The sequence below is a fragment of the Halichoerus grypus genome, chromosome 10 (assembly GCF_964656455.1).
Source record: "Halichoerus grypus chromosome 10, mHalGry1.hap1.1, whole genome shotgun sequence".
NCBI lineage: Eukaryota > Metazoa > Chordata > Mammalia > Carnivora > Phocidae > Halichoerus > Halichoerus grypus.
In genome coordinates this window covers 114599047-114887404 of record NC_135721.1, presented here as the reverse complement: position 1 = coordinate 114887404, position 288358 = coordinate 114599047, and the positions used below count along the sequence as shown (strand labels likewise).

The 288358-nt window shown below is 43.9% G+C and overlaps 2 protein-coding genes, 1 long non-coding RNA gene, 2 other non-coding genes and 1 pseudogene across 19 annotated transcripts; 3 read left to right on the top strand and 3 right to left on the bottom strand.

Annotated features, from left to right (window-relative positions):
* The first annotated feature begins 33902 nt into the window (after positions 1 to 33902).
* On the top strand, positions 33903 to 34009 carry LOC118527635 (U6 spliceosomal RNA). Its single transcript, XR_004913203.1, has one exon. It is a non-coding gene; the product is annotated as a U6 spliceosomal RNA (small nuclear RNA).
* A 25336-nt stretch (positions 34010 to 59345) lies between these two features.
* Positions 59346 to 62322, bottom strand: LOC118527628 (homeobox protein NANOG-like; annotated as a pseudogene). The gene is made up of 2 exons (XR_013442010.1): positions 61532 to 62322; positions 59346 to 60694 (listed from the first exon to the last, which is right to left on the bottom strand). The product of XR_013442010.1 is annotated as a homeobox protein NANOG-like (transcript).
* Positions 62323 to 68984: 6662 nt separating this feature from the next.
* On the top strand, positions 68985 to 88743 carry EIF2S2 (eukaryotic translation initiation factor 2 subunit beta). Its single transcript, XM_036079502.2, has 9 exons — positions 68985 to 69146; positions 74334 to 74511; positions 75981 to 76084; positions 80575 to 80710; positions 81762 to 81862; positions 82710 to 82858; positions 85516 to 85572; positions 87557 to 87642; positions 88273 to 88743. Exons 1-9 carry the CDS (start codon positions 69132 to 69134, stop codon positions 88446 to 88448), a joined length of 1002 nt encoding a protein of 333 aa, XP_035935395.1. The 5' UTR covers positions 68985 to 69131; the 3' UTR covers positions 88449 to 88743.
* An 11653-nt stretch (positions 88744 to 100396) lies between these two features.
* RALY (RALY heterogeneous nuclear ribonucleoprotein) lies at positions 100397 to 178725 on the bottom strand. Of its 12 annotated transcripts, none has more exons than XM_078057093.1 (10): positions 178440 to 178725; positions 145028 to 145110; positions 108193 to 108457; positions 106986 to 107058; positions 106745 to 106792; positions 104647 to 104849; positions 103823 to 103936; positions 103500 to 103664; positions 102006 to 102054; positions 100397 to 100817 (listed from the first exon to the last, which is right to left on the bottom strand). In XM_078057093.1, exons 3-10 carry the CDS (start codon positions 108446 to 108448, stop codon positions 100412 to 100414), a joined length of 1314 nt encoding a protein of 437 aa, XP_077913219.1. In that variant the 5' UTR covers positions 108449 to 108457; positions 145028 to 145110; positions 178440 to 178725; the 3' UTR covers positions 100397 to 100411. The 12 variants fall into 12 exon arrangements, with proteins under 12 accessions (XP_077913219.1, XP_077913224.1, XP_077913220.1 ...); XM_078057098.1 differs by having other exon boundaries at positions 104647 to 104813; positions 178440 to 178722; XM_078057094.1 differs by lacking the exon at positions 178440 to 178725 and adding an exon at positions 177583 to 177980.
* A 17807-nt stretch (positions 178726 to 196532) lies between these two features.
* LOC118527634 (U6 spliceosomal RNA) lies at positions 196533 to 196639 on the top strand. The gene has a single exon (XR_004913202.1). It is a non-coding gene; the product is annotated as a U6 spliceosomal RNA (small nuclear RNA).
* Positions 196640 to 231497: 34858 nt separating this feature from the next.
* LOC118527623 (uncharacterized) lies at positions 231498 to 264978 on the bottom strand. Of its 3 annotated transcripts, XR_013442007.1 has the most exons (7): positions 262553 to 264978; positions 260575 to 260647; positions 250385 to 250604; positions 249720 to 249810; positions 244476 to 244721; positions 234131 to 234305; positions 231498 to 231614 (listed from the first exon to the last, which is right to left on the bottom strand). It is a non-coding gene; the product is annotated as an uncharacterized LOC118527623 (long non-coding RNA). The 3 variants fall into 3 exon arrangements; XR_013442009.1 differs by lacking the exon at positions 231498 to 231614 and having other exon boundaries at positions 233568 to 234305; positions 244476 to 244693; XR_013442008.1 differs by lacking the exons at positions 231498 to 231614; positions 250385 to 250604 and having other exon boundaries at positions 233568 to 234305.
* Between the last annotated feature and the right edge of the window lie 23380 nt (positions 264979 to 288358).

Genomic DNA, 288358 nt, shown 5'->3' with positions numbered 1-288358 from the left:
TCAGGAAATGAGAAGGCCTAAACCAGACCACCTCCCAGGAATTGGAACCTAGTAGTACCAGCGCGGCCCTCCCCAGTTAATCCGGGACATAGCAGAAGATGGCAGAGCCATTTGCTGCTTACTTCCAACCTGAAACACTCCTCAGTGGCTGGTATGGTATCAGTATGGATCTCCACCACCAGTTTGGCCTACTACCTCTTCCTGGAGATGCCCCACACTCTGGCAACAAGGTATGAGATAGGCTGTTTTTCAGTGTTTGACGGGCTAACCTGCTTGAGGAATTAATGGTCTTATTTTCTGTGATATCAGCCAATTTTTTCTTTGTGAAAGAATGAATCATTCCTACCTTTCTCTACACTTCCCACCCCAAAAGAGTGACCAGGGCCTTTTGTTCTGGAGATCAGGACTTTTCTCACCTCCAGAAAACAAACAAACAAACAAACAAATTCAACAGGCTTTTGTTTTTGAAATCAGCCTAGAGTCTCAGAGGTGACAAAGCTGTTTTTACTGAGAGAAGGAGGTGCTTTTAGGATTAGAGGAGGGCAGAGGAGAGAGAATCTCGGGAGCTTGGCTCTGGAGGGAATGGTGCTAAAGGGTATGGCAGTCTTCTTGTACAGCCAGGTCCTGCTCCCACTCTCCAACAGGTCCCTGGCATGACAGAACCTTGAATGGGGAGGACCGAGTGCTCAGGGAGGTGAGCAAAGGCACTGCTATTTGGGAGCCTCGGCAGAAGTCTCTATGCCCCAGCTAGACTTAGAGGAAAGGTCCTAGAATAGACAATTGTCCTGGGCAAAGAGTTCCAAAGGTGGCAGGCACTGATTACAGAGTTTCCCCAAATACCCATAAGCCCCTGAAAAAGGACTAAGGTTGGATTTTATATCCATTGGTGGATGGGAGCAAAGGATATTTAATCTAGAAAACTAAAGAAATGTGACCCGTATATCATGGAACAAAGCTTTACCTGTTAACAGTGTTTAACACCAGCCTTCACCCCTTCCTTTAAAGTATTTAGGTTTCTTCGTTCAAAGAAACCTCCAATTTGATTTGTTAACCTGCCTCTCAGGAGTTGGAAGCTGGAAGTACTCCAGGATATGTGTGTATGGGTGTGCATGCTGCTCTATGAAAATGCCTATTCCGGTCTGGTCCCTCTCTTACCAATTCAATGGGAGCCTGAGTCAAAGGTAGACTTGACGAAGGACATCCCCTGGAAGTGGGAGGAAAGGTTGCTGGGTAGAGTGGCACACAAGATTGGGATTGCTCAGGACTGGGGCTCCCCAGGCTCAGCTGTGAAACCCATCTGCAAGTCTGCACTGCCCCCAGGTGACCACACCAGAGCTCTGCCCCCCACTTGGTTTGGGGAGAAGGATATCTGAGGTATGTGTGACTCTTCCAGCTCTTTGGCGACCCAGTAGTGTGGAGACAAGGGGAGAAGCCAAGAGATCTGTAATCACCAAACTGGGCACTGAAATGTCTAAGAAATGTCTTTTTGCAATGTCACTATGTAATTTTGGCACAATATAGTCAGAAAAATCAATTCAGTTCACTAGCTAAAATGCTCAGGGATTTGGGGCAAGAGAACATCAGGTGACTGAGGTTTAGCTAAAATAATTTTTCTGTTTCTACTATTAAAGATTTTTTTTTAGTTTTTTTTTAAATTTTAAATTTTAAATTTTATTTTATTATGTTAATCACCATACATTACATCATTAGTTTTTGATGCAGTGTTCCATGATTCATTGTTTGCGTATAACACCCAGTGCTCCATTCAATACATGCCCTCCTTAATACCCATCACCAGGCTAACGCATCCCCCCAGCCCCTCCCCTCCAGAACCCTCAGTTTGTTTCTCAGAGTCCATCGTCTCTCATGGTTCGTCTCCCCCTCTGATTTCCCCCCCTTCATTTTTCCCTTCCTACTATCTTCTTTTTTTATTTTTTTGACATTTTGACATTTATTTTAATGTATTATTTGTTTCAGAGGTACAGGTCTGTGATTCATCAGTCTTAACACAATTCACAGAGTTCACCATGGCACATACCCTCCCCAATGTCTATCACCCAGCCACCCCGTCCCTCCCACCCCCCACCGCTCCGGCAACCCTCAGTTTGTTTCCTAAGATTAAGAATTCCTCATATCATGAGATCATATGATACATGTCTTTCTCTGATTGACTTACTTTGCTTAACATAATACCCTCTAGTTTATTAAAGATATTTTTTAAACCTACGAATACCTTTCTGATATTCAATCATTCAAACAATTATTGGGGACTTACTTTATGCTATGCACTATACTAGAAATGGAGGATATAAAGACATTGTCTCTGTCTGCAAAGAGCTTACGGTTCAGGAAAAGAGACATATAAGTATAACGTAATTATAAGAAATCGTAAATAACAATAATAAATGAGGTCTGTGCCTCGATAGAGGTATATATAGATATCTAAGCACCTAATGGACCAGGGGATGGGACTAATCAGGGAAGGCTTCCTTCCTGGAAGAAGTGATGTCTGAGCTGAATCTTAAATGATGAATAGTATTATCTATGTGGGGACAGGGGGTTGACAACAAAAGGAGACCACATTTAAGACAGAAAGGCCAGCAGTAGCAAAGATGATGATGAGGGAAACAAAGGTAGGGGTAGGAGGGGCCCTAAGGGTCAGAGAAGCAGACAGGAAGGGCCTTACACATATTAGATCAAGGAGCCTGGATCAAATCCTGTAGTGTTGCTGAAGGGTTTTAAATAGGGGATACATATGGTCAGATTTAATTTTACAAATATACGAGCAGAGGTATGGAGGGGAGATTGACGGAACACACCTGGAGACAAGGAGACCAGAGAAAATAATCTAACTTAAAGCAGAACCATATAGGAGAAAGAAAAATAAGCACCTGAATTAGTGAGTTTGGGGAGGAAACAACAGATCTAAGGGCCTTGGATGCAAGGGGATGAAGCAAAGGAAAAATTAAGGAAGGCTCTCCAGTATCTAGCTCAGGTGACTGTGTGGCTGATGGTATTACCAATTAGATGCTAAATTCCAAAGGAAGAGCAGGGCTTAGTGAGGAAGGAATTGAGTTCTGTTTGCTCTAATGTATCTCTGGGATACACTGAAATAGAGATATCTGGGAATCTGTTAGAAATAAAAGCTAAAGTTTTTGGGAGAGATAATAAGCTAGACATGCGGATTTTGGGTGTTACTTACATAACGATCATAATTAAAACCAGGGGAACAGATGAAATTGCCCAAGGAGAACAGGAATAAAGAAAAGGACAGAGATCCCAGGACTAAACTCTGGGCAAGGAAACCTTTGGTAGTATTGTCTTACATTTTTCTGCGGTTTTGGAGTTTACTAACTGTTTTCGTATCTATACCTTACTCAGTTCTCATCTGGGGAGTTCTGTAAAGCAACTGGTAAAGTCAGGGGTGATTGTGATGATGCCAAGGCTGTAACAGATTCAATCCATTGGATGGGCAGGATGTGGGACCAGCACTTCCCCCGACACTGTCACAGAGGAAATTCCCAGCTATTGACTCGAAGCTCTGGGTTAACATGACAGAGTAGGATCCTAAAGGGACTTGAAACTCTTGCCTAGACTCCTGGTTAGGAACAGAGCTGGCCTGTGACTCTGAGTTAGAAAGGCTGTGGAGGGACAGTGGCAGAGCTGACAGAAGCTCTGCAGGTAGCTTGTCTCCAGAAGCAGAGGTAGTCTGTCTGCTTCTATGTGTCCTAAAGGCAGCAGTCCACCAGCCCCAGCTGAGGAAGGGCTGCAAGCTATGGGAGAGGAACATTTATATCATATCAGTTCACTTGTCATAAAAAGAATATAATCCTAGGAAAGAAAATGAATAAAGCAGTGTTGTTAAATTCTAAATAGCTACTGTTGTCAGATGAAAAAAAAAACCCCAAAAAACTCAAGGTCTGAGGTCTATTTTTTTGGTTGAAAAGGAGATTAGTAAGTGTTAGATTATGTTCATGACATAATGGGCCCAAATGAGAATTTCTTCCACATGTAATTCAGGCTTGAAAGAGGACTGCAAAGGGAATTACTTTCTCATGATATGACTCTTTGTTATTTTATGCTTGTCCATTTACCACCTAAAATCTGGTCCTGTATAAGTCAATGTCATCTCATGTACTATCCTATCACTGGTACATGCCCTAAACTTTTGGAAACAAGGTTTTGATGCATGAGAGTAAATCAGGCATGGGATGTGGGAGATAAAACTGGGGCTATTAGACACTAGAAGTAAATCAACAAAACCAAGTAGAGAATCTTCAAAGGCCAACTTCACTTCCTTTACAAGTTTGTATAAACCCTTTTACAACATTTTATAAATTTTGTAAAATTTATTTTTGCATCATCTCTGGCACCTAGGATAGGATGGCATCCATAATAGATGCTCAATAGATACCTGAGCTGACTGACTGAACAAAATGGTATTATTAGAACAAAATGGTAGTATTAGGACAAATTGTGCAAAGAGGACCCTAGGAGCCCAAGAGGAAGACAGGTTTTCTGAAAGGTACTCCCTTGTCTCCCACCTCCAACCAATATAGGCTCAGCCTAAAGTCTAAGCAAGGTATGGAAATGCCATAAACCAGCAATGTAGAATCGGTTCTAAGGACTGAACCTTGAAAAGAATAATTCTTTCTCCTCTTTTGAACTTGGAGACCTGGCTTTTGATAAATAACTTTCTTTACTCTTGCAGTGGTCTTGTCCCATTTTCAAGTGGTGAAATAACTTCAAAGTAGGTTCCCTCTCATAATGAAGTGTTCCAGGTGTGTCTTGCATTTAAATCATCAAGGAACACTCCTTATCTGCCATACATAAGAAACTGGTACCCTAAGTTTGTATCCATTCAAGTATATTTTCTTGATTTTGCACAGATAACATGAGTGATGGATAGATAAAATCTGTAACTACTCTTTATAAAATAAAATACCTGAGTCTTTCGAAGTCAGTTTAGGAAATTCAAGGCCATCCTAAGAGAAAGGTGAAAATACCATCATTAGACACTCAGCTCTGAGGAAGTCCACCTTAAAGTTATTAGGCCTGTAGACAGAGATGAAACTGACAAACCTTGCATACTTTGTCCTAGTCTGGAGCAGGGAATTTACTCTTCTTCTGAGAAGGGACTTTAGGTGCCAAAGGAAAACAAAGATTGAAAATAAACCCCTCTCTGAAAGGGTAAAAACCAGCTATGGAAAAGATTTCAGAAATCTGGCCAATGAATCTTTCTGCCCACCCTAGTTTAGTGCTAAGGCTCTGTGCCCAGATACTAACAAAGAACCAACTTCTGTGGCTAGAATTATTTATTTGACTCCCCTTCTCATTGTGGATCATTGATGGCAATATCTAAACAACCAATTGGTCCCTCTTTGTTCCTCTCATGCATTAATCAGTGCATTCCCAAATTTTTATTTTTAACCCAAGTTAAACATAATAAGGAACCTTACTGCTGCCAAATGCCACCCCAAATCTCAAAGTTAGACATAAGAGATTTGGAGGTTGTCTATTGTTTTAGAGATTTCCTGCCAAGTTCCTTGCAGAAAAATAGGTTGACCCCATTAGTAAATCATGTCATCACCATTGGCCCATTTTCTTTCCAATTTTGGTGATGAAATCCTTCTATCAGCAGAGCAGAGTTAAATTGTCAGATTCCTGAAGCAATTCTCCTTTGGACTTACCTGTAGAAATTGCTAAGTGGTAAGGGTCAGTGAACTCAGAGACCAAGCTTTGGTTTGGTGACTTTGGTAGCCCGACCAAAGCTATCCCCGTCTTCCCACTCCTTTTTATGCAACCCTGAGCTGCAAATAACCTCAAGCTGTGGTGCCACCCCTCAAACCACTTTATCTGGCCTCCCAGATCTTCAGCACTCTCAGAGCTAAGGGGCCTCTATATTCCCCTGCTCCATGGCTTCCTCTGCCTCAAGGATCTCTACCTCCCAGGGTGTTACAACTCAGCAAGGGTTTCCCTGGTGTGAGTTATTTTGCTTTAAGGCTACTTTTCTATCACATTTCTAATATGGAAGCAGCCTGAAATTAAAATGCACAAAACTTAATTTTGGACACCAAAAGGATTTGGTGCAATTGAATTTCAGGCATTGTCTGGGTCTCCCTGAAGTTGAGCCTGCTGTGTAGGGGCTTCTTGTGCATGGCTTTGGAGCAGTTTGATAATTTGAAACATCACTTAGCCATGACAGATCCCTGGTACAGCCAGAATCCAACAGATTCCTTCCTTTCATCCCTTCCCCTTCCCCTCCCTCCCTCCTTTCCTTCCTTCCTTCCTTTCTTTCCTTCTTTCTTTCTTGTAAGGTCTATGACCAACATAGGGCTTCAAGCCACGACCCCAAGATCAAGAGTTGCATGCTCTACCGACTGAGCCAGCCAGGTGCCCCCAATAGATTTCTTAATTAGGACTTCATCCAGTGCCATTCTCCAAGTTGAATCAATACCACTTACTAGCTATGTGACCTTAACAAGTTATTTAACCTCTTTGCACCTCAGCTTTCCCAGATGTAAAATAGGGACAATGATACTTCCTTAATGTGAACTTTAAATGAGATATGATATGTGTAATACATGGTAGGTGCTCAGTAGATTCCAGTTCCTTTAACCCTACCTTCTACATTTTAGAGAGAATCTATTCATCTGCCTCACCTCTTGCTTCATAGGTGGTATAAGGCTTGGGCTGAAATATTCCTCGAGGGCACTTCTAGGAAGGATATGGGGTGAATACCCTAGAAAATAACAAGGATTGGTCTCTCTCTTTCTCAGATTACAATGGTAAGACCAAGAGATACTCTGTCTGAATTTAGCTCCACTTCAGAGAATGCTTGCAATGTTGATTTCTGGGACAAGCCTATTAGTAGGCAAGACCAGGACTCATTAACATAGCCCAGCCCAGGACCCTGAAGACAGCAGTGATTTTTATCTTACAGTATAGGGTGGAATGTATGAGGTCATATATCTGGCTCATATATAGGGCTCTTGAGAGCAAAAGTACTTGTCACAAGAACATGACATTACCAAGTCCATGTTCTAGACAATTATTTACATGACTCACAACTCTTTGAAGCAGGAATTCTCTTACTCATGTTTATTTCAAGTATCTACCATATTGCTTTGCACTTCGAAGGCACTCATTAAATTGGATTGACTCAGTATCCTAGAACATGAAACTGAAGGAAAAAAATGCAACTTATAATTGCTAGAGAGCAAGATCCAGACTGACTAAAAGAACCAGGACGAAACCAAAGCTGGGCAGAATATTTTCTTTTTTTCTTTCCTTTTTTTTTTTTTTTAGTTTTAAAATATTTTTTAAAAATATTTATTTATTTATTTTAGAGAGAGAGTGAGAGAGTGCATGTGGGGGAGGGGGAGCAGAGGGAGAGAGAAAAAAATCTTCAAGCAGACTCCCCGCTAAGTGCAGAGCCCCGTGGGGCTCGATCCCAGGACACTGAGATCATGATCTTAGACGAAATCAAGAGCCAGATGCTTAACTGACTGAGCCACCAGGTGCCCCTGGCAGAATCTTTTCTATGTATCAGACTTTGCTCACATAACTTTTATCTGAGGACCTTCACCATCTACTAGAAAGTTTTTGCACTTAAGAAGACTATCTTTTTTTTTTTTTTAAAGACTTTATTTATTTATTTGACAGAGAGAGAGAGAGACAGCGAGAGAAGGAACACAAGCAGGGGGAGTGGGAGAGGAAGAAGCAGGCCTCCTGCTGAGCAGGGAGCCCAACTCGAGACTTCAATCCCAGGACCCTGGGATCATGACCTGAGCCGAAGGCAGATGCTTAACGACTGAGCCACCCAGGTGCCCTTAAGAAGACTATCTTAAGAATATGTTGTCAGTAGCATAACTGGCTAGAACAGTGGCTGAAATAGAGTCTTGTTCCTGAAGCCATGCCTAGTTACCAGCAAGTGATAAGTAAGACCTTTTCCCCCTACTGTGGGATGGGATAAGACAGTGTGACACCAGCTATTTTGAACTGCCATGGGGCTGGGAGCTTGGTTCAAATCCCCTCTGCCCCGGGGGGATTTGCACAGGAAAATTTAAGTTTTTCAGTCAATTATTACCTCCTCTGTGTTTTGTCCTTGATGCTAATGGAGTGTGTGCTACTGTAATTCATTAATTAAAATTCTCCTTTCCCTTAAAACTCAGTTTTGCTACCTTCAGTCTCACTATATGATTTTTTTTTTCCCCTGAGAGCTAAAATGGGAATGTTCCAGGCTGGAGGAGCCAGAAGTAGAGTGACTGGGGTGTGAGTAAACTGCTAACGGGGTTGTCTCCTCCACTAGATTTTAACTCCTGAAGGCACGGACTGTGTCATTCGTCTGTGTATCCCTACTGCCTAGTGGGATTCCATGGTGGCTATTCAATAAATGCTTACTTATTAATAAATGAGTCAAATATAACCAACATTGCAAAAAATTATAGGTGTGAGACTGATAGTATAGGTAATATGCACCAGAGAACTGCAGAAGAAGAAATCCTTGTGGGGCAAGATGGTCAAGGAAGTTTCTATGGAAGGAGTAGGAAAAGTTCCATGGAAGAATTTGACTCTCTGGACAGAGAAGGGATGAGATATGATAAGAATATGGGCTTTCAAATCACTTAAACTCTGTGAGCCTCAATTTTCCCTCTATCCAAAAATTTACATTTAAAAATGGGGACAATAAATCTACATCATAGATAAAGAGTAAATGAGATGGCTATATAAAGTAATTAGCATAGAGCATGATGCACACAAAAGAATTTTCTTTCCTCTGTAAGTTATCTTCCTTCTACTAAACTGTATAGTCATCCCATTGGACTTGAAAGCTGTCCTGACAGTATTCTGGAGTTAACAGTGTCATTTCCTTCACCAGCCAAGGAGATTTCTAGCTCCTCTGGTGAAAGATATTCCAGGGAGGATTTGTTCTCTCTCTAAGGACAAATGAGATAAATAACCATGCTAAATACTTTCTATCTTCTATCCTTGAGCACACAGGACTATGGGAGACCTCTACTAAGCAATGCATCTCCAATTTTATTTCCATTTCTACTTCACAGAACTTTATTATGGGAAGAGCTCTTTGAGATAATTTAATATATATATTTCTTTTTATATATTAAAACAAAAACTTTAACCCAGAGCAATTATGTGATTCACTCAGCTAGTTAATGGCAGAACTATCAACTATATACTTGGGTAGTTTTTATGTGGACATGTGTTTTCATTTCTCTTGGGTAGAATTGCTGGTTCATATGGTAACCCTACATTTAACATTTTGAGAAGCTGCAAACTGTTTTCCAAAGTAGCTACACCTCTCTCTCTTTATTTCTGGCACCCTGGGGTCGCAAGGAAATTATGGCTCATAAGCCAGTACTGTGGATAGGAAATAGATACTGCAGAGACACTATTTCTCCAAGCATGTACTACATTAACCATGTGTTTCAAATTCATACTATCTATGTAGTTCAGAAATGTTGAACTGAGAAATTAACATAAAAGTGGGTTTAGAACTGATCAAATACAGAGATGTCCATGGACAGGGTAAACCTAAAAGTCTATACCTAGACAAACTATAATTTAAAAGGAAAAGCAAAATAAATGTATTTAAAGACCTACAGAGGGGCGCCTGGGTGGTTCAGTCGGTTAAGTGTCTGCCTTCTGCTCAGGTCATGATCCCAGGGTGCTGGGATGGAGCCCCGTGTCAGGCTCCCTGCTCAGTGGGGAGTCTGTTTCTCCCTCTCCCTCTGCCTGCGGCTCTGCCTGCTTGTGTGAGAGCACTCTCTCCCTCTCTCTGTCAAATAAATAAATAAATAAAAATAAATAAATAAATAAATAAATAAAATCTTAAAAAAAAAATTAAGACCTACTGAGACTTAGAACATTTACCATCAAAACACTCTTTCTGAAAGAACTATTAAGGAATGTACCCAAACCAGAATCAAAACCAAGAAGGAAATAGGGGAGTGCAAGAAGCAATGGTGAAAAAAAGTTGTTAAACATGTTGATACATCATGCTAGCTTATAGGACTAGCATACACTTTAAGCTAAAAAAAAAAAAAACAAGGACAGTAAGAGAAGAAAAAAAATTACAGGCTAATCTTATCCATGAACATAGTTGCAAAAATCCTAAATAAAATACAAACAAATCAAATTCAATTTCATGATCAAGAAGGATATTAACACAGGAATGGTTCCACATTAGAAACTTTATTTATGCGTGGATGGGGGATGGGCTAGGTGGGTGATGGATATTAAAGAGGGCACTTGCTGTGATGAGCACTGGGTGTTGCATGCAAGTGATGAATCACTGACTTCTGCAGAAAACAATATTGCACTGTATGTTAACTAACTAAAATTTAAGTTAAAAAAAGAAAGAAGAAACTTTATTTATGTAATTCAAAACTATATAATCATCTCAATATATACCAAAAAATTAAATAGAACTCAACACCCATTCATTTTGCTCTATCTATATTCATGATTTTTACTCCTCTATATTCTGCCTTTTCCCATTCCCCTGCACAGAGAAAACCCCATACCCAAAATCTTATTAGGCAGGGATCTGTCTAGAGAGTCTGGGTACATTTTTTTTTTTGCAAAAGAGGAAAAGTTATTAGGATATATTTCCTGCTGTTTTCAACTCTGATTAAAGTCTTCAGCAGAGGCTCTTCAGAAGATCAGATACAATGTCTTGAATATAAGTAGTTATGCCCCACATCACAAACTTTCCTTGCCCTCTTCAAGCCCCCTGCCCACCTAATTTGCAGCAGATGACGTTGCCTACTACTTTTAAGACCAAAACAGAACCCTCAGTAGTAAACTCCCATAAATTCTTTCTATCTCTTCTAGTCCTTTCTTTCAACCTAAGATTTCCTCCCCCTGTTCACGGCCTACTCTTCCACTAGACCTCTTCGTTGCAGCTTGCCCCATCCTTTCTCTCTCTTCTATTCTTACCTTCTTTCTGGAAATAAGACACTTTGGCTAAGCAATTCAGTCTCATCTTTTCTATTGTTCTTTTCACCCTTTCCCTACCACTCCCCCCACCTTTTTTTAAAAAAAGATTTTATTTATTTGAAAGAGAGAGTGTGAGAGAGCACGAGTGGGGTGGGGGGAGAGGGAGAGAGAGACTCTCAAGTGGACTCTGTGCTCACAGAGCCCGATGTGGGGCTCAATCTCATGACCCTGAAATCATGACATGAGCTGAAATTGTTTGTAGGCAGTATATGTATATTCTAAGTAATTTTCTTCTCCGGCATTTATCAAAAGAGCACTTGTCTTTTTCATGGAAATGGGTCACGTTAGATGCTCATTCATAAAAGAAATTGCCATGTGTTTAAGACATCCAGAAAATACAGCCATTCATAGACATATTAGTATTATTGGTGCTCAATGACATAATAGCCTTCCTTCTAAACACGATTGTCAATTGAAATCTTCTGTGAACCTTAATGAGCTAAAAATTAAATGAAGCCAAAGACAATATCAACAACCTGCAACACCTTGTACTGAGAGGAAACTTTTCTGGCTTCTGAAAGTAAAAATAGTTTCTCTTCAGTCTCAATGTATAGGTACATAATAACAGATTTCCCAGAATGTTGGGCTGTTATTAAATAAAAATAAAAATTTAAATGATAATTTCATTCACTGGAAATATGTATTTGAGCTATGTAGCAGGCACTACATAGAGGAAAGGCAGTCCCTGCCTTCCAAAAGCTTATAGATTACTGGGGACCACAGATTAATAAACCAAATATAGGAAAGGCATTCCCAGACACAGGCAGCAGCACATGCAAAGGCACAGAGATCAGAGACAGGACAGATGTTTCCACAAACAGCTCCATGTGGCTAGAGGACAGGGGCAAACGTAGTTTGGGGAGATGTTGAGGTTGGAAAGAGAAAAAAGGGTCAGATAGGCCATGCTAAAGGGGCTTTATTTGCCATACTACAAAATTTGGATTTTATTCAGGGAACAATGAAGAACTCTCTGATAATGGTGATACGAGAAGAATAGTATGGAAGTAAATTTGAGGTAGGGAGATTAGTTGGAGGTTATAGTAAAAGTCCAGCTAAGACATTAAGAGAGCCTAACCTAAAGGAGTGGGGATGGAGAACAGGGGTTAACACTTTCTCTTTTATCACTAAGTATAAGCAATTTTATCATCGCACACCTTGGTACAGTTTTCTTCATGTTTCCTGTGTTTAGGGTTCGTTAAACCTCTTGGCTCTATGGCTTTATAGTTTAAATCAAATTAGAAAAATTTTCAGTCAATATAGCTTCACGTATTTTTTCTGTACTGCCTTTCCTTTGGGGACTCAAATTATACACATATTAGGTCACCTGAAGTTGTCCTATAGCTCACTGATATTCTTTTTTACTTTTAAGTCTTTTTTCTCTATGTGTTTCATTTTGAATTGTTTATACTGCTATATATTCCAGTTCTTTAATCTTTGCTTCTATAAGGTCTACTTTGATATTAATCCCATCTAATGTATTTTTCATATCCAATATTATATTTTTTCATCTCTGAAAGTTAGATTTAGGTCTTTTAAAATATCTTCCATATCTTTACTTAACATTTTCAATCTTTCCTCTAACTTCTTGAACATATGGAATATAGCTATAACAGCTGTTACATATGTCTACTAATTCTAAGTCCTGTGCAATTCTTGATCTGTTTATATTGATTATTTTTCTCCTCATTATGCATCATATTTTCCTGCTTCTTTGCATGCTGGTAACTTTTATTGGATGCCAGACATTGTGAATTTTATCTTATTGGAGCTGGTACTCTGAGGATTATTCTGGGCTCTTTTCCAGTGGTACTTTAACCAGCCTCAGATAGTTTCCTCAAATCGTGTTCTGATTGGTATTTAGCTGAAGACTCAAGGGAGATTCTCTGTAGATCTCTGGAGTGCTCTGTTTCTGTGTAGCCCTCTTCTCTTCTCAAAATTGTGGTGTGTGAATTCTAGCTGCTTTGGCCTCCCTGGATCTCCAGCTCCATCTTAGTTCAGGGAGATTGCTGAACTCCACCTGAGTTTTCTCTCCAATAGCAGGATTTAGAGTCAAAACATACCATGGAACTAAAATCAACATGACTTGATAAACAATTAGAAAGGGAGGAATGGAGGATGCTGACAGTCTGAATGGTGGTGTCATTCCCTAAGTTGGGGGATTCATGAACAAACACATAGACTGGGAGCTGGACAGGGGAGATAAGGAGATTGGTTTAGGGTATAATTAAGGATGAGGTCTGTATGGGCATAGATAGCTGTATATATCCATCTCATTCTCAGAGGGAATAAATGAATTAGAGGTGGAGATTTCAGAAGCGTGAGTACACAGTTGAAAGAGGACTTTATCTACCTCCATTTTGACTGCAAACTTTCTAATTGATTAAATTCTTCTCTCCAGCTTATCCCTTAATCAGGCAAAAGACCCTGAGGGCAAAATGTCCCCTGATGGGAACCAAACCTATCCCCTCAAGCAATAAGGACTGCCCTGAACCAGCAAAACTCGTTCATAACTGACCCCAAGACAATGATCAACTTGACCTTCACTGCCCACCTGCAGGTACCCACTGACTTCTGTCCCACATTTTCCTTATATAAACCTGGAAGTATTTTCAGCACTTTGGAGATAGTCTTTGAGACATTAGTCCACTGTCTTCAGGTGCTGGCCTCACTGAAATAAATTCCTTTCCTGTTTTACCACCACTTGTTTCTCAGTCTTTGGATTTTGTCAGCAGTGTGTCGCCAAACCTGGTCTATTTGGGAGCCCCAGAGCCAGGTGCTCTTGTACCCTGTGCCCTAGCTACAGAATCTGAAGCCATTGATTAGGTCATCCAGGGAGCACATACTGAAAAAAAAAAAAAGAGAGAGAGAGAGAGTGGAAAATAGAAGTATGGAGTATTCTAATATTTAAGGTTCTGCAGAGGAGGAAGTCAGTAAAGGAAACTGAGGAGTACACAGAGAAGAAGAACGAGGAGAGCGAAGTCAGACTTGTCATTAAAGCCAAGAGACAAGAGGAATTTCAAGAAGGAGACAATATTCTGTAGTGTCCAATGTTCCAGAAAGGTCAGGCATGATAAGGACAGAAAATTGTCTTTTAGCAATTTTAGCAATTTGGAAGTCACTGGTGACCTTAGAGAAAGTTGTTTTTCCTTAGTAGAATGACTTTCATTGACTTGTTGATTTGTTTGTACATTCATCCATTCATTCATTCAAGCCCAAGCAGTGAGTATGCTTAACCCTCTGAACTCCTCATATTGTTAGGCTAACAGAATTGGGTCTGACTAGGATTCCTGGTAGATCTTCAGGAAACAGAACTGTACTCTAAAAGGACTGAAAAAGGAAAATCAAACCTTAAGGGTAGGGCATAGCCAATAATGAGAAGGGTCAAAAATTCAGTTAATAAATAAATAGCCTAGGAAGTCCCTGGATTGTTCTCTTTATTCTTGAATCCTTGCCTTGCTTGCACTGACCAAGTGCTAACCTTGTTCCAGCCCTAAAACACTTACCTCCTAAATCTGTAGGTGATGACCTTATCAATTCTAATCTCATCTTTCTTAAGGGACCACTTTGATTTTCATATCTCATTATATGAATCAGAAGAAGAAAATATTTTTCTTGCACATCTTAGGTTATTTTCAGTTAAAACTACACATTTTTGGTAGCTTGGCAGGGATAATTTCTTTTTTTTGCATAGAAGAGCCCCTCGTCCGTCTGAGCAAATTTAAAAAGAAAGAGTTTAATAGTAGAAGCTTCAAGTTCCCCTATACTCCATCCACTACATTTAACCCCAGAGTAGTCAAATTCCAGCAAGCCTGAGAAGGGAAGACAAACAAGGACAGTTTAGAAAAACCCAACCTTTCTATTGGGCCTTCTTTGGCGGGGCCGGAAGCGGGGGGAGGGGGGAACCGTTTGTCTTTCATTGTCTTTTAATGCCTATTTGACTCAGCTGCAGGAAGGAGGAAATTGTCAAACGCTCAGTTACCCCGTAGGAGGCACAAGAACATTTGGCAAATGTTTTTCCCAGCTGTTCTCTCCTCAGATGTTTTCTAGTCAAAGTGAATTTCTTCATCTTTTAAAAGAGCTGCAGCTTTTCTGCAAGGGAGAAAACTGGTACCAGCTTCCAGAAAGGAAAAAGTTTAAATCTCACAGAATTCCCTACATCAGGAGAAAAAAAACAAGATCTGCACTTTGAAGTTTTGTTTCTAGGCCTTCCCCACTTGCTTAGAAACTTTACACCATCCAAATCTCCCCTCCAAAGTAGATGTCTGTGAGAAAGAAGCACAAAGACGTTTTTCCAATGGTAATTCCCAGATGTGAGCTGCCCAGAATAAAGTGCAGCCCTGCTGTCAACTTCCAGGACAATCATGGGCTGAGTTCTCTTGACATATGCTTTTATGCAGTTTTAGCAAAAGAAGCCTAAATTTAGGGATGTGATGAAATCTTATCCTTTCCTCTGCTGCCTCTCTTCTTATGCTAAAACTAGACTTTACTCTCCCAGTCATACATGATTTATGTACAGGTTGTGACTAATTCTAGTCTGTCTAGGGCTAAGATAATTAAAATATAACTGTCTCTTAGGTTTTTGTCCTAACTGGTATTTATCCTAATATTTGAAGGTGACAATAAAAACAACAAAATATATAAAGCTCTGTGCCTCCTAGGTGATATAAAGAAGCTTTCTTAGAAAAATTTGTAAAGAAGACTTGAAAGGGGACTGAGTATGGTGGGAACACATGTGTTAAGTTGTATGACAGGGAAGGAAAGGGTTAAGTTGGACATTTTGCAGGCAGATTTCAAAGTGGAACCTTAGTTGTTGAGGGGAGGTGGGTGGGGGGATGGGGTAACTGGGTGATGGGCATTAAGGAGGGCATGCAATGTAATGAGCATGGGGTATTATATGGAACTGGTGAATCACTAAACTCTACCTCTGAAACTAATAAGACACTATATGTTAATTAATTGATTTTAAATTTAAAAAAAGAAAAAAAACCAAAGTGGAACATTAGTATTTGGTGTTCAAGAGGCTCTGGAGAGGGCACTTAAACCCAGAAGTTAGGAATGGCAATGGAATATAGTTTGGGAAATTGCTATTTTTACCGTGACTAGAAGAGCTACATGTGGGATTCTGGTATAAACTGCGAGTGGACAGGAGGTTGTTTGGAAATATAAAAGCATGATGTGTGTGTAAATCCATGCTGAAGTCATATGACTGCATTCATAATTAATTGCCTATGGGTACTGTAATAGTGTTGTATGGAAAAAGGATTAATTCCAACAAGGCTCTTTTTTAAGATCTCCTTATTATCAGTCTAGGTAATTAGGTAGCAAAGAGATATTGTTACAGAATGCCAGCTAAGAAGGATTGTGGTATGAACATGTCATTAAATGTTAATTAAAATAGCACCAAATAGACATGGGAGACTTGGACAGAGGGAGGGAAAGGACATATAAAGGCAGAGGAGGGAGAGCTTTTCCTGGGCTTTCTTCTTGGAGGAGTAGCCAGCGGGGCATTGGAGGAGACTGCTCATGTCACTGAAAGCAAAGAAGCCAACAAATATAGAGGACTAGGAAGACACATGTTCCTCTGCTCCAGAAGGTTCTAGGGACCAAGTTTAGAGGGTTCCAGTTTGGTCTGCCTGGGAAGAAGGTGAATATGGAATTTTATGGTTGACTTTCTGATTTCTTTTCTTTTTTCTTTTTAAAGATTTTATTTATTTATTTGACAGAGAGAGAGAGAGATACAAGTAGGCAGACAGGCAGGTGGGCAGAGGGAGAGGGAGAAGCAAGCTCCCCCGTCAAGCAGGGAGCCCGCTGCAGGGCTCGATCCCAGGACGCCGGGATCATGACCTGAGCCAAAGGCAGATGCCCAACCAACTGAGCCACCCAGGCGCCCCATGACTTTCTGATTTCTAACATCTCTTTTGCCGCTGATCTCAATATTGGGGGGGAAAGGTGTAAAGTTATAAAAGCTGGCTAAAATGCAAATATTAAAAGAAGCAACCTCAAATGTATGTCATTAGTCACCAAGTATAAAGATTAATACCTTTTACAGTTTTGTTGAAGAAGTCTGGGTAAAAAGAAAGTTGGTGGTTCTTTAGAATCTGAATTTTAAGAAGGGATCAGAGGGGCTCCTGGTGGCTCAGTCGGTTAAGCGGCTGACTCTTGATTTTGGCTCAGGTCGTGATCTCGGGGTCCTAGGATCGAGCCCCGCATTGAGCTCCCTGTTCAGCAGGAAGTCTGCTTCATGATTCTCTCTCCCTCTGCCCCTCTCCCTGCTCATTTGCTCACTCTCTCTCTAAAATAAATAAATAAATCTTAAAAAAAAAAAAAGAAGGGATCAGAAAAAGCAAATGCCTACTCAATGTCTATAAACCATGTTTAAAACTCATTAGCCTTCCAGTTATAAAATAAACAAGTCATGGGATGGAAAGTACAGCATAGGGAATATAGTCAATAACAGTGTAATAACTTTGTTTTTGTTTTGTTTTTTAAGATTTTATTTATTTGTCAGAGAAAGCACAAGCAGGGGGAGCAGCAGGTAGAGGGAAAAGCAGGCTCCCTGCTGAGCAAGGAGCCCGATGCGGGACTCCATCCCAGGACCCTGGGATCATGACCTGAACCGAAGGCAGATGCTTAACTGACTGAGCCACCCAGCGCCCCTGTAATAACTTTGTATGGTGACAGATGATAACTACTCTTACCATGGTGAGCATTTCATGATATATGTAGTTGTTGAATCACTATGTTATACACTAGAAAGTAATATCATATTGTATGTCAACTATACGTTAATAATAATAATAATAATAATAATAATAGACAACTATCATGATTAAACACATTGCCAACCACACAACAAGATAAAGAGCCAGGCTGTTTCCCTTGCCCCAACACTGAGGCTCCTTTGTTTTAGAGATCTTGGTTGATTCTGACAACTGACCATTGGACCACTTTTTTTTCTTTTAAACTCCCATTCTTGTGTTTTAAATTTACCAGTAATGCATGAGCCTGTGAATTCTAAGCCCCTACACAAGAACACCCCAAAAAAAGCAGAACCTCAGGCCAGTGTGCTGTCTCTCTAAGTATCACCTTGCTGTGTGGCCTTAGGTGTGCTGTATAATTTCCAGGTTCTATAAGCAATAAACTTTTATTTTTTCACAGTTTCCTGATGGTTGTTGCTGAAGGGCATTTTGCAATCATAATAAGAACCAGAAGGCCCATCCAACCACAACACTGATTATTGAAGGATGAGACCAGCACAAAACAATCCTTAAGTTACATCCCCACTCCCAATCTTTGTCCTCACCAGGGACAGAATTAGGCCTGGTCTCATGGGTAGCTCTGTTTCAAATGTTAGCAGTTATTTTAGCCTTGACCATACCCCAGACACTTAGCAACTAGTCAGCATGAACTATAAGGATGGGAGAAACAAAACGAGGATCTTTTTTACTGAGCTTTACCTGAACTAGACTCCCAAGATCTGCCACACAAGCCTGCTTTGATGAACCTCACAATGAACTCTTTCCTGTCTCAGGGCTACAAACATGTTGTTTCCTCTGCCTAGACTACTTTCTCTTCATTCTTCTCAGGACTAACTCTCACTCATCCTTCAGGATTCAGTTTAAATGTCATTTCCTCAGTCACCCACACTCAAGTTTCGGCTGTTATTCTCATTCATAACACTGTGTTCTTTTCCTTCATAAAAATTATCACAATTTGTAATTATATGTTGCTTACATGTTTATGATTTATTTACTATTTAACTCTCCCACATAAAGGTAAGCTCCATGAAGGCAGGTATTATGTCTGTTTGATTCACCCACTCTACACCTACCACCTGACAAAAAGCCCCATGTTCAATATATATCTGTTGAATGAATGAAAATGGATCCCTGGTCTCATCTGGTGACCAATTCTTTTTTTTTTTAAGTAGGTTCCATGCCCAGCATAGAGCCCAACGTGGGGCCTGAACTCAGGACCTGAGATCAAGACCTAATGAGATCAAGGGTTGGATGCTCAACTGACTAAGCCACCCAGGCCCCCCTCATCTGGTGACCAATTCTTGCCATGTTTTCTAGTTCATAAGAACTTGGGGGATTATCAAGGAAGATTGTTAGTATTCAGCTTCAAGTTTAATAGTTTTCTTATGTGAAAACATTTCAGACTTCTTTGAAGAAACATTCCCCTCTGAGGTATGGTCTTTAAAAGCATTATGTTTAATCAATTAAATCATCTTTTTTATTTTTTAGTTTTTTAGTTTTTTAAAACTTTATTCACTTCAAAACCTTTATCAGAGACACGGTTCTGTCCTGGGGTAAATCATCCTTTTTTAAAAAAATTAAATAAAATCTTACATCAAGGGATATATATTCTTCGTTTTTTCCTTTTTTAAAATTTCTTTTCTGATTTTGCCTTTTGTTTTCATACTCCCTCTTGTGGCTCTCACCTCTTTTTCTCTGCTTTTGTATATTTGCTGCCTTCCCTTTATTTTAGTGATATTTAACACATCCCCCAAATTCTAGCATTTACTGAAATCAAACTGCATTTCTTTTTCTTTCCTGGTAATCAGATCCAAATAGCCCATAGAAGAGTCATATTTTTCTCAGATATTGATATAACCTCATTGCATGAGGTATATAATTCACAGAAATATTAATTATTATATATAAAAACAAACCCAAGTCAAAATTTCCAGGTATCGTTCTTTCTTTTTCTTTTTCTTTTTTTTTTAAAGATTTTATTTATTTATTTGAGAGAGAGAGAATGAGAGAGAACACATGAGAGGGAGGAGGGTCAGAGGGAGAAGCAGACTCCCTGCCGAGCAGGGAGCCTGATGCGGGACTCGATCCAGGGACTCCAGGATCATGACCTGAGCCGAAGGCAGTCGCCCAACCAACTGAGCCACCCAGGCGCCCTTCCAGGTATCGTTTCTTGTGAACAATAGTATTATTAATGAGTTCACATTGACCAGACACATACATAAATGATATGAAAAAGAATAGTTCTTTTCCCTACGCTTGAGGTTCTTTTACTTAAAGAAATGAAAGATGAATATGAAGTCTGAAATAAGAGACATTTTGGGGAAAGTCTTTGTTTTTTCCTTTTTTTAAATTTCTTTTCTGATTTTGCCTTTTGTTTTCATACTCCCACTTGTGGCTCTCACCTCTTTTTCTCTACTTTTGTATATTTGCTGCCTTCCCTTTATTTTAGTGATATTTAACATGTCCCCCAAATTCTAGCATTTACTAAAATCAAACTGCATTTCTTTTTTTCCTGGTAATCAGATCCAAATAGCCCATAGAAGAGTCATATTTTTCTCAGATATTGATATAACTACTACCCAACAACTCCTATGACCTGTGGATCCTCTTCCAGAAAAAAGAGATATTCTAGGGCTCACATCTAAAGCTCATAGCAGGTAACTCAATAAATCATAGCCACAACTATGCTTTGTAAAGAATCTCTGCTTCCCACTCCCACCTATAGACATAAAAATATCCTTTGGGGTACCAAGTAGAATAAATAACAAGTGTACAGCTCTTTCAAAAACACTTTTCATGTATGATCTCATTTAATTCTTTCAACAAGAAAGAACTAACATTATTCTTTCAACAAACCTGTGAGCTAGATATTATCATCTCCATTTCACATAAAAGGAAACTGAATTTCAGAGTGATAAAATGACTTTCCCAAGGTTACTCACCTAGTAACTGCCAGAATTAAGGCTCCAAGTAGGACCTCAACTCTATAACTTGTGGTCTTTATCCCACATCAAAAATAAATCTCCAGGGGCGCCTGGGTGGCTCAGTCGTTAAGCGTCTACCTTCAGCTCAGGTCATGATCCCAGAGTCCTGGGATGGAGTCCCACATCGGGCTCCCTGCTCAGCGGGAAGCCTGCTTCTCCCTCTCCCACTCCCCCTGCTTGTGTTCCCTCTCTCGCTGTCTCTCTCTCTATCTGTCAAAAAATAAATAAAATCTTTTAAAAAAATAATAAAAAATAAATCTCCATAACAAGAGTAAGAATAGGAATAGAAACAGTGACAAGTAAAGGAATATGGTCCAAACTTAGGGAGCCTTATAAAACCATATGGTTGAGGAATCCTTCATGGGACTTCCTACTGCCTCATTCTACCTACCCTTCTCCTTCAAAACAAATGTGCAAAAACGTCTTACATAGTAGAATTTGTCCTAGTGGGAAGAGTCATCAACTGCTCATAGCTACTCTATCCAGAGGTGATTTATATTCTAACCAGGTAGCAGTCTGAAAGTAGGCTCTCTAATTCAAGCCCTTGTCAACTCTTGTTTGGACAACTCCAAAAGCCTCCTAACAAGCCTTTATACCTTTATAGTCTTATCCTCCCTCAGTCCCTCTTCCACACTATTACCAGTGACTTTTCTGAAGTAGAGATCTGTTCATGCCTTTCTCTACTTAAAATCCTTCAGTGGCTTCTTATGGGCTGAATTCTGTCCCCTAAAAATTCATATATTGAAGTCCTAACCTCTAGTACCTCTGAACGTGACTGTGTTTGGAGACAGGGTCTTTAAAGAGGTAATTAAGTTAAAATGAGGCCATTAGAGTTTGCCCTAATCCAATCTGACTGGTATCCTTATAAAAAGGGTAAATTTAGACACAGACATGAACAGAAGGAAGACCATGTGAAGACAGAGGGAGAAGACAGCCATCTGCAAGCCAACGAGAGGGTCAGAAGAAACCAAACCTGTCAATACCTTGATCTTGGACCTCTAGCCTCTACAATCATAAGAAAATAGATTTCTGTTGTTTAAGCCCCCCAGTCTGTGGTACTTTGTGATGGCATCTCTCAAAGACTAATACAACTTCCCAATGCCTACAACATGAAATGGAAACTTTTTGGTGTGGCATTCAAGGTCGTTCATGACCCAATTCCTGCTGCTCCAGCATTACTTCTGACTACTCCCTGTCTTTGACCATATACCCCACAGCACTGAATGTTTCTCGGCTCTATACCTGTGCCTGTGGTGCCCTTGTCTCTTTCTCATTTTATTCTCTAAGATTGAGCTCAGGACACTCCTCACCTCCAGGCTGAGCGAGTGATCCCTGCTCTACTAATGTGATGTCTTGAAAGGGAGAGAGTGTTTAGTTTATTTTTATGTCCCCAAACTCCATCACACTAGTCCATTCACAGGCAGATGTCAATACATATCTGTTGAGGGGCGCCTGAGTGGCTCAGTTGGTTGAGCATCCAACTCTTGATTTCGACTTAGGTCATGATCTCAGGGTCATGGGATGGAACCCCAAGTCAGGCTCTGTGCTCAGTGGGGAGCCTGCTGGAGATTCTCTTCCCTTCTCTCTCCCCCTCCCCCCACTTTTCTCAAATAAATAAATCAGTCTTAAAAAAATATACATATCTGTTGAACTGAATTGAGGATGGGTGGAGAGGGAAGAGTGGTAGGGAAAGACCTCTCCGTCTTAGTGATCTTACTTCACACTGAGAAGTCAATTTACCCCTCTGTGTCAAGGTCCCTGGCTGGCAGTTTCCATGTCTAATTTCAAAGAAAAGGCTGACACTATGGAATGCGGGACATTGAGAACATGATTCTTGAATTTCAGCTGTTTCCACTGTGTCCTTCTCTAGCCTCCATTTCCTTCTTTATTAGGTTCTTAGGAGTCCCAATTCTGTCTAAATGTGTGTGCTCCTGTCAGGCATAAGTGATTCCTGGGGACGTAGGGATTTTCTTTCTCTCTCCCTCTGTTCCCATTTCCCCCATGCATCATTTTTATTCTTTCCTACCATAGAAGGGCTTCCTCTGTGCCTCCAGGGAAGAAAGGTGTGACAGCTTCAAGTTTACAGTCCCATTTTTGCATCCCAAGTGGAAAAAAAGATTATCTTTCTTCTGGAAAAAAAAAACAACAACCCTAACTTTCTTTGGTCACGTGTCTGCTCCTTGGACCAGTTACTGTTGCAGGAAAATGAGGTACTATGATGTCCAAGTCTGAGAAAAATTCTCCATGCTGCCCTCCCTCCACTCCTGGCAACACATACAGATACTTCGGCTAGTGGGGTGGGGTGGTAGAGTCTTTCCAGACAAATTTATTAGCTACAACACATATTAGAATGCTGATGAAGACCTGTAAACAAATGTTTATAGCAGCTTTGTAACAGCCGGAAACTGGAAAATACTCAAATGTCTACCAATAGGTGACTAGATAAACAAATTGTGGGATATAAATGAAATCTCAGCAGTTAAAAAGGATGAGCTACTGTTCTAAAGAACAACATTGGTGAACCTCAAAAACATCATGCTGAGCAAAAGGAGCCAGATACAAGAGTATATACTATATGATTCGATTTAATGAAAGACATACCTAATTTATAGTGAAAGAAATCTATAGTGGTTGCCTCGGTGTGTGTGTGTGTAGGATTGACTGAGAAGGGGGCACAAGGGAACTTTTTGAGGTAATAGTAAAATTCTATAGATTGAGTAGTGGTAGTTACAGAGGTATATATATTTGTCAAGTCACCAAGATATACACTTAAAATGGGTGCATTTTACTGGATTTATACCCAGTAAAATATACCCATTTTAAGATATCACCTTTTAAAGGCATATATATATATATATATATATATATATATATATGTGTGTGTGTGTGTGTGTGTGTGTGTGTATACACATATATATATAAGTGCAGAGCTGCTATGATAATAATCAAAATCTTGATTGTTCAGTACAAAACCCAAGATCCTTGGACCCCAACTCCTCTTTAGTCAGACCTCTAACTGTACCTGCAGCCCCCTGTCTCTCATTGTGCCCCTCTCCTATATTATACTTTGGCATCTCAAATTAATTGTAGTTTCCTAAAAATTCCAAGCTGTCTTCCCACTTCTGGATCTTTACACATGCTGTTCCTCTGCCCCTAAAAGTTCAGCAGGCAAACAACTTTTCTCTTAGGACTCAGGTCCAGCATCACCTGTGCTGCTTTTCTAGATTGCTTTAGGTAGCATGTACAGTTAGGACATCCTTTTCTCTGCACCATACAGTGGACATTCTATTGCTTTCATTTGTTTGCACATTGACTCCTCTATTAGACTCTGAACTCCTAAGGGCAGGTATGAAAGAAGTTTCTTCCACCAAAATAAGTTTAGGGGTGTTTGAAATACTTGGAAAACAGAAATTAAGACTTCTTAGATGCTTACTGTGTACCAGAAATTGCTAGACTTTTTCACGTCCTGATAGGGACTATTTGGTCTATGTGATATCAGTGTTTCAGAGGGAATCTATAAGCTGAAACAGTACAGTCTAAGCAACATTTTGCATTTCCCTAAAATGTCAAACATTCCCCCCCCCAAAAAAAGTCAAACATTCTCCTAAACATTGTTTTTAATTACAAAGAACTTTCCAGCTAATTATTAAATTCATATGTATTTCAAGGGAAATTGAATCCCTGTTTGATTCATTCACACTCAATCCATCACAGTTTTACTTTTAAGAGCTATTTGATGTTCCAGACACCATTAAAACCCCCATGATGCCAGTTTCTGAGAAAATGAGGGTGTGGGTAAAATTAAGCAAAACCAAATGTTACCAAAATCCTCAAGGCCTAAAGCAGAATCTTTTTTAAGGCAATTAATGTTTTAATATTTTATTTTATTTGGAAATGATCTATATATTAAATAACTTTCATTTGCCCTAAATTACTATAACTTTAAGGTTTTGAGTTACCAAAAAAAATTTGGGAAACTGATTTTATTTAATTTTTGTTATTGAAGTATAGTTGACATACAATGTTATATTAGCTTCAGGTTACAACATAGTGATTCAACAATTCTATACATTACTCAGTGCTCACTGTGATATGTATAGTCACCATCTGTCATCATATGACATTATTATAGTATTATTGACTATATTCCTTATGCTGTACTTTTCATGTCCATGACTTATTTATTTTATAACTTAAAGTTTGTACCTCTTAATCCCCTTTACTTATTTCACACATCTACCCACCCACCTCCCCTTTGCCAACCAAGGGATTAAAGCAGAATCATGATGAAGGAAGTTATGCTACACTGTTTTGACTTTTCAGACTCCAAGAAAGCCTGTGTTGACTCAACAGGCCCTCACATCTTTACTATATATTTTCTCCCAAGGGACTGTGAAGAGATGAGAAAAGGAATAGTGTGATGGGTACATAAATGTTTGGCATTGTATTTCCAGCAAGATTTCAGTCCAGATTGTCTGACAAACCTTTGCTACAAAACACCCAAAATTGCTGACTAAAACACCATGAACATTATTTTACTTTTTCATTAAGTTTTTAATTTTAATTCTAGTATAGTTAACACACAGTATTATATTAGTTTCAGCTGTACAATGTAGTGATTCAACAATTCTATACATTACTAGTGCTCATCATGATAAATGTACTCTTTAATCCCCATTACCTATTTCACCCATCCCCCCACCCACCTCCCTCTGGTAACCATCATTTTGTTCTCTATAGTTAAGAGTGTGTTTCTTGGGGGCACCTGGGTGGCTCAGTCAGTTGAGTGTCTGCCTTCGGCTCAGGTCATGATCCTGGGGTCATGGGATCAAACCCTGAATTGGGCTCCCTGCTCAGTGGGCAGTCTGCTTCTCCCCTCCCTCTCTCCCTCTGCTCCTCCTCCCTCCCCGACTCATGCTCTCTCTCTCTCAAATGAATAAATAAAATCTTTAAAAAAAAAAAAAGAGTCCATTTCTTGGTTTGTCTCTCCTTTTTTTTTCCTTTTGCTCTTTTGTTTTGTTTCTTATTCCACATATGAGTGAAATCATATAGTATTTGTTTTTCTCTGACTGGCTTATTTTGCTTATCATTATTCTCTCTAGCTCCATCCATGTTATTGCAAATGGTAGGATTTCATTCTTTTTATGGCTAAATTATATTCCATTGTATATATATACCACATCTTTATCCATTCATCTATCGATGGACATTTGGACTGCTTCCATAATTTGGTTATTGTAAATAATGCTGCAATAAACATAGGGGTGCATGTATCCCTTTGAATTAGTGTTTTTGTATTTTCTTGGTAAATATCCAGTAGTGTGATTACTGGAATATAGGGTAGTTCCGTTTTTAACTTTTTGAGGAAACTCCATACCGTTTTCCACAGTGGTTGTACCAGTTTGCACTCCCACCAATAGAGCACGAGGGTTCCTATTTCTCCACATCCTCTCCAACACATGTTGTTTCTTATGTTTTACAAGGGGATATCTCATTGTGGTTTTGATTTGCATTTCCCTGATGATGAGTGATGTTGAGCATCTTTTCATGTATCTGTTGGCCATTTGTATGTCTTCTATGGAGAAATGTCTGTTCATGTCTTGTAACCATTTTTTAATTGGATTATTTGCTTTTTGGGTTGTATCAGTTCTTTATGCATTTTGGATACTAACCCTTTATTGGATATGTCATTTGCGGATATCTTCTCCCATTCAGTTAGGTTGTGTTTTAGTTTTGTTGATTGTTTCCTTTGCTCTACAGAAGCTTCTTGTTTGATGTAGTCCCAATAGTTTATTTTTGCTTTTGTTTCCCTTGCCTCAGGAGACATATGTAGAAAAATGTTGCTATGGCCAATGCCAGAGAAATTACTGCTTATGCTTTCTTCTAGGATTTTTATAGTTTCAGGTCTCACATTTAGGTCCTTAATCCATTTTGAATTTTCTTTGTGTAAGAAATTTCTTTGTGTAAGCTAATAGTACAGTTTCATTCTTTTGCAAGTAGCCATCTAGTTCTCCCAAAACCATTTGTTGAAGAAGCTGTCTCTTTCCCATTGCATATTCTTTCCTCCTTTCTCAGAGATTAACCATATAAACGTGGGTTTATTTCTGGGTTTTCTATTCTATTCCATTGATCTGTGTGCCTATTTTTGTGCCAGGACCATATTCTTTTGATTACTACAGCTTACAATATAACTTGAAGTCCAGAATTGTGATACCTCCAATTTTGTTCTTCTTTTTCTTTTTTTAAAGATTTATTTATTTGAGAGACAGAGGGAGAGAGAGCAGGGGAAGGGCAGAGGGAAACTTAAGCAGACTCTGAGCTGAGAGCGGAGCCAATGTGGAGTTTGATCTCACAACCCTGATATCATGATCTGAGCTGAAACCAAGAGTCAGATGTTTAAACGACTGTACCACTTAGGCACCCCTGTTCGTCTTTTTCAAGATTGTTTTGGCTAGTCAGGGTCTTCTGTGGCTCCATACAAATTTTAGGATTGTTTGTTCTAGTTCTGTGAAAAACGTTGTTGGTATTTTGACAGAGACTATATTAAATCTGTAGGTTGCTTTGGGTAGTATGGACATCTTTTTTTTTTTTTTTTTTTTTAAAGATTTTATTTATTTGACAGAGAGAGGCACAGTGAGAGAGGGAACACAAGCTGGGGGAGCGGGAGAGGGAGAAGCAGGCTTCCCGCCGAGCAGGGAGCCCGATGTGGGGCTCGATCCCAGGACCCTGAGATCATGACCTGAGCCGAAGGCAGACGCTTAACGACTGAGCCACCCAGGCGCCCCGGTAGTATGGACATCTTAACAATATTTGTTCTTCCAATCCATGGGCATGGGATATCTTTCCAATTGTTTGTGTTGTCTTCAATATCTTTCATGAATATTTTATAATTTTCAGAGTACAGGTCTTTCACCTCCTTGGTTAAGTTTATTCCTAGGTATTTTATTATCTTTGGTGAAATTGTAAATGGGATTGCTTTCCTAATTTTTCTTTCTGTTGCTTCATTATTAGTATATAAAAATGGCACAGGTTTCTATACATTGATTTTGTATCCTGCAACCTTACTGAATTCATTTATCAGTTCTTTTTTTTTTTTTTTTTTTTTTTTTAATATTTTGCCATTTTCATTGTGGTATTTTTCTTAACCCCTGAGTAATTAAGGAGAACATTTATTTTTTTTTATTTTATTTTTTTTTTAAAGATTTTATTTATTTATTTGAGAGAGCGAGAATGAGAGAGAGAGAGAGCATATGAGAGGGAGGAGGGTCAGAGGGAGAAGCAGACTCCCTGCTGAGCAGGAAGCCCGATGCGGGACTCGATCCCGGGACTCCAGGATCATGACCTGAGCCGAAGGCAGTCGCTTAACCAACTGAGCCACCCAGGCGCCCTTCATTTATCAGTTCTAATAGTTTTTTGGTGGAGTCTTTAGGGTTTTCTATGTATAGTATCATGTCTGCAAAGAGTGAAAGTTTTACTTCTTCTTTACCAATCTGGATGCCTTGTATCCCTCCCTTTTGTCTGATTGCTGTGGCTAGGATTTCCAGTACTGTTAAATAATAGTGATAAGAGTGGACATCCCTATCCCCTTAGGGGAAAATCTCTCAGTTTTTCACCATTTAGTATGATGTTAGTTGTGGGTATTCATATATGGCCTTTATTATGCTGTGGTATGTTCCTTCTAATCCTACTTTGTTGAGACTTTTTATTATGAATGGATGTTGTAATTTGTCAAGTGCTTTTTCTGCATCTATTGAAATGATCATATGGGTTTTATCCGTTCTTTTATTGATGTGATGTATCACATTGATTGACTTGCAATTATTGAACCACTCTTGCATTCCAGGGATAAACCCCACTTGATAGTGGTGAATGATTTTTTTTTAATGTACCATTGGATTTGGTTTGCTAATATTTTGTTGAGGATTTTTGCATCTATGTTCATCAGAGATATTGACTTTGTAGTGTCTTTATCTGGTTTTGGGATCAGTGTAATTTTGGCTTCATGGAATGAATTAGGAAGCTTTTCTTCCTTTCCTAATTTTTGGAATAGTTTGAGAAGAATAGGTATTAACTGTTCTTTAAATGGTTGGTAGAATTCACCTGTGAAGCCATCTGGCCCTGGACTTTTGTTTGCTGGGAGTTTTTTGATTACTGATTCAATTTCATTCCTAGTAATCAGTCTGTTCAAATTTGCTATTTCTTTCTGATTGAGTTTTAGAAGGTTATATGTTTCTAAGAATTTATCCATTTCTTCTAGGTTGTCCAATTTGTTGGGATATAATCTTTCATACTATTCTCTTACAATCTTTTATATTTCTGTGGTGTCAGTGTTTTTCTCAGCTTTCATTTCTGATTTTATTTATTTCAGTCCTCCTTTTTTTATGAGTCTGACTGAAGGTTTATTGATTTTGTTGATCTTTACAAAGAACCAACTCCTGGTTTCATTGATCTGTTCTATTGTTTTTTTTAGTTCCTATTTTGCTTATTTCTGCTCTAATCTTTATTATTTCTTCCTTCTACTAGCTTAGGGTTTTGCTTATTGTTCTTTCTCTAGTTCTGTTAGATGTAAGGTTAGATTGTTTATTTGCGATTTTTCTTGCTTCTCAAGGTATGCCTGTATGGCTATAAACTTCCCTCTTAGAACAGCATTTGCTACATCCCAAAGATTTTGGACCATTGTGTTTTCATTTTCATGTAACATTTTCATTTGTCTCCATGTGTTTTTTTTAATTTTGTCTTTGATTTCTTGGTTGACCCATTCATTGTTTAGTAGCATGTTTTTTAACCTCCATATGTTTGTGTGCTTTCCAGGTTTTTTCTTGTGGTTAATTTCTTGTGGTTAATTTCATAGCATTGTGGTGAGAAAAGATGTGTAGTATGACTTTGCTCTTTTTGAATTTGTTGAGACTTGGTTTGTGGCCTAATATGTGATCTATTCTGGAGAATGTTTCATGTACACTTGAAAAGAGGTGCATTCTGCTCCCTTTTAGGATGGAATGTTCTGAATATATCTGTTAGATCCATTTGGTCCAATGTGTCATTCAAAGCCACTGTTTCCTTGTTGGTGTTCTGTTTGGATGATCTGTCTATTGATGAACGTGGGGTGTTAAAGTACCCTACCATTATTGTATTACTATTGATTAGTTCCTTTATGTTTGTTATTAACTGCCTTATATATTTGGGTGCTCCCATGTTGGGTGCATAAATATTTACAATTGTTGTATCTTCTTGTTGGATTGTACCATTTAAGATTATATAGTGTCCTATTTTGTCTCTTGTTACAGCCTTTGTTTTAAAGTCTATTTTTACTATACAAGTATTGCTACTCTGGCTTTCTTTTCACTTCCATTTGCATGATAAATATTTCTCCATCCCCTCACTTACAATCTGGAGGTGACTTAGGTCTGAAATGAGTCTCTTGTAGGCAGCATAGAGATTGTTATTTTCTTATCCATTCCATCACCCTATGTCTTTTGACTGGAGCATTTAGTCCATTTACGTTCAGATGTAATTGTGGATATGTGTGTATATATTGGCATTTTGTCACTTGTTTTATGGTTGTTTTTGTAGTTCCTCCCTGTTCCTTCTCTTGCTCTCCTCTCTCATGATTAGTTGGCTTTCTTTAGCAAAATACTTGGATTCCTTACTCTTTATTTTTTACATATCGATTACTGTTTTTTGATTTGTGGTTACCATACGGTTTATATATATAATATCTTCTGCATATAGCAGTCTATGTTAAGCTGATAGTCGCTTAATTTTGAACTCATTCTTTGCTCCTCTCCCCTCCATGTTTCAGATGTATCATATTTTACATCCTTTTATTTTGCACTTCTCCTGACTCTTACAGATATACTTAATTTTTTTGCTTTTATGCTTCCTATTTTCCTTACTTATGGTTTTTGTTTTCCACTCACAGAATCCCCCTTAACAGTCTTGTAGGGCTGGTTTAGTGGTCATGAATTCTTTTAACTTTTGTTTGTCTGGAAAACTGTTTATATCACCTCTATTCTGAATGACAGCCTTGCTGGATAGAGTTCTGTTGGTTGCAGATTTTTCCCTTTCAGCACTTTGAATATATTGTCCCACTTTCTTCTGGCCTGCAAAGTTTCTGCTGAAAAATCAGCTCATAGCCTTATGGGGTTTCCTTTGCATGTACTGTCTTCTTTTCTCTTGCAACTTTTAAAATTCTTTCTTATCACTATTTTTTGCCATTTTAATTACTATGTGTCCTGGTGTAGCCTTCTTTGGGTTGAATTTGTTAGGGGATCTCTATGCCTCCTGAATCTGGATCTCTTTTCCCTCCCCAGATCCAGGAAGTTTTCAGCTCTTATTTCTTCAAATAAATTTTCTGCTCCCCTTTCTCTCTCTTCTCCTTCTGGAATTCCTATAATGTGAATGCTATTATGCTTGATGGAGTCACTGAATTCTCTAAGTCTATTCTCATTACGCAGTATTAGTTTGTCTCTCACTCATTCAGCTTCATTACTTTCCATTACTCTATCCTTCAGGTCACTTATATATCCCTCTGCTTCCTGTAGCCTACTATTATTTCACCTAGTGTATTTTTTAAAGATTTTATTTATTTATTCATGAGAGACAGAGAGAGGGTGGGGGGAGAAAGGCAGAGGCAGAGGGAGAAGCAGACTCCCCACTGAGCAGGGAGCCCAATGTAGGGCTCGATCCCAGGACCCCAGGATCATGACCTGAGCTGAAGGCAGACACTCAACCAACTGAGCCACCCACGTGCCCCTCATCTAGTGTATTTTTAATTTCACTTATGGAGTTCTTCATCTCTGATATGTTATTTTTTATCTCTTTGTCAAGGGTCTCACTGATGTCCTCCACCCTCTTCTGAAGTCCAGTGAGAATCTTTATGATCATTACTTTAAATTCTTTATCAGGCATATTACTTATTTCTGTTTTGCTTAGATCTCCTTGTGTGATTTTGTCCTGTACTTTCATTTGGGACACAGTCTTCTGTCTCCTCATTTTGTCTACTTCTCTGTGTCTGTTTCTATGTGTTAGGCAAGTCAGCTACATCTTTTGCTCTTGAAAGTAGTGGCTAAATGAAGAAGAGGTTCTGTAGTGCCCTGCAGGGCAGTGACCCCTCTTCATCAGAACCTGGCACTTCCAGGGAGTCTCCTTTGTGTGTTGCTTGCATCCTGCTGTTGTGTTTGTTGCTTTTTCTTTCAGTTCAGACATCTGTGCTGACTCTCTGCCTGTTGTGGGCTGTGCTTGTTCTCTGTGGTGTTAGTGAGAACCCAGCAGGCCAGCAACTAGGGAGCATGACCACAGGAGGGCTCAGGGGCAGGGCAGGGCAGGGGTGTTAGCAAAACTTGCACTGAGCCAATAGTCCTAAGCCAGTCCCCTGAAGCACAGTGGCTGTGGTGGTCTGTGGTGCAGTGTGTGGTGGTGGCCAGGGGCACACTCGCTGTGTGGACAGGGTACACACACATTAAAATTTTCACTTAGCCCAGGGCTGAGGCCACCAGGCTTGGAGTGGGGAAGTTCTCAGGAGAACACATGGGTGGGGCACACCGCTAGCAGGTCAGGTAGCAAGTGTTTGTGTAGGGCAGCCTCCCACAAGTGTCTCTGTGTTTATGCTGGGGTCGGGGAGGAAAATGGCACCTGCCAGCTCCTTTGGTCCCAGAGAAGTCCCCCAACACAGTCTGAAATCAGTATAAACAGATTTCCTCCCATTTGGCCTAGGCATTGTGCAAACTGTTGCTTCTATGTTGCCTCTCCATAGACTACTCTCTAAGGGTGGGGACCCAGCATTCACTCACCCTCCAGGCTTGCCCAGCACTGGGCCAGCTGACATTTAAAGCTCAAGGCTCCAGGTCAAACTCATGTAATTCAGCCCCTCTGGTTTTCAAGCCAGATGTTATGGGGATTCATCTTCCCTGTGTGGGCTCCCTGGTGCAAGGGGCCATTTCTTTCCCCCTCTCCATGCCACAGCTCTTTCCCTCCTGAGGGGAGCTCCTGACCACCATTTCTGCCCTTCTTAACCTCTTGGATACAGCTTGTTCTCTACATTTAGTTGTGGAGTTTGTTCTACCAGATTTCGTATTGCTCTCCAGTTTACCTACATGGATGTGATTAACATCTAGTTGTAAATGTGGGCCCTGGTGAACTTAAGGTCTTCCTACTCTTCCATCTTCCCAAGCTCCTCCCATGAACATTATTTTATTTTATTTATTTATTTTTAAATGTTTTATTTATTTATTCATGAGAGTCAGAGAGAGAGAGAGGCAGAGGCAGAGAGAGAAGCAGGCTCCCTGCCTAGCAGGGAGCCCAATGAGGGACTCGATCCCAGGACTCTGGGATCACAACCTGAGCCGAAGGCAGACGCCCAACCATCTGAGTTACCCAGGCACCCCTATGAACATTATTTTAAATGTGTATTTGAACTTCTATGAAAGTAATAGTCCAGGGACTCTTTTCCCTCCTCCCCCCAAGTCCTGGGACAAAAAATAAAGGAGCTAAAACTATAGGATGAACATGAATTGATCCTATAGATGGTGGAGTGGAGGAGATTGCTTATCTTGGTAATCAAGGACCTGGTTTTTTAAAAGACACATGAACAGAAAATAAAGCAGGATGCTCAGGGAAAACTGGGACCTTTAGTCAAAGAATGAACCAGAGTTCTTTCATCATTACAGAGAAATAATAAGAGGGTATATCTATTTTAGCCTTGCTCTGCGTGAAAAAACTCTCCCTCAAGAATTTGCAACAATAGGCCCACCCTCAGTTGGGTTTGAGAATCACATTTACCCTAACTACATGTTTTTAGGACCTTAAAGCCAAAACATTAAGGTAAAAAACTGGTCCTATATTGAGGCATTTGACAAGAGCAAATACTAAACCTCTCCAGAGAGGACAATCTCAACTTAGATCACACAAAATCCACACAGATAAAGAAAGCCCTGCCAAAGATGAGCTCTTAAAAATTACAAAATGTGCAATAAAATATTCCACAATAAGCAGGAGTCAGTCGAATGAGCTTATCAACAGACACCATTAAGAAAGTGAAAAGGCAAGCCACAGATTGGGAAAAAAAATATTTCCAAAACATACATCTGTTAAATGACTTGTATCCAGAAAATGTGGTAAAATCAAAAACAAAGGGAGACCAGTGCTTGCTTCGGCAGCATATATACTAAAATTGGAACAATACAGAGAAGATTAGCATAGTCCCTGCACAAGGGTGACATGCAAATTCATGAAGCATTCCATATATTTTTTAAGACTTTTTTTTAAAAAAGATTTTATTTATTTATTTTACAGAAAGAAAGAGAGAGTTAGCAAGAGCAGAAACACAAGCAGGGAGAGTGGGAGAGGGAGAAGCAGACTCCCCGCTGAGCAGGGAGCCCGATGCGGGGCTCGATCCCAGGACCCTGGGACCATGACCTGAGCCAAAGGCAGACGCTTAATGACTGAGCCACCCAGGTGCCCCTATTTTTTAAGACCTTTGAAGAAAAAAAACAGCAAATGGGCAAAAAATAATGATCATATGAAACATCCTACTTTGTGGGTTACTCAGTTTTATGGATTCTGAAATATTAGGTGAAATACAGCAATTAAATCTTTAAAAAAAATTTTTTAAAACCAAAAAACCAATAGGAGGCCAGCCTTGAAAATTCTCTGAGCAGACAAAACCAGTTTAGTCATACATACCACAAAGCTTAATTTAGCTTATTTTACAAGATTAACATGACCTGGGTCATTTCTTGCTTATGCCTTGGGAAATCTAAGCAAAACTTAAACTGTTTGTCAAGATGGATATGAGGTAACTACTAACCAATTCACTATCACTTAAAAAAATTCTAATATTATAACCAGTCACTGTGAAGAATAAACAGTCATTGCTTTCTCACTATATAAGCTACATTATATACCCCTGAGCTTCATTCCATGCTTTGGTTTCAGTGCTCTTGGTTTGCCAACTGTGTTTTTGGTATATGCACAATAAACTTTAACTATTTACTACTTCAGTGTTTCACTGGTTTTACTTCTGTTATTTCTGAACTTCTGATAATGATAATATAAAGAATTCCTAATAATCTATAAAAAAAAGAGAGAGAGAACAACCCAGTTAAAAAACTAAGCGAAGTCTGAAAACGTCACAAAAGATATCCAAGTGGCCAACAAATATATGAAAAGGTGCTCAACATCATTCCTCGTCTAGGTAATGCAAATAAGAACCAAAATGAGATACCACTACATGCTTGCCAGGTTGGCTATAATTAAAAGACTGATAATATCAATTGTTGATGAATATATGGAATCACTGGAATGCTCGTACATTGTGAATGGGAGTGCAAAATTATATAACCATTTTAGAAAACTGATTGGAGTTTCTAATGAAATTAAACATTTTTCAAAATTGATGTAGGAAATAAAAACCTCAGATATAAGAAGCATAATGGGATACTGAGCATATTAATAAACCTAAACCCATACCTAGATACATTACAGTGAAATTATCAAAACCTAAGGGAAGATGTTAACACAGAGAAGGTCTAGAAACTATGACCTACCCAGTAGTAATAAGAATCCTTAATGCCCTGATTGTGTTCTTAAAATACCATTTCCCACTAAAAGAAACTAGGATGTCCTAGAGAAATAGTTGATTCTAGATCTGGGACTGGAAAAGTATGAGGCAAATTTGGAAAATTTTTTTACACCATCTGGCAAGAAAGGTGTCAACAACAACTGGTCGTGCCAAAAGGCCTTAAGAAACAACTTAAAGAAGCTCTCACTGAGCAAAAATGGGACAAATGGAGTGTCATTATAAATAATACATGGAATGGAGTAAACTTGATTAAATATGCTAAAATCCTTGAGCTCATAATGATATTTTAAAAAACTGGGCAATTTGGAGTATGATAGGAAACCAATTGATTATCTTGAATATTGGCAAATAAAGGAAATGAATCAAGCATTTATCCTGCCTGTCCTTTATGAATTGTACCACTGGGTAAGTAAATAGTAGATTTTTGAAACCATCTCTTTACAGAAGTATTTCAGAAAATAAATAAAAAAGAAAGGATTAGAAAGTCATGTTTCTAGTCCTCAATGAATTAATGAATCTAGGGAAAGAGCATCAATGGCTGTTAACACCACCAAAAAAAGGGACAATCAGGCAACCACACATAATGGGTAGTCTTGTCAAAGATGTCAAACCTGAGTCTGATCAAGCCTCTGCATCTAGCTGCTAATTTTTAGTCAATACAGAGGACACAGTACAATGCTGAACTGCACCTTGAATATGAAAGTGGTAAAATCCAGAGTGTGGGAATTCTACAAGTCAAATGGACCAGGTTCTTCAACAGATAAACTCTAAGGAAAAGAGGGGGATGAGAAAAATAAATTAAAAGAGATTTAAAGACTAAACTGTAGTATCACACACAGGTCATAAGACTATAAAAATGCAAGGAAACGACTACTATAAAAGTCTGGAGAGTAGTTATTTTTGAGAGGAGGAAGGTGCTTATGACTGGCATGAGGTACAAGGAGGGCTTCTAAGGGAACTAACAAAGTTTTATTTCTTGACTTGGTACTTGTTAAAGAGGAGTTCACTTTATAATAATTCATTAAGCTCAGTATGTGTGTGGGGGGGTTCTGCATCTGTGTTTTATTTTATTATAAAAACCATTAAAAACAAATATAAAACAACCAGAGATGGTTTATGTTGCACAACATAGTAAATATACTAACACCACTGAAATATAAATATTAAAATGGTTAATTTTTTACATAAGTTATGTGAAAGCAGACTGGTTTCTTTTTAAGATTTAAATTCAATTAATTAACATATAGTGTATTATTAGTTTCAGAGGTAGAGTTCAGTGATTCATCAGTCTTATATAATACGCAGCGCTTATTACATCATGTGCCCTCCTTAATGTCCATCCCCAGTTACCCCATTCCCTCACCCCCTTCCCCTCCAGCAGTCGTCAGTTTTTTTCCTATGATTAAGAGTCTCTTACGGTTTATCTCCCTCTCTGATTACATCTTGTTTTAATTTTTCCTTCCCTTCCCCTGTGATCCTCTGTTGTTTCTTAAATTCCACATATGAGTGAAATCATATGATAATTGTCTTTCTCTGATTGACTTATTTCACTTAGCATAATACCCTCTAGTTCCACCCGCGTCCTTGCAAATGGCAAGATTTCATTTTTTGATGGCTGAGTAATATTCCATTGTATATTTATAGACCACATCTTCTTTATCCATTCATCTGTTGATGGACATCTGAGCTCTTTCCATAGTTTGGCTATTGTGGACATTGCTGCTATAAACACTGGGGTGCAGGTGCCCCTTCGGATCACTACATTTGTATCTTTGTGGTATATACCTAGTAGTGCAATTGCTAGGTCATAGGGTAGCTCTATTTTTAACTTTTTGAGGAACCTCCATACTGTTTTCCAGAGTGGCTGCACCAGCTTGCATTCCCACCAACAATGTAGGAGGGTTCCCCTTTCTCCACATCTTCGCCAACATCTGTTATTTCCTGACTTGTTGATCGTAGCCATTCTGACTGCTGTGAGGTGGTATCTCATTGAGGTTTTGATTTGTATTTCCCTGATGCCGAGTGATGTTGAGCATTTTTTTCATGTGTCTGTTGGCCATTTGGGTGTCTTCTTTGGAGAAATGTCTGTTCATGTCTTCTGCCTATTTCTTGACTGGATTATTTGTTCTTTGGGTGTTGAGTTCATAAGTTCTTTATAGATTTTGGATACTAGCCCTTTATCTGATAAGACATTTGCAAATATCTTCAATTCTGTAGGTTGTTTCTTGGTTTTGTCAACTGTTTCCTTTGCTGTGCAAAAGCTTTTTATCTTGATGAAGTCCCAATAGCACATTTTTGCCTTTGTTTCCCTTGCCTTTGGAGACATGTCTAGCCAGAAGTTGCTGTGGCCGAGGTCGAAGAGGTTGCTGCCTGTGTTCTCCTCTAGGATTTTGATGGATCCCTGTCTCACATTTAGGTCTTTCATCCATTTTGAGTCTATTTTTGCATATGGTGTAAGGAAATGGTCCACTTTCATTCTTCTGCATGTGACTGTCCAATTTTCCCAACACCATTTGTTGAAGAGACTGTCTTTTTTTCCATTGGATATTCTTTCCTGCTTTGTCGAAGATTAGTTGACCATAGAGTTGAGGATCCATTTCTGGGTTCTCTGTTCTGTTCCATCGATCTATGTGTCTGTTTTTGTGCCAGTACCATACTGTCTTGATGATTACAGCTTTGTAATGGAGCTTGAAGTCCAGAATTGTGATGCCACCAGCTTTGGTTTTCTTAAAGTGGTAATTTTTATGCTATGTGAATTATATACACATCATATCTTCTTTATCTATTCATCTATCGATGGAAATTTGGGCTTCTTCCATTTCTTGACTGTTGTAAATAATGCTGCAATAAACATAGGGGCACATACATCTTTTTGAATTAGTATTTTTCACTTATTTGGGTAAATACCCAGTAGCAGAATTGCTGGATCATATGGTATTTCTATTTTTAATTTTATAAGGAATCTCCATACTGTTTTTCACAGTGATTGCACCAATTTACATTCCCACCAACAGTGCATGAGGGCTCCCTTTTCTCCACATCCTTGCCAACATTTGTTATTTTTTATCTTTTTGGTATTAGCCATTTTGACTGGGGTGAGGTGATATCTCATGGTGGTTGTGATTTGTACTTTCCTGATGATTAATGAGGTTGAGCATATTTTCATCTGTCTGTTGGCTATTGGTATGTCTTCTTTGGAAAAATGTTTATTCAGGCCCTCTGCCCACTTTTTAATCAGATTATTTGTTTGTTTGTTTGTTTGGTGTTGAGAACAAACTGGTGGTTGCCAGAGGGGAGATTGGTAGGATGATGGGCAAAATAGGTGAAGGGGATTAAGAGGTACAGATTTCTAGTTATAAAATAAGTAAGTCATGGAGATGAAAAGTACAGCATGGGAAATATAGTCAATAACATTGTAATAATGTTGTATGATGACTACACTTATCATGGTGAGCATTGAGTAATGCACAGAATTGTTGAATCAATATGTTGTACACCTAAAACTAATATAACATTGTATGTTAATTATACTTCAATTTTAAAAATCTCAGAATTGAATTGAAAGTTGTAGTGAACCCTAAAATTAAGTTAAAATAAGAGCACATGAAATGAAGTATGATTAAAAATTATCTTTGCAAACTAAATATCTACTTTTTTTTTAAGATTGTATTTATTTCACAGAGAAAGACACAGCGAGAGAAGGAACACAAGCAGGGGGAGTAGGAGAGGGAGAAGCAGGCCTCCTGCTGAGCAGGGAGCCCAACGCGGGACTCGATCCCAGGACCCTGGGACCATGACCTCAGCCGAAGGCAGACGCTTAACGACTGAGCCACCCAGGTGCCCCTAAATATCTCCTTTCAATTAAATGTTTTCTGTTGAGTTTAAAAAAAAGGTTTGGTTAGGGACGCCTGGGTGGCTCAGCCAGTTAAGTGGCTGGGTTCAGTTCGGGTCATGATCCTAAGGTCCTGGGATAGAGTCCGGCATCAGGCTCCTTGCTCAGCACAGAGCCTGATTTAAAAAAAAGAAAAAACCAATTGGTTAAATAAACTACAATATACCTACTCAGTGACATATAGAGTGGCCACAGAGTCTAGAAACACAGATTTATAAAAAAATCAGACAGTCACCCTCTTGGTTACCTCTTCTAGTTTAACAACAGAGGGGACAATGAAACCAATGCCACAATCAACTGAGGCAACACACTTCAGATGCATATGTTGGGATTGATGGAAATACTGCATTTTATGAACCATGTCCATTGTAATTTGCGCAGTTCATTAAACTAATGAAGGACAAAACACTGAATCATATTGATATGATATTGTAATATATCAATAAATCAGTTGTTATGTGTACTTGCCTATTTTTCCAGATTTTATAGCTTCTTTGTTATGCTGTTCTAAGAAGAAGAAGAAAGATCTGTTAGTACTGACATAGAAAGACCACAATTTATTAATGGAAAAAATTATAGAGTAGAATGCATCTTATGATGCCAGTTCTGTAAAAATATGTGTGTGTGTATTTGTATATGCATAATAAAATTCTGGAGGGCTTTCATATTTTATTTCCACATTGTTTCTTTTTCATGAGCCTTTATTTCCTTTATAACCAGAAAACCAATATAAATTTCCATTATGAAAAACTTGAACAAACAAAGCCAAAGCCATGCTTGAGCTTGAAAGAGAGTTTTCAATGTCTATAAACTGGCCAATGCTTACTCCAAGCTGACTTTGTGTGAATGCTGGGACTAAGGCAGAAGGGAAAGGGGTATTAGTAAAAAATCCTGAAATGAGGATGAAGGAATTCAGGTCTTGAGATAGGGAAAGAGAGGAGTAGCTCTCTTTGTAAAATTGAGTAGTAGAGTCAGGATATAAAGAACTTAGAGCTACCTGGAGGGAAGGTAAGTTTATCAGCATACCGGATCCAATTTTTTTTTCACATTTCTCTCTGACCTCAGATTGTGCACAACCCCAGTGAAGGGTAGAGGAGATGCTGGTGGTATGAATTCTTCATCCTCCTTTCACTTTTCCGACCCAGACTCAGGGCAAATCAAGTATTAATAAGTGAGAGGAATAAGAGAGCAGGGTATTTCTGCATGCCCTGTCCAGGGGTCAGCTCATCTATGGCTGTATGGTCTTCAAGGCTCTCATCCTAGAACCCAAGTCTGTAGGAACTTTTTCAACTTGTGACACTGGCAATACATGAGGTTTACTATCCCTAGATTACCCCTTGTATGAGGGTTAGGTTTTATCACTGTCATTCTTCCCAGATCCCATTTGTAATTTCAGAGCTTGGGGGTTCTGTTTATATGTTTGTTTTTTATATAATTGTCTGTCTATCTTCCTAGCTTCTCTCTGTATCTTCCTGAGCAACTTCTCCAGTGTTCTTGGTTTTCCACTTGTCAGCCACAAATGTAGTCAATATGAGGTCCATTATTTACATAAAGATAAAATTTCTTTTTTTTTTTTTTAAAGATTTTATTTATTCACTTGACAGAGAGAGACACAGTGAGAGAGGGAACACACCAGGGTGAGTGAGAGAGGGAGAAGCAGGCCTCCCGCGGAGCAGGGAGCCCGATGCGGGGCTTGATCCAGGACCCTGGGCCCGTGACCTGAGCCGAAGGCAGATACCTAACGACTGAGCCACCCAGGCACCCCAAAGATATAATTTCTATAACATGACCAGTTGTTCCTATATATCTCCACATCTCATATAAAGAGATTTAAGATTGTTGATACATTCAATTAATACAGAAGACTGCAATCACATTATAGATCCAATTATGTATTGAAAGGGCCTGGTACATTGTAGGCCCATTTAAAGGTTAGCTTCCTTCTAAAGAGAGAGTTAAAATATATATTGCTAATTCTAAAAGGAAACATTGCAATCTTGATATTGCCAAAGATTTCTGAAGACAGAAAAGCACTAACTATAAAAGAAAAAGATGATAAACTGGACTTTATAAAAAGATAAAACTTTCTAGGGGTGCCTGGGTGGCTCAGTTATTAAGCGTCTGCCTTCAGCTCAGGTCATGATCCCAGGGTCCTGGGATTCCTGCTTCTCCCTCTGCCTGCCACTCCTCCTGCTTGTGCGCCCTCTGTCAAATAAATAAAATCTTTAAAAAAAATCATAATTACTGATTTAAAAAAGAAGAAAGAAAACCACCACACCATATGATTTGCTCTGACTAACAAAATTGGTGGCATGTATGAGTTCTGGGTAGAAGCTTTAAGAGCCTGTGAGTGGTCTGCCTGCCTCTTTTTCCTCATCCATAAAACAGGCAATGTTTCAGATAGAACACCTGGGTCCTGCAGTAAAGTTGATGTGGAACAAAGCTGCAGCCAGTTCACAATATTGTGAGTGAGAAATAAACCTTGCAATAAACCTTGCTCAGATGGTTGAGCGTCTGCCTTCAGCTCAGGTCATGATCTCCAGGTCCTGGGATCGAGCCCTGCGTCGGGCTCCCTGTTCGGCGGGGAGTCTGCTTCTACCTCTTCCTCTGCCTCTCCCCACTGCTCCTGCTCTCTCTCTCTCTCTCTCTGTATCTCTCTGTCTCAAATGAATAAATAAAAAAAAAAGAAATAAACCTTGCTACTATAAGTCATTAAGATTTGGGTGCTGTTTGTCATTACAGCATAACCTAGCCTATCATGATTAATACAGTCACTTTTTATTGACCACTGCCAAGTATGTTAGGCATAGTACAAAGTACTTAACAAAGTAGTATCCCGTTCAATATTTACAACAATGGTAGGTATTGTTATCCTCACTATATAGAAGGCATAGGTCTATCAGGGTGGCCTTTTCCCCACATTCCACTTCCTCTCTCAAATCTTTTTTTTTTTTTAAAGATTTTATTTATTTATTTGACAGAGAGACACAGCGAGAGAGGGAACACAAGCGGGGGTAGGGGGAGTGGGAGAGGGAGAAGCAGGCTCCCCGCTGAGCAAGAAGCCCAATGTGGGGCTCAATCCCAGGACCCTGGGACCATGACCTAAGCCAAAGGCAGATGCTTAACGACTGAGCCACCCAGGCGCCCCTCTCCAAATCTTTAATCTATATAGAAACAGTTTCTGTGGAGCCCAAAATAAACAAGCAAACAAAAAACCTCAAAACCTAGCAGATTCAGAAAGTTCCAAGGTTGGAAGAGATTATAGATCATTTAATAAACATATCCTTTAAGAATCCTGAGTTCAACATCTTTCCTAATTGTGCAGCTTCTGATTGAAACACCACTTCTGATTGAAATAAGAACTTATTACCTAGTAGGGCAGTCCACTCTGTATTTGTTCTGTTAGGATTATGAAAAAAATCTTCCTTATATTCAGCTAATCCTGATGCCCTGCAAATTTTACCCACTGGTCCTGGTCTTGGGGCCAAACAGACTAAGTCTAAATCCTTTTCTATTTGATTGGCCTTCAGATAGTTTAAGACAATTCTACATTATCTTGGCTCTCTCTTTATCACCCTCATCTCATCAAAGTCACAAAATATCTGTCCTGTTTTTATTGCTCTAAGATTATAATAATGGTTTTTTGTGCATTTCCTCCTAGGTAACATTTGTGCATTTTATCGATTTTATTTGTTTATTTGAAGAGAGAGAAAGCGCGTGCAAGGGGAGGAGCAGAGGGGGAGGGAGAGAATGCCAAGTAGAATCTGTGCTGAGCGTGGAGTGTGACACGGGGCTTGATCTCAAGACCCTGACATCAGGACCTGAGCTGAAACTGAGTCCGACGCATTATAACCAACTGAGCCACCCAGGTGCCCCACATTTGTGCATTTTAACAAACACCTTGATCCCAGATAGTCAAACTAATGGTGAGAATTTTAGAATACAAGGAGGTCAGTGAGGGAGATACTACATGCCACTGTGGAAGAAACAAAATTGTTGCAGCCTGGTATTCACAATCGCTTTCAGCGAGTGTGCAATAAAAGTTTACAAACCTCTTACTAAGCTTCATGTGGTGTATTTTAATGAAATAAAATCTCTTTTTATTCAATAAAACAATGTTTAAATGTTTTAACTGGCCAATAAAGAAACATTAAAGGCAAAACTTTTTTTTCCATAGCCTGTAATATTCAGGAACAGTATCTGCTCTTTCTCCAAAAACAAATGTGTTAATTTAAATCTGTCTGCAAAAGAAAAAAGAGGAAGGAGAAAGCTGTGTTCTGTTCATTGACACCCTTAAGAATTACCATGTTTAGAACAATACTTATAACCTTATTTGGGGTTACACCAAGGAACAAAGCGAGGAAAACAACATAAAAATGAAGTCAATGTGGTAGCACAAAAAGAAGAAATGACTAGGAGACTGTAAAGCGGGAATCTAGTTTCTGCTTTGCCACTACCTAGACGGGTGACGTGCACAAATTGCTTCACTTCTTGGACCTCAATTTAAAGGTCCTGTAAAGTAAAGTGTTGAAATTGGAATAGATGACTTAGAAAGTCTTTTGGCTTTTTTCATAGAAGTTTAAGGGTTTTTTTTAATTTAATTTAATTTTATTATGTTATGTTAGTCACCATACAGTACATCATTAGTTTTTGATGTAGTGTTCCATGATTCATTGTTTTCGTATAACACCCAGTGCTCCATGCAATACGTGTCCTCCTTAATACCCATCACCAGGCTAACCCATCCCTCTAAACCCTCCCCTCTTAAACCCTCAGTTTGTTTCTCGGAGTCCATAGTCTCTCATGGTTTGTCTCCCCCTCCGATTTCCCTCCCTTCATTTTTCCCTTCCTTCTCCTAATGTCCTCCATGCTATTCCTTATGTTCCACAAATAAGTGAAACCGTGTGATAATTGACTTTCTCTGCTTGCCTTATTTCACTTAGCATAATCTCTTCCAGTCCCATCCATCCTGATGTAAAAGTTGGGTATTCATCCTTTCTGATGGCTGAGTAATATTCCATTGTAGATATGGACCACATCTCCTTTATCCATTTGTCTGTTGAAGGGCATCTCGGCTCTTTCCACAGTTTGGCTATTGCGGACATTGCTGCTATGAACATTGGGGTGCATATGGCCCTTCTTTTCACTACATCTGTGTCTTTCGGGTAAATACCCAGTAGTGCAATTGCTGGGTTGTAGGGTAGCTCTATTTTTAATTTTTTGAGGAACCTCCACACTGTTTTCCAAAGTAGCTATACCAACTTGCATTCCCACCGACAGTGTAAGAGGGTTCCCCTTTCTCCACAACCTCTCCAACATTTGTTGTTTCTTGCCTTGTCAATTTTTGCCATTCTAACTGGTGTAAGGTGGTATCTCAGTGTGGTTTTGATTTGAATTTCCCTGATGGCTAATGATGATGAACATTTTCTCATGTGTCTGTTAGCCATTTTAATGTCTTCTTTTGAGAAGTGTCTGTTCATGTCTTCTGCCCATTTTTTTTTTTTAAGATTTTATTTATTTGACAGAGAGAGACACAGTGAGAGAGGGAACACAAGCAGGGGAGTGGGAGAGGGAGAAGCAGGCTTCCCACGGAGCAGGGAGCCCGATATGGGGCCTGAACCCAGGACCCTGGGATCATGACTTAACGACTGAGCCACCCAGGCGCCCCTGCCCCCCCCTTTTTTAAGTTTTATTTATTTAAGTAATCTCCACACCTAACATGGACCATGAACTCATGACCAACCCCAAGATCAAGAGTCACATGCTCTTGGGTGCCTGGGTGGCTCAGTTGGTTAAGCAACTGCCTTCGGCTCAGGTCATGAGACTGGAGTCCTGGGATCGAGTCCCGCATCGGGCTCCCCGCTCAGCGGGGAGTCTGCTTCTCCCTCTGACCCTCCCCCCTCTCATGCTCTCTCTATCTCATTCTCTCTCTCAAATAAATAAATAAAATCTTTAAAAAAAAAAAAAAAAGAGTCACACGCTCTTCCAACTGAGCCAGCCAGGTGTCCCATAATAAGTTTAATTTTAACACAAAGAGGTATATACAGTTTTCCAGTACAGAGGAATGGGACCAGTGGTATACTGATAAATGCTTGATAATAATATAAGTGTTTAATAATAATTGGCTTTCTGGGAGAAAAAAAGCTCTGTTTTGATGTACAACAAAACAGTGGTGTAAATAATTCTAGCATGGCCAGTTTTCAAGCTACCAACTGTTTAACAGCCTCTAACAAAATTTCTGAAAATTTAATAATTAGCATTCAAAACCAGTAAGAGCAGGCTCCAGCATACTAGCAGATATGACTCCATTTATTCATTTGCCCATTCCATTCATTCAACAAACACTCCCTGAGCATTTATTATTTATGTGCAGGCATTAAACTAAATGGAGTACACAAAGATGTGTAAAATTTGGTTCTTGTCCTAAGAGGTTTAGATTCTAGTAAACAGGAAATGAATACAGGTAACTCTAATGCTAGAAAGAACACGACAAATAATATAAAGAAGGCAGGCAAAAGTAAAGTATTATAAAGGTTCAGAGGAGAAAGAGACTATTGTTTTCTGAGGTTACTGGGTGGAAGGGACCTTGCAGAAGGAAAAGAATAGATTTCTCAAAAAGACTAAGGCTACTTAAGGATATATTTTTTAAAGATTTATTTATTCATTTTAGAGAGAGAGAGAGAGTGTGTGCCTCAAAAAGAATAAGGCTACTTAAGGATATATTTTTTTAAAGATTTATTCATTTTAGAGAGAAAGAGAGAGAGAGCGCGGGGTGAGGGGCAGAGGGAGAGGGAGAGAGAATCTCCAGCAAGACTCCCTGCTGAGCGTGGAGGCTGACATGGGGCTCAATCTCATGACCCTGAGATAATGACCTAAACTGAAATCAAGAGTTGGATGCTTAACCGACTGAGCCACCTAGGTGCCCCAAAGATATTTTTTGTTTAGAAGAGCTATCTAATAGGAAAGAAGTAGCATGTATGTTGGGAAATTAGGAACCTAAGAAGAAATACTTGGAGGAAGCTAGAAATAAAGAGGCCTAGAAGTGATTATAAGGTGGGAGAATAATAAAAGCCACCAGGTCAGATGGCTCCACAAAGAAGAACAATCTTTTTTTTTTTTTTGAAGATTTTATTTATTTATTTGACAGAGAGAGAGACAGCGAGAGAGGGAACACAAGCAGGGGGAGTGGCAGAGGGAGAAGCAGGTCTCACACCAAGCAGAGAGCCCGACATAGGGCTCGATCCCAGGACCCCAGGATCACGCAGGACCCCGGGATCACGACCCGAGCTGAAGGCAGATGCCTAATACCTGAGCCACCCAGGTGCCCCACAAAGAAGAACAATCTTAAAATGAAATGAGTTTAATACCATTCTGAGGAAACTGAAGTACAATTTAGGAAAGAAGATAGTAAGAAAGCCTTGGGTCATTTCTAAGGAGCACAGTTCCACTAGTTTAGAATTTCATTCCAAGGTTCTTAAAAATTTTACCAGTGAGAACATAGAGTTTACTGCCAGTAATCATAGACAATAAGGAATCTAGAAAAATGTAAAAGTGGCCTAAATTATTATACATAGGGAAAAAGTGATTTCTAGAAATGACAGCCCAGTCAGTGACTTTAATTCTTTGCAATATTCTAAATTTAAACAGATGATTTGTGAACACTTGGAGGAAGGTAACAGAGAAATGAGCATGAGTTAATTAAAACAAGTCATACCAAATGAATCACATTTCTTTTATGGATATGGCTGGCAAACAGATGAAACACATCCTCCCTTAGTTAGGTATGATGTACCCTGATTTCAGGTTCATATTTGACAAATTATCTCATGGTGACAGTGGTGATACAGAGGAGAAATAGGTGTTACTTGAGAAGTACACTTAGTTGAATTTGTAGCTGCCTAAATAGAAGGACCATGTGACCTGGACAAAGGTCTATAGTAATGGACCACACATGGCCTTGCCCCTTCAACATTTTTATCAACAAATTAGGGAAAAGCATATAATCTATGTCTACAAAATTAACGTATAGCATGAAGATAGGAGATATAACTAAAATGGTGAGTTAAAAACCAGACTGAAAAAAGATCTTTAAAGGCTGAACTAGCAGTACAACACAGCTGCTGTAAAAAGAAAAAAAGTTCTCACATTAAAAGGACCTACAAAAATCTAGGAACTGATTAGAGCATATCTGGAAGATGATATTTAATTACTTCATCTCTTTGAGCCCACTTTCTTATTTGTAAAATGGGGATAATTATGATACCTATTTAACAGGGTTGTTCGTGATTAAAAAAAATAATACATTAAGGAGCTTAAAAGAGTGTTCAAAAGGAAGCACTCAATAAATATTAGCCATAATAATATAGCCTTAATTGAAAAATTATAATGTTCTAAAATATATGAACAAGTTAGTATTATAAATTTATTTATATTTATTTTATTTTGTTTTTATTAAAAAACAAAATTTTAAAAAAGTATATTTTAAATTTCCAAAGGTGATCTAAAGTTCTAATATTCTAGGTATTGTTGAACAAATTGAGTGTCACTCTGTTTATACTTTTCGAGATCATAAAAACTCTTTTTATATCTCCTTCATCAGGCTTCATCTTTCCATGTCACAGTTTTATTTGTATAGATGGGTCATAAATTCTTCTGTTAATACTCGTAAGAACTGGATAGAAGTAAGAATAGGAATTAAGTTTACCAAATTTTACTTCTGTGTTTCAGATAAAATCTTTTTTACTTTACTTTATTTATTTCTTTTTAATTTTTTAATATTTTAAAATTTAAATTCCAATAGTGTATTATTAGTTTCAGAGGTAGAGTTCAGTGTTCATCAGTTGTATATAACACCCAGTGCTCATTATGTCACATGCCCTCCTTATGGTCCATCACCCAGTTACCCCATCCCCCACCACCCTCCCCTCCAGCAACCCTCAGTTTGTTTCCTATGATTAAGAGTCTCTTATGGTTAGATAAAATCTTTCTTATAAAACTATAAATCATTAAGGAACTCATCTTTCGTTGGAAGAAAAGAGACTGTTCTGGTTTTACTTTATTGTTCAGCTCCAATTTAAGCCTAAATTTAATAATGAAAATGGAATTTTCCTGGAGCATATGGAACTTTCTATCTTTTCTAAATAGGGAATTACAGGAACATTTAATGACAAACATTTTCCTCACAATACCAGTCAACAAATCTGTGGAAACACTGATTTGTTGCCTATTAGAAGCAGAGAACAGTAATAATAGGATATGGGGAAAATTTCAGAGGCAAAGGTATATAGATGACCCTTGAACAACATAGGTTTGAACTATGTGGGTCCACTATATAAGTGGATTTTTTTCACTAAACATACTGGAAAATTTTTTGGGGATTTGTGACAATTTGAAAAAACTTGCAGGTGAACTGTGTAGCCTAAAAATATTGAAAAAATTAAAAAGTTAGGTATGTCATGAATGCATAAAATATATGCAGGTATTAGTCTATTTTATCATTTATTACCATAAAATATATTCAAATCGATTATAAAAAGTTAAAATTTATCAAAACTTACCCACATACTTATAGACTGTACATGATGCCATCCACAGTAAACAAATGTAAGCAAACATAAAGCTGCAGCATTAAATCATAACAGGATAAAATTAAGTGTAGTACATACTGTACTGCTATAATAGTTTTGTAGCCACCTCCTGTTGATATTGCAGTGAGCTCAAGTGTTGCAAGTATCCACTTAAAATACCTGATGATGCTAATCAACTCTGCATGCGCAGTTCATCTCTCTAGTAAATAAAAAATGATCCCTCACAGTTCTTGTGTATTTTTCATTGTGTTTGGTGCAATACCGTAAACCTTGAGTAACACGAAAGGACCCATACAAAGTGCCACTAGTGTGCTGGAAGTGCTCCCAAGAAGCAGTCATGATATTACAAGAAAAAGTTGAATTGTTTGATATGTGCCATAGACTGAGGTCTGCAGCTGCAGTTGCCACCATTTCAAGATAAATGAATTCAGTGTAAAGACCATTGTAAAAAAAGAAAAGGAAATTTGTAAAGCCATTGCTGCAGCTATGCCAGGAGGTGTGAAAGTCTTGTACTTGTTGTAAAATATCTTGTTTTTTTAAGATTTTATTTATTTATTTGAGAGAGAAAGAGGGCATGAGCTGAAGGGAGAGGGAGAATCTGAAGCCGACTCCACGTAGAGGACAGAGCCCGACTCGGGGGTTTGATCCCACAGCCAAGAGATCATGACCTGAGCCAAAACCAAGAGTCGGCCGCTTAACCAACTAAGCCACACAGGTGCCCCACAAAATATCTTTTCATTTTTTATTGAAAATGCAGCTTTTATGTGGGTACAGGATTGCTATAAGAAAGGCATACCTATAGACTCTGATTTGAGAAAAAGCGAAGTCATTACATGACAACTTAAAGCAAGAGGAAGCTAAAGGATCTAAAGCTGGAAGAGTCAATGTCAGCAAAGGATGGTTTGATAATTTTAGAAAGAGGTATGGCTTAAAAAGTGTCAAGATAACAGAAGAAGGAGCTTCTGCTGACCAAGAGGCAGCAGAAAAGTTCCCAGATGCCATTAAGAAAATCATTGAGGAGAAAGGATATCTGCCTGATCAGGTTTCAGGTTTTTAATGAAGATGAAAGTGTCCTATTCTGGGAAAAAAAAAATACCACAAAGGATATTTATTAGTAAGGAAAAGAACTGAGCACCAGTATGTAAGGCAGGAAGGGATAGGTTCATTCTACTGTTTTGTGCAAATGCAGCTGGGCTTATGATGAGAACTGTCCTTATCTATACAGCTGCTAGTCCCCAATCCTTGAAGGGAAAAGATAAACAACAGCTTGGTCAGTCTTCTGGTTATACAAGAAGAAGGCCTGGGCAACCAGAACCCTTTCCATCAATGCTTTGTCCCTAAAGTCAGGAAGTACCTTGCTAGTAAGGGACTGCCTTTTAAGGTTCTTTTGAAATTGAACAATAATAACCCTGGCCACCCAGAACCCCATGAGTTCAACACCGGAGGCATTGAAGTATTCCACTTGCCCCTAAACACAACATCTCTAATTCAGCCTCCAGATCAGGGAGTCATAAGGATTTTTAAGGCTCATTACACACAATACTCTATGGAAAGGCTGTCAACACTATGAAAGAGAAGAGAACATCATGAAAGTCTGGAAGAATTACACCATTGAAGATGCTATTGTTGTTATAGAAAAAGCCATGAAAGTCATTAAGGCCCCAGACAATGAATTCCTGCTGGAGAAAACTGTGTCCAGATGTGTTTGATGACTTGACAGGATTTAGGACAGAGCCAATCAAGGAAATCATGAAAGAGGTCGTGGATACGGCCAAAAAAAAAAAAGATGGAGGGTGAAGGGTTTCAAGAAATGAATCTGGGAGAAATTCAAGAGCTAATAGACACCATCCCAGAGGAATTAACAGAAGACAACTTGATGGAGACGAGTGCTTCTGTACCAGTACCAGACAATGAGGAAGAAGACGTAGAAGAAGCCGTGCCAAAAACCAAATTGACATTAGACAATATGGCAGAAGAGTTCTTCTTATTCATGACAGCTTTTAACTTCTTTTATGATAGACCCTTCTACAATAGGGCACTGAAACTAAAGCAAACAGTAAAAGAAGAATTGGTACCATATAGAAACATTTTTTAGAGATATGAAAAAGCAAAAACATCAGGCAGAAATTACGATGTATTTCTGTAAGTTACACCAAGTGTGGCTGCCTCTCCTGCCACCCCTTCCATCTCCTCCACCACTTCCACCTCTGCCACCCCTGACACAGCAAGACCAATTCCTCCTTGTCCTCCTCCTCCTCAGCCTATTCAACATAAAGACAATGGGGCTGAAGACCTTTATGATGATCCACTTCCACTTAATAAATAGTAAATAATCATCATGCTGTACAGTTAATAAACTTATCTGGTACGTATGTGTGTATCTTTGTGTGCACATATAATAACTGTAGGTCAGAACTGTAGGAGATGTTTTTGTGTCACCATCATTATTGCCTAACTACTCATCGTGTAGGTCATCACGCGCAAGATTTGTATGGAAGTGGATAGCCTATCCTTACATAGGCATGAAGTAAGTGATACTTAATATAAAATTAATAATGTATTTGTTTTCTTACTGTATTATAACTTTGCTTTCAAAAAATTATATTACCGAACAGTATATGCTTCTCTTGCTCATAATTGTGTGTCAGCCTACCATCACAGGTAAGTTTTTTTTTTTTGTGTAACAATGTTTCTAATACCTTATTATGAATATGACTATAATTCTGAATGCCATACAAAAATTTATAACCATTTATGGGGCGCCTACGTGGCTCAGTAGATTAAGCATCCAACTCTGGTCATGATAGGTCATGAATGATCTCAGGGTCATGAGACTGAGCCCCGCCTCAGTTCCGCGTTGGGCCTGGAGCCTGCTTAAGATTCTCTCTCCCTCTCCCCCTTTTCCTCTCCCATCCATGCCCATGTGCATGTGCGTGCTGTCTCTAAAAAAAAGAAAAATTTTATAACAATTTATTCGTTAGAGTATAGGCTAGGTTGCCATGAAGCAATCATACTGCTGCTTCTTCATTATCAATGCATGAATTGTTATACCTGCAAATAAATATGAATTTCTTTTTCATATTACCTTTTCTTTTTGATGTCTAGTGTTATTTTTTAAAATATTTTATTTATTTATTTGACAGAGAGAGACACAGCGAGAGAGGGAACACAAGCAGGGGGAGTGGGAGAGGGAGAAGCAGGCTTCCCACTAAGCAGGAAGCCGGACGTGGGGCTTGATCCCAGGACCCCGGGATCACGACCCGAGCCGAAGGCAGATGCTCAACGACTGAGCCACCCAGGCACCCTGATGTCTAGTCTTATTAATATGCATAACATCTACAGTGTTTTATATCATATAAGACAATATTGATGTAGGTACTCACAGATGACTCGTCTTGTAAACAGAGAACATAAACTACAGTATCAAAAAATACAGTATAGGGGTGCCTGGGTGGCTCAGTTTGTTAAACATCTGACTTGATTTTGGCTCAGGTCATGATCTCAGGGTTGTGAGATCGAGTCCTGCATTGGGCTCCATGCTGGGCTTAGAGTCTGCTTAAGGTTCTCTCTCTTCCTCTGTCCCATCCCTCTCTCTCCCTCTCTAAAAAAAATAATAATACAGTATAGTACTATAAATGTATTTTTTCTTCCTTATGATTTTCTTAGTAACATTTTCTTTTCTCTGCTTACTTTATTGTAAGACTACAGTACGTAACACATATAACATACAAAATATGTGTTAATCAACTGTTTATATTATTGTTAAGGCTTCCGTCAACAATAGGCTATTAGTAGTTAAGCTTTTGGGGAGTCAAAAGTTATATACACATTTCTGACTGCATAGGGAGTCAGCACCCCTAACCCCCTGCATTGTTAAGGGGTCAACTGTGGTGGTACTTTTGAAGTTCTTAGAGTTTAATAGAAGAGAATGAATAATCCCTAATCAGTACACTAGAGCATGTTTAGTATTAGAGGAACTTAGCACGAAGCAGTTCTTTTTTAACATCATTCATTGCAATTTAGCTTCCAGAGTAAGGAGAAGAAACAGGGGGCGGGGGCAGAAACAATAATATAGCCAATAAGTCATAAAAAGGGGACTTGAACATAGATCTCCTAATTCTATATATAACGCAGTATCATGATACTAATCTTGAAGATAACATCGTTTTGAGATTCCAGAAGATCTATGATATTCATTGAATTCATAATTTTAAAAAATCAGCCAGTAATGCTGATAAGAACTCAGAAGATAGCAATGCTTTAGCATTCCACTTTATTTCTCTCATTTTGGGGGAGGGTAGCATCTGTGACACCCCAAATTAAATGCGATACCTCAAAGAAAGTGGCCTAAGTGGTTAGGGTTTTATTCTTCTCAAATATCAGGGGTTGTTATTTTCTAGTATTCCACCAGGACTTCTCTATAAAGAAAATTCATAATGTCATTTTATATAACAGGTCTGGATAGACACTAAAGCTTTTCTTCTTTTCTTTCTTTCTTCCCTCCTTTCTCTTTCTCTCTTTTTGATATTTTAAATGTTTATCAAGGTAATACATGTAAATACTTTAAAAGTTATGTGGTTTAAAAAAAATCATGTGCAACTACAAGACTCATAACAAAACAAAGCAGGAGTGTATTTTAACACACACACACACACACACACACACACACACACACACACGTCTTGGAGAAGAAAAAAAAAGCAGTAGCTTCCTCAAAGCCTGAGACACCCTACCAGACTCTTTTACTTGCTTCTTTTCATATTTACCAACATTTTCCTAAATAAAATATTTATACTGCTATTTCTTGATTTGTAAATTTTAGAAAGTACCTATTATAAAAAATAAAGATCCAACACCTTATACCTTCCTTCCCTCCAGCCTCCCAGTAGTGTTATATCTCAATATTTTAAATTAAATCAATGTTCCATGTTAAACTCATTATGATTCTATAAGTGTGTTTTACTTCTGGATCAGTTAGTTCTATTATGATTACATTTACTTTCTTATACAACTTTTTTTTAAAGATTTATTTATTTATTTGAGCGGGGGAGAGGCAGAGAGAGAGGGAGAGAATCTCCAACAGATTCCCCGCTGAGCATGGAGCCTGCTGCAGGCACGCAGGCTTGATCCCACGACCCTGAGATCATGACCTGAGCCGAAATCAAGAGTCGGACGCTCAACCGCTCAACCGACTGAGCCACCCAGGTGCCTCTCTTACACGACTTTTTGTTTTTCTCGGAATTAATAATTGTCTCAGTTTTTTGTTTGCCAAATTTTCTGTATTATTATCACTAATTCTTTCAGGAATGTAAAAATGCTGGAACTATTTTCAACACAGTCAAACGTGTCAGATAACTCTATCAGTTTCGCTGGAAACACTCCACTGCAGCACTCCTTCCTTCAGTCCAGGCTGTTCCTCCCTCCCTCTGCTGTATAGCTGTCATCTTGGGATTTCCTTTTGCCTCTTGCCTAGGTTAATCCCATTTCTTAAAACTTCTAGCTTTGTCTTTCTTATTTCAGTAGAGTATATCCTCCAGTAGTGTCCCAGGAAAGGCTGGGAGGGGATGGGTAGTAAATTTTTGATCCTCGCATGCCTGAAAATATCTTTAATTGTCTCTCACACTTAATCATAAGATTTAGCATAGAATTCTAGATTGAAAATAATTTTCTCTCAGAATTTTGGGAAAGCACCGTTTCACTGTCTTCTAGCAACCAGTGTTAATGTTGAAATATATGAGACTCTTATTACCTATTCTAAGTAATCCATTCCCCTTTCCCTGCTCCCTCCTCACCTATCACCAAGATTTGATCTTTTTATCTCTTGTGTTTAGAAACTTCATGATGATGTGCCATAGTAGCTTTGGTTTGGGTTTTTTCCCTACATTATGTTGGGCACTCAGCAGGTTCTGTCAATCTGGAAACTCATGTCCTGAAGTTATTAGAGATTTTCTTGTAATTTCTTTGATAATTTCCTTCCCTCCATTTCTTCTCTGTTTCTAGAACTCCTATTAGCCTCATGTTGGACTTTATGAATTCATCTTTTTTTTTTTTTTAAAGATTTTATGTATTTATTTGACAGAGAAAGCGAGAGAACACAAGCAGGGAGAACAGTAGAGGGAGAGGGAGAAGCAGGCTCCCCGCCAAGCAGGGAGCCCGATGTGGGGCTCAATTCCAGGACCCTGAGATCATGACCCGAGCCGAAGGCAGACGCCCAACCATCTGAGCCACCCAGGCGCCCCATGAATTCATCTTTTAATGATCTTTTCTCTCTCATTTTCCATTCCTTTTTGTTCTCTTTTCCAGGAGATTCCTCAATTTTACATATTAATACTACTTTGAATTATTTATTTTTGCTATTATATTTTTAATTTCCCAGAGCTATTATCCTCTGATTGTTCCTTTTTTGGAGCCTCTTGTCTTTGCTTTATGGATACACAATTATCTCTCAGAAGATTCTTATTGTTTTTTTTAAAACATATTCTTCTGCTCTCTCTATTGTCTCTGCTATCCTCTGAGTTTCTCCTTTTCTCTTCCATTTCTATTTGGTGCTGTCTTTCTTGGTGAAGGTTTATCTCAACTATCTGGTGATCCTTTGCTGTCCCTTCATATCTAAGAGTGAGTTACTACAAAGGTATTTGGAAGTTCTGTGTTAACAGGAAGAGTTTTTCCATTGGTGGGCTTTATTGTAGGATGATAAGGTGGGGACCTATTGTTTTGTTGGCGGACACTCAAGTATCAGTATCTATAGATCTTCCTTCTGGGATTATTCAATTTTAAGTTTCTCCCAAAATTAAATCTCTGTTCTCCTGCCTAGAGAATATAAACCTTGCTGTCAGCATTCCCAGAGTGAAATCGATAGAGAGGGCTTGGCAAGTTTCATCATTCAGCAGGTAGACATTCATCTGATCTGTTTTCAGTGTGGTATCCTCTTATTCCAGCCTCCCCAGCTATAATCTTTAGCTGTGTCTGGTATCTCAGTCTGGAGCTTTTCTAGTTCAATTCCGCCCCCCCCCCCCCCCCCCCCCGCCCCAGAATAAACCCCAGGGCTCTGCCAAAGAAATGGAAGGATGGTTGCTTAACTGAGCAGGAGGAGGAAAGGACCTGGTAATTTAACTTCCTATATAAACCTTCAACCAATCCCCCGCTTTTCAGCCCCTCAGATATCTCTGCTGCTGTCGTATTTGCTCCTTCCAATTCTAGTGTTCTGCAATATGAGACTGCTTGCCTTTCATTAGTATATGCCTCTCAAGCATTTGAAATCCAGTTTTCTTAGCTCAGCTTTCCATCTTCCAAAGATTTGTTAATATACCTCATCTGCTATTGTCTTTCTTTCTTTTTTTTTTTTTTTTAAAGATTTTATTTATTTATTTGAGAGAGAGAGAATGAGAGAGAGCACATGAGAGGGGGGAGGGTCAGAGGGAGAAGCAGACTCCCTGCCGAGCAGGGAGCCCGATGTGGGACTCGATCCAGGGACTCGATCCAGGGACTCCAGGATCATGACCTGAGCCGAAGGCAGTCATTTAACTAACTGAGCCACCCAGGCGCCCCTGCTATTGTCTTTCTTATTCTCTTTGTCCTTGTGGGCAGATAACTTTTAAAATATTAACTCACAGGGCGCCTGGGTGGCTCAGTCATTAAGCATCTGCCTTCGGCTCAGGTCGTGATCCCAGGGTCCTGGGATCGAGCCCCGCATAGGGCTCCCTGCTCGGCAGGAGGCCTGCTTCTCCCTCTTCCACTCCCCCTGCCTGTGTTCCATCTCTCTCTGTCAAATAAATAAAATCTTTTAAAAAAAGATTTAAAAAAATAAAATATTAACTCACTGTCATTTTAGTGATTTGGGGAAGAGAAAAGGGATGAACACATGTGTTTAATCTGTCCATGTATAACAAGAATTGCCAGGATGTCAAGATGCTCACTCTTTTGCTTCTATAAAAAATGTCAGAACCAGAAAAATCAGAGATAAAATCTGTGCTCATGAGGCTGATGTGGAAAAGCAGGCATCTGAGAATTGTAGTACCTATTTTAAAGTGCTGTTATAGTCATTTATTGGTTGGTTTATGTTAGGTAAGTTAAATTTTCTGACTGCTTCATCATCTGTAAAGTGGTGACAATTATCCCTACACAACCTATCTTATAATGACTTAGTAAGAAAATTGACATAAATTTACAAATACAGAACATATATCATTTATTATTAACTATATCACTAATAGGCATAATCAAATATATTTTGAGAGGCAGTGTAACAGAATAGAAAGAGTATGGTCTTCAGTCATACAGATCTGGAATTGAATTCTATCTTTGTCATTCATTGTGTGATTTGGGATAAATGACTTAACCTCTTTGAGCTTCATTTTCCGTGTTTATAAAATGAGTATAATATTATTAACCTAATAAGGCTTTTGTGAAGATTAAATGAGATCTTGCATGTAACATAACTACTATAGAGCCTGACGCTTCATAGGTACCCAGCAGACTTACCCTCATACCTCCCTAATTTGGGACCAGCTTTCATATGCTAACATGAAAATCCTGAGCTTCTATTTCCACAATTAATGCTAAACCACATTAGTAACTAGCATCTTAGGTCTTCAATAGTCCTCATAAAGGATGTTTATTTGCTGTGTTCCTGGAACTAAATTATAAGGTGAGCAGCCCAAATTGTAAGAGTTCAGCATACATATCCTTTTAAGTGGTAAGAGGTTATTGCTGAGGCATCTTTAGGAATATTTTATTATGAAATAGGACGTGAAACTTGTGATGAATATTAAAAGAGATCAGGGGCACTGGAATACTGGAAAAACTACTACTGAAAAAATCATCTTAAGAGTTGTTGGTTTTGTTTTGGTTTTGGTTTTGTTTCTATTGGGTCCTCACACAAACCCAGAAGCCAAGCAGACTTTATTATACTGTTTAAAGATGAAGAAATCAAGGCACAAGTAAAAAAACGACTTGCACGTGATTCACTGGTCATTGGGGAACAACCAAGATTAATCTTGGTCTCTTGACTCCCTGATCAGTGCTTGTATTTTTTTTAATAACACAAAATTCACAGTGCTAACCATTTTTAAGTGTACAGTTCAGTTAAGTACATTCACGTTGTTGTGCAACCAGTCTCCAGAACTCTCTTTATCTTGCAAAACTGAAACTCTGCCCCCATTAAACAACAACTCCCCATTCTTCTTCCCCCAGCCCCAGGCAACCACCATTCTACTTTCTGTTTCTATGAGAGTGACTACTCTAGGTACCTCATATAAATGGAAGCATGTAGTATTTGTCTTTTTGTGACTGATTTATTTCATTTAGCATAATGCCCTCAAAGTTCATCCATGTTGCAGTATGTGTCAGAATTGCCTTCCTTTTTAAGACTGAATAATATTCCATTGGATGTATATACCACATTTTGTTTTTCCATCCATCTACCAACAGACACTTGGGTTGCTTCCACTCTTGGCTATTGTGAATAATGCTGCTGTAAACATGGGTGTTTAAAATCTCTTTGAGGGCACCTGGGTGGCTCAGTTGGTTAAGCGACTGCCTTCGGCTCAGGTCATGATCCTGGAGTCCCTGGATCGAGTCCCGCATTGGGCTCCCTGCTCGGCAGGGAGTCTGCTTCTCCCTCTGACCCTCCCCCCTCTCATGTGCTTGCTCTCTCTCATTCTCTCTCTCTCAAATAAAAAAAAAAAAAAAAAATCTTTAAAATCTCTTTGAGACTTCCCTTTCAACTCTTTTGGGTACATACACAGAAACGGAATTGTTAGATCATATGGTAATTCTAATTTTTTGAGGAACCACCATACTGTTTTGAGGAACAGCTATATATAGCAGCTGTACCATTTTACATTCCCACCAATAGTGCACAGAGGTTCTAATTTCTCCACATCCTTGCTAACACTTGTTCTTTTCTGTTTTTCATTTTGCTTTGTTTTTATAATAGCTATTCTAATAGCTAGCTAACAGGTGTGAGGTGGTCTCATTCTATGGTTATCTTCAGGGTTTTGCAGTCTTCTTAGAGGACAAGACACTATGTGACCCTGGGGAACATCACCAACAATTTACACAATAAAATCCTGCTAGATTTAAGGACACTACTATAGGATGCAACAGTACACATAGTCCCTGCTCTCAAGGATTCTACAATTAGCTGGAAAGAAAGGATATATGCACTTAAAAATAAATAAAAATGCAAGATAGAATAGTCTAAATGATATGTGCTACTGGGGCACCCGGCTGGCTCAGTCAGTGGAGCATGCAACTCTTGATCTCAGGGTTGTGAGTTTGAGCCCCACAGTGGGTGTAGAGATTGCTTAAAAAATAAAAGTAAAATCTTTAAATAATATGTGCTACATGAAGACAGAGAAGGATAAAATTATAGCAGTGGATGATTAGAAAAGGCTTTAAAGACAAGTGGCACCTCAAACATTTTTTTTTTTAAAGTGGGCATTTTATTTATTTGTACTTAAACCTATAAACCAATCAGCCAAACTGGTACTATTATCATGATACATTAAAATACAAAACATCTTTCTACAAATGCTAGAATAATGAACAAATTAACAGTTCTAGTAAAACATCACAAGGGACCGAGGAAATCAATGAAGCACATTATAGCTTAATCCTTCATCGTTAATAATTGAAGTTATTAACAAGAAAAGCCTCACAATCTCAGAAAATACAAATTATCCTTCATCACATGTCTTTGTATCTTCACTTCCTATTCTTGAGGTTAGATTCTAGAGCCTAAAGATATCCACATTAGTATTGTAGTGAGAAAAACCTTTTATCATTTTGTCCATAGAGCCAATGCTACTGAAACCTCTTTGACTCCAATCGTACCCCCTCAATGGACACAGTAAGAATAATGGGAAACAGAATATCGAGGCAGAGATATATAGGACCTAAAAGACAAAGCCTAGGAGAATAACAGCCACCACCCAAATTGAGACCGAATAATATACTCATCGTCACACATCTTCAGGCTGTATGTTCACAGAGTAATTTGGGAACAAATCCATTATTTGCTGGGTACTAAAATACTTAGCAGATTGTTGTATTACACTATGGCTTTCCCCAGAAGTTTCTAAGATGGACTCCAAATCACTGATGGAATTTTGCTGGAACTGGATCTGGGGCTGCAGAGATTCCTCTCCACAGTTCTGGAGCTGATTGTTCCAGGCTTGGGGGCACCAGGTCTGACTGGCCCAGGAATGGTTGCTCCAAGACTGGCCATTCCAGGAGTGGTTGCTCCAAGACTGGCTGTTCCAGGTCTGGTTGCTCCAATTCAGGTTATTCCAGGTCTGGTTGCTCCATATTGGAAGGTTTCCAGAAGTGTTCCTCAGGTATCCCTGGTGGTAGGAATAGAAGCCTGGGTATTCTGCGGTTGCTGTGCTGTTCTGAGTCACACTCTTGCTCTCCTTTGGCCAGTGGTTTTTCTGCCACCTCTTACATTTCATTCTCTGGTTCTGGAACCAGGTCTTCACCTGCTTATAGCTAAGGTTCAGAATGTTGGAAAGTTCTTGCATCTGCTGGAGACTGAGGTATTTCTGTCTCTGAAATCGATCATTGAGGACATAGAGTTGGGTCTGAGAGAACACGGTCCTGATCTTCTGTTTCTTGCCCTGGGCCGTATCTTCCTTCCTCACTGTTCTCTCCTCTCCAGAAGTGGGTGGTAGTTTTACCCTGGGACTGGTGGAGGAGTCGGGGCAGATCCATGGACGAAGGAAGAGGAGAGACGGTCTCCGTGTGGGGTGTCTCAGCAGATGACATTTGCAGGGATGCATAATTTTCTTCAGGCCCGTAAATCTCAGGCATTGGAGAAGAGTCCCTAGAACTGGGTGCCTCAGGGCCAGGTGGGCATAGGGGCAGAGCTGGATCTGCACTCATGTTGGTGAGTTGAGGGTAGACGGAAAAAAAGAAAGAGCGAGATTGTAAGAAAGGCCCAGGCTTATGGATCTAGGTGGAAGACCTGAGAAGAGTAGAAAGACCTCCAGATGTTAAGAGTCTGAGAAGGACAGGACGAAGTGCGTCACCACTGCAACAGTAAGAGCCAACCAGCCCAATGGAGCTGAACGCACCTCAAACAGTTTTAAAGGGAGGGTTTAAATTATCCAAGAGAGGAGGAAATTAATTTTTAAATTTCATTTAATTCATGTATTCTTTCAATAAACATTTATTGTGCTCCCAATAAGTGCTAGAAACTGAGCCAGGTGTTGGGCTTACAAAGTCTCCCAAGAGCAAGGGAGTAAGATATGCAATGAGTAGTGACAATCCAAGGTGCTGAGTGTATACATGGTGCACTGAATCACTCTTTTCTAAGAGACTGCTGATATGTCAAGAAGACTGATAATCTCTTTTTATGGTGACTCATAGAGAGAGGATGTAAAGCGCATTTCTTTCCAGATTATGCCCATATCCAATTGTTTCAAATGGAATACAGTTGAGAAGTTTCCCATTTTCCCTTGGGAAAGAGACTATGTTTAAGAAGCTAAGGCTGTTGCAAGTTAGTTATCAGCACTCATACTTATGGGTCCTTTCTCCACACTCCATACGGGTCCTTTCATTCACAAACATGTGCTAGGCATTGGGGAAGCAAGGAAAGATGAATAAGACATAGATCCTGACTTCCAGGATCTCAAAGACAGCTATAATATGAAAGGGCTGTAGTAGAGTAATGAGAGAAAACAAATATGAAAAAAAGAAATCGCTTTCACCCTCCAGAGAAGTCATAAGCTTCTTTTAAAAAGTGGATCTCCTGGATCTTAAAGGATGGCAGGAGCTCACCTGGGAAGAGAAGGAATGGATATTCTAGCCAGAGGAATGGCATGTTCAGGAAATATTAAGTGATTTAGTGTGGCTGGGAACTTACAATAGGGAGTAGTAAGAAGGGTAGTAGTAAGGGAGTAGTAAGAAGGGTAGAGTAGTAAGAAGGGTAGATAGGGAGTAGTAAGGGAGTAGGGAGTAGTAAGAAGGGTAGAGATAGAGAGTAGAGTGGTAGGAGAGCTGGAGAGGTAGACTGCAGATAGCTATTAATCTTTTTTTTTTTTTTTGAAGATTTTATTTATTTATTTGACAGAGAGAGACACAGTGAGAGAGGGAACAGAAGCAGGGGGAGTGGGAGAGGGAGAGGGAGAAACAGGCTCCCCGCCGAGCAGGGAGCCCGATGCGGGGCTTGATCCCAGGACTCCGGGATCATGACCTGAGCCAAAGGCAGATGCTTAACGACTGAGCCACCCAGGCACCCCAGATAGCTATTAATCTTAAGGTAACAGAGAATTAACTGATTTTTAGGCAGGGGAGCAATATGATTGGATATTTTAAATTTTTATTTTATTTAAATTCAATTAATTAGCATACAATGTATTATTAGTTTCAGAGGTAGAGTTCAGTGATTCATTGGTTGTATATAACACCCAGTGCTCATTACATCACATGCCCTCCTTATGGTCCATCACTCAGTTACCCCAACCCCCTCCCCTCCAGCTACCCTGTTTGTTTCCTATGATTAAGAGTCTCTTATGTCTCCCTCTCTGATTTCCTCTTATTTTTCCCTCCCCTCCCCTATGATCCTGTTTTGTTTCTCAAATTCCATATATCAGTGAGATCATTCGATAATTGTCTCTCTCTGATTGACTTATTTTGCTTAGCATAATACCCTCTCATTTCATCCACGTCATTGCAAATGGCAAGATTGTTTTTGATGACTGAGTAATATTCCACTGTAGGTTTTTTTGTGTGTGTGTGTGTGTGTGTGTGAGTGTGTGTGTGTGTGTATACACACACCCCACATCTTCTTTATCCATTCATCTGGGCTCTTTCCATAGTTAGGCTATTGTGGACATTGCTGCTATAAACACTGGGGTGCAGGTGCCCTTTGGATCACCACATTTGTATCTTTGGGGTACATACCCAGTACTGCAATTGCTGGGTCATAGGGTAGCTCTATTTTTTTTAAAGAGATATATTATATATATATATATATATTTTTTTTTTTTTTTAAGATTTTATTTATTTATTTGACAGAGAGAGAGAGACAGCGAGAGAGGGAACACAAGCAGGGGGAGTGGGAGAGGGACAAGCAGGCTTCCTGCCAAGCAGGGAGCCCGATACGGGGCTTGATCCCAGGACCCTGAGATCATGACCTGAGCTGAAGGCAGTCGCTTAACCAACTGAGCCACCCAGGTGCCCCTAAAGATATTTATTTATTTGACAGAGAGACACAGTGAGAGAGGGAACACAAGCAGGGGGAGTGGGAAAGGGAGAAGCAGGCTTCCTGCGGAGCAGGGAGCCCGATGCGGGGCTCAATCCCAGGACCCTGGGATCATGACCTGAGCCAAAGGCAGACGCTTAATGACTGAGCCACCCAGGTGCCCAGGGTAGCTCTATTTTCAACTTTTTGAAGAACCTCCATACTGTTTTCCAGAGTGGCTGCACCAGCTTGCATTCCCACCAACAGTGTAGGAGGGTTCCTCTTTCTCCACATCTTCGCCAACATCTGTTATTTCCTGACTTGTTGACTGTAGCCATTCTGACTGGTATGAGGTGGTACCTCATTGTGGTTTTGATTTGTATTTCCCTGATGCCAAGTTATGTTGAGCATTTTTTCATGGTCTACTGGCCATTTGGATGTCTTCTTTGGAGAAATGTCTGTTCATGTCTTCTGCCCATTTCTTGACTGGATTATTTGTTCTTTGGGTGTTGAGTTTCATAAGTTTTTTTTTTTAAGATTTTATTTATTTATTTGTCAGAGAGAGAGAGAGAAAGAGAGAGGACAAGCAGGGCAGTGGCAGGCTGAAGGAGAAGCAGGAATCACGACCTGAGCCGAAGGCAGCCGCTTAACCAACTGAGCCACCCAGGCATCCCAAGTTTGATAAGTTCTTTATAGATTTTGGATACTAGCCCTTTATCTGATAAGACATTTGCAAATATCTTCTCCCATTCCGTAGGCTGTCTTTTGGTTTTGCCAACTGTTTCCTTTGCTTGTGCAAAAGCTTTTTATCTTGATGAAGTTCCAATAGTTCATTTTTGCCTTTGTTTCCCTGGCCTTTGGAGATGTGTCTAGCCAGAAGTTGCTGTGGCTGAGGTCAAAGTTGCTGCCTGTGTTATCCTCTAGGATTTTGATGGATTCCTGTCTCACATTTAGGTCTTTCATCCATTTTGAGTTGTAATATAGTTGATTTTCATTATGTTAGCTCCAGTAATTTTTTTTACCATATATGATTAAATAAAGGCTCCAACTTCAACTATGTCACTATAAGCAATCATGTTAAAATTTTAACACTATTAGATTTTTATCCATTAATTCAATAAATTATCCTCAAGGAATTTATATACATTCTAGAAGTGAAGTGAGACTATGAAAATCACAAGTAAACAACTGACCAATAAATAAAACAAATTGTGTTAAGTGTTATGAAGGAAAAGGTCAAGTGGAAAATGTAGTATCCAAGAAAGACATGAGAGTCATCTGGACCAAACTAGTGTGGCAGTGGAGATAGAGAGAAGTGGTTGGATTTGAAATTTATTTTGGACATAGAATCAACAAGATTTGATAATGAATTGGATGAAGAAGGTGAGAAAAAGGGAGGAATTGAGTTGAATCCTAGGTTTCTGACTTAAGCAACTGGGTAGATAGCAGTACCCTTAATTTATGAGATGAGGAAGACATGCAGTAGGAAATACCCAGAATTCTGTTTTAAATACAGTGACTTTGAGATCTCTATGAGACAAGGAAACATAGAGAAGTAGGTACTTGGATATGTGAGGCTGGAACCCAGTGGAGAGGTTGGGGTTGTAAATATGAATTTGGGAATCATTAATATAATGACAGTATGTAGAGATAGTATTTTCATTAGACTATAGCCTGGTCAAATTGCTTAGAATTGGTGATTCCTAGATCTCTTCAGTGACACATTATCTCATAAGTCATTTTTACATATGGCTAAATAATTAAGAATTCATTCCTACTAATTTAGTTCCTAAAGGCTAGCTCTATTTAAACCTTCTTTGGGGGGAGCCTCACTATGCCTTCTGCCTATTATGTCAATCCAAAGATTAATTTGAGAGTTACCAGATGCTTCATTAATATCTCAGTGACTTTTCTCTTTCTTCACCAAAGCTAACTCTTAAAAGACCCTACATAATGAGGTACAAATAGATGAAAGGGTTGCATAGGTTTGGATTTCTATGTGGATTAGAATATCTTCTGTTCTTCATAAATTAAGTATCACTACATATATGTATGGGCTTGCTTACCAAGCAGAAAGAGTACTGGACTAAGAATCATGAGATCTGGGTTCCAGTTCAAATACTATCACTATTTAATTTTATTTAATTCATGGCCTCTATTTTAATTATTTTATTTAATTCATAGCCTCTATTAAAATAGGCCTGCTATTTTATGGGTCAAGTTAAGAGGCTATGGGTTATTTTAAAGCCTATGAAAACATAAAATTTAGTATACACTTGAAGGATTATCATTACCTTACTATTGAGTAGTGGGAGACCTGGAGTGGTGCTGAGCATCAAGAATGGCCCAGAGACGCCTGGGTGGCTCAGTTAGTTGAGCGGCTGCCTTCGGTTCAGGTCGTGATCTCAGGGTCCTGGGATCGAGTCCCGCATCAGACTCCCTGCTCAGTGGGGAGCCTGCTTCTCCCTCTCCCTCTGCTTGTGCTCTGTCCAATAAATAAAATCTTCAAAAAAAAAAGAATGGCCCAAAGTGAAGATTCCAATTCTATTTCTGGATTTCTTACTATTTTTTGTGGACTCCATGACTTGGCTTTTGTATCTATAAAAACAGAAAAATCACATTGATTTCTCTCACTGTTATGAGAAGAAAATTAATAGATGACTATATATTTTGCAGAGATTCCTAGATGAAAGAGGTTAGGAAGATACAAGTGATTGTGTTGATGCTCTTATTAGCTTAGTCTAAGTAGGATCGTCTCTTGGAAAACCTGGAAAAGCTTAACTACCATTGCTTTGTGACTTTTGCCAGCTCCCCAAGGAATCTTGGCTTTCCTGGAAAACAAACTACTACCTTGGGGGATGCTTGAAATCTCTGAAGAGTCTCTTGCAAGTAGCCAGTTCAGGGAGGTCAGACCTGGGACCATGCTGTAAAGGAAAAGAAGTCTTTTCAGAAAAGTGGCTAAGACTATTTGCTAAGCATAATACCATTTCCCAAACAGGGAGCAGAGGTACTATGCGGCCTCATTAAGACTTTTTGTGTCTTTGTTAGTATAAACTGAATAACTTAAGGGTGATTTCCTAAGAGCTCCTCTCCACTTTGATCACTGCTCTTCTCCCTTTGTTTCTTCCCATTTCATTTGTCTATGCTTTGTCTCAGTCTTCATGTTTCTTTTTTTCTTTTTTAAGATTTTATTTATGGGCGCCTGGGTGGCTCAGTTGGTTAAGCGACTGCCTTCGGCTCGGGTCATGATCCTGGAGTCCCGGGATCGAGTCCCATATCGGGCTCCCTGCTCAGCAGGGAGTCTGCTTCTCCCTCTGACCCTCCCCCCTCTCATGTGTTCTCTCTCTCCTCTCATCCTCTCTCTCAAATAAATAAATAAAATCTTTAAAAAAAAAAAAATTTTATTTATTTATTTGACACAGAGAGAGAGACAGTGAGAGAGGGAACACAAGCAGGGGGAGTGGGAGAGGGACAAGCAGGCTTCCCGTAGGGCAGGGAGCCCAATGCGGGGCTTGATCCCAGGACCCTGGGATCATGACCTGAGCCAAAGGCAGACACTTAACGACTGAGCCACCCAGGCGCCCCTCAGTCTTCATTTTTCTATTTGAACAGGTTTTTCAGAACTTTAGGCCACACAGTCTCTCTCTCTTCAAGATCTCCCCATTCAAAGTGGTTTGGGGATTCTCATGCTGCAAATGTTTGTTATCTCTCAAACACCCAGGAGGAGATAAATGGTATACACCAGTGGGTCTCAACCATGGGTGATTTGGTAAAGTCTGGAGACATTTTTGATTGTCACAACGAAGGGCAGGGTGTCACTGACATGATACAGGCCAGGGATGCTGCTAAACATCCTAAAATGCACAGAACAGCTCCCAACAACAAAGAATTATCTGGCCCCAAAGGTCAATAATGCTGCTATTGAGAAACCCAGGTATGAAGAGGTATCAGTAGCTGAAGATTCCTGAGGAGGTACTGCAGCCTCCTTAGGGCTGCAAACTCTCAAGGTGGTAAAGTGACAGCCACTGACATCAGATTGTTTGGACTTGGATCCCCAGGTTCCCTGTTTTGCTGGCTGTATGATTTTGGACTAATTACTCGATGCCATGAAAGCACAGTTTCCTCATTTGGAAAAAGGGGCTAATAAAGTATTCTCATAAACTAAGCTTCCTGGAGGCAGGGACGTAATTTTACCTGCCATGCTTAGATTAGGGACTAGTAGCCAATGGGGAGTACTATCTGTGGATTGTCTCACATAGTTCTTTTGAGGCCTAAAGCATAGCACATTTTTAGGTGATATGAAACACAGTGAAAAGGAGAAAAGCAGCCCCTGATAGCGGGAATTAGGCTGGCACCATAAACTGGGATGTGCTGCCCTGTTGAATATAAACAATTTCATGGAACACCAATTATCAAAGCCACTCTGACCAGGATGGATTAAGACAAAATGAAAACCACTCCAAAACCACGTCTGAACACAAACAAACAAACAAAAACATTGTCCTGATCACACACACACAAAACAAATATGCCCCTCTCCTGGCCAACATGAGGGACTGCTGCTTCATAATCAAGCATAACTTCAGCTTCTCTTGGTTCTTCTCCCTTTTTTAGATAAGAATTAAAGGGGCACCTGGATGGCTCAGTGGGTTAAGCCCTGACTCTTGTTTTCAGCTCAGGTCATGATCTCAGAGTAGCGAGATGGAGCCGTGCATCAGGCTCTGCGCTCAGTGGGAGTCTGCTTCTCTCCCTCTGCCCCTCCCACATGCTCACCCTCTCACTCTTTTTCTCTAAAATAAATAAATCTTTTGGTGGCGCCTGAGTGGCTCAGTCGTTAAGCGTTTGCCTTCAGCTCAGGTCATGATCCCAGAGTCCTGGGATCGAGCCCTGTGTCGGGCTCCCTGCTCCGTGGGAAGCCTGCTTCTCCCTCTGCTGCTCCCCCTGCTTGTGTTCCCTCTCTCCCTGCCTCTCTCTCTGTCAAATAAATAAATAAAATCTTAAAAAAAAAATAAATCTTTTATAAGAATTATTAAAATATCCCGTCATAGAATTACCTCCACCTCCTAAAAGCATCCAGTCTAGACAGAAGGCCTGCTTCCTTGAACACACCTAGAGGTTACCTAACACAAGTCCAAATCCTGTAAACTCTTTCAGGCACCCTCTTCCTGAAATGCCTCCGTCCTTCATGGTGTGTCTCCCTCCTTGCAAGGAGACAATAAGGCCAACTTCGTTCAACTTTAGTGGTGTTGTCAGCGGTCTTCAGCTGGAGGCCATCCACAATCGTGAGAGCCCCTTCAAAGGTTAACTGCTGTTATTATGCCTCAAGGGGCATTGCATGAGGCACCCAGAGCGTTCAAGCAGAGATTTCATGAACAAGTATTTTCAGGCTTCCTGACAGACTACTGGCAGTCCATTTCTTCTCAGGGGACATCTCTCCTCAAAACTTTTGGCTTCCGACCTCCCAAGCTGGAATCCAGCATGTCAGATTAAATTTCTCATTAAGTAAAACCTCTTAGTGAGGTGCGCGCCCCTAGCTCCAACTTCTGAGTTCCTCGAACACTGGAACACCTCAAGGGCTCATAGTGTAGGTAGTAGCAAGGAACCTAAAGCCCTAACGGGTTCATATTACTGAGCCTCCCACCCACCACCTAACCCAGGAGAAATGGCCCCGAATTCACTCCACAAGCCCTGCCCAACAGCGTGGAAACCTCTGCCCAGAAACAGACTGAGGTAACAGCCGCCAACTGCAAAACCCAACCTTCCGTCCGGCTTCCTTAGACGTCGCACACGCGCACGGAACGAGGGGCGGCCGTCCTGTAAGTGCCCGCCTCTTCTAGGCGGACTACAAGTCCCGGCTTGCCTGCCGCCGCGCCGCGCCGTCCCCTGGTAACTCGCGCCAGACGGAGCGCTCCAGAGCGGTTCCTCCGTGCGCCTGCGCCTTGGCAGGCTCTGCGCAGGCGTATTTCCAACGCCTGGGAGGAGAGGGCGGGGTGTCGTTCCCTTTAGCTGATGCAAGAGCCTAGTGCGGTGGTAGGAGCAGAGTCGGTAGGAGCAGTGCTGCCCGCGGGGCCTGGGGCTGACCCGTCCGACTTCCCGTCCGTGCCGAGCCCACTCGAGCCGCAGCCATGTCCGGGGACGAGGTGAGGGCCTGAGCCTGGTTCTAGGGCTAAGGACTGAGGCGGAGAGTCTAACCCACCCCGGTGTGGGAGACCGGGCCTGCGGCCTAGCGGCCGGCCGCCGCCATGTGGGGCCCCCGGGCCTAAGCGGCTGGGAGCGATAGAACCGGTGAGGACTTCGGAGCCGCGGGCCTGGTCGCGCCCGGCTCTCCTCAGGGTGGCGGCGCCGAGGCCTACGTCCTCCTGTGGCCGGCGTTTCCGGAATTTTGAGCTCGTTGAGCCGCCCTCCCAGAAGGGGGCTTGAATGCCCGGGTAATGCCCCAAAAGAACGAGATTGGGGCTGCCGACCCCTGCATTCCTTTCGATTTGACAGTGCGGCTCCAACTCTCCTCGCTGGGCGCCGGGAGTGGTGAAAGGAGCCTCCGTCAGCTCCGGCGGAGCGCCCTCGTTAAACTTTGCAGGCTGGCTTGTCCTGGCCGGTATCCGCCCTTATTCTCATCTTGAGCATTATAGGGGTGAGGGAGATAGGACAGAGGAAAAGACCCTTCAGCCTCAAAAAGTGACTCACCTCGGAAAGTTTTAGGGCGGGAGTCCCTGAGCCTCCCTGAACAGAGAGCTCACAGCGACGTGAGCGGGAAGATCGGGCTGCGAAGCTGGCTGGATCTTTTTCCACCGTCGTGCTTGTACTTCAGCAAATTTTCTCAAATCCTTTTTAGCCAGATTTGTACCCGTTCACGTAAAATCAAACGGCTTAAAATGAAATTTAATTTAAGTACTGTAAGTATTGACTGAGGGAAAGCTACAGCTTACCGGCCAGGTCTCCCCGCCAAAAAAAAAAAAGCTCTTGAATTTATAATTCACTTTGTAAATACTGGGATGCTTGGCCTATAGCGCCTTGGAGAGGAGGAGGAGGAAAAAATCTAGGCTTCCTCGAGCGTTGGTTTTTTTAGGTAGACCCTGAACGATGCTTAGAATTTCCACAGTAGTGGAAAGGCCTGATCACAGGGTAAAGGGAGTGGTTAAGAAGGCAAGTACATGTGCTCACAGAAAGGATATTCTCCAATTTGCTTAGAGTTAATTCCATTGAGACGTAGTGGTGGCTAATTCGTGGAGGGATTTGAAGACCAAATTAAGGAATTTGGACTTTATTCTGGAGGAGGCAACTCCAGTCTCACATTTGATTTTCACAATAACCGTGTAAAATTGGTATCATTGTTATTATGCCCATTTTAGAGATGAGAGAACTGAGGCTTAGAGAGTTGTATGATGCCCATGATTAAATAGTAAGTGGCGGAGCCAGTAGTAGAATTCCAGATCTATGCAATATTGCCTCCATCTAGGTAACTGGGAAGCTCTTGCTCTGTTAGGAGATAACAGAGTCTAAATGAAGTAGGTGGTTCTTGCTTGGAGGTCATGCTCTGAACTCCAAGACATTGCTCTGGCCACTGTATTTCAGAAGTTCTGAGAGTGGCAGTGTTTCATGCTTGTTTCTTTTCTACCCATTTTCTCAGCTTTTCATAATCTTTAACAGTGCTTATGTAGGTCTGTGGGGTACTATTCTGTGTATGGGGTTTATGGTAAAGTACAAGTGTTGTAAGGGAGTGAAGAGATCTACTAGTAGCTACAGGAGAAGAAATAGGGCCATTTCAACATAGCGATTTGGGGAGCTGGAGGATTCAGTTTTAGCAGTGGGATCAAGTTTTGAAGGAAGTGCAATGTGAATAAATTATTGAAGGGTGAACAAGATTTTGCCAGCAAAAAATGGCAGAACCAGCATTCCAGCAGAGGGCTTTAGAAGCCAATAAAGGAGTAAGCAGCTTAACGCTTCACAGGTCTACCAGTCCAACTTCATTTTATAGGCAGGAAACTAGGGCCTAGGGAGGTTAACTTGCCCAAGATCACACAGCAAGTTAGTGGGACTAGAAACTCAGCCTTTGGCTTCAACTCTGGAGGTATGTGCAGGGTCTGGTTCCTCTAGTACTATTGACTAGATTAGTATTCTTAGGCCAGTCTTTAACTTCTGACTACTTTACAGACATGTAAGGATCAAGTGAAAAGTTGTACATGGAAATGATTTATAAACTGCCAGGGTCTCCCCAAGAGTAGAAGTTCTGGGCTAGGATAGAGGGTTAAAGAACCTGTTTTTTTTTTCCTATTTTCTTCACATTTCCTTCTTTCTTTAAACACTTTATTGATGTATAATTGACATAAAATAAACTGTATACATTTCTTTTAAAACCTAGTAAGTAAGCCAGAAACTCACCAAAATACAACTTTCTTTAACCTAGTGGAACACCATGACCTTTAAAAAGCAGTGTTCTAGAATTATGGAAAAATATCCTAATCTGCAGGCATTCATTATTTTTCAGACCATTTTTTTTAGTGCTGTCAATAGCTAAGATTACTGCTTATTACTAGGCCCCATTTACAGGGTGTCAGAACCATTAGGTTTTCACACAACATGGTAGGATGTTTTACAAAAGAAGCTTTAAACTTAAAAAAAGTTTCTGATTAAAAATGGAATGTGTGTGGGGCGCCTGGGTGGCTCAGTTAGTTAAACGACTGCCTTCAGCTCAGGTCATGATCCTGGAGTCCCGGGGACGGGGTTGAGTCCCACAGAGTCCCACATCGGGCTCCCTGCTCAGCAGGGAGTCTGCTTCTCCCTCTGACCCTCCCCTTTCCCATGCTCTCTCTCCCTCATTTTCTCTCTCAAATAAATAAAATCTTTAAAAAAAAAAAAATGGAATGTGTGTTGTACAGAGTTTACAAAGCACAGAAGAATACAAAGAAATAAAAATCTCCCAGGATCCCATCACCCACGGATGACAATATTTAGCATTTGTTCTCACCTTGCTTCTCTAGGTTCTTCTGTAACTAACACTTGCCTCCTGGGTGTGGTGTGGCCATAAAGTTATCTCGGGTAAATTCTGATGGATGAGAGTAGGTTACCACTTTCATGAAGCATTTTAGCATTCTCCAACCCAACCCAGCCTGGAAAGTTGAAAGTGGGAAGCTGTTTTTGAAAGCTTTGTTGTGGACTTAAAAAAAAAAAAAAAAAAGCTCAAGAGAGTCTGTGGTTTTTCCTAAGTGTACTGTCAGCAACTATTTGCTTCTCAAACCATACTAGTCTCATAAAACATTTTGAGTGTAATAATTTGTAAGTCAGACATGAAAATCTTTTAAAAAAAAAAAAAGGCAAAAACTTTTTTTTTACTCAGGACTGACATGGCCTTGTATTTTGGGGGAGTCCTGCTCTGGGCACCACTTTGGGATCCCTGGTTTCCTTATATTTAAACTCTACTTTCCTATGTGGTGTGAGTATATGAGGCACTGACTTTATTTGTTAAGTATCCAGAGACAGTAATTGAGAGAGATGTAATTACTTCAGTATATAATTCCTGCATGTTTATTACTCTTTACAAGGCTATAAGCAAACTGTTTGCCTGTACACTTAAGTATAAATGATATTCAGAGGGTAAGACAACAACTGTGGTGCTGTCCTCTGATTTAAGAATCCCTCCTATCTTTGGTCTGTCTTGCTGAATAATAGTTAAAAAATAATTAATATTCCAGGGAACTTGATACTTGGGGAAGAATGCAATAAATTGTAAGCCCTGCCAGACAACCAAATTTCTAGTGCCTAGTATGCTGTCCTTTTGCCAAATCTCCGTTTTCAGTAAATGAGGATAAACTGGATACCTACCTGGAATAGATTGCAACATTCCATGTACAGTGACCCAGGACCTAATAGATTAGCTGTGGGGAACTTCCTCCTGTTTCTCCTCTTTTCTTTATTTTTTATTTATTTATTTTTTATATCTTAAGTTTGCTCAGTAATGTTCTTCAGACTGCATTTCAGAATTTGCTGCACAATTAAATCTTTGTGAAGGTAGCAGAGGAAATCTTTGAAATGAGGCTGTATCAATTTCCAGAATGTTTTGCAGAGCCTTCTTTATTGGGTGAGGACGATATCTACCCTACCTTATTACAGACCCTAGTTTGGTTTCAGTGTAGCTCAATTTCTCTAATGTACTTGGGTCATAAAGAAATGTAAGTAAATTGGAATCAATTTTGGGAATTTTTTTTGAGAGTTTCATGATATGTCTTGGAAATTTAATCAACCTGAGTTGATGAAATTTCAGTGATAGGAATCAAGAGATACCATGCTTTGTCAGAACTCTAAAGCATTACATAAATTATAATAATTGCTAACATTCATTGAGTACTTCTGTGCCAGGCACTGTGCAAAGTGTTTTATATTTAATTACTCATTTAATCCTCCCAATAACATTATTAGGTTTGTTTTTGGTTCCACTACTAATCTCCATTTTATAAATGAGGCAAGAACTTATCTGGAGTAACACAAGTAAGTGCCAGAGTGGATTTGAATTCAGTCAGTTGGACTCCAGGCTTGTGCTTTCAAATACTTCTCTGTCACTCAGATCATTGGGCAAAATCCTAAATTTAAGCATGGTAGAATTTGGACAAAGATTGGTAAGGGCTTAGAGAAAAATACTTGGGACTTGAATCCAATTCTGCTTGACTTCAAAGACCTCTTTACATTGTACCAGGCATCTATTCTATATGTTGTTAAACTGTTGTGTCTAAAATAATGATCGATATTTTTTTCCAAGAGATCAGTGTGCACAAGTTGTTTATAAATTAGTTTAGTTTTTCACTTACTCTCTAGTGGACATTAGATTTAAAATAACTAAGAAAACTTAATGTTCCAGAAACAAAAAGCAAAATAAAAGGTTGTATGGAAGTTTCTCTTACTCAGAGATTTGCTATAGGAAGGGTTGCTGATGGATTTTCTTAAAGATTTGTCTGAACTTGGCCAGGGAGGGGGAGCAGTTCTTGTTTTAATTTTTTATCAGGTCAGGTCTCCTGGCATAGCAACCCCAGGTTACCAGCCGTAAATAAAGTTTCCAAATTTGCTTGTGAAATTTAAAAGTGAAGTTGCAGTATCTTGTGAGAATTTACAAATTTCAAGGCATGTGCATGTGTTTCCGAACCATACCCCTCCCCCACCCCTTTACTAATAAGGGAAGGTTGTTGGATGGACTTTTTGTTTGTGTTTGTAAAATCCTTTTTGGTACTTTAACGCACCATATATTGTACTTTCAAGCGTATACTTTTTGAGTATACAACATTTGGAATGTGAGTGTCTTTAAAAACAATCACTTGGATCCTTTTTCTTTTTTTAAACAGATGATTTTTGATCCTACTATGAGCAAGAAGAAAAAGAAGAAGAAGAAGCCTTTTATGTTAGATGAGGAAGGGGATGCCCAGACAGAAGAAACCCAGTCCTCAGAAACAAAAGAAGTAGAACCAGAGCCAACTGAGGATAAAGATGTAGAAGCCGATGAAGAGGACAGTAGGAAAAAGGGTGAGTTGTAGATATGAAAGAGTCAGTGATGTCCTATGAGACCTGATTCTCTTCTGTGAGTGTTTTAGATTTTGTGCACAGTGACCTCTCAGCCTGGTAAGTGAAGTTGAGGCTATCAGTATGTTGTGTGCACTGGATCTTGCCAGATTTCTGATAGACTTGTTCCAGAGAAATTCCTACCAAATCCACAAGTTGCAGAGATGACAAAACCTCATCATTCCAGGCCTGGTTTTTCCAGTCTAACCTGTCAGGTCTCTTCCAGTTTTAATTGTAGTTGTATTTGAGTGTAGGCAGAAAGACATTGCAGCAAAATAGGCAGTTTTGTATCTTAGCAAACCTGAGAATCTATAAAAAGAGATTAAAATTATAGCCTAAAATGTTTGGATTTAGACACCAGCGTTAGTTATTCCCTCTTGTGCTCTAACATAGACACCATTTGATTACTAGAAATAAGTGATGCAATAAACATGATTCATGTCTAGTGAACATAAGACACTGCTGGCGATGGGGAGAACTGACATTCGTTGAGCATCTAGCATGTGCTAAGCATCTTGTACATGTTTTAAAAAAAACGTGAAAAGTAAAACATTCTTGTAATAAGACAAAATGAATTCATAAACAGCTCCTTGAAAAACTTTGTGGCAGAGGGATCCTAAATATTCTTAGTGTACAATAGGGCAGGACAAATGGAAGACTTATTGAATAAACCCATTATTACTAATGGTGGATAAAGTTTCAAATTGTAGCCTTATTTTAACAAATGTCATATACTTCATAAGGCCCTTTGTTGATTGATTTTAGTAACAATGAGCTAACCACTAGGATTTAGATGAAAAAAGTATAGCACCTTAGTAGCCAGTAGGGAGATAGGTAAGCCAGTAAGTACCTCTGTTGGAGTAACAGAAGGTTCTTTCAAGACACCTAGGGGGGCACTTAAAACCCAGTTAGGGGATAGGCTTAGAGAAGGCTTCTTGGTGGTAGTTACTTCTAACCAAGATCCAGTGAGATGAAGATAAGTGCAATATGAGAGGGCCGACAGGAGGCTTAGGTAAGAGACCACACACACTACACTAAGAAGTGGAAGTAGTTTAGTTGGACTGGAACCAGGAATTAAGGGTTGGTAGATGAGAGGGTAGGCAGAAATGGAGAGATAAAACTAGAGACCCTTAGAAATTGTGTTAGAACTCTGACTTTGCCATAAGAATAATGAGGCATGGTATGGTCAGATTACTAAGCAAATATTCCCAACATGGTCCCCTAACCAGGATTTTCCTACAAAGCTTTGACTTGACCTGCCATTGAGTTTTTCAGAACCATAACCTTAGGTTGTAGAGATACCACTGTACTAACTAGTATCCAGTCTCTCTATTCTGGTGACTTGACTCATCAATAGCTGAAATGTTGGTTTAACTCGGTTTGTGCTGTACTTTCTGCTAGTTGTTAATACTCTTAATTATCTGTCTTTTTAGATGCTTCTGATGATTTAGATGACTTGAACTTCTTTAATCAGAAGAAAAAGAAGAAAAAAACAAAAAAGATATTTGATATTGATGAAGCTGAAGAAGGTGTAAAGGTAGTATTGCTTTCTTATTGAAGGTAAAATTTGACCTCTCGAAAGGTTGCTAATAGCTGATGTTTCTTTTTGTCTTGTCTCAACAGCTTTGCTTTTGGTATTAAGTACTTGATCAGTGTTAAGGTCATTTTCTTGGGAGTGTGTCTGACTAGGTATCTTAAAGGGATTAAACAGTTTAAAGGAATATAAATTGAGTTTTACACATTGTATTGCAGTGCCATTAAGATGATTACAAAATGACCTTGGTCATTAACCACACTGAGATTGGCTGAGGAGAGCTATTTCTGTAAGTGAGAAATCCTGTGGAGCATATGTTCATATGGTTTCTTCTTCTTTTTTTTTTTTTTTTTTAAGATTTTATTTATTTATTTGACAGAGACACAGTGAGAGAGGGAACACAAGCAGGGGGAGTGGGAAAGGGAGAAGCAGGCTCCTGGCTGAGCAGGGAGCCCGATGTGGGGCTCGATCCCAGGACCCCGGGATCATGACCTGAGCCAAAGGCAGACGCTTAACGACTGAGGCACCCAGGCGCCCCATATGGTTTCTTCTGTTAGACTTTTGGTAGCATGTTGAAGATACAAACTTATGCATGTTCCTTTGAGCAGCAAAAAATGAACCCCAGCTTGTGATGGTTGGTGGCTGATGATTTTATGGCCTGTAGGAGAACAGGAGCATTTAGGCTGGTATTTTGGGGTTCTCTCGTCTTTTAGGGACATGAGGCCCTGTGATTATCTTGTTACTGGATCAGTTTCCGATATAAATATCTCAAAATTCTTTTGAACAAGGATGGATAAATAGGTGGGTAGGTGGGTAAATAGTAGGAGGATGGATCAAGAAGGAGCTGAAAGTCTGTTATTCCCTTATTTAGAGCTACTATTTTAAAGACCCTGTCCAGGAATCCTGAGCAGAGCCCACACATCTATTTCAAAAATCCAGGGTAATAGCAATTTTATGTATATACAAGTGAGAAGGAGCAAGCATGAGAACACACATACACATGTATTAAGTGTCCCATTTTATGCTTTCTACCCCAATTTTTCTTTGGTAAATAGTTTATTTGCTCAAACTCAAGTAAATAAGGTGTGTCTCACATGTAATAGGAAATGTATACAGTAATTTGTTCAGTTTTGGAAACAATGTCACAATTTTGATAGCTTGGTTAATTCAGCAAATATGTATTGGTAATTACAGTGAGTCAGGCATTGTGTGCTAATTGCTAAGGTACTGAAATGAATAAGATATTTTTCCTTTTCAGAGATTATTTTAGTTCAGGAATAATTTAGACTCCTTTAGAACAAGATGATTTTACCTGGATTTACTTTATTCCCTCCCTGTTTGGGGATTCTCTTCTCTTCCTACTGTTGTAGGGAAACTGTGAAAGAAATATTCAGATTATACTGAACAAAAGAGGTTTAAATATCCTGGGTAACAAGGTGACATACCAGATGTGCTACAGAAGGTCTTGGTTAACAAGGTTTTGTTGGTCAGTTCCTCTAGTAGCTTTTGTCCTGAAGAGTCACTTATAAGCTCTGCTCCTACTAAGTGTTTAAATACTTTTTTCTCTACTATTGAAGGCATAACATAGCTTGTTACTACAAGTATCTTCATCAGGCAGGGCAAGGAGTTTAACTCGAAACTAAAGTGTTTTTAAGATACTGGGTGTTGGGTGCTGTGGAGCATATGTTCATATGGTTTCTTCTTCTTTTTTTTTTTTTTTTTTAAGATTTTATTTATTTATTTGAAAAACACTCTGCCATTTTCTATGTTTCACTGGGTCTTTGCCTCAGTTTGGAAGTAGATCTGGCTGGAATGAAGTAAATAGTATAGGACTAGAAATCAGCTGTTGTGTGCTAATTTGTATCAGTATATCTAAGTTTCTCATTTAATGACTGTCATTTTAGAGACTGAATATCTGCTTTCTCGTGTATGTGTTATCCAGCTACTACACATGAGCTGATTGGTTTTTGATGGCCAGATGTGGCATTGAGACTACATAGCTGGATTTGGGATCTCAAGGCTGAGTGTCATTTACTCCCAGCTATTCCAGTTTTTCTGCTAAGATTTATGAAATTACAGTGGCCAGTGTCAGAGTTTTTCAGGATGTAGGCATGTAAAAATAGATGTTGATAAGGTAATATTGACAGCATACTTGAGGGTAGGAAGCCGGATAAGCTGGTGAAAAGGATGGAGACATTAGAAGACTAGAGACTGAGACTGGCCTTTTCTGATCTTCTGGGGTGTGTATGACTCATTTCTAGTGCCCTGTTTACATCCATAACTATAGCAGCCAATCTTAGGATCAAGCTGTACCTTGTCTCCATCCATTCATCAGGTGACTGTAATTCTCTGGATTCTGCCTTTTCCCTCTTTCATGATGTCATCTATTGAAATGATGCCCAAAGACCTCTTCACAATCTGGTGCCAGCTGACTGTGGTATAATAAAAAATAAATATTTGGTCTTTGTCCCCAGTTCCTGGCACACAGCTTCTAAAACCCTTGGCATCTCTGGAGTGATAAAAGTATCATTTTGAGAGATGATTAGTGGCTGGGAGCCCCTGGATAGCTTTAGGGTGGGGGACTGGTTGTCAGATTAAGCCGTGATGAGAGGATTGGAACTTTCACATTCACACTCCTCCAGGGAAAGGGACTGGAGATTGAGTTCAGCCACCAATGGGCAATGATTTAATCCTGCCTACATAATGAAACCTCCGTAAAAACCCTTCAACGGCGGGGGTTAGAGAGCTTCAGGGTTAGTGAACACTAACTAACTGTTGGGCGAGTGGTATAACCAGAGAAGGCTCTGCACCTGCCTCCCTCCCCACCCTTTTTTTTTGCTCTATGCATCTCTTCCTTTTGACTGTTACTGAATTGTATCCTTTATCATAAACTGGTAATAGTTAAGTGTTTTTCTGAGTCTGAGTTGTTCTAGCAGATTATTAAATGGGGGGGGTGTTCTGAATTTGTAGTCAAGTCAGACTAAGTGTGGGTAAGACATGGGGACCCTGTGCTTGGGACAGTCTTGTGAGACTGAGCCATTAAACCTGTGGAATCTGTCACTGAGCCTGAGTAGTGTCAGAGTTGAATTGAATCGTAGGCCACCTAGTTAGTGTCAGAGAGCTGGACGATAGCTGTGGGAAAAAACCACGTATTTGGTGTCAGGAGGAAAAATGGCTCCCATTGATTGCATCAGAATACTTCGAAACTTCTTTAAAATACTCCTAAACCCTGTTCCTGCTTAAAGATTGTCAACCAAAAGATACAGGAATCTTTTTTTTTTCCTTAAGATTTTATTTATTTTAGTGAAAGAGAGAGACCACATGAGCGGGAGGGACAGAGGGAGAGAGAGAGAAAATCTCAAGCAGACTCTGCACTGAGTGCAAATCCCAATGCAGAGCTCAATCTCACGACCCCAAGATCACAACCTGAGCCGAAACCAAGAGTCAGATGCTCAACCAACTGTGTCACTGAGGTGCCCTGATACAGGAATCTTTTAAAGATTCCCAGGTGGTTATGACAGTGGCCTGGTTTGGAAACATGGGCAATAATTACAAGATCTCAAGGCTGATGGATAAAATAAAGGAAAAGATGCCACAAAAGTGTCTTAAAGAGGGGTGCCTGGCTGACTCAGGAGAACATGTGACTCTTGATCTCAGGGTTGTGAGTTCAAGCCCCACATTGGGTGTGGAGCCTCCTTTAAAAAACAAGGTATCTTAAAGAACTTCCAGTTTAAATGACAGACTTTATTTTTAATTTTTTTTTTTTTAAGATGTTATTTATTTACTTGAGAGTGAGCAAGAGAGAGAGCATAGAGGGAGAAGGAGAAGCAGAGTCCCCGCTGAGCAGGGAGCCAGATGCGAGGCTCCATCCCAGGACCCTGAGATCATGACCTGAGCCAAAGGCAGACGCTTAACTGACTGATGCACCCAGGCGCCCCTATTTATTTGGTTTTTATTTTTATTTTTTTTAAAGATTTTATTTATTTGACAGACAGCGAGAGAGGGAACACAAGCAGGGGGAGTGGGAGAGAGGAGAAGTAGGCCTTCTGCTGAGACCCCGATGCAGGGCTTGATTCCAGGACCCTGGGATCATGACCTGAGCCGAAGGCAGACGCTTAATGACTGAGCCAACCAGGCGCCCTTATTTATTTGTTTTTTAAAGATTTTATTTATTTGAGAGAGGGCACAAGTGGGGGGAGGGGCAGAGGGAGAGGGACAGGCAGACTCCACACTGAGCACAGAGCCTGACACAGGGCTCGATACTAGGACCCCGAGATCATGACCTGGGCTGAAGTCAGATGCTTAACTGACTCAGCCACCCAGGTGCCCCTAAATGACAGACTTTCTGAGCCAGTTTGGTTCACTTGTGAGAGACATTGCTTATCTATAACTTCAATTGTGAATATGTTTTCCTCCAAAATGATGTCAGCCCATGTCATTTAAAAAAAAATAGTCCTAGTATCAAAATGTTGATTCTTATCTCAATTTCTTAGGATCTTAAGATTGAAAGTGATACCCAAGAACCAGCTGAACCAGAGGATGACCTTGACATTATGCTTGGCAATAAAAAGAAGAAAAAGAAGAATGTTAAGTTCCCAGATGAGGATGAAATCCTAGAGAAAGATGAAGGTAATATTGGGGCTCAGCAGCTCATTTCTAGGTTACTCAAGACTTTGGCCTGGTCTCTTTGATGACCTTTCTTATTTTTCCCTTCTCCTTATTTCCAGTGCCTGATAATGGAAACTGAAAGGAAAGGGTATCTAACTTGATAATGACAGTTCAAGATTTCATGGGGAAAAATTTGGCAGTTGGGATTACACTAACTGTAACTGTTTAAATGTTTCTTTTTTTTTTTTGGTTAAAAGTGCTGTTTTATTTATTTTTTTCTTTTTTTTTTTTAATTTTTTATTGTTATGTTAATCCCCATACATTACATCATTAGTTTTAGATATAGTGTTCCATGATTCATTGTTTGTGCATAACACCCAGTGCTCCATGCAGAACGTGCCCTCCTCAATACCCATCACCAGGCTAACCCATCCTCCCAACCCCCTCCCCTCTAGAACCCTCAGTTTGTTTTTCAGAGTCCATCGTCTCTCATGGTTCTTCTCCCCCTCCGATTTCCCCCCCTTCATTCTTCCCCTCCTGCTACATTCTTCTTCTTCTTTTTTTCTTTCTTAACATATATTGCATTATTTGTTTCAGAGGTACAGATGTGAGATTCAACAGTCTTGCACAATTCACAGCGCTTACCAGAACACATACCCTCCCCAGTGCTGTTTTATTCTAAGTGCTAAAGTTCTTTAGAGAACTTTAGTGTAGTTAGCAGATGGATTTTTTAATGGATGTGGATGTTTCTTAAGCGCTTCAAAACATCTGGACTTTTTTCGTCTAATTATCCCAGTGCATTATGTTATCTTGTGTTTGTTAAATCAAGAAATAATTCGGTGTGTCTGTTACCACAAATTCCTAATTAGAGAGGTCTCTGTTAAGGGTTATTTATGAAAGTTGTAACATCCCTGTCTTGAAGAAGTAATAGGTTGGTTGTGAGCCTTGATGCTTTTATGCGGGAGGGAAGACAAATGTCTTTGAAGCTTTCATTTCTCTAGATCTGCCTCCGCCCCCCACCCTCACTTTGTTACTGCCTACCCCTCATTCTTACGGTCTTTATTATCTGTAGCTTTAGAAGATGAAGACAGCAAAAAAGATGATGGTATCTCATTCAGTAACCAGACAGGTCCTGCTTGGGCGGGCTCAGAAAGAGACTACACATATGAGGAGGTAAGATAAATTCTGTTATGAAAAAGGGCTAAGATGTTCACTCAAATTCAAAGAAGAGCAAGATCTTTATTTACTTATTTTTTAATATTTGAGAGCACGAGAGAGAGCATGCACAGTGTGGGGGGCGGAGAGGCAGAGAGAAAGAGAACCTCCAGCAGACTCCCCGCTGAGTGCGGAGCCCAGGCTCCATCTCATGACCCTGAGATCATGACCTGAGTCAAAATCAAGAGTCGGATGCTTAACCGACTGAGCCACCCGGGCGCACCTGAAGAGCAAGATCTTTATACTGAATTGGAAGGGCCATCGAAGAACAGATCCTGAAACAGACCCAGAGAGGTCACACAATCAGTGCAGTGTTGCCAGATACCCTCAAATGCCCAGAGTTCAGCAGTCATTATGGTATTCACTGTTCCATCTGAATCCATGAACTTCTGAGGACATGGAGCCCCTTAATTGAGAGAGCAGTATAGAGGAAGGGGGTGACTAATTTAGGGCCAGTCGAGTTTATTTGGGCTTTCCTGAATTGTACTTTTCCACGTATCACATACTTTCCCTAGAAACAGCAAAATTAGTAGGGCTCCTTCATTCTACTTTGAACTGAGTATTGCTGAGCATCCCTAATTGACCAGATCCTGGTTGAGGATTGAGTCCTGCTCTTAAGGCAATGCCAGAACACGTAGTGATAAGTGTGTGTGTTTAGCAAAAAGTGTATATGCGCTGCTAAAGCGAGCACTGTGTTTAGCAAAAAGTGATGTTTGCTTTGCTTGAAGGTAAAACAGAGTGAGTGGGAATTTTATACTGCTGCTATTAATAAGAATGTATGTGAATACCAATTGTTTCTCTATAGCTACTGAATCGAGTATTCAACATTATGAGGGAAAAGAATCCAGATATGGTTGCTGGAGAGAAAAGGAAATTTGTCATGAAACCTCCGCAGGTTGTCCGAGTAGGAACAAAGAAAACTTCTTTTGTCAACTTTACAGATATCTGTAAACTGTAAGTTGGTTAATGGAGAGTCCTCCACCCCAAATACCAGATACTCCGTGGGGGCTATGTTAAATGTCCTTACTGTGCACTTTGTTGCAGGTAGAAGGAAAAAGATTGCACAAGTGTCGGGGTTGGTTTGAGGGAGGTCACAGTTTAAGTCTGTCAGTTCTTCCTGTTCTAGGTCTCAGGGCTTGCTTTATCAGGCATCCAGAGGTGAGAGAAGCCAACTCATGCTGACCCATGAGAGTGGATCTTAACCAGATGGAGGGAAGAGGGAGGAGGTTGAATGTAGTCCTCAGACAGGAGCCTGGGGAGCCCAGGGAGGTGGAAAAACTTATTAGGCTGGCTGGGGTGGGCCTGCCAAACTGCAAAAGTGATCTCTGGGACAGCAGCTTTATTTGGTGTGCCTCTTCTTTGAATGGTCATTGCCAAGACATGGTCGATGAGATTTTAGCTTTCTTTTTTTTTTTTTTTTTTAAAGATTTTATTTATTTATTTGACAGAGAAAGACCGCGAGAGAGGGAACACAAGCAGGGTGAGTGGGAGAGGGAGAAGCAGGTTTCCCGCTGAGCAGGGAGACTGACTGGGGGCTCAATCCCGGGACCCTGGGATCATGACCTGAGCCAAAGGCAGACACTTAACTGAGCCACCCAGGCGCCCCATGAGATTTCAGCTTTCTTAATGATCATCACCTCCCATGTGTATCTCATCCCCAGGTCATGTTCTGGGCCTGGCACTTCTCATAGCTCAGCTGCATCTTTTCTGACAGGCTCTTTAGGGCAACTGACCTTATTTATCTACTGTTTGTTACTCAGTTTCATAAATGATACATGCTTATTGCAGATAAAAGGCAAAACAGTGATGAACAAAAAAGAGAATAAACACTAAAAATTCTACCACCCTGAGATAATCACTTGTTTTCATTATAGGCATTACTTAAAAGGTTTTAGACTTTTGGCTGATGACAACAGTAGTATATTCTTATTGTAGAAAAACTAGAAAATACAGACATGCTAAAGAAAATGAAAAATCATCTATAAGTCCACCATTAAGAGATAATCATAATACTTTTATGTTTAGTATTGTGCATGTAGATATTTTTAAATAAATTAGTATCATACTGGTTTTCAACAGAATTTTCTCTTAATATATCACAAAACTTTTACCCATGTCATTAAGTGGTCTTCAGAAATGTTTTGAGTAGCAACACGTTTTAACAGTTTCTTAGTTGGATATGGTTGCTTCCAAGTTTTCATGATCAGTGGCAAAGCTTTAGGAAACATCCTAATAGACGTATCTTGACAGTAACTCAGAATAGAGCCTTAGGGCAAATTCCCAAAATGGAACTGCCAAGTGAAAAGGAATGGGTTATTTTCATGGCAGATGTTGGCAAATTGCTTTCCAGAAAGCTCCTACCAATTTATACTCCCACTAGCAATGTAGGAGTTTACTTTTCTATTATATTTTCACCAACCCTCACTTACTACACTTTGGGAAAAAATAACTTTTAAAATTGTAGTAGTACCTGGTTATTGGAACAAGTTCAAACAATGCCAAGTAAATAGAATTATTTTTTAGAAAAGATTTGTTTTAGAGAGAGAGAGAGAGTGTGCATGTGGCGGGGAGGAGCAGAAGCAGAGGGAGAGGGGAAGCCGACTCCTTGACAATGCGGGGCTTGATCCCAGGACCCTGAGATCATGACGTGAGCTGAAAGCAAGAGTCAGATGCTTAATTGATTAAGCCACCCAGATGCCCCCCAAGTGAATAGTATTAAAAAGTTTAAATACTGAATGGCATTGCTCTGTATTTGCTTTTTCCTATGTGTACTTTGGCGGGGGGAGGGTATTTAGAGACCTGCCTTGTTCCAAAAGCAGGATAGAATAGATGTACCAAAACTTATTTAACTGCTCCTCACTTGTGAATATTTAAGCTGTTTTCAGTTTTTCTGCTCTTGTGGTACCATGAGGTATTTCTCTATATATTGTTCCCCTTTTTTTGGTAATGAAGATTTTCAAAAAGGAAATACATAGGGATTAGCAGAACAAACAGCCAAGTGTCCCATTGCCTAGGTTTCTTGTATTTTGACCTGTTGACACATGTGCATCAGATCTTTTTCTTCTTTAAAGGTTTTATTTTTTATTTATTTTTTTAGAAAGGGAGAGGGAGAATCCCAAGCAGGTTCCATGCCTAGCAGGGAGCCTGATGCGGGGCTCAGTCTCACAACCCTGAGATCGTGACCTGAGCTGAAATCAAGAGTCGGACACTTAACCCTGAGCCACCCAGGCACCCCCAGATTTTTTTCTTCTTTAAAAAGAGGGTTTTACAGTTACAATCAAGGACATCTATGTATCTCTTTCTGATTCTTTCACCTTCCTTCTCAGAGAAAGAGGTTAACCTCTAAAGTTGGTGTTTACCTTTCCTGAACATGTTTCTAGACATTTACTCACATGTATGTATTTATAAATAACATGTTGCTTTATGGGCTGTAAAATGTAAATAAATGGTATCTATGTATCTTTATTTCAGGGTTTGATGAGCTAGGCACTAAAAATCACCAAATAGTTGAGTAATTACAGATAAAAACAATGAGCAGGATGGTTTTTTTTTAGATATTCGGTAAGATTTCCAGTGAAGGATAAAGTTTATATATTTCACTTTCTTTTTAGATTACATCGTCAGCCCAAACATCTCCTTGCATTTTTATTGGCTGAATTGGGTACAAGGTAAGAAGCTATATTCACATTTATATATAATTATAGATAGTAGTACTGGATGTTTCAGAGGAACTTCTCATAACTTGAAAAGGGTACATAACATAACAACCTTAGAAAAAACTTTCACCAAAAAAAAAAAAAGAAAAAAAAACATTCACATAATGCTAATTAGAGGAACTTTTAGGCCAGTGAGGGAGGGAAATCGTTTGAGAGCTTAGCTGCTTAGGAATAGGGAACAGAGTTAAAAGTGGCTCATCCATACAGGCCTGCTGGTGTTCCTGTCATTAGAATTCTTGGGTCTTCTTATGGATCAAATATTAGACTTCAGAGGAAAGCATTTTCTTAGGTCAGAATTTATTTTCTAAATTGTTAATTAGGCTATCAAAGAAATAGGCTGACAAGTGGCATGGGATTTGAAAACATTGAAACAGAGATCTGTAATTAGTTCCCTGTCTTCGGGGCTCACGTGTTGAAGGCACCAAGCCAGTCCGTCCCCATTCAGGGAGACCAGTATCCCACGGAGCCCATCCTAATATGACCATAAGTACCAGGAATCCAAAAGTCCCTTTAAAAATAAGTAACCTAGACTTAGAGCATGATAATGGTGAGTAACACATACTGAGTGCCTGCTGTATGCCAGGTACCGTGCCAAGCACTTTTAGGGGTACTGTCTCAGTCGTTAATAATAGTCCCATGAAGTGTAAGTGGAAATGACTACTACCCGTCTTACAGGTTTGGAAACAGTGAGTTGGTCACATAGCCAGCATCATCAAGGTAGTAACTCAGCTCTGCCTGTCTGTAGAGCTGGAGCTCTTGAAAGGCTTGTAGAGATAACTAAGGTGTTTTGCTGTCTTCCTACTCAAAAGTCTTCCTATTTAAACTCAGTGTGTTGGAACTGACTACACTCACTGTGGGGTTAAGGAGTAATTTATTTGACTAGTGGTAGATACGTAGACTGTTGTAGAAGAATGTTTTAAATGTAAACTTGTTACACTATTCTTAACTTGCAGAAACTAATGAAGGAATAAAAACTAGCGGTGTCCTACTTCTCGGAATAATTTACAGTTTTTGTAGAGGTGGGATTGTTGTAACCAGTGAACTTATGGTCAGTGGGCTCTTATGGGGTTGTTGAGAAAATTCAGTATCTTTTGACAGTGAATGGAAAAAATTTTCCTACATCAAGCATTAGAATCACCGTAGCTTGGAGATTAAGGGTTACAGTCCATGGAGGATGATAAAGCTTTATAGTTAAAGGAGAATCACAGGAGAGGTTCTTTAAAAAGTCAGTTTTATGAGATGCAAAACAAATACAAATTTAATGCTACCTGGCTGAATTTTGTTGTTTGACTTTGTGATTTGTAACAGATGATAACGTCTAGGGCAAAGCTTTACCTTATCAAAAGTGCTCGTCAGCACCACTGACAACATGTGACCTGTGATTTCACCTGTACTTCTTTATTGGTAACAGCTTTATAGAAATACAATTCACACATTTAAATGTACGAATGGTTTTTAATGTGTTGACATAGTTGAACAACCATTACCGTAACCCATTTTAGCATATTTTCATCAACTCGATGACTGAGTCAAAACATTTGGTGCTTAGAATTTTTGAAGATATAGTTCCCTTCCTGTTTTTATATTTATAGACCCCCCTCACTGCCTTGTACATGCTATACATTCAGTAGAAGTGTCTTTTTCCTTTGTTGGATGAATAAGCTATCACACACAGTTAGGAATCAATTTTGTTAGACTTAATCATAAATCTAATTATGTCACTGGAGATATAATTGGTTGAAATTGGATTCAGTGTTAGGAAACAGGAGTACGTCATCAGGCACCAACTACTTAAAAATAAATTTTGAAAAATCAGGTAGTATAGCACTGCTCCTAGAACTCGTCCTATGCCATTGAATATATTTTAAATAGGCTCTGGAATTTGGTTTCTTACAGGAAACAATAATAATGGAGATACTTTTCTTTTCTCTCATAGTGGTTCTATAGATGGTAATAATCAACTTGTAATCAAAGGAAGATTCCAACAGAAACAGATAGAAAATGTTTTGAGAAGATATATCAGTAAGTGTATAATTTAATTACATCATTCTGAAATGTTCTCAATCAGGCTGTAATATTTTGGGGGAGATCTACAGGTTTTTTAATGAAGCTAGAAAGGCTGGCCTTCGCCTTCAGAGATGAGGGAAAATGATGGGAAGATGGGACAGCTACTCTTGGTAGCTGCTTACGGGTACAGAGAAGAAGGGTTTTGATTTCTTAAGGCCCAGCAGATCAAGGATGCTGCTTGGTTCTAGGCTGAAGGCCAAGTCAGGGAAATCTCTTTGCAATCAGGCTTGGCCTGCCTTTTATCATCTTCCTAATCACTTAAAATTGGCAGGTGTATTCCCACCTAGGAAAGCTAATGAGTTCTTAGTGGCTCTCCTGTGGACAGAACCAGGAATGGCATCTGGCAGGCATCCCTGCCTCCTTGGACATTTGGAGTCTTTTTTCAAACCTTGGTTTAGTACCTGAAGCATCACAGCAAACAGCTTGTGTCTTTTTATCCCTAGAATATCTAAGTTAAGCTAAAGCTTTCCCTGGTCTCGGTGCCAGCCTGGGCTTGTGGAGTTCATGGTAGAAGATGTTTCAGAGGGAAGAAACCTCTGGCTCACTGCAGCCGCCAGGTAATTTTGTATGTTGCTTTTCCTGCAGAGGAGTACGTTACCTGTCACACGTGCCGATCACCGGACACAATCCTGCAAAAGGACACCCGACTCTATTTCTTACAGTGCGAAACTTGTCATTCTCGATGCTCTGTTGCCAGCATCAAAACCGGCTTCCAGGCTGTCACAGGCAAGCGAGCACAGCTCCGTGCCAAAGCTAACTAACTGGCTGCCACCACGGATTTTGCAAAGTGTGTTGTGGAGATTTGGCTGGACAGGTTTACCATCAGAGTGGACATACGACTGTATTAAAAAACAAGATAGAAAAGCTGCCAGGTTCTTTGGCGTGTGGCTGGTTGGTCTGAAATCCTTGCAGGATGCCAATGCTCAAGCTGTTGACATACTCATTGCCTACTTTAACAACTGTCAGAAAAATGTGATGGGGTAAGGCGGTGCTTTTTTAAAATCGTTCATAGACTTATGTAAAATGCAAGATAAATTAAAGTTATTATAACAGTGATCCTTTCAATTTGCTTTGTCCTTCAGTTTTCTATAAAAATTATGCTTAATGAATTCAGCAAAAACAGTTGGCGCCTGGCCTCTGGTGAGGTCTCTCTATCCTCATCCTGAGAAACCGGCCATTGGCAGGTGCTTCAGCTGGGCAGCTGTTATTCTTCTCAGCTTGTCTCGAGATAAAGCTTCACGTGAGAGGGTGGTTGGAACAGGAGATCTGGGAGGACAGCCTGTTTTCAGTGTCCAGGGAAAGATTACATAGATTATTTGAATTCCTTTACTTATGTGAGGATTGTTGCTACTACCTCACTGCCAAGTCCTCCAGCTGTTACCACGTGAGGGGAACACAAGGTGCTTCCCTCCCTCCCTCCCTCCCTCCGAATTTTTCTTTCTTATACTGGCCACTAAAAAAAATCTTAGAAATAAAGTCTTTAAGTATGTCTTGTAACCAGCACACTGAGAAAAACCCTAGTTGGGCGTCTGTTGGTGAGGAAGCAGTGCGGCATGTCGTACCACACAGAACTGAGCAAACTATGATGCTAGAGAAAGCTTTTCTTTTCCCCAACTTCGGTTCTGGGTTTGAAAAGACCCACTACAAATGCTTTTCTGTTTCCTATATTAAAAGTAGCTTCAGTGTGACCATGAGAAACCAAGAGGTGATGGTGCTCTTGGTGCCTCGAGTTCTGCCGCCTGATGATCTGGCTGAAAGGCTGTTTCTCCATTCAGCACAGGGAGAAAGATCATTTCATGTGTTTGCTGTGATCTGCCTAGCACATGACGGTAAGGGCATAACGCTGCCCCTCACAGTCTCGATGGCTAAGTGGCCCCAGGAGCAGTCGCTCAGCCCTCAGTGTCTTAACCATGTTTTTTTTAATCACTGTGACGCTTAAAGTACAGGCCAAGTGTTGGCCATGAAATGCTGGAGGGAGCAGAGTAGTCCCTCGACCCAGTGGGTCCCAGGGAGACCACACACTGGCTGAGCTGCCACCACTGCCCTGATGAACTCAACTGTTTATGATGCCGTCTTCCTTTTTTATCTACGCCCACACAATTCCCAGTGTCCGATGTTACTACGTGAATAAAGCAAGGATTAGTGCCTCTTGTGTAATTAGCACTCCACTGCTTTTGTGTGTATCTATGTGTTTCATTCGTTTCTTTTTACTTTAGTGGGACTCCTTAGGGAAGACAGGATTTTACCATTTTGCCTGTGTGACAGGTTGGCACACAGTTGTTGCAGTTTCAACCCAATTTTAACTTAATTCTCAGAACAGTTTCTGGACTGATAGAACCCTTTAAGACTGATTAAAATGGAATTAACTATTAACCCACTCACTTTTGGGCTGCCTTACGTTACCCATTCACAGTAGCATCAGCTTCATCTGTCTCTACTACCTCACACCAACCAGCTCGGCTGCAAGGAACCTTCTACAGGGTGACAAAAGGCACCCTGAGGGTTTTTGATCAAGAGCCAGGTTTGGTTGTGAGAAGGGAATAAGATCGTTTCCAGAGTGTCTTAGGAAACAATCTTGAAGAGTGTTTCTAATTATGCAAAGGGGAAAAAAGGGTTCCATTGGTGGTTTTAAAAAAAAGTCTGAGACTAAAGAGGTTCCATGAATGCGTAAGTCTTTAGTATGCTGATGTGCATGTTCATGAGCACATAAATGTGCAGTTAGATCTTTAGTCTTCAGAAAAACCTTTTCTGACCCCATCCTGGCTCACTCCCGCATTTCCACCTTCCCACTGCATGTAAAATAGTTTCCCTTCCCAGCCCACCATAACATAGGCACCGAGAACAAGGGTTTTTGTTCACTCATGCACCCCTAACTACTGAGAGCAAGCAGTTCCTAGCAAGTTGTAGGTGTTCCAAGACTTGAATGAGTTTCTTTAAAGATTTTTGAGAGCAAATGGGCGGGTGGGCTTGAAGGACAAGCAGACTTCCCCGCTGAGTGGAGCCCAATGTGGGGCTCGATCCCAGGACCCCAAGATCACAACCTGAGCCGAAGCCAGACACCTAACCGAATGAACCACCCAGGTGCCCCTTGAATGAGTTTCTTTAAAAGCAGCACTTTAGAATGGGGGTGCCTGGGTGGCTCAGTCGGTTAAGTGTCCAACTCTTGATTACGGCTCAGGTCATGATCTCAGTCATGAGATTGAGCCCTGCGTCAGCCTCCATGCAGGGCGTGGAGCCTGCTTAAGATTCTCTCCTCACCCCCACACCACTGCTCATGCTTATTCTCTCTTGCACTTAAAAAAAAAAAATAAAAAAAGAGGCACAAAATATGTAGACTTTTATAGCCCCTTCTCCCCCACAGACATCTTGCAATGTAAAGTGTTCTACAGGAAAAAAAGTGTTTGGCTGGACATCTTGAAAAATATGCTGCTGTGGTATATGAGGCCCCAGTTCTGACCTGACCTTCCCCCACCCAGATCCTTTGCTTTGGCAATTCTAAGGTTTCACATTTCAACAGAACATTAGATTTTGCAATGTGTTTTTAGAATTTGGGCTTTGTAGCATGTGGTCTTTTTCCGAAAAGATGGATTTATAATTAAAAACTTAATTCCCATAATCCTATCAACATTTTTCCAAGTTAGTACAGTTTTCATAATTTTTTTAAACTGAAAAGAGGTCCATCCATATTATACCATAGTTTATTAAATCAGTGCTTGGATGAGTATTTGCTAATTCTTAAGACTGCTAGGAGTATGGATTCTGAGCAGTCTGGAGTGGCAGTCCTCTGCCAATGATTATATCCTGTATTCTCACCTATGAAATAGGAAAATGTCTACCTCAAAGATGGTGAGATATGGGGCGCCTGGGTGGCTCAGATGGTTAAGCGTCTGCCTTTGGCTCAGGTCATGATCCCAGGGTCCTGGGATCCAGCCCCACATCGGGCTCCTGGCTCAGCAAGGAGCCTGCTTCTCCCTCTCCCTCTCCCTCTCTTCCTGCTCATGCTCTGTTATCTCTGTGTCTCAGATGAATAAATAAAAAAATCTTTAAAAAAAAAAGATGGTGAGATAGTATATGTAAAGTGCTTAACCCTGCCTGGCACTTGGAACTGTTTTCCTTCTGTGGAATACTTCCCTTAGACTGAATTTCCAGGGTCAGTGGGCAGGAGACTTTAGGGTAGCTAAGTGAAAACTGTAGGTATCACTTCTATTTCTTTTTTTTTTTTTTTTTAAGATTTTATTTATTTATTTGACAGAGAGAGAGAGCGAGAGCAGGAACACAAGCAGGGGGAGTGGGAGAGGGAGAAGCAGGCTTCCCGCCGAGCGGGGAGAACGATGCGGGGCTCGATCCCAGGACCCTGGGATCATGACCTGAGCCGAAGGCAGATGCTTAACGACTGAACCACCCAGGCGCCCCATCACTTCTATTTCTTTTCTTTTTTTTTTAAAGATTTTATTTATTTATTTATTTGAGAGAGAGAGAATGAGAGACAGAGCATGAGAGGGAGGAGGGTCAGAGGGAGAAGCAGACTCCCTGCCGAGCAGGGAGCCCGATGCGGGACTCGATCCCGGGACTCCAGAATCATGACCTGAGCCGAAGGCAGTCGCTTAACCAACTAAGCCACCCAGGCGCCCCATCACTTCTATTTCTATGGTGGTGGTGGGTTTACTGACTTCCTATTGAAGACTGCTCTTGGGAGGGATGATGGTTTGTCTCAGATCCTGATAAACCCTGCCACCCTTGGCCATAGGGGCATCAAACCCTCCCAACAACGTGCAACAGAGGCATCACCCTTGGAGCTTTGTTGCCTTGATGGTGCTTTTTGAGAAGAAAAGACCAAACACTTGCTGGGTGCCCCGTGGCTGCTATGGCTCCTGTCCTTTCAAACCTTCCCTGATAAAATATTCCTGAACCCTTCCATCACTGCCCCTTGATTTAAGCATGGGTTCTGTTTTATTAATACAACACTGGAAGTTACTGGAGGACAAGCTGTTATAAAGGATAAGTACTAATGGATATTCTTCATACTAAACACTTTTTTTTTTTAAAAAGATTTTATTTATTTGACAGAGACAGCGAGAGAGGGAACATAAGCAGGGGGAGTGGGAGAGGGAGAAGCAGGCTTCCCGCGGAGCAGGGAGCCCGATGCGGGGCTTGATCCCAGGACCCTGGGACCATGACCTGAGCCGAAGGCAGATGCCTAATGACAGCCACCCAGGCGCCCTAAACACTAACATTTTAATAGCTATCTTTTAAAATTATTCTCATCAGCTGCAGATTTTCATGAGCTTTTTAAACGAACCAGAAACAAGATCACAGCCAAAATCTTATTTGGGAAGCTGGCCAAACCTAATCCTATCATAGTGAGCAACAACTTCAGTATCATAATTCTGAGGCCAAAAACAGTTATGAGTGATTTTTCAGTCCCAGATATATCTGTGCACTCACTATGACTACTGTGGCCCAGAATCGGGGGTATTCTTACTTTTTAAACATTTATTTTTAAAGTAGGCTCCATGCCCAACATGGGCCTTGAACTCCTGTCCTTGAGAGTCACATGCTCTACCAACCACGCACCCCTATTCTTTTTTATTATATTCTTAAATAACAAATATTCTTAAATAATTCTGAGCTATTCCTAAATATTTTTAAATAATCCTTTAGGTAAGTGGCTAGTACTACCGAAGTCCTAACTTTGTGCCAGGCCCTGTTCTAGTGTTTTTCTTTTTCATTAATTCAATCAGCACAGCAACCCTTTGAGGAAGGTACACTATTCTCCCCATCTTAGAGATGAGGAAATAGACTCAGAAAGGATAAGCAACTTGCCCAAGAGCTACACAGCTGGTAAGCAGGGAGCCAGGTTGCAGGTCCAGGCATTTCAGCTCCAAAGCCTGTGCTCTGCCTCTCACGGATGGTGTCATATTTTCTAAAGTATTACCTGAATGCCTGCAGCAAAAGGCAGTCAGTCCCCTACCCTTCTGGAGCTTAAAGTTTAGTGAAGATGACAGATGAGCAAACCAGTTGTAAATATCATCTGGTAAGAGGGGTGGTGATAGAACTAGCATGACTGGAAGGGCCAGTGCAAACTCAGGTCAGGAAGGCGTCTGAACGAGCACTGCAGCTGTAAAGGCACAAAAGCCAGATCATTCTTTTCCACAATTAGTTCCCTGTGCCTTGACAATAGGGGTCAAATTGGGAGATGGGAGATGTTGAGCTGCAAAGAGAAAGGAAGGGGTCTAGAATCTACCGACTGGGCAGTGAATAACTGATGGCAGTAGACTTACGCGGCAAGGAAGCATCAGGGAGACTAGGCTGGAGGTTACTGTAAAAGTCCAAGTAAGATATAAAGAAGGGCCTAACCTAAGGCAGTGGGATGGAAAATGACCATGACCTGATGATTAGGAGAAGATGCTGACATGGGCAGTAGGTGGATAGTGGTGCCATTCCCCAAGATGAGGACTCATGAAGAAAAAGACTGGTGGCCTGACAGGGCAGGGCTTGACTGAGGTCCTTGTGGACATCCAAGTGCAGCTATCAGGTGGGCAATTATATGTATTCCCTGGTGCTCCTGGGGAGTACTGAGTTAGAGGTGGAGATGAGGAGGCATTACTGTGGAGTCTGAAGCCACAGATTCGGTTAGCCAGGAAACTGTACGGAAATATTAAAAAGGGTGGAGAGGTACTGTGGCATACAAGGAAGAATCAGCAAAGGAAACCGTGTACACAGGAGAAAGAGCCAGGAGAGACCGTTGGTCCCAAGAAGCAGGAGAGGAATTTCAGCGTCAGTTTGTGACGGGCACGTGGGAAAGCACTGCCCAGGTTTGCATCCTGCCTCTACCTCTTCAAAGACAAGATTCACTGCCAAGACATGATCTTGGGCAAACTGTTCAACCAAAGGTCTCAATTTTCCAACCTGTAACTTGGGATGAGTATCTCCAACTCTGGGGGATTATTGTGAGAGTTAAGTAAAATAATGCAATCCCTGTTAAAGAATTTAGCAGAGTACACAGGAAATGCTAACATATATGTGTTATATCCCTTTTTCTACAGAGTCAAATGCTGCAGGTGGGGAGCGTATAATTAAGAACACAAAGGTAGGGGTACCTGCCTGGTTCAGTTGGAAGAGCATGTGCCTCCTGATCTCGGGGTCATGAGTTCGAGCCCCATGTTGGGTGTAGAGATTACTTAAAAAAAAAGAAAAAAGAAAAAACCCCAACCCACCAGGGTAGATGCTGGATTGAATTGTGCATCTCCATAGTTATTTAGCTGACCAAGTCACACATCCCTTTTTAAAACCCTTATGGGCAAGAATGAATGAGACAGTCTCTGGTCTTAGCTCCCAGTGTGGTCAGGGAACTGGACACTGTGCAGGGGGTAGAGGAAACACTCGTTTTTAGAGGTAAGAGGGGACTGGAGGATGGGGAAGAAATGGGGTCCAGGTCAGAAAGTGGGAATGGGGGGCGCCTGGGTGGCTCAGTCGTTGGGCGTCTGCCTTCGGCTCGGGTTATGATCCCAGCGTCCCAGGATCGAGCCCCACATCGGGCTCCCTGCTCAGCGGGAAGCCTGCTTCTCCCTCTCCCTCCCCCTGCTTGTGTTCCCTCTCTCGCTGTCTCTCGGTGTCAAATAAAATCTTAAAAAAAAAAAAAAAGTGGTAGTGGGTAACCCTGTCAAGTTTCTGTTTTGTGCACCTGGAAAAGCCAAACCCATGCACTTGCCCAAACAAGACTTGGCTCCTGCACCTTTGTAGAAGGACACCCTCATCATCTGGGCTCCCTCAGGAGGTAGACTGAGGCAGGGGTGCAGGGAGGGGGGCATGTGCACCAGGGGCCCACTCACCAGTCAGAGGAGGCAGGAGTCCATTCATTCGTATACACAGGAGGGCCAGCTGGGCTTGCTCCACAGGCTTAGTGACCAGATGGACACACTACTCTTGACTGCAATAACTCAGATATAGGGGAAAAAACTTGCTAATATTTTCCTTTGCCTTCTTTTTATATTCTATTTTATAATACTCTATTGACTTTCTCTTTGTAAGCTGCCTGAAATACATTTTGGAACAAAGTGAATATAAAGTGAGTAGGGGAAAAAAAGAGGAAAGAAATTATAGTCTTATTTTTTAAGAGAAAATCACCCGAATCTGATTAGGTAATAATAAATGAACTCAAAATTTATTAAGTATTGTCATAACAACAATGTGCTCTCTTCTGCTTTTCAGATGAGGAAGATGAAGGCTCAGAGAGGTTAACTGACTTGCCTAAGGTCACACAACATATAATCTGGATTGGAACTCAGTTCAACACAAAGTCTATACTCTTAACCCAGTCCCCCTAAAGTAGAGCAAACTCCTTAACCTCTTTGAGCCTCAGTTTGTGTTCTGGTTATCTACTGGTAGAGAACAAATCAGTCCAAAACTTGGTACCTTAAAAGGATGACAATCACTGATTATTGACTGGGGTCAGCTAGGCAGTTCCTACTTGGGTTCTCAGGTCAGTGGCTGGGCGGGACTCATCTTGAAGGCTTCCTCACTCCTGTCTGACAGCGGATGCTGGCTGTCAGCTGGAACATGGGGCCTGACAGCCCTTGCCATGTGCTCTGGGCTTCTTCATAGCATGGTAGCTGGGTCTTAAGACACAGAAGTGGAAACTGCTGGTTCTTGAGAACTGTGAGACTGGCACAGCATCACCACCACCGTATTCTGCTGACCAAACAGCCAGAGTCCAGATAAAGGGGAGAGGGTATAGATACCAGCTGTCAACAGGGCCAAGTTTTAGAACCTTCACATCTATAAAATCTACAAAATGGGCACAACTACATGATGAAGACCTGTTGTTTTTGTCAGCCCAAACCTCCCTTCTTCTAGCAACAGAACTCCTGTCTTCCTTCTGGAGATTCTCCCCTCCCCCTCCACACTCAGGCCCTGTGGCCATGCTCTGCCACCACTGAGGACCTGTCTGAGAACAAGGCCCACGGGAGGAAGCAAAGCTGAGGAATAGGGAAGAAGATGCCTGATGACTCCTGAACCCCTGGGTCCCACTGGATCTGAAGGATTATCCCTGGACCTTTAAATATGCGTAACAATACACTTCCTCCTGCTTAAGCACATATGAGTTCAGTTTCTACAACTTGTAACCAAAAGTTTGTATTACATACACCTAAAAGGTGGTTGCAGAGATTAACTAAATATACAATGTGCCTTTTACACAGCAGATATTCAGGAAGTGGTTTACTGTTATGTGGCCACAGCTGTAAGGATTTGTATTTGCCCAAAGTTTAATCAGTGGCCCAACTGGAATTCAAGCCCAGGATGCCTGATCAGAATCTTTTGCCCGCTCTACCTTCTGTATTTCTGTGTTCTCACCAGATGGTGAGAACTGTAAAGTATCTACTGTAAAGTAGATAACGTCCTAATGGGACAAGAGATGACCTGGCCAGTGTTGGTTAATATTGGACACTCATATACCCACATTTTCAACTCCTCACCCATAAAAAAAAAAATGATCAAATTACCATGTTACTATTTCTTTAAGAGTCTAAAAACTATTAAAAACTCCCAAATCCTCAAAAAGCACTCCAGCAGCCACTACTAAACATTCTGAATGGCAAATGAAATAAGGTCTGAGAGGGATTAAAAACAAACCGTGGCCCTGTTCTGAAGCTCCTCAAATTAAGAGTTCAGACTTGGCCGTGTGACTTGCTTTGGCCAATAGAAGCTGACAAACATGACACAAGCAGGAACTTGAAGAGCACTTGCATCTCGGGGCTTACTTGGTCTTGCCTGCTAAATGCTGGGAACATATGGCCCAGTTGCCCCGCCAACCACTTGACAAGTGGGTGAGGTTATCTGGGACCCATGGGCCCCCAGCCAATCTGCCAGCTCACTTCAGCCACATCAAAGCCCAGATGAGAGAAGTAGAACTGCCCAGCTGAGCACAGCCCAAATTCCCAAGCCACTCAATCAGAAGCTTATGTTTATTAAAGGTACTAAATTTTGGAGTGGGTTTGTTATACAAGTTAATAACTGATAATAAGGCCCATTTACTATCCCTGATCTAGGCCAACCTCTCATATAGATGAGGAAACAAGAGACCTAGGAAGGAACAAGACTTGCCCAGGGTCACAAACCTTATGGGCAGCAGTACAGGGAGGAAAGCCTTGGCTCACAATCCAGTAAACCCACTGGCTGTAATATTCCTTCAAGACAGCTGCCAGGATCACAAATGAGGCTTCAGATCTTCAAAACACCTAGGGAATATTAGTCCTTTTGGGCAGAATGTGGTATCACATTTCTTCATCTCCTTTTGGTTTTCAAAAGTTGAACAGATTAACAAAAACTGATGAGCAATGGAATGGGGGAGGTCTTTCCTGCCCCAGACATGGGGAGGATGGGCAGGTCTGTGCAGGGTTTTTGTGGATGTGAATTTCCCACTCAAGCTTTCCCATGGGCTAAGTAGTTCAGGAGCTTTTCTGGGGTGCCAGGATGGGGATTCTCAATCTGTCTAGGGTATATCCTGATGGCAGGGTGATTACACAGGGCCTCTGCATAGGGCAGATGCTTCCTACCCTGGAAGGGGTCTTCCATGCTCTTCTGCCTAGCATACTACAGAGGCCCACAGCCCCTCCTGTTCTACCTGTCCCCCAAGCACTGAAAAGTGAGTGCCTCGGTCAAGCACTACTGAGTAAGGGCCTTGTAGAGTCTGAAAATGTTATTACAGTGCAATGGGCACAGAGCACTAGGCTCTTGGGACGCAGGAACCCGGTGCCAGCCCTCAGTGTTAAGTCCACCAAGGTCCAAAACCCCTTCTTTGCACTCTGCCCAAGTTCCAGTCCAGGGTGGTGTACCAGGTAGGGACATGAAGACCTGTACACGTACGCAAGTGGGTCGGCTAGAACTGGGCTCTGGCCTTCTGAGCAGCAAGGACAGACTGTGAGTTCAGGGACTAGAGGGGTATGTTCCACTGAGGGCTCTTCGGGAGAGATGGGACACTCCCAGTGGACCTAGCCCCTTCCGCTGGACACCTTCTTTAGCTCTCCAGACTGAGCCTTTTGTTTTGAGTAAGTTCCCAGCGACTGTTTTCCACCCTGGGTCTGAATCTCTCAGAGACTGATAGCCTCAGTCTCTACCCTCTCTCCCTCTGCTGCCCAGGGTCCCTGGCAGGCACACATATGGGGACTGAGATCCCCCTGGGCAGCTAAACCTCCAAAAAGGCAGAAACACTGCTCCACATCACACTAAGAGGCAATGGCCAGCAGGGATGGGGGCATTTGGCCCAGCTGTGGGTCCAGAACTCTGGCTCCCTAATGGGCTGGCTAGTCAGGCCCCTGCACAGCTTGGGAATGTAGAGCTGCACTCGGGCTTCAGACTGCTAGCTGGCAGTCAGGAGGGCTGCCCAGGGAGGGAGCCATGAGACAACAAAGACTTCCCTGGGTGATTCCATACTCAGGGCAAACTAGCCTCAGCACTGTCTCAAGCCCAGCCTCTATCCTCCACCAAAACCTGGAGCCAAAGCCCAGTGGAGGTTTGATGGAGGCTATGCTGGAGAACTGCTAGTGTGAACTGGGATTTTCAGTAAGGATTCCAGTAGGCCTGGGACCCTGAGGAACACGTAAAGATGGAGGGAGAGCCCAAACCCCTTTGTGATGATGGGACCGAATTTCCTGTCTTGGGGAAGGCTGCCTAGGAGAGAATGAACAATTTCTGAAAAGCAGTAAGCTGATACTTCTCAGAGCTGCCAACACTAGAACAGCAGCTTAAGGGTGAGTGGGTATTTCTCAGGTGGAGAAAGTAGGAGCAAGAAGAGTATGTGCTACATTTTGGAACAAAGCCCCACACCAGAGACCAGCCCAGGTGGCCACACATTTATCACCCAGTTCACAGGACCGGGGAAGGTACTTTTAACCTATGAGTGACTCAAAAAGATCCACTGTGGCAGGTGATTTCTCCTGGGAATGTGAACACAGGGAAATCGCTCAACTTGTGGGGTGAAGTTAGGACAGAAGTGGAAATTTGAAGGAACGTCGCCAGTGGTCAGAGAACAGAGCAAACACCTAGACAGGTGGCCCAAGACAGGTAGAGGGAGGCACAGATATTCTGATGCCAACCTCCTACTGCCTGAGGTCAAATGGACTGGAGCTCCATTCCTTGCCGCCTAGGAGAGTGAAGGACCTGTTTTGAGTGGGCCAGGAAAGAGAGGTGGTAACAAGGGAGAGAGGCCAGGGCATATAGGATCGTGTACAGGAGTTGGGGTTTTGTCCTGATGGTGAGCAGTCAGGTAAGGGTTTTACAGGGAAGAGACATGACTCAGATAAAGCACTGTGGTGTCTAGTCGGAAATGGGGCAGGGAGACGCTAGACACTGTGAGGCTGGTGAGAGGATAAAGCCCGAGTGAAAAAAACACAGTGTCCCAAACTAGGACAGGGAAGGAGAGGAAGAGGTGGATTCTAGAATCATCTCAGAGCTGGGAAAAACGAGACTGAGTGAGAAGCTAAGACCTGGACCTAACTGTCTAACCAAAGTGGGTCACAACTGCTTGACACTTTAGCCACCGAAGTAGTCTCTTGGGGACCAGGATATGTGACCCTCCCCAACAACCCTATTGGCCATTTTTATCCCCATTTTAGCTGTGGAAGCCCAGACAGACCAGTGTTATGCACCCTGGACAATGCTCCCTGGCTGGAAAGTGCAAGGGAGGAAAAAGAATGGAGTGAAACAGACCAGACCAGACTCTGGCTCAGCAGGGGGGCCCGGGGACCTTGAGAAAACACAAACCATCCCATCTCAGAGCTTGGGATCCAATCTCTTTATTGTCAGGGTACCCTCCCTGGGACCCTCCCCTCTCCAAACCTATAGAAAAACCCCAAGCCTGGGAGTGTCCTGGGGGGGGAGGTAGAGTGTGGGGAAACCTCTGTGTGCTGCCCTCTGGCCTGGGCGGTGCCAACAGGGAGGGCATGAGGGGAAGGGTGGCCAATAACTCCACCTGCAGAGGATGCAGCACTGGCTGGGATGTGTGCGGGAGGAGATGCCTGCGGCCGGCTCTCCTGGGACCCGCTGGGGGTAGTCTCCAGGGGTGGGTGCCCAGCTCTAGGCCTGGTACAGTGCACGCCCTTCTCCTGCCGGTGGCCATCGTTCCTGTCAGGCTGAGAAAGAGAGAGACAAAGGAAAGACTGAGGCTGAGAGCAAGAGCCCCTGGTACTCTCGATAACTGGGGTTGGGAAGACAAAGGGGAGAAAGGTGTTTGCCATTTGCAGACAGACACAGGCCTGCACTCTGCCTCTGGCCTTCTAATTTTCTGGCCATGCAACCTCTGGTGAGTCTCTCCCTCTCCCTAAGCCTCCCATTTCCTCACCTGAGCCCTGCACCTCATCTGCGAACTGGCTTCACAAGGTCAAACTTAGCCTCCTTGGTAAAACCAACCAGGAAGCTCCCAGAGGAGACAGACTACAGATCTAGAATTTCCTAAACTGTCTGGGAGATCTTGCTGGTAGAACAGCTCACAGCATGGATGTGTCTTATGTAAAGACACGTGTGCTGTTTTGAGGCCTTCCTCCACCCAAGCCTGTCCTACCCTGAACATGGCCCCCAAAGGAATGGGGCAGAGCAGGGTGGTGAACACTGGGCTGTGAGGCCACACACCACCGGACTCAAACCTAGGCTCCACCAATTGCCACCTTGGGACTGGTGAGATACATGCTACCGCCCTGCCCCACCCCCACCCCCCCGTGCCTCAGTTCCCCCATCCGCTAGGCTGGCACCATCACAACCTTGCAGGGCTGGGACAGTTTCCTCCGGGCAGGATCAAGTTGCAGCCCCTAAGCCCGGCACAACCGTCCCTCGCTGATGATGAACTCTCCCTGCCCACGCAGGGCTGCGACTACCGCTACTGGAGGCTCCTAGTCATCTCCCATATACCGACGCCCATCAGAGCCCCCTGTGCTGAGCTAAAGCTGTTCCCTCAGATGCCTCTCCCTCAACCCTCCACAGGCTCAACTACGTATTATCGGCTCTTCCACCACACCCCTCTCTGACCACCCGGCTCTCCAGCCCATCATCAGGCTCACACTGGTCATGGTTTGTGCCTTCTTCCATCAGACTCAGAGCTCCTCAAGGGTGGAGGAGATGGGCAACATGGCTCGGAGTGCGCCGAGGGAATCCCTGCAGGGCTGGCCTGGCTAGCCCATCCACGGCTCCTGCTCCCACAGCCTACCAAGCTCTCACCACAAAGGAGCACAGTAGAACGGCTGAGGATGGGGGAGCCTTCCTCGCCGGGCATAGCATGACCCTGCCAGGTCTGCTTCACTTCACCCCGTCCACCTGGACCCCCGTACCTGCTTACTGCAAGGCCCCATCCTCCACGTCTGTGTCCTGGCTGTGCTCCTGATAGGGAGGAGGCAACAAGAAACCACACATCACTCACTACCAACTCTGAGTCATCCCTGCGGCCCAGAGCACATCTGGAGACCAAACTCCAACAGAGGGATAGACAGCCAAGGGGAATGGTTATGGGAACAGTCTCAACACAGCTGGCTTGGAATCCTGACAGGATGATCTGGGGGCCCTCCAGAAGAGAGAAGGGACCAGTCAAGGATGTTCTAGGTCTGGCAGGGGACACGTTTCTGCATAGAAAGACCTTCTCAGACTGTAGCAGGCTGAAAGCCTAGTAGGCTGGTGAGCTCCCCATCTTTGGGGCATGGTTAGGGTCTTTATGGAGACTACTATGCCTAAGAAAGTAATTGGGTCAAAAAAAGAGAGAGGAGCTGGGGGCATGAGGAGGAGGACCTCATAAGTATGGTGGCCATGGGCCCATCTGTCCTTGGGCCAGAACCCCAGCTTTGATGAAAAGGAGAAAGTTCCAAACCTGGTGAAGAAGTCTGGGCTCTAATTCTGGCTCAGCCCCTATCAGTTATAAGGCCCTGAGCAAGTTACTCTACTCCTCTGAGCCACCGTTTCCTCACTGGGTAAAAGTCGGGAAGAGTAATACTTTGCACAGCGCAAGGCTGTTGTTAAGGTTAAATGAAGTTAGAAACTACAGGGCCTGGTGCTCACTGAGTGCCTGTTAGGTAAATGGATAGTAAGCACACAACAGTTACCTTACATACTCAAGAGTGTGGTCTACCTTCCTACTCAATATAAGCTCCTTGCCAATGGCTTCCCACTGGCACTCTGAAGAGTTCCAGTAACAGAGAACTCCCTCCATGCCTCCCTCATGAGACAGCCTCTTGCGTACTTCGGCAGCAATGGCTTTTATTTTTTTATTTTTTATTTTTTTTTTTTTAAAGATTTTATTTATTTATTTGAGAGAGAGAGAATGAGAGACAGAGAGCACGAGAGGGAAGAGGGCAGAGGGAGAAGCAGACCCCCTGCTGAGCAGGGAGCCCGATGTGGGACTCGATCCCAGGACTCCAGGATCATGACCTGAGCCGAAGGCAGTCGCCTAACCAACTGAGCCACCCAGGCGCCCAGCAATGGCTTTTAGAAAGTCCTCAGGTAGGGTGGATACCCAACCTCCCTGTGGCTTCCCCAGGCAATCCCCAGTCCTGCCCCCTGGAACTCTGCAGACCGCGTGTGCTCCCTTGAGCCCCTGACTCTTCTCTCCTCCAACCCATGTGGAAACCGAATCTAGAATGGGCCCTGGACTAAAGAGAGGTCTACCTCGGTCCTCAGTGGGACTTCGGACTGGCAGCTGAAATAGCCATTCCCGTGCTCTTCCGAAAGAGGAAGGAGGGAGCTCATAGGGCCACCAACCAGCTCAGAGGCTCGCCCTCCCCTGCTGCCCTCCTGCAAGCCCCTCCCCTGCGGGGCCCTCACCAGCTCTTCCTCACTGTGTGTCAGCAGCCCCTCCTCATCGCCGTCGTCTCGAGCCTGTGCTTCTCCCTGGGGCGTGCCTGCCTCAGAAGCCGTGTCCTCTTGGGGGGCTGGCGGCCGGCTGCTGCCACCACTACTGCCCCCACCACTGCCACTGCTGCTGTCGCCCTTCTTCTTGCCATCTTGAGGGGAAAGGAGTGGGAAGAAGGGAATAAAGAAGGCTGCCCAGGGCAGTCACCGTAGCAGAAGCTAAGCCCCTCTCTGCCTTGTGCACTGTCCTCCCCACACTCTGCCCTGTGCCCCTGCTCACTGAGCTGGGTGAGGACCCTTGGAAACTGACCTGGGTTGGCCTTCTGCTCCTCGGCAATCTGCTCCAAGCGGCCCAGCAGAGCGTCGATGTTGGACTTGATCTGTGTCAGCTCTGTCTTGATGGCCTGCAGCTCACTGCTCTTTACTGGGAGCGAAGGGAGTACAGGGCTGTCACCCAGGGGCTAGGAGCCTGACACTAACGTAAGACCCTAGCCCCATTCTGTCAACTACAAAGGCAGGCCAATGGCCAGAACTGTCCTCATCTGCGGTTCTTTGGCCAGGAAAAAGGCTGGAGCTGTCCGTGGCTTCCCCCCAAGACTTCTGAGGCCATGCCTACAGGAACCAGCCCACCTTTCTGAACTTGGGACCTTTTCCCCTGACCTCTCAACTCCTGAAATGCACTGGAGATGGATAAAAATGCAGGTGCGGTGTGCACCTGAGCAAGCATATGTGTTTCTCCTCATGTTATAGGATGATGCCCTGATTGCAGGTGTATAAACGTGGGTGTTTGACCATCAGATTTCCTGGGTGCCTGACTGCAGCATGTGTACACCAGAGAGCATGTGGAGTAGTGGGCCTGTGCAGCCTTGTCCTTACTACAGGAAAGATGACACCTTCTCCTCACTGGGTTCCATGTCACAGCACTGGACATTTCTGTGTCCAACCCAAGCCCCTCCTCCTCAAAGGTCAGCCTTTTCCTCTTAGAAATGAATAAAAATACTCACTTGGTAGTGTTAGAGCTGCAGAACTGTGGGAGATTTGTTCCTTCATCTATTTTCCAATGTAAAAATATGTGATTCTGTTATTTTGCTAATGAGAAAAATAAAAATGATCTAGGAAGATCTAGTCACTCACACTTGATCTTGGCTGAGCCGGCGGGAGTGGCTGTGGAGCGGGCAAAGAGCTTGACAGGTATGGTGGTTTTGACGCGTCGGACCAAGGGGACTGTGACCCGGGGTCGCTTCACAGGGACTGCCCTGGGCACTGGCACAGGTGACAGGCGGCCCCGATAGTCGAAGAGCCTGTAGGGGCAAATGGGCCAGAGGCTGCAGCATGGCCTGTGGCCACCAGAGGGCACTGTGACTCTAGACCAACATGTGGCTGGTGGGCAGCCTGTACTACACACCTCTGCCTGCTCCCAACAAGCCCTGGGGGTGAAGAGAAATGGCTTTTCCGACCTTAAAAGCTTCTGGGACCCTCATTCCATCCACCTTTCCTACCAGCCAGGTTGGGTAAGGCAGGTGGTAATGGTTATAGCCCCAGTTCAAGAAAGGAGCAAACTGAGACCAGCCCAAGAAAAAAGCCTTCCCTAGATCTGCTGTATTACCTGACCTGGCTTCTGCTCAGTCAACTGCCACCCCAACCACTGGTCAGTTTGCCAATGTCCCTAAAGCAACGCAAATCGCCAGCTGGGAACAGAAAGATGTGGGAATGGATTGGAATCCCTGTCTGCCTGAGCCTCAGTTTTCCTATCTGCTTCATGATGACGACTACCCCAATTCTGTGCCAACCCCCCACCCCACCCCAAGGCTGCTATGAGGGCAGAGAATGAAAAAACTTGGTTAAAAACACACATGTTAAAAGGTGTGATAGGATACTGAGACTCTCAAACCAGGAGCCTATGATTTCAGGGGCTGGGCCCCCTTTAATCATCCCAGCCCTCTTAGTCCACTTCAGAGATGGAGGGGAAGAGATCAGCAGCATATCAAGGTTAGGCAGCTCAATCAGAACCCTGGGCTCCCAGTTTATGCACTGGCCCCAATGTCAACACGCAGCCCTCTCCAAGAGGGCTTCTTTTCCTGCTCATCAGGCAGAAGCTTGTAGGCTGAGTAGGGGTCCCTCATACCCTATCTGCTACTATTACCTTTCCACAGGGAACAGAGCCTTAGGGGTTCACTATGGGCTCACTTTGGTGACAGCCAGGAAACATGCCATCACTGGGCAGTTCAATGCCCCATGGCTTGGCACTCCTTTGTTCAGAGAGCCCCTGCCCTGGGGTGGTGATGGCTGGAGATGGAGAGTCTCTGGGAATGGATCCAGTCCCAGACCCTGCATTTCTGCCCCTAAGGGGAGGGGGTGGCTCTGGCCTTGGTCAGAATCACTGAACCACAGAATCCCAGAGCTGGAGGGGCCCTGAGGACTTGGTGCAAGCCCATTTCAGAGACTGGGAGGGGATCTGCCCAAAGTCACACAATCCACTCACAGTGGCAGAGCTGGGATTAGCACCCAGGTCTTCTGACTCCCAGGCTAGGGCACATTCCACTACACCACACTGTCTCCTGAAACCATTCAGAGGTGAGATAACCGAGGCTCAGAGAGGTTCTGTTCCTCCTTCCCACAGGCTGGGGGGGGGGGGGGGTGTTGGAACAGCCCCATCATGATTTCCACTCAAGAATGTGGCTGGTGCCATGGAATGGAGCCCACAGCTCAAGGCTGGGGTCTGATGAAGGGTGGGCCATAGCCTAGCAGGGACTAATTCAGACCTCCAAAGGACCGCTGGCCTCGGCTATAAATGAAAGGCCAAGGGGCTCATACTGAGCTCTGAGGTCCCTTCCACCTGGCTGAGCACCTCCAATAGGAAAGGAGACTGAACAGCAGGAGCGTGAGGGCTCAAACTCCCTGTACCTACTCCTGTAACCTGTTCTGTAATCCAACTTGCTATGTTTATACGTCCCTTGCTGACCAGTCCCGTTGAGTCCCACCCTAGGAGGAGGAAGGGCAGTCAGAGAGCAGGAGATAGTGTGGGTTGGGGGAAGCTCTGACCTGGGCACCTGCAGAACTAGACCCTAGTTCCAGCTCTGCCATTCATCTGTGGAGCAGCCTTGAGCAGATGCCTGTCCACACCTCTGGGCTCTGGTTCCCAGTTGGAGGACTAAGTGGGCTGCACCAGCAATCTCTCAGGACCCTTCCAGCTTGGCTGTTTCATGCCTGGGCACGCCCCTCCCCTGCTCACCTGTCGTAGAAGTCGTCCCGGTAGTAATCATAGTCAAAGCTGTAGCCACTGGGGAAACAAAGGGGAGAGGGCCAGGGCTTAGGGACAGCCACTCAGCCCACTCTCCACAGGCCCTCATCTCCAAACGCCTCCCCAGATTCTAGGCTCGGCACACTGTCACCAACCAGTGTTCTCTCCCTCTGTGCAAAGAGGGACCAATCCCACCCAGGTGGAGAGAGACAGACAAGACAGAGCGCCCCACCTGTATATGGCAGATGCTGCTCTCTTTAGCCCCTTAGGTCTGTTGGGCTTGGGCTCTCCAGCCATGTTGATATCTGTGTGGAGGGAGGAGGCACAGTCAGATGCTGGTAGCGCAGCAGGGTACCCAAACACACATCAGCCTCATGCACGTGAGCAGCGACTTCTACCTGCTTATGTGAGGTACACATGGACTGTCCTAACTTAACCAACCAACAGGTCTCCACACATTAGACTCATACCCACACATCACAGAGACAGGCCTATTTACAAATCCATGTACATTTAGACACCTGCATGCATGTTCACAGACATATCACTCACACACACATGCCACGGACATCACATACATGCATTCTCAAGTACACTCACGTACGTAAATACTTCAAATACGTATCTTCACACACATGTTCATGTATCCAGGTAATCAAGTCACACACAAAAATAACACATATACTCCCAAGTACTTGACGCCGATGTCCATATACAGAACTGCCCGCATACAGATGAGCCACGGCACATTCAAACAAATGTTCTACTGAACATCTTTATACCTAGAATGATGCTTAGCATATGACAGGATCTCAATTAATATTTCGTAAATAAATATGCATATCTGCTTACACACACTAGCATATTCTGACACACACATTTTTCATATATATGTACTAAAGATGTGTCCACATGTTCTCCACATGCTTAGTTACATCCACATTTCACATAGATATCCCTTCTCGAACATACATATACACAGAAGTAGGTGCATTGTACACACTCCAAGGTAGACTGCCACATGGTCACATCATATATATACAGCACCATGGCCAAAGGCACCTGCTTCACCTTGTGCTCCCAGCCCCTCTTCCTGGCTCTCATAAAGAGTTCTAACCTAAACCATCCGTAGCCCAATGTTCTAGGCTATGCTAGTCCACTGTTCTTTTCTCTTAGGAATCTGCATTTTAACTGGAACCATAAAGCTTATCATTAAGAGTCACCATGAAAGCAAAGACAAGACAGAAGCAATTCTGAGAAGCTCCTAAAATACTCCCTACAGGCAAATTTTATAACTACTTAATAGTGATTAACATTTCAGATAGGGGTGGTGGGTAGTAGCAAGGGAAACAGAAAGGGGCCTAAGAGAGAAGCTAGAAAGTGAAGGCTGGAACCCGCTCAGGAGAGTACGAGGAGCAGGGCCAAGGAGAGACGCTTACCCAGGGTCTGCCCGGCCAGCACCCGCCCATTCTCTCCCAGCACAGCTGCCCGGGCATGGCGCTCGTTGGCATACTGGACAAAGGCATAGCCTTTGTGCACAGAACAGCCGGCCACGCGGCCATACTTGGAGAAGATGGTCTCCACATCCGACTTCTTCACCACAGCTGTGTTGAGGTTTCCGATGAAGACCCGAGAATTGATAGACTTGGGGTCATTCTTGTTGGTTACATTGCTTGTCTGGATCTTCAAGGACATGATGGCCACCTGCAGAGAGAAAGCCACTATGAAGCTGGGTCCCCCAGTTGGGCTCAAGGGCTACCCATGGCCCACATCATGGCTAAACTGGATGGCTTTCTGCCCTGCTATACATACATCCCTACAGCATCCAGCCTCCCCTTTTTATAGCTTACTGGATTGCTGACCTCATGGCCAGGTGCTTTATATATGTTCCCTCATTTGGTACTGACATGACAAGTAGAACCAGGCCATTTCACAAGGGAGAAAATGCACATTCAGAGGTCATGATGCTAGTGAGCGACAGGGCTAAGATTTGAACCCTGGTCTGCTTGAGTCTAATTCTTTTAAACCCATTCCTTCTTTAATGCTTATGTGAAATAAGTTACCCCATGCAGAATCTAAATTTGAAGATCTTCCATCATTTTTCTTCTGTTCCTTTAATGTAGAACCATGGCAAAGAAGTCACATGGAAATTCCAAGTAATACCTGCTCTACCACATTATGAAAACTGCTCAGTCTGATCCAGACATTGACCTAGCTTTGGCTATCTTTACTGGTACAATCATTTTTATTTTTTTTTATTTTTAAAGATTTTTATTTATTTATTTGACAGAGAGAGCGCATAAGCAGGGGGAGCGGCAGACAGAGGGAGAGGGAGAAGCAGGCTCCCTGCTGAGCAGGGACCCTGATGTGGGACTTGATCCCAGGACCCTGGGATCATGACCTGAGCTGAAGGCAGACGCTCAACCGACTGAGCCACCCAGGTGCCCCGGTACCATTTTTAAAAAGGTGAGCTAAACAAGCCTCACTGAGCACTCACTGTAGGCTAAGGGTGGCATGTAATATTGAGTAATCACAAGACCCTATAAATAGTATTACTATTGTTCATATTTTACCAAAAAACAGCCCCCAAATGTTAACTTGCCAGGAATGAGCACTCAAACCCGTGTCAGTTGGTCCCTACAGCCCTTTTTCCACCCCGCCCCCCAGCTCTATCACTTTCCTTCCCAGAGCTAAAGCCAATTTAAAAACTACAGTTAAGTAAACATATTTACCTGAGAACTGTTTTTAATAAATTAACTTTTTGAGTTAGTACCACTTTTAATACTGACTCATTCAAATTTTGTTGTTTGCTTAGAGATCATATTGTACCTACTCTTTGCTCTCCACACTCTGGCAATGTCTTTTACCCCAAGGGACTGTACAAATGTCTCCTACCCCTGACCCTGGACAGGTTACATCAGAGGACAGCTCCAGAAGGACAGGAAAGGAGGCTTGATGACAGTAGGAAAGGCCTAACATTAAGTACTGGTACTTACACTTCCTGGCCCAGCCTTCTGCTCACTGGCATGGATTTGTACAACTCCTTTTTAGAACACTCCTATTTCAATACCCCTGCTGAGAGCTACTAGAGAAGGTGCTAAAGACCCCAAGCAGTATGTATAAAAATTCTCATCAGCCTAGGCTAACGGTAAACACCTGCCTACTAACCTAGTATCTGAGGGTAGAGGGAGCTTCTTGTCAGAGAATTAGAGCAGTGCAGAGCATAAACTGGGAAAGCCTTATCTTTTGTTCCACTAGCTTAAGAGACCCTTTTCTTCTTCAATCCTTCCAGCCTGGAAGCTGGCATGTTCTGACCAGCAGATGGCATGGACTGCAAGGAAACCATAGGCTGGCCCTGAGAATAATTCTGAGGAAGAAACCTACTCCTATGGTGGGCTTGCAGTAGCTCCATGGATATACTGGGGTCCAGTGTGCGCCATCCGAGGTAAAAGACAGGGGCTAAGAAGGCACTGCTATTGATGAAGGGACTAGTGCCAGTTCTGGAAAGGGTCTGGAAGGGACAGACTCTTTTTTGTTACTCAGTTTACTTTTGCATCCAATCATCATTTATTAAGCAGTGAGGAACACAAAAGATATCACCCATGAAAACACTTAATACTGTCCATGTGCAGTAGAAAATGCTCAATGTATGTGGGTTCCCCAGGGCCCCCCATTCCTCACAGTCCTCTCTGATAATCCCTCTCCTACCTGGATGACAAGCCATTCAAAAGTTAATTTCTTGTCCATCCATGGATATAAGAAATAAGTTTGTGGGGCTCCTCCATGGCCATCAGATAACTCTCCTGGTTGGTTCAGCTCAGAGCCATGAAGCTTTTGCTCAGGGAAGGGCCACCTACTTTGGCTGGAGGGAACCAACCACTGGCCTGGGGTGTAGACCAAGAGAGAAAGAGAGGGGGATGATGGTTTAGACCTGTTGATGACTACTATCTCTGCCACTGACCTGGCAGGGACATGACAGGTGCTGGGTTCCCTCAGACCTCTGGCAGGAGCCTCTACCACCAACTGAGCAGGAAGCACTTGCTAACACCTGTGTTTAGTGATACAGCAGGATCAGCACTCACTCCTTAGCTGGTGAGTAGCTTCAAGTTTGGCCATACTCAGTCCTTTCTCTTGTCACTTGGGGTTTGGGACAATGTACATAAAAAGGACTTTGCGAATTTCTTAAGAAATTTGCATATAATTGTAGGGATGTCTTTTACCTCAAGGGACTGTACAAATATCTCCTACCCCTGACCCTGGACAGGTTACATCAGAGGACCGCTCCAGAAGGACAGGAAAGGCCTAACATTAAGTACTGGTACTTACACTTCCTGGCCCAGCCACTTCCTGGCCCACTCCCAGAAGGTCAACAAATCCATAGTTGAACTTCTCTGTTCTAGTAAAACTGCCATCGATGAGGCTCATTCTAAATGAGGGTCAAAGTCAGACTGGAGCACCTTCTGAACAATGCCAAGAAAAGGCAGCCAGAAGCCATGTCACAAAAAGGCTACAACAGAGAAGAGACCAGGGAAAATGTATGCCTGTGGCCATTCTGGGTGAGGCATCTGCAAGGCCACAAGAAAGGTCCACCTGAAGCGCGCTCCAGGCACCAACCCCGCCCTATACTCCCTATCTAATCAGCCCTAATCTGCTTTCAATGGCAGTCTCCAAGGGCAGTCTGTGCTGCTCTTGTGCATACTCCCTAAACCCAAAGGGATAGCTATCTGTGGAGATATAGAAAAGCTTCCGTGTTTAAACATGTTTATGAGACTCCTGAAAGTGAGGGATCAAGTTGGGGGTAGGAAATGAAAAGTGTGCCCAGACTAGCTCTTCTGGAACTGCTAGGTTCAGGTACAGAATCCCAAAGAGTCAAGATTTCTAAATTCAGACATGGTCTTCCAGGTTGTTACGAACCTTAAAATTTGTTAGCTTCACTTATAACCTTCAAATATTTAGACATATAGTATGTAAAGTCTCCATCTGTACTCTTTGTTCAGCCCTGCAAATGTTAGAGGCAAGCCTGACGAAGCCTGGGACACAGTAAGTGGCCAATAAATATTAGGGAGGAAACAGTAAGAATAATTGCGCACGCACCACTGGGGGCTGAGGTCCCAGGCATCTCATTAAAAGACTAGAGTCTCTGACCCAAACACCCCCCTTCCCCCGACAGACCAACCAACCCCAATTCAATCTTCCTCACACAATTCTTTCTTGGTTTTTCCAAGCTTCCCCCTAGCTTAGAGTAGGAGCCCTAGAAAATATTGACATCCTATTCAGCAGAAGCTGCTTGACTTGATAAGCTATTTCCCCCTGGGCCAAGCTCTGCCTCACAGATTAGCTGTGTAATTGAGAGCAAGGTGTCTGCAGCCCCTAGAGGCCCCATGCTTAGCAATGAGCCAAGGAGAGGTGGGTAGAGGGATTGTTCTTGATGGTGGTGGGGAGAGGAAGAAAGAACCAGACTTATTTCCAGAGATTTCTGCAGTGTCAGATTAGCAGGGACTTCAGTGAACAAGGCCCTCGCTCTGAGGAACACAGGGGAATGGACTTGACCACAATGACCCAGCCCATGAGGAGCAGGGCCAAGAACCCCATGGGTCCTCTAAGTCTAGGATTCTTATATCCCACTTTTCCTTTTGGGCCGGTGAGAGACAACCCTCAGACAGTGAGGAGCTGGGAGGGGGCAATCCAGATACGTTATTTTTTAAGGAAAACTAGGGACTGGCTCCCAAGTGTCTTCACCTTTACCTGCTAGAGGAACAACTGCTGCATAAAAGCTGGGCCCTTAAGCTAATTAAAACCCACCAGAGACACAGGCTTTGAAATGCAATTTACAGCTGGAAGGGATGGGCTCACTTCTCCAAGGTAGTAAGAACAGAGGAAATTTGGCAAAAACAAAGTTTTTCCCAGTTGAAACATTTCAGATGGAAACTGTGTTTTAGAAGCCAAGAGCCAAGCCTGAACATGTGGTAAAGTGACAGGGCTTTGTACAGGTAGAAAAACCCTAAAAGGTATGACCAACTCTGAACTCTGGGTAAATGAGACACCCCCCTCCCCCACCGAACCATCAAGGTAAGAAGAGCCTCTAATTACCAGTGTCAGACTTTACATTCCCCACCATATTTAATCCTCACAAGAGCCTGTGAGGAGGTATTTCAAATAGGGGAAGGAAGACTGAGAGAGGCCAAGTTATTGGTTAATACAGCAAAGCCAGAACTGGAACCCAAGTCTGTTTGACTCCATAGAGCCTATTCATAGAGATGTCTTGGGTACTGCTTGCCAAGGTGAGAGAACGTGTCACCCTGAGTCAATGACAGCCTCTCCTTGGTCCTCACCCCTTCCCCCTCCTACTACATCTCATGTTCGCACAGGATTTTAGTGAACAAAACCAGTGTATATCCTTGATCCAGACATTGTCAGTCTCATCTTACAGATGAAAAGCTGAGGATCAGCAAGGTAGTGACTTAAGGCCTCCAGCCTAGTAAAGGGAATAGCTAGGGGACTTGAATCCAGGCCTCTACACACCACTGTTTCAGGAACCATCCCAGGCCTCCCACTCTGCCATGTCAGCCCTTATGCCCTCCCAATCCTGGCTATCAGGTTCAAGTCTAGTCTTCAGCATGACCTCTGAGGTACTTAGCCATCAGAATGCCCACTGCCCCAACTCTGTAGTTCCTCCCTGGCACTGGATCTCTTCTTCAAACACTAATTTCAAAAGAAGAGCTGCTGCTCTTGGTCCTGATGCCCCCCAGTGACTATTTAGAGCCTCTGTCTAGGCCAGTACTGCTCAATACCTCTGGCCTTATTCTCCTCTCCAGTGTACAGATGAGGGTCACACCAGCTTGTGGCTAGACCTCTGCCCTTAGATAACCCTGGAGATACTGGGTGATTTTGAAGGAAAATAGCAGTCAGTGATGGTGAGGCTATTTCTGGAGAAAGCCAAGCAATTAGACTGATCAGTGCCCAGGGCCTCCTTGGTCCAGAGGCTCCTGGTTAACAAGCGGCCAAGGATGACAGAACGTCTATTAATCTCATTAAACTCACCAGGCCCCAGCTCATTAGCATTGCCCAAATGATCATTACTGACCAGACAGGACTAATTTTCCAAGGAATGCTCTTTAGTTCCTGACAATTCCCACTCCCATGAGAAACCCCAGCTCCCGATATGTGAATACTGAGGGCACCTAGAACGGGGGGTGGGGGGTGGTACAGGCTATGGGTTCAGGAGACTTGGCCCCTGCTCTGCTGTGTGACCTGCAACAAGTCATACAATTTCTCTGAGCCTTATCATCCTTATTCTGAAAACAGGAATAATCTTTGTCCTGATTACCTTTCAGATCTGATATAAAATCAAATAGGTTAATCAATGTGAAAGTGCTCTGTTGCATCTATAACATACTCTGAAAGATAAGAGGAATATAGCTATTATTACCCAACTCCTATCCCCTTCACTCACTCAAACATTTCTTAAGTATTCCCCTCTGTGCTGGCCCGGTGGAGATGGTGGGCAAGAGTGCTCACGGGCCTTGTCTTCTACTTCCTTTTCAACAAAGCCCTCCTTCCAGGAACCTGTTTCTTAACTGTTTCCTAACAACAAAGGGAAAAATGCACCTAAAATAGTAGAAACAGGAGATGTAAACTTGGAACATGTCCCTTAAACTCACTTAGCCTCAGATTCTTCAACTGCAAAATGGGAATTATACCAACGCCCACAGAGATAATGGGTATAAAGTGCCTGATATAATGGCTGGGACCAGTAGGTATTTACGGAAGAAACTCAAATGCCCTGCGCCCTGTGAAACTCTAGATCATCCACATTCCAGCCCTATGTTCTTTACCCCGTCATCTCCCAGTGCTCCATACTCTGCCTGAGAAAGGGGAGTCAGGGGGTAGACGGCCTATGTATATGCAGGGTAGGGCTGGAAAAACTCTCTCCCTTGTCCTAGTGTCTGGAACCAAACCTAGAAATTTCATAAAGGTGCCCCCAACTCATGCCTGATTTGACAGGCACTATTATAAGGAGCTGGGTGGGGTATCAGGCCTTCTGAGCCAGTGACTCACTTCTCAGCTATACCATGAGATTTCTATTCCTATACTATAACATTGTGATGTATCAGCATCTGATAAGCGGAGGGGAGACCCTAAAGCAGAGGCAGGGCTGGGGCCTCAGTCACCTTTCCCCACAGTGTAGTCTGGGTATATACGCTATCTTCCCTGTATCTTGCATCCTAACTCTACCCCGACTGTGGCCTTAGGCTGAGGCTTAGTTAGCATCTGTGACAAGCAGCCCTTCTAACTATGTGGGGACAGGCAGCAAGGACTGGGTAGGTACAGCCCTGGGCCTACAATCCCCAATACTAAATTACAATTAGGGATCTAAAAATAATTGTCAACCTCTTTATTTTTGTCAAAGGAAGTCATCCACGCACTTACCTACCCATTCAATCATAATTATAGCTATCCTAATACTCATCGAGCCAACTCATTCATCCACCAACTGGTCTGGTACCTGATCTCAAGGAATTACCAGTACATCAAGGGGACATCCTCCATGACCACAAAGCACATGTGCCCTGGGCTGGAGTCCACTGCCCCAGAAGCTGCCCAAACAAAGCAGTCCAGGATATCAGAGAATGGAAAGGAGCACTATAGAAGGTGAATTCCAACTGGGTGGTGATGTGGGGAGACGCTATGCCTGGCGGAGGAACTGCAGTAACAATGCACAAACCATGCCCCTTTCTCCTCTCTGCTCCCTGCTCTGCCCTTCCCCCTGTAAGTATATGCAGGGTAGGGCTGGAAATAAATGTTTGAAATAAGAGAATTTCTTCAGGGGCGCCTGGGTGGCTCAGTTGGTTGGGCAGCTGCCTTCGGCTCAGGTCATGATCCTGGAGTCCCTGGATCGAGTCCCGCATCGGGCTCCCTGCTTGGCGAGGAGCCTGCTTCTCCCTCTAACCCTCCCCCCACTCATGTACTCTTTCTCTCTCTCATTCTCGCTCTCTCAAATAAATAAATAAATCTTTAAAAAAAAAGAATTTCTTCAGTGCTGCCTCCTCTTCCTTGACAGCTGCATACTAATTCTTGTCTTGAGGAAGAACAAAAAGGGAATATACAATTCAATATGCAGCAGCTTTATACCAGGCACTGTGTTAGAAGCTTTACAGGCTAATCTCTCATAATCCTGACCACAACCCAATGAGATAAGTACTAGCCTCCTCACACTTCAGATGAAGAAACTGAAGCTCAGAGACAGCTTAAATAATTTGTCCTCAGTTACATTAAGTGGCACGCATGATTAGGATAAAAAGACCCTAAGCTTATCTGGTTCTAAAGCCTGTGCTCTTCCTACTCCACTAGATTGCTCCCACTGACCTCCCCTCTTCCCATAGGAAGACTGATCCTGGCTTTGCCGCTGATGTGCTACATGACCTCAGGCTCTGGAGCATGTGACCACAAAGGGCCCTTTCAGGGCTAACCATGTGACTGTGATAATCATTACCAACACTTGCTGAGCACTTACTACTGCACTCAGTCTTCTGCTATGGGATAGGTGATGGTGTGTATTGTGCTCATTTCACAGATGAGGAGCCTAAAGGTTAGAGCTTAGTCTTACACAAGCCAGGAAATGGCAGAGCTGCAATCAGTCTGTTTGAGCTGGTCATGGAGCTCCTCAATGGCTTCCATGCTCAGCATACCCTGTACCTGCCAGGAGGTCAGCTTCTAACACTTTCTGATCCTTTGGGCATAAATGCGTGGGGTCTTGCTGAGGGCATACTCTCATGTCCAAGAGCCAATAAGCACTTGCTGTGAGCTTGGAGAGTGGTCCCCCTCCCCCTTCCTACACTTTAAGGGGCCGGCTCCTCACAGTGATAATGTGGCAAGATTAGTCACTGCTTGCTGTTGGTTGATTATAGCTATTCTTTTCTGTAAATGAAGTTTAAAAGTCATCAAAGGGTCTGTCAGCTGTGACTTATGAGCCTCTTTCCCGCAGGGAAGTCAGGCAGTGAGAAATGCCCCTCTCGTTCTGCCATCCATTATGAGTCGGAAGGTGCCATGTTCCAATTACTGGAGACCCCGATGGAGCTCATGGAAAAACCCTGTTCCATGCTGCGGCCATTATTCAGGCCTGGCAGCGCTGCGAGCAGGGTTACCCTAGGCGCAGGCCCCACTGGGTAAGATGGAGTAAGAGCATGTTTCTGATTCTGTGAGCCAGCCCTTACTATCCCTTACTTGTGTTATCCCTGATGGGTTTACCCTAGACATATTTCACAAATGAGTAAAAACATGGGTACCATGTGGGCTGTCTCAAAGTACCCAGGATCAAGACTGCCTAAACAAACAGACATGAGGAAATAAGATCATGCTGCCAGGTGGAGAAGGTGGGGAATACGACGATGCTCAGGAGGGACAGAAGACAAGACACTGAGGATGTTCAAAGAAAGCAGTGACTGAAGGGGCCCTTATCTAGTGTGGTCAATTGCCTCAGTTCTCGATACTTGTTATATGCCAAGCCCCGTCCAGCAAATGCTGAGGAACCAAAGATGAATGAAACATAGTCCCTGCTAGTGAAGGTAGATGAGATAATTAAGGTCTAAAGAAGTGACTTGCCCGAGGTCACAAAGATAAGTTAGGGTCAGTAATGGAATGAGAAAGTAGGTCTCCAGACCTCTTGTGAAACAGAAAAAGTGGAGACAGGGAGCCTCCTTATGTGCCGTGCTTTTCATGCAGAACATGGCACAACAGTTCAGAGTGCCGGCTCCTGGGGCGCCCGGCTGGCTCAGTCAGAGCAGCATGCGACTCTTGATCTTGGGGTTGTGAGTTTGAGCCTCCTATGGGTGTAGAGATTACTTAAAAAAAAAAAAAAAAAAAAAAGAAACTTAAAAAAAGAATGCGTGCCAGCTCTTATTCAAGTCCCACCTACACACTTACTAGAGGTTTGACTTCTGGCAAGCCCCTTAACAAAGTCTCAGAAAAATGGGGATTCAGAGTTGTGGTGAGGATTAAATAGGATAATACAAGTTATGGTGACAGGCACATATTAAGTATCCCAAAATATTATTTATCATCAAGTAATTCCTGAAATAACTCTTTGAGGTAGGTATTATTAATTTCATTTTACAGACAAGAAGACTGAAGCTCTTTTTCACTTTGCCACACTAAATAAGCCAGCGCTTCTCAAAACTGTGTGGTGAAGAACCACTTTTTTGTTTTGCTTTTTAAACTTCCAATCATTACAAATACATCTGTAAAATACAATAAAAATGTCAAATGACTGGTTTCTGGGCACTTATTCTCAATTTCTAGACTTATCACGACCCTGCAACAGCTGCAGACTAGCATCCATTCAGTGGGCTATACTCTGAGAAGCACAGCTCTAGGCAACTCTTACCCACCCGTCACCCTCTATGAAAACCAAAGCAAAGAAAGAACAGTTTATTTCATTTCTTTCAAGTCCTTTTAGCCCAATTTTTTTAGACTTTGGTGTTAGGCCAATTTACAAAAACGATCCTAATCTTTTTTCCTTTTGCTTCTCTCAAGAACGAGAGAACAGGGTAAGCAGGCCAACGATTGTAAGTTCAAGGACTTGCCACCAAACACCTCAGGAGGTGATTTATCTTGGTCATCTACTCTAGGTCATGCTATATCCTGCAAGGGAGGATGATCTAGGCTGTCCAAGAATGCCACAACCTTCCTGAGACCTGGGATCTGAGAGGAGGGTATATTCCTGAAGAGGCTGGTACTTCTGGACCCTCTCTCCCTGACACTACATGGCATTAGGAAACTAGCCAGGAAGGGGAGGCACGTTGTACCTTTCACAGTCTTGTATCATGGCTGCTTACACTGTAGTCTTCCCTATCCTAGGGAGGTTTTTTTTTTTTGTTATGTTAATCACCATACATTACATCATTAGTTTTTGATACAGTGTTCCACGATTCATCGTTTGCGTATAACACCCAGTGCTCCATTCAGTACATGCCCTCTTTAATACCCATCACCAGGCTAACCTATCTCCCCACCCCCCTCCCCCCTAGGGAGTTTCTTAAAAGTAATATGGACAGATTCATTCTCCAATACCACCGTATACCCAAGAGTATGACTGGCTGAAGCAGATGAGCAGCCAAGACACAACAGTGTACCTTGAAATCTTCCAGGTGCACGGCCAAATTGTAACCACCGTACAAAACTTTCTGTTCTGAGCCTATGTCGTGCTATCTTTCAGCATAAACCAAAGTAGAGTGGATCATATGATACAGTGTAGAGAGGCGTATAACCTGCTGCTGTGAGGAGGGGTCTGTCACCAAGCAGGAGCCAAAGCCTGCATGTTTATTCCCACATAAGAGGCCATGTAATCTAGTCAAGAGAGCAGCCTCTGAGGCCAAAATGCCTTCATTCTGTCACTGAACTAGCTGTGTGACATGACCTTTGGGTAGTGTCTTAAGTTCTTAATGTTTCAGGTATCTCATCTGCAAAGTGGGGGCAGCGATAAATATCTCTGGGGTTGCTGGAAAATAAAACTTAATGTGTTATAAGAACAGTGTCTGGTACATTACAAAGTATGCAAATATTAGCAACTGCTGCCACTATCGTTATTGTTGGAGCCTACAAGCACTCTTCCTTGTGAGTATCAAAGGGAAAGTGGTGAATTCTGTGATAATGTCACCCAGAACTGAATTGTGATGAAGAACACTAGCACTGTGGATGCAATAATTTCTTCAACTGTGTCACCAAAATTCTAGTATTTGGAAATGTGTCTTGAACATAAAAGGAAACACAGGAGTAGGCACTCATTAAGTGTTGAATGAGGGGCGCTTGGGTGGCGCAGCTGGTTAAGCGTCAGACTCTGATTTCGGCTCAGGTCATGATCTCAGGGTCCTGGGATCAAGCCTCAAGTCAGATTCCGTGCTCAGTGTGGAGTCTGCTTGAGATTCTCTCTCCCACTCCCTCTGCCCCTCCCGTTCATGCTGTCTCTCTCTCTTCAAATAAATAAATCTTTTTTTTTCCCAAATAAATCTTAAAAAAAAAAAAAGTGTTGTATGAATAAATGAGTATCTAGAGTAAAGCAGCATCCCTCCTACCCCCACTCCCCTGCGAGAGAATACAACTTGAGAAGGGGGTCAGGAAGAGGCCCCTCCCTAACTAAAGGCCTCTCTGTACCTTAAGGCCCCAGAAGGCAGGTTAAGGCTTCTCTTCTGGGCAACAGGGCCCCAGGGCCCAATACTGCAAGAAACCTCTACTTACTGCTCACTGTTCTGTGTCTCTGATGTGACCTCCACATCCTGTGGCTACCCTATTCTGAATAAGGCTGCAGAAGGCTGTGCCATGGTAGTGCATGTATCCCCATTTTCCAGCCTACCTTAGAAGAAGTAAGGGACTCTGAGGAACACAGAGAGGCAGGCCTAACCCCTCTCAAGATAGGGCTTGACCTAAGTTAAAACAGCAATAGGGAATTACTAGCTTTGGATTTCTGCTTGCCTGTGGAGCCCTGGGTCCTGAATTCCACCTCTACTAGCTGTGTGAACTTGGGAAGGTACTTCACTTCCCTGAGTTCGCTGAAGGTTCCCCATCTGTAAAATGGGATAAAAATCCCTGCTCTGCCCACTTGCAATGCAGGCTGTTGTGAGGGTCAAAGGAGATAATACATGGGAGTGTACTCTTTTACATGAGATGTGCTTCATAAATACGGGCAGGAATATTGCCTGGATGGACTGCTGCTGCAGGTCTTCCTAGACAGAGGGACCTGGGCAGGATGCCAGTTGGCTGGAAGCAGGGGGTACATGGTGCACAACTTGGCACTGCAGCCAAGCACTGTGCCCCTCGGGTGTAAGGACAGTTGATTAAAATCCTTGCATGTGGAATCAATATTTTGCTCATTACAACAATCTTTCTCCTTGAAAATATTGAATGCCACCCCTCACGGCCCCACAAAATCTTGATCCTGCAGACAGCATATGCATTGACATATGTATGTTTTTCTAATTTCCTACATTCAGACAGAAAGGAAGAAAGCTGACCTCTCTCCAGGGTGCCGATCTAAACGCATCTTAGAGCTCACTCTAAGCATGACCCCACAGTGCCATATGTTTGGCCCAAACGGGACGACCACTGAGAATGATGTCACAGTCATAGCCACTCTGCCTTTGTCCCTCTGGTAACAAATTAACTCCACAAACATTACTAAGCATCTGTCTCTTGAGTGATAAATCAAGTGTGTTCCTGCCACCCCCTATTTAAGATCTTCAGTGCCTTCCCACCACCAAGATTCGAGTCCAACTCCTTTAATGTGGCTTAGAAGCCCCTTCATGAGTTAAGGCTATCAAATCCATACACAACAATACTCTAAGGGGTTGTAAGTCACAGACGCACTTTACAAATGAGTAAACCCCAGTTCAGACAGGCAAAGCCAGTTGCCCATGGTCATACAGTGAGCAAGTCGACATGAACTGGGTTCTTCTGAAGGGCTGCGTATCAGATTCCAAAGACCTTTTCTTGGACAAGGCTGTATGAGACAGGTGTGGGGACAGGGCATCATTTGGCTCAGACAAACCCTTCCTTTTCAGGGAGCTGCCTAGACACTGTCCCTTGCTGGAGCCTGCCAATCTGACCTCTTCCACCCTCACAGCTGCAGCATCATTAATAAACCTAGCATAATGACCAAAGTGTTCATTTGCATGTAATATGGCACACATTTGCATACCTAAGCTCAAGAGGCGCTGATGCCAGGAGCATCAAATAAAAGCCAACCAACGAACCACAACAACTTGGGGGGCGGGGGCGGGGGCGGGGGGGGAGTCCAACAAAGCAAGCATAATCAATACCTAAGGAACTTCTCGTCAGTTCAACTGATCATGACAGAAGCAGCTACGGTCTTTTCCCCATCATCATCCTAGAAAGAATTAACCCTTTCTGGTCCCTTTTCCCCTCAAAAAAGAGACACTACACTAAACAAGTTTCTACACTCCAATAGCCGGTTTAAAAAAAAAAAAAAAAAAAGAAAAAGTTTACCCAAAACTTTAATAGAGGTCTCAGCTGTGGGAGCAAAAGCATGGGTAATGGAACAGAAAGACCAGGATTTAAATCCAGATCAATCATTCACTTATTAGCCGTGTAACCTTGGATAAGTCATGAAACTCCCCGGAGCCAATGTTCTCTACTAGGCATATACTCGCCCCATGTACTGAATCATCCATCCCCTCATTCACATAGTAAACCAAGGCCCGCTAATGTGGCCTCCTAAAGATTTTTAGAATGTAGCCCTGGCTCCACTCTTACTACCACTCCCCAAATTCAATAAGCCCCATTTTTTAGAACTACCGTTTTTAATAACTCACAGTTTTCTCCTGAGTGAACTTATTATAGTGTAGACTAGGTGTCAGGTGGTCATTTATGCTTCTCCCAATTTCTCATGATTATAAATAACATCTAAGGTAAAGTTTATTCTATATATTTGATTATTTCCTTAGGACAGATTCCCAGAAGTAGAATTACTGTGTCAAAATGTATGAACATTTTAAGGCTCTTAAGGCTCTTTAAGGCACTGCCTAATTGCTTTCCGAAAGTGCTGTACCAATTTACACTGCTATCACCAATGAATGCCACTTTCTTTTTCTCTTAAGATTTTATTTATTTGAGAGAGAGAGAGAGAAAGAGCAAGAGAGCATGAGGGGGGTGAGGGGCAGAGGGAGAAGCAGACTTCCCACTGAGCAGGGAGTCAGACTTGTGGCTCGATCCCAGGACCCTGAGATCAGGACCGGAGCCGAAGGCAGACGCTTAACCGACTGAGCCACCCAGGTGCCCTGTGAATGCCACTTTCAGGGCAACCTCACCAGAACTGTGTATTACAATGCCGGGGGAGTGGGGGGTTAATTAGGAGGAAAAAGGCAAATCCTCATTGTTGTTTTCATGTATATGTGAAGATAACAGTGTCCTGTGTTCATTAGTTTTTGAGTCTACAGAGTTTTAAATGTTACAAATAAGTTATTATAGGTTCCTAGGCAGCGGGTAATATGCTGAAAAAGTTATTTATCTGCTCATTTACCGGAAAATCATTTATTGGGGCACCTGGGTGGCTCAGTCATTAAGTGTCTGCCTTTGGCTCAGGTCATGATCCCAGGGTCCTGGGATTGAGCCCCGTATCGGGCTCCCTGCTTGGCGGGAAGCCTGCTTCTCCCTCTCCCACTCCCCCTGCTTATGTTCCCTCTCTCGCTGTGTCTGTCTCTGTCAAATAAATAAATAAAATCTTTTAAAAAAAAAGAAAGAAAGAAAATCATTTATTGAGCACGTATTACTGCCAAACACTGTACAAAATATAGACATGAACAAAGTACCATCTCTGCCCTGGAGGAATTCACAGTCCAGTGGTAGAAAAAAACAGAACTTTTATTTCATCTTGATAAGGGCTATGACAGGAAGACTTAGAAACTCAAAGGACAGGAGAGAAGAGAGAGGAGGAAGTCAGAAAGGACTCATCAAGAAGTTCTGATCCTGTCCAGAGGGATGAGGTGAAGTTAGTCCACACACAAATGAGAGGGAGAACATTTAGGAAAGAGGAACATGAGCAAAGCTGTGGAAGCTAAATAGAGTTTCCACATTCAGGGAACAATAATATGTACTATGGTTTGGCTGGAATGCAAGGAAAGCAGAGGGCCTGGCAGAGGCCAGATCAGAAAGAGCCTTGCGGGCCGCTGAAGAACCTGGACTTCATGGAAGCCATGACCCACTCCTACGTCACACGCAGGACAGTGCTCAGTAAGGAGGCACTCCTAAGTCCCTACAGCTCTTGAGAGTCTGAACCACACAAGCCAACTCCCTGATCATCCCATCAGTGTTGACTCCTTTTTGTCTGTTATCAGTCTTCTCTCACCAAGCACCATAAAACTTTTGGGGTACTTTTCACACCACCTAGCATATAATTAGATACATGGCAGGAACTCCAATAATGCTCATGGATCAATTAACTAGAGCTACCTCATGCAATAATACACACAACTCACAGTGCCCTTGCTGCCCTGGCATAGCCCCTGCCAATCTCAGCAGATGCTCCGTCAGTGCCTCTCTTGGCAATTGTCCTGCCTCAGAAAGCTACCTCCCCCTTCTTGCTCATTCTGCCAGTAAAAAAATGTGCCCGGGTACAAGAAGCTATAAAGTATGTGATAACTAAGGAGCACAAAGGGTGGCCGGTGCGGGGGGGGGGGGGGGGGGGGGGGGCTGAAGGACATAAATCCTTCCCCATTGTACATTCCTCAAGCCAAGGACTCCCTCAGCTCTGCCGGCAGTTTTGGAACACCACCACCACCCCCCTCATAAAAATAAAATAGGTTTTTCCAATTGAGCATGTTAAAAGTCTCCTTTGAGTAGCTGCTGACCTTTCTCTAAGGTATTACCTACTTTCTACATTAATAACAGCTGCTTTAATAATGACAAGGATATTAATAGGATGATTATTTCAACAATTAATATAACAGTAAGTCATTCTTACCCTGCTAGTTGTGGTATGAGTCATGGGCAGTGGGATCTGATGTGCTGGCTAATATCCATCTTACGAGACTGTATTAAAATGGTCTGTTTCTGTGTTATCTCCTTTCTGTGAATTCCCGATGGCAGGGACCACACTCTTTTCATCTCCGCATCCCCTCTGCCTTTTAGGATAGGCCCTGGCCCAGAGTGGGAGCTCAGGGAGCATCTGCTGAAATGAACTCCATGTACCAATGCCCCTGCCCCCGCCACCATCCATGCCTCTTAAAGAAGCAGGCTGTACAGAGAACACAGCCAAAAGAGACTCGGGAGAGAGAGAAAGGAGGCATTGCTGCAGGGGCCTAATTCACCCCAGCCTTTAGGAAAGTCTGTTTTATAATGTAATAAATGATCGTTATGATTTATTAATTATGTGATGCTGCACTGCTAAGTATTTTACTTCTCATTCTTACAAGTCTTTAAGGTAAGAATTATAGGAAGGTCACAAGAACCCTTTCTGAGGCTCTTTCAGAAGAATGACTCTGGAGTCAGACAACCTGGGTTCACATCCCAGCTTTGCCACAGATCAGCTCTATGATCCTGGATAAATGACGTTCTCATTTGTAAATGGAAATAGTATTACAGTATCTTCCCCATAAGGTTTTTGTGAGAATTCAATGAGATAATGTACAAAGTTCAGCACTCGGGAATTTCCTAAATTAAAGTACTATTGGCCCCACTGTTCCAAATATCACACTCTTATCGTTGAGTAAGGTTAAGAAAGAGATTGCTTCATCAGTAAAGCAGGACCAGAGCCAATTTCTGATTTGGTGACGGAGGCTAGGGCAAGGAGGAGTTCTCTGAGCACAAATCCACTGATGTGATGGCCCTGATGAAAACTCTTCAGAAAAGCCTTTGTTTCCCATTCCCCGGGCAGATCCAGTCACCCCCTCCCCTGGAACCCAGTATCCTCTACAGATCTCTACATTTGCGGCACTTTTGTATTCACACACCTGCCTCTCTCCAGGAGACTCTGAACTCCTTGAAGACACAGACTCTTTCATTAATCTTCGCAATCCAAGCCTCTGGCGCTACCCTGGAAGCCAGTAGATGCTCGGAGAATTTCTGCTAATGAACAGGTGAAAGAATCCTAGGTGAGTGCTGTTTCAGTAAATGGTTTCCCAGTGTTCCTGACACGGCAGCTCCTTAAAAGTAAACTGTACAGTTGGTGCTCATGAGATGAGCCCAAGTTCCTCACCCATCAGTATGGCAGAAAAACAGTTAAGATAGTGATGGGAGAGAAAACAAAGGAGAGACAGAGCAAGAAGCTGGGGGCCACTGTGTCTTTGTTCAGTAGACTACAGAGAGCAGAGGCTCTGAAGAGAGGTTGAGGGGCGCCTGGCTGACTCAGTCAGTAGAGCAACCAACTCTTAATCTCAGGGTCCAGAGTCTGAGCCCCATATTAGGTGTAGAGATTAATTTAAGAAAGAGAGAGAGGTTGAAGCTGCAGCCCAGAGACTGCTGAATCTGGGCTTTCTGTGGGGAAAGATGTACAAGGTCCTCATCAAGCAGAGAGCAGCAAAGGCTAGAAACCTCCATCCCTGTCCGCAGTCAACAGAGCGAGGGAGACCCAGCCCTCCCTCTCTGAATTGTCTGGTGACCCTGAGTAAGCCCAACCACTGGGTCCCACCATCCTGGCTTGCTGGAAAAAACACTGATCAAAGAGTTTGAAGACGTGAAGTTCATTCCTGAGAATATACTAACTTTTCATCTAATAAATATTTCTTGAGGATCTACTATGTCAGGCTTGCACTGTAATACAACCATGAATATAGCACTAATTTGCTGTCAAACCTTGGACAAGTCACTATCCCTTCTCTGAATCTTAGCGTCCTCATATACAGGTGGAAGATAACCTCTGTCATAGAATTGTTTTGAGTATCAGATGTGGTCTGTAAAGTCTACTGTACAACTTTGCAAATGCAAAGGTGATGTTTTTAACTAGATCTGAACTAGAAGACTTAGCAAAATGCAAGCATAGCGCCCACTCAATGTCAAGGACAACTCCCTCTGCCAGGGTCTAGATAGAAATCCAGCAGCATATTTCTACCTGCTGAATTCTGTGGTGGAGACTGCAATGGAGGAATAGAAATTTGACACATTCTCTTCAAACCCCTCTCGGAATCCTCCCCATAGTTACTGGTGTCAGAGTGTTCGTCACTGACAGCTCCACTGTGAGCCTCTCGAACGAGCCCCTGGATACAATGGGAACTTCTTAAAGCAAGAACAGACTTAAAACCTTTTGGATTAGAGGAACCTTTCCAGACACTAAGCTAATGACCCAACCCCTTGTCCTTCAACTGTTTGGAAACATTTGTTGGCTATTAAGCCTGTTGTTCCCTAATCTTTCTGTTTACTGGGATAAACACATCAAAACCGAAAGCTTTATGCTCTAACAATACTCTGATTAGTGGTTTGCAGAATCCTCTGTAATTTTATGATTTGTTGGCCAGAAGAGGAAGAATGGTGGAGTACAAATAGTAGTGTGGCCCAAGAGCTAGTCAGGCATCCTGAACTTCAAACTTGATTCTACTGTGGAGTGGCTCTGGAAACTTGGTTACAGACCTCAATCACCTCATCCAGAAAATAGAGGAACTGGATCAGCTCAGTGATGCATGAACTATTCCATGGAAGATCAGTGTTCCTCAAGATGTTAAGAGTTCCTCACAAAAGGGGCTCCGAGGTCAAATACAAACAGGAAAGTTGGCATACTCCATTCTCCCCACAACACACCGCTCTACCCAGAGTCATGTGCACACTAGGCCCTGAGAAGTCAGCAGGAGAGAAACGTGCTTTGCATTGTTCGGTCTATCTTCTCCCAGCTTATTAACATCTCCTCTGAGAAAGACACTCTAGGACATACCCCTGGGGTCCCTATCCACTCTAACCCACTGTGATTTGTATCAGAAATATTTAGCCAGTGTGCCCCAGCACCCCTGCTTCCAACTAATTCAGTTCTCTCAACCCAGGGAGGCACTTAAATGATACCTTGGTTAATAGAAATGTATTACATATAGCTCATTTTACGGTAATGAGAGTACTAATTTTCAAAGACTCAGAATACAAGAACTTAAAACACTGAAATGGAAAACCTGCAGTTACTGAGCTTCTAATACTTGTTCTATATCCTGTTGGCATTTTTCATTCATTATACCAATTAATCCTTAGATAACCATAAGACATAAATATTGTTATCCTCCTTTTACAGAGAAGGAAACCGAGGCTTGGAGAGGCTAAGTAACTTGCCTGGTTATGCAGCTAGCAAGTGGTGAGCACCGGATTTCAAACCCAGGACTATTGGTCTCTCAAGTCTTGGTTTGTTTAGGACTCTGCCACCACGACTATCAGACAGTCACTAAACTTCCCTGGTCTCAACTATCAAATGGGAATGCTAATCCTTGCACTGCTTCCCTCACAAAGTTTCTCTAAGACTCAAAGGCAGTAATATGCATGAAAGAGCTCTGTAATGTATAAAGATATGAATATGAGGGGCATGTGAAACACTGTGAATAAATGTTGATATTTCCTTCCATGATTTATAAGGTACCTGAGGTTATTATATGCTTTCTATCATGGAAGTCAACTGTCCCAATCTCCGTCACTCACCACCCCACAGCACTCCTTAAAATTTTCCAGTTAAGATTTTGGATAAAGAAATAGTAATAATAATAATAACAACAACAACAACAACAATAAAATTTAAAAATGAAAAATAAAAGGACTTTGGATAAATAGGAAACATGTTAATTTCTCAGCATCGACTACTATTTAGTCTGTCGAAGTCACATTAAGCAGCCAATCTGCGTAAGGAGTCAGGAGTAAAAAACAGCAGGGTAGGTAGGAGCCTGGTAAGAGGCCTGTAGACAGAAGAGATGCCAGAACGGCTGTGGGACGAGACTCCTTAACCTCATTTTGGAACATTCCTGGGAAAAATAGGTCCAAAGGGTCATTTGGGACAGCAGGTCCTAGAAGTCTTTGTATGAAATATATCCAGGAGACCAAAAATGTGGTGTATGGGGGCGGGGGGTGGTGGGGTGAAGGGGGATGGGACCTTCACTTTGGGTTGGCCGGCTTCACCTTGTTCTAGGGTAGAAAAATACCTTGGCAGGGACCTAGGCACAGAAAGAGCAGTATACGGGTGTAGGGCTCTCAACTCGTCCTCTAGCCCTGCCTGGGACAACACCCTCATGATCCACATTGCTATGGCCATCTGCTCCCTCCAGCTTCTGGCAGACTAAGGCCAAAACCAACAGCAAAGCATTCTTGAAACTAGGCCTTGGCTAGGGACAGAGAAGTAAATAATACAAGTCCCTGCTCTTAAGGAAAGCACTGGACCAAGATGTTTTGAGCCTAACCAGGGGCTCTCTTGTATAGCAAAGTCTCTGGTTCATGGGTTATATTCAAGAATTGTATGAACTGAATCAAAGGAGCCTATTTTCTATGATTTAAGAGTACCTGTTTAGTGTCAGGAGCCCTGGATTCCAGTCCTCGTTCTGGCATGAATAATTCAGTGAACCCTTAACTTCTGTGGACCTCAGTTTACCCGTTTGTACAGAAGGCTCTGTCTACCCCCATAAGGTGGTATGTGTAGCCAATTAGATAATGGTTGAGACACACTCTGTAAATGGCATGACAAGGAATGGCAGGAACTGAAGGAGCACTGGGACATGTGGTCTCAAAAATTCAGAGCCCAATCTGGGAAAGACCTGAAATAAGCTCCCTTTCTTTCTCCCCAACCAACTTAGGTCTGCCTTTCTCACACTGGAGATGTTCTTTGCCTTTCCAGTGATGGAAGAGGGAAATGTGCCACACAAGTAGGGGATAGAAAGTTTACCACCTTTCTACTTTCAAAAGTTCATTCGGATCTACTGTACTTGGATTTATAATCCTAGCTTTTGTTAAACAAAAGCTGTGAAACCACGAACAGGCCTCAATACCTATTTTAGTTTCCTCATCTGCAAATCAGGAGGAAGTTTCCTAAGTGATGACTATAGTTAAGATAATTAACGGTGGAAAAGTATTTTGTAACCCACAAAATGCCACACAAATGCCAGTTATTACAAAGCTGTCTTCCCGTCAGCTCATGAGCCACACAGAACAGTGGTTATCACCAGGTGAGAGGTGAGATAATCAAAGCCCAAAGAAAATATGACAGTAACATTCAGCTCTACTCCAACTTCCTCCAGCAGAGGAATAAATTCCTTTGATTTATTATAATATTATATTATAATATATTATAATAAATTCCTTTGATTTATTATAGGAGTTGTTCATTAGTTTGTTTGCCTCATTAAACCAACATATCTCTGAGGCAGGGAACTACATACATCTTATGCATTTTCGTACCTCCATGCTCAGCGTGGCACACCTAAAAGATGTTAAGTAAATGTTACCTGAATGATGACCAACACTGGTAGCAGAAACACATCCAGAACCCAGGATGCCTAGTCTAGGGTTCTTATAACCAAAGAGAAAGTGGCCTAAACCTCATAGATTTGACTCAACTTCTCCCCTCTTCCTCAATTCCCCCACTCTAGCAAGACTCAACTTTCCATTCCTGGAGAGTCTTTGGGCCTTTGTGTGTGCTGGTCTCCCGGCCTTAAACACTCCTCATTGGCTTCTTTGCTGAGCTAATTCCTATTCACCCCTCAGATTTGGAGGCCTTTCTAATCTAATACTGGGTCAGGTATTTCCCCTCTCCTCCCATGACTGTTTTGTTTATCACAGAATCCTGCACACAGATGTGTCAAAAATATCTCCTAAAAGTAAATACTTGAATGAATGAAATACTGGATCTGGAAATCCACAGGAGTTGCAGGGAAAGACTCCTGGCCTGGAAGTCGGGAAGCCTAAATGACTCTTAATTCTAGCTCTACCACTACTGTGCTTGGTGATCTTGGGTAAGCCCCAGTCCTTCTTTGGATGATCCATCAATGAGCTATTATTACCTATTAATCATCTCAAAAGGTCCTTTCAGGACCGACAGCATATCCAGTCTTAGACACACGCTAAGTCTAGGGGTGTGGAACTTCAGAGGCCAACTGTGTGCTCCATAACATGGGAAGCCCAACATACCCACTCCACAAGCAGACTAGGCTGTCAGCAGCCTCCCAGCCCGTTGGTTTACTTAATTCCTCCTGATGAAGTGCCAAGAATAAATCGTAGGTGAGCAGCAGAGCATTTTAATGAGTCCAGAGCCTAATGAATCTTTTCCTTCCTGTGTCAATTAGAATTTCAAAGCTAGGATCCCCAAGGACCAATTTATTGGGAACAGAGAGAAGCGTTTTTGTTCATCAGCTGCCACCTGAGCTACCTGCCCTGGTCCTCTATGTCTGCTATGTAACAATTCTGCTTACTCAGATATACCACCTGGGGAGACAGAGACTAGCCTGAGAGGCTCCTTCTTGCCCAACATTTCTGGGGCCAGAACTTGACGAAGGAAAGGAGGAATCCAGGGCATTTCTGGGGGGCATGAGGGGTGGGGAGGTGGTCAGAGAATCAGAGTAGCCCTGACTTTAATGCCACCTCCTAAAGATACTGGTCTTCACAGAGCTAATCACAACAGATCAACCTGCTGTTTGCTCAGTATCAGGTATTGCGTGGCACCTATTTACCTAAGTATTCTGAATCCTCACAACAACCCCAAAACTGTATCAATAGCACTATCTTACAGACAGGGAAACTGAGGCTCTGAGAGGTAAACTAAGAATTAGACTAAAAAACACAATTAGTAATTGGCAGACAGGGATTTTAACTCACATCTATGTGATTTCAGAGACTGGGCTCTATCAAACCACAGCAGCCTTTTCCAGGGGGCTAACACAAGGTCAGGGGCTGATGTCATGAATGACAGAAATGGTCTGTGGGCAGCCACAGCCATGCTGGGACACTTGCCACCAACACACTGTCTTTTGCCCAGGCACAAGCAAGGGTGGCTAGGCACTGCTGGTCCTCTCATTCAATGGAGCTGGCAATCCCCTTATTCTCAGAACATAATCCAAGCAGAGTCACCATCAACATTATACCAAGGCTCTTACCCTAGAAATCTTTTGACTTATCTGATTTGAGAGGAGTTGCAATCCCTGATCTAATGGCTCCCAGGCACCCAGTTCTCTGCCTCCCCATCTGGTCCTCTCCAAGTCATAAGTCATATAGGGCCAGCCCAATTACTACTGCTCAGTCATCAACACATTTTCCAAGGTGAGCAGGTAAGCACGTCAGGTTTCCAAATGGTTACAGGAGGAAATATTAAGGCTCTGGTGGGAAAAACATTTAAGAGTGAGGTCAAGAATCTTATCTAAGGGACACCTGGGTGGCTCAGATGGTTAGGCGTCTGCCTTTGGCTCAGGTCGTGATCCTGGGGTCCTGGGATCAAGCCCCACATCAGGCTCCTGGCTCAGCGGGGAGCCTGCTTCTCCCTCTCCCTCTGCCTCTCCCCCTGCTCATGCTCTCTATCTCTGTGTCTCAAATGAATAAATAAAATCTTTAAAAAAAAAAAAAAAGAGTCTTATCTAAGTTTACACAGCTAGAAAACAGCAACACTAGAACATAGGTACACACTGAATCCTAACCTGACATCTATCTACACACACAAAAAGAACACAAGTAGAAAAAATGAAATTAATGTTTTCTACAATTTTTTAACTTTGAGAGAATTGTAGACTCATGTGCCATAATTATTTTTTTGAAAGGACTTAGCACAGTGCTTGGCACACAGAAAACCCCTAAGTGTTAGCTATTAGATAATTAGAAAAAAGGGAGAGCATCCAGGATGAACCATAGAGGAAGAGTAAGTTTCTCTTTATAGAATCCTTGAGGTGTACACATATAATACCATAAATAATCTTTCCAATGACTCCATTAAGCAGGTATTAACATCCCCCATTTTATAGATAAGAAAATTGCTCTCAAGGGTCAAGTAACTTATCCAAGATTACTTTGTCCCAGTATGTGCCAAAGCTGGGATTCAAATCCAGATATAGTCAACTCCAAACCCTATACCCTTTCCACATTGCTTCTCTGGAGATAAGACTGGGGCTGGACTTCAAAGACAAGCCTGGATATAGACTGGAGGATAAGAGCAGGCTGCTTATTCAAGTGTGGGGATATCATGAACATGGGTGCAGAATTTAGCAACATGCTGTCTTTGCAAAGCATGATAGTTCAAAGACACTGGCCAGAACAGTAAATTCACATGACAAAGACCAAATAAAAAAGCTAAGGTAAGAGCACACAGCAGAGAGCCATTAAATGCTAGCTGCTCTTCCCAACTACATGGGTCACAACTTGATTCCCTTTTGATGGACACTAAGAAAGGGAGGCAGCATGCAGAAAATAAAAAGCCAGAGACTGGGTGGCAAAGGAAATCAAGCTCTGCCACTAACTAGATAGGTGGCCTTAGGCAAATCACCTGCCTTCTCTGGGTTTCTAATATCAGGGGGTTGAAATAAAAGAGTGTCCAAGGACCTCTCTAGCTTTGACCTTCCAGGAAGCAAGCCATTACCAGGTCATGTGTGCAAAGGTGGGTCTGGGAAATGCTAATTATGTGATAAAGAAAAGTAGCCTGAAATGAAACACCACAATGGTGTGACAGGAGCCCCGGGCACAAGAGGAGAGAAATAGAGGTGAGTGAGGGAGGGGAGAAGGGATTAAATGAGATTCAAGTTAATCTTGGGTCAAAGCCAGAAGATAGCAGGGAGGCAAAGGAAGGGAAGCTGAACCAGGATGGTAGCAATCCTGGCCTTGCTGATAACTTGCTGTATGGCCCTGGCTATTGATTACTCAGCCTCATTTTCTCACGGGCCAAATGCACCACAGGGCCCTCTATGTTCTAGCCTCAGCTGCTCCCTCTCCAACCTGATCTCCTGCTTCTTTCCCCCTCAGGGTGCTGCTCCAGCCATACTGTCTGCCTTCTAGTTTTTTTACAAACATGCTCTTACCTTGGGGACTTTTCACTTGCTCTTCTATCAGCTGAAAATGATCTTCCTCAGAAAGGGGTTCCCGGCCATTTTTTAACCCTTTACTCCTGCTTATCTTTCTTCATAACACATACAAAATGATAGAATAACTAATGATTTACTCAGTTTCTGTCTCCCCCACTACAACAAGTTCCATGAAGGCAGTCTGTTTTGTTCACTACCATATCCCAGCTCCATGAGTAGTATCAGGCATTTGCTGAATAGAGAACTGAATGGATGAATGGATGAACTCGCCTCGAAAGTTCATTCCAATTCTAGCATGCAATGATTAACATATGGGCCTGTGAACTGGAGAACATCTCAGAAGTTCAAGCCCAAGTAAGCTTAGGTCTAACCTGTCCTTCTGGTTCCATTTTTAACATTCACTTTGCCTCAGTGGATCTTCACAAATTATCTCCAAATGTAATACACACACCCTAACACACATACACACATACACAAATAGACAAATACATACCACTTAATTCAAAGATAATTATCATATGCTATGTATGAAACAACACACACACACAGTATTTCCTTAACCTGGAATATCAGACCTTACACAATTTAGCCAACTTACTGTTAACCTTAACCCTAACCACACTCCATTCCTGATATCCTCTACTCTGGCTGGACTGTTTATATATAAACAGTCTGGACTGTTTATACCCTTCTCTGAGACATACACATAAGCTTCTGTGTCTTTGTCCTCACTGGTCTCACTGCTTAGAAGCTACAGACTCCCCTTCACAATTACCAAATACTTCTTTCACAACTGTCAAATACCTCATCTTTGAAGTCCAACTCTAATATCACCTTCTGTGAAGCCTCCCTTAGTGTCCCCCTCCTCCATCTTCCCAAAGCACTCCACAGTAAGATCTCCACAAGTATATGCTTCCATTATAGTGATCGTCACTGTAGTCTACTTATTTTACCTGCCTGTCATCTTTAATCAACTATGGGCTCCAAAGGCCTTGACCATGCGTTTGCCTTCTCCATATCCCTAAAGACCTATATCCCTGTGCCTGCCACAAATACTTATCAAATTGGGTGTTAACATGGCACCACAACTAAGAACACTTCCTAACCTTCTTTGGTAGACTCCATCAGGCAGTTCTTCCTTCATACTGTCCAAATTGGCTTCCCTAATATTTCTACCCACAAAGGAGTATGAACTCCTTTGGAACAAAGAGCCTGAGGAAGAAGGGGATAGAGAAGCAGCTGGAAAGAGTCTTTGCAGAGCCCTGAATGACAGCCTAAGGAGATTGGATTTATTCTACTAGAGGTTTTAGGAGCAGGAAGTAATAGGAATAAGAAATGTATTTTAAAACCTATGGAGAGAGAAAGGAGGTTACACTTCAGGAGCAAAGACTGGAGGTGGGGAGAGGAGTTAATTGACAATTAAAATAGTCCCAGTGAGAGAGGATTAAAATTTGGCCTTGGGTGGTAGCAATGAATGTTCAGAGACAAAACCACATAATGAAAGCAGTTACTTACTTCACCCTAATAGAACTCTGTGCTCAAAACTAACTTCTTCCAGATGGAACTATGTAACCTCTTTGCATCCAAGATGGCCCTGAGGGAAACCAGAAGCAAGGAAAAAGCCTCCTTGGCCAGAGGAAGAAGCAAATCTAGGAACAGCAAAGGCCAAGCTCCAAGCCAGTGAGTAGAATTGTAGGAGAGAGCTCAAGATCTTGCTGATGACTGCTACCAGAAGCTTCAGCAAGGAAGTAAAGTCCTCTGTGCCCTGAGCAGAAAGGTGCCTTCCTGGGTTGGGACAGCTCTAGCTAGCTTTAATACATACAAGAGGCTCTGATAATTTTCAGTGGTGGTAGGTTAAGGAAAATTATCCAAAACTTAGAAATAAGGCAAAAAGATGACTGGGTGACCTTTTAAAGTCATGTTAGAACATTTTTTAATATACATCTCAGAGTCATCTGATGCTCATCTGATATTTCTGGAGAATGGAATTTTGTTTGACTTACCATTAGAGCCCAAATGTTTTGAAAACTAAAACTGCAAAGTTAGAGGTTAATGTGTAGAAAACGAAGACGGTGCACTTGTAAGCAGAGGAGACAAGGTCAAGGTTTACATTTTCATTAGGACATTAATCAATTTTGAATCTAATTTAGCAATCTAATCTCAGCAATCCTTTTTTCCACTAACAACATGAAATCCAGTTTCTCAGCTATTCTCTTTCTGGTTTCCATACTCATGAATCAAACAAAACTTGACACATGCTCACCGTATGTATGAGAATTATGCCCTGACAAAGTACAAACTCCCATAGGTCTGCCTATCTCAAAAGAACCAGATGCAAGGAGGCACAAGAAGCCTGACATCCAGGCACAGGATGTTAGTCAAGTGCAACAGGTGGTCACTTAGGAAAGGACATAAAGCTCAGTGTAGTAGAAAGGGCACCAGGCTGAAAGTCAGGAGACCTGCCACTGTCTGACCCTGGGCATATTACTTACTGCCCCTTACTGGTCCTCAATTTCACAGTTATAAAGGGTTTCTCTGTAAACTTGATGTCTGTTAGTTAAGGTCTCTTCTCACTCTGACATCTTAAAATTCCATCATTTTATGGCAAATGATCCTGGAGAAAATGCAGAGCCAAAAATATATCCTCTTACCCTATTCCTAAAAAATATATCATTAGAAGGGGGTCTCATTAAGAAGCCCCAGCAGTTGAGTAGCAACGGGTGAGGAAGGGGACAAATAGCAAAAGGCTCAGAAAAGGGCAGAGACTAAGGGTCTGCCCCTTTTACAACTGAAGACTGGGTGGGACCCAAGACCAGGGACAGAACCCTTTCAGGAAGGGCTCAGACTCACTGGCCTTATCAAGACTAAGGATTTGGATTCTAGCTACTGGCTCTGTCACATAAAGGCAGGTGCCTTCAGTTTCCTCATATTAAGATCTCTGCAAGTCAAGTGCTTTGTAACTGAAAAGCGAGTACAGGTCGGACGACCTATTAGAACAATCTTCTTCCTAAATCTCTCATGTGTACGTCTCTTCTGCCAGGTCCCCTGAAGGAGGCCTATCAAACTTGAGATATATAGACCCTCTCTCTTCCTTCCCTGCATTTCAGAGTTGTTGTCTCACTGCTTAGAAGCTGCAGACTCCCCTTCACAATTACCAAATACTTCTTTCACAACTGTCAAATACCTCATCTTTGAAGTCCAACTCCAATATCACCTTCTGTGAAGCCTCAATGCTTGAAATATTCCCCTCATTCAATTCCGAAAATGACAAGTACACTCTTCACGAGGGATTCAGAGTACACTCTTTATGAGGGATTTAGTGTTCCATGTTGGAGATGGAAATCTGGCCTCTTGCTTAGTGCTTGGATCTCTGGGCCACACACCTGGGTCCTGGAGAAGCTGGTGTGACGCAGGCAGAGAAGAAACTCATGGGAAAATGGCACTGAAGGCATGGAAGATATTCCCATTATGCTAAAGCCACTAAATGCCTATTCCTGGGCACTCCTGAATACTCTACCTTCGGGGAAGGCTGAGGCCAGAGAGGCAGTATGGTACTCAGGGAAGAACTTACTATAGGATCTATGGGGTTAGGAGGACCTGAGTTTAAACCCAGCTCTTTCACAGACTAAATATGTGACCTCAAGCAAATTCATGTACTTCCTTGAGCCTCAGCTTTTCCCTCTGGAGCTATTAATAACTTAATGAATTATAAAGATTAACGGAGATAATCAATTTAAAGTACCTATCACAATATTTGGCACATAGTAGACACCTCAATAAATGTTACTCCCATCAAGAGGGAAAGGGCAAATAGCAAAAGATGACTGAATGTGATTCACATGACAGGTAGGGAGGACTTGGGGACAAACCCCAGTCAGCAGCAGATCAGAGCTGCGAATTGCTCAGAATGGGAATGGGCTGATTTGGAGAGTCTGATGTGCTATTCTAAGAGCATCTGGATCCTGTACCAGCCAAAGCAAATCAAAGAGAAGTGCTTATGGAGCGCTTGTTTCTAAAACAAGTGCGGGCTGTGTTATTGACACACGCCACAGGGGAATTGAGAAGGCTGTTGGCGAATATGTTAAGAAAGCTGACATGCTTTCAGTTCTAATCTCTGCTACAACATACACATGAGTACAACTGACCTTGGCTCTAGAGAAGAAAACTCTGGACAGAGACACAAGAGACCTAGGTTCTGGTCTGAGCTGAACCCTGAGCAGGTGACTTTATCTCTCTGTCCTCAGCTTTTTCTTTCCTCCTCCAAATAAAGGTAATTCTCTTATGCCTCCTACTCTATTGTCACTCTGTCATCATTTTCAGATGATGATACTACGGCTCTGTAAGATTAAGCTGGTACTGGTAGGAATTTGAATTCAAAGTCTGCTGTCAAAGCCTGTAGTCTTTCTACTCTCCTGCATTACCTCCCAATGTTAAATGAGGGGTTAGACCAGGTGGACCAAGGCATTCCTCAACTTGAAAATTTCTGATTCTTAGTGGCCTGAAACAGTGCTTTGAAAGAGCATTCTAAATACTCTAGGGCTAGACAAAGCTTGGCTTGTTAAGGCTTCACATATAAATGAAATCCTCAACACCACAGAGAGCCAGAAGAAAGTGAAAAATGAAATTTTAGAGAGGCCTAAAGAAGCCCTTGGAGAATACATCACCTAATTCGTTTTATAGATGGGGATATGAAGGCTACAGAAACAGAAATAGCTTGACTGGGAACACCACGATAGAGTTAGGTAATGGAGCACAAACTGCGTCCTATGCCTCATGGTCTCTCTCATACTAGGTATCTACTCAGTCTCCAACCTTCTGGGCCATTCTGATTCGCTCTGCTATTTCTTTTCCAAATGCTGGGTGACAAGCAGGTCACTGCCCCTGAAGCAGACTCCCAGACACTTCCAACACCTGCTCATTGCAGATAATGGCTTTCTCTCTAACTGTCCTTGCTGTACCCTTGAACAGGACTGAAAGTGAGGATTCTCTGACCCCCTCAACTTTTTGTTTCATCTTGACTTTGATGCCTTTGAACCACAGACCCATGTGCCTTTAGAGGCACGGAACTAGAAGGGACATCAGCAATTATAGGTCAACTTTCTACCTCATTCCTTCTTTTTAGAGCAGAAGAAACTGAGGCCCTGAGAGATTAAATGCTTTCCCAAGATGGAGTTAGTAAAACAGGGTTAAGAGCCTGGGTCAGGATATTCACCTTCCATTATAATCTGACACTGAACACATGGTTTCAGAATTTATTTCAATCACTAGTGACTGAACACACCAATCCAGCCCAGGCATGTTTTTCATCATCTCCTATTAGCATCCCAATAACCATACAGGCATTTTTGTTCCCCATTTTGCAGATGAGGAAACTACAGCTCCGAGGTACACAAGAAAGGTGTATACTGTAGGTAACTTTTGTCTCCTGCCCTATGCACTTAGTGCAGTAACTCTTGACATATCCTAATTGGGAAGATGGGGGAAGGGGAGGCACTGAGAGAAGGGGGGCAGTGAAGATTCAGACAATACAAAATGACAATTCAAAAGAAGCAATTTCTGCTTTGGTGTTAACATGGGTCTTTTGTAGGATAGTTTTGTTATTTTTCTGTATCTGCCCCATTAAATCGTAAATCCCCTCAATTCATGCCCTACTCATCTCAGGGTTCTAACACCAAGTTGCTTATAGACCTTGGTTTCCTGATCTCTTGTTTCCCAGTTTCACAGCTTGGATTTTTGATCTCTTGGCCTTATTCTTAGGCTCGGGACCCTGCCTCTCTGCCACATCCTTAGAACTGCCCTCTAGCTGATCTGACCTATAGGACCTGTCAGTCCCTCTGCTGTCTGGCTGCTGCCCCAGTGGGACAGAAAGATCCTTTTTAGTTTTAATGAAAACTAGAGAAGGAAGGAGGGAGACACAGGCCCAATATAGCCCAGAGCCCTTTACATAGTATTCCTTCCCCCCCAAGTGAGCTGGACCTTATTGCTTTCCTGTGACAGCAACCCTCAAGAAAGCCGGCTGTTTCTGGAACCAGAGTAATAGAATGTGGGGAAAGAACAGGGACAGCTCCTTCTTATATGAGTTGCTCTGGCGGCCTCCCTCAGATTTTCTCCACATAATTCTCTAGGAGCCATCTGATTATTACACTGGCAGACAAGGAACCTCCTGTGCCTTACTAAGCTACAAAGTCCACTTTGGTCAGACATTCATCCCACACTCTGAAGGATAATAATGCACTGCTACTGCCCCTGGACCTTCTCAGACTCTGTCCCTGGTCCCTATTGCCAGAATTACTAACATGAATAGTCCCTTACATTTGTACAGTATTTAACAGTTTTATACAGCACTTAGTTGACATGTGCCTGACACAGTTCGATGGCAGAAGTTGTTATTCTTTGTTTATAGATGAGGGAACTAAAGACCACAAATAAGTAACCAACAAGCCCAGGCACTGCTCAGAGCTCTTCCACCTCAATGTTACCTAAGGGATCTGCATTTAAGCCTTATTTCTTTAGTAGAATTAAATTTCTGCTTAGAATCTCAGTCATTAACTGGCAACAGAGGTATTCTGCAAGGTCTCGAAAGCCATCCTGAAGCCTCTGAAGTCTGTGAGGCGCGCAGCTATCTCCGCCAACTCTGTGTATCGGCAAAATCTCCTCAGAAGCCGCGGGAGCTCTGGCTTTCTGTGTGTCACCTGCCCTCCTCCTACATGAGGTTCAGGCCTGACCCAAACCCTGACTTGGGATGGGCAGGACTGAGGCTGCCCAGCACTAGGGGTCTCGCCCTAGCCCCCTCCCTCCCAGTGGGTAACACATACAATGTAGACAACTTGTCCACCCTACTGTTTCTGAGACAGGCCCTCTCAGAAGCTCTACATACTGAAGACCACTTGTTTGGGCTGCAAAGCACCTTAAAAAACAAAACAAAACAAAAAACCCTAAGTCTTAAGAAATTAGAAAAAGAAGAGCAAACCAGCCCCTAAGAAAGTTGAAGTTAGGAAATAATAAAGATTACAGAAAGAAATCAGTGGAACAGAAAAACAACAGAACCAAAAGTTGGTTCTTTGAAAAGATCAACAAAATTGGCAAACATTAAGTAAGACTGACCAAGAAAAAAAGAGAGAAAATACAAATTGCCAAAACCAGGAATTAAAAAGGGGATACCACTACTGATCTTACAGAAGTTAAAGGGATTATAAGGGAATACTATGAGCAACTTTTATTTTATTTTTATATTTATATGTATGTATGTACGTACGTATGTATTTAAGATTGTATTTATTCAGTTGAAAGAGAGACAGAACACAAGCAGGGGGTTAGGAAGAGGGAAAGGGAGAAGCAGACTCCCTGCTGAGCCAGGAGCCAGATGCAGGGCTCAATCCCAGGATCTGGAGATCATGACCTGAGCCAAAGGCCGACACTTAACCATCTGAGCCACCAAGGCACCCCCATGAACGACTTTAAACCTAGAAACTAGTCAATTTAGATGAAATGAAAACATTTCAAGAAAGGCCCAAATTATCAAACATGACTCAGAAAGAAACAGAAAATCTGAGCAGACCTACAACAAGCAAAAAAAAAAAAAAACCCAAGAAACAAAAATTAAATTAATAATTAAAAATCTTCCAAAAGAGAAAAGCCCAGGCCCACACTGGCCTCCCTGATAAATTGTATCACACAATCAAAAAGGAAGTAATACCTACCCTTCACAAACTCTTCCAGAAAACAGAGGAGGGGGAAACACTCTCCAATTCAATCTATGAGGCCAGTTATTACTATGATACCAAAATCAAAGACATCACAAAAAAAAACAAACAACAACAAAAAAAACAATATTCCTCATGAACATAGATGCAAAAATATTCACCAAAATAGCAATGCAAATCCCACGCCATTTAAAAAGAATCATACACTCTGACCAAGTGGGATTTACTCTGGAGTACAAGGTTGGTTTGATATCCAAAAATCAATGTAGTGCCATGTTAGTAGAATAAAGAACAAAAAACATACATCTACAAAACCCAACATCCATCCATAGTAAAACCTCTCAGTAAATTAGGAATAGAAGGGAACTTACTTAGCCTGATAAAAGTCATCTACAGAAAACTCTATAGCTAATACCATACTTCATAGTAAAAGACTGAACACCTTCTTCCTAAAATTGGGAACAAGGTAAGAGTGTCTGCTCTCACCAATTCTATTCAACATTGTGCTGGAGGTCTTAACTGGTGCAATCAGGCACAGGGATTTTTTTTTTCTTTTTTAACTGGATGTCAGATTATATCACTCCTCTACTCACAACAATTTAACAGCTTCCTATTTCACTCAGAATAAAGCCCTGCATGATCTGGGTCCCTGTCTACCCTTATGACTTCTCCATACTCTACACTCCCTCTTGCTCACTCCACTTCCAGCCACCTGGCTTCCTTTTGCTCCTCAAACACAGTAAGCATGCAACGGTTTCAGGGTCTCTGAACTTGCTGAACTCTATGCCTGGAATGTTATTCCCCAAGATACACACAGAGCTCACTACTTCAGATCCTGCATATTTCTGCACAGATCTATTTTCTCACAGAGGCCTTTTTTCATTGCGATGTCCCGCTCTGTTCCCTTACCCTGCTGCTTTATTTTTCTTCATACATATTCATTTGTTTATCTGTTTTCCTCCACTAGAATCTAAACTACAAAAGAGAAAGCTATCTTCGCTGCTATATTTCAAAGCTGTGCCTGGCACATGGTTGACAATAATACTCACTGAATGAATGTCTTAAAAAATAAAGTTTTATAGGGGCACCTGGGTGGCTCAGTTGGTTAAGCATCTGCCTTCGGCTCAGGTCATGATCCCAGGGTCCTAGGATCGAGCCACGCATCGGGCTCCCTGCTCTGCAGGAAGCCTGCTTCTCCCTCTCTCACTCCCCCTGCTTGTGCTCCCTCTCTCGCTATGTCTCTGTCAAATAAATAAATAAAATCTTTAAAAAATAAATAAAGTTTTATACAGGAGAATGAATAAAAAGAAGGCAGGGGGAAACCAGTGGCTCAAGAGGCGGAGAAAGACCAGGGTTTCAGGTCTTTATATATAGGAAAGAGCCAATATAGGATAATAGAAAAAACTCGGTTGTCTAGAGCTGGATTCTTCTGGGTTCTAAGCTTAGCTCTTCCAATCACTGCCTGTTTGTCTCTCTCAAAGCCTCAGTAATTTCTAAAATGAGAATATCACCACCTACCTCCCAAGCTGCTATGAAAATGAAATCAACTTATGTAGAGCATTCAGCAGAGCATCTGATAATATAGTAGACATTATAAATAATTTAGCGTTTTCTGATACCCCCGGTCTCAAGAGGAACCTAGAACTACCTTCAAAATTACCAACTCCACTTCACTGAAGCACACAGATGTCTGCCCCTAAACTGAATGGCCTCCACACTCATTTTAACTTCTCTTTCTTATCATTCTTCTTTCATCCTTCCCTTACTGTTAGCTCTCAGTTCTCACCTCTTGCTGCTGTTAATATAGCAGTTCCTCCTCCCTTTTTGATATGCTGCTTTGAATCTTATGGGGGTTTAGAAACCAGATTGCTAAACCTGTTACAACAACATATAAAAATAGGAATAAATTAGTGCTGTGCAAGGGCTTAAGGATGACAATGCTTTGCTTCCTTCTTTTTAGTTGAAATTTGTTTTTAATAGAAACTTGAGTATGTTAGATAAATAAGCAAGATACTTTTTTACATGGAATCATTCATATTTTGAAACGATCAATGATGGAACTTCTTCAGAGGGCAGCTGGTACAAAAACAGTAAGGTCCAAGCTGGGCACCCAGGCCATGGGAAAGCCAGAAGCTACAGAACTTAGGTTAACCAGACAATAAGAGGTGGCAGCAAGAGCCTGGAGATTCAGAGTAGGAGGGAAGGTTGGCTAATGTGGATTCCAAGAGCACCAGGTTGGGGACAGACCCCTCTGTACACCTTCACAAAGAAGGAAGAACAAAATGTCACTGTTAGAGAATGTAAAGAGAGTGGCCTAGATCACTGGCCAAGGGCAAGAGAGAGATGGTAGAAAAACTGGATGACCATGGCCTCTGACAAGATTATGAGGCCATAGTATAAGTGCCTTTTCCACTAGTAGTTGGGAGGGTGAGGGGTGGAGATGGGCAGGGTACTTAAGGCCAAAATAGAACAGCCTTCCTCTTCTGAGAGGACAGTAGGAAACAAGGCAAGATCTATGTGGAATTAGTCAGTGAGTGCAGACACATGCTGGGGATGGGCCCTTGAAAAGTGCTTTAATATCTGTGCTAGCAGTGGCCTGGGAGCCAGGCAGTGAGAGTGCATTTAAACCTGCACTCTGCAACCCACCTGCTGCAAATCACGCTGCCTATGCTGCCTGGCTCTGTTTCTGTGCCTTGGAATCCCTTCCCTTGTGGAAAGATTGAGCTTCAGGTAGAATCTGCACAAGAGGAGGAAAAAAAGGGCATGGAAGAAGATTTACAGCACAAATTTCCAAAGCAAAACCTTCCCTTTTCCCTTTGGGGAGTGGAGTAGCAAATAGGTCAGGGACTAAGGTGCCAGGGATACTTATAACGCTTTCTTCTCACTTTCTCTCATTTCAGTCATGGTGCTTTACAATTCACAGAGCTTTCCAACATGCATTTCTCATTTGATTCTCTACAACATCCTGCAGGCTGGTATACATACAATAGACATGTGGGGGTGTGGGGAAGCATTCCAATTTTATAAATAGGGGAGGGGAGGTTGTCCAAGGACAAATGTTGAGAAAGAAGATAAAAATCCAGGTTTCCCAACCCCAGTCCAGCTGTCTAGGTCCCTATCTCTGCTGGCCCAAGTGTTTACAGTATCTCAAGTGTTACAGGTGTTTTCTTCTCCTTCTAGTTATATTGAGCCTGGGCCTCTAACTGCTAGAAAACTCAATCAGCCTCTTGGCTCCCTCACTAGAAATGCCACTGCCTCAGAAAGGACCCCCAACTCCTGCCTGCCCTGCTGGGCCCCTCAAATAACTAGACCTCCTTCCTGAATCCCTAAGGAGGTCTGTCTTCTTGAACCTTCTAAGAAAAATCAGGATTCCAGGGAGATTAGCAGTCCAAGGAAAGCCTGCCAAGTCAGGGAGAGCAATGGTATTTACAATAGACTGACCAGATCTAACATCAGCTTTAAAGATTCTCAGATGCGAACCTCAGGCAAATTATTGGAGCTTCCGGAGCCTCAATTCCCTCATCCATAAAATGGGGTTTTGTCTAGATTAAATGAGACCCATAACACAATTGGTTCTTAATGTGTTGATCTCCCTTCCCATCTTACTATCTGTGGTTTTCCCTCTAAGTTTCCCCTGACTTCCCTTTCACACGGCCCCAGCTCTTTCACCCCATCCTCACCACCATTCATAACCACATTTTCCAGGACTGATAAAACTGGTTTCTGAAGTTGACCTAGGGGCTTGGTAGGTCACAGTCAAGACTGCAATCAGGAAAGTTTCTAAGGGCTATGAGGTCATGTTAAGAGAGCTTATAGGAGAATGGGCTTAGCTACCAGGTCCAAGATAACTTCCAAGACAAAGCAGCTGGCAGAAGCCAGAAGGAATTGAGCCTGCTTTGCCTTATTCACCGCAAATGATCCCAAACCATCTTACAGCAGTTCCAAGAAAGCCAAGTTCAATTCTCCCCCCAGTACAGGAGCCTGCCTATGCTAGTCTCTCAGACATGGAGTAGGAGAGTAACAGCCTAGAAGTTACCTGTACTAAAGATAAAAATAAGCCCCAAACTAATTACCCTGTATCTTGGCCCAAGCTTGCCCAGAGTTTGCCCAAGACCCTCACTCACCAGTACCAAGGCTGAGCTCAGCCCACAATTTTCTCTTTTGGGTCACAGGGTCAGTACCAGCTGCCTCTGGGAACAAGGCTCACCTAAAACAGAGAGAGAAGTCAGTTAGGGTCCTGACAGGCATGAACTTAGGTCAGCACAGGCATTCCAAGTTCCTGCTCTCACATGTCTCGCATCTTTGCAAAAGATAGGTTGACTGGGTGCCTGGGTCGTTAAGCGTCTGCCTTCAGCTCAGGTCATGATCCCAGGGTCCTGGGATCGAGCCCCGCATCGGGCTCCCTGCTCCGCAGGAAGCCTGCTTCTCCCTCTCCCACTCCCCCTGCTTGTGTTCCCTCTCTCACTGTGTCTCTCTCTGTCAAATAAATAAAATCTTAAAAAAAAAAAAAAGATAGGTTGATAATTAAATACATTATTTCAAGTTATGCTAAGTGCTATGAAGAAAAATAAACCAGAGTAAGAGAGGAAAGAATGACAAGGAGTGAGAATGAGGCCTATTTTAGATAAAATGATCAGGGAAACCTGGGGCACCTGGGTGGCTCAGTTGGTTAAGCATCTGTCTTCAGCTCAGGTCATGATCTCAGGGTTCTGGGATCAAGCCCCGCATGGGGCTCCCTACTCAGCGGGGAGTCTGCTTCTCCCTCTCCTTCTGCCCCTCCTCCCTGCTCGTGCTCTCTCTCAAATAAATAAAATTAAAAAAAAAAAAAAAAAGATCAGGGAAACCTTCTCCAAGAGGTAACCACCAGAAAGAGACCTGAATGAAGTGAGGGAGTAAGAGCTGCAAAGATCTGAAGAAAGACTGTTTCAGAGAGGGAGAATACCAAGTACAAAGACCCCGCAGCAATCATAGGCAAGAATAAGCTTGTTATGCTTAAAGGAACAAGAAAGTCAATATAACTAGAATGCGGTGATAGAAAGAATGAGATACTAAATATATATGGAGGAATTAATTACGATCCCTATTTTACACCTGAGAAAACTGAGGCTCAGAGGTTAGGTGACTTGCCCAAGGTCAAAGTAAATCAGTGGCAGAACTGGGAATGGAGGGGCAGTTGGCTGGCTTAGTAGAGCATGCGACTCTTCATCTCGGGGTTTTGAGTTCAAGCCCCACACTGGGTGTAGAGATTACTTAAAAATAAAATCTTAACAAAAAAGAACTGGAAATGGAATTCAGGTCATCTAGGCAACTCTGTCTCGATCTTGGGCCAGGTTCCTCCAGCTTAGATAACCCGGACCCCAGTTGGGACAAACTTTCAAGCACTCTAAAACTGGTCTCAGGTTTCTTTACTCATCCCCTCCTCTGTTGGTGAGGATGGTTGAAAAACAGAAATGGCTATATTTACCTGGAATGTGGAATAGAGGAGACTCCAGGGTTAAGGAGAACAGTAGTACATGCTAAGCACTGTTGTAAACCCTTTTTTATATTAACTCATTTAATCTGCACAACAATCTTATAAGGTTGCTGTGTTATTTCCCTATTTTACTACTAGAGAAATTGAGGCACAGATAAGTAAATTTGCCCAAGTCACACAGCTAACAGAAGGCAGAGCTGAGACTTGACCCCAGAAAGTCCATCCTCTGGAGCTTGCCCTGCCCTCTTAACCATACTATATCAACTTCTGAAAAACAAAAGAGAAAAAAGGAAACATTCTCTAGTCATAGCCAATATGGCTCAGAGCCTCAATTACCCCCAGCCTGAAATCCTCTCCATTTACTTGCAGTCCAGGCTTCCTACCGAATACCAAATGAATGGCTCTTGAGTCCCTCAGTCGGGTGGTTCCACACGCTTCTCTAATCTCTAGCTACTGTGAGCAGAAAGCGATGATAACCATGACAATCGCCATTTAATAGCCACTAACGATGAATGTACCCTTTGAAACAGACTAGGTACCAGGCTAAGAATCTTACATGCACTATCTTATTTCAGACAAGAGAGTGACAGTTGTTCCAAGACATGGGTGAAGGGGTCTCTGTGGGGCTCCAGGCCTGGAGGCAAAGCAGCAAATACATGGAACTGAAGGATCTCTGTAGGCCCACGTCAAAGGCCAAAGGCAGAGATACTAGGAGGTGAGCAGTAAGGGGAATAGACTATGAGCACCTCCAATTCAATGTCAACAAACTGAACTCATCTCCTCCTCTACAGTTCAGCAAATGATATAACCATTCTTCCAAGTACTGAGACTCTAAATGTTCATACTCTCCAACCTCTCCTTTCCTCATGCCCCATTCCCACAACTGCCAAGTCCTCATGCGTTTTTTCGTTATTGTTCTAAGAGCTCTACATCCAAACAGTTCTTCTTTATTCCCTACTGTGACAACTTCCTCTTGATTCAGGATCTCACTATCTCTTGCCTGCAAGGCTGGAATATTTCTTAAAATTTATTGACATTATAAGGACAGACTGTTACAGTAGCCTCTTCTCTGGTCTTTCAGTAGTCTACCCCTATCCCTTCCTGCTCTAACCACTGCATCCACACTGCCAGACTAATGTTCCCAATGCCACTCCCTTGCTCAGAAAAGAAAAATGAAAAAAGTCATGGCTCCCAATCACCTCAGCTTTGCTAAGTATGCCTTCATCTGGCCATCATCTGCCTTACCTCTATCATGGGCTTTCCAGCTCTCATCCTTTTGTCCATGCTGTTGTTGCACTTGGAACGCCTGTCTATTTGTACATATTCAAATCCTTCTTAATCTTCCAAGGCCTAGCAAATCTATAAAGTTATCCTGAACCCTTTTTCTCACGACTCTCTGTCATATTCTTGAATCATCTCTGTGACTACACCTGGCTCTGGCCTCATCATCAGCTTAAGCCTCAAAACCAGTTCCTCTGTTCCTTCTTGTAAAGATTCCTGCTGGTTCCAGAGAATGAAGACCTACTCGGTTAAGATTTCTCTTCTCATTCTTGCTACTCTTACTTTACTCGGGATCTATCACCTAACAAGGGACCTTGGTTCTAATCTGAGCCTCAGATTTCTACAAAATGGAGATACAATCCCCACCCTGATTATAGGACAGGGATTTTGTGAGAATCATTGCAGTAACAGAAGAGGAGGTGGGCGAAGAGTTAGGATGGGAGATTCCAGGCCAGGTCTTTAATAGCTCTTTCTTTCACTGCAAAACACTGAGCATATTTATAGAAGCCTTCTAGCCAATCAATCGAAAAATACTTCCTGGGCGTGGTTGGTCATGGTCACAGCTCTAAGTTAGGGGTTACAGATGGCACAGGGATGAATAAGAACAGTTCTTATCCTTAGGCTCCTTGCATTCCAGGGTGTGGGACTATGTGAACTTCCTGCAAAAGGACTACTACTAATATTAGGCTGGATCCAACAGTACAAAGAGTGCTCCACATATTGTAAAAATGAAGAAATCAGGCTGACTGGAGGTGGCCTCAGAAGTTTCACAGGAGCAAGGACTTAAGCCAAAAAGACACATGTTACTATGCACCAAGCACTGGGCTAGCTGTTATGAGGTTAACCCTCACACTACCCTGTGAAGAGGTGATGGCGTGCCCATTTGATATCCAAGGTAACTGAATATGGGCAAGGTTAATTGTACCATTTAAGGTCAAACAGCCAGTAAGTAGCAGAGCTAGGATTTGAACCCAAGCCTGCTTTACTTTACTCCAAAGCCTATATACGTTTACTTACTTACTTTATGATCCAGAGGACCAGATAAACTCTAAAGTTCTTTCTACCTTAAAAATCCAATGATTTGGGGCACCCAGCTGGCTCAGTCAGAAGAGCATGAGACTCTTGAGCTCAGCGCTTGATCTCAGGGTCATGAGCTCGAGCCCCATGCTGGGTATAGAGATTACTTAAATAAGTACAACTTAGAAAAAAAAATCCAATGATTTGAATGGGGGGATAGGGGAGGAGGTCTACTGCTGCTAATGTCTTCCCCATAAGACTGTAATTTTATTGGCAGGTTTAGGGTCTTATTAACTGGAATAGCCTAAGTATCTGACACAGAGCCTGGCAGGTTATACTTAGGAGACACTGTGAGTGAATGAATGAGTGAATAAGCACCTTCCCCATGAACCTTTGTTCTGAGGTCTAGAAGTAAGGTCCAAAATCTCAAGCTCCACATTATGACTCTCAGCCCCAGTATCTTTAATACCAGCTATCTACTGATCTGTTGTCTGAAGGTTCCCTTTTTCCATTCTTGTTTTCAGGAGTTAAGGGAGAGGTGGGGAGAGGTGAGGCGAGAAAAGGATAAGAAGGGAAGCTGGGTGGATAAGAGAAAAGAGAGGGAGAGGAAAACGGTGAAAGGAGAGAAGGTAAGGAAGGAGACAAAAAGGAAGGAATTGTCTGAGGCACAGACTTTGGGAAAGGTTTCTTTTCTGGTACCAGAACCAAGGATTGATTTATTTGTTTTTTAAAGAGCAGCCGAAGAATTTCTCTTTATAAATTTCAAATGAAGGGAACCTGCTTGTCCAAAACCCCAGACTAAATCTACCAGGAGGAGGTACAATGAAACTCCTCAGGGTTCCAATCCTCAGTTCTTAACCACTATCCTGCCCCAGCTCAACCTTCACCTGGTTTAGGCTAAAGCTTGCAGAGGTCAGAAATACCAGTTCTTCTGAATACTCCTCTGCTCCTCCTCCAAGGGTTATTCCAGGCTAGTGAGCCTTGGGAATCCAACTTCCTTATGGATGAGGAGACATTGACATCCTCTGGATGCTTCGCCCCAGCTCCCTGTCATGAAAGTTTTGTTGAACCCTAAGGGAAAAAGAATTACTCCCTTTCTGCTGAGTTCCTCAAATGTGTGTGAAAAAATTGGGGTGAAGATGTGGATGAAGGCGGCAAGGTCCCTTCAGAACTCTACATCCTGAGTCCTAATACAGCTTAACCTTCTTTAGGTCTCATCTGCAAATTATACACTCATACTTCCCCTTCTTCCTAAATTAGTAGAGAAAGCACTGGGCTGAGAGTCAGAAAACCTAACAGCTAGTTCCAGCTCTACCTCTGATTCGCTGTGTGACCTTGGACAAGTCCTTTCACCTTCCTGGACATTAGTTTCCGTATCTGTAAAATGAGGGAGCCAGCATCTACTCTTCTGAAGAATCTTTTGAGGGATCAAGAAGACTGGCAAGAACAGTAAATTTATTTGGTTTTATATGAATGGTAAAGAAAGAATGAGGGGATGGTCTCTTAAGAAAGAAAGAAAAAGGGCTATACCACCTTTCAGTTGAAGGGCCTGCTCTGAGTGAAAGGATTAGGAAGAACTGTGGCAGACAGGCCACTGTCCGTACCTCCATCAAATGAGAGGCGCCAACCAAGACTTAAAACAACTCATGGACCACATACATGCAAATCCCAACAGGTCCAAGTACAGAGAAAACAAGAACCACTATAAGTCACACATTGCTCAGGAAAAGAACAAGTAGTAATAATCAATTTAGTGGTGAAGAGCTCAGACTCTAGAATCAGACACCTGGATTTGAATCCTACTCTGTCTCTTAACTACCTTTGTGACCTTAGGCAAGGTACTGACCTTCTGTGCCTCAGTTTCCTTCATTTATTAAAAATGGTTCCTGCTTTGGGGCGCCTGGGTGGCTCAGTCGGTTAAGTGCCTTCAGCTCAGGTCATGATCCCAGGGTCCTGGGATCAGAGCCCCACGTCGGGCTCTCTGCTCAGCAGGGAGCCTGCTTCTCCCTCTCCCTCTGCCTGCCGCTCCCCCTGCTTGTGCTCTCCCTCTCTGTCAAATAAATAAAATAAAATAAATTTTTTAAAAAATGGTTCCTGTTTCATAAATGTTTTATTGGGAAAAATAAATGAGACAGCATGGGAAAGCCCACACCTAAGAGCCTGGCAAAAGTGACTCAATGATAGGTATTGTTATTCCATTGTTATTCCATGTAAGTACCACAAAAGGATGAATCAGAAGCAATAAAAAGGCCTAGGAGGAAAAAAAAGAAATGCACATTTGCCATTACCTATTACGTATCATGTCCTATGCCCAAAGCCTTAATTATTTTCATTTATTCCTAATAACCTTTTGAGGTCAATAAAATGATCCCTATCTTACAAGAGGAAACTGAGCCTCGGAGAAATAACTTGTCTAATACCACACAGCTAGGAAACAGAACTTACTGGAACCAAGGTCTGACTCCAAAGATTGTGTTCTTTCTACTATATACCTTGTACTTTCTCATGCTCAAAAATAAGAAGACCCCACCACTACATATAGGCACCAATAATAAAATTTTAGGAAATGGACCAAATTCTCCCATTTTGTACTTGATGAAGCAACTACTGGTTTTGCATGCCTGGGAAAAAGATGGGCAGGGGTCGAATGCAAACATACCATCAAGATCCAGACTTGCAGGATTTGGCTTACCAGACCTTCCCAAGGGGCTCTCAGCCAGTTGTTGCAGTAAGAGAGGAGAGAGGGACTATTCCCAGACTGGATACCACACCCAAAAGGATAATGTTCTAAGACTATATCAAACAGTCAAGAAGCCATGAGAGGTTCAGCCTGCGCTGAACTCAAATACCTGATCAGAACACCTAATACTGGGAGGGAACACAATGCTAGGAACACCTTTACAAGACTCAGTATGCACTGTGTCCTGCATGTGCAAATTGTCTCTATTTCTGGGAAGCACTTTATTATGGCCCAGATGACCACAAGTCAGCCTGAAAAGAAGCACTCATTCCCTTAGGTCAGGCCATTATTTTCGAGCATTCCACCAACATCATCATCATCATCATCATCATCATCATCATCATCATCACAATAATAATAATACAGAACAAGTTCTACAGGAGTACACAGAAACCAGGAACTACAGCTTGCAACTAGGGGAAAGGAGCCAGGAAATGAATTAAGAGAAGATCTGGGGAAGAACTGAGTCCTAGACATCAAAGGCTTTTGGGAGGGTGGGGAACCAAGCAAAAGGCCTGGGACAAGAAAAGGGAGTGCTGCAGGGGGCTAAGGAAAGATTTTGATAGAAGAAATCATCTCCTACATTTGTAAAGCAAAAAAAAAATTTTTTTTTAAATAGCATGTCCCTATCGAACCCTTGCTGTTTAAAGAAGACTCTCCAAGGCCTACAGGAAGACTGAAAAAAAAAGTGGTATTTTCCTCTGGAGAGGGGAAGGAAAATAGAAGTTGGGTTCTCTAGGACTCTGGGGTGGCAACCAAGGCAAGAATGAGCAGCGCCAGGAAATAATCATAGGATAACAGCTCCAAGTACAATCAGACAGGGCTCACCTGCAGGTGGCCTCAAACCCACTTCTGCTCTGATCAGCACTTCAGGGTGCACAACTGCCCACATCCAGCAGGGAATATAAGATTAGCCACTGAGCAAAAAGCCTTTGTCCTAGGAGCCATGCTTGTCAATTTATTTGTTAGTTCTTTTCCAGCTGCACCCTAACCTCTTGGCCTCAAAATGAACTGCCTCAATCCTTGTGAGGCCTGCTTTTCCCCGCCTTGACCAAACCCATGGTCTTACAGTTCTACCAGACTCCTCCCACTCACAAGGATACCTGACCTTGACTCTTGTGACTGACTCTATTGTGTGGCTGCCTATGCCCAGGCATAATTAACCAACTGGCTGTGGTTTGCCACTGGGGCTAAAAAGATGACTCACAACATCATAAAAATGCAGCCAGGTCACAAAATAGCTCAGTAAAACCCTCCTCTACTCCCCAACAAAGACAGGTGTCAGGATGCCCAGCATATCACAAAAGGAGGCCCTCAAGGGCAGCTGGTTTCTTACTGACAGGTGACATTAGGGCTCTTGAGCTTAGTCCATGTCCATGTATGAGAACATTATTTATGCCATAAATAGATGAAACTCAATCCAGGCAGTCTCTAGGCTGCCTGGAGGAATGTCCAGAGAATACAACACATGCGCAAGACAATCATTTCTTGCCTCTGAATTTTCTTAACAGCTAACAGCACTTCTCCTTCCTCAGCTGAAGCTGTCTCCAGTTTCCCCCTCCTCCTTCCCTAGAAGAACCAACCCTTCAGGAATCATCAAGGGAGGCACCAGTAATTACTGTTTTCTTTTCTCCATGCTAATGAGACAGTTGGATGGTTCTCCTCCCCCCCTCCCTAGCTGGAAGGGAGAATCTAAGGCTTTATAATCTGTAACCCACACACCAAAGCTTGGGCCAGACAGTGCCTCTGCAACTGAACTGTGTAGACGATGGCTTTCTGTCCCTGATGAGACCAGAGCTGGAAAAGTCCCCACCATTTTAGAAAAGGCAGACCAGAGTGGCAAGAGGATCTGTCCAAAGTCACAGAAGGAAGTCCATGAAAGGGCCAGATTCCTATTCCCAATCAGGACACTTCCCACATCATCCAGACTTCTACAGTACAGAATGACTTTGGAAGTGTCCTCAATGTGGAGCCAGGAACTCCAAGTATCAAGTTCACATACTGGTTTTGTTTTTTGTTTTGTTTTTACAGAAAGAACATACGCAAGCATTTGAGTGGGGGTGAGGGCAGTGGAGAGGAGCACAGGGAGAGGAAGAGAGAATCTTAAGCAGGCTCCAAGGCCCGTGTGGAGCCAGACACAGGGCTCAATCTCACGACCCCGACATCATGACCTGAGCAGAAATCAAGAGTCGGATGCTTATCCAACTGAGCCACCCAGGCACCCCTACACATAATGGTTTTGAATACGTACTTAAAAAGCAACAACAGGGACGCCTAGGTGGCTCAGTCGGTAAAGGGGGCTGCCTTCGTCTCAGATCGTGATCCCAGGGTCCTGGGATCGAGTCCCGCATCGGGCTCCTTGCTTGGCGGGAGTCTGCTTCTCCCTCTGCCTGCTCTGCCTGCCATTCCCCCTGCTTGTGCTCTCTCTCTCTGACAAATAAATAAATAAAATCTTTAAAAAAAAAAGGGCGCCTGGGTGGCTCAGTTGGTTAAGCGACTGCCTTTGGCTCAGGTCATGATCCTAGAGTCCCGGGATCGAGTCCCACATCAGGCTTCCTGCTCAGCAGGGAGTCTGCTTCTCCCTCTGACCCTCCTCCCTCTCATGCTCTCTGTCTCTCATTCTCTCTCTCTCAAATAAATAAAATCTTTAAAAAAAAAAAAAAAAAAAAGGCAACAACAATGTTCTGTAGATAGGGACTCAGCCCCAAGAATCTCAGTTCTGGGATGGAAAGGCAGGATCCCAGCACCAATGCCAATTTTACCCCAGATATAATGCCAATTTTACCCCAAAATTAAAATCTCAAGTAGGTGGTCAGGCAAAAAAAGAATCTGTACATTTGGGGGCTCCTGGGTGGCTCAGTCATTAAGCATCTGCCTTCGACTTAGGTCATGATTCCAGGGTCCTGGGATCAAGTCCCACATCGGGCTCCCTGCTCGGCGGGAAGCCTGCTTCTCCCACGCCCCCTGCTTGCGTTCCCTCTCTCGCTGTCGAAAAATTTTAAAGAATTTTAAAATCTAAAAAAAAAAAAAAAAAAAAAAGAATCTGTACATTTTAGCTGGGATTCAGTTCAGTTACGTGCAGACTACAAATACCAAGGGTGGGATCCAAAAGTTAACCTTAAAAATGAACTTCTGGTCTGGTGGCTAAAGGAGGTCCTGAGGATAGTACACTTGGACCTCAGTCTTGCTAATCCAATCCTCTTATGTCACAGATGAAGAAACTGAATCTAGGAAGCTTCAGAGGAGAGGACCCATGGTGAAGCAGCAGGAGTGAAGGATGTTACAGCCTAGAGCTAGCCACGGCCTGCCTGGATAGCCCCGGTCAAAAAAAAAGGAAGACAGGGTCTCTGGGAAAAGGAGCCAGCACTTGTAACGGCTGCATTGAGAAGAAAATGGCTCAAGGTTTTAAGCTGGAATAATTTGTAGAATCTAACAAGGCTTATTTTTTCAGCCTGAAAACCAGCTCCTGTCAGCCTCTAAAACCTCTTTCCTTTCCCTCTCACTGTCTATCCTAGCTCTATCATTTCAAGTAGGAATCAGCAACTCCAATCCAGTCCTTGAACTAATTCTGACTCCAGGCAGGAAATATTTAAATCAGTCTTAGCTGCAACCTCCATCCCCTACCCACAGGGCCTGGATATCAACGCCTTCTCCCCATTTGCTACCACAGAGTTGACACTGGGCTCCCTGTGCTATTCCAGGCCACTGCCAGTGCTGACCACCAGACTTCACCTTCTAGAGGTCACAAAATCATGTGACTATTCTATAAATGGGCCTAAGTCCATGTGGTAACCCCTGCCTTAGTCACCTAACAACTCAGGCCCTCCAAGGACTAAAGCCTAGCTCTGAATCCCAGCCCAGATTTCCCCATCAGTTGCCATTCTCCAGACACTGCCTAGGAACCTGAACCTGCACTTGAGTTTGCTGCCCTCCCTACCCTTCGGCAAGGAAGGCAGCATGGTACGGTAGAAATAGCATGCAGACAGACCTGGGTTTGAGCCCTGGCTCTGTCACCTACACTGCATATCCTTAGGCACTGTTCCTTAACTGCTCTTGTGTATCCTCTTAGAGCTATCATCACTGTTTACCTGTCTCTGTCCTCTATCACTCTCCCCTACTTGGGAACAAGGAATATTTGTTTCCCCATAACCTCGATGAGTCAGTCACTGTCTACTGAATGATCCTCTAAAACTAAGTTCCCACTGTCTGTAAAATAGGGATAATATCACCGATCTCAGAGTTGTGAGATAAATAGGAAAAGTCCATAAATTGCCTGGATCAGCACCTTCCTCTACTGTATCATGGATGCCCAGGGCCAAGTGTTTGCCTGTACTGAACTAGACTGCCCATCCTAGAGACACCATGCCTTGCTGAACCTCTAGGACCACATGGACCTGACCTCCAGAGCCTGTTCCACTCCGGTAATTAGACTGAGTGCCAGGTCCTGGGACCTGCCAGTAAAAACAGCTAGAGATAGGACTACTCTCCTCACAGTCAAAGGCAATGAATTTCAAGTAGATGAAGTGTGGGAATATACTAATATTTTAGATTGCAAGGAGGGAGGGAACATGGGGGGGGGTGAGGGAAGGTGTGCTCTGAAGTTGGGGTCTTAGAGAAGAAATCTCCAATTCCAAGAAGTGGCTAAAGTCATTTGTACTGGAGCCTACAGAACGTCCAGAGACATGAAACAAAGGGGCTGAGGTCACATAGTAAGCTAAAGGGAAGTAAGTCTGGAACCCACCACTGCAGTCTCCCCATCTAGTGTTTTTTTCTATCCTATAGAGCAGATGCACAATGTTCTAGAAAAAGGGGAGGCATAGGGGATACAGTGTAGTGACAGGGAGCAACTCATAAGGGATGTCAAGTGGTACTTATGCAGTTTCTGGCTGGGAGAGGGAACTGAGAAATAAATCTAGCCTTTGGTTTTACAGAGGCCTAATATGCTCTGGAAGCTGAAGGGTAGAAGTTCAATGTGGCTAGAACAAGTGTGAGTAGTTAAGGAAGAAAAAGCGTAAACAGTGTCCTCAAAGAATCATAAGCCCCTCTCCCACAACAGCAGCTACTCTGGGTGATCAAAACCCTCTTGCCCACCCATCCCCAACTTCTCAACTCAAACTATGTTCCAGATTTGAGGATATGTGTCTTTTCCATTAGAGGGCGCTCAGACTTATAAACTGCAAGTGAAGCACAGAGAAGTGGCAGAGCTCTGCACCAAGTGGAAGAATTCTTTGTCCTATTTACCATATTCACCTGAACTTCTGACAAGTTAAGTGATTTGTCCAAGGTCACACAGCTAATAAGGGCAAACTAGGACTTGTTGGTATCCTGTGTCCTTTTGTGACCATGGTAACTTTCAGCAAATTTGACCTTTATAAAGTTTTGAGAGGTGGGCAGGGCTAGTGACTTCTGCTAAATCATGCCGTCCCTTCTGAAAAGCCTCATTTGGGAAACCTCCAATTCATTTCAGGCCTAGTCTCTTTACAGAACTTTCATAATTACCTTCTAACTCAGAGGCCAGCAAACTTTTTCTGTATCAGGCCAGATAGTAAATATTTTAGGTTTTGTGGGCTAGAGCAGTCTCTGTAGTATTCAACTTTGCCACTGTACTATGAAAACACTCAGAGAGGAACAAACAAGTGTGCTGTACCTCAGTACAATTTTATGAAAAGAGGTAGCAGACTGGATTCAGCCCACAGGTCATGGTTTGCTGACACCTGTTCTAACTAATCTACTGTCTCTCATCAACCTGTCTCCCAATCCATCATACACACTCATATGACAAGCCCTGTACCCTCATGGATCCCCTTTGCCTACAAGATAAAGTTTAAACTCTACCCCCACCCTCTACCATATCGTTCCCCTGCACACTGTACTCCAATTACAGCAGATTATCACCTGGCAACTTCCTACCTTTCCCCCCTACTATTCCCTGACACCCGCAATGCCCTCCATTCCTCTGTCAATACCTATTCAGGGACAAGTTCAAACGGCAACACCTGTGAAAAGTCCTTGCTTGCCTTAATTAGCCCTCTATATATGGCTGTCCCTCACCCACCACCGCCTCCCCACTCCCCCACAATTGTCAGCCTCATAGGGGCAAGCACTGTGTCATAGTCAACTCTGTATCCTTTGCAGTACCTAACATAGCACCCAGTCTCCGCTGACTGAACAGGCTTGGTTTCTAGGCCCTTTTAAGGTCACTAGAACGTGGGGACCTTTGTTTCTAACAGAATACTCACAGCATCAACAGAGCCTTCAGTCGGCTTCAAGAGCTGCCCCCCACCTCCCTTTTGTATCCTCGGGATTGGCCAGGTAACTGGTTAAGACCAAGCATTTTACTAGGTGGTTCTAGCCTGTGCTCAGATATGTGAAAAGAGGGATCTTATTTTCAAACCTCTGCCCCTGACCTCAAACTGTATCCTTAATATCAGCCATAAACTGATCCCAGACACATATTTAGCCCTAGATCAGGAGACAGCCTTCTAACAAGCACAGATCCCTGGTCCTGAAGGCAGGGGATTTCACCCAGGGAAAGTCTCAGGGCATGCAGTCCAACCTCAAATGAAGAGGAAACTCAAAATATGTGGTAAGAATCATCAGGAGCATCACCTCTGCAAAGGGATCTCTACTGAGACTAAAGGTCCTGGGCAAGCCTATAGCCCACAAGTATGGCTATCCTAGCTCGGGGAAGCTATGAGGCCAAAGACTAAATTGCTGATGGGAAAAAAACAAAACAGGGGCGCCTGGGTGGCTCAGTCGTTAAGCGTCTGCCTTCGGCTCAGGTCATGATCCCAGGGTCCTGGGATCGAGCCCCGCATCGGGCTTCCTGCTCAGCGGGATGCCTGCTTCTCCCTCTCCCACTCCCCCTGCTTGTGTTCCCTCTCTCGCTGTGTCTCTCTCTGTCAAATAAATAAATAAAATCTTTAAAAAAAAAAAAAAACAAATACACAAAGAATTTTTCTCCTAAGCCCAGAACGGAACAACATTCCATCTGGGTAAGTGAGCTTGTCACAGGCATGGGGTACTTAGCATATCTGCCATTCCAGGATTACTGCTGTCAAATTTTAATTAGGGTAATTAGAGTTAAAAATGTAATTTCATTTCAGGGGTATTTTGAACAGATTCCATTAATTTCTTTTTTTGAAAGAACACAGAAAGGAGGGGCAGGCTGAGTGGAGCAAAGGATTTTGCCATGGGAGAAGCGAAGCCATGTGCCTGGGCCAGATGAGCTTTCAAAACACTGCCCAGAACGCCGAGCACACACCTGTGCAGGCTTGGCCCGGAGGACAGAGAAAGCTCTTCAGCTTTCTTCCTTAGTTCCCTCCCTGAAACTAAGTTTCAGTCAGCATCTGCTAATAAATGTACCTCCTTCTCCCCAACTCCTGCTCCTGTATTACTGCCATTCAGCAGCTACTATTACAGCCCCAAGTCTGGCAAGGGGCACGAGCTTAGGGCTGACAATCTGATTTGCTACATGTTAGTGAATGCATTAATGTCCACCCCCTTGTCAGGAGCTCCTGGTCACATTTTTATGTTTTTCTTTGTGCTAATTCCCTCGTCTAGAGCGACCCTCCTTGCTTTGCCTGCCTCAACTTTTCCTCTTCCTTCAAAGCACAAATCAAAGTTATCTTCCCCAGGAAAGCTCTCCTTCGTGCCTGTAATCCCAGATTCCCTTGCACATGCCTCCATTAAGGCATACACAGAATACTGTGGTTTGTCTCCTTGTTTGACTCTTGATGCTAGATTGTGAAGTCTTTCATGGCAGAGACTGGGTCTTCATATGGGAATCCTTAGGCACTAGCACAAGCCCTGACACGTCGGAAATACTCAATAAATACTTGCTGAATGACCAACGATAGGGGGAATTGGGTCTGACCACAACTGGTAGCTAAGCATGTTAAGCCCTCACGGACTACAATGCCTACAAATACCCAGTCATGAGTTCCTTCCCCCTCCTTGCACAGGGCCAGTTTAGAAACATGACTTTGCACTCCATGCAGGAGGAAGTCCTCCCATTGATACCAAATGATGATTGATCTCTCCCATTAGAGCCTGCTTATTCCTTAAGGACCTTGGAAAGGAGATGAGAAAGCAAAAGCAAGCAGAGCATCTCCCCACATCCTCTTCATCAATGATTTTAAAGAATTTCCTCCAGTCTTTGAAGAGCTCCAGGGAGAGGGCCCGAGCTCCAGTTCAATCTGCGGAAAGATAAAGGATGGCCCTGGGAGAAAGCACTTCATCAGCTTGGAATCTGTGCTGCAAATGCTCAGAAATGTTGTAATGTAGTACAATAAAGAACATGCAATGTGACATAGAACAGCCAAGTCATTTCACTTCTCTGAGCTTCAGCTTCCTTTTCAAACCTATCCCAGTAGGTTGTTACAGTAGGAGAAACATACAAAGGGGCTTTAAACCAGTATTTAACACTTAGTAGGTATTCAATAAATGATTTTTCCATCTGAAGAAGGCACCTGTACTATATACCTAGCATCATATTATGTTTATAAGTTTACAGAGGTGAGGAAAAGATATCAAAGGGGGATACAAGTTAACCATTTCTGTTTGCTCAGGGCAGCCCTGCCTGCCAATTTCAGGGGAAGAGGGACTGTTGTTTTGACCAGTATAACCAGAGCCACTTCATGGGAATCAGATTCTCCTTAGCTAGGAACACGCCTATAGCCTCCTCCCAGGCTCCCCAGGCCTGGCTGCAGGCCCATTATCAATCCATTTCTAATTAGGACCTGTGTCAGTGCTTCTGACAGAAGGTCAGGGCCTAGGCTGCCTCTGCTGGCCTCTGGCCAAAGCCTGAAATGCTCTGCCCAGGGTAGACCCAGAGAACCACCACTTCTGTGGTAGAAAAGAATACCAGACTGAACTCATCATAAAGCAGCATAAAATTTTAGAGCTGAAAGGGTCCTTTACGAGCATGAGCTTTGTTGTATTATAGGTGAGAAAGCTGAGGTCCAGAAAAGAATCTGTCCAATGTGGTACAAAAAAGATCTTGATAATTGCTTCCCAACCTGGCTACACAACAGAAGGACTCTGGGAACTTGTTAAAAATATAGTTTTCTAGGCCCCACCCCAGAGAACCTGATATGGAACATATGCAGTGGCTCTGTCTCTTTTGCTAAGTAGATGATCATCTTCCAATAAAAGTGAACCCTGAAAGGACCAGTTTGCAGCTAGGTTCAAATCCACCTTGGGTCATAACAGTGTCATTTAGAAGCAACCCTCTGTTGTCTGACCCAACCATAACAAGGTTATTCTAGGGGACTCAGAAGTATCTGTCATAAATGGTTCAGACTTCTAACGGTCCACTAGTGTGGCTGTTGGCAAAGACATTTCCTTTCAAAACTAGTTTGAAACTAAAATGTCTCTTATGAAGATTAGAAATACCCAAGGAGGGGATAGCAGGGAATTGTGGGAAATGGTGTGGTATTGAGTGTGAGACATGGGGCGTGGGGAGATGTTGTCTGTGTACAGGGGAGGCCTTGTGTGGATATGTAAGGAAACTGTGGTGTCTGAGGCTTGCAGGTACCTCCATAACACATACAATTCTGAGCACCTGGTTAGAGAAGAGTGGACAGGGGGTACTGGAGGATAAATGTGTGGGTACATGGCAGGAGGAGGAAGTAGATAACTTGAAGATGTAAGGGAGATAATACGGATTTGTATGGAAAGGAAGCAATGTGTGCACCTTTGTGACTCAATTTTGTGTCTATGTATTGCAAAACATATGAACTTGTAGGGACAGGAGGGAGTGTGTGTGGCCTAGACACTTGTATGCATAAGAAAACAGATCCATGAGCATATCTGACTCATCCAGCCCTAGCTTTGCCTGAAGGCTCATACCACTCAAGGGCAGGCCTGTCTGCAGAAATTTCTCATTAAAAATGACATTATGACAACTACTAAAAAAAAAAAAAAAGAAAAATGGTAACACGCCCCCCAGCATCGTGGCAGGTTAAAAAAAAGTCAATGCCAATAAAACACGACAGACATATAAGAAGCAATTATGCCACGATTATTTCTCAGCTTCAGAAGGGGAGGTGTTTATTTGGAGTTAAATATTGTATAGCTGATTCACATCTCAACTCAAAGGACTGGATTTCCTGGGTAACTTGGGAAAGAGGGCAAGAAAGAATAAAGTAGGTAGAGAAAGGTAAACAACAAAGTTAAAAAAAGGGGGGGGGGAGGACTGGAGAAATGGGAAGATGAAAAAGAGAAAAGGTTGGGGAAAAAAAACAAAAATAAAAGGCAACTAGGTTACAAGAGATAGGGAGAAGGGAAGGAAAGAAGAAAGAAAAAAGGTAGAAAAGACAGGAGAGAATTTCCTTTAGGCTGGCACTTAGCACGCTCTATAGCAGGATTTCTAGCCAAGGGGATGATGGGTGGAGTAGGTGGTAGGGCCTGATCTCTATACTTCCTCATTGCTTTTAGTACAACCATTCCCTCCATCAGGAATGTTCTTCCCACCATCTTTGCCAATTTGAACTTCTAAATCTTCAAGAACTTTTTCAAAGGCTACCAGCTTTTAGAAGCTTCCAAGATTTCTCCCAGTTAGAAGTTAGCTCTCAAGAACTCCCATAAAACTTCCACAGCACTTTGTCATATTTGACCTGAAGCATTTAACATTCAACTTTATACCACGGGTATCAGTACACATACATTTCTGTTATTCATTCTGCAAGTACTATTTGTGCCAGGGCCATTACAGAGACACAAAGGAAACAGATAAGTAGTACACTGTTCCCTGACCCATAAGATCTCAATTTCATGAATGAGAGCAGATTTGGGTGTAATACAACAGCAGAATACAACTACAGAAGTAGAAGCAAAGTGTAAAGAAGAATTCTGCTCATGGAGGGATCATGGAATGCTTCATTGAGAAGATGGCATTTGGAATGCTTCGAAAAAATGAACAGGAGCTTGTCTGGTAAAGGGGGCAGGGAGCTGAGAGCTTTCTACGCAGGGGAACGGTCAAACAACAAAGTCATGCTGAACTGAGTGGGAGCACAGGGAAACAGGGGCTGTTACCATGCCGCTGACAGAGGGCAGCATAGTGAGGTGGCACCAGACTGTATGAGCCTTGTAGCCAAGCCCAGAGTTGAGATTTTATCCTTTCCAACCTGGGGTGAGGTGGAGAAGAGGGCGCTATTTTAAAATGTTTAATCTCCTTTATTTAGTTGCCCTACTTTAGAGCAAGTCCCCTCAAAAACCCTGGAAACAGGTCCAATCCCAGGCTCTGCCTACTACAGAAGCATTATAAGAATTTCCCACGGAGGAGAAGGGCAGGCAACAGTCAGAAAAATAAGGAATAAAAGGGTGGGGATTAGCGGTGGGGGAAAGTGATGCACAAGGGAGGGCAGCAGGGCTCAAGGAGAAAGGAGCTGGAGGGGAGGAAACCGAAGAAGCAGAGAGACGGATCTTCGCACTGAGGTTCCTTGTTGCTGAGCTGTCCTCTACATCTTTCTAGGTAGAAAAAATAAGGTCAATCTGATGCTAGTGACAGAAAGACCCTTTGTGCTGAGACTGAGCACATTTACTAACTGCCACCTCAACCCTCCCTTTGCACAAGATGATAGAGCTGTGCCAAGAAATGGAGTTTGCTCCAGCTCTACCAACCACCCCAAAGTAGCCAAAACCCCTTGCCCCATGCCCCATGCCCTAAGAGTGCGTGAGGCAGGAGCACCAAACAAAGGTCTGGAGTTTGAAGCGGGGCCTGCCCAGGACCCCAGAAAAGCTCTGCTTCCTTCCCGGGACCTCAATTTCATCTGCAAAACAAGGGGAGTAAAGGTGAAGCTCTCTTAGAGGCTGCATAGTCTATGAATTTATAGAAGCTGCTTCCCACAGAGGGTGACATGTAATGTGGGAATTTTCCTAACCTATCAAGTCATAACTTCATTCTTTCCACTCTGAGTTATGGCCAGTTTGAAGCCAAGGAGAAGTCAGACCCAGAATGGCAGCTGTCCCTGACACTATTATCCATTTGGCCCTGTCCAAAATTTAGTCCCTTGCCCAGACCTGTTTATCTCCTAGGTCACAAACAGATGCTCAGGCCCAAGAATGTGTTTTGTCTGACCCACATAAATTTGTTTAAAAACCTCTGAATTGGGGCACCTGGGTGGCTCAGTCAATCATCTGCCTTCGGCTCAGGTCATGATCCCAGGGTCCTGGGATTGAGCCCCACATCAGGCTCCCTGCTCAGCAGGGAGCCTGCTTCTCCCTCTCTCTCTGCCTGCCTCTCTGCCTACTTGTGTTCTCTGTAAAAAAACCTCTGAATTAACTGCTAACATTTCAAATCAGATCTCATGTTTTTAGAAAATTTTCCAGCTTCTCAAAAATATGAGCTCTCGGGGCACCTGGGTGGCTCTGGCAGTTGAGCATCTGACTCTTGGTCTTGGCTCAGGTCGTGATCTTGGGCTCCCAGCATCAGGCTCCTCACTCAGCGGGAAGTCTGCTGGAGATTTCTCTCCCTCTGCCCCTCCCCACATGTGCGTGCTCTCTCTCTCTCTCAAATAAATTAAATCTTAAAAAAAAAAAAAAAAATCAAGAGTTCTGGCAACCCTAGACCCCGTGGGGTAAAGGTCAAAGGGCCTACTGTAATCCTATAATTTATGTGATACCTTCTCATCTAAAAAAAAAATCCATACTAACATGATTTAATATGAGTAAACTTTTCAATTACTAGTTATAATATTTAAACTAATTCAACTCCAAAAAATCTGAGTACACTGACACTTCAGGAAGGTATGTTTTATCCAGTGATTTCATATATGCAGCCATGTGTCCCAGTTCGAGAAACTCCAACATAGTTTATCTACTCACTCAAAACATACTCAGGTCCTATGGTAAGCACTGGGAAAACAGTAATTAACAAGACAGGCATGGTTCCTACCTTTGTGGAGCTCATGGTCCAGTAGGATATAATGGGGAAAAAGCTATAGAGAGTAGGGAGCACAAAGAAACACTAAGCTAAGGATCTCAAATAGGGACTTGTCTGTAAAAGGAAAAGGTTTAATTAGGCCTTTGTTGCTGAAAAGTCCTTTCCAGCTCAAAATTCTACCAGCATCACAAGAACTTAGCCCAATATCCTTTTCGAGTTCCTAATACTTATTAGCTTCCTCCCTTTATCTGGGAAATCATGATCAGTTATCATGGAAATTACCATGGTGCTCCACATACAAGATGATTTTACAGTAATTACAGAAGCCAAAGGGAACAGGCAACAAGAAGAGTCATTCAGAAAAAGTCACCTACTTTCCACACATAGGAGCTGCTGCTCATTGCAGCTAGGTGGGGAGAAAGACCAGGGACTAATTCCTAAGTAAAATAGTTTTGTATTAGATGTCATGGTTTCTTTCATGAGGCATTGGGACCCACCTTCCATAACCCCACCGCCGCCAATCTTGTGTCAGAGACTGTGAAAAATGCTAATTTTATAAGGACAAGGTTCACTGAGCCTTGACTAGTTGTTGTCCTTGTGAAATCCTAAGACAAGCCAAAACACAGACTTAATAGCCAACAGGGACACCAAAGTTTCTAATAAAATGAAGATAATTCATCTAGTCCCAGGGGACTAAGAGCACTGTAACTGGGCAAAGTCCCTTCAATATTAGAGTTCCAACCAGAGCGGGGTTGGCCCAAAAGGACCAAGCAAGTAGCAAAAATAAGTACAGCTGACCAAGTGTTTCGAAGAAAAAAGTGCCAGTCTGGTGATAAATGGCAACTGGCACTGGATCACAGAGACAACAGGAAATGGTGAGGGCTTTGACAAACTTGAGAACAAATATGCCCTATCTAAAGAAGCCAGCCAATAAGGAAACAGTATGTGAAATGAACAGACATGAAGAACGTGATTCTTTAAACAAAAGCATTTTGCCAAACTAAGCTGGTAATGCAGACTTGTCCAAAGATCAGAATCATATCCCTGTGCCAAAGACCAAAAAAAGCCAAGCTACAAGCTTCTTAAACATGGACATGCCAGTACACAAGGAGTCACAATACAGGGAGTCCCTGGTAGAGAGCTCAGGAAGTGAAGCCTTCCACAAAATCGCTGGGGGCTATTCCCACGTCTATGAATAGGAAAATTGTTCCAGCCCCTGAAACTTCCTCAAAAAATCCTCCTCCCTCTTCAGGAGAAATCAGTCACCCTCATAACCCACATGCCAGGACCTCTGATCTCATACAAAGTATCTCCACTGAAAGGCAGCCCCAATATCCCCAGGCTGGCGTCCAACTCAAAACAAAACAGAAAAACACTGCAGGTCAAGTCAAACAAAATATGTATGCAGGCCAGAAACACCCCAAGGGGCTGCCAGTTTGCAATCCCTGATCTAGAGGAGAAGATCCTCTCACTAGTTCTAAACAGGAAGGATTTAGGAGTCCCCTAAGGACGCCTAACTTCTGCCAGAGGAACTGCTTTTCCAAGGAGCTATCCAGGGTCCTACACCACTTGGCTCCTGAGCTTTAGAACCCATGATTCCACCTCCTTCTTTTGCTTAATCCACTGTCAAAAGTATTTTTTTAAAAGAAAGATTTAAAGATATTAGGTACCTATTACATGCAAGGCACTCTAGGGATACAAATGCCCTGAACCTTACTTCTCTGGACTTTTGACTTTACTACTTATAATTGTATGTCATCCTGTACCCAGTGCTGTCTGCCACCCAAATTACCACAGATCCAAACCACTGCTCTATATACCACATTCAATCCTATACACCATATTGATTTTAATGGCTTGGCTAGCCAGTAAAATGAAGGCTCAGCAGCTTGGTCCCCCTAAAAGGGTTATCTTTAAAACTCCTGTCCCTGAACTCTAACAACTAAAAGCTTTTTCTTTGCAGAAGAGCACAACTGCCCCATTAGTCAGATGTCCTTGGGAGTGAACAGTACAATGCTAAATTAAATGTATGCTCTCCCCTGAATCAAGATGGCACTCCCATGCTTTACTCCATTATGACTCTATCATCTCCAGATTTCCTCAGCATTTCCTTAAAAGCAGTAACATCTTTGCCAAACAGAAAAGAAGACTAGCTTGCCCTTGAAACAGTAACTCAATCCAAGGAGGGAAGGTTTATTGCCGGAAAAATTGTTTCTTATTTACCAAGTCCTTCAAACTACATTTATGAGCAGGGGAGAACACAACAAAAATGGTTTTTAGAAAAAGGCATCTGGCAGCAGGGAGGAGCATGGCATGGAAGAGGGCAAGAAAGGATGCAGGGAGGCTAGTTAGGAAGCTCCTATAGTCCCGCCATGGCCAAAACAGGCTCCATGTCTGAAAGAGGGTATGGTCCTACAGTCCCTAGCTGACTACCTGCTCACTGAAGACAGTCTCATTCATCTGAGTATCACCCAGCATCTAGTACCATGCCATTACATGGTAGGCACTCAAATGGTCATAGACCCATAAACCACCACTCCTGTGGGAGTTCTCAGTGTACGTATCAAAGAAACTAAGGCCCAGAGAACTTAAAGTGATTTGCCCAAGCTCACAGAATGGGTGAGTGGTAAAAAGCAAAGAACGAGGGCTTTGGAGGCAAGAAGGTCTATGTTCACATCCAAGGTTGCTGTGAGGCCTTGGGCAAATCACCCAACTCAACCTTTGTTTTCTCATCTGCAAAATAAGAATACCTATTTTTGGGGGCGCCTGGGTGGCTCAGTCGTTAAGCGTCTGCCTTTGGCTCAGGTCATGATCCCAGGGTCCTGGGATCGAGCCCCGCATCGGGCTCCCTGCTCAGCGGGAAGCCTGCTTCTCCCTCTCCCACTCCCCCTGCTTGTGTTCCCTCTCTGTGTCTCTGTCAAATAAATAAATAAAATCTTTAAAAAAAAAAAAAAAAAGAATACCTATTTTTTGTAGAGTTGCCATGAGGATTAACACATACACTGTCCCCTAGATACAACCACCAATTTACAGGAAATTCAGAACACGGGAAAACCCTACAGGAAAAACCCAGTTACTTCAACAAATAAAGGTAACAACAACAAAAATAGAAGTGAAATTACAAATTAAGAGACTCAAGATATGTAACAACCAATTAGAATGTGTGGATCTTAGGGGCGCCTGGGTGGCTCAGTCGTTAAGCGTCTGCCTTCGGCTCAGGTCATGATCCCAGGGTCCTGGGATCGAGCCCCACATCGGGCTCCCTGCTCTGTGGGAGGCCTGCTTCTCCCTCTCCCATTCCCCCTGCTTGTGTTCCCTCTCTTGCTGTGTCTCTCTCTGTCAAATAAATAAATAAAATCTTTAAAAAAAAAAAAAAAAAAGAATGTGTGGATCTTATATGAATCCTAAGTCAAACAAACCGTAAAAATAAGATTGTGACATTTATGAGATAATTGGAAATTTGAACACAATCTGGATTTTGATGGTATTAAGGTAATTGTTAAATTGTATAAGGTATGAAAATGGCATTGTGGTTGTGTTTCATGTTTTTTAAATAAACTTTACCCCAACATAGGGTTGGAACTCACAACCCTGAGATCAAGAGTCACATGCTCTCCTGACTGACCCAGCCAGTTGCCCCTGTGGTTGTTTTAAAGTCATCCTTTAGAAATATATTGTGGAATAGTTAAGGGCAAAATAGAACAGCAGAGATTTTCTTCAAAGCGCAGGCTGAGGAGAAGTAGGTAGGGGTATAAACAAAATATGATTGTGAATTGAAGCTGAGTGATAGGTATATCATGCTTCATTAACCTACTCTGTCTACTTTGTATATGTTTAAAATTTTCCATATTAAAAATAATTGGTTAGGTTTAAATCCTGGCAACTCCATTTACTACAGTGTTGACTACAGGCGTATTTCTTAACCTCCTAGTGTCTCAGTTTCCCATCTATGAGGATCAACAGAACCTACTTCTTAGGGTTGAGGTGAGAATAAATATGATTTTTATATATACAGATTTATTTTTTTTAAAGAAATCTTTTTTTTTTAAGATTTTATTTATTTGACAGAGAGAGAGACAGCACAAGTAGGCAGAGAGGCAGGCAGAGGGAGAAAGAGAAGCAGGCTCTCCACTGAGCAGGGAGCCCGACGTGGGGCTCAATCCCAGGACTCTGGGATCATGACCTGAGCCAAAGGCAGCCGCTTAACCAACTGAGCCACCCATATTTGACATATAAAATTATATAACACGTAAATGATATAAATTTACACATACAAGTCTTATAATACATCATTTATAAAGATTTCTATATACACCAAGAACTTAGCACATAGTAACTTTCAATAAACATCAGCCCTGTTAGTATGAACACAAGGTACCAGGCATGGTATCTCAACACAGTGGGCACCCAATACATGGCAGCAATTATTAATATGAAACACAGACTTAGGTTTAGAACCTAGGTCAGATTTTTAATCAAGTACTCAACTAGTCTCCTCGACAGAAAGCCGAAATACCCTCTGGCAAAAATGTTCCCAGTGGCAGCTCTAACATCCCCAGTCTCTCCTGACAAATACCCCAGGACCTGACACAGGATCAGGACCTGACTAATGTTTAACATGGAAGTGCTGCTCTCTGGGAGCAGGCAGGGCCACCTTATTTCCCCCAACCAGGTAATTTAGGGTACATTTTCTAATATTTGCTGACAGAACGAAGAGGAAAGGCTCTAAGAAATGATCAATGTTCATGCCAGCCTTCAAAAGTGATCTGGTAAAACTACAGAAAATAAACACCCAGCTAGGGTCGACCCAGCAGGATAAAAGCTGACAAAGAAATGGCAATTTTTCCCTGAGCAAATATACAAGTAATAGATGAGCTCAGAGAGACTAAGCTCTTTAGGTTTTGGCATTCCCATCTTGCCCCCTCCCCCTTCTTTTAAGAGAAGACAAACTCTCAACATACTTCAAGTAGGACTGTTCACTGGATTAATTTATTCCCTGAAATGATGTAATTATAGGCAAAGAGTCATTCTCATCCTTCTATCCAGTTTAAATACAAATTGGCTTGGGAACAGACCTTTTCCACCTGCTCCAGAAGGCTATGAGAAAGCATCACCCACCCTTAAAGTATGAGACACATCCTCCCCCTCCTCAGCTCATTAGCAGGAATAGGGATGCCACTCAATTTAGTTACTCGTGTGTTTCTGTTCAAGATGTTCCCGTCACATACAGAATGTCCTCTATCTCTACAGCCTAAAATCTCCTGTGACCATACTTTCTGGGAAAAAAGGGAGGAGAAGGGAGAGGGGCATAGCAACTGAGAAGGGATATCTGGGTGTTGCCTCTGAGTAGTCTGGGAGATATAGTCCAAACACAGATTGAGCCCTGCCATCAGGCTCCCTGCTCAGTGGGAAGCCTGCTTCTCCCTCTCCCACTCCCCTGCTTGTGTTCCCTCTCTCGCTGTCTCTGTCAAATAAATAAATAAAATCTTTAAAACAAAACAAAACAAAACAAAACAAAACAACAAAACACTGCATGTGGGACACCTCAGCAATAGAGGATAAAGGGAGGGAAAATAAAAGGTGGGGAGGGCACACCTGGGTGGCTCAGTTGGTTAAGCACCCAGCTCTTGATTTGGGGGCTCTTGATTTTGGCTCAGGTCATGATCTCGGCTCAGGTCATGATCTCAGGGTCCTGGGACTGAGCCCCATGTTGGGCTCCTGCTCAGTGGGGAGTCTGCTTCAAGATTCTTTCTCTCCCTCTGCCCCTTCCCCTGCTCGAGTGAGCTTGTGTGTGTGTGCGTGCGTGCGCTCTCTCTAAAATAAGTTAACTCTTTCTAAACATTGGAAGTCACATTCAAATAGGTCTCCTTGCCTAGTGATACATCCATCAATTCTATTTCTAGTCTGAACCCTCAACCCAAATATCTCGGCCAAGGAAGCAGGAATAAGCAGCAGCTAGGATCTACTGTACTTCTCTGTCTCCCTCTCAAAACTGAAAATAATTTGAGGGCAGGAATTATGTCCTGCTTGGTTTTTATGTTCTCCATAGAGAGAACACAGCAGGTACTCCAAATACCTGGAAATGAATGACTGAACTTTGGGAGGGAAAGCAGCTACCCAAGCATGCTACAGCAGCTAGGTAACCTACTTAGCATGGTAACTCTACCAAGACCCTAATTTTAGTCTTTTAATTGGTGTGAAAATCAATTTAGGGTGAGTCTTTAAGGTCTGAAGAAAAGATATTCTTGTGTTCAACTGATTCAGGCATAGCTATAATTATTATATTGACAAAACCGTCATTCAGTGTCAGCTTACAGCTGTCTGGAAGAACAAAGTCCCAAAGCCTTAAAATGGTCTGTGTAAGCAGGGAACAACATTTGACTTCTCAGTGTAGCATGATCATACTTCCAGAAAGGAAACCCAGACCTAGAGAAATAATGAGTTATGGAAATGATTCTTTTAAATCTACTGCTGAGCTTGCTTTCACTGGCACAAATAATTACAAAAGAAACTAGACAAACAGATCAACAGACACCATGCAAATAATACCTTTAACTAGGCTTAGTAAAATCCTTAATAAAACAAACAGGAGACTGCTAAATACCAGATAAATGCCTCTGGAATGAAGAAAACCTGGCCAGTAATATTAAGCTTATAAGCCTGGCCTTCTAAAAGAGAATACTTACTTGGAATAAAGCAATGATTCTTACCTTGACAAATAAACAGAACTATTCACTCTCTACAGATGGTATTTCAAGGGCCAGGTAACCTCAGCAGAGGTATCTACCTCATAAAGCTAAAGCTCTAAGGAAATGCAAATTTCTGGTCTAGTGTTTTTTCCAGCCCTAGTACTGTTTGGGTATCTTATAGTGTTGTTGTTTTTTTTTTAATGTTCTCTTTATTCTATGATTTTAAACAGTTTGCTACATATTTAAATATAATTTTTTATAGTCTTAGACTCCAAGTTTGTCCATGGGACAACAGCTCCAAGTTTATAATGGAACTCGGCAGACAATTTGATAAATTCATCTCACAAGCAATTTTTCAGCAATCTGTCCACTCTAAAAAGCAATATCCATCTGTTTATATACCGAAAGGTATCTGTGAACCCAGAATTTAGCCCTCTGACATACTCTCAATGCTCCTTCCAGAGACGAATTCTCAAGCCACTTACAGCTTGAGAACCGTAATTCATACTATTAAGAGGTAAAAATATCATTCAAGATTATCTAGTCCAACCCTGTTGTTTTAGACAGAAAGACTGAGATCCCAGAGAATATCAGGTAATTATAATTACATGTCTTTGGCAAGCATCAAACGCCTGCTGTTTCCGCCAGTAGAACCACACTGGGCATGTGGGGAGAATGGCCAGACTTGCACTTCAGTCAGTGGAGCACTCCAAATACATGTGTCTGAGCCTCAGAAAAATCTACGTATTTAACCACAATCTCCCTACCCTTACCCCTGCATGGAGAGCAGGGGGCAGTGGACAGCCTAAATGACCTTTTGGGAATATAAACTAGAACCCAGTGATAATATTCCACCCTCCCCCCCTCCTCTGATGAGGTACAGCCCACTTATTCACATCAAGTCCATTATGAAGTAAAAGACACTAAAACCAAAGAAAAAGAAGGGGCTGTGGAAACAGAAAAGATAATAGGGCGTCTGAGTGGCTCAGTCGGTTAAGCATCTGCCTTTGGCTCAGGTCATGACCCCAGGGTCTTGGGATGGAAGTCCCACATTGGGCTCCCTCCTCAGCGGGAAGCCTGCTTCTCCCTCTCCCTCTGTCTACCGCTCTGCCTACTTGTGCTCTCTCTCTCTGTGTCAAATAAATAAAATCTTAAAAAAAAAAAAACTAGGGCGCCTGGGTGGCTCAGTTGGTTAAGCGACTGCCTTCGGCTCAGGTCATGATCCCAAGGTCCTGGGATCGAGTCCCACATCGGGCTCCCGGCTCAGCGGGGAGCCTGCTTCTCCCTCTGACCCTCTCCTCTCTCATGCTGTTTCTCGCTCGCTCGCTCTCTAATAAATAAATAAATAAAATCTTTAAAAAAAAAAAAACTAAAAAAAATCTTTAAAAATAAATAAATAGATAACTAATACTTGGGTAGATGCCTATCTCTAGTTATTCACGTAAGCAGGGAGACGAAAATGAGTAGAGAAGGACCTCCAAACCTTTTTCTCTCTGGCTCCCACCCTTTTGGTCTTTTACAAAATTTAAGGGAGGTCTTAGACTATTTTATGATGAAATGAGGCTGGCCAGAGAAGGAAAGGAGTTGGCCAAGCCCACAGACTGAGTTAGTAGCAGGAACCAGACAGAATGATCCTCAGGCTCATGACTGGGTTTCCCAGTTTATCCCACTGCCCCCCTCTCTCTAATCCTGAGAGTCTAGGAGCTGTACGCCACCTCGGGTCTAAAACTTTCCTTACAGAACCTAGTGGGAAGTTGTAGGTCAGCAGGCTAACATTACTAGTCACCTCCCCTTCCAATTATACATTTTATACATGAAGCTAAAAGAGAAAAAAAAAAAAAAAACAACTAGGTTTTTATAGACATTCATGTTTATATACCCCTTCCCCCTACCACTGCCTAAGAAAAAAAAGGGAAGAGAAAGGAGGAAAGAAAATGCCTCTCCAAGAGATATACTATCTAAATCATCATCTAGAATCATAAAATGTTATTGCTAGAAGGGACCCTCATAGTCATCTAGTCATTATTTTCTATCATTATTCAGATGAATAAACCAGGACCTTTGCCACCTGACAAAAAGACTGGAGTACAGAGCAGGGTCTCCTGACTCCTGTCCCAACAAAAATCCCTCATGGTCCCTCCCCACCCCACCCTCTGCCTCCACCACTGTTATCTAAGCTACTGAGATCTGCTGCCTTTCTGGATGCAAGCTCCGGAAGCTACAGCTTACTTACCTTTGTTTTCCCAGTGCCTAGCAGGTAGTAAACACAGGTGACTTACAGAGGGCCACATAAGCAGATGGAGAGTCTCAGCACCAAAGGCGTTGTCTAGAAAAAATGTAAGCCTTCCTTGGCTTAACATAAGCAGTCTTCAGGGCTATGCAGGGCCTAAATGTCTGGGATCTAATATTTCCTCCTTTTCTAAACTAGTGTTTACATCATCCAGTTTAGCCAGGAATAGTTACCAGATGTGTTGTGCAATACTGTCCCTCACCCATGCTTCCCACCCCCAACCCTCCCCTTGGAGAACTAGGATCAATAACTAGAAGGTAAATGAAAGCAGATGTAAGATGAACCTGCATGAGAAATCCACCTCCTCTCTTATGTCTTCACCTCAATAATCAGCATCCCCATCTATATAACTGCACCAGGTAGAAATCTAGAAGTCATCCTTGATGACTCTCCACACCAGTAATCTTTGTGTCTCGCTGCTCAAGTCCTTCTACACATACACATCCTTCATTGGAAACACCATCATCTCCTACCTGTATTACCACAACAGCCTCCTTCTAACTGGTCTTTTTGCCCATGGTGCTCTAGACCTCCAAACCACTCCCCAAACAGGTAGCCAGAGATATCCTTCTAAAATGCCCATAGGAGCATGGGCCCCCCTTCACCTCGAAATGAAGTCCAAATTCGTCAACCGGGACAACAAGGCCCTTTCATGACTTGGCTTCTGCTCTACCTACCTTACCAGTCTCATCTCATCTCTTGCCATATCCACCCATCTTTTGCTTTATGCTCCACCCAGAAATCTTGAGAAACGTGAGAGATGTATTTAACCCCTCTGGGTTAAATGCAACCCCTCACCTACAGGATGGGAATAACAATAGTATGTACTTTTCGGGATGGTTATAGGAAAAAATTAACACATGTTAAATGCTTAGAGTAGCACCTGATATAGGAAATGGCCAAAAGTCTCAACTATCACCACCACCATCAATAGACTTGCTATTCCTTCTCCCTAGTCTTATCTTTGTCTCCTCAACTCTCCAAATCTCTTCTTTTCCTCCTGCCTTATGTCTCTGTTTTTCTTGAGATCTGGGCTTAGCCAACTTCTCTGAAGAAACCTCCAAGGCTTGGTTAGTTACCATTCCTCTATGCTGTAATATTGTTTATCCCTATTCACAACACTTCTCACATTGCCTGTTTACTTGCCTGCCTTCCCCACGAGGCTGTACAGACTCAAATCCCCAAGCTTAGGACTGTGCATGGCAGATGCTTAATAATTTCTCTGTAAACGGAAAACTTTCTAATAATTAAGTGTCCAATGAAACCGAATCTCAGCAAGTAGCCAATTCAAACGTTGGCCAGATGGCTGGCTGGTCGACAGGGCTTTAAAAGCCCTTCAACTACAAGATTCTATCCAATAAACAATTCAACACATTCAGACCTCACTTTGCACTCAGGGGTTTGGACTTAATACCTAGGCAATGTTAGGCCATCAGATCTTTAAGGAAGGTGCAACATGTTCAGATCTGTTTGCTGCCCCATTATCCATCTCTGGAACACCTCCCACCCCCACCCCCTGTTGGTATCAGGACAAAATTCCAACTACCCTTCAAAAACACCATATTCCACCACCTTCCAAACATACAGAAACAGAAGCAGTCAAACCTAAAGGAGTTTTGAAAGGCTAAATGCATTTAACTCCATCTTAACCACCTGTAAGCAATGAGTATTCATAAACACCCTCTAGGAACCCAAAACTAATCCTTCTTGTGTGACTTTATGGAAAGAGGAGGGCAGAGAGAATGTATTTCATAAAGGTAATCCATTTAATCATCCTCTGAGTAGTTTTGATCCGAGCTGCTGTCATAGCACTGCTATTCTTGATCACTGCAGCCCGATATTCCCAAACCCCGGATAGTTGGAAAAGCAAGTGCAAAGAAGCAAGGGTGGAGAGTCCTCTGGGTTCTATTTCAAGGGTGGGAGGTCCCTTTCGAAGACACAAAAGGGGCCAGCACAGATCTCCAGAAAAGGCTTCGGTGATAAGGAACTTCAATCCACAGAGCAGAGGAAAAAGGGGGAAAAGAGCTTAGCCAGAGGTACAACCAGGCCTCTGTTCCTGCTGTGGGGCTGCATGCCACACCCTACTGCAGAGGACTAACCATTTTGCACTTACAAAGCACCTTGAGTTCAAGGGAGGCACTAGAAGTGCCAGCTTTGGCAGTCCCTAAAGGACAAAAGAATGTAGGATTCCACTTATATGAGGTACCTAAAGTAGTCAAATTCAGAGACAGAAAATAAAATGGTGGTTGTCAGGGGCTGGGGGGAGAGGGGAATACGGAGTTAGTGTTTAAGGGCAAGAGAGTTTCAGCTGCGGAAAATGAAAAAGTTCTTGACAACAATGGTTAGTGGTGATGGTTGGACAACAGTGTGAATGTATTTAATGCCAGAGAACTGTCCATTTAAAAGTGGTTAAAACGGCAAATTTTGGGGCGCCTGGGTGGCTCAGTTGGTTAAGCAGCTGCCTTCAGCTCAGGTCATGATCCCAGGGTCCTGGGATCAAGCCCCGTGTCGGGCTCCCCGCTCAGCCCCTCTTGATCTTCTGCTTCTCCCTCTCCCTGCCTCTCTGCCTACTTGTGCTCTCTCTGTCAAATAAATAAATAAAAATCTTTAAAAAATAATAAAAATAAATAAAATAAATAAAAAATAAAATGGCGAATTTTACCTCATGTGTATTTTTACCAAAAAACAAACCCACACCGGCTTTAAAGTTATATTGTCTGCAGTTATCAATTACATGATCCTGATCCTCTGTAAGCCTGTTTCTTTCTTCCTCTGTAAAACAGGGATAATACCTAATTCATACATTCGGCTCTGAGGAATAAATGAGACACCCCATAGAAAGTCCTTAGTCCAAGAACTGGTACCCGGTAAGTACTTAATAAATGTTAGTTATTATTTCTACTACTACAATAGACTTTCACAGCCATTTCTCACAGTCCCCACACAAACAGGTTCACAGAGCCACAATGAGTGGCTCAGTTAATGATGCTACATCAAATCCTCTGCCCAGGAAAGGTGTCCTGTCCCCACCACTTGTTAACTTGGTGACCTAAGTAAGGCAAGTGCCCCAACCTTGCTGTGTCTCAATTCTCAATTACAGCTGTAAAAAGGAGATGTAAAGCAAACTCTAAGAACTCCCTCACAGAACTGGGTTAGAAATCAGAGGATTCCAGAAGAGTACTATAAACCATAAAGTACCATACGATAAAAGTAATGACTAATGAGAACTGGGTACACCTGTGCACAAAATCTGACCTTTTAATGCTAAACCTAAGGCATGGAGAGTGGCTGGAACTAAACAACTTTCTCAAGATTTCAATTTACTCAGGATTCCTGTTCTGTTAAGGCCTGAATAAGTAATTTAGTGCCCCTTCAAAAGGTGGCAAGGGATGGCAGAAATAAAACTATTACTGGACTGCCAAGCAGAAGACTGGGAGTTCTAATTCTGTCACTAAGGCAGTCTGTGAATTTAGACAACGTACTTCCCCTTTCCAGTGTTAACAGGATAGAGGGAACAAGGCAAATAAAAAAGTTAGACCAGATGGTAAGACCCCTTCCAGGTCCTACCTACCACAACTCCTAAATCCAGAATTTTGGAAAGAGAGCACAACAGACCTCCAGACTCCAAAGAACTAATGCAAACATTAGGAGACTCCTTCAAGATGTGGCCTAGGAACTCTGATTTTTAGACACTCCCCACAATAGGGATCAAACACACTGGAAAACTAGAAACTTGCCAAAGTTAATTTTAGTTCACTTTTACCCCTCTTGATCTTATCTGAAAATGGGAAAAATAAAACCCTATTTGAAGGCAGGGAGTTGAAGCAGTTGACTTGAGCCACTCCTGCTTCTCCTCCCCCAAGTAGGAGCTATAAATCTAAACACTATAGAGGACACGCAAAGTTGGGGGGGGGGGGGGCGGGGAAAGAATATGCCGTAAATAAAATAGAGACCTCACTGTTATAATGACTTAAGCCTTCCATGAGCCAAAACCCCAGAGAACTTCAGTTGTGCTTGAGATCTGGAGTCCGCTACATTCATCAAATTCTAACGGGCAATACTAGCAAGAAATTCATAGTAATTTCCTTCCCCTCGGACCTCCCCTATCCACAGAATGGGATTTCATCCATAGTATAGTGGACACTAGCCTAGGAATCAGGGAAAACGGAGTGACCCAAGGGTAAGTCAAAATCCTCTCTGCACTAAGAGATTACACAAGCTGACACTAAGAAATAAATAACAAGTACTAGTACCACGGCTTTACACTCCTGCGGCTACTGTGATTTGAAGCAAATTATTTAACCTCTCTGCGCCTTGACTTCTGCTTCTGTAAAGGGGGATAATCCCCAGGAGGCCGTCCTGAGAATTAAATGAAATAAAGCTTACGAAGTTCCTAGTCAAGTCCATTAAATGTTACCTGTTGGTATTAAACACTTCTCTCACATACTAGTTCCCTAAATCTACAAACATCCTGCGAAACGACTTTCTTTCCCCCATTTTACAGAGGGGCAAACTGAAGCTCCGCCGCACAGGGGGATGCGTGAAGTGCGGAACACCGCCCCAGCTCTAGGGCGCGTTGTTGCTCCTCTCCGAGCCCCAAGGAGTGCAACGAGCCCAGCAACGGCAGCGGTGGGGGCCGAGGCGGCATTCAGGCCCGCGGGGAGCGAGGCAGGGCCAGTTCTGCGCGCCTCGGGGAGCCGGCAGACCCAGCCCGGGAGGGAGAGCCGGAAGAAGCCCGGGCCGGGGCTAGAGCCCGGGACGGGCCCGCCCAGGCCTTCCCGGCGCGGCCTCCACTCCCCTCCCTCCTCCCCTCGCCGGGCTGGGCGGGGCGGGGCGCGAGCACAAAGACTCTAACTTCCGAGCGGACGCCGGCCCATCCCGCCAACTCCTGGCCCAGGCCCGGCCCGCGAGGAGGAAGCGGCCAGGGAACGCCAGACGGCCGGGGGCAGGCGCGGATGGGCCGGGCCAGCGACACGGGGTTTGGGGGGGGAGGTGCGGGGTGAGGGGGCCGGGAGTTAGTCCCGCTCCCGGGACGCCCAGAATGGCCGAAAAAAGAGTTTCTAAAAATAGGCAGCAACCCGTGCGAAGAGGTGGGCGGCCGAAAAGGAACAAGGAACACTCCCCCGCACACCCAAGGAGACGCCCGTGGCCCCCACTCACCCGCGCCGAGAGGTCTGGAGGAAGCCGCGCGGCGCAGAAAGAGGCGGTGCCGCCGCACTCGGGGGCGGAAGGGAGGGAGAGAAGGGGGAAGGCGGCCCCGGCCGCGGCGTGAGGAGCTGAACACACGCGCGGGAGTCGCCCCCGCCGCCGCTGCCGCTGCCGCCCCCTCAGCTTCTCTCGGCTGTGCCCGCCCTGAACCCGCGCCCTCGTGCGCCCCGCCGCACTGACAGCGGCGCGAGCCCCGCAGCCGCCGAGTCCTTCCCTCGGCCGGCACCACTGAAGCGCGCGGGGGTGGGGGCGCACTGAACGGCTTTCCTCAGCTTGGCCCCGCCCGCCGCTCCAGCCCCGGGCCCGGGCCCTCCCTCCACACCCCCGACTCTGCCTCCAGAGAAGGACACAGTGACACAAGCGCTAGGAGTCCTCAGCCCCACCCTGACACAGTCCGACTTCCCGAGCGCATGGGTTCTCTCCACCCCCTCAGCCTCGCTTTGGAAAGGTCCAGAGCTTCGGCGGGGAGGAAGAGGAAGGCGGGGCCAGGGCGGGGCCTGACAGGGAGGAGGGACTGAGGAGGGAGCCTGGGGAGGCGGGGCTAAGGTCGGGAAAAAGAGAGAGAGAGAGAGAGAGGGACTCCCCTACACCAATAAGCGAGCCGAAGGCGGGGCAGGGCTGACAGGGTGGTGATGCCAGAGACGAGAGAAGCGCAAGGCAGGTATGGAGGACCGTGGAGGCCGCGCGGAGCCAGGAGCCAGGGCTACGCTTGAAAGGAGGGGCTGTGGGTGGGGCTAAACGGAGGCCGTGCCCGTAGGAGGAGTTAAAGGTGGAGGGAGACAGAGGCGAAACTGGGAGAAGCGAAGCCCTTAGAGGAGGGGGCGGGAGATGGGGCCGAAGAGAGATCCAGAAGGGAGGAAAAATTGAAGCGGGACAGAAGGAGGCGGGCCCGGAAGCAGAACAGGGAGGAGGGGGCCCAAAGGTGGCCACTCTGGGGATGAGCCGGGAGGAGGCGTGACCCAAAGGTGGGTCGCGAGGCTGGTGCTGAGGTGGGCGGGGCCTGCAGATGGGACCCAAACACGTTGGCGGGGGGCGGTGCCCGAGGAGTGCGTGAGGGACGCAGTAGGAAGGAGCTGCAGGTCTTTTCACTTTCAGGGAAACAGGTGCGTGGACTGGGCGAGGATAGCTCCTCGCAGCCTAGGCTAGGACTGGGCGGAGAGGCCGCGGTTGGGTTGGGTTTGCGGAGGACGTGGCACTCCCACCTACAAAGGAGGTTAAATTCAAGTACCTTTACCTTTCTAGGGTGCGGGAAATGTTTTATAACCCGATCTAGGTGGTGGTCCTCTCTACTGAATATTTCTCCTGTCGGAAACTCTCACCCAAATCAGTATTCCAGGCTCCACGAACAGCCGGAGGGGTCTTCCAAGAGCACTCAAAGACCGTTGCCCTTCAGTCCTCAGCTATACACTTCCTTGAGGGCTGGGAACTGTCCAAATTCTCCATGCAGCCGACCTGTGATTTCATGATTGTATTTTTCACATTGCTACCTCCAGAACCTGCCTAAGAGACGCGAGTCCTAAAAACCGCAGAGTCTGAATGGAATCCTGGCCTTGCCAGACCAACAGTTACAACTCTGCTTGTGTTGTTTGATGACCTCCGTGTCTCCCTTCAGAGGACGAGAAATCAAATTAGATAGTGACACTGAGACCAAGGCCAGGAACGTTCTTCCCCTACCTCTTCTAACTCTGGTTCCTTCTTATGCCTCAAGTCTCTATTTAAATATCACCTCAGAGAGGATTTTCCTGAACACCCCACCTAAAGATGTTCTCTAGTTTGGCCTCTTGTTCATTTCCTTCATGGCATTTCTTAGTCTTGTCATTTTTTGGTCTGTTTGTGTGTTTTTGTCTGTCTCCCCACTAGAAGGTAAGTTCCATGAGACCAAAAATCTTTGGTTGTGAGTCCATCACTGTTACCAGACCTGGTGCAATGGCTGGTATAGACCTAACGTTCAGTAAACACTTGAGTGAATGAATCAGTCAATCAACCAATTAAGGAATAGGTCCCTGCCAATCTCCTCTGCTCTATTTCTGGCCACTCCTGGATACTGGCCTCCCTCCCTTTGTACCAGCCTTAAAACCATGTGTACTTGAATACACCCCAGTCTCTCAGCACCCTCTGCTATAGCATTCTCTACTTGGACTGCTCCTCCCCTTCTGCCTAGATGCCTCCTGTTAATCCTTCAAAACTCAGCTCAGGAACTACCTCCTCTGAAAGGCTTTCTCTGACCTCCCATCGGCCCCACCACCAGGTGTTCACCCCTCCCTGTTCATAGCCTTGATTATAAAACCTGCCTATGCAGGTGATAATCCTCTTCCTGCTGGCACTGAGGATTATATTCATAGCTTCAAAGGTCCTGATCTGCCCTCCGTTACCGTTCTGACCTTATCCCCTATTGTATTGCTTTCACCTCCTCTTACTCTGCTCCAGCCACATTGGCCTTGCTGTTCTTCTGACATGCCAAGCATACTGCTAACTTCAGGGCCTCTGCATTTGCTGTTGTGTCTGCCTCAAATGCTCTCCTCCCAGATGTGGGCATGGCTCACTCCTTCAGGTTTCCACTCAAATGTCACTTCCTCAGAGAGGCCTCCCCTGACCCACATTTAAAATAGCAACACCATGGGGCGCCTGGGTGGCCCAGTCGGTTAAGCATCTGCCTTCAGCTCAGGTCATGATCCAGGGATTGAGCCCTTCTCAGGCTCCTTGCTCAGCCTGTTTCTCCCTCTCCCTCAGCCTGCTGTTCCCCCTGCTTGTGCTTGCTCTCTCTCTGTCAAATAAACAAAATCTTTTTTAAAAATTAAAAAATAAATAAAACAGCAACACCCTGGAGTGCCTGGGTGTCTTAGTTGGTTGAGCATCCGACTCTTGGTTTCAGCTCAGGTCATGATCTCAGGATCCTGAGATTGAGCCCCATATCTCACTCTGCGCTCAGGGCGGAGTCTGCTTGAGATTCTCTCCCTCCCCCTCTGCCGCTCCTGCTCACTCACTCACTCTCCTAAAAATAAATAAATCTTTAAAAAATAAAATAGCAACACCCTACTTCTCTGTACCTTTTCCTGCTGGATTTTTCTCCATAGCACTTATTACCACCTGAAATACTATTTGTTCATTTGTTTGTTGTCTCTTTCCTGTCCCCACCTTCTACTACACTTTTTGTGATCTTCACAAAGACAGGATTTTGTCTGTTTTGCTCATTCCTTGTCCCTAGAATGAATATTTGTTGAATGAATGACTACGAATTAAACAGAGAAGTGTTAGGAATATTCTGTGTTGTCCAGAAGAATCCCTGAAGATTAAAGCATGAAGGAAGATGATCTGGGGTCTTGAGATCAAGCCCCACATTGGGCTCCATGCTCAGGGTGGAGTCGGCCTGGGATTCTCTCCCCCTCTCCCTGCCCCTCCCGCTTGTGTGCACATTCTCTCTCTCTCTTTCTCTCAAAAAAAAAAATCTTTAAAAAATTTTTAAAAGAATAGATCAATAGGAATTGGCTCACCTGGTTATAGAGGCCAAGAAGTCCCATGATCTGCCATCTGCAAGCTAGAGAACCAGCAAAGCTAGTGGTATAATTCAGTCCAAGTCCAAAAGCCCAAGAACCAGGAGCAGTGATGTCCAATGTCCTGGGCAAGAGAAGACGGATGTTAGTTCAAGTAAAGAGCAAATTTGCCTTTTTATTCTAATCTGTCTTCAACAGATTGGATGACACCCACCTGCATTGGTGAGGGTGATCTTAGTGTACCAATTCAAATGCTAATCTCTTCCAGAAACACCCAGAAATGTTTTACCACCTATCTGGGCATGCCTTAGCCCAGTCAACTTGACACATAAAATTGACTATCACAGCCACCACGAGGGAAAGCCAGCCAGAGAAATAAAGCCATCACATGGAGGAGGGCAGGACTAAGAAAACATTATAGAAAAAATGAGCCAGAGACCTGATAAAACCATACCTGAAGCTTGACCCACCTCTGGACTTTTCCATGAACCAATATGTCTTTATGGTTTGAGTAGCTTTAGTTGGGGTTTTTGTAACTTGCAATGAAAACAAATTTCCTAACAGATGAGTAGGGTTCAACAGGTGGAGGTATAATGCCTCACATTTTTATGGGGAGTTTGTTTACAGAATGCTGAAGGGTATTCCAGATAGGGGGAATAGCAAGTATAAAGGCAGGAATGTAAGAACTAGCACAAGGTATGAGCTGAGTTGGGAAAGATGAGATATAAAAGATAGGCTAGAACTAGTATCTAGAGGAACTGGTTTCTACACTTAACTTGGTAGATAGTGGGAATCACTGAAAAGTTTTGAGCAGAGGTTGCTTTAAAATGATAAAGTGTCAAGGTCAGAACTAACTTTAGAAGTAATCTGATTCAACTTTGAGTTGTTGTGTCTTCATTTCAATGTGGCACTGCCAGTGCCCCACAGATGGGAGGCAAAGGAATCAGGATTTGAACCCAGGGCCAGCTGAGCCCCAAGGCATACATTCAACCTCTTCCTCTCCCCACCACTAATCCTGCCCTGTGAGCCCACCCTGAATGGGTGAATCTCTCTTCAAAGATTTGACCATGAGGTTTGTAGAGCTACCTGAGCTAGGATGAGGAAGATGGATGTGAAAGATAGGAGAGTAGGGGGCGCCTGGGTGGCTCAGTTGTTAAGCGTCTGCCTTCGGCTCAGGTCATGATCCCAGCATCCTGGGATCGAGCCCCGCATCGGGCTCCCTGCTCGGCCAGGAGCCTGCTTCTCCCTCTCCCACTTCGCCTGCTTGTGTTCCCTCTCTAGCTGTCTCTCTCTCTGTCAAATAAATAAAATAAAATCTTTAAAAAAAAAAAAAAAAAAGGAGAGTAGAAGGCCCCAACAGGTGTCTTCATTGGAGGCAAGGAATGAAGGCAGATGAGGAAGGCAGGTGAATAAGGAGGAAGGGACAAATGAGGGAGAAGGTGGTAAGGGAGAATCAGCAGGATGTGGAAAAGGAGCAAATGGAAATGGAGGGATATAAGAAGTCATTGAGGAAGACACAGGCTTGTCATTAGAACAGGGGTTGAAAAATCAGATGCCTCAGGGCCAGGCAGGGACCATAAATGAGCAAAGTGGGTAAGATAATAAAGAGTGAAGGGGTCTGTAGTAAGCTGGGAGCTCATGCTCCTTCTAGAGGAGGCCACTACTACACAAGTCATGTGGGATAGAGATGCCCAGGATTATTGCCAGTTGCCAGGTGTTAAAAAAACAAAAACAATTTTAAAAAACCCTGCAAGTCCAGATTTTTATATGAAATCATCTGATTTTTAAGTGCTGGCACCTAATTCAAATTAAAAGAGTACTGTCCTGGCCAAAAGACTCACACCTTAGGGCTGAGTTTGGCCTGTGAGCTGCTAGTTTGTGCCTGCTAATCAATTTTGGTTCAAACCCCCTTCACTACTTACCAGCTGTGTGCTCTTGAGCAAATGGCTTCACCTCTGAAGTCCCAAGTTCTTTTTTTTTTTTTAAGAGAGATTTTTCTTAATTTATTTGAGACAGAGAGCATGCGTGCACAAGCAGGGGGTTAGGGGGTGGCAGAGGAAGAGGGAGAAGCAGACTCCCTGCTGAGCAGGGAGCCCAACGTGGGGCTCAATCCCAGGACCCCGGGATCATGACCTGAGCCGAAGGCAAACGCTAAACCGACTGAACCACCCTGGTGCCCCGGAAGTCCCAGGTTCTTATCTGCAAAATGGGGATAATTAATTCCGTACATTAGAGGGTTGCTGTAAGGATTTTTAAAAATAAATGTATGTAAACCACTTAGCACAGTACCTGACCAAGGGCAAGCAAACATTCAAAATAATTTTATCATCAGTATGAAGGTTATTTTTTTTCCTGTAACCCATGAAATCATGAACTAGATAAACTAGAAAGGTCTTCGAAGACATCTCATCCAGGGGGTTTCAAACCAATTAAGCTATAGAACCCTCTTTTAAGCCAGACCTTTCACAGAAAGGCAGTGAATAAAACAGATGGGGGAGGGAGGTGGCTCTGAGTACGGGAAGGAAACCCAGAGTCTGGCCTACTAGGCCTTCCCACCCCCCCAGCCACAAACCACCCTCCTTAAGCTGTAGTCCCTCCACAAAATTCCAGGGTGTTACAGAACACAGTTTGAGAATCATCATTATATTCCAGGTCCCATTTTACAAATATGGAAACTAAGGCTCAGGAAGGCATAGAAATTTGCCTAAGTTTCAGTGACAGGGAGCGATTCCTGCCTTCTGTGCTAATGCAGTTTCCAGTAGGAATGGCGCTCCCTCCTTCCTGTCCACCAGGTTGAGAATAAACTCTCTTTTGGTGATTCCCTGATTGGGGTAAGAAGTAGCCCCCCTAGCATTAACCCAAAGCCCCAGGATATAGCCAGGGTTGATGGTGGCCAACTAGTGGGGGTGGGGAATGAACTCAGGCTTACAGAAGTAGAAAAGGAATTTATCTGGAGGGTACTGGGATCTCAGAGAGCAGAGGTGCCAGGACCAGGGACACAGATGTTGCTAGAACTCCCCAGTCCTTGTCTTTCCTTCTCTCTGCATGTAAGCTTTTCTGCTCAAGGCTGGACACAGCTGCCACAGCTCTCAGCACTTGCAACTCTCAGCTGCTCCACCAGACAGCCTGAAGCTTTCTGTTTCCAGTCTTAATGACAGAATTTTAAGCAAGGACTTTGGCCCAACATGAGTAGGTGCTCATCCTGAGACCAATTATCCACTGCTGGTGGGGTCAGGTACTGTGACTGGCCCAGCTTGAGCAAGGTGCCCACTCTGTAACCAATCATTGTCAATAGGGATGTGAGACGGATAAAAAGATGGCAGCCCCCATTAGAACCACATGGTCAGAGAAGGGGAGGAGCATTTCTCTCCTCAGTGAAGCTTACCTCATCACCCCGGCCATGCACACTTGCCACTAGCTAAGTTTAAATGAAAGGTTCCACTCTCCAAGCTTTGTTGCCCTTTATAACTATTAGAGAACACACATCCAGCTTACCTAGAGAATGGAGGCATGTCTTGTCAATCTTTGTATCCTTGCAACACAGTCAAACAAGAAGCCCCCCCTAAGTGCTGTCAGATTGGATTGGACTGAACTGATCCTTGGAGGTGTTTAGTCCAACTCACCCATTTTACAGATAGAGAAATGAGACCTAGAGAGGGTAACTCACATGTCATGAACGCTGAAAGCTGTCCATCAGAAGAGTTGCAGAACCAGGGCTGGAGACTGCTCATCTTGACTTCTAGTCCAGGGCAGATTAAACTCTGTGTTTAATCCTTGCCCATAGGGACATCTGAAAAGAATAAAAGGGATATCTCATTTTGGCTGCACCCACTGGCAAATCTTAGCCAGGAGCCCAAACCTCCCTAGTGTTCAGTAATTGATGACATCAGAGCCAGATAGAGCCAGATATCAAATGAACAGGCCTCGGTTCCAACCCCAACACTGCCTCTTACTGGACAAGTTTCTCAGGTTCTCTAAGCCCCCAATTTTCTTCTCTGTAAAATGGGTATAAATTATATTTACCTTAAAAGTTGGGAAGACTAGCAATAATGTGTATAGTGTCCCTGACACATAGAAGGTCCTCAAGAAATAGTAAGTTCTTCTAATGATTGTTGATGATAAAGAGGATGAAAAAAACAAGAGCTCTGGGAAAAAAAAAAAAAAAGAGCTCTGATTTTTCAAAGGAAAAAGAATTGTTCCTGAGGCTCTTCTCTTGGAGAACATAAATCCGTATCTTTCCTGAACAAAGGAACTCCCTTTGTTAGAAAGGAAGAGGAGGAGAGAAAGTGGGCAAGCTGTGACAGTATCCACCTTCCCCTGAACTTTGCTCTGCCATCTCTACCCCATCTGCTCCATCCCACTGCAGTGCTGAGCTCAGGTCACATCCATGCTGTTGTGAGACCACCAGCTTTGGGCCATCCTAGCTGGGAGGTAGGAGGTGCATGTGGCAGAATCAGAAGGCCCCCCCATGACAGCAGATAGCAGGGCTGGAGCATATGGTCCCCACCCCTGCTACTGGTGGCTCAAGGTTATGGGGAAGCTCTCATATAGGTTAATGGAAGGTTGTTTGTCTCTCATTCCTCACTGGCTTAGCCCTAGAGCCCTATCTCTCCTCTCTGCCTTACTACTAGGTCTCCAAATTTATCAAACAGTAGACAGGCTGGCATCTTTAAAGTATGATCTTCACTATATAAAATCTTGGGGTGCCTGGGTGGTTCAGTTGGTTAAGCGTCTGCCTTCGGCTCAGGTCATGATCCCAGGGTCCTGGGATTGAGCCCCACATCAGGCTCTCTGCTCAGCGGGGAGCCTGCTTCTCCCTCTCCCTCTGCCTCTCCCCCTGCTCATGCTCTCTCTCTCTGTATCTCTGTGTCTCAAATGAATAAATAAAAAATCTTAAAAAAAAAAAAATCAGACAGACCGGATTTGAATCCTGGCTCTGCCCTTTACTAGCTGTGTGAAACCTGGGAACGTTCCTTAATGTCTCTGTGCCTCATACAAGAAATACAGAAAATAATATCTACTTCACAGAGTTCTTGGGAGGATTATATGAGTTAATTCACTTAAAGTATTTAGAAGAGTACTTGACGCACAGTAAACACTCACTAAATGTCATCTCCCATTAATATTACTATTATTAGTTCAGAATGGGCTAACCCCTTCCCCTGGCTCTGGTGATGGCACCTGACCCTGGCCTGAACATTCTGTCCCCATGCTCACTATGGAATCCTTCTCCACACATGGCAACCATATCAATTATTTGAATTGGTACCATGGGTTGAAAACTAATTTGGTTTCTGAAAGCCTAGTCTTGCCAGGCCAAAGCTGCAAAGCAAAGGTAACATCAGATTCTAGGCCAATGTCGGTCCTAAGAGGGAAGTATATAGCACTACAAGCCTTTCTCAAGAAACAAGAAAGTTCTCAAATACACAACCTAACCCTACACCTCAAGGAGCTGGAGAAAGAACAGCAAATAAAGCCTAAACCCAGAAGGAGAAGAGAGATTATAATAAAGATTAGAGCAGAAATCAATGAAATAGAAACCAAAAGAACAGTAGAACAGATCAACGAAACTAGGAGCTGGTTCTTTGAAAGAACTAATAAGATTAATTAACCCCTGGCCAGACTTATCAAAAAGAAAAGAGAAATGACCCAAATAAATAAAATCATGAATGAAAGAGGAGAGATAACAACCAACACCAAAGAAATATAAACAATTATAAGAACATATTATGAGCAACTATATGCCAACAAAGTAGACAATCTGGAAGAAATGGATGCATTCCTAGAGACGTATAAATGACCAAAACTGAACCAGGAAGAAATAGAAAACTTGAACAGACCCATAACCAGCAAGGAAATTGAAGCAATAATCAAAAATCTCCCAACAAACAAGAGCCCAGGGCCAGATGGCTTCCCAGAGGAATTCTACCAAACATTTAAAGAAGAATTAATATCTATTCTTCTGAAGCTGTTTCAAAAAATCAAAATTGAAGGAAAACTTCCAAACTCTTTTTATGAAGCCAGCATTACCTTGATCCCCAAACCAAAGACCTCACCAAAAAGGAGAATTACCAATATCCCTGATGAACATGGATGCAAATATTCTCACCAAAATACTAGCCAATAGGATCCAACAGTACATTAAAAGGATTATTCACCACGACCAAGTGGGATTTATTCCTGGGCTGCAAGGTTGGTTGAACATCCAACAAATCAATCAGTGTGATACACTACATAAATAAAAGAAAGGACAAGAACCATATGATCCTCTCAATAGATGCAGAAAAAGCATTTAACAAAGTACAGCATCCTTTCTTGATTAAAACTCTTCACAGTGTAGGGATAGAGGGTACATACCTCAATATCATAAAAGCCATCTATGAAAAACCCACAGCAAAGGGGCACCCGGGTGCTCAGCAGTTAAGCATATGCCTTCGGCTCAGGTCGTGATCCCAGGGTCCTGGGATTGAGCCCCGCATTGGGCTCTCTACTAGGCGGGAGGCCTGCTTCTCCCTCTCCCACTCCCCCTGCTTGTGTTCCCTCTCTCTCTCTCTCTCTCTCTCAAATAAATAAATAAAATCTTTAAAAATATATATTAAAAAAAAAAAAGAAAAACCCGCAGCGAATGTCATTCTCAGTGGGGAAAAACTGAGAGCTTTCCCCCTAAGGTCAGGAACATGGCAGGGATGTCCACTATTACCACTGCTGTTCAACATAGTACTAGAAGTCCTAGCCTCAGCAATCAGACAACAAAAAGGAATAAAAGGCATCCAAATCGGCAAAGAAGAAGTCAAACTCTCACTCTGCAGATGACATGATACTCTATGTGGAAAACCCAAAAGACTCCACCCAGAAATTGCTAGAACTCGTACAGGAATTCAATAAAGTGGCAGGATATAAAATCAATGCACAGAAATCAGTTGCATTTCTATACACCAACAATGAGACAGAAGAAAGAGAAATTAAGGAGTCGATTTCATTTACGATTGTACCCAAAACCGTAAGATACCTAGGAATAAACGTAACCAAAGAGGCAAAGGATCTGTACTCAGAAAACTATAGAATACTCATGAAAGAAATTAAAGACACAAAGAAATGTAAAAATGTTCCATGCTCATGGATTGGAAGAACAAGTATTGTTAAAATGTCTATGCTACCTAGAGCAATCTACACATTCAATGCAATCGCTATCAAAATACCATCAACTTTTTTCACAGAACTGGAACAAATAATCCTAAAATTTGTATGGAACCAGAAAAGACCCTGAATAGCCAAAGGAATGTTAAAAAGAAAACCAAAACTGGTGGCATCATAATTCCGGACTTCAAGCTCTATTACAAAGCTGTAATCATCAAGGCAGTATGGTATTGGCACAAAAACAGATACATAGATCAATGGAACAGAACAGAGAACCCAGAAATGGACCCTCAACTCTATGGTCAACTAATCTTCGACAAAGCAGGAAAGAATATCCAATGGAAAAAAGACAGTCTCTTCAACAAATGGTGTTGGGAAAATTGGACAGTCACATGCAGAAGAATGAAACTGGACCGTTTCCTTACACCACACACAAAAATAGACTCAAAATGGATGAAAGACCTAAATGTGAGATAGGGATCCATCAAAATCCTAGAGAAGAACACAGGCAGCAACCTCTGTGACCTCGGCTGCAGCAACTTCTGGCTAGACACGTCTCCAAAGGCAAGGGAAACAAAGGCAAAAATGAGCTATTGGGACTTCATCAAGATAAAAAGCTTTTGCACGGTAAAGGAAACAGTTGACAAAACCAAAAGACAGCTGACAAAATGGGAGAAGATATTTGCAAATGACATATCAGATAAAGGGCTAGTATCCAAAATCTATAAAGAATTTATCAAACTCAACACCCAAAGAACAAATAATCCAGTCAAGAAATGGGCAGAAGACATGAACAGACATTTCTCCAAAGAAGTCATCCAAATGGCCAACAGGCACATGAAAAAGTGCTCAACATCACTTGGTATCAGGGAAATACAAATCAAAACCACAATAAGATACCACCTCACACCAGTCAGAATGGCTACAATCAACAAGTCAGGAAATGACAGATGTTGGCGAGGATGTGGAGAAAGGAGAACCCTCCTACACTGTTGGTGGGAACGCAAGCTGGTGCAGCCACTCTGGAAAACAGTATGGAGGTTCCTCAAAAAGTTGAAAATAGAGCTACCCAGGCAACCCTATTGGGACCCCTCTCACTCCTGAGAGCTTTTTCAGTATCCTTACTTAATAAACTTCTATCACTTTACTCACTCTCCTTTGCGAGATTCATTCTTCGACTCCATGAGACAAGAACCTCGCTCTCCCACATCATCGGCAGCTTTGTACTATCACTTTACTATTGCTCAATAAACCTTGCTTTGCTGCCCACCAAAAAAAAAAAAGAAAGAAAGAAAATAGAGCTACTCTACAACCCAGCAATAGCACTCCTGGGTATGTACCCCAAAGATACAAATGTAGTGATCCAAAGGGGCACCTGCACCCCAATGTTTATAGCAGCAATGTCCACAGTGGCCAAACTATGGAAAGAGCCCAGATGTCCATCGACAGATGAAGGGATAAAGAAGATGTGGTATATATATACAATGGAATATTACTCAGCCATCAAAAAAATGAAATCTTGCCATTTGCAACAATGTGGTTGGAACTAGAGGGTATTATGCTAAGCAAAATAAGTCAATCAGAGAAAGACAAGTATCATATGATCTCACTGATATGTAGAATTTAAGAAACAAGGCAGAGGATCATAGGGGAAGAGAGGAAAAAATGAAACAAGACGAAACCAGAGAAGGAGACAAACCATAAGAGACTCTTAATCTCAGGAAACAAACAGGGTTGCTGGAACAGAGAGGGATAAGGGGGTGGGGTAAATGGGTGATGGACATTGGGGAGGGTATGTGTTGTAATGAGCACTAGGTATTATATAAGACTGATGAATCATAGACCTGTACCCATGAAACAAATAATACATTATATGTTAATTAATTGAATTTAAATTTAAAAAACCCAAAAAAACAAAACAAAACCAAAAAACCCAGTCATGCTCTAAAACAATGTAAAAAAGCTGGCAATCCTCTTATATAAAGATTTTGGGTTTGAAGGTATTTTTTAAAAAAAGATTTATTAAGAATAAAAAAGAGATTCTAGGCCAATTTATCAGGAGGGAGAATTTTGAGTGGGGAGATTCATGGACCATCAAATTTCATGCTGCAGGTAAAAGCGCACTCTCCCTATTCTAGCCATTGGTCAGACACCATGAAATAATTATGCTAGGCCATTACTTTGATGGTCCCCAATGAGCCACACTTCCCAATAGTCACTCTTATATAGTCTTTTCCCATATTGACAGTGGGCTTGGCCATGTGATAAACTTTAGCCAATGGGACATTAGTAAGCACGGTGCAAGGAGAGACTTAATAAATGCTTTCACACTGGCTTATCCTCTTGGAATGCTCGTTCCTTTGCGCCCTGAACAACAATGTAAGAATGACTAGAGAGACCAAATGAGGAGAGTCAGAATCCTAGCCATTAACCAATCTGCCCCCTGATTACAACCACCAGAGTGATCACCAGCAAGATCAGTGAAAAAACCACCTACCTGAGCCAAACCTAAACTGCATAGTCATGAAAAAATAAAATGGTTGTTTTTAACTATTAAGTTGGGGTGCTTTTTTTACATAGCAATAGACAATCAAATCAGCAATAATGTTCAATAACCTTTCTTAGCTCCACAAAATTCTCAAAACCTTCCCACACCTAAGAGAGTGGGAGTGTTAATAACCTCATTTTACAGATGGGAAAGCTGAGGCCCAAAAAAGGGAAATAATATCCCCAGCCACGCAGAAAGTGAGCTGCCCCACTCATACACTTCTGAGTCAGCTCCTTCCACTGCATTTCCCACTGCAATAACTTCTATCCAAATGGATAAATGTATCAACAGCAGCAGAAGGAGGTGTCATATAGAAGAAGACTGGGAGTCACAGTGGCCCAGTCTGAAGTTGACAATTGCTTGGCTGTATGAGCTTAGACAACTCAAATCACTTCCCTGTCTAAGCTTCAGTCTTTCCAATGTTTCAGTGAAGGGGAAAACTCAGAAGCTCATAGGAACCAGGCAAATCACAGACAAGGGAAGCAGGCCAGGCTGGGGCTGTGGTGGTCGGTGAGCACACATACCAGCTCCAGCAGTGCTACCATGTGGAATCTGGGCCCGGTGTGGCAGACTGCCTGATTTTTTTTCCCCTTGGAGAGATAGGAAATACAGGTTATAATGTGAAGTTTCCCAATGTTAAAATATTACGAATTCATTTGAATTAAAAAAAAATATGTGGAACAACAACAAAAAAATTATATTCATTTAGTCTTTGGGCTGTTCTTTTGAAACCTTTTGACCACTTTACTTCAAAATGCCCTGCCAGGGGCACCTGGGTGGCTCAGTCAGTTAAATGTCTGCCTTCAGCTCAGGTCATGATCCCAGGGTCCTGGGATCAAGCCCCACGGCAGGCTCCCTGCTCAGCAGAGAGTGTGCTTCTCAGTCTCCCTTTGCCCCTCTCCCCTACTCATTTCTCTCTCGCTCTCTCTCAAATAAATAAATAAAATCTTAAAAAAAAAAACCAACCCAAAATGCCCTGCCAGAGTTTACACTATCATCAAATAAAGATGCCTACCTGTCCTACTTCTGCCCTACACACATAACATTTCCATCTCTCCTGCTTGCGTCATAGAGCCTGAAGAGCAAGAAAGCCTTGGGTGTGGCCACCATGTTCTTCCATGGAGTCCAGCCTGCCCATACTTCTGCTGCAGGGAAAGAGGTGCAAAGGCCTAGCCTTCAAAGCCTAAAATGGGTAGAACCTCAGTAGAGGGCTAGGAGTAGAAGGGAAATAACATCTCCTCAGTACTTAACTGTGTGCTAGGCATTACAGTAGACGCTCGGCAGCGTCAAAAATGGTGACGAGCCCAGACCTTCACACCCAAACAGACCTGGGTTTGAATCCTGACTCTGCCACTTGTGAATTATGTATCCTTGGGCTTATCCCTTGCCTCTCCTGGCCTCAGTTTACTCTTTTTTTACAACAGAAATCTTAACGTTTCCAGTCTCTCAAGGCTTTGGTGCGAATTAAACAGAAAAATTATATGTGGCATATATCGTGAGCTGGCTACCCCCAAATTGTTTACAGCCTCCCTTGCCAGGAAGGCTGCCTTGATTTCCTAGGGTCCCTAGGAGGTAGGGTTGCCCATACAACCTAGGTGACAGAGTTCTGGCTAGTGATATGTAAGTGAAAGTTGCTTGGTGTTACTTATCTGATAAGTATTTTTTTAATTCAAGGATAATTAACATACAGCGTTATATTAGTTTCAAGTGCACAATATAATGATTCAACAGATCTATACATTAGTCAGTGCTCATCACGAAAAGTGTACTTCCAGAAAAGTTGTGGGGTTTTTTTTAGAGCCAGACAACTGGCACTCTTCAGCCTTTCGTCCTTACCCTGTGTTCTGCCTAGAACACAAGTGTGATGCAGAGGTAAGAAGGTATCCTGAAATCTTGAGAACAAAGACTGACTTGATAAGAATGATAAAGCAGAAAAACAGAAAGAGCCTGGGTTCCTCCAGACTTCTTATGCGAGATAAATGAAGCCCGATATATTCATGCCACTGTTACTTTTGATTTTTGCTTCTTGCCACCAAGCACTTCTGACTCACAGCATATCTGGTTCATTGTAGTACTCAATAAACACTACCTTTGTTATTTTGCCTATGTTACTTTTCATAATCATAACCACCTATGCTGTATTATTTTTTAAGATTTTATTTATTTTTTTGAGAGAGAGAGAGTGCGAGTGGGAGGGACACAGACTCTAAAGCAGACTCCGCCCTGAGCGCAGAGCCCAATGCAGAGCTCAATCTCACAACCCTGAGATCATGACCTGAGCCAAAACCAACAGTCGGATGCTCAAGCAACTGAGCCATCCAGTCACCTCTATGCTGTGAGTATTATTACCCTCACTTTAGAAGGGAGAAAGTCAGACCTCTTCCCAGAGTGGGTTATAAAGTTTCAATGAAATGGGTAGCCATAATAACAGCAAACATTTATCAGCATTTGCTATGTTCCTGGCACAGTTCTAAGTGCTTCACAAGTATTAACTCACTTACTCCTTACAGCATCCCTGGAGGAAAATGTTATTATTATTCCCACCTAACAGATGAGGAAACTGAGAGCAAAGAGGTTAAGAGACTTGCCCAAGGTCATACAGCTAGCAAGTAGCAGATCCAGGACTTGAACTCAGCAGTTTTAGGGCAGTGCCTGGCATCTGGGGATGTGTGTGGGGGGTGTGTGTGTGTATGCATGTGTGTGTGTGTGTGTTTTAATTAGAAAAAAAGAATGTAGCTCATACAAGTTGTGACTTGTCTCAAGCCACACAGCTAGGAGGAGGTGGTAAATTTGAATCCAGGATTTGGACCCATGTCTGGATGACTCCAGACCCACATCATTAAGGGGATCCCTGTGGGTGAAGAGGTGTGTGGCCTGTAATGTTGAAGAGTCACATATATTTGCATCATGATGAGAGGCTATGCAAAGAAAAAAGCCTTGAACCATCCTCAAGGTTGCTGCCCCATCCAGATGAAGAACCCAAGGCTCAGAGAGGGAACACGACTCACCCAAGGTCATCCAACTAGAAAGGGGCAGGGCTGGGCCTGGGATCCATGGAGCTCTACTCCATAACTATGGGGACATAGAGGCTGGAGGAAGGCTGTTCATCCCTGATCATAATGAGCCTTGAAGACAGAAATGTAGTGGCAGCAAGTGACAACCCAGCCATTATTTACATTAATTAAGAGGGCATTAAATTGAAGGGACGCACATAGCTCTTCAGTTACCAGCCGGTGCTCTGACAGCCTCACTCTTCTCTGTAAGTCCAACTATGCTTGCGTGGGGTACAGAGAGCAGCCCCTCACACTGACTCTCTACTAAAGAGCTTAATTGTCCGAGAGAAAATACCAGCAGTCCTGCCCAGCTCTGGGCAAAGCTGCCATAAACTAATTGAAATTAAATGGCTTGGATCTCAGAAGGCAATGGGACACTGGTAGGGAAATATAGAGTATCTATTCATTCAACAAATATTTAATTAGCATTTTTATGTGCCAGCCACAGTGCCATAAACTATAAATATGGCAAAGGCCAAAGCAGGTAAAGGCCCTGCCTTCATGGAGATTATATTTGTAGGAGGATTGAAATCTACCCCCTACAACTCATAGGCACACACACAAAAAAAGTATATGTTGCTTTTTATAACTGACTTAATTTTTTTCTTGTGTCTCCCCTATTATTAAGAGAGAAAAATAGAAACTTGGTTATTAACAGTACCTTAGTCTCTGCCAGTTGAAAACAGTCTCATGTAAGTATTTAGTATCTTTTGAGTTAAGGGCTCATCTTTCTTTTGACGCCTCCCCTTCCTCAACTCAAGGTGGCATATGGGTGTCAGCCAGTCCATACATGGATCCTTGTGCTATCCTCTGGGACAGTTACCTAAGAGGTCGGGAGACAGTATGTGGACCCATATGTGGCCCATCCTCCCCTCCCCACTGATTCAGTGGGAGGGTGGGAAACCCCAGGATACCAGGGCATAGAGGAAGGAAGACCCATCCGCAGCCAAAAGCCAGAGCCCTCCCATATCTCCTCAGCATTCACCTCCGTAGTCCAAGATGATTACTACAGCTATGACCCAAAAGACTCAGTTACAGGAGCATGCTTGGCCCACGCACCAGATAACGCAGCATTACTGGTGATGATGCCCAATATCCTTCAACCAATTACAGATGGGAAGTTGATGGCTACCGGCATCCTCACCCATCATGTGGGACAACTCAGAAGGGTGTTCTTGTCTCCCAGAGTTCCCCAGTGGGATTAGCTCCAGTTGCCCACAGTGGTAAATTACATGACCACACATAATTCATTGGCAGCCTTTCCTTCGCTGTCTTGCTCCCCACCCTACCAACAGTGTTTCTTGAGATCATTCCCCAAATTAACTACTTGGTCTCAAATTCTTGTCCCAAGGTCTACAATGAGCAAACCTTAAGGCACCATCCATTTAATTGCTTTTAAATGTCATATTAGGTGATGATAGATAATAAGCCAATATAGCAGAAGCCCCTTTATCTCATGCTGTCAAGACAGATATTTGATCAGTGCATCAAAAATATTAGTCCAAATGTGGATTAATTATAACATATGATACATATATACCTCAAACATTTTCATTTGGTCTAAAATAAATAAATGTACAGATGACAATCTTTTTTTTTTTAAAGATTTTATTTATTTATTTGACAGAGAGAGAGACAGCGAGAGCAAGAACACAAGCAGGGGGAGCAGGAGAGGGAGAAGCAGACTCCTGCTGAGCAGGGAGCCTGATGCGGGGCTTGACCTGAGCCGAAGGCAGACGCTTAACGACTGAGCCATCCAGGTGCCCCAGATGCCAATCTTTTGACAGAGGACCAATCTTCAGAAAATTCAGCATTAGTGCTCGCTTCGGCAGCACATATACTAAAATTGGAACGATACAGAGAAGATTAGCATGGCCGCTGCACAAGGATGACACACAAATTCGTGAAGCATTCCATATTTTTGTGTAAGACTAATGAACCACAGACCTGTACCCCTGAAACAAATAATACATTATATGTTAATAAAAAAATTTTAAAAAAGAAAATTCAACATTACTCACAAAGGCTTCGGGGTGAGTAGAGATATACCTGGAGAGAACCTGAAGAGGCAAGGGGATGACAGAAGGGAATTAACTGGCGGCATGGCAGAGCCAGCTCTAGGACTCAAGGCTGTGAGTTCCAACCCTCATGTTAAGGTCGAAATGACCCCAAGCTTCAAGCAGTCACGATTACAGGGAAGCTGGCCAGGAATGAGCCCTCCCAGGGGCCCAGGGACAGTGGGCAACCATATTTCCCAGCACCACTACCCCAAAGAGGTGGGCAATTACTGTCCAGTCCAGTTTCACATCCCAGGACAGCTACCCTGGTGGTGTTTAACCTGCCCCAGCCAGTGACCCACAGAGATCAAATACAGAGGGCCCTCAAAGAAAGTGTGAGCTGGAACTGCCTCCCAGAATAGTGTGTTATTTTATAACAGGGTCACAGGACATCCATATGGGAAGTCTTCCAGATCACCTCACCCCCTGCCAGTGTATAGATGGGCTTCCTAAGGTACAGATTAAGGAAAGGGCTTGTTACCAACTTTACAGTTCTCATAAGGAGCACTATAGTTCATGCAAACTAAAGTGGTTTCACGGTTCCCAATGGTTTCCCCAGTGGCCATGCAGTGCTCCCCACCTTTATTCTGGAAATGAAGTCCTGGTGGTTAGTCCAGGCCATGAGCATGTGACTCAAAGCATGCCAGTTAGGGGGCACCTGGGTGGCACAGTCATTTAGGCACCGGACTCTGGGTTTCCGCTGGGGTTGTGATCTCAGGGTCTTGAGATCCAAACCCGTGTTGGGCCCCACGCTTAGCACGGAGTCTGCTTGAGATTCTCTCTCCCTCCGCCCCCCCCAAAATAAATAAATGTTTAAAAAAAACAAAAGGGGGGTTCACCTGGGTGGCACAGTTAAGCATCCGACTCTTGGTTTTGGCTCAGGTTGTGAGATCGAGCCCCAAGTTCTCTCTCCCGCTCCCTGCCCCTCCCCCTGTGTGCTCTCTCTCTCTTTCTAAAATAAATAAATATATCTTAAAACAAACAAACAAACAATAAACAGGCCAGTTAGAGACATCTCCTGGAATTGCTTACACCAGAGCTAAGGGAGAGACTTTATCCTCCATGAGCTGCTGAAGCTGAAAGGCTGCGATTCTAGAGTTGCTAGAGGCCACATTCCCCTCCCTGGGGAGAAAGTCCATCTGTGATAAGCAACAATGGCCCCAACAAGCATAGAGCAGCGGAGAAAAGTGAGGGAGAGAAGAGCCTGACAGCATTTGGATATCTGAATCCGCTCATCACTAGATCAGCTCTACCCTGTGCTGTCCATGGTTTGGTCATGTGAGCCAATAAATCCCCTTTTGTGCTCAAACTAGTTAGAGTTGGGTTCCTACCACTTCCAACAAAGACTCTTTGACTAATACAGACATCCCTAGCAATGGAAAAGATGAGGAGCCTTCAGGTGGCCTCCCAGGCAACAGAGGTTCACAGTCAGGGGCTAGGACACAGAGGAGGGGCCAGATAGAGATGACTGCCAATGGCTAGTCTTTAAGCATATAGGAAATACCTGCTGGGGAATATACATAATTCTTTTCACACACACACCATCACACACATGCGCACACACACCAGGGATAAAGGGGGAAAAGAGCTTTAAGGAAAAGGTACCGCCGTAACAGAATACTCTGAGTCAGGTACTTACTCACCCCCTTGTAAAGCCCAGCTCCTAGGTATGTTCTAACTATATAAGGCAGCAGAAAAACTAGACACATTAGCTATTGTTCTGACTCTTATTCTCTCTCTCTTTTCTGAAGCATTTCTAAATTAATGTATTCCCTTTTATAACTTTAAATAGCCTTAAAAACTAGAACAGATCCATTCTTTATGAAGAACTGCACAATGTGTATGTATCTCCTCTCAAACAGAAGGCCTTGTGTGCATGTGAAAGCTTGAACATAAAGCACTGGGGTTATCTGTCAATTCCTTCAGGAGCAGGCCCCAGCCTGGTGGGCAGAGGAGGGCGCTTAGAAGCATAAACGTGGCACCAATGTTTTATTTCTTTTTTATTATTGGGAAGAAATGTTGGTTAATTGAGAAAAGTGAATGTAAGTGTTTTTAAAGCCCCATTCAGGAAGGTGGGGGAGGAAGCCACTGTGTGGATGTTTATTGTCTGAGGCTTAATTGTATGCTGATACTTTGGGATTGAAGGGAAAATATGGGGAAGGCTTTGCAAAGGGGGCTTGAGGTCCTGTGTGAGTAAAAAACAACAAGAGGAACCATGGGCTTTTGACAGATGATAGATTAGATTGTTGTCAGAACATCTCCTCCCTTGCCCTCTACCTCCGTGGGTGGAGTATACCTCCTCACCTCCTGACTTTGTGCTTGGCCGTTAAACTTCCTTCGGCTAATAGGCTTAAAATATACTTGTGTAGTTGGGCATGCTCTCTTACAACTCAGAAGGAAGGAAATATGTTCTGGTTAGCCCCCTGGATTTAGGGGAAGGATGAGAGACACATGGGAGTAGAGCCACCCAAGCCAACTTGTTGAGTGAAAGGGAGCCATTCAGCTGATCAGGAAACCCAAAACTAAAAACCAAATGTCATATGCCACTGAGTGTTTGAGGCTGATTGTTCTGTGGCGTTACTATAACAAGAGCTAACTGATACAAGACATTAATGTGATTTCCCTTGAACATGCAAACTGGTGAACCCAGGTAACATTTGGGTTATCTTACTAACATAAGTTAAAATCCTGAAGTCAGTGAACCTTTTACCTTTTATTATAACTGATTTTATTATTACTGATCAGGACTCAAGGTGAGCACTATAATATAATGACCTGCCCCTGCCCCCGCTACCTGCTGACCTTATGCTATGGTTTCAGAAATTGGAGAAAGAATGGTGGAGTTTCAGCTTTAGGAAGTGGGACCTCACAACACTTCCTAACCTATCTGATCTGGGTCATGGGGCTTGTAACTGCGATATCCATGGGTGCGATTTTTTGGAAGAGGCAATCCACCATGAGCCCTGAGCACTCATGAATGCTCTTACTGGATATGTCAAGAATGTAGGCCCTGATTACCCTTTATCCAGGTCATTTTCAGGGTTGTGTTTAAGACAAGCAACCTTGAAGGATAAAGTAACGTTTTCCCCTCCAATAAAAGGCAGGCCTGTTACCGCTCACCGTAAAAGCGGTAAATCCTCCAAGCTCATTGTTGTCTTATAAACATAACTCACTGTTGTGTGCAGGCCCATCTGCATCACCTCCTGGGGACCTAGGAGACATGGGGAATCAGTAGAAGCCTGACATTCCGGCTACACCTTGTCCCTGTCTCTGCCCCGGGAGCCTGTCTTCTGCCAGCCCCCATGAAGCAGAATAGCTTCTCAGCTTGTAAGTAGGGGAAAGTCTCAGTCCCTTCCCAGCTCCTGACATGGGTCACCTCCCATGAATGTTAACTGTCCTGTGCACTGCACAGGAATGAAGTCTGCGAACTCCTCCAGAGAGCAGGGAACCCCGGGAGCAACCTGAAGCACCAACCTGGGAAAGGGAACTTCATAAAATTCTGAACGGTAAGGTTAGAAGGAACCCTTGTGATCAGAAGAAAAGCTTAGTGCAGTGGTTCCTAGAAAGTGGGCTGTATCCCTGGTGGGTCACAAGAGGATTTGAGATGATATGTGGAAGAGCATGATTTCAAATTTTAGTGGCAATTATTTCTAATACGTGTTAGAAAAAAGGTTTTCCTTTTTGAAGACATATTTAAAGAACAAGAATAGGCTAACTTAAAAATATACTTAAACAGGGGACGCCTGGGTGGCTGAGTTGGTTAAGCGTCTGCCTTCAGCTCAGGTCATGATCTCAGGGTCCTGGGATCAAGTCCCACATTGGACTCCTTGCTCAGCAGGGAGCCTGCTTCTCTCTCTCCCTCTGCCCCTCGCTCCTGCTCTCTCTCTGTCAAATAAATAAATAAATAAAATCTTTAAAATATATATACACGTACTTAAACAAGACTACAAGTGTGGATAAGTTAGATGTGATTAACTGGAACTAAGAAAAAAAATAATCTTTATAATGATTTAAACCCTAAGAACCAAATGTGTTGATCTCACATGATGGAAAGTCTGGATGTTCCAGTTTTCTACTGCTATATAACAAAGCTTCCCACTTAGTGACATATGTTCACAGATTTTGAGGATCAGGAATCCAGACAGGGCACAGAGGGGATGACTTCTCTGAGAGAGAGGGAGAACCCAATGTTTAAGGCTTTATCAAGGAAGACTAACTGCTGGAGGTGACTCAACTGGCAGAAACCGGAATGATCTGAAGACCCCTCTCCTCATGTGTTTGGCACCTAGGCTGGCATGACTCAAAGGCTGAACTCATTAGGGGCTGTCGAACCCAGACCTACATGTGGCTCCTCTATGCGGCTTGGGCTTCCTTATAGCGTGGCAGACTCAGGGCAGTCAACTTCTCACATAGTGGCTCAGGGTGTCAAGAGCAAGGGTTCTAGGGAATAAGGCAGCAGCTACATGGTCTTTTGTGATCCAGACTCTAAAATCACACTGAATCACTTCTGCTGTACTTTCTTTTTTTTAAAGATTTTATTTATCTATTTAGAGAGAGACAGAGAGTGGGGGAAGGGGCAGAGGGAGAGACAGAAGCCCAAGCAGACCCCAAGCCAAGCACAGAACCTGACACAGGGCTCGATCCCACGACCCCGAGACCAAGACCTGAGCCGAAATCAAGAGTCAGACGCCCAACCGACTGAGCCACCCAGGCACCCCTCTGCCGTACGCTTAAAACAGCCACAAGCCCACCAGGCTCAAAAAGGACATAGACATGACCTCCTAATGGAGGGTATGTCAAAGAATTACAAGAATTTACAGAGTTAGCAAACACTTAAATTCCAAAAGACCTGCAGCTGGTGGCTTTAAATATATCATTTTTATTTTATTTTCTATTTTTGTTTTTGGGTTTTTTTTTTTTCTTTAGATTTTATCCATTTAACAGAGAGAGAGAATACAAGCAAGGGGAGTGGCAGAGGGAGAGGGAGAAGCAGAACCAATGAACAGAGAGCCCGATGTGGGGCTTAATCCTATGACCCCTATGACCCCAGGATCATGACTGGAGCCAAAGGCAGATGCTCAACCGACTGAGCCACACAGATGCCCCTATTTTTATTTTTGTTAAAGATTACTTATTTAGAGAGAGAGAGAGAGAGCACAAGCAGGGGGAGGACAGAGGGAGAGAAAGAGTCTCAAGCAGTTGCCATGCTGAGCATGGAGCCTGATGCAGGGCTCCATCTCACGACCCTGAGATTATGACATGAGCTGAAATGAAGAGTCTGATGCTTAACCAACTCAGCCACCCAGGTGCCCCTAAAGATACCGTTTTTTAAAAGAAATTAGAGGTGTCTATACTTAAGATGCTGCCTGACATACTCTAAAGTGTTCAGTAATTTTGCTTATTATTACTTGATTCTTCCAGATTTTTCCCCACATATACCAACATATATAAATATGTAAGTATCACGGCATGCAGATAAAACAGTATACATACAATTCTGTAAGTTTAAAAAACCATAATGTGGATATCTCTTCACATCTGTGTCTATAAAATAATCTCTTTTAAAAAAACTTTTTATTGTGGAAAATTTCAAACATATACAAAAGTAGAAGCAATCTTATAACAAAATCCCATGTGCCCATCACCCAACGCCAATGATTATCAACTTATGGAGAGTCTAGTTTCATTTCTGCCAATATCTACCTCCTTTCCTTTCATATTATTTTGAAGGAAAACTCAGACATCATATCATTCCATTAGCAAACATTTTAGTATGTATTAGAGCTATCCCTTTAAAAAAAATTTTTATTGGGGCGCCTGGGTGGCTCAGTCGTTAAGCGGCTGCCTTCGGCTCAAGGTCATGGTCCCAGGGTCCTGGGATCGAGCCCCACATCGGGCTCCCTGCAGTCAACTTCCTGCTCGGCGGGAAGCCTGCTTCTCCCTCTCCCACTCCCCCTGCTTGTGTTCCCTCTCTCGCTATGTCTCTCACTGTCAAATAAATAAATAAAATCTTTAAAAATAAATAAAATAAAATAAAATAAAAAATAAATAAATAAAATAAAAAAAAATTTTATTTATCTGAGAGAGAGAGAGAGAGAGAGAGACAGCGTGGGGGAGGGGCAGAGGAAGAGGGAGAGAATCTCAAGCAGACTCCCTGCTGAGCATGGAGCAGATGCGAGCTGATCTCATGACCCGGAGATCATAACCTGAGCCAAAAATCAAGAGTTGGACGCTTAACCAACTGAGCCACCCAGGCACCCCAGAGCTATTCCTTCCTTTCTTTTTTTTTTTTTTTAAGATTTTATTTATTTATTTGTCAGAGAGAGAGAACACAAGCAGGGGGAGTGGCAGGCAGAGGGAGAGGGAGAAGCAGGCTCCCCGCTGAGCAAGAAGCCCAATGTGGGGCTCCATCCCAGGACCCTGGGATCATGACCTGAGACGAAGGCAGATGCTTAACCAACTGACCCACCCAGGCGTCCCTAGATCTCTTTTTCTATGTACATACTAATATATTTCAATACTTAAAAAAAAATTAAAACAGACACATTTGGTACATTGTTTTATAACATAAATGTTTTATTTAGCAATATATCTTGGCCATATATTTATTGCACCAAAGGTTCTGGGTATTTCTGCTGAACTCTCCCTGTTTTGAGACCCTGGAAAGGTGGGGCAAGTTCCAGTGTGAAGACTTTAGGCAGAAGCCACCATACAAAAGCAAGAAAGCCAGCATTTCAACCCTTCCTCTCCTCCCGTCCCCACTAAATTAGATTTTTACTTAAATTGGTTCAGTGCAATGTGCACACATTTTGTCTGGGTTTTGAGAGGCAGTTTGGAGTTGGCTATTTGAGGAGCAGCAGTTAGGGTGAGGTAGAGGCAAACGGGGACTTCACTTGGGAGGCTTCACAGTAAACTGTAAATGAACTTGGACTGAGGTTCCAGACACCTGAACTCCTTACCTTGACTACATTTTGTATGCTTTATTATGGTTAAACTTTTGAGATATCTCTTTCCTAGATGGATTACAATGGTAGAGAACTGAGGTATCTTTTTATTAGGACATCTTATTGGGCATAAATTTGGAAAAGAGTAAATAAACCTATCATTATTTGGAGAAAAGGAGTATGTAACTGAAAACACCAAGAGAATCAACTGAGAAAATGTTGCAAACAGTAAAAGGATTCTGTAGAATAATATGGTAAAGAACTAATAAACATCATCCACTGCTATCATATATGCAAACATCAACCAGGTAGAAGACTTAATGGAAGAAAATATCCCATTTACAACAGCAACAAAAAGGTGCAAAAGGATTCAAGTTGTAAAGGAATTTAATCATTTCTTTACAAAACACCTAGGAATTAAGATACAATAACTATATGCAGAAAACTTTAAAATATTACCAAAGAACATCAAAGATTTGAACAACTAGGAAAACATGTACTTGGATGAAATGACTCAATAACCCAAAGATGTCATTTTCACTATGTTTATACATACATTTATCCTAATGCCAATAGAAATACCAACAGTTATTTTTTAAAGTAAACAAGGTGATTCTAAATTCCATAAGAAAAATAAACAAACAAGAACACCTGGGAAAAGGGACGCCTGGGTGGCTCAGTCGGTTAAGTGGCTGCCTTTAGCTCAGGTCATGATCCCAGGATCCTGGGATCGAGTCCCACATCGGGCTCCTTGCTCAGCAGGGAGCCTGCTTCTCCCTCTCTCTCCCTCTGCTTGTGCTCTCTCTGTCAAATAAAAAAAAAAAATCTTTCAAAAAGAAAAAAAGAATACCTGGGAAAACCCTGAAAAGAAGAATGAGGGAAACCAGCTCCATCAGATATTCAAACTTATTGCATAATCACAACAAAACAGTGCAGCCATGTCACATGAATAGACAGGAAATATCTACTTGGACAATAGAGAAAGTCCAGAATACACCCAAAATATAGGAATTAAGTATATGATAATGGTGGCATCTCACACCAGAGAAGAAAAGAGAGACTATTTCAAGAGAGTTGATGGAAAACAAACAAATAAGAGAGTTGATCAGACAGCTGGGTAGCCCATATGTGGGAAATAAGTTAGTTCCATTCCTCACTCTCTTCACCAAGATAATTTCTACAAGAATGAAAGATTTAGGTTAAAAAATAAAGGGCGCCTGGGTGGCTCAGTCGTTAAGCGTCTGCCTTCGGCTCAGGTCATGATCCCAGGGTCCTGGGATCGAGTCCCACATCGGGCTCCCCGCTCTGCGGGAAGCCTGCTTCTCCCTCTCCCACTCCCCCTGCTTGTGTTCCTGCTCTCGCTATGTCTCTCTCTGTCAAGAAAATAAATAAAATCTTTAAAAAAAAAAAAAAAAAGAAAAAATAAAGATACTAGGAGAAAACATGGGGAAATTCCTTTATTTTGTTGGCATGGAAAAGGCCTGTCTAAGCATGATTCAAATTCCAAATAAATTTGACAGAGAGAGAAAGAAAGAAAGAAAGAAACAAACAAAGAAAAAAGGAAGGAAATAAACTCAGTCAGTCTACATGGCAAAAATACCAGAATCAAATTTAAAAGATAAGCAATATATTGGGAAAAATTTTTTTCTGTAACTCATATCACAAACAAAGGGCTAATCCCCTAATATGTAAAAAGCTCTGGGAATCAAAAAGAAAAACAACCCAATATTAAAATCGGCAAGGATAAAAACGGATAATTCACAAAAAAATGAAATGCATGAAGATATGTTCAAATTAACTCAGAATAAGAAAAATGCAAATTAAAACACACTGATCTGCTATTTTTCACCATCAGATTGGCAAAAACCCCAACATTACACTCTGTTAGGGATCCCATAGCGGTCTTATTTATGTCTGATGAAAAGAATGAACAACATAAATTGGTGCAACCTCTATGGAGGGCAATTTGGAAATACCAAAATTAAAAATACATATGGGGGCGTGCCTGGGTGGCTCAGTCGGTTAAGCGGCTGCCTTCGGCTCAGGTCATGATCCCAGGATCCTGGGATCGAGTCCCACATCAGGCTCCTTGCTCAGCAGAGAGCCTGCTTCTCCCTCTCCCTCTGCCTGCCTGCTGCTTCCCCGCTTGTGCTCTCTCTCTCTATCACCCTCTCTCTGTGTCAAATAAATAAATAAAATCTTAAAAAAAAAAAATACAGGGTGCCTGGGTGGCTCAGTTGGTTAAGCAACTACCTTCAGCTCAGGTCGTGATCCTGGAGTCCCAGGATCGAGTCCCACATCCGGCTCCCCACTCAGTGGGGAGTCTGCTTCTCCCTCTGACCCTCTCCCCTCTCATGCTCTCTCTCACTCTCTCTCTCTCAAATAAATAAATAAAATCTTAAAAAAAAAAATACATATGGGACATGTGGATGGCTCAGTTGGTTAAGTGTCTGCCTTCGGGTCAGGTCATGATCCCAGGGTCCTGAGATTGAGCCCTGTGTCAGGCTCTCTGCTCAGCAGGGAGTCTGCTTTGCCCTCTTCCTCTGCCTGCCGCACCCCCTGCTTGTGCTCTCTCCTTCTCTCTCTCTAACAAATAAATAAATAAAATCTTTTATTAAAAAAAATACATATGCTGGCGTGCCTAGGTGGTTCAGTTGGTTAAGCATCCAACTCTTGATTTCAGCTCAGGTCATAATCTCAGGGTCATGAGATGGAGCCCCTCATTGGGCTTTTTGCTGGGAGTGGAGCCAGCTTGGGACTCTCTCTTTCCCTCTCCTTCTGCGCCCTCCACCTTCTCTCTCTCTCTCTCTCTCAAATAAATAAATACATACATATATACAACATGCATACATAAAATAAAAATATATATGCCCTTTGACCCAAAAACTCCATTTCTGAGAATTTACAATAGCAACATTTACCAGGAAGTGTAAAATGATGAATGTACAAGGTTATTTGTTGTAGTGTTGTTAATAATAGCAAATGATTAGAAAGAATCTAAATGGGGCGCCTGGGTGGCTCAGATGGTTAAGCATCTGCATGCGGCTCAGGTCATGATCTCAGGGTCCTGGGATCGAGTCCCGCATCGGGCTCCCTGCTCCTTGGGAGCCTGCTTCTCCTTCTGCCTCTCTCTCTCTCTCATGAATAAATAAATAAAATCTTGAAAAAAAAAAAAAGAAAGAATCTAAATGTTCATCAGGAAACTGGTTAAATACAGTATATAAACGATGGTACACAAGTGTGAAAAAGAATGAGTGGAACTTCTGATTCCACCAAGATAAAATAGCCCCATTTCTCCTAGGTCCTCTTGCTTACAACTAAAAAACCATGGACATAACACAACAACAAGCATAAGAAAACTCTTAAGAATGGAAAGGAGAAGGTATGTTACAAACCAATAGCTGTCATGAATTTAGATGCAAAAATCTTCAACAAAATATTAGCAAATCAAATCTAGCAGTGTATAAAAATAATTATATATCATGACCAAATGGGATTTATTTCAGATAACAGGGAGGAAAAATTTTTACTCTACCCTTCTAGTTTCTTTTGGTTGGTTTATTAATTAAATCAACATAGGGCTGCCTGGGTGGCTCAGTTGGTTAAGCGTCCAACCCTTGTTTCGGTTCAGGTCAGCATCTCAGGGTCATGAGATTGAGCCCCACATCAGGCTCCACACTCAGCACAGAGTCTGCTTGAGATTCTTTCCCCCTCCCTCTCCCCCTCTGCTCTTCCCCCTACTCACACTAGCTCACTCTCTCTCTAAAATAAAAAAAACAAAAATAAAAATAAATCAATATAAAATAGATTAGCAGGAGAAAAATTTAATTACACACATACAGAAAGAAATATGAAACCCAAGGAAGAGTTGGTCAATTGAAACTTATATGCCATCCTCAGCTAGGGAATGGGATAGCTGTTTGGGGCTTCAAAGGGAAGGAGGGTAATTTACAGGACAATAAGAAGAGCAGATGTTTGGTAATTAGATGTTTGCCCTGCCATACAGGTAGGTCCTTCAGACAAAAAGTTGCCCCTTAGTCTGCTGGATCCTGATTACCTTCAGCTCAAAATAATCCACGCACCAAAGTGGAATGTTTTGGGTCAATATTTTATTCCCCCTCACAGGTATGCAAGTTGTGGTATTGTAATTTATAATAACAAATATATATTGGATCTTCCTGCCAGTTTCAGGCACAGAGCTCCTAAAACCCTTGGAATTTCCTGTGATGAGAGCTATAAAGGTGACTTTTGTTATGTTAATGAGGTAACTTTTGGAAAGCACCTATGGTGGGAGCTAGCTGTCATTAGAACTAACCGTTGGATTAGAGGGTTGAAACACCAAAAAAAAAAAAAAAAAGAGAGGGTTGAAACACTCAGTTCTACCTCCCTGACCTCTGGGGAAGGTAGAGTGGCTGGAGACTGAGTTCAATCACCAATGACCAATGATTTAATCTATAATGCCTTTGTAATGAAGGCTCCATAAAAACCCAAAAGGATGGGGTTCAGAGAGCTTCCAGGTTGGTGAACCAGAAGGCTTTCACATGCCACCATTCCAGACCCCAAACTCTACAAGTCTCTTCAGGCTGTTGGTTTGTATTCTTTGATATCATTTGCAATAAATCAGCAATCACTGCATAAATGGGTTTCCTGAGTTCTGTAAACCACTCCAGCAAATTAATCAACCCCATGGAGGGGGTCATAGGAACAACTGATTTACAGCCAGTTGGTCAGAAACACAGGTTAACAACCTCGGTTTGTGCCTGGCAGCCGAAGTGGAGGGCAATCCTATGGGACTGAGCCCTTAACCTGTGGAATCTGATGCTATCTTCAGGTAGACAGTATTAGAATTGAGTTGAATTGTAGGACACCCAGCTGGTGTGGGAGAATTGCTTGTTGGTGTGGAGAAAATTCTCCCCTCCACCCACCCACCCACCCACACACACACATAATTACAAGCCTAGTTCAAGCAAACTAAAGAAGAGAAGTTGTATGATCAAATCAAGTGATGTGGACAAAGCATTGACAAAATACACCTACCTATTCATGATAACAACTCTTAGCAAGGGATGCCTGGGTGGCTCAGTCGGTTAAGCAGCTGCCTTTGGCTTGGGTCATGATTCCATGCTCTCCCTCTGCCTCTCCCCCTGCTTGTGCTCTCTCTCTCTCTCTCTCTCAAATGAATAAATAAAATATTTAAAAAAAGAACATCTATCAAAAAACCTACAGCTAACATCATACCTAATAATGATAGACTGAATATTTTCCCTATGACAGGAACAAGTCAAGGATATCTATTCCCACTACTAGAAGTTATAGCCAGTGCAATAATGCAAGAAAAAAATAAATAAAAGATAGGGGCGCCTGGGTGGCTCAGTCGTTAAGCATCTGCCTTCGGCTCAGGTCATGATCCCAGGGTCCTGGGATCAAGCCCCACATGGGGCTCCCTGCTCAGCGGGAAGCCTGCTTCTCCCTCTCCCACTCCCCGTTTGTGTTCCTCTCTTGCCGTGTCTCTCTCTGTCAAATAAATAAATAAAATCTTTTAAAAATAAGTAAATAAATAAATAAATGGATGAATAAATAAAACTTTAAAAAAAACAAGGTCATAGGATATAAGATCAGCACACAAATATCAATCATATTCCTATAAATTAATAGCAAACATGTAGAAACTGAAATTAAAAACAAAATACCATTCACTAAACTCCAAATAAAACTAAAGAATTAGGTTAAAACTTAACAAAACATATGCAGGATCTGTATGTTGAAAATTACAAAATGCTGATGAAAGAAATCAAATACTTAAATAATTGCAGGGGCATTCCATATCCATGGATTGAAAGACTCAATGAAGTAAAGATGTCAAGTCTCTTCAAATTGATCTTTAAGTTTTATCTAATTCCTATCAAAATCCCAGCAAGGTGTTGTTTTTTAAAAATAGATATAAACAAATTCAGATTAGTTAAACCTGGGTGCCTGACTGGCTCAGTCAGAGGAGCATGCAACTCTTGATCTTGGGATCATCAGTTCGAGCCCCACATTGGTTGTAGAGATTACTTAAATAAATAAATATTTTTTTAAAAAAGGATTGGTTAAATCAATCTTGAAAAAAATGAAGTAGAAAGAATTACTCTACCTGACATTAAAGTCTATTATATGAACATAATAAAGCAATTCAATATTGGAAGAGGGACAGACACATAGATCAATAGAACAGAATAGAGAATCCATAAATAGACGATACATATATGCCCAATACAAAAACAATTTAGTGGAGGAGGACAGCCTTCTCCACAAATGGGGCTGGAGCTATCGTACATCCATAAACAAAAAAACGGAACAAAACAAAAAAACAAAAAACCTTGACCTAAGCCTCACACCTTGTACAAAAATGAACTTAAAATAGATTATGGACTCATATGTAAAATGTAAAACTATGAAACTTTCAGAAAAAAATTGGAAAAAATCTTTGGGATTGTTATGGGCTTTGTGTCCTCCTCAAAATTCATGTTTAAGTCCTAACCTTCAGTACCTCACAGTGTGACTGTTTTGGAGATACGGTCTTTTCTTTTTTTTTTTAAGATTTTATTTATTTATTTGACAGAGAGAGACACAGCAAGAGAGGGAACACAAGCAGGAGGAGTGGGAGAGGGAGAAGCAGGCTTCCCGCTGAGCAGGGAGCCCGATGTGGGGCTCGATTCCAGGACCCTGGGATCACGACCTGAGCCGAAGGCAGACACTTAATGACTGAGCCACCCAGGCGCCCCTGGAGATAGGGTCTTTAAAGAGATAATTAAGGTTAAATGGGGTCATTAGGATCGGCCCTAATCCAGTATGACTGGTGTCCTTAAAAGAAGAGGAAATTAGGACACAGACTTACACATAGGAGAAATCATGTGAACACAAGGAGAAAACGGCCATCTTCAAGCCAAGAAGAAAGTCCTCAGAAGAAACTAACCTTGCTGACATCTTGATCTTAGACTTCCAGCCTCCAGAATTGTGAGAAAATACATTTCTGTTGTTTAGACCACCTAGTCTGTGGTTCTTTGTTATGGCAGCACTAGTAAAGTAATAAAGGAGTCTAGAGCTAGGCAATGAGTTCTTAGATTTGACACTAAAAGCAAGATCCATAAAAAGTAAAATTGATAAAGCAGACCTCACTGAAATTAAAAACTTTTCCTCTGTGGAAAGACTCTGTTAAGATAAAAGGACAAGCTACAGACTGGGAGAAAATTGTTGCAATTCACATATCTGACAAGGGACCAGTATCTAGAATATAAAATAACTCTCCCAATACTCAACAGTAAAATATTCAGAAATAATCCAATTAGAAAATGGACAAGAGGGGCGCCTGGGTGGCTCAGTTGGTTAAGTGTCTGCCTTTGGCTCTGGTCATGATCCTGGGGTCCTGGGATCGAGGCCCTCATTGGGCTCCCTGCTCAGCGGGGAGTCTGCTTCTCCCTCTGCCTCCTCCCCCATGCTCATGCTCTCTCTCTCTCAAATAAATAAAATCTTGAAAAAAATAATTAAAAAAAAAAGAAAATGGACAAGAGACATGAATAGACATTTCACCAAAGAAGATAGATAGAAGGCAAATAAGCATATGAAAATATGTTCAACATCATTAGCCATTAGGGAACTGTAAATCAAAATTATAATGAGATATCACTACATGGCTAAAATGAAAAATGGTCACAATGCCAAATGCTGGTGAAGATGCAGAGAAACTTGAAACAACTCAGCAATTGCACTCTGGGGCAGTTAACCTAGAGAAATGAAAGTTTATCTTCACACAAAAATCTTTACACAAATGTTCAGAGCGGTTTTATTTGTAATGGCCCCAAACTGGTAACAGCCCAGATCTCTTTCAATGGGTGAATGGTCAAACAAGCTATGGTATGTCCATACCGTGGCATACTGGTCAACGGTGAAAAGGAACAGGCCATTGATACTCGTAATACCCTGGAAGAATTTCCAGGGAATTATGCTAAGTTAAAAAAATCAATCTCATGGGGCGCCTGGGTGGCTCAGTGGGTTCACCGTCTGCCTCCACTCAGGTCATGATCCCAGGGTTCTGGGATCGAGTCCCAAATTGGGCTCCTTGCTCAGTGGGGAGCCTGCTTCTCTCTCTCCCTCTGCCTGCCGCCCCCCTGCTTGTGTGCTCTCTCTCTCTTTCTCTCTGTTAAATAAATAAATAAAATCTTTTTAAAAAAATCAATCCCAAAAGGTTACATGTATGATTCATTCATATAACAGTCTTCAAATGACAAAATTATAAACATGCGGAACAGATTAATGGTTGTCAGGGGTAAGAAAAAACGAGGAGGAAGTGATGGGGAGGAAGGTACGTGTGGCAATAAAAGGGCAACACATAAGATCCTCGTGGTGATGGAACTATTCTGTATGTTGACTGTAACAATGTCGATATGCTGGTGCTATTGTATCACAGTTTTTGCAAAATGTCACCATTGGGGGAAACTGGATAAATAAATGGTACACAGGATCTCTTAATATTATTTCTTATAACTGCATGTGAATCTACAAAACTTTTATGTTAAGGAGTGCCTTGGTGGAAAATCAGTTGAGCACCCACTCTTGGTTTCAGCTAGGTCGTGATCTTGGGGTTGTGGGATTGAGCCCCACGTCGGGCTCCACGCTCTCTCCCTCTGCCCCTCCCCACGGTGCTCTCTCTCATAAATAAATCTTTTAAAAATTTTTTAAAATTTTAATATTTTTGAAGATTTTATTTATTTATTTGAGATAGACTGTGAGAGAGAGAGCATGAGAGGAGGGAGGGTCAGAGGGAGAAGCAGACTCCCTGCTCAGCAGGGAGCCCCACTCGATCCCCGCACTCCAGGATCATGACCTGAGCCAAAGGCAGACGCTTAACCCACTAATCTTGTAGCTTCTGGAAGGAGAGTGGATTGGAGGGTCCAAAGGCGGAATTGGAAAGCCTAGAAAGAAGACTTTTCCCAGCTAGAGAACAACTGAGCTCCACATTCTTCAATAAAGCTTAATTTACCTTTTATTTATTTATGACAGAGAGAGAGCACAAGCAGGGGGAGCAGCAGAGGGAGAGGGAGAAGCAGGTTCCCCACTGAGCAGGGGGAGCCGGACCCCGGGCTCCATCCCAGGACCCTGGGATCATGACCTGAGCTAAAGGTAAACGCTTAACCAACTGAGCCACCCCAGGCGCCCCTAATCTACCTTTGAAAACAAATGAACTGCCCTCCTCTGCTGAGGAAAGCTTTTCACCCCTAGGATAAAGGCCAGCCACTCAGCATGGCATTCAAGACGTTTCACAACGTGGTCTACCGCTGCTAGTTCCAGGCTCATCCTCTCTCACTGCCGCTTCAATCACGATGTTCTCTTTTACCTGAACACTTCAAGTATTGTCACACCTTTGTGCCTTTGCCCATGTTGTTCCTTCTGCCTGGAATGCCCTTCCTGCACACTTCACCCTTAGAATCTCCAACTCCTTAAGACCAAACACCAGGTTCTCCTTTTGTCTGGATGCTTTTCTGACTAATCCATCTCCCCATGCACAATTAATTGCTCTCTGTTTTGGGTTCCCAAGGCACTTTCTCTAACTGCCATTTTATTGGTTGTGACATTGGCTCGTCACTCGGGCGTGACTTATAATTAATTGTTACTAAATAATTAATTGAGTGGTCATTTGTTTGATATCCTTCTCCCCCACCAGACTGCCAATTTCAGGAAGGTAGGGGATCATGTCTGTCATATAATTTCATTGACTGGGGCAGCGTCTAGGATCCTGGAGCTTCCTGCTAAGGGGTTTTCTGAAAAGTTTTGGATCTTGAGCCCCCATTCACCTTAAAGGAGCAGCATCCTGAAAATTGATGCCCGAAGCATGTCCTAACTAGCACTGAAAGGACTGAACTATCACTCTCCCTGTTCAGTTCACGCAACTCTATTATTGGAGCCCCTACTTGGCAGGCCACCGGTCTCCCTGAGGTTCTAGCCCACCAGATGGAAGGGATTAAACCCTGCCAGCAGGGGTAAAGGGGGCAGGGAGCCTAAAGCCGCATGTCCAACACAGTAGCTACCAACCACAGTGACTGTTTAAATTTAAATTTGTTAAAATTAAAAATTAAGGTCCTTAGGGGGCCCCTGGGTGGCTCAGCTGGTTGAGCATCTGACTTTGGCTCAGGTCATGATCTCGGGGTCCTGGGATCAAGTCCCCTTGTCAGGCTCCCTCCTCAGCGGGGAGTCTCCTTCTCCCTGTCCCTCCCCCCACTCATTCTTGTTCTCTCTCTCTCTCAAATATATAAAATCTTTTAAAAAAAATTAAGGTCCTTAGTCAAGCTAGCCACATTTCAAATGTTCAGTAGCTATCTGTGGCTAGTGGCTATTGTATGAGACAGCATGGAATTATAAAACATTTCCATCATCACGGGCATTTCTATGGGACGTTGCTGAGATGCAGAGAGTTACCCTTTACTGAGTGCCTTCTATAAAGTAGCAGTCTGCTAAAGCATCTCAGAGAGTGTGCTCGGGGGTCAGACTGTCTGGGTTTGAACCCCAGCTCTGCAGTCACTAGCTGTGTGACCTTGAGCAAGTTTCTTCACTTCTCTGTGCCTCATTTTCTTCAACTGTAAATTGGGAGTGTATCATAGTAGTATCTACCTCATAGTAGGTTGTTGTGAGGACTCCATGAGATAATACAGTAAAAACACTTGGGATCACTACCCTGGCCATAGTAAATGCTCGGTTTCTGATTTGTTTGGTTCTGAAAATGTTTAAATGTTTTCTTTAAATCTCACAACAGTCCTCTTACGTGAGCGCTATCAGGATTCCCATGTACATATGGGGAAATTGAGGCTCAGAGGACAGAAGGAACTTGTCCAATATCACATGGTGAGAAAGTGGTGGAGCTGGCTTTGCACCACAAAGCCCACAGTTTTCTAGACTTCCTCCTTTGAGGGGTGGGGATGGATAGGCCCCTAGCCCCAGCTGGAACTCATTTAGCTCCTCAGTCCTTTTTGCCAAGATGAGCTCCCGCCAACCCTACCAGGGGCTCTGAGCACTTGACTGACGCCCCATCCCCATCAGCAGGGGCCTCCACCCTCAGCTGGCATCCATCAGAAAGCCTTCTCCTTCCTGCTGCCCTAGATGAGATGCTGGACCCCGAGCGCTGTGCAAACACAACATGAATTCTGCTGACAGGGTAATAATAAGGCCCCTAAATCAGCACTTGGACTTTCTGCTTTACATATATTACTCAAATTATGTGTCAGGGAGTAATATACATTATAAACCAGATGTGCCAGTTACATATTTCTCTCTGGAACGTCTCTTGGGTGCCTCCTGAAACTGCTACTGGTGTTAATCACACATCCTTCCCACCCTGCTTGGGCCATGGCAGGGCCACCCTGACAGCAGGAGGGCCGGGATGGGGTCAGGAAGGATGGGAGGTCAGGCGGAGCTGTAAGGAACCAGAACCTGATTTTCTCACTTTGAAACCAGGCCCAGCTGCACTGGGTTTCTCCACCACTTCTGGATCTTTCAGCTGTGCAGGCTGCAGTTTTCAGTCCCCAGTGCTTAGCCAGAGTCTGGTACATAGTACATATTCAGAGGCTGATTGCCTACCAAAGTTCTATTCTCTCCTTGTTTCCAATGAATACAACCCTGATACTGTTTGGAGCTGCAATGGACTAAGCTCAAGTATTCACTTTCCCAATTTCCTTGTGGCTAGGTATGAGTATGTGAGTCAGTTCTAGCCACTGAGATGGAAGGGGAAATGTGCTGGGGATTTCTGGGAAATCCTTACATAAGGACCATCCCTTACTTCTTGATTCTCTTCCTCCCTGCCTGGAACATAGTCATGATGGTTACAGTTTCAGCCATCTTGCCATGTGAGGTTACAAACATGAAAACAAAAGCCTACATGCTTAGGTCGAGGTGTGAAAAGATGGAGTCTGGAATCATGTGGACATATCTGAGCCTTTCTACCAGCCCTGTTCTGCCTCCTCCAGACACTTTTTTTTCCAGACACTTTTTTTTTTTAAGATTTTATTTATTTATTTGAGAGAGAGAGAGAATGAGCGGTGGGGAGAGGCAGAGAGAGAGAGGGAGAGAGAAGCAGACTCCTTGATGAGCAGGAAGCCCGATGAGGGACTCGATCCCAGGACCCAGAGATCATGACCTGAGCCGAAGGCAGATGCTTAACCGACTGAGCCACCCAAGCGCCCCTCCAGACACATTTTTATGTAAGGTAAATAATCCCCCATCTTAAGTTTGCCATTACTAGAGCTTATCATATGCCTGATATATTTGCTTTCAGTGCCCTTGTCATCCACAGAGAAGCAACTCTTGGGGCACCTCCTCAGTCCCTGCCTCTCTTCCCTGAAGTGTGGTCATCACCACATTCCTGCCCACCCCCGCTTCTCAGAATGCTCTCGCCACGTTCCCTGCTGGGTGGGCAGTGGACCATGGCCATAGCTAATTGCATCAGTGGAATAAATCTGACTCAACTAGATTCTCTCCCTGAGAATTTCAACTGGACCCGGAGATTTGCATTCAGAACACACATACTGGCACCTGCAGCCCATCCGGGCCCCGGGAGGCTTTGTTTGGCCTGTACAGCTTTTTTTTTCTTTTTTTTTTTTTAGATTATTGATATTAGAAAACATCAAGCTTCCCATAACAATCTAGATTTGTGGCTTCTCCTGCAAGAATGGAAAGTCTGGCATCGCTGGGCTCACATTCCATGTGGCCATAAAGGCTGCTGCTGAGAAGCAGACAGGCCCGCGCTCTTCCATACCCCATAGTCCCCACCTTGCCCCAAGGTGTCCTCGCACAAGCTCCACCCCACTTCTTCCTGTTGCCTTCCTGGCTCCTTGAGGCGCTTGAGTTGAACACGGCTGATCTAATTGGGCTCCGTAAGGCCCTGAATCAGGATGATGAGAAATGCTCTGCTGAAGACCACAACAGCAGTGATTAGTGATGGTCACTGCGAGCCAAGGAGCATGGTGAGGGCTCTACATAGAGTATCTTACTTAGTCCTCGAGACAAGAAGACCCGGCTCAGGCGGTGAAGTGTCTGCCTTCGGCTCAGGTCATGATCCCGGGGTCCTGGGATCGAGCCCCGCATTGGGCTCCCTGCTCCGCGGGAAGCCTGCTTCTCCCTCTGCCTGCCCACCCCCCCCGCCCCCTGCTTGTGCTCTCTCTCTCTCTCTGTCAAATAAATAAATAAAATCTTTAAAAATGAAAATAAATAACTAAAAACAAGAAGACCCTGCCATGATCATTGTACGGATGAGGAACGAGGTGCAGTAACTAGACCAAAGCCTCACAGTGAGCTACACATCTGGGATTCAAATCCAAGCATTCTGATGTCCGAGTGGGTGCTTCCCAATCAACAGACTAGACTGCCTTCTCATGAATTAGGACCAAGCCACAGCCGGAGAAAAATGCAGAGGCACAGAGAGGGAAAGGGAGAACTGAAGCACCAGCTCGGGAAGCCAGGGAGCAGCTGCCGTGACCCCTGGCTGTTTTCTGGTTCCTTGTGAGGCCTGGAGGTGCTCCCCACTTGGGTTCCGAGGAAACCTCCACCAGTTGGGATTCATAAATGCAAGCAACAGAAACTGATTCTCGTGGATTTATGCAGAAAAAAATCAGTGGAAAAGATACTGGGAAGCTTTCAGCATCGCAGGGAAGGCTAGAGAACCGGACCCCGCTACCACGGTGGGAGAGGCACAGGCTAGTCTGGTGCGGACCCTGCTGCCCCCACTAGAGTACCAGACCCTTCAGGCTGCCCATTGGACCCTGCTCAAGCTCCACACCTGACACTAGGGACTGCCACTGCTCCTACGGCCTGGGCTGCCCCAGAGAAGGAATACTGTTGCCTCGATGGCCACCATCACCAGACTGGGCCTCTCCACTGTCCCTGTGTCTTTGACTCACTGGCTCCTCTTTCAAAATCTAATGCGTACATCCCTGACTGCCCGAGCCTAGGCTGCATGCCCAGACCCTAGTTTCAAGGGAGGCTGGAAAGCAAAGAGCTAGCACTTCCACATTCTACATTGGGAAGTGAGTTCTACTTCCCACTAAGACTCATATGGTGGGAAATTCTCCAGGGACAAGTATGGGTTTCTGAGTCTGGGCAGCCAAAAGGGGTAACTATAAATGAATACTTTTAAACTAGCTAGCTCTCAATTCAAGGTTGCCTTAGCAAAGAGCACACTCAAATGGAATAAAGAGAAAAAAGACTTTATAAAGGTGCAAGAAGGGTCAAGAAAAACCAGTGAGGGATGAGGAAGCACCCCAGAGATCACAACGGTTGGGGGGCATTGGGACTCCAGGTTTGAAGGGGCAAGGAGAGGGGATACTTATGGGGATGTGAAAAGAACTGGAGTTGTAGAAGAGGGTCTTATAAAATGGCCCCAGTCTATGGCCCCAGTGCAAAGGGAGCTGGGGCAATAAATACTCTCATTTCTCCTTCCTTCCATCCTCCAGTCTCCCGCAGGTGTCTCCCATTGGGCAAACCAAACAGGAAGTCAGAGAATAAAGGATCCTGTTGACATAATCCATAGAGGTGAGCCCCAGGAAGAGGAGGGTAAAAGGTAGATCTGGAAAGCTAAACAGAATGGCCAGGAGGCGTGGTGTGATCTCAGTCCCATCATTTAATCAATCTGAACTGGTTTCTCCACTGTAAATTGAGGGCCCTGACATTTCGTGGTTCCTGCTGACCACTTCTGTAATTTCCTCCTTTCTGGCTGCCCCATAAATTCGTCCCTATGTCAATCTCCATATAAAGCTCAATGCCTTTGTTTCCAAAAAGCAGTCTTCTCTATGTGCTCCCAGAGATTTTCCTTTGCTGTCGGTGGAAACAGTTCTCCATCCAGCTCTCTAAATTCTGATTTGGTGACTCCGCTGGAATTCTGCCATAACAGCAACTTGCCTTTTCAAGGCATAAAATGTCTGCCCAGATCTCAAGAGCTGCCCTGATGGGGCTGTTTCTTTATCCTTTAGTGCCTCACTAATTCTCTTTTTCCTCTCACAGCTTGATCCTCCAGCCAAATTCCCATCCTGGCTTCCCTCATGCCCCTCTGAGTGACCATCTCTCCATGACTGAGACCTTAGACTTTCTCTCTCCTCCTACTGCAAAGAACGACATCACACCTCTACCTTAACCGCAGTTTGGTGACTCCGTGGCCAGCAATGGTTTGAAATTGCTATTGTCTAGATTTCTGGAGGAAAAAGCAAAGTTTCTCCTCATTCTTTAAGTTTTCAGTGGGTGACTTAGATGAATGAGCAATGAAACTATGAAGACTGAGCTCAAAGGAGTGACCTTTAGCAATGGGTTCATATAAAATCTATGCATAGTTTATGAAACACACCCAATAAGTGCTCACAAATATTCAATGTATACATATATAACAAGTGACAATTGTAACTGAACCAAACCAGAGTTTGTCCACCCGATGTGCAGTAAGCCCATAAAAACTGATACGGAGCTTTTGCAGTGAACAAAGATAGGCAATTTATTGGTGTGGCACCACCTAGGAGAACAGGGAGCATTATAATGCTCAAAAGTCCTGAACTCCCTGATGGCTTGCAAGTGAGGGTTTCAAGGGCAAAATTTGGGGCAGGGGTTTCCCGAGAAGGTGGATGCTGTTGATTGGAGGCCCGCAAGGTTATGTTAACCTTAGATATTACTTAACAATTTCTAGTGCTGTTTGTCTGGTGCTCCAGAAGTCTATTCCACCTCAAGAGACTTGGAATCTGAGAAAATCTTTGTTTTGTATGTTAGAGATTTCATTAGTGCTGATTAACTACTTCTCCGACAGTTTCCTTTGAATGATAAGCAAGCATTCCCACCCTTTGAGCTTAGGTCTATGTGTTCCCTGGCCAGTCCTGCTGTGCCTAGGGGTGATAGGACTCTGAACTGACAAGATGGACACCAGCTTCATATCACAAAAATTAGCATCACGGGGGCACCTGGCTGGCTCAATCAGTAGAGCATTTGATTCTTGATCTTGGGGTCATGAGTTCAAGCCCCACATTGGGTGTAGAGTTTTACTAAAAAAAAAAAAATAGCATCACAATTCTTGGGGAGATGTAGTAGTGTTGTGGACTCTGACATTCCTCACAGACATTCCTGCCCTGAGGAATGAAGGACTTATTCCACCAGCTGCTGGAAGTGCTGTAAGCAGATGACCTCTAGATGAAAGGCTTCCTGGGGTGCCTGGGTGGCTCAGTCGCTTAAGCGTCTGCCTTGGGCTCAGGTCATGATCCCAGGGTCCTGGGATCCAGCCCCACATCAGGGTCCCTGTTCAGCAGGGGCCCTCCTTCTCCTACTCCCTTTGCTGTTCCACCTGCTTGTGCTCTCTCTCTCCTTCTCTCTCTCTCAAATAAATAAATAAAATCCCGAAAGAAAGAAAGAAAGAAAGAAAGAAAGAAAGAAAGAAAGAAAGAAAGAAAGAAAGAAAGGAAGGAAGGAAGGAAGGAAGGAAGGAAGGAAGGAAGGAAGAAAGGAAGAAAGAAAAGAAAGACTTCTTCAGCAATTTCCTGGCTGCTGTCTTTTTGAGGCAGCCTACATACAAGGATTGATCAACTTGAGCACAGTCCTCTTATCCCAGCTCAGGACAACTTTGAAGACCTGTCCCGGCTTCAGAGTTTCCCACGCAGTCATTTGAAGCCTTTGTTCTGACATTGGTAGCTCAGAGTTCTCCCTCTGCTCTATCCTGTCCCTTCCTCTCTCTTCTACAGGTGATCCCAAGAACAAATCCCAACCTCCTGCATGTCTATATCTCAGAGTCGGCTTTCCAGAGAATCCAACCTGTCCCCACCCCCATCCATGCCAATTGGAATGTGACTTTGCAGCTTCTCCAATCAAGAGATTCTACTTCTCCACTCCTTGAATCTAGACTGGCCTTGTGACCTGCTGTGTTGAATGAGGCAGAGGTAATATTGTACCAGTTCTGAGCCTGAGCCTCCAGAGATCTTGCATGTTTCTACTCTCACTCCTGGAGCCCTGTCACCACCATGAAAACAAGCCCAAGCCAGCCTGCTGGAGTGTGAAAGACAAGTGGCCAAGTCACTGCTGTTCCCCAGCTGTCAGCCAACCACCCCGCAGAAGGAGAGCCACCACCTGACCACAATGCATGAATGAACAGACAAGAACAGAATACGACCTAGCTGAGCCCATCCCAAACTGCTGAGCAGAGACCTAATAAATAGTTGTTTTAAGTCAGGAAATGACAGATGTTGGCGAGGATGCAGAGAAAGGGGAACCCTCCTACACTGTTGGTGGGAATGCAAGCTGGTGCAGCCACTCTGGAAAACAGTATGGAGGTTCCTCAAAAAGTTGAAAATAGAGGTACCCTATGACCCAGCAATTGCACTACTGGGTATTTACCCCAAAGATACAAATGTAGTGATCCAAAGGGGCACCTCCACCCCAGTGTTTATAGCAGCAATGTCCACAATAGCCAAACTATGGAAAGAGCCTAGATGTCCATCAACAGATGAATGGATAAAGAAGATGTGGTGTGTGTGTGTGTGTGTGTGTAATGGAATATTACACAGCCATCAAAAAAATGAAATCTTGCCATTTGCAATGACAATGTGGATGGAACTAGAAGGGATTATGCTAAGTGAAATAAGTCAATCAGAGAAAGACAATTATCATATGATCTCACTGATATGAGGAATTTGAGAAACAAGACAGGATCATAGGGGAAGGGAGGGGAATATGGAACAAGACGAAACCAGAGAGGGAGACAAACCATAAGAGACTCTTAATCCCAGGAAACAAACTGAGGGTTGCTGGAGTGGAGGGGGGTGGGAGGGATGGGGTGGCTGGGTGATGGACTTTGGGGAGGGTATGTGCTATGGTGAGTGCTGTGAATTGTGTAAGACTGATGAATCACAGACCTGTACCCCTGAAACAAATAATACATTACATGTTAATAAAAAAAAGTCTTTCATTTTTAAAATAATAAATAAATAAATAAACAAATAAATAGTTGTTTTAAGTCAGTTAAGTCTGGGGTGAGTTTGTTATGTAGCAATTCCTAAATGATACAAGAGAGAACTGTTTGAGAAACCACCTGTGATATTGTGACTTGTTATAAGAAATATATATTTAGGGGTGCCTGGGTGGCTCAGTCGTTAAGCATCTGCCTTCGGCTCAGGTCATGATCCCAGGGTCCTGGGATCGAGCCCTCCATCGGGCTCCCTGCTCCTCGGGAAGCCTGCTTCTCCCTCTCCCACTCCCCCTGCTTGTGTTCCCTCTCTCGCTGTGTCTCTCTCTGTCAAATAAATAAATAAAATCTTCAAAAAAAAAAAAAGAAATATATATTTAATCTTTATCCCCATTTCTGCCTCACAGCTCCCCAATACTTTGACATTCCCTAGTGTTGAGAGTGATAAAAAGTGTCTTTTGTTATGTTAATGAAATGACCTTAGGAAAGCCTCTAAGAATGGGGGCTGGGGGGCGCCTGGGTGGCTCAGGTCATGATCCCAGGGTCCTGGGATCAAGCCCCGCATCAGGCTCCCTGCTCAACGGGAAGCCTGCTTCTCCCTCCCTCACTCCCCCTGCTGGTGTTCCCTCTCTCGCTGTGTCTCTATCAAATAAATAAATAAAATCTTAAAAAAAAAAAAAAAATGGGGGCTGGTTGACAATGGAGCCAGTCCCACCCCCTAACCTCCTGACAGGGAAGAAAAGCTAGAGACTTAGTTCCATCATCAATGGCCAATGATTTCATCCAACATACCTTGGTAATGAAGCCCCCATAAAAACCCAAAAGGATGGAGTGCAGAGAGCTTCCAGATTAGTGAACACATGGAGACTGGGGAGAGCAGCTCACCTGGAGAGGATATGGGAGCTCCATGCCCCTTTCCCCATACCTTGCCCTGTGCGTCTCTTCCACTTGGCTGTTCCTGAGTTAGATCCTTTTATAATAAACCAGTGATCTAGTAAATAAAATGTTTCTTTTCCTTCTCCCAGCTGCTCTAGCAAATTAATCAAACCTGAGGAGGAGGTCATGAGAACCTCTGATTTACAGCCAGTTGGTCAGAAGCATGGGGGCCCTAGGCTTGTGTCTGGGGGCTGAATCGGGGGTGGGAGCAGCCTTGTAGTACTGAACCCTCAGCCTGGGGATTCTGATGCTCTCTCTCGGTAGATGGGGTCAGAACCCAGGCACACACTCAACTGGGTCCTGAGAATTGGTTATTGGTGCAGGGAACTCCCTCCCAACATTGGAATTGGTACCAGAACCTTTTAGCCACCTTGATAAAATAGAAAATATATTTGTGGAGGCAGGAGCCTCTGGCCACAAGCAACACAAGGGATGATGAAACAGCCTTCCAAGAGAATATGGGCAGAACTTTTTTTTTTAACTAATCTCCATGCCCAACATGGGGCTTGAACTCACAACCTCAAGACCAAGAGTTGCACACTCCACCAACTGAGCCAGCCAGGTACCCCGGGAAGAACTTATTTTTTTGCCCCAGTAATGGAGGTAGAAAGATGGGACTGGAAGTGAAGGCACTGAAAAATAGATAAGGAGGAGAAAGTTGTGAGCAAGATGGTTTGAGACTAGGAACAATAGGGTTAAAACAGCAGGTGGAATCCCCCAAGGGGCGGGTATCTATACGCATGGAGATGAGACAGAAAAACAATTAAGCAGAGATGAACCTAAGAGTTATTTTGAACTTTTTTGCATTTCTTTGATGTAATCACTTCTCTGTTTATTTGCATCCCATCCAATCTTCAGGAAAATCTTCTTACAATACAGGAACACTCCCATTTGGTAGTATGTATCTAGTGAGGTACAAAATGCACATGCCCTCTCACCTGGCAATTCCACTTCTAAGTTTTTATAGAGAAACTCTTGCTAATGTGCACCAGGAAACATGCACAGAATGTTTGCTCTTTGCAGCATTGTCTGCAAAGAGCAGAATTTTCCAAATTTCCTGCATAGAGGAAATTTGGAAAAACCTCAATTGTCTACAAGCAGAACTTTAGATAGAGGAATTTTAAAATATTCCTAAGATAAAATACTCTGTAACAGTTAATATGAATGAACTAATGTCTATATATATATATACATATATGTCATATCATCAAAGATAGATCTCAAAACACATTATGTAAAAAGCAAGTTCCAGAGAATAAAATACGATACCATTTTTGTGCATTTACTTATTTTTAATTTCTTTAAAGATTTTATTTTTAAGTGATTGCTACATCCAACATGGGGCTCAAATTTACAACCCTGAGATCAAGAGTCGCATGTCTACCAACTGAGTCAGCCAGGTGCCCCTTTTGTGCATTTTAAGTCTGCGCAAAACAGTGTTACGAGCATTTATGGATATATTATATGCAGTAAAATTATAAAAACAAGATTTGGAAGGACAGACACCAAATTCCTGATGGTAAAATTCCCTGGGGAAGGAAGTGTACAGAGAAGATTTCACTTTTAACCCTACTAGTTGAAAAACAGCAAATATAAAATGCAGCGGATGATAAAATGATAAAATTAAATTCTGAGAGTTGGAGGGCATGGGTGTTTGTTAGATTATGTTCTGTTCTTTTGTGTATTTAAAATTTTTTACCAACTGGGAAAAAAAATCTAATTATACCCATGAATGCTTTCTGCGATTTGGGTGGTTATTTGTCTGTGTGTGTGGCTGAGTTTCACATCTGGGTCACAGAGATTCATGCCAAAACCAGGCCCCCAGAGGCAGATGTTACTGAGCATGTGAGCCCCTTGGAGTCTCCAGACTCTTGGAGAGAGCTCTGTGAACCTACAGACTGTGGACCTGGAATCAAGTCAATTTTACTGAGATCACCCATGGTGAGAGACTCTAGGGTACATCTGGGTTACATGTGTAATTGTTACAGGCATTGATACCAATGGTAAGCTGCTCTTATCAATTACATGAGTGGTGAAAAAAACTCTTCTTGCTTTGCTGATTTTCCAGTGTCTATGATCAGGCTAGATATGCGTGCATTATCTTGGCATATGTTCTCCCAGTCATTTAGAAAATTAACTCTAGGGGCGCCTGGGTGACTCAGTTGGTTGAGCATCTGACTCTTAATTTCAGCTCAGGTCATGACTTCAGGGTCCTGGGATGGAGCCCCAAGTTGGGCCCAGCACTCAGTGAGAAGTCTATCCCTCGCCCTTTGCCCCTCCCCCACCATGTGCATGCAAGCACGTGCTCTCTAAAAATAAATAAACCTTTTTTTTTTAAAGATTTTATTTATTTATTGGAGAGAGAGTGCAGAGCAAGAGGGAGAGGGAGAGCATGAGCAGGCACGGGTGGGTGGGGGGTGGGCAGCAGAGGGGGAGAGGGAGAAGGAGACTCTCTGCTGAGCAGGAAGCCCTACACGGGGCTCAATCCCAGGACCCTGGGAACATGACCTGAGCGGAAGGCAGACACTTAACTGACTGAGCCACCCAGGCACCCCTAAATAAATAAATCTTATTAAGAAAGAAAGAAAATTGGGCGCCTGGGTGGCTCAGTTGGTTAAGCGACTGCCTTCGGCTCAGGTCATGATCCTGGAGTCCCGGGATCGAGTCCCGCATCGGGCTCCCTGCTCGGCAGGGAGTCTGCTTCTCCCTCTGACCCTCCTCCCTCTCATGCTCTCTGTCTCTCATTCTCTCTCTCAAATAAATAAATAAAATCTTTAAAAAAAAAAAAAAAAAAGAAAGAAAGAAAATTAACTCTACCCATTGCATCCAAATGCTTTTTTAAGTCCTGAAACTATACACACAAAAATTTTTTTGAGGGCGCCTGGGTGGCTCAGTCGGTTAAGCGTCTGCCTTCAGCTCAGGTCATGATTCCAGGGTCCTGGGATCGACTCCCACATCGGGCTCCTTGCTCAGTGGGGAGCCTGTTTCTCCCTCTCCTCCCCACTTGTGCTCTATCTCTGTCTCTCTCTCTGAAATAAATAAATAAAATCTAAAAAAAAAAAAAAATTAAAAAAAAACTTTTTTGAGTGGGAGTTTATGTGTGGGAATTAAGGAAGGAGTAAGATTCACATGTGATAAACATAGTGCAGAATCATAATAGCTAACATTACATAGCTCTATGTCTGTTCTGGGTGCTTTATATACAGTGACTCACCCCATCTTTATACCAACCTTAAAAGACAGGTGTCATTACCATCTTCATTTTATAGATGAGGAATTGAGGCCCAGAGAGGTTAACTCACTCAAGATCACACCTGGAGCAAGTACTGGAGCCAAGATTCAAACACAGGAAGTTTGTGCCCAGAGTCCACCCTTTAACCACTGAACCTCACTATCTTTCCAAACAGACTTACCCGAAGCCTGGAGTCAGGTGCACAAAAGCAATGCATAAAATTCACAGGACTTTCTCTAGCACTTTCTCACAGGCATTGTTCTAAGCCCTTATTAGGTATTAATTTGCATAAAAGGTCAAGTGGGAGATTTGAATCCATCTTGGGTCACTCTCAGAGGGCTGGCAGACCCAGTTAAAATGCAGATTGTGTGGGGCACTTGGGTGGCTCAGTTGGTTAAGCACCTGACTCTTGATTTCAGTTCAGGTCATGATCTCAGGGTCCTGAGATTGAGCCCCTCATTGGGCTCCGTGCTGAGTGTGGAGTCTGTTTAAGATTCTCTCTCTCTCCCTCTCCCTCTGCCCCTCCCTGCTGCCTGTGTGTGCTCACTCTCTAAAAATAAATAAAACATTAAAAAATAATAATTTTTAAAAATAAAATGTAGATTGTGTGCCTTACCTCATTGACTGCTTGTAACTACAATCTCAAGTTGGCATTATCCCTATGAGCAGATGTGAAAACCTGACATCAGGGACATGACATTCCCTGCCCAAGATCACAGGAATGTGAGAGATTCACATCATGAAGCTGGAATTTGGATTCATGTCTGTCTAGCTCCAAAGCTAGGCTCCTTTGGCCTCCTAAAATTTAAAGTGTCCTCAAGGTGAGGAGGCTGCTGGTGCCCAATGCCAGGGAGAGGGAAGCAAGCAAGTTGCTTCCAACAGTTTGTCAGATTAATGAGGCAGACAGTAGCCCATCCAAGCGGCTAAACAGCATCTAAACATGTTTCAGAACCATTTAGAGGGTTCAGAGATGCTTCCCCTGAGTCTAGAGTCTGCATCCACACCGAGTGACAGGGCACAACAAGGAATGCTGTGACTGGACATGGCACACAGCTTCCCCAACAGATAAACAACCTCTGCTAAGTTCTGCTAAGGTGTTCACAAATACAGCCATGGGAATAAAAGGGCTTGGAACTGGCTTGAAAGGACACTGACATTTCATTCCTAAGCTCCAAAGCCAGTCTACCATGAAACATTCAAGGTCTTAGCATGGGCTGCTAGAGAGGCCAGGTGGGTGGGGTTTCCACAGGCTAAGCAATCTTCCTGCAGGACTGGAGACATAGGGGGCAGTAGGAGACCCCCACCCCATGCCATAGATGGGATTGGATGTAAGCTGCCTCTCAAGAATGCAGGCCCCAAAGGGGACATGGCATGTGGAACAGGGAAACTGAGTCAAATTAGATGATGGAAGAGTAGAAGCTGGTTTTATGAGTGTCCCAGTTCTAACTGTTGCATAACTAAACACTCAAAATTTAGTCACTTAAGATAGAAATCACTTATTTTTCTTATGAGCCTACAATTTGGGCAGGGTTCAGGAGGGACAGCTCATCTCTGCTTATGCGACGTCAGCTAGGACAGCGCCACCTAGTCTGGTGAATCCATTTCCAGGATGGTTCACCCACACAGCAGGCAGGTTGGTGCTGGCTGTCAGTTCCTCTCCATGTGGACCTCTTCTCAAAGCTGCCTGGGCTTCCTCACAGCATGGCGACCGGTTTCATGAATGAAAGTTCCAAGAGACAGGAAGTGGAAACTGACAGTTTCTTAAAGCCTGTGCCTGGAAACTGGTACTTCATTTCTTTTTCTTTTCTTTTTTTTTTTTTAAGATTTATTTATTTGACAGACACAGCGAAAGAGGGAACACAAGCAGGGGGAGTGGGAGAGGGAGAAGCAGGCTCCCCGCCGAGCAGGGAGCCCAATGTGGGGCTCGATCCCAGGACCCTGGGGTCATGACCTGAGCTGAAGGCAGACACAACGACTGAGCCACCTAGGCGCCCCTGGTACTTCATTTCTACCACTGGTCCAGCATTCAGAGCCCAGACCAACGAGAGGGGATATAGATCCCATTATTTGCTAAAAAGAATATAAAAAAATCCGGGGGCTATATTTTAAAACTGCCACAGTAAGAACTTCCCCTTGCATCCTATTACCACCGGGAAAGAATGGCAAAGAGTTTATTTCTCTGCCTTCTGCAATGCCTTGTGGGAGATTATGGGCTGGACTACTGCAGTGAGGATTCAGAATCTCTCTGAAGGGATGGGTCCATATTCCATCTCTGGAGAACCACCTTCTCTCGTCTCTCCATTGCTTCAGAAGCTTTAATTCATTTATTCATTCATGCACGTACACATTTCTTCATTCTTACATTGATGTTAGCAATACTTGTTAAGGACCAATTCTGCTCCAAAACAGCGGTGGTAAATAAAGCAGATGTGGAAACGGCAGCACCCATGGAACTTACATACTGGCGGGGGAGTCAGACAATCAGCAGGTAAAGAAACAAATATGTAATTAAAATTGTGACAAGTGCTTTGAAGGAGCCCAAAGGGGGCACTACTGAGACCTGAGCAGGAGCCCAGGAAGGAGAGCCATCAGTGATGGATGAACATCCATGGGGCTACAGAGACCAGGCTTCAACAGCGACATGGTGATGCAATGGAGTGAGCTGATCTGACTTCCTAGTTCTCTCTGCTGGTGGCAGTGGAACTGTACTGATGCTCTAAACCCAAATTATCCCGAGCTTTGAAAATGGGGGAATCAGGGGAAGCCGAAAGAGGGAGATTTGGGCCCTTGTACAAATAAAGGCATGTGAGGATTTGAATGAGTGGAAAATTGAAAAACAGTGGCTTTATTTGTGACCTCAAGCTGGCAACGTAGGTCATTCTGGTTATTCCAGTTGATTTTTTATTTATTTAAGAATAAGAAAAAGAGGGCGCCTGGGTGGCTCAGTTGGTTGGGCAACTGCCTTCGGCTCAGGTCATGATCCTGGAGTCCCGGGATCGAGTCCCACATCGGGCTCCCTGCTCGGCGGGGAGTCTGCTTCTCTCTCTGACCCTCCCCCCTCTCATGCTCTCTCTATCTCATTCTCTCTCTCAAATAAATAAATAAAATCTTTAAAAAAAAAAAAAAGAAAAAGACCATTTTTTAAAAAAGATTTTATTTATTTGACAGAGAGAGAGAGCACAAGCAGGGGAAGTGGGAGAGGGAGAAGCAGGCTCCCTGCTGGGCAGGGAGCCCAACGCAGGACTCAAACCCAGGACCCTGGGATCATGATCTGAGCTGAAGGTGGACGCCCAACCGACTAGTCACCCAGGCACCCCAAAAAGACCATTTTTAAATTTTACTTTCACTTATTCCTTCCTAAAAGCTTTTCCTTTATGTAGACTTGAGTTTCTGACCTGTATCATTGTCATTCTCTACAGAACTTCTTGCAAGACATGGAGACTGGCAACACATTTCTTCAATTTTGGCTTATTTCTCTGTTTGTTGTGAAGGATAGTTTAGCAGGTACAGATTCCCAGGTTGGTGGGTTTTTTCTCCCAAAACTTTTTTTTTTTTAATTTTAATTCCAGTGTAGTTAACATACAGTGTTGTTTCAGGTACAACCTAGTGATTCAACAACTCCACACTGCTCAGTGCGCATCCAGATAAATGTACTCTCTAGTCCTTGTCACCTATTTCACCCATTCCCCCCCACCTCCCCTGTTTGTTCACTATAGTTAAGAGTCTGTTTTTTGGTTTCTTTTTTTTCCTTTGTTCATTTGTTTTGTTTCTTAATTTCCATGAGTGAAATCATACCGTATCTCTGACCAACTTATTTCACTTAGCATTATACTCTCTAATCTATGTCTAGATCATTCCATTTTGTTGCAAATGGCAAGATTTCATTTTTTTATTGCTGGATTATATTCCATTGCGTATATATACCACATCTTTTTTTTTTTAAGATGTTTTATTTATTTTTGTGAGAGAGCGAGCGAGCATGAACATGAATGGGGGGAGGGGCAGATGGCGCAGCAGACTCCCTGCTGAGCAGGGAGCCCAATGCAGGACTTGATTCCAGGACCCTGGGATCACACCTGAGCCAAAGGCAGACGCTTAACCAACTGAGCCACCCAGGCACCCTATTTTATACCACGTCTTTATCCATTCATCTATCGAAGGACACGGGCTGCTTCCATAATCTGGCTATTGTAAATAATGCTGCAATAAACATAGGGATGCATATCTTTTCGAATTAGTGTTTTTCTATTCTTTGGGTAAATACCCAGTAGTGTGATTACTGGGTCATATGGTAATTCTATTTTTAAATTTTTAGGTACCTCCATACTGTTTTCCAAAGTGGCTGCACCAGTTTACACTCCCACCAGCAGTGCACAAGGGTTCCTTTTTCTCCACATCCTCGCCAACACTTGTTTCTTGTGTTTTGTTTTTTTTTATTTTAGCCATTCTGACAGGTGTGAGGTGATATCTCATGGTGGTTTTGATTTGCACTTCCCTGATGATGATGTTGAGCATCTTCTCATGTGTCTGTTGGCCACCTGTATGTCTTCTTCAGAGAAATGTCTGTTCATGTTTTCTGCCCATCTGTTAATTGGATTATTTGTTTGGTTATTGCAGTTTAAAAATCTCAGGCACATGACTTGTACTGACTGAGACCCTAAAACCTGATGAGTGAGGAACCCAGGCTACAGGATGGGAAAGAATGATTCAGTTGAGTCTGTCCTGGGGCTGGAGTTATCGACCTCTTCAATTTAGGGCAGAATTTCCCCTTAGTAACTGGAGAAGGGCTGAGCCTGCAGTAGATGTCAAGAGGTCTCAGTTGGAGGGCAGGAAAGAGGCAGGAATAGAAACCAGGCAGAGGATAATGGACATTTCATGATACCATTTTGTTAGGAAGCCAAAAAAATGGGATTGAAAAGGCATTGGCATATGGTCAATAAAGGCAACTGCTCTCAAATGTGATAATCAGTTGGGTTTAGTCTGGCTGCAAGTAATAGGAAATCTAACTAAAACTGCTTATGTAAACGGAGACGTTATTGGCTCACAGGCCAAGTGTGTTTGGCTTCAGGTGCAGCTTGATCAGGAGATCAGATGAGCTCACCAAATCCTAGTTCCCTCTACCCCTATTTTGTTCTTCTTCAGTTGCTGGCTTGAGTTCCAGGCTTTATGTGATAGCAAGAAGGCAGTAGCGAATCCAGCTATTACGTACTCTTAGGTTGTACATACCGTAGGAAGCAGAGTCTCCTTTCCAGAATCACAAGTAAGTCTCACTATGTCTCATTTGCTTTGGCTGGGTCATGTGCCCATCCACAAACCAACTGCTGGGGCCAGAGGAATGAGATGTGCTAAGTCAGAAGTTTCACCCCCAGAATGGAGGGTGAGTTCAGTTTCATCAGATTCCATGTGGAGTGATGATGGGGCGGAGTGTTTTCTCAAGAGGAAAATTGGGGTGTGAATACTAGAAGGAGAATGAATGGGTGTGAGGTCCACATGTGAGCTCCAGAAAGAAACCATTATCTGGAAATGGGAACAGGAATATCCCTAGGGTACATGGGGCCCTTGACAAAGACGTTTTGGGAAGCGCTGCCCATATAAACAATTTGATTAGAAATAGAAAATTCCTGGGCCCATATGAGTTGTAGGGATTTATTGAGAAGACTGGGGATAATGGGTATGACTTTATGTTTAATGTTCAATCAGTACACATATAGATTCTTTGTGGTATCCATCTCTTCCTGTTCTTTACTGTCGAATGTGCTGTTCTGGGATATTATATCTCCCCCTATGAGAAAAAGGCAGCAACTTAGTGCTTACAATGCCATACTCTTCAGACTCTGTTTATACTGAAACAATATAGATCTAGCTTCTGCATTTCCCGAATACCATTTATTTAATGCTGGTTACACTGTGACTGATGGGGCTGCCTCTCCATCCTGCTGCCAGTGATTAATGGCTTCCATGGACACTCTCAAAGGTAGTGCTTCATCGATGATGGCCACTGATAGAAGTCTTACCCAGCTTATGGGTAATCTGTGAATGATACCTCATTTTTGGTCATGTTAAATTTACCATTTAGAATTTTATAGTGTCCAACCGTGTCTTCTCTTTAACTCTTTGAGCTGCAATCACTGCATTCCTAAAATGTGATCTATTTCAATGTTGACCTCACTCCTGCTTGCTCCCTTCCCCCAGCAGGGAGCATAGACGAGGGGACCATGGGCGGAACAAGAACAGTATCATTTGGGCAAAGAATGTTTGTCCTCAACCAGCACAGCTTAAGGCTAACCCAGAAGAGTAAGATTTGCCTTATCAATTAGAGGCAAGAAAGGACATTGATAATGATGTAGTTTTGGAATGCTGGTGAGGTCTGGAGTTGAAGGACAAGAAAGAATTCTTGAGATGTCGTCTTTGGTGCAAAAAAGGGATCTTATTAAAGCAAGGGAACAGGACACACGGGCAGGAAGGGGTTGTAAGGAATGGCTGATTATATACTTGGGAGTTGGGGGAGGCAAGGAAAAAGGGAGGTGTCCAAAAGGACTTTCATATGCTAAAGAAGACTCTCAGGATCCCGGAGGCCTTGCTATTGTCAAGCTAAGGTTGTTTTTCCCTCTAGCAAAGCATTACCATTAAGATAGTAGGGAGTTTCCAGGAGGACTGTCACACACATCCCACCCAGGAGTGGTGGGTGGGGGGGGGGGGGGAGTTGTGGGATGTCAGCTTGTGCTTTGTCCTCAGCTTGCCCTTGCTCCCTCATCAATAGGAAGAGCTCATGGGTGTTGCAGAACAATGAGTCAGCACAACTACACTCAGAAGACTGACACATGACCCAAAGCCTGCAGAGTGGTTTGGGTCAGGAGAAGACAGTACAGAGTAAGGACACTTGCTGCTACCCTAAGACCCATGGGTGCCGCAGACCAGCGGGGGTACTATAGTCTGAACACGGATGCGCAAAAGCCAATGCACAGGCCCAGATATGTGGGTCAAACCCAACTGTCAGTGGTAAACCATTCATAGCTCAGAGCTCTGAACCCCTCCTGCGTCTGATATGAGAGTCACCTAAAATCTGTGTGTCAGCATCATTTTGCAGATGTGATTTCATGTGATACCACAAAAGAAATACCACACCAGCCAGAGGGAGTGATCTGCTCCTACACCATCCTTCTGAAGCAGGTCTTAGCCACAAGACCCTAGGAACACTCCACAGGCATGATCTTCTCAGGTCATCTGGTCAACTCCATAAATGTGGTAGAGGGTTAGAGACCACTTTGAAAGAAGGGGAGAAAGAGAACCAAGAACCCATGTGGACCCCAGTTCAGGCTCAGAGAGCTCCACCTAGATGACACTGCCAGCCCTAGCCAGGCAGAGTGGTTCTTAGGACATTTTGAGGTAGGGGCACCTGGTGGCTCTGTTGGTTGAGCGTCTGACTCTTGGCGTTGGCTCAGGTCATGATCTCGGGGTCACGGGATCAAGTCCTGGGTTGGGCTCTGTGCTCAGTGGAGAGTCTGCTGAAGATTTTCTTTCCCTCTCCCTCTGCCCCTCTCCCCACTTGTACATGCTCACTCTCTCTCTAAAAATAAATAAATCTACAAAAAAATTTTTTTCCTGGTTTTCTGGCAACCAGGACTTAACGCAGGACAAGGTATGGCCTGAGGGTACCAGGCCTGAATACTACTGCTGCCCCCCTCACCCCCATTCCAGACACCAGAAGAGGATGCCTTTGAGGAATGCACTCCAAAGCACAAGGCCCCTGAGGCGTGAGCCTAGAGCAGGGGACAGCCCCTTGCCGGGTGTCAGGGCAGTACTGAGTGGGAGCTAACCACATGTGCACGTCACACTCATGGGCCAGCTTGACACGGTTCCTGAGCACCTGCTAAGTGCCGGGCACGGGGCGGGGCCACGTCGGAAATCTGTGAAGCCGCGGTGCGTGGCTCACGGCGGTGTCACCAGACAGCCATGACCCGCCGGTTGCACAGCACCCTCCACTCCTGGCCAGCAGGTGCCAAACTGCCGCAGTGGAGAGCGGCCCCGGGCGTCCAGGGACCTGTTTACACCTCACGGCATCCACTCCTTCATTCCATTCCAATAACTATCAAGTCGCAGGAAATACCGAGGTTTACTCCATGTGTTCCAGGCATTCGTTTAGGCCTCATTACTTTTTAGAGAGAGCTCCTGGGGGGAGGGTGGGGAGTGGGGAGGCAGTGAGAAGCCCAGAGGGGTGCATCATGAGGAGCCCGGCCCAGGGCTGGCGTCTGTCAGTGGGAACAATCCTCTTTCCTTCCACTGCGGCTCCCTCCATACCTTGTGCCTTAGTGAAGATGCTGCTGCTTGTAAGGAGAGAACTCCTCAGAACCCGAGACTCCCTAGGGCTCACCAGACGAGGCAGGGAAAATCGCCGGTCAGTAAGGACGGCACCCTCGTTCAGCTGAGACCAGGAAGCAAGCTGCCGGCGGGCTGAGCAGCACGGAAAACAGAGCTGCTGGGGGCGAAGAGGAGAGACGCACAGGATCAGTGAGCTGTGTGGGAGGGTACAGATCGGGAAGCCCAATTAGCGCCTGATGCGCGACGGGACAGGCGAAGCCCCTGCTCTGGCTCCTGAGCAATCTTCAGTAAAAGATCTTGTCCCATTAACGCCCTGTGGCAGCCTTCACTGTACCCGCTCCTGCCTTCCCAAAGCTCCACCAACACAAGGCCCGGGGGCCTGGATTAGCTTCCTAGGCCTGTCATGGCCAATACCACGAACTTGGTGCCAGAAAACGACAGAAATTTATTTGGAGGCCAAAAGTCCGAGATCAAGGTGACAAGAGGGCCCGGCTCCCTCTGAAAGCTCTAGGGGAGGATACTTTCTTGCTTCTTTCAGACTCTGGTGGCCCCAGGCATCCCTTGGTTTGGGGCCACATCACTCCAACCTCTGGCTCCATCTCTGTCTTTTTGCTTTCTCCTCTATGTTTTCCTCTTCGGTTTCCTTTTTTGTTTTTAAGAATTTATTTTTAGCGGCGCCTGGGTGGCGCGGTTGGGTGTCTGCCTTCGGCTCAGGTCATGATCCCAGAGTCCTGGGGATTGAGCTGCACATTAGGCTCTCTGCTCGGGGGGGAGCCTGCTTCTCCCTCTCCCTCTGCCTGCTGCTACCCCTGCTTGTGCTCCCTCTCTTTAAAAAAAAAAAGAAAAAGAAAGAAAGAAAAAGAAAAAAGATTTTATTTTTAAGTAATCTCTACATCCAACATGGGGCTTAAACTCAACCCTGAGATCGAGTCACATGCTCTACTCACTGAGCCAGCCAGGTGCCCCTCTTCTGTTTCTTTCCTTTTTTTTTTTTTTTAAGATTTATTTACTTTAGAGAGAGAGAACATGAGCAGGAGTGGCAGAAGGAGAGGAAAGGAGAGAGAGAAAGAGAGAGAATCTTAAGCAGACCCCATGCTGAGCTCACAGCCCAAAGCAGGGCTCGAACTCACAACCCCAAGATCACGACCTGAACAGAAACCAAGAGTTGGATGCTCAACCAACTGCGCCATCAGGCACCCCTCTTCTGTTTCTTATAAGGACACTTATCATTCACTAGATTTAGGGCTCATCCAGATGATCCAGAATGATCTTATCTCAAAATCCTTAATTATATCTGCAAAACCCCTTTTTCCAAATTAGGTCACATTTACAGGTGGATTAGGATGTGAATATATCTTTTTAGGGGAGCCACAATTCAACCCATTGGGGTAACAATGATCCTGAATATCTGGGGCAGTATCATCACAGAATGAATAGTATCTTTTTTTTTAAGATTTTATTTATTTATTTGACAGAGAGAGACACAGTGGGAGAGGGAACACAAGCAAGGGGAGTGGGAAAGGGAGAAGCAGGCTTCCCGCCGAGCTGGGAGCTGATGCGGGGCTCGATTCCAGGACTCTGGGATCATGACCTGAGCCGAAGGCAGACACTTAATGACTGAGCCACCCAGGTGCCCCGAATGAACAGTATCTTTAAACTGAGCATTAGACATCACTGTGGCCAGTGTTCCCTACCTGGGAACATCATACTGGATACCTGACTCCTTTCGCCCTGGCCTACTGCCAAGTTCTTTCCCCATCTCCCCTCTACATACTGTGTACAAAAAAATCTGTTCAAACGAAGTGCTAGGGACACCTGGGGGACTCAGTGGGTTAAAGCGTCTGCCTTTGGCTCAGGTCATGATCCCAGGGTCCTGGGGTTGAGTCCCGCATCGGGCTCTTTGCTCAGCGGGGAGCCTGCTTCTCCCTCTCCTTCCTGCTTGTGCTCTCTCTTGCTTTCTGTCTCTCTCAAATAAATAAATAAAATCTTTAAAAAGTGCTAAATAAAGGTTGGAAGTAAGGCAAAGATATATGAGGCAAGTACAGAAGAGTACTTAGGTAAAACTGAAAATCCTGTTGCTTAGTCGGGAACAGCAAGGTTGGCCCCTCAGCAGGTATCCCTTTGCAAAATCAATAGGTCTCTTGAAATATTTTCCCAAATAAAAGATCAATACTCTCTCCAGGAAGAAGTCTAACATCTGCCTTAAGAGCGCAATAAGCACACACTGCTTCTGAAATAACGGGTTTTCCTCCCAGCACCTGTAAACCAGGACAGTGTGAACTGAGAACTTGACTTCCTTGCTCCTTGTTCAGGAAAGGATTGTTCGAGAGTTCTCAGCACAGGGAACATTCCATTTAGGCTGTGCTCCTCTTCTGCTCTAGGCCTTCAAGCAATAGTCCCAAACAGAAAAGCAACTCCAGCTTATTTATGTCTGTTATTTTTGAGTGTAGAGTTATGTGGGGGAAGGGACATCCCCTCTCTGGGCTCAGTGTTTCTGTCGCTAAGTGTAATATTGTGATTTACAGTAAGAAATAGATATTTGGTCCTCCTGCAGGCACAGAGCTTCCAAAACCCTTGGTATTTCCCAAGTGGTAAGTGCTATAAAGGTGAAAGCAGCACCTTTTGTTATTCATAGCAAGCCCCTATCAGCCACACCTGAATTTATGTTAATGATGACTTTTGAAAAGCCCTTAAGGATGGGGGCTGGTTTCCAGAGAACCAACAATGACAGGATTAGAATTTTCAGCCCCACCCCCTGACCTCCTGGGAGAGGAGAGGGGCCGGAGATCCAGCTCCATCACCAATGGCCCAAGATTTAATCAACCCTGCCCAAGTAATGAAGCCTCCATAAAAACCCAGGATGGGGTTTAACGAGCTTTGTGAGCTGGTGAACACGTGAAGGTATGGGGAGACTGGCTGCTCAGAGAGCACGCGTTAGCTCTGTGCCCCTTCCCCACCTACCTTGTCCTATGAATCTTTCATCTGGCTGTTCATTTGTAGCCTTCAATAGCCTTTGTAATTAGTTATCTGGTTATCTAGTAAGTAAACTGATTTTCTGGGTTCTGTGAGTTGCTCTAGCAAATTAATTGAATCTGAGCACGGGGGTCATGGGAACCTCCTGTTTATAACCGGTTGGTTGGTCAAAAGCACAGGTGACAGCCTGGAATTTAGACATCTGAGTGGGGGGGGTGCAGATTTGTGGGACTGAGCACTTGGCCTGTGGGTTCTGACACTATCTTCAGGTCGAGTCAGAATTGAGTTACATCTGTAGGACACCAGTCAATGTCCACTGAGAATTGGAGAATTGCTCAGTAGTGTTGGAAAAGCACACAAGACTAACACAAGGAGGGGGACCCTGCCAGGATACCTGCACACAGTACTAGGATGTTGTTCCTTTTTATCCGTTTCAATATAGGTCTTCCATGTCAGATTTCACTTGAAAGAAGTTTGAAGACTAGTGAACTTGATGACTTACTTCTAAGGCTACATCCAGGTCTGCCCTTTGCTCAAGTTACTTAAAAAATATTTACTGAGCACCCACTATGTGTGAAGCACGGTTGTGGGCACTGGGGCCACAGCAGTGAACAAAGAAGTAAACATTTAATTAAAGAAAAAGTCAGGGGCACCTGAGTGGCTCAGTCGTTAAGCATCTGCCTTCGGCTCAGATCCTGATCCCAAGGTCCTGGGATCGAGCCCGGCATTGGGCTCCCTGCTCAGCGGGAAGCCTGCTTCTCCCTCTCCCACTCCCCCTGCTTGTGTTCCCTCTCTCGCTGTGTCTCTGTCAAATAAATAAAATCTTAAAAAAAAAGAAAAAGTCAACAAGCTCACAATGGAGTCACTTGTGGTAAACCCCACATCGGCAAACCAAGACTTAACATCTAACCTAATTTCAGTTTCAGCTTCTCCCAGGAATGTAATCTTCATCCTTTTTTTTTTTTAAGATTTATTTATTTGGTGGGGGAGGGGCAGAGGGAGAAAGAATCTTAAGCAGACTCTGCGCTGAGCACAGGGCCCAACACCCAGGGCTTGATCTCAGGACCCTGAGATCACCTGATCTGAAACCAAGAGTTGGATGCTCAATCGACAGCATCACCCAGGCGCCCCTCCCAAGAATGTAATCTTAAATCAGTAAATCCGGAATTTCCTGGTCAGCACTAATGAGGTAATCCACTTGATAGACTGCTTTCGGCCCCCAAAGATGAGATACTCTGCTTTTTCCTTGTTCATGCCTCCTTCTGCCTATTGAAGGGGTTCAGGACAGCCCCGCACCAATGTGCCACTCTGATATGGGGACTGTTTCAAGCTAAAGGCACTTGAGACCCTTTGGGCTCAAGAGGAACTTTTGTCCCTCCCTACGAAGAAGAATATAAATTGGGGGTCTTTCCCAGCATAAGGGTTATTAGCAGAGATAAATTTTATGAGTAATTCATCCGTATGGTAGGGCAAACATCTAATTACCAAACATCTGCTCTTCTTATCATCCTGTTAAATGCATTCCTTTACCCTGAAATCACAGACCGGTACCCCCTTCTCCTTAATTCAGAATGATGTATATACCTCATTCTGCCTGTCTTTGGCATTTCCATGACTATGTGGATTCCCTGTACATATGCTTTATTAAATTTGATTATCTCTCCTGTTAAGCTGTCTCATGTCAATTTGATTCTTAGTCCAGCTAGAAGGACCTTTGAGGGGACAGGAATTCTTGCTCCCTGACACTATAAAAAGTCTCCCACTTTGTTCAGCTCTTCAGAACTCCTATTTGCAAGCCAATTTGGTACTTAAATCTACTCAGTTGAATTTTGTTTTTTAATAATTTCTACCCTCCATGGAGTGTCCACTAGAGTGGGAGGACATGAGACAATTTTCTTTTTCAAGTAAACGGACAGTAGATGAGAAGGTGATGAGTGCTCTGGAGAAGAATCAAAGAGGGGGGGTGCAATGTTTAAAAGGGTGATCAGGGAAGGGAAGACTCCATGGAAAGATAGCACTTGAGTCAACTTGAGGGAAGTGAGGAATGAGCCATGAGGGATCTTATAGTAGTAGATACTGCCCATTATTTTTTTTTAAAGATTTTATTTATTTATTTGACAGAGAGACAGTGAGAGAGGGAACACAAGCAGGGGGCAGTGGGAGAGGGAGAAGCAGGCTCCCCGCTGAGCAGGGAGCCCGATGCGGGGCTCGATCCCAGGACCCTGGGATCATGACCTGAGCCAAAGGCAGATGCTTAACAACTGAGCCACCCAGGCGCCCCATGATACTGCCCATTATTTTTAACAGTTATGTTTATTACAAGTATTTTTGGTTTTCATTTTTAGTGGTGATATACAGTTATCTTTTTAAAAAGATTTAAAGATTGATTTATTTGACAGAGAGAGCACAAGCAGGGGGAGTGGCAGGCAGAGGGAGAGGGATTAGCAGGCTCCCTGCTGAGCAAGGAGCCGGACTCAGGGCTTGATCCCAGGACCCTGAGATCATGACCCGAGCTGAAAGCAGACGCCTAACCACTGAGCAACCCAGGCGCCCCTTATTTATTTATTTTAGAGAGAGAGTGAGGGAGAGTGCATGCGAGAGCAGGAGGGGCAGAGGGAGAAGGAGAGGCAGAGAATCTCAAGCAACCCAATGGAGGGCTCTACCTCACAACCCTAAGATCACGACTGGAGCCAAAACCAAGAGTCCAACACTTAACCAAGTGAGCCACCCAGGTGCCCCTACAGTTTTCTCTCCTTTTTTTTTAAAGATTTATTTATTTGAGAGAGAGAGAGAGGAGGGACAGAGGGAGCGGGAGAGAGAGTCTTAAGCGGACTCTGAGCTGAGTATGGAGCCCATCATGGGGACTCCATCTCTCAACCCTGAGATCACAACCTGAGCTGAAACCGAGAATCGGAAGGTTAACAGACTGTGCCACCCAGGCGCCCCTACAGTTATCTTTTAAAATAAAAGTTTTTAAGTTTACAAAGTGGGAATTGATTTAAAGTACAATACTAAGTAAATTAGCAGTGGCCACAAGCACATATAGCACGGGGGTCCCAACTGGATGGGGGCTGGTGGTTCGGGGCTGGGGGGTGTGTGTGTGTGAGAGAGAGAGAAAAGATGTGTGTGTGTGTGTGTGAGTGTGAGAGAGAGAGAAAAGGAGTGTGTGTAAGAGAGAGACAGAGAGAGACAGAGAGAGACAGAGAGAGAGAGAGAGGATTCACCTGGGCAGAACAAAGGAAATAGAAGTTTACTGAGTACACAGCAAGGAAGCAGTGGACAGGAGAGCAAAGGAGAGACTGTGACGGGGCAGGGGTGAGAAGCCACAGTTATAGGGCAGAGTGAGGGGGAATGGGGACTATGGAATTTTCCTTTTTTTGGTAATCTTGGTGCCTGGTTGTAATTGGTCAGTTAGGGCCTATGGTCATTTTGAGGCAGGTCATTTAATGAGCCTGTTTACATTCAGCTCAGTGGTCACCATGGGCCCTTTTGCGTTGCTCAAGTTTCCATTTCTCAAGCTTGTTGCCTAAAAGCAGTCTCTACATATAGCAAATAGGAAGGTGATTCCCAAATGCCTGAAGCGGGGAAACACTGACTTTAAAATTCATTAAATTATCACTGGTGGTTATTTCCTGGGCTAATCTTTTTTCTTGAAGAACAGTCTCCCATCCCCAGTAAAAGACAATGAGAAACTGGGAACCCAAACTTGACAATGGCTTTGCAAGCCGCTTCGCAAAAACGCATCCCAGAGTTTAATAAACATTTACTGCTCACAAAGTCATTGTCGAAAAGGACAGAACATCAGTAGTACAGGGCACAGGTGAAGAGCCACCCCATGATGGCTGATCCAGGGGGCTAGGAACCCGCCTCTGATTAAGGCAGTGTCTTCAAGCCTGGCAGAGCATAAAATCACCTCTTAATTTTTTTTAATTTTGTTTATTTATTTGAGAGAGAGGGCAGAGGAGGGGAAGGGGCAGAGGGAGAAGCAGACTCCCCACTAAGCAGGGAGCCCAATCCCAGCTGGGATCATGACCTGTGCTGAAGGCAGACGCTTAACTGACTGAGCCACCCAGGCGTCCCAAAAACACCTCTTTAAAAAAATTAAAATTAAAAAAAGCCCAGGCCTCACCCCAGACCAATCCCATGAGAATCTCTGAAGGTGGGGTCCTGGCACCTGTTCACTTCGAAAGCTCTCAAGTGATTTCATACCTGTCTATCCTCTTGCTCCTTGGTACAGAGAAAGTACAGCTTTAAGACAGACCTAGGTTCAAATCCTTCCACTTATATGCTGTGTGATCCTATCTGATCCTCTGAGCCCCTCGTGCCTCGTCTGTACACAGCAACAATCATACCCACCTCTGGAGGGGCTGTGACGGTGTCATGACACAGGACTGGCCAGGTGCCCACAGAGCATGCCAGCAATGGAAGTTCAGTATATCCTGTCCCTCCTTTTTTCAGTGACACTCCCACCACCCGCTTGACACAGAATAAAGGGGCACCCAATAGCAAAACCTCAGCTCCCACTCTCAGCTCTAGGAGAGCAGAGGTCTGGGGCACCTGGGTGGCTCAGTCGTTAAGCGTCTGCCTTTGGCTCGGGTCATGACCCCACAGTCCTTGGATCGAGCCCCGCATGGAGCCCCGCATGGAGCCCCGCATCGGGCTCCCTGCTCCGCGGGAAGCCTGCTTCTCCCTCTCCCACTCCCCCTGCTTGTGTTCCCTATGTGTCTCTCCCTCTGTCTCCCTTGACAAACCCATTGTCAAGTTTGGGTTCCCAGTTTCTCATTGTCTTTTACTGGGGATGGGAGACTGTTCTTCAAGAAAAAAGATTAGCCCAGGAAATAACCACCAGTGATAATTTAATGAATTTTAATTCATTATTAATTATAATTAATTCATAAATAAATAAAATCTTTAAAAAAAAAAAAGAGAGCAGAGGTTTGAGCTTATTATTTGGAGGGAGTAACAATGCTGACAATCAAATCCTTAATCCATTCTTTTTTTTTTTAAGACTTTATTTTTAAGTAATCTCTACACCCAACATGGGGCTCAAATTTAGAGTCCCGAGATCAGCAGTAGCACATTCTACTAACTGAGCCAGCCAGGCTCCCCTCCACTGATTATTTTCTATTTTTTAATTAATATTTAATTATATCAGTTCTGGGGCACCCGCCCGGCTCAGTCAGTAGAGCACGCGACTCTTGATCTCGGGGTTCTGAATTCGAGCCCCATGTACGATGTAGAGATTACTAAAAATAAATAAATAAATAAGTAAATAAAAAGTAATTATATCAGTTCTAATTGAGCCATTGCTTTTTTTAATTCCAGAAGTTAACATACTGTTTAATATTAGTTTTACATGTATAATACAGTGATTTCAACAGTTCTATCCATTACTCAGTGCTCATCAAGGTAAGTGTACTCTTAATCCCCGTCACCTGTTTCACCCATACCCCCACCTCCACTCTGGTGATCATCAGTTTGTTCTCTATAGTTAAGAGTTTGTGTTTTGGTTTGTCTCTTTTTCTTTGTTCATTTGTTTTGTTTCTTAATTTCCATATATGAGTGAAATCATAGGATATTTGTCTTTCTCTGCCTTTTTTTTTTTAAAATAGAACATTATAAATAAAGCACAAGTCTTCTTTGCCTACCTCACACAATCCTGGTCCCTGGCCCCTTTCTCAATACTGAATTTGGCAAGTGCCTTCCAGAATTTTTAAAAATACATTTATGCATTTTATAGAAACCGATAGAAAATATGTAATACTGTTTTATGTGTTTTTAGTGGATAAGTGGGTTTTTTTTTTTTTACTATATCATTATGGAACTTTTTAAATGCAACAACATGTTTACAAGACTTACCCCACATTGTTACATATAGCTAAATGTATATAAACATTCCTTTTAGTTCCTCTCTAATATTCCATTGTTAAGAATGGACCACATTTATTTTACTATTTTTCAACTGATAGACATTTAAATTATTTCTAAATTCTTAAAGATATTTATTTGAGAGAGAGGGCATGCCAACAGGGGGAGGCGCAGAGGGAGAGGGAATCCTGAGCAGACTCCCCTCTGAGTGCGGAGCCCTTCATGGAGCTCAATCCCACAACCCTGAGATCATGACCTGAGCCGAAACCAAGAGTCGGACACTTAACCAACTGAGCCACCAAGGTGCCCCTAAATTATTTCTAAATTCTTTTTTTTTTTTTTAGATTTTATTTTTTTTATTTGGGAGAGAGAATGAGCAGGGGAGAGAGAGGGAGAGGGAGAAGCAGGCTTCCCGCTGAGCAGGGAGCCCTACGCGGGACAGGATCCCAGGACCCCAGGATCATTGGCCCGAGCCAAAGGCAGATGCTTAACTGACTGAGCCACCAGGCGCCCCTAAATTCTTAACATCACACACAAAGCTGCCAGGAACATTCTTATACCCACCTCCACGTACTCCTGTGTATTTAAAAGAAGAAAAAAAAAAAAAAAAGGCAAGCCCCAACGTGGGGCTCAAACTCACAACCCTGAAATCAAGAGTTGCATGCTCTACCAACTGAGCCAGCCAGGTGCCCCTCTCCCTGTATATTTTTCACCTTTGGAATTACTCTTCATTTTCTTAGTAGTGGAATGAGCACTGGATTGGGAGTCAGTGGACTTTGGGCTGGTGGCCTGGTACCTCTGAATTCCAGGCTCTCCATCCTAGGCACAGTCTCTGCCCCTTGCCTGCCATGATTCTTTCACTTTAACCACTTCACCAGCCTCCTCACTGAGCTCCTGTCTCTGGCCGGGTCCCTGGTTCCTCCCAATGTCGCCCTAACACCAGCTATCATGTGCTTCTCCTACTTAAAATTCTCCCCCAGCTGTAGAGCCCAGGGCAAGGCAGAGCCTGCAGGGGTGACAGCCCAGCCCTGGGGAAGGCAGAGCCTGCAGGGGTGACAGCCCAGCCCTGGGGAAGGCAGAGCCTGCAGGGGTGAGAGCCCAATACGAATCAGTGTTTGTTGAAAAACACGATGCACTTGGGGTTGGAGTTGGCCGGGCAGGAGAAGAGAGCAGCCCTGGCAGGTAGTCCAGGAAGTCCAACACATGTGTCAGTCAGGGGCTCTGAAGTTGGTAAAGTAGAATATAAGGCAGGGAAAGTCAGACTCCAGTCCTACAAGGTTTGGTATTTCAATTATCTACTGCTACTTCACAGGCCACTGCAAATCTTTTTTTTTTTTTTTCTTAAACGTAAGCTCTACGACTAACACGGGCCTTGAACTCACGACCCTGAGATCAAGACGTGCATGCTCTACAGACTGAGCCAGCCAGATGCCCTGCCACTGCAAATTCTAATGGCTTAAAACAACGATTTATTATTTCTTACCATTCCAAGGGATGGGCAGATGCGCCGTGCAGTTCTCCCACAGGACGCTTGCTGGGTCACTCACGAACTCAACCGGGGGCTCTGCTGGGTCTGCAACGTCCAAGACGGTGCCTGGAATGACTGCGGGCTGGCTGGGCTTCACTCTCCTGCCAGTTAGTTGGATTTCTTTCTCAGTAACACCACCGCTTGACGGCAAGAGCAGCATGCTTCTTGCTTCTCTGGGATGGATGGGGAGGTGGTGTTAACCTTAAAAATAAAGCTACCAATTATTTTACCAGTTAAAAAAAAAAATGTGCTTGTTGTTGTTGTTTCTGGAAGAGCAGAAAACTGCAACCTGGGAAAAGCCAACTATGACAAAACCATAGGCAAATCCACAGAACACAGGAGAGAAACGCTCTCTCAGAGCGCCATCTCTAAATCTGTGGGGAGGGCTGTTGTAAACATAAAGTCCATTGGAGTAAACCGGGAGTCCCAATTATAGTGGCTTTTCATTGGCTGAGCTGTGACTGTCTCTCATTGGCTGGGCTGTTGCTAAGGGAAGAGGAAAGCCAGAGAGCGGATAATGAAGTAGTATCCAGGTGCAGTCCATCTCTTCCTGTTGAGTTTGCAACTGAGCACAAGTGATAAGGCAGGAGAGCTCCCTGCCCCAGTCTCCTGGGAGGCAATCTCCCACAGTTGGAAAGAAAACTGGAGTCTTTTCTTCCAGGCACCAGCCTTTATAGTCCCCTTTATGTAGGTCTTAGGTGGGGGACTGATGGAGGAGGACAGGTGGTTGGTGATGCCCATGGGAGAGGCCTAGCATTTGTAGGGAAAAATCCAGAATAGTCACTAACTGCCGAGGCCTTCAGAGAGGGAGTAAATGAAAGGAACTTAGAGGCAGGGGAATGGTAGGAAGGTCAAGTCTGAGGTTCAGGACTGAGCTCTTGGATGGGGGAAGGGCCAGAACCCCCCTACATGTATCACAGAGGTGAGCTAGTGACAATCACATCAGGATGAAATCTATAATCTGATTTCAGTGGGGGAGAGGAGAGGAGAGAAGCATCTGGAGACATTGTCCCCCATTCTGACCTGCCTCGGAGACCATAGGTCTCACCCCTCCCCAACTCCCAGAGGATGGGTCCTCTTATCCCCTGTAATTTATTTCTGAACCAACTATTCCACTTAAGACAATTCCTTGAGTTTCAATTGCCTCCAGTCAAAGAATAAGGGTATCTGTCCAGTTTCTCCTGCTAATAAATATTTGAACAGCAGTTTGTTAATTTTTCTTACTCTCTCTGACAGAGATTAGTCACTATTTTACATTACATTCAACTTCTATTAGTTTAGGATTTACTTCCTCAGTGATACCACCAGCATTGGGCTTGAATAAAACATTTTACCCTAGACAAGCTCGTTAAATTCTTGAAGGTGAGGGGCACTGGGTGGCTCAGTTGGTTAAGCAGCTGCGTTCAGCTCAGGTCATGATCCTGGGGTCCCGGGACCGAGTCCTGCATCGGGCTCCCTGTTCAGTGGGGAGCCTGCTTCTCCCTCTGACCCTTACCCCTCTCATGCTCTCTCTCACCTTCTCTCAAATAAATAAATAAAATCTTTAAAAATAAATAAATAAATAAATTCTTGAAGTTGAGTGGATAAAAGGGAGGGAGAACCAGCCCTGGTTTTACAATTTTGAGGGTATCAATTTAAATACAGTAGGGGAGTGTCAAGCAGCGTGGGGACCAGGAAGTGCTAGATGATGAAGGATAGAAACCACTGGAAGGACAATCCTGTTGGGCCTCAGGCCACCAAAACCAGCCCTTTCCCAGAGCCAACCCCACCCCCAACCTGGCTTCTGATACTCCTGAAGTGTTCAAGGCTTGGCCTCCAACAGCTCATCCTGACCCAAATAAGACTCCCATTTCCCAATCTGTTCCCCATCTTCCTACTTTCTGACAATTAAATCACATTTTTTATGAAACAAGAGAGGGAGACAAACCATAAGAGACTCTTAATCTCAGGAAACAAACTGAGAGTTGCTGGAGTGGTGGGCGGTGGGAGGGATTGGGTGGCTAGGTGATGGACATTGGGGAGGGTATGTGCTATGGTGAGCGCTGTGAATTGTGTAAGACTGATGAATCACAGACCTGTACCCCTGAAACAAATAATACATTATATGTTAAATCAATCATTCATATTTTTTAGGGTCTCATTTTACTTCTTGGAACTGACATTCAGCCCTGCTGAGGGTGGTGAAGTTTTCTCATCTTTAAACAGGGGATTTTATGGGGTGCCTGGGTGGCTCAGTCAGTTAAGTGTCTGCCTTTCAGCTCAGGTCATGATCCCAGGGTCCTGGGATTGAGCCCCGCAACGGGCTCCCTGCTCAGCGGGGAGCCTGCTTCTCTCTCTGCCCCTCCCCCCCTGCTTGTGCTCTTTCTCTCTCTGACAAATAAATTAAAATCTTTAAAAAAAAAATAAACAGAGGATTTTATGAGGATTATCATGTTCACCATCATTATCATTATAAATATCATGCTATCGGCGCCTGGGTGGCTTAGTCGTTAAGCGTCTGCCTTCGGCTCAGGTCATGATCCCAGAGTCCTGGGATCGAGCCCCACATCGGGCTCCCTGCTCCGCGGGAAGCCTGCTTCTCCCTCTCCCACTCCCCCTGCTTGTGTTCCCTCTCTGGCTGTCTTTCTCTCTGTCAAATAAATAAAACCTTTAAAAATAAATAAATAAATAAATAAATATCATGCTATCCCTGACTTAAGGGCTACACCCTGCTTTTCAGACTCCCCTGTCACTTGGGGCACACCTCATTGGTGACTATAGCACCCTATATTGAGAACCCCTCTAGCTCAAAAGTCAACTGTGTCACCCATTCCTCTCTGACTCCAGACCCTGCCTCAGCTGGCTCAATTCCTCCCTTTTATTCCTACAAGGACCCACATACCCACGTTCAGCAAATACTGCTTGGGGGCTGAAAAGCCTAAGGAATTTCCATAGGAAGTGTTAAAGAGTTGAGTGTTTAGATTTTAGAAATGTAGTTTATGATCATATTCTTATTTTCCTGTAAGACTTCAGACTCCCAGATCTCATTTTATAGGTAGGGTCTGATCTTAACCCTTCAGCTAACACTCAGTTCTGCTGAGGATGGCAAAATAACATGCCCAAGGTCATGGGTAAAAGGGAAAGAAAGCAGGGAAAGTTCAAAGTAACAAGATTCGATTCCTTCACTAAAAGGACCCATGCTCCCCCAGTTGGCCCTTCTTCCCTCCATCCACTCCAGATCTGCAGCCTAAGAGTTGGTGTTGAACACTGGTCAACAGTTACAGACTCCCTTTGCATTTATGGTCATTTTCCCTGTGGGTGTTTATGTCCTCTTTTGGGGGCCTTGGTTGGGCACAGCCCAATGAACCAGAAAGGTTATGATCATGTTTTATTTCAAAAGAAAAGGGCACAGGGCCTTGGTTACTGACCTCCCAGGTAGCTCCTGGCCCATATGCAAATTCTCCCAGGTCATCCCCAGCTTCAGCTCTGCAAACCAAGGGTTAACTTTGAGGGGCATATTTATGAAGCCACAGAATGTCCTTTGTGGCACAATTCCCCAGAGCAAGAGGTACCAACTTCCTTATAGCTGCATATTTCAGAGGGAAGGTTCTAGAAGTGTCCAAAAGAATCTGCTGCACTTGGATAGGGAAGTGGCTAAATTATTTCGTATTCTAGAACACCTAACATCCCACTTTATGACTACTTGGAAAGCCAAGAGGGATCAATGCAGGGCAGTGCTCATGTGGACCAGAACTTGAACCTTGGTAACACAGGAACATTTTACCCCTCTTCAGGTCCAATCTTTCTCTCTCCCCTTCCCTTTGGCCAGCTTTCCCTGCTCCTATTTCCACATAATGTCCACATGCCACCTAAGTTTATGTTCTCCCAGCAGCAGACCTTAAAACAAGGATCCAAGTGCAAGTCGTTTACTTGAGAGGCACACCAGCAAATGCTGGTCAGGGAGTGGAAAGTGAGACAGGGAAAGCAAAGGAAGGATGCACGATTGGCCAGTTACCACTGTGCAACAGGATCTCGATCCTACCAGAGAGCTCCGGACATGGTGCAGAACATGAGTCAGACTTAACCCACCCAAGGGGCAAGGGAGCTTCAGTATTCACCCCTCAACTGCAATCAGCCCTGGGGGAGGACTGCCCCCTGGACGTTAACCCTCTGGGACTCTGGCTTTCCCTGTTTGCTTGTGCCTGCACCTTCAGCAGGAAGCAGCCAAATGAAAGCCCTCAGGCGGAAGGTGGCAGCTCCCAGGTGTTCGCAGTAAACGGTGTTCAGGGTGTTGAGCAGGGGATCTCACACTTACGGATGCTGCGTCAGTCATGGTTGCTCCTTGCCCCGGCCAAATGATCTGTAAATTTTCATCACTAGTGCTTGCCCTTTGTCATGGGCTGAATTATATCCTCCTAAGCTTCATATGTTGAAGCCCTAGCCCCCCAGTTCTTTAGAAAGTGACTGTATTTGGAGAAAGGGTCTTTGAAGAGGGGATTAAGTTAAAATGAGGGTTAAAATGGGTGAGCTCTAATCTGACTGGTGTCCTTGTAGGAGGAAATTTGGACACACCCCAGGGATGTGCACACACAGAGAAAAGACCACGTGAGGACACAGAGAGAAGGTCTCCACCTGCAAGCCAGGGAGGGGGAGGCCTCAGGAGAAACCAACCCTCCCAGCACCTTGATCTAGCCTCCAGAATCGTGAGAAGTTCCTTCCTCCCTCCCTCCCTCCCTCCCTCCTTCCTTCCTTCCTTTCTTTCTTTCTCTTTCTTTTTTAGAGAGAGAGAGAGAGAGAATCTTCAGCAGGCTCCACACCCAGCACAGCACCTGACAGGGCTCGATCTCACAGCCCTGAGACCATGACCTGAGCCGAAATCGAGTCAGACACTTAACTGACTGAGCCACCCAGGCACCCAGAGGAATACATTTCTGTTGTTTAAGCCACTCAGCCTGTGGTACTTTGTTATGGTAGCCCAAGCAAACTAATGCACCCTTCCCCATTTCTGCTTCTTCATCCGCAGTAGCCTCTGGTTGGCCCAGCTCATCTTTTGGAGCCAGACCACCTGTCAGAAGTGACTGAGCCATCTTTGAGTGAGGTGTCTATCTCAGTCCAATCAGCTGTTGGGGGGAAACAGGGCCATATGGCCAGCACTGTGAGTGAGGACCGATCTCTGAAAAGGAAGCATCATTGGGGAAGGCACCCCAAATTTGTCTGTACCTTGGCCTTCTGCGATGGTCCTAAACTGAGGTGGCCAGTCATCCATGTTCTTGCTTTGATCTGGAGCATCTCCAACCACTGTGTCTTTGTCCTAGAAATAGATCATCCAAGGAAATAAGCCAGAACAATGCTGAGCATCTAGACACTGCTTCAGATAACCCACACCTCAGGTCACATGTTGGCTAGTCCCCGGGCTGGAAGACTGTGATCTCGAAAGTCCCCAGCCCTGTCCACTGGGGCTGATCCAGACGTTGAGAGGCCCAGCTCACCTTGTCTGGAAACCAGCAGGATGTGAAGCTGACAGTTAATTAGATTAATTAGGAAACCCTGCCTTAAAATGTAATGTTGTTTTCATGAGCTTTTAAAGCCTTTCAAAATGTTTGCAGAGCTTTATGGCTGGTAATTAACAACCTTGTAAAAATATACAAGGAAACAAGGAGAAAGATGTCAGGGAGCTAATGAATGTGACAGCTGCCAGACACACAGACAGAGCCTTGTTCTGGCCTTCTTGTCTGCTAAGTTTGAATCCCAACTCTGCTTCAACTTTCTATGGCCTCAGACAAGTTCCTCACCCTCTCCGGTGTCATATGCTTCTCTAATGAGAAGCCTGGATGACTGCTAAGCCGCACACCAGCTACATTTCTTGGCCTTTCCCCTCCCTGTACCTCAGAGCACAGGCCTGCAGGCTCCACCGCTCCGAGGGCAATTCAATCATCCAGGCCTAAGTGTCCACACAATAGGTAGGGTTCTAGTATCTCAGGGAGATCCTCAGCATCCCAGTGCGTGGAAGTGGACATACACATCTTTTGTGGCCAAAGGTCCATTCCACCTTCTTTGGCAACAAGTTTTTCCTTTGTGAGCTCTCTCCATCCCGGATCTCGGTCCCTGTGTTTTAGACAGAATTGATTACACCCTTGGTCCTGGGGCGGGGGGGGGGGGGGGGGGGGGGGGGCGGGTCTTCATCTCAGCTGTAGCAATCAGAGCATCTCAACCCCCTGACCACAGGGATTTGTTCAGGGCTGGCCAACTGACCCAATCAGAGCCAATGAGGCACAACAGAGAGACTCTCAGTTCAATTCCACTGGGATGATTTAGGCCTCGGATTGTTGGCAGCCATCCCGGCACGTGTGAAGTGTGAATACTGATCCATGTGAGCCATGTGATAGAAAGAGACCAAATTATAGTCCCATTGTTCGGGCCCCCAAGTTCAGCCATGTCTTAAATTTACTGTTGGACTTTTTGATTACATGAACCAAAAAGTTCCCTTTATTTGTTTTAAGCCATTTTGAGGTGCATTTTCTATCAGTTGCAAACAAGAGTTCTTTTTTTTTTAACATTATTTTTAAAGATTTATTTATTTATTTGAGAGAGAGAATGAGATAGAGAGAGAGAGCATGAGGGGGGGGAGGGTCAGAGGGAGAAGCAGACTCCCCGCTGAGCAGGGAGCCCGACGCGGAACTCGATCCTGGGACTCCAGGATCATGACCTGAGCCGAAGGCAGTCGCCTAACCAACTGAGCCACCCAGGCGCCCGCAAACAAGAGTTCTAATAGTTATCTGGTGTGTTTGTGAATATAAGTGTGTGTGTGTGTGTGTGTGTGTGAGAGAGAGAGAGAGAGAGAGAGAAACAAAGTCAGAAAAACAGAGGAAAATTTTTTAGTGAAAGTACATGCTAGAATTTGCACGTGTTGTTTCCTGTGTGTAAAATATCATTTGTCCTCTTTTTCTCTTTGAGAATTCCTATTTGTCTTCTCAAAGCCCATCTCTGTGGCACCTCCTCTTTCTCAGGTCCTGAGGCAGGCAGCCACTCCTTCCTTCGTGCCCTTGTGGTGGGTTGCTAGGTGAAATTTCTCCAAATACCTTTAATTTGGGGACCTCCACAACTGGACTGGGATGGATACATAAGACTGCCACTTGTACCTGAGTCAAATTGTCAGAAGGGACAGAAGGAAAGACTTTCAACAGTTGTTGACAAGATTCACTATATTGCCCCATGCCCCCTTTGTAAGAACACACATGATAAATTCCCAGAAAAAGTTGTCTTGAATAATTGGTAGTTTCACTTCTGGAAGAGAATGATAGTTGTGGAATCCATTGAGTTACCTTTTTTGATTTTACCACCAGGGGACCCAAAACTAAATCCAATGCTCTTGTTGAGGTCACTAGTGACCTCCATATGGCTAAATCCAATGGTCAGTCCTCATTTCTCACCTTACTTATCCCATCAGCAGCACTGAACATAGAGGACCTCTCTCTCTCTCTATTTGGCTTCCAGGACCATTTAAGCTCTTGGTTTCCCTCTTATCCCACTGGCAACTTCTCAGTCTTTTTGTTGATTCTTCCTCCTCTCCCCAGCCTCTAAACATAGGAAGGTCAGAGGGTCTGGTATTTTGTCATGTTCTCATCTTTGTGACACTATCTTCATTGGCAATTTCATCTAGCCTCAGGACTTTAAAGACCATCTCCCTGATGATGATGCCCAAATTTCTATCTGTAGCCTGGGCCTTTCTCCTGAATTTTGAACCTATGCGTCCAACTGCCAATTTTACAAATCTTCTTAGACATCTATATTAGTCAACTTGGGCTGCCATAACTAGATACCACAGACTGGTGGCTTAGACAGCAGACATTTATTTTCTTACAGTCCTGGAGGCTGAAGTCCAAGATCAAGGTGCCAGCAGGGTTGGTTTCTGATGTGACCTCTCTTCCTGGCTCTTTTCACTGTGTCCTCACACGGTATTTCCTCTGTGTACATGAGGATGGAGATATCTGCGTGTCTCTTCCTCTTCTTTTTTTTTTTTTTTTTAAAGATTTTATTTATTTATTTGATAGAGACACAGCGAGAGAGGGAACACAATCAGGGGGAGTGGGAGAGAGAGAAGCAGGCTTCCCGCTGAGCGGGGAGCCCAATGTGGGGCTCGATCCCAGGACCCTGGGACCATGACCTGAGCCGAAGGCAGACACTTAACGACTGAGCCACCCAGGCGCCCCTCTCTTCCTCTTCTTATAAGGACACCAGTCTATTGGATTAAGGCCCCATCCTTTTGACCTCATTTAACCTTAATTACTTCCTTAAGGTCCCTAGCTCCAATATAGTCACGTGAGGGTTAGGGCTTCAACATACGGATTTTAGGGGCACCTGGCTGGCTCAATCGGTAGAGCATGCGATTCTTGATCTTAGGGGTCATGAGTTCAAGCCCCATGTTGGGTGTAGAGCTTACTTAAAAACAAAAACAAAAACATATGGATTTTAAGGGGACACAATTCAGTCTATATCATTACATCCAATAGGCACCTCAACTAAACCCATCCAAGACTAAGTTCCTTCTCCCCAAACCTATTCCCCTTCTCCCCAGACCTATTCCACTCATGGCCTTCCCCATCTCAGAAAATGACCCCCCCCCCCCCTTTTGGTTACTCAGGCCAAAACCCTTGGGGACATCCTTGACTTCTTTCTCTTTTTGTTTCATACCCCTCCTCCAATCCATCAGCAAGTCCTATGGCCTCTACCTTTAAAATATAAAATATATCCTGTACCCAACCACTTCTCACCTCCTCACTGCTTCCACTTTATTCCAAACCACCATCATCTCTTGCCTGGATCATGATAATATTCTCCTAAATGCTTTTCCTGCTTCTGCCCCTATCACCCTCCAGTCTATTTACTCCCGGTCTCCAAAGATATTCCTTTTAAACCGTAAGTCAGGTTGTGCATTCCTCTGCTCCTGCAGCGGCACCATCATGCTTGGAGTAAAAGCCAAAGTACGAATGTGGCCTATAAGGCCCCATGTGGTCTGTCCACTTGTTAGTTCGTTGACTTTTTCTCCTATTGAGTGACTTGCCTTCATGCAAAGATGATGACCAGTGGTCACAGGAGTGGGTGAGGTCACTCAGGGCAAGGGAGTTAAGTGAGAAGAGAAGAAAAGATAAGGGAAGGGAAAGGAAGTGGAAGGGAGGGGAGGGGAGGGGAAGGGCAAAGAAGAGAAGAGGGAGGGGAGGGGAGAGGAGAGGGCACAGGGAAGAGGTTGGAAAAAAAAAGGTGAGCTGAGAAGGGGCAGCTAGAGGACTAGGAGAGAAGCCAGCAGAGGTGGGTCCACCAAAGCCGAGGCGAGAGATGTCTCCAGAAGGGAACAATCTCTTTCTGAGGGCCCATAAGGCTGAACGTCTCATCTTTAATTTCCCTTTTGTGCTGTTAAAATTTTTAAACTTTTTTAAATGATGAGCAATATGTCAGCGAGGCATTTGGCAGCCAAGCCCACTAAGGAGCAAAAATATTTGCATCTTTCAACTGGTCATTTTTTTCCCCCCTTTTCAACATCAGCAGGCCAGAACCAGTATCCATTATTAATAGATGCATGTTTTATTAAAGGTATAAAGACCAAAGATTTGTAACTTTAATAATCCAGATTCTTATTTTAAATTCTCCAACATTATTATTTATTGATCAGCTGAGGATGTTTCTTTTGCAATCACCAATCTGCCAATTCCTGGAGGGGAAATAGAAGCCATGGGATTAGGGAAGCTAGAACTGACTCCGACTTACTCAAGGGTGGGCGACAAAATTCCCACAAAATGAGCGCCCCCTCTGTGCCGGGCCCTGGGCCAGACATGGTGCATAGGAAGCAGGATGACAAAGATGGGACCCTCCCCTAATTGGGCAGACAGAAAAATAAACAATATATGGACAATGCAAGAATTTGGGTGTGTATGGGAAGAGGAGTTGAGTGGTTAAAAGCTCTTCTCTGGAATTAGGAAGGTTTAAGTCTCAGGGCCACAATTTACCAGCTGTGTGATCTTGGGCATGATACCTTTCCTGCCTGAGCCTCAGTTTCCTCATCTGTAAAATGGGGATGATATAGGGTTATCATGAAGATTAACTGCAATAATGATGCATATAGCTTGCTTGGCATGGTGCCCAGCACATAGTGAGCCCTTCTCCGTTAAATGCTAGCTAAGGTGGTGGTGGTAGCGATATTAAGTGTCAGGGGCACACACTCTGGGCATTGATTCTTCCTGGAGGGGCGGGATTAGGAGAAGGTTTCCCAGAGGAGGACAGCTGGTTCTTGAAGAATGATTAGAACTTCAAAAGTTTACAAGCTGAGGGAAGATTGCTCCAGGCAGAGAAAATCACCAGGGAAGTGTGAGCTGTGTTTGGGGGAAGCTGAAGAGCTTGGCGGGGCTGGAGAATATGGTCGCTGGAGGAGACTGAGGGCAGGTGGCTGCAAAGGAGGGTCTGAGATAGTGCAGAGGGCCTCACAGGGGAAGGGGTCCACATTTGCCTTAAAGGCTATGGGGAGCCTTACAGGTGTTTTTTTGTTCTTGTTTTCATTTTTTTTAAATTGGGGCAAAAACCAAAAACATGTAACATAAAATTTACCATCTTAGGGGCACCTGGCTGGCTCAGTAGAGCATGCAACTCTTGATCTTGGGGTCAGAAGTTCGAGCCCCACGTTGGGTGTAGAAATTACTTAAAAATAAAATCTTAAAAAAAAGTTACCATCTTAACCATTTTTTTAAAAGATCTTATTTTCTTTTTTTAAGTAATCTCTGTACCCAGTATGGGGCTCAAACTTACAACCTTGAGGTCAAGAATTGCATGTTCTACCCACCAAGTCAGCCAGGCACCCCCACCTTAACCATTTTTAACTGTACAGTTCAGTGGTATTAACTACATTCATATTGTTGTGCAAAAGATCTCTCAAACTTTTTCATTTTGCAAATCAGAAACTCTATATCCATCAAACAACAACTCCCCCACTTTGCCCTTCCCTGAACCCCAGGGAACCACCATTCTACTCTGTGTCTGTGAGTGTGACTACTTTAGATACCTCATGTAAGCATATAGTCTTTGTCCTTTTGCCACTGACTTATTTCACTTAGCAGAATGTCCTCTAGCTTAGGGGCACCTGTATGGCTCAGTCGGTTCAGCGTCTGACTCTTGATTTCAGCTCAGGTCATAATCTCAGGGTCATGAGATCAAGCCCTGCGTCGAGCCCCAGAGCCCTATGTCAGGTCTTAGGCTTGGCGCTCAGCACAGAATCTGCTTGTCCCTCTCTCTCTGCTCCCCTCTCCAACCTCCCCCTGCCCCCTGCTCTCTCTAAAATAAATAAATAGATAAATAAATAAATAATAAATACAATTTTTAAAAAAAGGAATGTCCTCTAGCTTCATCCACGTTTTATCACATGGCAGGATAGCCTTCCTTTTTAAGACTGAATAATATTCCATCCTATGTATATACCACACCTTCTTTATCCATTCATACCTTGGAGAGTTTTAAGCAAAAATGTGACCCAATTTGGTCTGTGATTTAGAACAATCACTGCAGGACAGGGCAGTGTGTTTCTAGAATGAAGTGGAGGGGATGAAGTGGCACCAGGGAGACCCGGGAGGAGCTAGTGCAGTTGTCCAGGCAAGAGGATGGTCACCTGGCCTCAGGTGCGGCAGGGGGTTTGGATTCCAGAGACATTCTCAAGGTGGAATTGGTGGAATTTGATAATGGTAAAAGATACTTGTCCTAACTTTAGAAATCCAGAGGTGCCTCAGGTCTTTCCAGCCCCACCTACCCCTGGAAAGAGGAGGAAAAGAGGGGGGCCTGGCTGGTCTACTTCATCCCAGCTGGCTACGCGGGCAGGTGAGGGACCATAGCCCCAAGGGGAGAGAATATTGGCCTTCCGGTCCTGCACCACCTGTGGCTCACTGTAGGATCGTGGATAAGCCGGGGCCCCTCTCTGGTCCTCAATTTCCCCACGTGTAAAGGGAAGCAGTTAGTAAAGCAGTAATGCTCCTGTAAATGATGATGATGGTGGTGGTGGTGGTGGTAGCCACCGACTCTGTTTGATAGCTTACTTTCTGCCAGGCATTCTTCCAAGTGCTTTATAAGCTTTAGGGCATTAATGCAATTAATTCTATCAATACTACTATTATCCCCATTGTACAGATGAGGAAATTACGGCACATCACGTGTCTGAGGTCACAGCGATAAATTCAAATTCAAGCAGTCTGGCTCCAGACCATTCCAGGGAATCCCTAGGAGAGCTTTAAATTATCAGATTGGGTGCCTGGCTACCTCAGTCGGTAGAGCATGAGACTCTTGATCTCAGGGTTGTAAATTTGAGCCCCACATTGGATGTAGAGATTGCTTAAAAATAAAATCTTTTTTTAAGATTTTATTTATTTATTCGTCAGAGAGAGAGAGCACAAACAGGGGGAGCAGGAGAGGGAGAAGCAGGCTCCTTGCTGAGCAAGGAGCCCAGACCCCTGAGCCAAAGGCAGGCGCCTAACCAACTGAGCCACCCAGGTGCCCCCAAAATAAAATCTTTAACAAATAATAAATAAATAATAAAATATCAGATTCCTGGATCCACCCTGGACCTGCTGGAACAGAGCTTCTAGTGTGGCCCCAGGCATCAATTGCTAAGACACTCTCAGGGCTAAAGGTGAGGCTTGAAACTGAGGGTTCTCTGGGGACAGACAATGCCTGAGTCTGACCTGAGAGACAGTGGAGCCTGACTCTCCCCCACCTTGGATTTTCCTTGGATCCAGGGGTGAGTGACCCTTTAGGGGACAACCCCAGAGGGGTGTCCAGGTCATTCCCACCCCTTCCCCCAGCCCCCCAGAGGAAGTAGCCTTCAACCTCCCAACTCCCCCAGTCCTCCAGAGAAGGTCCTTGTAGGATGTGAGGGAATATAAATGACAAATGATCCCAAGAAAAGACACTCAACCTCTCTAGTAACCTAGGAAATCAAAATTAAAGCAATAAGAAGATGCCCTGGAGGGTTCTCAAGAGGGAAGAAATGTGGTCAGACACTTTCCTAATCAAACTCACCCCTGCTCCACTTGGAACTTGAATGCACTTGAGTACTCTCAAGATCTAAATTATTGGGGCGCCTGGGTGGCTCAGTCGTTAAGCGTCTGCCTTCGGCTCAGGTCATGATCCCAGGGTCCTGGGATGGAGTCCCGCATCGGGCTCCCTGCTCTGCGGGAAGCCTGCTTCTCCCTCTCCCACTCCCCCTGCTTGTGTTCCCTCTCTCGCTGTGTCTCTCTCTGTCAAATAAATAAATAAAATTAAAAAAAAAAAAAAGATCTAAATTATTCCTTTTTTGGGGGGGGTTATACTATCATGACAGTATTAGATCCACAAATATCTTGGCATTTGGTTATATTTAGAAAGGACAGAATACCATCAAATGAAATACCAATAACCAGCAATCACTAGCATAATCACTTTTTTTTTAAAATTTTAATCTAAAAAAGAGTTCAAAAACACTATGCACTGAGGATGAACATCACAGATGCAGCAGATGAGCAAAAGGAGCCAGACACACACACACACACACACACACACACACACATACACACACACGATACCAGGTGATTGCATTTATATGAAATTCAAGAACAGACAAAACCAATCTCTGGTGACAGAAGTCAGGATAATGGTTCTCTTCAAGGTAGTGACTGCAAAGCAACATTCAGAGGGGCTGGAAATATCCTGTGTCTTGATCCATGTGGGGATTACGTGGGTGTGCCCAAAGTAAAATTCACTGGGTGATACATTTATAATGTATGTACTTCACTGTGTACAACTCATACCTTAGTAAAAATGTTTTGAAGAGTTAGATTATTATGTCTTTCTGGTTATCGATGTCTTTCACTAAGATTTGGGTGGTGACTCAACACTGATTGAGTGTCTACAGCGTACACAGCCGCTCGTGCAAGGCAAGTGGCAGAAGCAAAGGTAGGTTAGGATTTGGCTTTCTACCCACAGGGAGCTGGCACATGGCTCTGGACTGAGAACAAGGATCACAGCCGGAGGGGGCGCCCGAGGGCCAATCAAGTTTGATGCCACTGAGATCCCTGCTCCCACACACACACACCCCAAAACAGTCAAGGCCAGGCCCGGACAGCCCACTCCATCAGGCAACCGGCTCAGTCAGAAGGGAGCCAGATGCAATGGGCCAGGATGGGCAGGGTCACTTTGGGATGGGAATAGAGGAAACATTAGTTAGCAGATGCCCTGGCCACAGGGTTCTGTCTGGATCAAAGATAAGAATGGAGCTGGCCCCAAGCAAGGAGCATTAGAAACGACATCAAGGGGTGCCTGGGTGGTTCAGTCGGTTAGCTGTCTGACTCTTGATTTCGGCTCAGGTCATGATCTCAGGGTCATGAGATCAAGCCCCGTGTCAGGCTCCATGCTGGATGCGGAGCCTGCTTGGGATTCTTTCTCTCCCTCTGCCCCCCACCCTCATGCACTCACTCTTTCTCTTTCTCTCTCTCAAAAAAAAAAAAAAGGACATCAGGTCAGTTGGACAATAACTCATAGATAATAAGATTCTCACCTCCTAGTGGGACCACATGCCAGAAGGCCTAGGCCCACAGTGGGGACAGGAGGCTGGATGAAAGATGTTCAACCAGCCCAGATATAAACCAGAGATATCCAGTTTCCGCTCAGAGTTACACAGCAAGTCAGCAACTGATCCAGGTCAAGACCCCACACATTCTATACCCCATGGGTTTCTTCCCACCACTCCAGCAACACCCCAAGATCATTTCTATTTCCCCCTCTGGATGCTCTACATTCTATATACCCTGTGTTTTCAGCATTAAAAAAAAAAAAAAAGAAACCTACTTCTTGATTCTATGATACCTAACATCATCTTAAAAGCACACACACACAAAAAAAACCAAGAAAACAAAAATCCCACACCATCCACTTCTAATATAGATCTTTGCCGTATTGGGAAGTATAAACAAACCAAAAGAGCGATAATTAGTTCTAAATTCAGGCGAGGTTTATGGAACGTGAACCGTTTGGGTAATCAGCTGGGGTGGTGCCATGAAGTGGTAATTAATTTGTTTTTTCCTTAAAATGTTTTACTTAATTAAGGGAGGTGCTGATTTATATGCACCCATCCCCTGGGGATGGTTTGTAAGGCAAGAGAAAATTCCAACTGTCTCCTTGCCACGTTTCTCATCGAATTATTTCATTACATTCAGATACACTTTTGTAACACTGATTGTGACAGATCCTGGAGTTATGAGCTCATAAATCCTGGGGGGAAGCTGGAGACGTACACTTAATGGGAAATGTACTCATAATCAAAAGAATATTTCAAGCTGTGACAATGCAGGCCAAGAGAGGGAGAGGGAGTGCTTTTCCTTCAAAGAATAACGGGTTGCTGAAACCAAGCCAGCACCTGCAGCTTTGTCTACTTCTGAGTCAGCAGGGCTCCCGAATCTCAGCTTGCAGAGAGTGGAAGTCAGGAGGAGTTGGATCTAGTCCTGGCTCCACCATAACTTACTTTGAGCTGATCTTTCATTTATTCAACATATATTTAATGAGCCTACAATGTGGCAGGCACTGTGTTACACGCTGAGGATACAGTGTGAACAAGACAGGTTTGTTTCCTACCTTCACAGAACTTAGAGTCTAATGGGAAAAATAACAAACATATAAAAGAATGAACAGCTGATAAGCATAATCTCTCCCTATGATCTAGCAATTCCATTCTCAGGCATACACCCAAGAGAAATGAGTATATATCTGTCCAAAGATATGCATAAAAATGTTCATAGCAGCGTTATCTGATAGCTCCAAATCAGGAACAGCCATCAGGTCCATCATCAGAAGAATGGATAAATAAAGTGGGGTATATTTAAATAGTAGAATACTACACAGCAGTAAAAAAGAAAAGTATTGCATATATCCACATGCAAAACATGGCTGAACCATACAAACAATGATGAATGAAAGAATTTGAACAAAAGGTGTGCAAACCATATGATTCCATTTATATGAAGTTCAAAAGCAGGCACATTGAATATGACAAATCAGAAATCAGGATAGTGATTACCTTTGGAGGAAGAGGCAGAGGGAGCTCTCTGGAGTGTTGGAAACATTCCACGTCCTGATAACAAGAAGTGGTTCTGCATAACATATGTAAAAATTCATTGAGCTGTACACATAAGATGTATGTACTTTACCCATGCATATTATACCTCAGTTAAACTTTTAAAAGAGAGAACAATTTTAAACAACGAAGAGTTGAAATAATTTCACACCATGATGAGAGACATGAAGAAAATAAAACCAGGTAACATGGAGGGTTATGTGAAGGTGGGGATGGAAGATGGGCAGTATTAGTTGGAGAGGCCAGAAAAGGCCCTTTGGTACAGGTGGCTTACCTCTGATATCGGAATGTCGGGAAGGAGGCTGCGCATGTGAAAATCTGAGGAAAGAGCATTTCAGAGAACCAGCAAGGGCAAAGGCCCTGAGGTAGGGCATCTTGGCAGTTCTCAGGAAGAACATGGAGACCAGAGCAGGGAGAAGGAGAACAGAGGAAGAAGGGGCCAGAGGGGCTGTCAGGAGCTGGGTAAGAAGGGCCCTGGAGGCCATGCAAGGGCTTGAATTTTATTCTAGGGGTGATATGAGCCACTAGAGTGTTTAAGTAGATGAATGACATTTCTCAATTGACCTGATTATTTATTTATTTATTTATTTATTTATTTTTGAAGATTTTTTTTTTTTAATTTGAAAGAGAGAGAGAGAGTAGGGGGAGGGGCAAAGGGAGGGGGAGAGAGAGAGAATCCTCAAGCAGACTCCCCACTGACCCCAGAGCCCAATGCAGGGCTCTATCCCATGACCCTGACATGACCTGAGCCAAAACCAAGAGTCACTCACTTAACCGACTAAGCCACCCAGGCACACTGACCTGATTTTTTAAATTGAGGCCATAGATCTATTAGAATGGGGAAAAGAAAACACCAAAACCTGACAATACCAAGATGGTGAGGATGGCGAGACATAGAAAATCTCACACGTTGCTGGTGGCGATGGTACAACCACTCTGGAGAACACCTGGGCAGGTTATTACAAAATTAAACATACAGTTACCATACGACCCAGAAATCCCACCTCTTGGTATTTACCAAGTGAAATGAAAGCCCACCTTAAATGAAAAACCCAATGCAAATATTTGTATCAGTTTTATTTATAATCATGAAAAACTGGGAACAATGCAAACATCACTTGGCTGAGGAATGAATGAACACACTGTCGTACAGCCATATCATGGACTACTACTCAACAGCAAGAAGTCATACTTGCAAAACTTGGATGAATCTCAAGTGTTAAGTGAAAAAAGCCAGACGCAAAAGGTTACCTATTGTGTGATCCCATTTATAAGACATTCTGAAAAAGACGAAGCTATGGTAATGAACAGGAGATTGGTGGTTGCCAGTGGTTCAGGGAGAGGGGAGGGTTTGACTATAATGGGGCAGCATGAGGGAATTTGGGGGGATAAGCAAACTGTTCAGGATCTTCATTGTGGATTGTGGTGATGGTTCTCGACTCTGCATTTTCAAAACCCTTAGAACTATACACCAAAAGGAGTGAATGTAACTGTACATAAATTTTAAAATAATTTTTAGGGGCACCTGGGTGGCCCAGTCAGTTAAGCATCTGCCTTCAGCTCAGGTCACAATCCCAGGGTCCTGGGATAGAGTCCCATGTCAGGCTCCCTGCTCAGTGGGGAGCCTGCTTCTCCCTCTCCCTCTTCCTCTACCTGCTGTTCCCCATGCTTGTGTGCACTCTCTCTCTGTCAAATAAATAAATAAAATCTTTAAAAATAAATAAAATAATTTTTAAATGTAAAAAAAATTAGGTTGTATTTTCCTATTAAAACATGAAGACGAAAGAAAGGAAGGAAGGAAGGAAGGAAGGAAGGAAGGAAGGAAGGAAGGAAGGAAGGAAGGAAGGAAGAAAGAAAGAAAGAAAGAAAGAAAGAAAGAAAGAAAGAAAGAAAGAAAGAAAGAAAGAAAAGAAAGAGGTACCTGGGTGGCTCAGTTGGTTAAGCGTCTGCCCCTTTGGCTCAGGTCATGATTCCAGGGTCCTGGGATCGATTCCCACATTGGGCTCCTTGCTCAGCGGGGAGCCTGCTTCTCCCTCTGCCTGCTGCTCCCCCTTGGCTTGTGTTCTCTCTCTCTCTTTCTCTCTCTCTCACAAATAAATAAATAAAATCTTTTAAAAAAAGAAAGAAAGATAAAGACTATCTGAAAAGTTGAGCCATATTGATTTAAGACATTCAAAGGAGGGGGTCTAGGCCCTCCCAAGCATGAGCAGGGGAAAGTGTCGCACAATCACACCCAACTTTGCCTCTGGACGTTACATTTTGCTAGAGCCACTGATCCCCTTAATGGGGGGTGGGGGGACGGTCTTAGAAGCAGACCCAAAGATAAGGATTCCTGTGCCAGTGGTTTGTTAAGGAAGTGCTCCTACGAGAAGCTGGACGTGGGTGTGGAAGACAGGAAGGGGAAAAGGGCAGACAAGAGTGCAACTTCAGCCTTGGCCTGATCCCACCCAGAGCTAAGGAATGTAAGTTACACCTCAGAGTGTACGCGGAAAAAGAGGGCAAGCAGGAACCAGAAGGTGCTATGCCTACTGTCATGCGGTCAGCAGTTAGAAGGATAAAGAAGTCGACTGTTTGAAATTCTCACCTTTCAGACGTATTTTCTTTATTCATATTCCAGGATCATCCATTTTAAGGGACTGATCTTTGGAAAAACAACAACCATAACAACCATAACAACCACAACGCAAAACAAAAGCTAAGTCATAAATGAACTGTTTGGCTGCACTGTATGTTACTTTCGCTTATTGTCACTGACAATTTGGACATTAAGGTTGTTCGTATGTATAAAAATGCATAAAAATTCTAAATGAAAAAAAAAAGTACAGGGACTGCTCACAGAAGCTTCAGGTGACCCCCAGGGTGGGCTGAAGGAATATGGGCAAGATGCTGATCCAAACTAGATACTGCACTTCACATATTAAATCTTATCCGTCCTCCTGTGAGATAGATACTATTTCCATATTCCATATTTCAACAACTCTACAATGGTATCAATCAAAATATACATCATTATTTTGTTACCACCAAGAAAGAAAAAATGCTACTGCTTAAAAGTACAGCATACCATCAATTGTGAGATACAGCCCAATTTCAGAGATGGGAAATGTGAAAGACTGTGCATCTTAGAATCAGTAAAATATGGCACATCCCCATTTTGCAGATGAGAACACTAGGCAACAAGAGTTAATGTTTTATCCAAAGTTACATAGCTAATAATGAGCGGGCCAAGACTCAACCCGGGCCCATCTAACCCCAAAGCCTGGATCTTCTGAACCTCCTGCAGAATAATCTGCTGAGTGTTACTGGACAACTTGAACATTGGACTGTGAATGGTGCCCCGGGATTGTGCGGTGCTTATCCAGCTGTAATTGGTGGCCCTATACTTGTTCCACTGAGCCCAGCTGAGATGGTGGGGTTAGAACCTTCTAGGAAGGCTGGGGAGATACCCCAAGCCAAAGTACTAGGGTGGGAATAAGCAGGGAGCATGTGGCTAGAAATCAGCCTGACCTTGGCAGAGAATGTACACTGGGAAACCCAGAGAGATATGGGCCAACAGACAAGGTAGCCTCGAATAATAGGCCACCTGGAAAATATTCTCAACCTTTCCTCCTTCCTCCAGGGCCTAGTTTCTGGCATTGCCAGTTACCAAGTGCCAGATGACAAAGCAAGCTCTTCAAGCTTCGCCCTGCTCTAAAATCAAGACCTTGTCCGCCACTGCTCCTATTTCTGGGAGATCTTCCCAAGGTCTAGCAATGATCAGACATCCAACTCACTCACTTCTGCCCCGGGTTTGAGGCTGAGTTGTTGATATTCTTGCCATGGTCCATCCTGGTGTATTTCTTCATTTTATTTTTCCCAATGCCACTGGGTGAGTTTGATCAAATGTAAGAAATAGATATGTGTCCAAATGCATGACCTTAGAATCCTTGGTCCCTAGAGAGGTTTTAGGATGTTCCCTGGAAATGATCGTCTGTTTTACATATTAGGCCTATCCTGGATATCCACAGGATTTGGGAAAGAAGCTGATGGAATTTATTTTTTAGCTCTTCTTCCACTCTCTATTATTCCAAAATCTCCACGTTAGAGGCTGCCTGGCTGGGCAGGTGTAAGCAGCAGGTATTTTGAGCATTACTTTGCCTGCCTCAACTTCCCACTATGCAGAGGGTCTGTTCATCTGAAGCCAGGGCCTCAGGGACAGAAGTATGGCTACATTTCTGGACTCCACAAGAGTGAAGAAGGTCCCAGGGGCGCCTGGGTGGTTCAGTCGTTAAGCGTCTGCCTTCAGCTCGGGTCATGATCCCAGGGTCCTGAGATCGAGCCCCACATCGGGCTCCCTGCTCTGCAGGAAGCCTGCTTCTCCCTCTCCCACTCCCCCTGCTTGTGTTCCCTCTCTCGCTGTGTCTCTCTCTGTCAAATAAATAAAATCTTTAAAAAAAAAAAAAAAAAAAGAGCGGAGAAGGTCCCAGCAAAGAGGCATAGCACACTACGGTGTAGCCAGCACTTTCCCGTCACTCCCTTCCTGGGACCTCACGTTCTCCCCAGCCATGCTGGTGAACCTATCATCCCGAAGAAGCAACAGAAACCCAGTCCACACTGGTTACAATGGTTCATTGCGTGTGTCAACTGGACTGGGCTGGGGGATGCCCAGATAGCTGGTAAAACACTATTTCTGGGGGTGTCTCCAAGGGTGCTTCCAGAAGAGATCAGCATTTGAATTGATGAATTGAGTAAAGCAGAAGGCCCTCCCTAATTCGGTGGGCATCACCCAATCTGTATAGGGCCTGTGGAGAACAAAAAGAGGGAGGAAGGGAGAATTCACCCTCTTTCTGCTTGAGCTGAAAGATCCATCTTCCGCCTTCGGACATTGGCACGCCTGGTCCTCAGGCTTTCAGATTCACATTGGGACTTACATCAGTTCCCCCTGCCCCCAAGTTCTCAGGCCTTTGGATTCAGACTGAATTATACACCAGCTTTCCTGGTTCATGGGACTTCCTGGCCCCCATAACCACATGTACCAGTTCCTATAATAAATCTCTCTCTCTTTTTTTTTTAAAGATTTTATGTATTTATTTGACAGAGAGAGCAAGAGAGCACAAGCAGGGGGAGCAGCAGGTAGAGGGAGAAGCAGGCCTCCCCGCTGAGCTGGGAGCCCAAAGCGGGGCTCGATCCCAGGACCCTGACTGAGATCATGACCGGAGCCAAAGGCAGATGCTTAACTAACTGAGCCACCCAGGTGCCTCTCTTCTTATATTTATCTCTATATATCCTACTGGATCTGCTTCTCTGGAGAATCCTGACGAATACACCAGCTTAAGAGAAAGGGAGACTGACTCCTGCAAAGCAAAAATGAAGTTAACAACCCAACCGTAGGCTGCGGAACGATAGACCTGCATCACCCAATTCCTGGTACCTGGGCCTGGAGGCTACTAGGATTCCCTGAACCCCACTCTGTCTCTGCTTCTCAGTGTGTCAGATTCCTTCTCTCTTACTTCAGGTGCCACCATAGTCGCCAACATTCCTTCTCTTCTCACACCAGAGAGAGGAGCTGACTCACTCCTTTACAGATTAAAGGACTCTGGCCCAATTTGGATCAGATGCCACCAGGAATCGGGTCACTCAGCCATGGCCAAGTGAACAGACTATATAAAAACATGAGGCTCCTGCTAGATCCACAAGGTTAGACCCAGAGAGGAAAGGGAATTCCTGGAAGAATGGGGGTGCAGATTCCAGAAGGAAGTGGGAATAATGCCAAGCATGGAACCTCAGAATCCTTCTCAACACAGCACTCTAGATCACCACTACCCCGGGGTCATACTTATTACATGAGATAAAACCATTAATCTAAACTTTAGACCCCAGATCAATAGAAGATAGGGAGAGATCTTTTAGGTCCATCCTATTTGGAATCCACCAAAATAACCAAAACTTTATAAAGGAACTTGTAGATCAATGACCAAATGATTTGTGAAAAGATTCCAGGATTTCACCAAGTCCCTGAAGTTTTACTCCCAGCCCACAGAAATAGCTGGTACCCGTCAGATGTCCTCTGTCGATAGCTAGTTAATGATCACTTAACACATTAGATGGTTGCCATCCCTAACGATGGCAGTTGGGCCCCACCATGCAGTCTGAGTATTTTTATTTTGCTCTGTTCCTAACTAAGATTGGCACTGGAGAATTTGAATGGCTGCTCGATGTGTCAAGACAGTTAAACAAACAAAGCCATCATGTCCATTTGCTCACACACCTATCCTTGGCTGGGCTCTGGCAGAGCCGGAAGGCACCCTGTTCATTTTTCTTAAGAGGCAGAGTACTTCTCTGAATGTCTCTGTTATTATTATTGATCTCCCTAGGTCCCCTTATGGCCAGAAATAAGGAATCCAATTTGATTAGGGGCTGATTTGGCCTCCAAGGCAAGATGTGTCAATACAACAGCTGAGAATCGTGCAGGCACCAATTTGGTTAGAGTTGATCCAGCACATTCAGAGGGGTAGCAAGGCCACCAGTGCCCTTCAGGTGCCTCTTCCAGCTGTCAGCCTCCTCCATCCCTTCTCTGATGACCCCCTAACTCAGATGGGGGTTTATAACGTAACAAACGGAAGATGCTGCCAAGGCTTACACATTCCACAGCTCTGTATCTGAGCCTCCATCCCCTCAACCTCTCTCGGAGTGTGAAGAGGTGATTCATGTCAGCTTTGGAGTCAAACCAACTTGGATTCAAGTCCAAGCTCTACGACATACAGTGGGGCCTTGGGCAAGTCATTGCTCTGAGCCTCAACTCCCTCATCTGTAAAATGAGTATATTACATTGACATCCCTTTGGGTTGCGATGGCAGAAACGCTCCCTCGTCTTTTGCCTTTCAAACCTTCACTCTCTCAATTCAGCCTTAGCAAGCCTCTTGTAGGTCCCTCCAAAGTGCCACCCACATCTCTTGCCAATGGCCTTCCAGCCCAAGGTATTCTCATGGCTGAACTCTCTTTCCTTTATTTTTCACTTTTCAGGTCTCAGTGTAGGAGTTGCTTCCTCCAGGAAGCTTTCTCTTGCCCTCCGTCCCTTCCCCCAGCTGTGTCAAGGGCCCTGGATCTGCTCCCCACCGTCCCTCATCTCTACACCCAGGAACCGTCTGCCTCCCCATCAGCCCAGGAGCCCTGGGAGGGCTGGGACGGGGTGTCTCCTGTGTCTCTGCCTCCTCAGTATCAGGCCCAAGGCAGGCACCCAGTGGCTGAATCAAGCCTGTGACGATGAGTTACTGTCCTGGTTACATTGCTGTGCAACAAATTACCCCAAAACGTATTGGTACAACCGTTTATGAGGCTCACAGATTCTGTGGGTCAGGACTCCAAACAGGGCATGGAGGGCATGGCTTTTCTTCACTCCATGATGCCCGTGGCCTCTGCCCACAAGATGGGAGGCTGGAGGGGCGCCTGGGTGGCTCAGTCGTTAAGCGTCTGCCTTCGGCTCAGGTCATGATCCCAGGGTCCTGGGATCGAGCCCCGCATCGGGCTCCCTGCTCGGCGGGAAGCCTGCTTCTCCCTCTCCCACTCCCCCTGCTTGTGCTCCCTCTCTCGCTGTGTCTCTCTCTGTCAAATAAATAAAATCTTTAAAAAAAAAAAAAAAAAAAAAAAAAAAAGATGGGAGGCTGGGAACTGGGGGTGTCACCGGCCACACCTCTGGAGGTTATCTTAGCCGCTGGACGAACCTCTAGCTGAAACTTTCAACTGGAACACTTCCCAGTAGCCTGTCCCCATGGCCTGGGCTTCCTTGCGGCCTAGTGATCTTGGGGTAATTGAGCTGCCGTCAGAACTCCAATGCAAGCATTCCGGTGAGCAAAGTGGAAGAAGCCGTGTTGCCTTTTAAGACACAGCCTCGGGGCACCTGCGTGGCTCAGTCGTTAAGCGTCTGCCTTCAGCTCAGGTCATGGTCCCAGGGTCCTGGGATCGAGCCCCACATCGGGCTCCCTGCTCAGTGGGAAGCCTGCTTCCCCCTCAGCATGGAGTCTGCTTGAGATTCTTTCTCCCTCCCCCTCTGCTCCTCCCCCTGGTCGTGCTCTCTCTGTCTCTCTCTCAAATAAATAAACAAGTAAATCTAAAGAGACACAGGCACCTCCAAGGAAGATGGGACATGAGCCTTTGCTTACTCAGGGCTGATACCAATAAACCAGTAAGAATTGAAATAAATTTTTAAAAAGCTGCCAAGGCTGAGTGTGGGCTGGTATGGGGGTGTGGATCCCCTGAAAGCAGCCAACTAAGGGGAAATTTGTACCCCCAACAGGCTCTTCTCTGTAGACTGCACTGGGTCTGGGGGAGGGAGACTGGGGGTGAGAGAGAAAGCCCACCTTGGGGTGCAGGCCTAGCGGAGGAAACAGCGGCCACTGCTGGAAGGAAGGCCATAGACACTGGGGAAGGGACAGCAAGCCTCCTGGCCCTCAGTGCCAATTGCAGCTGGGGGAAAAGCATAGTAAAGTCCCTTTATCAGTGAGAGAGGGCTGGATCACTAAGTCCCCGGTCTCAGAGCACCTGCCTAAGACTTTAACAGAACCTTCACAACAGAGAGCAACTCCCACACCTTCTACCCCCAGACTAGCAAATACCCAGGATAGGTAACAGCTGTCTACTGCTGGAGGAGGGCAGGAGCACACAGGAGGAACCTCTTTGTGGTGCAGGATCATAGGCAAAATCTACAGCTTGGGGTGAAACAGGACCACTGGGGAAAATACCCTCCAGCGACCCAGCTCCCACCCTGAACACAAAGCAGTGCTAGAGGAATTTGAAGAGTGTGATGCACTGCCAGGAATCCTTGGAACAACAAAACCCAAACCCAGCTCAACTCCTGTCCATATCGATCCAACCCCATGCTAAAGCCTGGCAAAGGAAAAGGCATGACCATTTTCAGGCATAAGTACTATTTACTTCAATCTCTACTGCCCTACACAAGACATCCAGCTTTCAACAAAAAATTAGAAGACACACAAGAAGCAAGAGAAATAACATAGTATCAAGAGACGGATTATAGTGGACTTCTCATCAGAAACTATGCAAAGCAGGGGTGCTGTGTCTGACTCTTGATCTTCGTTTGGGTCATGATCTCAGGGTCATGAGATCGAGCCCCATGCGGAGCCCCACGTGGGACCCACGTCAGGCCCCACGCTCAGCACAGAGCCTGCTTGAGATTCTCTCCCCCTCCCTCTGCTCCTCCCCTGCTCATATGCTCACCCACTCTCTCTCTCTCTCTCTCTCTAAATAAAATCTTTAAAAAAACAATTATGCAAAGCAGAAGATATCTTTAAAGTGCTGAAAGAGGTGGCACCTGGGTGGCTCAGTCGGTTAAGCGTCTGACTCTTGGTTTCGGCTCAGGTCATGATCTCAGTGTCCTGGGATCAAGCACGCGTCCGGCTTCGCACTCATCGTACAATCTCCTTGTCCTCTCCCTCTACTCCTCCACCTGCTCTCTCGTGCTCTCTCTCTCTCTCTCATAAATAAATAAAATCTTTTTAAAAAAATAAAGTGGTGAAAGAAGCTTCCAACTTTAAAGTTTGGAATGGAGTGACATATTTAAAGTGCCAACAGCAAAAAAAAAAAAAAAAAAACCCACAAAAAAACCCTGTCAATCCAAAGTTGTATGCCCAGAGGAAATGTCTTTCAAAAGTAAGCAATAAAGGGGCGCCTGGGTGGCTCAGTTGGTTAAGCGACTGCCTTCGGCTCAGGTCGTGATCCCAGGGTCCTGGGATCGAGTCCCACATCGGGCTCCCGGCTCAGCGGGGAGCCTGCTTCTCCCTCTGACCCTCTCCTCTCTCATGCTGTTTCTCTCTCGCTCGCTCTCTAATAAATAAATAAATAAAATCTTTAAAAAAAAAAAAAGTAAGCAGTAAATATAAGACCTCTTCAGTTAAACAACATCAGAGAATTAATTACCAGCAGACCTGCACTATAAGATGTATTAAAGGAAGTTCTTCAGGAAGAAGAAATATGATACCACAAAGAAACTTATACTGATGCAAAGAAACAAGAAGTGCTAGAAATGGCATAAATGAAGGCAAATGTAAAATTGATTGTTTTAAGTACAGCATGGGGAATATAGTCAATAAGACTGTAGTAAGTTTGGGGGCGCCTGGGTGGCTCAGTCGTTAAGCGTCTGCCTTCGGCTCAGGTCATGATCCCAGGGTCCTGGGATCGAGCCCCGCATCGGGCTCCCTGCTCAGTGGGAAGCCTGCTTCTCCCTCTCCCACTCCCCCTGCTTGTGTTCCCTCTCTCGCTGTCAAATAAATAAAATCTTTAAAAAAAAAAAAAAAGATTGTAGTAAGTTTGAATGGTGACAGATGGTAACTACACTTACCGTGATGAACATCTTGTAATGGACGTAATTTGTTGAATCACCGTATTGTACAGCTGGAACTAATATGTCAACTGTACTTCCATTAAAAATAAAAATAAGACAATAAAAAAATTGTCTCATATTTTTAATTACTCTACAAGATATCTTTGACTGTCTAAAGCAAAACAGTAGAAATACATTGTGTGTTTGCAGTACTTGTAAAAATAAAATGCATGGGGGCGCCTGGGTGGCTCAGTCGTTAAGCGTCTGCCTTCGGCTCAGGTCATGATCCCAGGGTCCTGGGATCGAGCCCCGCATCGGGCTCCCTGCTCCACGGGAAGCCTGCTTCTCCCTCTCCCACTCCCCCTGCTTGTGTTCCTGCTCTAGCTATGTCTCTCTCTCTGTCAAATAAATAAATAAAATCTTTAAAATAAAACAAAATGCATGACAGTATACCACAAAGGATGGCAGGGAAGAGTTCAGAGCGCAGTGCTCTTGGGCCCTTACACATGTAAAGAAGTATAACATTAACAGAAGGCAGACTCTGACAAATTGAAGAGGCATAAGGTAAGCTCCCAGACAGCCATGAAAGCCACCGCAGTCACCCTTCCAGCAGGTATTTATTCCGCATCTACCATGTGCCAGATCCCAGGCCAGTCCTGTGGATACAAGACACTCATGGAGCTCACAGGGGGAGGATCCTGGGGGTCTGTGGTGACCCCCAGCAGCACAGAGGACACATCAAGGAATGTGGATTTCTCAGTAGTTTGTCTCACACTCTTAGCCCTTCATCTGGTCTGGGGTCTTCAGGTTATATCGGATGGACAGAGGGACAGATGTCTTGGGTTGTAAAGTGTGAATTTTCCCTGTTGCTTCAGAATCAGCAATGGGACCCAGGACAGAAGATGAATAGGTACCAAACTCCTTTTTCAAGATAGCCACCAAGCTAGAGAAGGGGACACCTTTGGATCTACTAAGGGGCAGCCAGACTGGCTCTTTTGCTCCCCAAGTGTCCTTCTCTGAATACACAGGTGAGGGGGGAGTGGTCTTTGGAGTTGGGTGTTCTATCTAAGGAGGAGGGGGCAGATGGTATTATGGCTTTCCCTCCCCTGGAAAAGGAGGAGGACTCCCAGTCCCCCAGTTCAAGCCAAATGAAGGGGACTCCAAGAGAAATCTCAGAAGTTGGGGGTGCCACTTAGAAGGACAGACCAGCACCTTATTCTTATTAGATGTCTGCTTAGGCTCACCCATTCCTGGTGACTCTCAGTGGGAGAAGAACTGGGGAGGGATGACCAGGCAGAGAGAGGAGACACGTGGAGCAACCCGCGCCCCAGCGTCTGAGTAGCAAGGTTGTGGGAGGTTTCCGGCCCTAGAAGATGTACCTAGAAAATACTTACACTTACATAAAGAAACTCTGTGAGGAGACACAAGGAACTAAGAAATGTGGTGGGTGATGAGAAGTGAACAGTTGAGAGAAATGTGGAGGTGAGACTGTGTGACCAGTGTTGTTTTTTTTTCCACTGTGTGACTAGTTTGATTTTTGAAACCAGTGATCATGTGACTCTGGAGGGTTTTTCCCAGTAACCTAGGAATTCCCCAATCTCAGTGGACACGGACTGGGTGTCTGACAATTTAGCTCAACTCTGACACCACCTGCCTGGAGATAGCATCAGATCCCACAGGTTGAGGGCTCAGTCCCACAAGACTGCCCCCACTTCAGCTATAACAGGAAGTTTCCACAACTCCTTCCCTGGGTCCAGTGGATTTGCTAGAGCGGCTCAGAGAAACATTTGCTCACATTTACCAGCTTATCGTGAAGAACATTATGAAGGATAGAGATGAAGAGCCCGATGAGGAAATACAAAGAGTGAGGTCCAGAAGGGTCCTGAGTGCAGGAACTTCTGTCCCCATGGAAGTGGGATGTGTCCCCTTTCTGATGGATACGTTCACCAACTTGGAAGCTCATCAAATCAAGTTGTTCAAGAATTTTCATAGAGGGGGCGCCTGGGTGGCTCAGTCGTTAAGTGTCTGCCTTTGGCTCAGATCATGATCTCGGGGTCCTGGGATCGAGCCCCACATTGGGCTCCCTGCTTGGAGGGAAGCCTGCTTCTCCCTCTCCCACTCCCCCTGCTTGTGTTCCCTCTCTTGCTGTGTCTCTCTCTGTCAAATAAATAAATAAAATCTTAAAAAAAAAAAAAGAATTTTCATAGAGCCTAGCTTCCAGCCCCAACCCCTTCCCAGAGGTCGATGTGTGGAACTGAACGTTCTAACCCTCTAATCACTTGGTCTTTCTGGTAAGCAGCCCCATCCTGCAGAACTTTCCAGAGTGACCTCATTAATACAATAAACTCAGGTGTTGCTGAAAGGGGTTTGAATAATAGAAGACACCTTTATCCCTCTTATAATTTCAGAAATTCCAAGAGTTTTAGGAGCTCTGTGCCAGCAATGGGATGAGGACCAAATATATATTTCTTATTATAAGTCATAATATCACAATAATCCATTCTAAAAAATTAAATTGCAAACACAGCAAGAGACAGAGGATGAGGAATGGGAGCTAAGGTTGGCAAGGCTGAGTCTGCTATTTATTTTGCAGATAGTAGGGAGCCATAGAAGGATATAAAAGCAGAGGATAGAGACATGTGTGACATGACCAGACTTGTAAGCAGCCAGTGTGGAGGGTGGTTTACAGGGGGCAAGGCTAGAGCTAGGAGAGCAGCACCAAGGAGGCAGGTGTGGTCATCCAAGCAGAGCACATGGCCACTGATCCAGGGCCGAGATCTCGGTTGGTTGGGGAGAGTTGGTGGGGTGGAGGGACAGTGAGAGAGGGGTATGTTGAGGAGAGGAAAACCAGAAGGCAGAGCTAAGGAGGCCTCCACTGTGGGGCAGGGAGTTGTCAGCCAGCTCCTTTCCCTTCAGAAGAAATGTGGATGTCAGACTCTGAGCTCCACCTAGCCATGCTGGCCCCTGATAAACCCCCACTCCCTCTTCAGGGGCCAGTCATTATTCTGCCTGTGTGCAGCCCCCTAACTGCTGAAAGAAGTGATTGAGGCTGCCCTCTTGCAGTGGCTGACAAATGCCTGCCTGAACAAGAGCTGGGGGAGGACAGATGGGGTTCTGTTCAGCTTCCCTGCACCCAGTTTCCCGGGCCCTGCTGCTCCTGTAAGCTTTGGGAACCAACAAAACTCAGTGCTTTAGGAGGCCGCCTGGTCATCCATCATGCAAGATCAGTGCACTGACACTGAGACTGAGGGAAAGTCCAGCAGCTGAGATCCGGGCCAGAGTCCCTGAGTCAGAGCAGGGAGAGGGTGGTAGGGCTGAGCAGGAAGAACATGGGCTCAGCGTAGTGGAATCTGTAAATCACCACCCCTCTCTGAGCTATCACTTCTTCCCCTAAACGAGGATAACATTCTGTGTGGCAGATGTTACAAGTTACTAGCTCCAGACCTACTTGCTCTACTACCTTACTAAGAGAACCACAATTGTTGCATGGTGGGAAGGAAAGGTACCACCAAAAAACCCACTCTTCCAGCTTTTCTTTGCATCTTGTGGTCGCCATGTGACCAGGTTCTGGACAAACGACAGAAGCTATGGGGGTATTTCAAAGATGAGATGCCTGCAAGTACAACAAGGAGGGTGAACGCCATACCCTGAGGGTGATGGAGTGGGAAAATCAAAGGTGTCTTAGCCTCTGGCAGCTTCATGGAGCCATCACACCAGCTTGGGGCTGCCATATCTGAACTTCTGGTTGGAAAGAGTTGGGGTTTTAATGCCTCTAGGAGCACAGAAGATGAGGTTCAAGACCCTGTGAGAGGCTGAGAGCTAGAGCTAGGCTGCCTCCATAAAGGAGAAGTTGGAAATGAGCTATTTCTTCTTTGAATGAAAACTGGATAAAAACTGCCCAATAACCCTGGATGGCAGTGTAGAAGTGAGTCTCCTATCCTGGGCCATGGAAGGAAAAAAGTCATCCAAGATAAACTGAAATTAAAATAAACTCAATAGATGGGTTTGACACAGCTGTTGCCTAGAAGATCTAGATATTCCAAGGCTATCACCCGGAATATAACACGCAGAGAGACAAAGATGTGAAATATAAAACAAAAGTTAAGATGGAGGATGAAATGAGACGATCCATCATAAATCTAATAGGAATTCCAATAAAAGACAATAAAGAAAGTATGGGAGGGGCACCTGGGTGGCTTAGACGGTTAAGCATCTGCCTTCGGCTCAGGTCATGATCCCAGGGTCCTGGGATAGAGCCCCACTTCAGGCTCCCTGCTCAGTGGAGAGCCTGCTTTTCTCTCTCCCTCTACCTGCTGCTCTGCCTACTTGTGCTCTCTATCTCTCTGTCAAATAAATAAATAAAATCTTAAAAAAAAAAAAAAAAAGGAAAGCATGAGAAAGGCAATATATGAAAGTCTAAGAATTTTCCAGAACTGAAGAAAGATCTGAGTCCTCATAGAGTTCAAAGTGGGATAAATAAAAACAAATCCACACTTTTGCAGTGAACAACAATAAGAATAAAAACAGTCTTTAAAGTTGCTGGGGGGGGGCGGAAATTCCGTTCAAAAAAACAATTAGACAATTAAACAAGCAGACTTCCAACTGGCAACAATAGGAGGCAGAAAAAAGTGGAATAATATCTCTAAACACAGTGAAACAATACTTGTCAGCCTAGAATTCTTTACTTAACTAAACTGTCATTACAGAGTGAGACCAAAGTAAAGATCTTTCCAGACACCAAGATTACTAGGGCTCAGGGGTGCCTGGCTGGGTCAGTCAGAAGAATGTGTGAATCTTGATCTCTCAAGTGACCTCTCACATCGGGGTCATGGGTTTGAGCCCCACGTTGCACGTAGAGATTACTAAAAAAGTAAATAAACTTAAAAAAAAGATTCATAGAGTTTACTACTCACAGGCTGTCACTGAAAGAACTATTAAAGAGTGCAAATCAACAAGAAAAAAAATGAACTCACAAGGGAGAAATGGAATGCAAGGTGCAGTGGTCATCAAAGCTTTTGGCAAAAAAGGTAAAAAACTAATACTAAGGAGGAACCTAGCTGACTCAGGCAGAAGAGCATCCGACTTTTGATCTTGGTGTCTTGAGTTCAAGCCGCACATTGGGTGTAGAGATTACTTAAAAAAATACTGAAAAAGTCAGGTTTTATAAATAACATGGAACTAAAATCCTAAACAACAATAACAAAAGAGTTGGCAAAAAGGCATTGAGAAGGAAGGCAATGCATTTTGAGATTTTCTTTTTAACAACTTTAGATTTTGTTAGCATCCATGTAGTTAAATACAAGTAGGAAATTCAAGTGTAGCTTCTATGATGTTTAGATTGATCAAAATTAAAGATGGCCACAAATCCTTTGTCACTTTTCCCATCATACCCCTTGGATCTGTTTTGTCCTTATGATTTGTTTTATCTGAAAGAATGAAATGATGCTGTGTAATATTGAAGGCTGGGCCTTAAGATACCTACAGCTTATGACTCCAGCTATTGGAACGCTCCTTCTTGAAATCCAGTCGCCACACTATGCAGAGGTTCAAGCAGCCATGTGGAAAGGCTGAAGAGGAGAACCAAGGTCCCCAACCAACAGCTCCAACTAAGCTCCCAGCTAGCGGCCAGCACAAATTGCCAGTTGTATTAGGAAGGCTTTTTTTAGACCCTTTTGCTCTCTCAATGCCCCAGTCACATGAAGTAGAATTGATAAAAAAATTTTTGTTTTAAGCCATTCAGGTGGAATGGTTTGTCATGCTGCAAAAAATACCTGAAACAAAATAAAAATAATATTTATACCTTCCAAACAAATAGATGAAATTAGCTAAAGAAAACCTGATCAGTCCAATAGCACCTGGATGGCTCAGGAAGCTAGCTGTTGGAAGAACACACTACTCTTGATCTCAGGGTGGTAAGTTCAAGCCCCACTTTGGGTGTAGAGATTACTAAAAAAAAGAAAAGAAAACTTGATCAATCCAAAAGGAAGCTCTAAAGAAGAAAAATTAATAAGCAAAGAAGAGAAGCTTCTCACAGCCCCATGTCACCTCTGACAAATGGCCTTTCTGGAAAACCAATGAAGCTTTGGGTTTTACTCTGATTCGAGCAGGACCTTGACCCTCCTGGTCTTCAGAGAGGCAAGGCCTGGCCATGGAGATGGCATGTGAGCAGTGACAATGTTTGTGTCCTTTCTTTGCTACTTTCTGGGCTCCCAGCTGCTGGCAATAGCTCTGACTGAGCCACGAAAACCCTTTGGTCTAGGGGCGCCTGGGTGGCTCAGTCGTTAAGCGTCTGCCTTCAGCTCAGGTCATGATCCCGGAGTCCTGGGATCGAGCCCTGCATCGGGCTCCCTGCTCGGCGGGAAGCCTGCTTCTCCCTCTTTCACTCCCCTTGCTTGTGTTCCCTCTCTCACTGTGTCTCTCTCTATCAAATAAATACAAAAAATCTTTAAAAAAAGAAAATAAAATAAAAAAAGAAAACCCTTTGGTCTAATTAAAAAATAAAATCAAAGAAAGAAAGGAAACTTTTTATCACACTATTCTAATGGTGGAAAATAGTTTCAGGCATAAAAAAAGCATTCAGCAGGCTACTTCCCAGGTGTCAAAAATTAACAGCCACTACATTTTATTCTGAGGAATTAATGGAAAATTTTACATGGTGGCGTAAAATGTAGGGAACAAGATGAAGGACACTATTCTTCATTGAAAGCTCACTCCCTCACTTGCAGCAAAGACACAGGGTCGGCCACCTGCTCTGAGCGGGAGCTGTAGGCTCACAGAAGACCAAGTGGGTTATGCAGGGCCTGAAGGGGCAGATGGGGGAAATCAGGTACTTAGTAGCTCCATGGCCTTAGCCAAGTGACCTCTCACATCCCTAGTCTCTACCTCTGTAAAATGGCGCACCCCTCCCAACTTGTCCCATCTTCCCTGGCTCGAGGGGCCTCCCAGGTGCACTCCCAGGGACATGGGCCCAAGCTCTTCCTGTTTCCACAAGAGTTCATTCTAAAGCACAGCAGTGAGCTAACCCTCCACGGAGGTGGGGAGGACCGGGTTTATATCACTCATTCTACAGCAAACTGAACATCCCATTTGGAGCAAGCACCAGTCACTGTCTGGGGAGTGGGATGGAGGTGGCAGGGGGAGTACGGGGAGGTGGTTGGTTGTTGTTGTTGTTTTTAATGTAATTTAATTATATTTAAATATATTTGGGAAAAAGAGCCCATAATTGACTGCTATATAATGTCCATCCTTGTTTTTTTTTTTTTTAAAGATTTTATTTATTTATTTGACAGAGAGAGACACACAGCGAGAGAGGGAACACAAGCAGGGCGAGTGGGAGAGGGAGAAGCAGGCTTCCCGCTGAGCAGAGAGCCCGACGTGGGGCTCAGTCCCAGGACCCTGGGATCATGACCTGAGCCGAAGGCAGACGCTTAACGACTGAGCCACCCAGGCGCCCCCCAACCTTGTTTTTTATTTGAAATATTTCTGAATCCAAATTTGTGGCCTCCTAAATATCTCCTCTCACATCCCATCCCCCACTCGGGGAACTCAACATTGGCCACAGCTGCTCCCCACCCCCTACCCCCAAATCCCAGTCTGGGTGCCGTGCTGGCCTCTCCTCCGATTCCAACATCCAACACCCCTGATCCTACCTCTGGAACCTCCTTCAGGTCTGTCCCCTGTTCTCCACATCTGCTGCCCCTACCCCAGTAGAGGGCCCCACCATCACTCACCTCCCCTCTGGTCTTTGCACAACTGAAGTGAGCTTTCTAAACACAATGTGCAATCTGGTCCCTCCCACTGCTCCAAGCCTTCAGTGGCTCCAAGGGTTTCAGGACAACATCCACACTCCTCACCTGGCATCAACACCCTCCAGGACCTTTCCAATCTCATCACTCATCACTCCCTACTTGGGAGCTTAGAGCTACACAAGAGCCCTGCATCTCCCAGCTAGTTCTTGCCACCGTGCCTTTGCCCATGCTGTGCCCTCTCCCTGGCATGCCCTTCCCTCTCTCCATTCTCTACCTTGTGTCTGCATCCCCAACACCCACACCTACCACATCTCCAGATCCTTTGTATATCACCTCCGTAACACCTTCGAGCCTGGTCCGACCAATCAGCAACTCTGTTCAAAAACATGTGTGCTGGGAACACAGCACTGAGTCAGACTGTGATCCTGCCCTCAGCACCCAATCTGGTGAAAAAGACACAGATACAGATGATTAAATCCTGTTTTGATGACACGGGGATGAAGGACACTTACCGGCTTGCGTTCCAGAAGAAACCCTACCATAGCCAGAGAGGCTGAAGAAGTCTTCCTGGAGAGACAGGCCTAGAAGGGGAGAAGGTACTCAGCAGCAGGGAAGGAAGAGTCAGCAGGACAGAGAGCACAGCATTCGCAAAGGCCGGGGGTGCCCCTTCCAACAGGGCCCCAGCCTAGCCTCAAGAAGTCTCCTCCCGGTGGCTCGTAGGCTGGGAGCATTTCCAGTTCTTAGAGCACTGCCCAGAGGAAATCTCTCCATGAAGACGAAGATTTATTTATTTGGTGGTAAAGTGAAAGCCAGGCTGGAGTTGGGCAGGAAAAGGACAGAAAGGATAATAAAGAGGCAGGGAGAGGACAGGCCCCTCCAGCCCCGGGGTCCCTGAGCCAGCAGCTGCCCTCAACTCAATGCTCCTCCAAAAAGGTGCCTCCCACAAGCACACAGTGAGCGCCTGCTGTTTCCCACTTTGTGCCAGATGCTGGGATCCTGTGGCAAAGACGACAAAAGCCTTGCTGGCAGCCAGAGACAGACGCACCCTAGACAGGGACAGGCCAGGGGGGCTGGTGCTGCGGTGGTAGGAACCCTGGGGGCCAGGAGAGCCCAGAGGAAGGCCCTGACCCAGCCTGGTTGGTGTGGGGGGCAGGGAAAGGGGGCAGGCAGAGACAGCTTCCAGGGGAAGTGGGCCAGGAAGAGGAAAGTGTGTAAAGATGCTCCCCAGCCATGCCTTGCTCCCCTGGGTAGGTACAGGTCTGCAGTCCTCAGGGGCCCCATCATGGGACAACCTCTGTGGCTCTGCCCCTTCCATCCCTCAGCTCCCACCCTGGCAGCCCACCTCAGACCTCCTGCTGCCTCTTAGTCCTTGTCCTCGCAGACAGCTCTGGCCAGCCTCCTCCTCTGTGCAGCCCCTCCCTGGCCACCCACATCTGGTCCAGGGCGGAGAGGCCAGGTGACTGCATAAGCAGAGCCCCCCATGTGGCAGAGATGCTCATCTGCCCTTCGGGTGGTCCCCATCTCTGCAAATGCTCCCTTTGGAGGTCCCCCATCCTCCCCCATAGGGAGGAGACAATCACCCCCCACCCCCACCTCCGGGGCTGACAACTTGCAGTCCAGTACCTCTCTCCTCTGTCTCTCATGGTTTTCTGCTTCTGGAGACAGGACAAGGGGATAGGGGCTTGGCGGTGGGGCTGGGGGTTACAGTTGGAATAAGAGAAATTGCTGGACTGTCTTTTATAAGCCCTGAGGGTGTTTCTGGCCCAAATTCTAACTGAGCTTTTTAGAATGTGGGATACCAGGGGTGCCTGGCTGCTTCAGTCAGTGGAGCATGGGTTGTGAGTTCAAGCCCCACGTTGGGAGTAGAACCCTGGAAAGATGCTCCCCAGCCATGCCTTGCACCCCTGGGTGGGTACAGGTCTGCAGTCCTCGGGGGCCCCATCATGGGACAACCTCTGTGGGATTTAAAAAAAAAAGAATGTGGGGTACTTGATGCTTTTGCCTATAGCTTTGGCCTTGGTCATCGTTGCTGGGGCAACAGGAAACTGTTCCATGCGTCCTCTGGTATGCGTGCGAAATGTATAAAGTCCAGAAGAGCAGGGACACCATCTGCCTTATTCACTGTTATATCCCCAGTGACTCACGCAGTACCTGACATAGTAGGTGCTCAGGAAACATTCGTGGGGAAAAAGGGAGGGACAGAGGGAAAGAAAAGAAGAAAGAAGTAACTTTGAAAGAGTCTTCCAGAATCCCAGAAAGCAAACCCTCTCTTCTTCAGCCGGGTAGAGAAGATGCACTTTTGGGGGGCTGTTACTGTTCATTTTTAAAACTTCCATCAAGTGACTCCAAAATTCAATTTCCTCTTGAATGTTTTTCTTTTTTCATTTTCATCATCCCCCCTCTTTTTATTTTTTTTTATTTTTTATTTTTTTTTAAAGATTTTATTTATTTATTTGAGAGAGAGAATGAGACACAGAGAGAGAGCATGAGATGGGGGAGGATCAGAGGGAGAAGCAGACTCCCTGCTGAGCTGGGAGCCTGATGCGGGACTCGATCCCGGGACTCCAGGATCATGACCTGAGCCGAAGGCAGTCGCTTAACCAACTGAGCCACCCAGGCGCACCCCCCCTCTTTTTAACACTCACTGTTGAGTTTCCCGTTTGGAGCCGTTGATTGACTTGTGGCTCTGGGGACTTAGCAACAGTCATTTCAGGCACTTAGAGTTCCAATCACGCCGCCGCCACGCCAGCCCCCCTTTAGCGCCAGAGAAACCATCTCCTATCAGAGCCGATTATATCTTTACAGCCCAGACCACCACGCTCTAAAACATGGGCTGTAAAAATTCTCCGTGTCTAATGTATGTCCAATGAAAATATAAAAATGCCTATTTAACGGGAGAAGGGCTGATTGGAAAGATCCACGTGTTGGTGAAGTTCCGTGGCTGATGTCATACAGGGCCCGGGGCCTGGAAAAGGCTGGGAGCTCCGCCGCCCAAGAAGCCAGACTGTCCAGTCCCTCAGGCCTCACGGAGGCTCCATGGTCCTCCTGCCGCAGGGAGTGGCAGCCTGGGGAGGCAGGCAGAGGGAGGCACGGCGAGAGAGCACCTCATGTGCCAGGCACTGTGCGAGGTACAGTCCCATGGAGTCCGGAGAACGACTTCATGAGGTGAGATTTATTTTCACCCTTTTTGCAGAAGGGGCTTCCTGTGGGATCTCAAAGGATGAAGAGGAGTTAGCTGGGGGAAGAGGGCAGTCCTAGAAAGGAATTACATGAAGAGGGAACAGCATGTGCACAGGCAGGAGGCAATAAATAGAATAAAAGCAGTTTGGTATTGCTGAAGCAGGAAGAGAGGAAGGATGAGGCTGGAAGAGTGAGCAGGAGTCAAGTCACACAGAGTTCAGTGCACTTTGCCGAGTGGGGAAGGGACGGGGAGGCGCTAGCCAGGAGCTGAAGCCTGGAGGGATGTGTCATGGAGACAAAGTGAGCAGGAATGGGTGACTGATTGGATGCCCAGGGAGGCTGAGGGGAGGAGCGGACCCAAGGATGGCACCCAGATTCCAGTCTCCAGGGCTGATGGTGGGGCTGCCTCTGACTCGGGGACGCACGGGAGGCACAGGTCAGCGGAAAGATGCTGCATTGCACCGTGGACCTCTGGGTTCATGGTGCTTACAAGGCGTGAGCCCAGGAGGAGAGGGTCTGCCTCAGAAGTGGCCTGGGCCCAACTGAGAGGCACAGCTGCCAGTTGTCAGTTTGGTCCTTAAAGCCACCGAGCACAGGGGCTCACCTAGGACAGTGTGGGTGGGAGGCTGCAAATGGGCAGCCACAGGCTTCATCTGTCCCGCACACAAGTTCAGTTTGGCCTGCACGGTATTTTAAAAAGCTTTGGAGCCAACGTTTAAAAATTATGCTCACTTAGGACGCCTGGGTGGCTCAGTCGGTTAAGCGTCTGCCTTCGGCTCAGGTCATGATCCCAGGGTCCTCGGATTGAGTCCCGCATCGGGCTCCCTGCTCGGTGGGAGGCCTAATCTACTGAGCCACCAGGCACCCCAGGGTTGCTGTTTATCAAGCAAAACAGGAAAGTATATATCTTTGTAGATGCCAAGACTATTTCTTTGCGTTTAATACGCAAAACAAGTCTGTGTCAAAAGCTTAGCCCAGGTCAGCCCTCTCCTCTCATTCACAAGACCTACTGGCAGTCCCTGATCTAGAGAGACATACCAGACAGAGAAAAAGAGAGAGAGATCAGACATGGAAGGTGACACAGGATGTGCCAGGGGAGAGACTTTTAAGGAGAGAGTGATCGGCATCATTTAAGTTGGAGCTGAGTCAGCTAAGGCACGAGGCATCTGTGACAGGCAAGTGCACACAAGGTCACACGTGCATCCACACACAAAGGACGCACATAGACACACGTGTGCGTACACACGTGCAGGCACACGGACACATGCACTCAGGCACAAAGACGCGTGTGTCCGCACAAACAAAGGCACGCAGGCACCCGTGTGTTCACAGAGCCTCCCGAATCCGTGCACCCTCCCAGGGATCCGTGCTCACACCTAATGAAGCCCTGCCAGTTCCAAACCAGCAACTCGTAACTAAATAAATATGATAAACACTTCCCCTCCAGATGGCTCTGCGTGCACACCCACTCCTCCCGCTCAGAGGGATGGCACATTCTATGCCAATAAATCCTCCTGTTTGAAAACATTTGCCTTCTTAATTGGCCCATTTACGGGTAAAATACGTTTCTGGGTAGTGCTTTGCCAGAATGGGACGCTGAGATGCCCACTCGCCCTGGGCTCAGCCCAGAGTCAGGACTTAGGGCTGCTGGTGCCACAGAGGTCCCGCTTCACCCATCCACAGAGACAAGACCCAAAGTGGAAGGGTCTCAGGACTGCCAGGGAGGCTCCCTCAGTGGTTTTTTCTTCCCTGTGCCTCAGTTTTTTTTCTCTGGGTACACACTTCTTGAGCTTAGCACATGCAGCGCTATCTAAGGTCTTTGCAGGAATCCTGCTTCACACTTCCCTTTCTTGGGCAGCAGAAGTGAGGTGTAATAACTATGCTAAACCCCCTAGTGGGTTGAATGGCGGCCCCCCAAAAGATCTGTCCACATCCAAATCCCTGGAACCTTTGAATGGGACCTTATTTCGAAAAAAAGATCTTTGCAGATGTAATTAAATTAAGAATCTAACATGATATCATTCTGGATTAACCAGGTGGGCCCTAAATCCAATGACAAGTGCCCTTATAAGAAACAGGAGAAGACACACGCAGAGGAGAAGGTAATATGAAGGCAGAGCAGAAATTGGAGGCTACATACCACGGAATGCCAAGGCTTGCTGGCAAACTAGGCCAAGAAGCACTCTCCCCAAGAGGCCCTGCTGACATCTTGAGTTCGGACTTCTGGTCTGAACTGTGAAAAAATAAATTCTTATTGTCTGAAGTCACTCAATTCGTGGTGATTGCTGCAGCAGCCCCAGAAAATTAATATGCCCCCTCTTTTATGTGGGGTATGACAACACAGAGCTGCGACTCAAATTTTCATTTGCTCTTTACTCTGACACTTCAGAGTTTCCAAAGGAGACTCACAGTAGAGATGGGGAAACTGAGGCCCAGAGAGGGACCGGGTGTCACGTGGCGGCAAAGCAAGGACCAGAACCCAGGATGCTGCCCCTCCTCATGTGGCAGCCCCAGCCGTTTCTTCATCAGGAGCCGAGTGGGCAGATGCACAATGGAGGAGAGCCCTGAGGTGAGGTTTACCCTCAGTACATCCCATTCTGGGACCCACTGAGGAAGGACAGGGAAGAGAGCCCCTGAAGGGTCCCGTTTTCCTCTGCTCTGAGATGAGCCCAGATGAGTAAATCATGAAAATCCCTCATAGCCACTTTCCACTGAGCACTCGAGATGTTCCAAGTGTCTTGGCCACCTCTCCTTCCACGTGCCCACCCCCACCTGGGGAGATGGGTGAGGACATCTGTTCCCCCCTTGCTCAGGTGGGAGAGTGAGACCACACACCGGGTCACATGGCTGGTCACCAGTAGAGCTGGGATTTGAATTCAGGTCTGTCTGCTTCAAATGCCACTTGGCCATGTCACTTCACAGGGAAGAGAGCAAGGGCACCTTCCAGGGGCTGGGGAGCGGCCAGGCCAGCAGGAGCAGAGGGAGGCCCTGAGTCCTCTTTCCTCTCTCACCCATAACGAGCTGGTGTATGGCTCAGTGGCCCCAATGTGCCCAGGTCACCCACTGTGTGACCTTAGCCAAGCCACTTCCCGCTCTGAGCCTCCCTTTCCTGTCTGTAAAATGGGGTGCATGATAACAGCTACTCCTAAGAGCTTTTGTGAGGACTGATGGAAGGAAAACCCAGAAAGCCCTTAGTAGCATGCTGAGCATCCAGTAAGTGCTTAATAACTGCTGGCTGGCATTAAAGTCAGCTTAGAGACCAGTGAGAGAGAATATATAGCCTCTGGCCACGGAAAGTCACTTGATGAGCAAAGTGAGGCCAAGATGTCAGGGTATGGCCCTGCCTCTGTGCTCACCACTAGGGACACATACCCTCTGCTTGTGACTCAGCCCAACTGCCCTTCTGAGAGTTTGAGAGGTGCCCGAGAGAAATGTGCATGGCCAGGGAAGGGGAGAAAGCAGAGAAGGGGATGCTGGTAGGGCAGGCTGCCCCAACCGACACCAAGCCCACCTTTCCTGGAGGTCTGCAGTAGGAGCTCAGAATAGGCAGCCGCAGTAACATCCTCTCCCCTCTTTACAGGAACATCATCTGGATTTATAACCAGTGTGACAGCTGAGGGTTCAGTCTGGCTAATGGGAACAGAAACTAGATCATTAACATTAGCCAAGAGGGGCTGGCTAAAATTCAATGTAGGAAGAAAAAAGGTGGCAATATTGTCACCAAACCAGGTCCATTGAAGTCTCCCTGTTCTGCGGAGACAATCAATGATCATGTGGGGTTCCCATGCAGACCAAACATCTACTCTTTTAAGTTCTCTCTACACCCAGTGTGGGGCTTGAACTTACAACCCCAAGATCAAGAGTCACACACTGCACAGACTGAGCCAGCCAGGTGCCCCTAAACTTTTTTTTAAAAAGAATTTATTTATTTATTTGAGAGAGAGAGAACACGAATTGTGGGCAGAGGCAGAGGCAGAGGGAGAAGTGGACTCCCCACTGAACAGGGAGCCCGATGTAGGACTTGATCCTAGGACCCTGAGATCATGACCTGAGCCCAAGGGAGATGCTTAAATAACTGAGCCACCCAGGCGCCCCCAAAACTATTTTTTTTATCATGTAATGAGCTTCCCTATAAGATCTCATTTGACTAAATGATTCTGTTACTAAAAAAAATTGAAAACCCCTATCCTGGTCCAACTATCCTTTTCATCAATTAATTCATTTATTCAACCACCAAGTACTGAGCCTACCACGTGCAGGCACACAGTGGTGTTGAGCACAGGACTACAACAGCTGTTGCCCTCCTGGAACTTCAGGTATGGAGGGAGAGACGGACATTGTACCAGTAAATGTAAAGTCTCTCCAGTGATCAGAGTGAGGCAGGGGAGCGATGAGGATATATAACTGAGGAGCCACGGGTGCGGGAAGCCAGCCAGGCAGAAGGGCTTTGTGCTTGCTCTTAAAGACAACAGGCAAGCAGTGGAGTGAGAATGTCTAACCTAGATATTAAAAGGTCCCCCCGTCTGCTGAGTGGAGAATGGTTTGTAGGGAGTCAGGGAGACAGCAGGGAGGTCGATGAGGAAGTTGTGACAAGTGAGCGTTGTTGATGGCCTGGATCAGCGATAAGCAAGCTTCATGGGTGTGTGATCTGTGACTCAGAAGGGCCCCACTTGCTTTAATACCCTGTTGTCACTGTCTTGAAATTCTTAATAATTTTTTAACAAGGGGCCCTGCATTTTCATTTTGCACTGGCCCCCACAAATTACATAGCAGGCCCTGACCAGAACAGAGACAGGATTTTCCTTAAACACTCCAAGTCATAAACAGATCTTTTCCCACTGGAGCCAGCTTGTACCAGTTCCCAAGAGCCAATTGTTTAATTTTGAGGAATTATGTTGTCTTGTTGGTATCTGAAATTGGCCATGCTGTGAGTATTTACACCATGGAAATCAGCAAATGGCAGGGTCTTTTTTTTCTAAAGATGGTTCTTTGTCTGTCTTTCCCAGAGTGGGTCCACTGCCTGCTTTGGGAGTTAAAAATATAGTTTCTAGGCACCCCTCCCCAGACTTGCTGGGTCACCTGCTGGGTGATTCTGGGAGCCCCATGAGCCTGGAGGGCCAGGGCAGGAAGGCCCTACACAGTGGGCCCTCAAGCTTCACAAAAGGAAAAACCAGTTTGGGGGGATTAGAAGAGGAAACTGGCAGAGATGTGGGGGTGGCAGGTCACGAAGAGAGCAGAAGGACAGCCTTTGGGGGTCTGTACCCTTGGGGCCCAGCTCCAGGTCAACAACCGAAGTCCCCAGACTGGGACCCACCCTCACCTTTCCATGTGGGATGCAAACCCAAGGGGGAGATATCACCCACAGTGCTGCCCTCCTTTGTCAGAGTTTGGGGGAAGAGACCTCCCCAGAGGATGAGGGAGGAGCGCACACCCCCAGCACCCCTCCTTTCCGCAGCCCCAAGCAAATAAGGTGCTCAGGAAATAAGGACATTATTACCATTGTTGTCCTAATGGCCCCACCTCAAGGCTGGCTTCTCCCTTCCTCCTGCACCTCTCCTCTCACCCCCCAGGCCCCGGAAGGAGCTGGGACACACCACCCATCCCTCTCCCATCTAGTCAGATGGCCTCCTGCAGCCTCTCATCGAAGGACCCCCTCAAGGCAGGGCGGGGAGGGGATACTAAGCACACACATCCCGCGTCCCCGCCCGGGCTCCCGTTTCCTCACCTCTCGCTCCAGGGGTGCAGACCACCCGGGAAGAGCCTATCCTCCCCGGGCGGTTCGAGCGGAGCGCGGGGTCTCACTCCCTGGGAGATGGCGCCACCTACAGGCTCTCAGGAGCGTTGCGGCGTCCGCCCCTCAAATCCGGGAGGAGTGGGCAGAGAGGGTCCCATACTCTTTAGGGGCTTGAGGTGCGCTCCATCACTGGACGACAGCATCACATTGCCTCCCATTGTCCCCGCACCTGGAAGGAGCCCTGGCAGCGTTCCCCAAAATGTTCTGCAGAACCCACACCCTGGTCAAGAAGTTTGGAAAATGTCCCTTGGGGATTCCGCAAGCACATTTGCCCCTGATGTCTGACTTAACTCTTCAGTTCCCTCAATGAACATTGAGGCCATGGGAAAGTTATTCTTTCTAGGCCTTGGTTTCCTCATCTGCAGAATGGGGATGAGGGTGTTGCACTAGAAGAGATTATCTCAAAGGCTAGCTGGGATTCACAGACTTTAATGAGAAAGAGAATCCCGTGGAAGCATGTTTAAAATGCAAGTTCCAGGGCCCCATCTCCCAAGCAATTCTGACTGATGCAGGAATCTGCATGTTGAATCAATCCCCAGGAAATTCTGGTGCAGATGTTCTGCCAACCGCAGGATGAGAACAGGCCTTCAAGGAGGCTGGAAAAGCAGGCAGGGGCCTGCCAGATCCTGCTGGGAGGGTGGAAGCTGTGATTCTGTTTAGAGGGCAGTAGAAGCCACTGAGCTTTTATTT

Bases quoted from the DNA above. Each gene is read 5' to 3' on its own strand.
- EIF2S2 (XM_036079502.2), top strand. The intron at 74,512-75,980 runs GTGAGTTGTAGA...CTGTCTTTTTAG, and splicing joins AGAGGACAGTAGGAAAAAGG to ATGCTTCTGATGATTTAGAT. The intron at 85,573-87,556 runs GTAAGAAGCTAT...TTTCTCTCATAG, and splicing joins TTGGCTGAATTGGGTACAAG to TGGTTCTATAGATGGTAATA.
- RALY (XM_078057093.1), bottom strand. From the start codon at position 108,448: ATGTCCTTGAAGATCCAGACAAGCAATGTAACCAACAAGAATGACCCC. The intron at 106,793-106,985 runs GTGGGGCGCTCT...TTGTTTCCCCAG, and splicing joins GCAGCATCTGCCATATACAG to TGGCTACAGCTTTGACTATG. The intron at 103,937-104,646 runs GTGAGTGACTAG...CTTCGCTCCCAG, and splicing joins CGGCTCAGCCAAGATCAAGT to TAAAGAGCAGTGAGCTGCAG.